The 288,358-nt window shown below is 34.4% G+C and overlaps 31 protein-coding genes, 6 non-coding genes and 9 pseudogenes across 38 annotated transcripts; 21 read left to right on the top strand and 25 right to left on the bottom strand.

Annotated features, from left to right (window-relative positions):
• Nucleotides 1-1,233: 1,233 nt before the first annotated feature.
• LOC120215849 lies at nt 1,234-11,993 on the bottom strand (annotated as a pseudogene).
• A 48,897-nt stretch (nt 11,994-60,890) lies between these two features.
• LOC120216124 lies at nt 60,891-63,346 on the bottom strand. The gene is made up of 4 exons (XM_039213637.1): nt 63,137-63,346; nt 61,927-62,430; nt 61,327-61,476; nt 60,891-61,237 (listed from the first exon to the last, which is right to left on the bottom strand). Exons 1-4 carry the CDS (start codon nt 63,239-63,241, stop codon nt 61,130-61,132), a joined length of 867 nt encoding a protein of 288 aa, XP_039069568.1. The 5' UTR covers nt 63,242-63,346; the 3' UTR covers nt 60,891-61,129.
• Nucleotides 63,347-67,295: 3,949 nt separating this feature from the next.
• LOC120215847 lies at nt 67,296-70,880 on the bottom strand (annotated as a pseudogene).
• A 1,070-nt stretch (nt 70,881-71,950) lies between these two features.
• On the bottom strand, nt 71,951-87,484 carry LOC120216123 (calcium-binding protein KRP1-like). The gene is made up of 2 exons (XM_039213636.1): nt 87,475-87,484; nt 71,951-72,367 (listed from the first exon to the last, which is right to left on the bottom strand). The coding sequence occupies exon 2, from the start codon at nt 72,329-72,331 to the stop codon at nt 71,966-71,968; it is 366 nt and encodes a 121-aa protein (XP_039069567.1). The 5' UTR covers nt 72,332-72,367; nt 87,475-87,484; the 3' UTR covers nt 71,951-71,965.
• Nucleotides 79,850-82,173, top strand: LOC120215846 (annotated as a pseudogene).
• A 272-nt stretch (nt 87,485-87,756) lies between the features above and the next one.
• Nucleotides 87,757-88,089, top strand: LOC120215845 (probable inorganic phosphate transporter 1-12). The gene has a single exon (XM_039213388.1). The coding sequence runs from the start codon at nt 87,757-87,759 to the stop codon at nt 88,087-88,089; it is 333 nt and encodes a 110-aa protein (XP_039069319.1).
• Nucleotides 88,090-94,577: 6,488 nt separating this feature from the next.
• Nucleotides 94,578-94,910, top strand: LOC120215843 (probable inorganic phosphate transporter 1-12). Its single transcript, XM_039213387.1, has one exon. It carries the CDS (start codon nt 94,578-94,580, stop codon nt 94,908-94,910), a length of 333 nt encoding a protein of 110 aa, XP_039069318.1.
• Nucleotides 94,911-98,334: 3,424 nt separating this feature from the next.
• LOC120215879 (transcription factor MYB41-like) lies at nt 98,335-99,614 on the bottom strand. The gene is made up of 3 exons (XM_039213408.1): nt 99,449-99,614; nt 99,238-99,367; nt 98,335-99,149 (listed from the first exon to the last, which is right to left on the bottom strand). The coding sequence occupies exons 1-3, from the start codon at nt 99,579-99,581 to the stop codon at nt 98,372-98,374; spliced, it is 1,041 nt and encodes a 346-aa protein (XP_039069339.1). The 5' UTR covers nt 99,582-99,614; the 3' UTR covers nt 98,335-98,371.
• Nucleotides 99,615-106,313: 6,699 nt separating this feature from the next.
• Nucleotides 106,314-108,085, bottom strand: LOC120215842 (annotated as a pseudogene).
• A 7,105-nt stretch (nt 108,086-115,190) lies between these two features.
• LOC120215841 lies at nt 115,191-116,141 on the top strand. The gene has a single exon (XM_039213386.1). The coding sequence runs from the start codon at nt 115,191-115,193 to the stop codon at nt 116,139-116,141; it is 951 nt and encodes a 316-aa protein (XP_039069317.1).
• A 759-nt stretch (nt 116,142-116,900) lies between these two features.
• On the bottom strand, nt 116,901-117,014 carry LOC120216150. Its single transcript, XR_005525032.1, has one exon. It is a non-coding gene; the product is annotated as a small nucleolar RNA Z278 (small nucleolar RNA).
• A 48-nt stretch (nt 117,015-117,062) lies between these two features.
• On the bottom strand, nt 117,063-117,156 carry LOC120216149. The gene has a single exon (XR_005525031.1). It is a non-coding gene; the product is annotated as a small nucleolar RNA Z223 (small nucleolar RNA).
• A 25-nt stretch (nt 117,157-117,181) lies between these two features.
• LOC120216145 lies at nt 117,182-117,276 on the bottom strand. The gene has a single exon (XR_005525028.1). It is a non-coding gene; the product is annotated as a small nucleolar RNA U36a (small nucleolar RNA).
• A 103-nt stretch (nt 117,277-117,379) lies between these two features.
• On the bottom strand, nt 117,380-117,519 carry LOC120216146. Its single transcript, XR_005525029.1, has one exon. It is a non-coding gene; the product is annotated as a small nucleolar RNA snoR134 (small nucleolar RNA).
• A 4,186-nt stretch (nt 117,520-121,705) lies between these two features.
• On the top strand, nt 121,706-122,340 carry LOC120215840 (annotated as a pseudogene).
• A 3,324-nt stretch (nt 122,341-125,664) lies between these two features.
• Nucleotides 125,665-128,194, top strand: LOC120216122 (probable galacturonosyltransferase 10). Its single transcript, XM_039213635.1, has 2 exons — nt 125,665-126,042; nt 126,546-128,194. Exons 1-2 carry the CDS (start codon nt 125,890-125,892, stop codon nt 127,992-127,994), a joined length of 1,602 nt encoding a protein of 533 aa, XP_039069566.1. The 5' UTR covers nt 125,665-125,889; the 3' UTR covers nt 127,995-128,194.
• A 1,090-nt stretch (nt 128,195-129,284) lies between these two features.
• On the top strand, nt 129,285-130,438 carry LOC120215839 (cytochrome P450 89A2-like). Its single transcript, XM_039213385.1, has 2 exons — nt 129,285-129,428; nt 129,626-130,438. The coding sequence occupies exons 1-2, from the start codon at nt 129,285-129,287 to the stop codon at nt 130,436-130,438; spliced, it is 957 nt and encodes a 318-aa protein (XP_039069316.1).
• Nucleotides 130,439-130,626: 188 nt separating this feature from the next.
• Nucleotides 130,627-130,988, bottom strand: LOC120215720 (beta-glucuronosyltransferase GlcAT14A-like). The gene has a single exon (XM_039213314.1). The coding sequence runs from the start codon at nt 130,929-130,931 to the stop codon at nt 130,653-130,655; it is 279 nt and encodes a 92-aa protein (XP_039069245.1). The 5' UTR covers nt 130,932-130,988; the 3' UTR covers nt 130,627-130,652.
• On the bottom strand, nt 130,987-132,329 carry LOC120215838 (beta-glucuronosyltransferase GlcAT14B-like). The gene is made up of 4 exons (XM_039213384.1): nt 131,705-132,329; nt 131,354-131,442; nt 131,184-131,264; nt 130,987-131,130 (listed from the first exon to the last, which is right to left on the bottom strand). The coding sequence occupies exons 1-4, from the start codon at nt 132,327-132,329 to the stop codon at nt 130,987-130,989; spliced, it is 939 nt and encodes a 312-aa protein (XP_039069315.1).
• Nucleotides 132,330-135,773: 3,444 nt separating this feature from the next.
• Nucleotides 135,774-137,700, top strand: LOC120215862. Its single transcript, XM_039213397.1, has 6 exons — nt 135,774-136,070; nt 136,171-136,391; nt 136,459-136,639; nt 137,081-137,166; nt 137,262-137,353; nt 137,433-137,700. The coding sequence occupies exons 1-6, from the start codon at nt 135,981-135,983 to the stop codon at nt 137,639-137,641; spliced, it is 879 nt and encodes a 292-aa protein (XP_039069328.1). The 5' UTR covers nt 135,774-135,980; the 3' UTR covers nt 137,642-137,700.
• A 5,464-nt stretch (nt 137,701-143,164) lies between these two features.
• LOC120215837 lies at nt 143,165-144,649 on the top strand. Its single transcript, XM_039213382.1, has 4 exons — nt 143,165-143,238; nt 143,324-143,495; nt 143,589-143,720; nt 143,792-144,649. The coding sequence occupies exons 1-4, from the start codon at nt 143,165-143,167 to the stop codon at nt 144,647-144,649; spliced, it is 1,236 nt and encodes a 411-aa protein (XP_039069313.1).
• A 1,248-nt stretch (nt 144,650-145,897) lies between these two features.
• LOC120215733 (expansin-B3-like) lies at nt 145,898-147,617 on the bottom strand. Its single transcript, XM_039213324.1, has 4 exons — nt 147,429-147,617; nt 147,018-147,324; nt 146,816-146,945; nt 145,898-146,146 (listed from the first exon to the last, which is right to left on the bottom strand). Exons 1-4 carry the CDS (start codon nt 147,589-147,591, stop codon nt 145,949-145,951), a joined length of 798 nt encoding a protein of 265 aa, XP_039069255.1. The 5' UTR covers nt 147,592-147,617; the 3' UTR covers nt 145,898-145,948.
• Nucleotides 147,618-151,345: 3,728 nt separating this feature from the next.
• LOC120215836 (pentatricopeptide repeat-containing protein At2g20710, mitochondrial-like) lies at nt 151,346-153,027 on the top strand. The gene is made up of 2 exons (XM_039213381.1): nt 151,346-151,693; nt 151,795-153,027. Exons 1-2 carry the CDS (start codon nt 151,412-151,414, stop codon nt 153,025-153,027), a joined length of 1,515 nt encoding a protein of 504 aa, XP_039069312.1. The 5' UTR covers nt 151,346-151,411.
• A 995-nt stretch (nt 153,028-154,022) lies between these two features.
• LOC120216120 (pentatricopeptide repeat-containing protein At2g20710, mitochondrial-like) lies at nt 154,023-154,916 on the top strand. Its single transcript, XM_039213633.1, has one exon. It carries the CDS (start codon nt 154,416-154,418, stop codon nt 154,860-154,862), a length of 447 nt encoding a protein of 148 aa, XP_039069564.1. The 5' UTR covers nt 154,023-154,415; the 3' UTR covers nt 154,863-154,916.
• Nucleotides 154,917-155,958: 1,042 nt separating this feature from the next.
• Nucleotides 155,959-156,674, bottom strand: LOC120216121. The gene has a single exon (XM_039213634.1). It carries the CDS (start codon nt 156,429-156,431, stop codon nt 155,997-155,999), a length of 435 nt encoding a protein of 144 aa, XP_039069565.1. The 5' UTR covers nt 156,432-156,674; the 3' UTR covers nt 155,959-155,996.
• Nucleotides 156,675-157,547: 873 nt separating this feature from the next.
• TRNAG-GCC lies at nt 157,548-157,618 on the top strand. Its single transcript has one exon. It is a non-coding gene; the product is annotated as a tRNA-Gly (tRNA).
• Nucleotides 157,619-159,960: 2,342 nt separating this feature from the next.
• On the top strand, nt 159,961-164,716 carry LOC120216119 (switch 2-like). The gene is made up of 7 exons (XM_039213632.1): nt 159,961-160,237; nt 160,345-161,414; nt 161,872-162,119; nt 162,765-162,891; nt 162,974-163,249; nt 163,482-163,740; nt 164,074-164,716. The coding sequence occupies exons 2-7, from the start codon at nt 160,434-160,436 to the stop codon at nt 164,382-164,384; spliced, it is 2,202 nt and encodes a 733-aa protein (XP_039069563.1). The 5' UTR covers nt 159,961-160,237; nt 160,345-160,433; the 3' UTR covers nt 164,385-164,716.
• Nucleotides 164,717-165,163: 447 nt separating this feature from the next.
• Nucleotides 165,164-167,326, bottom strand: LOC120216118 (annotated as a pseudogene).
• Nucleotides 167,327-169,936: 2,610 nt separating this feature from the next.
• LOC120216116 lies at nt 169,937-179,804 on the top strand (annotated as a pseudogene).
• A 138-nt stretch (nt 179,805-179,942) lies between these two features.
• LOC120216117 (phospholipid-transporting ATPase 2-like) lies at nt 179,943-200,945 on the bottom strand. Its single transcript, XM_039213630.1, has 26 exons — nt 200,895-200,945; nt 200,565-200,574; nt 200,309-200,529; nt 199,712-199,925; nt 199,388-199,504; nt 198,889-198,981; nt 198,609-198,783; nt 197,216-197,382; nt 196,277-196,381; nt 195,517-195,614; nt 195,015-195,156; nt 194,320-194,408; nt 194,062-194,171; nt 187,196-187,360; nt 186,234-186,388; nt 186,033-186,113; nt 185,777-185,897; nt 184,871-184,977; nt 184,001-184,132; nt 182,430-182,583; nt 181,982-182,099; nt 181,707-181,880; nt 181,509-181,560; nt 181,221-181,348; nt 180,694-180,844; nt 179,943-180,501 (listed from the first exon to the last, which is right to left on the bottom strand). Exons 3-26 carry the CDS (start codon nt 200,431-200,433, stop codon nt 180,166-180,168), a joined length of 3,309 nt encoding a protein of 1,102 aa, XP_039069561.1. The 5' UTR covers nt 200,434-200,529; nt 200,565-200,574; nt 200,895-200,945; the 3' UTR covers nt 179,943-180,165.
• Nucleotides 200,946-204,934: 3,989 nt separating this feature from the next.
• LOC120216141 lies at nt 204,935-207,157 on the top strand (annotated as a pseudogene).
• Nucleotides 207,158-209,526: 2,369 nt separating this feature from the next.
• On the bottom strand, nt 209,527-210,073 carry LOC120215858 (glutaredoxin-C9-like). Its single transcript, XM_039213392.1, has one exon. It carries the CDS (start codon nt 210,059-210,061, stop codon nt 209,597-209,599), a length of 465 nt encoding a protein of 154 aa, XP_039069323.1. The 5' UTR covers nt 210,062-210,073; the 3' UTR covers nt 209,527-209,596.
• Nucleotides 210,074-220,717: 10,644 nt separating this feature from the next.
• Nucleotides 220,718-221,646, top strand: LOC120216115 (fasciclin-like arabinogalactan protein 6). The gene has a single exon (XM_039213629.1). It carries the CDS (start codon nt 220,768-220,770, stop codon nt 221,497-221,499), a length of 732 nt encoding a protein of 243 aa, XP_039069560.1. The 5' UTR covers nt 220,718-220,767; the 3' UTR covers nt 221,500-221,646.
• A 1,456-nt stretch (nt 221,647-223,102) lies between these two features.
• On the bottom strand, nt 223,103-223,770 carry LOC120215835 (annotated as a pseudogene).
• Nucleotides 223,771-223,898: 128 nt separating this feature from the next.
• On the bottom strand, nt 223,899-224,599 carry LOC120216113 (putative acyl-coenzyme A oxidase 3.2, peroxisomal). Its single transcript, XM_039213628.1, has 2 exons — nt 224,283-224,599; nt 223,899-224,196 (listed from the first exon to the last, which is right to left on the bottom strand). The coding sequence occupies exons 1-2, from the start codon at nt 224,421-224,423 to the stop codon at nt 224,050-224,052; spliced, it is 288 nt and encodes a 95-aa protein (XP_039069559.1). The 5' UTR covers nt 224,424-224,599; the 3' UTR covers nt 223,899-224,049.
• A 1,770-nt stretch (nt 224,600-226,369) lies between these two features.
• LOC120215834 (ethylene-responsive transcription factor LEP-like) lies at nt 226,370-227,149 on the bottom strand. The gene has a single exon (XM_039213380.1). It carries the CDS (start codon nt 227,147-227,149, stop codon nt 226,370-226,372), a length of 780 nt encoding a protein of 259 aa, XP_039069311.1.
• Nucleotides 227,150-230,337: 3,188 nt separating this feature from the next.
• Nucleotides 230,338-233,754, bottom strand: LOC120216112 (nudix hydrolase 13, mitochondrial-like). 2 transcript variants are annotated; one of them, XM_039213626.1, is made up of 6 exons: nt 233,743-233,754; nt 232,103-232,565; nt 231,629-231,743; nt 231,440-231,523; nt 230,707-230,856; nt 230,338-230,614 (listed from the first exon to the last, which is right to left on the bottom strand). In XM_039213626.1, the coding sequence occupies exons 2-6, from the start codon at nt 232,171-232,173 to the stop codon at nt 230,360-230,362; spliced, it is 675 nt and encodes a 224-aa protein (XP_039069557.1). In that variant the 5' UTR covers nt 232,174-232,565; nt 233,743-233,754; the 3' UTR covers nt 230,338-230,359. The 2 variants fall into 2 exon arrangements, with proteins under 2 accessions (XP_039069557.1, XP_039069558.1); XM_039213627.1 differs by lacking the exon at nt 233,743-233,754 and having other exon boundaries at nt 232,103-232,583.
• Nucleotides 233,755-243,864: 10,110 nt separating this feature from the next.
• LOC120216110 (sterol 14-demethylase-like) lies at nt 243,865-246,553 on the top strand. The gene is made up of 3 exons (XM_039213624.1): nt 243,865-243,962; nt 244,291-244,771; nt 245,381-246,553. The coding sequence occupies exons 1-3, from the start codon at nt 243,958-243,960 to the stop codon at nt 246,377-246,379; spliced, it is 1,485 nt and encodes a 494-aa protein (XP_039069555.1). The 5' UTR covers nt 243,865-243,957; the 3' UTR covers nt 246,380-246,553.
• On the bottom strand, nt 246,426-247,456 carry LOC120216111 (heme-binding protein 2-like). Its single transcript, XM_039213625.1, has 2 exons — nt 247,197-247,456; nt 246,426-247,118 (listed from the first exon to the last, which is right to left on the bottom strand). Exons 1-2 carry the CDS (start codon nt 247,439-247,441, stop codon nt 246,713-246,715), a joined length of 651 nt encoding a protein of 216 aa, XP_039069556.1. The 5' UTR covers nt 247,442-247,456; the 3' UTR covers nt 246,426-246,712.
• A 479-nt stretch (nt 247,457-247,935) lies between these two features.
• LOC120215833 lies at nt 247,936-252,183 on the bottom strand. The gene is made up of 6 exons (XM_039213379.1): nt 252,159-252,183; nt 251,816-252,061; nt 251,357-251,774; nt 251,229-251,279; nt 251,063-251,135; nt 247,936-248,086 (listed from the first exon to the last, which is right to left on the bottom strand). Exons 1-6 carry the CDS (start codon nt 252,181-252,183, stop codon nt 247,958-247,960), a joined length of 942 nt encoding a protein of 313 aa, XP_039069310.1. The 3' UTR covers nt 247,936-247,957.
• Nucleotides 252,184-257,178: 4,995 nt separating this feature from the next.
• Nucleotides 257,179-260,002, bottom strand: LOC120216109 (putative pentatricopeptide repeat-containing protein At5g13230, mitochondrial). Its single transcript, XM_039213623.1, is given in 3 exon segments — nt 257,179-259,185; nt 259,188-259,380; nt 259,383-260,002. Coding segments are annotated over 3 exon segments (2,499 nt in total). The 5' UTR covers nt 259,800-260,002; the 3' UTR covers nt 257,179-257,296.
• Nucleotides 260,003-262,336: 2,334 nt separating this feature from the next.
• Nucleotides 262,337-262,422, top strand: LOC120216148. Its single transcript, XR_005525030.1, has one exon. It is a non-coding gene; the product is annotated as a small nucleolar RNA SNORD36 (small nucleolar RNA).
• A 4,173-nt stretch (nt 262,423-266,595) lies between these two features.
• Nucleotides 266,596-268,128, top strand: LOC120215887. The gene is made up of 2 exons (XM_039213415.1): nt 266,596-267,079; nt 267,534-268,128. Exons 1-2 carry the CDS (start codon nt 266,846-266,848, stop codon nt 267,891-267,893), a joined length of 594 nt encoding a protein of 197 aa, XP_039069346.1. The 5' UTR covers nt 266,596-266,845; the 3' UTR covers nt 267,894-268,128.
• Nucleotides 268,129-275,653: 7,525 nt separating this feature from the next.
• LOC120216108 (pyruvate dehydrogenase E1 component subunit beta-1, mitochondrial-like) lies at nt 275,654-279,972 on the bottom strand. The gene is made up of 15 exons (XM_039213622.1): nt 279,867-279,972; nt 279,468-279,516; nt 279,289-279,363; nt 278,860-278,940; nt 278,729-278,755; nt 278,578-278,640; nt 278,324-278,410; nt 277,628-277,753; nt 277,273-277,406; nt 277,086-277,158; nt 276,866-276,931; nt 276,628-276,666; nt 276,414-276,538; nt 276,210-276,324; nt 275,654-275,919 (listed from the first exon to the last, which is right to left on the bottom strand). The coding sequence occupies exons 2-15, from the start codon at nt 279,489-279,491 to the stop codon at nt 275,851-275,853; spliced, it is 1,104 nt and encodes a 367-aa protein (XP_039069553.1). The 5' UTR covers nt 279,492-279,516; nt 279,867-279,972; the 3' UTR covers nt 275,654-275,850.
• Nucleotides 279,973-281,899: 1,927 nt separating this feature from the next.
• Nucleotides 281,900-282,514, top strand: LOC120215832. Its single transcript, XM_039213378.1, has one exon. The coding sequence runs from the start codon at nt 281,900-281,902 to the stop codon at nt 282,512-282,514; it is 615 nt and encodes a 204-aa protein (XP_039069309.1).
• Nucleotides 282,515-287,742: 5,228 nt separating this feature from the next.
• LOC120215884 (glutaredoxin-C5-like) lies at nt 287,743-288,108 on the top strand. The gene has a single exon (XM_039213411.1). The coding sequence runs from the start codon at nt 287,743-287,745 to the stop codon at nt 288,106-288,108; it is 366 nt and encodes a 121-aa protein (XP_039069342.1).
• The last annotated feature ends 250 nt before the right edge of the window (nt 288,109-288,358 follow it).

Genomic DNA, 288,358 nt, shown 5'->3' with positions numbered 1-288,358 from the left:
GCCAACAAAGATATGTTGATTAAATGGGGGTTGAACATGGAGGGTAGATGTGTTTTTGCTCGCACATATTGGAAACTCGTGATCACTTGTTTTCCGAGTGTGAGTTTGCAGGGGCGGTGTGGAGTGCGATCTTGCAGCTGTGTCAATTGTCGAGGCTGGTGGGTTGGGGCCAGGCTTTGTCTCGGGCGATTTCCAAGTTTAGGGGGAGGTCTCTCCTCTCTACGTTGTTGAGGTTAGTTTTGGGGGTGCTTTTATATAGGTCTGGAAGGAGGAATTACAGAGTGTTTGGTGGGGTTGGAAGTAGAGATGGCAAAAAAAATCCGAATCAGACGGGGAAAACGAAAATCGAATTAAACGGGACGGAGAATCGTTTATGCTAAACGGAGACGGGAAAACCGTTTATGCTAAACGGGGACGTGTTTGATAATCCCCGCCCGGATTACCCGGCATGATACCCGGCCCGATAAATATTAAAAATAATTATATATATATATATATAATATTAATAAATTTAATTTAAATTAAAATATATATATTATTGATATATTTAATTAAATATATACCCGGCCCGATATCCGTTTAAATAACCGTTTATGCTAAATGGAGATACCGTTTCCCCACAATTTTTCCTGATTACCCGATGAGGATCCCCGTTTAAATCCCCGCGGTTTTTTAAGCAGAGACGGGTATGGGTTTTTTAAACGGGGACGGGAACGGAGAGACCAATACCCGGCCCGAACCCGGCCCGTTGCCATCCTAGTAAGGTCCTGGTGAGTGAAATTAAGCAGGATGTGATTGGTGGGTGTGGTCTAGAAGGACACGGCTAAATGTTAATCTTTGTGCTGCGTGGGGGCTAGTTTAAGCTTTATCCCTGCTTTCTAATTCTTCTTGTGGCATTCTTTGATTTTTTTTTTAAATTTTTTGCATTCTTTTGAGTTCTTTGAAGCTGTATTGTGCTGTTGTTTGGGTTTGTTGGGTTGTTGGTAGTGTTTTGTCGTAGCAGATCTCTGCTTTCTGTGTAATGAACTTTAGTAATAAAAAAATAAATGCTAATTATAATTTAAAATTTAAATTGATGGTCATAGTTAAAGAATGTTTAAGGTTGTAATTGAAATTAATTGTTCCATTTAAAACTAGATATTTAACAATTTAACTCAACAATCGAATAATAATAACTTTTATTTTCTAAAACAAACGATGCAAGAAACTATACATTATTGTTTCTTTAAGAAAAACATTAGAGTTGGACCCCCACACAAGCTGGGTAAAAACTATAAATAAAGCATCCCCTGGTGGTTACAAAGGATTCCATGCTTCAGTTCTCACTGTGTCTCTGCCCATACATGCAACAATTTTCTTCAAAAACAATTCCCCTCTTAAGGTATCGAACTCGGCTTTTTTTTTCAGCTCGATGTCGAAAACAATAACAATCTGTGGATCAGCTATGTCAATTGTTTGTTGCTTCTGGGAAAGGACTTGCTGCCGCTTGACGGAATCTTGAGTCTCGCCATTGACGCTCGTGTCCTTGTCTTCACTAGTCAGGTATCTCAACTTGTGCGGCAGTTTGCCTTCCCTCTGAGATTGCCCACACAACTAATGACTGGCCACGCCGACAGTCTCCAGCGGCAAAGACACCGTCCACATTCGTTGCAAAGCGGCCGTATTCTGCCTTGAAGTTTGACCCGATTATCTTTCTCGACACCTAATTTTTTGCCACTGTCTGTTCAAATCAAAGAGGAAGAGAATTGATGAGCAATGCTCAAACACTAAATGACTTTTAAGGACGCGAAAGGTAAAAGGAAATCAAAAACCTAAACATGACTGGGCATTCAGGTTCACTAGACGAGGCATTAGACCTGATTTCCAGACAGAATTACAAAAAGGGGCAGTGATCACAATACTGACCGATTCAGGCCCGAGGAACCCCATGGCTAGCAGCACTAGGTCAGCCTCGATTATTTCCTCGGAGCCCTCAACTTCCTTGAATTGGAACTTCCCACTGGCATCCTTCTCCCAACGCACGCGAACGACCTCAAGTCCTTTAACAGTTCCATTCTCATCTCCAACAAACCTCTTGGTCAAAACCTCATAGGTTCTTGGGTCTTTTCCAAATTTGGTAGCAGCTTCTTGGTGCCCATAGTCTACACGGAATACACGAGGCCACTATGATTCCAAAAGGAAAAGAAATGTGTTAACAGTCGGATTTCTAGATCATTTAAAAGTTCAAATTGAAAGCAACAGCATAGAATCATCAAGAAACGAAGAATATACTGTCAAACCTGTGGCCAGGGATTTCCAGGAGCTCTCGTCTGAGGTGGCTGAGGAAGTAGCTCGAGGTTGACAATGCTACTACATCCATGTCGGATAGATGTCCCTATGCAATCTGTACCCAGTGTCACCTCCACCGATGACCACAACTTTCTTTCCCTTAGCTGATATGTAGTTTCCATCTTGGAGATCACTATCAAGCAAGCTTAGTATTTGCATGTAGGAACTCCATTGCAAAATGAACACCAGATAATCCCGTCCTGGTACAGGAAGGTCCCTGCATCAAGCAAATAAACACAATCAATTCTGCAGCCATGTAACAATTAATTTTATCATTTAGGTACTATTAGTACTTCTTTCAGGCCAAGATGCCATTGTCCGATTGTAAAGGAGTGAAAATGCTTAAAGCTCTCAAAAGATTTATCAATAACCAATAGCTCTCTTTCTTCCCTCAAAGATTTACCTGGGTTGGTGGCTCCAACTGCCAAAACAATGGCATCATTCTCCTCTCGTAGTCTGTCAAGAGAGTAGTTCAGGTCGTTTCCAATATTTGCATTGACCACGAATTTAACTCCTTCCTCAGCCATGAGGTTCACCCGACGCTGAACTACGTCTACCTTATCAGCCTTCATGTTAGGTACACCATACATCATAAGCCCTCTTCTATCAGCACCTCATACACAGTGATCGAGTGACCCATTCTATTTAGCTGATCAGCAGCAGCCAAACCAGCTGGTCCACTTCCAAATAGCAATGCTTTTCCTGCAGAAATAAATGCATACAAAATTTTACTTTACTGAAAGCATAAATTACTAATATCAAGCTTGCAGAAATGCGAAGTATCTCCTAGCCATAACATTTCAAATTTTCACTAGAACCTTATTAAATGCAATGTCTACAAGATATATTTACTGAAGTGAAGGTTTAACACAAGCCATACCCTGTTCTCTTGAGAGGATCGTGGCACCATCCACCCTTCCTCGAAAGCCCTGTCTATGATAGCACATTCAATGCTTTTGATGGACACAGGATTTTCAATAATACCAAGCACACAAGACCCTTCACATGGTGCAGGGCACACTCGACCGGTGAATTCTGGGAAGTTATTTGTCTCTAGAAGACGATTCAGTGCTTCACGCCACCTATTTTGGTACACCAGCTCATTGAATTCAGGAATTTTGTTTCCAAGAGGGCATCCAGAGTTCTCCTGAATTTATAAATAAGATCCTATAGTTAAGCTGTGCTTTGTGTATTAATATCTAAAATGATGAAGAAGAGCAAAACAGAAATCGGTACCTGATGGCAGAAAGGAGTACCACAGTCCATGCAGCGAGCAGATTGTGTCTTTAAAAGTGGGCCAGGTTCTGATTCCTCCATGACCTCCTTCCAGTCATTCATGCGAACATTAGGATCTCTATATTTAACGCCTTCACGTTCATAAGCAACAAAACCACGATGTTTCACAGGATCAGAAACCTGAGTTGGCCTCTTCACTGGTTCAGCCTCAACTGTCTACAATTCCAAAAGCCAAATTGAACGTAAACAAATAGTTCATGATACCAACAGGCATTATGCTGATAGCAACTGAACACCAAAAAGGAGCAATCAACAAGGGTTTGTACAAATTCAATGAAATAAATCAAAAGATAAGTGAGGGAAAGAAAAGTTTTACTAAGAAGAAATAGAGACCCTTATAAAGGATTGTAAGATTTGAAAATAACAAATACTGCATACCGGACTCGATTTCTCTTTCAAAGATGCAGCTGCGAGCTTCTTAAGCTCTTCAAAAGCATCCTTTTCATTCAGCTCTGCTTCATCTTTATCCTCAGCTTCTTCAGCATTTCAAGAGTTTCCTTAGAGGCTTCCTCATCTTTCATCTTTGCCAGAATACGCTTGTAGTCTCTGGGGAAGACTTTATGAATTTGGGCAGAAGATTATCGAAGTCAGCAAGTACTTCTATCGCTAACTGGCTGTTAGTATGACGTTGATGTTGCTGATCATCATTTTTAGAGTGACAATATCATCTTCTTCTTCAACATTATCAAGGTCTACCAGCTCAGGGTTGCACCGAGATTCAAATTTCCATCCACATTGAGACATAAGCAATACCACCACTCATACCTGCAGCAAAATTTCTACCAGTTTTTCCAAGTACACAACTCCCACCAGTCATGTACTCGCAACCATGATCACCACACCTTCAACAACTGCTTTGGCACCTGAATTACGAACACAAATCTTTCTGCTGCCATTCCATTGAAATATGCTTCACCAGAAGTAGCTCCATAGAGAGCCACATTACCAATTACTATGTTTTCCTTGGGATCAAACTGGCTTCCATTCGGTGGATAAACTACAATTTTTCCACCTGATAATCCTTTGCCAACATAGTCATTGCTATCACCTTCAAGCTCCAGCATGATGCCACGGCAGAAAGCTCCCAGGCTCTGCCCCGCGCTTCCTGAGTTTGACATGAATTATACCATCAGGAAGACCCGCCAGGTGGTAGCGCTTAGTTACTTCATGGCTCAGCATCGTTCCAACCGCACGATTCATTACGTATGGGTGTTTCAATGTAAACAGGAAGACCTTCCTCTAGAGAAGCTGTAGATTGTTTAATGAGCTTTTGGTCCAAAGCCATATCCAAGCCATGATCCTGTTTTTGAATACAATACTGAGCAGCTTCATGGCGAATGTCAGCAGCAGGTCTGAGAAGCAAGGAGAGGTCAATATTCTGAAGTTTCTCATTACCACTAAGAACTTCCTTATCACTTCAAGCATATCTGAACGACCAACCATCTCATAACTGTTCGGAAACCAAGCTGAGACATTATCTCCCTGACCTCCTCAGCTAGCATAAAGAAAAGTTTATAACATGTTCAGGCTCTCCAGCAAATTTTTCTCTCAGCACGGGGTCTTGAGTGGCAATGCCCAGGACAGGTGTTCTTGTGGCATTTTCGCATCATAATGCAACCCAGAGTTATTAGAGGAGCAGTGCTGAAGCCAAACTCCTCAGCACCAAGCAGTGCAGCAATGACCACATCTCTTCCAGTTTTAAGTTGGCCATCAGTCTGGAGTACTGCACGGCCGGAGATCATTGGCAACTAGTGTTTGGTGAGTCTCAGCCAAACCAAGTTCCCATGGGAGCCCAGCATTTTTTATGCCAGTCCAACGTGAGGCCCCGGTGCCACCATCATGACCAGATATTAAGACATGGTCCGCATGCCCCTTGACACCCCACTCGCATTATTCCCACTCCAGCTTCAGATACTAGCTTCACACTGATCCGAGCCGATGGATTTGAATTCTGAAAAACCAAAGAGAGTCAAAAAGATTTGACCATAGAACAATAACATCATAAAATATTGCATCTTAGCAAGAATATTAAACCAATTCTCAAAAGTTGAAGGCAAAAGGCTGCTGGAAGAGAAATATAGACATGAAGTCATGTTGCATACAGAAACAAGTAAATAGCAGAACATGACCAGAGAAAATTAGGACCATTGGTAGAGTGAAGAACTCTAAGTTCCAATGTCCAAGCAGCTTCAAATATATACATATATATAAAGTGGAGCACATGAACCTACCTTGAGATCATGAATTAGCTGTGCAAGGTCTTCAATTGAATAGATATCATGATGTGGAGGTGGACTGATAAGTCCCACACCAGCTGTAGAGTTTCTAGTCACTGCAATATCTCCTATTACCTTATGACCTGGAAGTTCACCTCCTTCACCAGGCTTGGCACCCTGCATAACAAAGAAAATTCAAGTTAAAAGATAATTAATCTACAAAGAAAAATTTACTTGGTTCATTATTTAACCTCACCAAATATCAAATGCAGGTATCAGTTAAAGATGCAAAGTCACTCAGAGGTGCTTTGCAGAACACAGCATCATCTGCCAGGAATATAAATCCATAACAAGAGGAACCTCTATTCCTATTGGAATACAGGTACTAAATACAAAAAGGTGCATATACTGTTCCATATGAAAGATTAATACCTGAGCCATCTTTATTTGTAGTTCATCAGCATTTGTAAGGTAATAACTTGAAACTCCAAATCTCCCACTAGCAACCTGCTTGATAGCACTACGTTTTGGATTCCTTGAACCATCAGGAAGAGGTTCCATACGAGATGGTTGCTCGCCTCCTTCACCTATTAGCAAAATTTGAATTACAAATAAACAGCAGAATTTCATCATTTTCAGATCGAAGTTGGACATAGGAGTTCTCAAATGAGCATATGTGTGTTGATACTTCTCTGAGAACATACCGGTATTTGATTTTCCCCCAATTGTATTCATAGCAATAGCCAGGGTTGTGTGTGCCTCCAATGATATTGATCCATAACTCATGGCACCGGTACAAAACCTTTTCACAATTTCACCAGCAGGTTCAATCTCATCCAATGGAATTTTTGCTTCTGACTCTTTGAACTTCAACATACCACGCAGATTACAGGTTTTGTTCAACTCATGAATACGCTTGGCATATTCCTTATAGGATGCAACACTATTACCCCTGGCAGCTTCTTGCAACTTTGCAATAGCAAGAGGGTCATTCAGGTGAACTTCACCACCTTTCCTCCAGTGATAATCTCCAGGATTAGGCAGTGCTACAGCTTCTGCACTTCCAGGAGCAGGAGCCCGAGAAGGAATGCTACCTCATGCAAATGAAGCGCATCACGAGCTAGCATCGCAAATGTTGCTCCTTCAACTCTGCTAGGAGTTCCTGCAAAACCTTTTCAATTACTTCTGAGAAAGCCCCAACGCTTCAAAGATCTGAGCACCCTTGTATGAGGCCAAAGTAGATATCCCCATCTTGGCAAGAACCTTCATCATTCCATAGTTGCTTGCCTTGAAATACTTCTTCACCAGCCCTTCCTTTGAGAGGAACTCACCACTAGATTTTGGAGGAATCTTCCCATCTACTTGCAATCTCCAAATGGCCTCTATGGCCAAGTATGGGCATATAGCATCTGCACCAAATCCAACTAGCGTGCAGAATGGTGCACTTCACGTGGTTCTGCAGACTCAACTATTAATCCAACTCGTGTACGCTCAAGATTTTTTACCAGGTGGTGATGAACAGCACCAACAGCCAAGAGGGAGCTCACAGCAACACGCTTCGATGAAAAGGCTATATATTTGAAGGATGGTGAAATTAGTTCGTTGAATTATGATTCATGAATAGATAAGATGGCAATAGAGGAGATAGAGGAGGTGTAGCACAATGCCACAAAAAGTTGAATCAAATATAAGTATAAAAGTTTAGTTAGAGTGGAGAAAAGAATGTAATACCTCTGTCAGAAAGAACCAGTAATGTATAACCTTCCTTAATTGCATCTCGTGCTTCAGCACAAATCCTATTCAAGGTTTCCTCTAATCCCTTCCTACCACGGTCCTTTGAATAAGTTATGTCAAGAACTTTACTACGCCAACCTCTGAAATTCATCTTTTTAATTGCTTCTGTCTCTTCAATTGATACAAGAGGCCCTTTCAATGAAAGACGATGGCATTGCTCTTCCGTTGTTTCCGTTAGATCTCCTTCTGGACCAATCATGCATTCCATGGATGTCACTATTTTCTCTCGAATAGGATCAATAGGGGGATTGGTTACTTGAGCAAACATTTGCTTGAAATATTCAAATGTAAGCTTCTCTCGGTTGGACATAACTGCCAGAGGAGTATCATTTCCCATTGAACCAAGGGCCTCCGTACCATCTTTAGCCATAGGAAGAAGCATCTCCAAAGCTTCAACAGTGTAGCTGCATGGAGGTTAGAAGAATATTACAGAATGTCCCATTAAGGCATTTTCATTGTGTAAGGCATAGCCGGACAGACAGTTACATACCCAAAAGCCTTCAATGGAGCCAATAAGCCATGAATTCCCATGTTCTCCATGTTGTCATCATCAATGGAAGCCTTCAAGTCAGAGAATTAAACATCGGTGAGATTTTTTTTCAGAAAAAAAAAAAACTCGAGGAAGATGCAAGAAAAAATTAATGAAAAGAAACCAATCATTTACCGGCATAGTTCCAGCAATTGGCAGAGACACCTCTCAGAGTCCTGAACTGAATCGACAATGTCCTTGAGATTAATTTTTTGCCGCTCAATCCATTCACCATAAGGCCTAGCAAGTGAATATTGCTGCTTCAAGGCTTCATCATCGACAACAATATGATTCTCAAAATCTACCAAAAGCATCATCCCAGGATTTAGTCTTCCTTTTCTTAGTACATCTTCAGCAGGTATATCGACAACACCAACTTCACTGGCCATGATTACTCGTCCACTGTGTGTAACATAAAACCGACCGGGCGGAGTCCATTTCGATCCAACGTAGCTCCAAGGTAGCGACCATCAGTAACTGCAAATAAGTTTTTCATCAGTTGAAGAAGGTTGAAAGAATATGTTAAATCCATCAGTAACCGAAAGAATATTTTTATTTACATGATATGAGAGCAGGCCCATCCCATGGCTCCATTAGAGCTGATAATACTCATACAAGGACTTCCTATGAGGATCCATATTTTTGTCATTTTGCCAAGCTTCAGGAATCATCATTATTGCTTCTGGGAGACTTCTACCAGCCCGAACCAGAAGCTCAAGGACACCATCAAAAGCCCCTGCAAGACACAAAGGAACAAAAAGATCATATACCAGCCAGTTAAAAGAACAATGAGTACCATCTGTTTGACATCCAAAACTTTGAGATGCGATAAGTGTAGGTTGTTACAATTGTAAATATTAGAGTTTATTTGTAATTAGTGATAGAGATAGGATCTTATCTTTTAATAACAGAATCTTTAAATAGACTTTGTAATTCATCATTTGAGATATAAAAATACTCACTATTCTCGTGAGTTTCCACAATAAGAAAATGCAAATATGATGCAAGAATACATGCAAGATAATCCAACTACACAAAAGGGATGCAGAAGTTTACCTGAATCGATGAGCTCGCATCCACAATTGGAAGAAGCTTTTTCATCTCATTCTTCGAGAGACCAAGCCCCTTGCACTTCATAATCCCTCACGTGCCTTCATCCTGTTGAAATAAAAGAAATTCAGCCAAAGCCCTTTAATTAACAAATAGCAAACAGGAAGGAAAATCTTATATAAAATTTCAAAAAAAAGACAATATAATCATTATCCTTTTATTTTAGCTTTAATCACACAGACAACTTCATAACAACAAAAACGTTGAAATAAAAGAATTCAGCCAAAGCCCTTTAATTAACAAATATGCAAACAGGAAGGAAAAATCTTATATAAAATTTCAAAAACAGACAATATAATCATTATCCTTTTATTTTAGCTTTAATCACACAGACAACTTCATAACCAACAAAAACGTAGCGAAATGAAGATGCATGTAGCACCCAAGTTCTGAATCATAGAGAAAAACTCAAATCAGCATGCATTGTTCACTTTATTTATCAGATCTACCATAAAGAGGAGCAAAGGACCGCGTGTAACTAACAATAAGACATTGACAAATACAGAACTAAAATTGAAATAACTTTATTAAAAGCTTCAGTTATGGTAAGAAGAGGATCTTTTTAAGATTCAAACAAGTTTTACGTTTAAAATATATTCTCAACCATTCAAGGAAAAGGGAGAAATCGTAATATACATGTTTATGCAAATTAATCCAGAATTTGGATTTTCCTCTCGTATACGTACCAGTTTATGTTGCCTCTAAGTGTATTAATTTCCCCATTATGGCCCAAGACACGCATTGGTTTGTGCCCGATCCCAGCTAGGAAATGTATTTGTTGAAATCTAGAATGTACCTGTATCATTAAAAAGCATCAAATTTGTCATTCAAAACTTCCTTTGCTAAGAATGTAGGGACTCGTTTGGAAATGTAGGCAAGTGTTCAGGCATTTGAGAATGGTATACTGCAGTGCTGAGACACAAATTACACTACCCTGAGCTAACTCACCAAACACAAATTTCTGTTCCACCGGTAAATAAAAGTCTCATCCTCGCACAATCAATGATAAAGAGCATTGCAGCAAGTTTCTGCAAACATTATTACTTGCAATGAGGTTTCTTACCAACTCACCCAAGGCATCCAATCCAGCATCCAATTCATATAGTTAATCAAGGGAGTGGAAGAACTTAAGAGATCATTCAAACCTCAATGCCTCAGAAGTCATCCCTCAACCTTGCATCCCTTCAATTACCAATGGTTCCATGCTGTTGTAAGTATTGAGTTAGTGGAGAAAGAATAAACATGAACGGGATAATATATTTACCAAGGCCATGTAGCTCGTAAACTTTTCATTGCCAAGATCAGCATAATAGTAGTTGGAAGTGGTCAGGCTTTAAACTGCCCCTTATATACAACAGTCCTGCACAAGCCAGATACAGGTTTAAATATTTTGACATACAAACAGCACGAAAACTTCTTATGACGAACCGAGGTTTCTAGATCACAAACCTCGAGGAAAGTGAACATATATAGTCTCTGACACCACCATGTTGGAGGTTTAATGCTGCTCGGATAGCAACCATTGAAACCCTCCTTAATATATACATCTGTAAAATAGTTACCACATTCGCAATTTAATCAGGCATATAGAAGCAACTTGTAACGCCCTTACTCTACCACAAAGAAAGATGAACCTACTTGTGTTCAAGGTCAGCCTTTGATCTAGGTGTGCCTGTAAGAAACACTGCTCAATGACAGGCTCAGTTTGCAAAGCAGAATTGCCAAGTCCTGAGTTATCTGTTGGTACAGCTCGCCACCCAAGCACTCTATGCCCAAGTGATTCAGCAACCTGCAAAAGCCAACAAAATTTTGATCAACTTCCACTTTGAACTACGGGCAGAAAATATGGAATCCTTATATTTTGCTTACAAGAAACTGGGCAAGGATACTAGGTTGAAACCTTTTATAATATATACACGTTTAACTAAATTTCTATACATATTTAATGGTTGAAAGTTTTAAAGTTGAACAAATAGTCAGACATTTTCAATTTAATAAAAAATTGTATAAAAAGTTATAGAAAAACATAAAACAAATTCACTTTTACACTTCGTAAGTGGACTTTTCTGATCTATATGTACATTGTATTGTGTGGAGAAAGGAGTGCTCTCTAGAAAAGGTAAATACAAAGGAAAAACATTATCATTTAATGAACACAACAATACTAGGATTGTACTCAAAATACACTTAACAGATCTACTACCAGCATTAAAGAACAACTCTTCAGCTTAGAAATTTACCTTGGTGAATACATTTTTGCTTTCTTTCCGTCGACTCTCAGATGTGGGCAAAAAGAACATGCCCCAGAGCGTATTCCCTGGTGGTGGCAACTCAAACCCAACATCTTTTGCAACCTGAACAGGATAATAAAAAAAATGTTCAGAAGGCCAGCATTTGTTTCCATTGTTACTCCGCAATTATTAAATACGAATAGATCTGGCATTAAGGGGGACATTTCATTTATTATTCTTCCACACTGACGCATAAAAAGTGATTCAAAGTTCAACTTAAAAAAGAAATCTGAAATGGAAATTTCCAGTTAGACATTATTCCAACGAATTTAATTCCAAGCATGATTTTCTATTTATTTTTTAGGGAAACGGGATAGACAGAGAAAGTAGACAACACGAACAAACCTCCTTATAGAAATGAGGAGTGCCACAAGAATCCCAGCTCCATCTCCATTTTGTCTCACATCCACAGGCCCCTCGATGCGACATCCGTCAACATCTCCAAAGCATCCGTTCTAACAAATTCCATAAAAGATCGAGTCAAAACACTAAAAAAACTCGAAATAAGCTCAAATATACGTATATAACAAAAATTACATTACAAGGCACACATATATAAAACGTACAGTTTTGCGGCTGCAGTCACCGGATAGCTCAGCGACAAACCCGACTCCACAAGAATCCTTCAAAAGACGGATCATAAAGACCGAGAGGCTTCTCAGGCACACGGACAATGCCGACCGCACCGTCACCCGGAGTTTTGGAATCCGACCCGGCCCGTCCGACTGCCAAAAGTGTAATCTCTCGGAAGCAGAGCACCGCAATCTGGTTCCGAGAAACTTCTTCTCCAAAGGCGCCGAGGATTTTCTTGTAACGGACGATCGAGCATTTTTAGTTTTACGGCGGTTTGAAAGAGTGACATTCAGCTGAGGATTAAGATAATTTGTTGATTGAAGGGAGAGGTAAACAGCTGTTTCGAACTTGAAGAAGATAGCTAGACGTCGGCACGGACGACATTTCTCAAAAGACCGATTTTTCGTAATAATAATTCACGGTGTTCGCTTTTCAATAAGATCAGAACATTTTGGAGTGAAAATCCAGTTTCATTTTCAGATTCGGATCCGACAACAAATCTAGATAGATCTGAAAATAGAACGGATTTCAAACGAAATTTTGAAGGATTTTTCCGATTGGTTCCGGAAAATCAAAATTAAGCCTCGAAATCTTTCAGGTGTAGGTTTCAAAATCCAGTTCAAGCAAAAAAACCAAATCCTTCAAATCGATAGCGATTCGTTCACGAGTATGAAAAATCACGTATCTCCAACACTGATCTTCGAATCACTCGAACCAGGTATCGAAATTTCCTCACATATCACACCGCCAAGAAAACGAAACGAGAAAATTCGCAAAGAATCCTAAAGAAACAGGAAAGACAAAAGAAAAAGCATGAGAAAACTACTGAGCAGATCCGACCTGAGAGGGGTGCTCTTTTAGATAGACCTTGTAGAAATGAGTGCTGGATTTATATAGAAAATGGTAATAGTAAAGAAAAAGAGAATTTGTTTCAGTGACATGTATGTGGGACCAATTTTGCGGGAAAGCCCTAAAAATTTACCCCTGTACCCAAACAACCCCACTCTAACAGAGACGTGACAGGTCATGCTTTAGAAACCGCCACGTGTAGTTTTTTTGACCCTATGCGGCACAGCGACGGAGCCAACCCGCGAGTTGGATGCTTTTGTTGTTTTCACGAGGTTCGGCTCCGAGCCTCTGCAAGTGTTTCAGTCTAAAATAAAAGGTAACTATACAAGAGAGTCACTAAAGTATGTTCATTTTGATTATTATACTTACATAAATTATAAAATAATCATTAAATTTATTAAATAATTATAAAATTTATTAATCAATATAATTTTTAAGCATAATTCAATTATCTTTGGTATACTCTATCCAATAAAAACCACTAAGAAATATTTTTTATTCAAAATTATAAAATTAAAAAAAAATCTTAAAGAGAAAATTGCTTACAAACAAGGTAGGTAATTATAAACGTAATGGACGCGAGGGATGACGAAATAAAACAAAACTAAAAAAGGTTAAACTTTTTAACCTGATAAACACTGGACGCGGCCAATAGTATATGTGATTGGTTGCCTACAGCAATTAACTACCCAATTAGTTTTTTCCTCATTAAATTTATTTTTACCATACTTTATTGTGAACTAGAAAATATTTTACAGATAAGATCAACACTTGTTATTGTTCATTTATGATATTTTATGCCGAGGACGAATCGAATGATCTTAGTAGTAAATGAATTGTTGTTATTAATTAAAGTATTGGGTTCAAACATTAGAAATGTCTTAGTATGAGTGTTCAATGTCAAATAATTAAGAATTATCTTCGAATAAATATTTTCATGTACTTATCTCAGATTAATAAAAAAAATTGAGAAATTTTTAGGTTTAATACAAAAATAAGTACTTAAACTATACCTCGAAATATGATTTGATGTCTAAATTTTTTTTCACTAGAAATAGGTTTTTAAAGTTTCCAAAGTTTATTTTTTATGTGGTTTAGAGCATAAAGTCATTTAATTGAATGCTGTTTGACACGTGTCACACGTATAAAGTTTTAAAATTTATTTTATTTAAAAAACTAATATTATAATTAAAAAAACCAAAAAAAAACCTCGAATTTCTATTTTTTATCGTCGATCGAGTCGTCGTCGGTCCGTGACAGTCATTGTTGCCACCGTTAAACAGTCGTCATCGCGACCAAACTCAGTCCACATCCACCATTAAATTACGCTGATCGTCGTGAAAAACGCCACGAAATCGACGGATTTTTAGTTTTTTCTTATAAGTTTTCCTACAACTATCCGTGCGTTACACAAACGTCACCGTTGTGTTCCGAATAAAACCTAACCAATGGTGGTTGTTTGCCGTACGAGGTGGTTCGATGGAAGGGAGAAAGACGAAGATGGGGAATGTGTTTTATTTTTTATTTTTATTATTAAAAAATTAAAAAAATATAACGACATACGCCTAAAATGTAACAGATAAACATTATACACTTATTTTTAACGAAAATTCTGAAGGTACCAAAACATATTTCGATGTATAGTTTAACCTCTTATTTTGTATAAAGCCAAAATTTTATTTCCATAAATAGTTTATACAACACGCTATTTAAGTGATGTTGATAAATTAAAAAAATTGACTATAAATCAAATTATTGTTATTTCAATTAATTAGTTTAAGAAATTATAATAATGATAATTTAAATGATTGTAAGGAACACAAATCAACTATAAGGGTGTGTTTGGTTCAAGGAATGTAAGATTATCAGTGGAAATAAAAGATTAACAGGGAATATGATACTAGGAATGTTGTATTTTGTGTTTGGTTGGTTTAGCAGGAATGTAAGATTACCGTGTTTGGTTAAGGAATAAAAAATTATTGGAATGTATATTTGATCAAATTGTTCTTATTATATATTTGTATAATATTACAAGCTGTAAATATTTATATATTTCTTTAAAAAATTAATTCTTAATTTATATAATATTTTTACAAAATTAAAAATAAAAAAAGGTTTAATGAAAGGTTAAAATTTTATTTTAACCCCTGAACTTTATATAAAATTTTAATTATAGATTTTTTTTGTAAATCTAAAATAATTTAAGGATAAATTTGTAATTTAACCTTCATAGAATTTTTATTATTCAATAACAGAAGAATGATATTTTTGAAAAAAAAATTAAAAATTTAAGGGCATTTTAATCCAAAACGCCAGTAATATTACAATACCTATGAGAATGGAAATAATGACATTCCCGGTAATATACCAAAAAAATCTATTTTTTTCTTCTTGTTTCTTGTGACAAAATCCCCTCTAGATTGCTTAATTTATGGAAAAATTATAACGCCTGCTTCTAGTTTCTAAGCATTCTCGAATGAAATTTCAACGGCCAGCCCATTGTAAACGGGAACTCTCAGCTACTCAAAATAGTCAAACGTGTTGTGGTTTGGAACAAATTCTATGGGACCAAATTACACCTCCATGACGAACCCCAACTGCGCCACTTATTTCCCCTTTTTTTTATCATCTACTATTACTTCTAGCACGAATAGAGTGACTTTCGTATTAAAAAAATTATTAGTATTATTTAACGATTCGGGTTCGAACACCATAAATATTAAAAATGAGAGTGTTTAATATCAAAAGACTAAAAGTTTTCTATGAACATACATTATCTTATATTTACCGAGCTTAATAAAAGATATTACCTCTAATTTAGATCTCTCGTCGTTTGTTATATACATTCGGGAAACATTCTTCTCTTTTGATTATCTTTGTTTTAATATTTTATTTTGACTTTTCAAATTTGTTCTGATTAGGTAATATTCCTCGTATCATAATTTGTGTTTTATATTAAATATGCATGTAGTTTTAATATGGCAAAAGTGTCAAAATAATGATGTGGGATTTTTTTATTCCCAAACTAAAGCACTCATCTAATTAATTCTTGATATAAGGTGTTTTTTTACAGGAATTTAGGATCTCTCGGTGTTTTTAGGGGTGTTGAATTGTTTCTTGGATTTTTAGGCGTTAGGAAAAAATTGACATTTTTACACAAATATCACCTTAACATAAATTAATTACTTGTTAGACACTGTTTAAGAATATTACGAATCTAGCAAATTATTGTTTTATTGATTTTTTAATTATTTTATTTAAATGTTTTTTTTTTGCAGTTATAAAATGGAAAGCGGTCTGCTTCGTTTGGATGGAAATATGTATAAGTTAACAGAAACAATGATGTTTACGGTGCATGGGTCGCTCTTTGAATAATTCGTATTTCTCGACTTTTAAACTTTTCTCTCGGCTATAAATATGCTCTCAACCCGTAAACATTCACAGCAATCATCTCAACTAGGAGAATATTGTCGCTTCAGTACAGATATCCAACATCATTGTTTCCGTTAACTTATACAGATTTCCATCCAAACGAAGCAGACCGCTTTCCATTTATAACTGCAAAAAAAAAAAATATTTAAATCAAATAATTAAAAAATCAAATAATACAATATTAAATAAAATACTAACAAAATATAAATATAAAGCAGATCACTTTCCATTTTATAACTGCAAAAATAAATATTTAAATTACTTACCCTCTAAGTTTTCCTAAAATATACTATACGTATATGATTTTGAAACAGTAAAAAACGCATCAAAAGTGTCAAGTGGTAATTGGTAGATATAATTGTATTGTGTAATTTAATGCATGAATAATTTTATAGAAAGTATTTAAAAATTTGCTAGATTCGTAAAATATTCTTAAACAGTGCCTAAAAAGTAATTAATTTATGTTAAGGTGATATTTGTATAAAAATGCCAAAATTTTTCTGCATTTATTTTAAAGACGCCTAGAGATTCAAGAAAAAACCTAAAGACGCCTAAAGATCCCAAATTCCTGTAGAAAACACTCTATATCAGAAATTAATCAGATTAGTGCTTTAGTTTGGGAATAAAAAAATCTCACATCATTATTTTGGCACTTTTGTCGTTTTAATATATATACTTAATCAATGTATATATTAAAATTATCTCTAAAATGTGATTAATAGATTTGACATTTATTTTGATAGGTGTAAATAGGACCGTAAATTAGCCGAGTTCAACTCAAGTATTGTTGAGCTCGACTCGACTTGAAAACTTTGAAATGGAGTTTGACTAGACTCGAAAAATCGCGAATCTAAAATTTTCAAACTCGACTTAAACTCGAAATCATGAACTGAAACTCGTAAAAGCTCGAAATGGAAAAAAAAATCTTAAACTTAACTCGATTGAAGCTTCAAACTCAAACTTGAACCTTAAATACATGAAAACTTTATATCGCATTTAAAAAATAACACATAATATTAATATTATTAATAATTTATTTTTTAAAAATAAATCTAATATATATATTTTTGAGTTGATTACGATTTTTTCGAGTCGATAAGTAGCTCGTTTCGACTTGTTAAGAATTCGAATTGTTCGAGCCGTATATTTATTGAGCTTTAACAGAGTTGAACTCGCATAACTTACTATTTGTCTCGTCTCATTTAAAGCCCGAAGTGTAAAAGAGTAAGACATATAAGGGCTAAAAAATACAAATTATTATTTATTGAATTTTCTAATAAAATATTTTAAATGAAATAATTTAAAAATTAAAAAGGATACATTTAAATTTAATGGGACAGTATGAGTATTCTTTTTACTTTTCTCGTCCTTCAATTCTTGAAAAGAGTAATTTTTTCGAGTTTCATTATTATTACTTATAATATGATAATCGTTATCACAACATAATTGTTGTTAATATATTTTTTCTCCGTGTCCCCATTAGGGGTGTAAACGAGCCGAGTCGAATTCGAGTATTGCTGAGCTCGACTCGAAAATTCTGAAATGGAGCTCGACACGACTCGAAAACTCGCGAACTTAAAATTTTCAAGCTCGACTCGAACTCGAAATCCTGAACTGAAGCTCGTGAGCAGTTCAAAAAGGCTCGAAATGAAAAAAAAAATTAAACTTAACTCGATTGAAACCTCAAACTCAAACTCGAATATGAACCTTAAATACATGAAATCTTACTGTATTTTTAAAAAAAATCAATACATAAATATTAATATTATTATTAATTTATTTTTTAAATAAAATCTTAATATATTATATTTTCGAGATGCTCACGAGCTTTTTGAGTCGAATATCGAGTAACTTGTTTCAACTCGTTAAGAACTCGAGTATTTATCGAGCCTTGATCGATTCGATCTCGAATAGCTCGCGATCTGTCTCGTCTCATTTACCGCCCTAGGACTAAAAAGAAAAACAGAGAAAGAGTTGGGGGCTGTTGCGCAAACAAACTATACAGGGACTCCTTACTATCAAGTGCCGAGCCGAGAAGTCCGGAGAGAAAGCAAGTGATCCTTCGTTAAGGAAGAAAAAACGACAGTAGGTTCCATTTCATTCATGTCCACTTCACGAGGAGGACCAGTAACCTCACTGTTCGGTTTCCGCCCGCGAGGCAACTATCCACTCCGGTTCTGGACACGTGTCGGTAAACTGTGCATCAAACACGAGATGGCATTTGGTTGCCACCAACCTCCCTTTCGAGCACAATGGACTTTGGAGCTTTGGTTAGGTGAATCAAAGTGCAAACTACTTGCCAATAATTTGTCAATAAATTAGGATAAAACATTATTATTTTTAAATAAAGTAAGTGATTCGAATCTTAACAACGGTAAATTAAGTAAATTAAATTAAGATGATTGCTCTTATTTCTGTAATAATTAGTTCAAATTAATCTATTAATAAAACATATACAGATAATTATATAAAAAAAAGTACAAACGACCGAAAAAATCCTGTTAGACGATAATGGAGGAGGGATGTACCTTTATGTCCATACTTATCATCAATGTGGTTTACATATTGAAGGTCAAGGTATTGTTTAGGGTTAGTCTAAGATCTATACAATATTTTTTCATTATTTATGATTAAGAATAGGAAAGGGTAGGTCAAGGTAGAATTTTAATTGATTTAAAATCGACTTGGTATCATAATAATAAACATAATTATTTTTAAATTATTTTTATTATTTATGAACACAAACTCAATTCTAATCGACTCAATTCAACTAATTTAATAGGAGCATAATTTAAATTTTTACATTTTTAAAAATTATAAAATTAATCAGTAAAATATTTAATCAAGCGATTTTTGCGGTAAATGAATTATTGTTATTCTTGAAGACTCGGATTCAAGCACTATAGATGTTAAGAGTGTGAGTGATTAATGTCAAAAATTAAAAGTTAATTTTAAACAAATGTTATCTTGTATTTTATCAAAATTAATAAAAAAACATTTTTAATAACTTAATCAGATCGAGTTGGAATAGTAAGATGATATCTTATACCTATATCCAAGCTCGTATATTTAATATATTTTTTTATTTCTTTTTTTTTAATCGTTTGTATTTACAGGGAGTGCAGCGTGGAATGACAGAAACATTACCGTGTTTGTTTAATGTCTATCCGATCGGCGTCAGTTTGTGACGGCGGAGGGAGGAGTAGGCAAGGATTTCAACGACGTCCACGTCATCAATTGTTGAGATACATGAGGTAGCTGAGGGTGCTACTCACGTGCAGACCCGGTCTTGACATTTTAAGGATATTAGGCCAAAACGATAAAAAGACAAGTGAGGCCCACACCTAATTTCCCTCTCAATCATTAAAATGAGACTCATTGTATTACTATGTTTCCGAATGTTTGAAATAAAAAAATAATATTTAAAAATATTTTTAATTATTAAACTTAAAAAATATTTTCAAGAGTGGGCCTCTTATATGTATTTGTGAACCCGAACATTACACGCGTAATATAATACAAAAATAATGGTTGTCCTTGTTCCCATACGTAATGGGGTAAGGGGAAGTAAGATAGTAGGCTGCCCCCAACACTAGGTTGAAAGCAGCTTCCGTAGGAGACCTCCAAATTAAAATACCCTCTATGAGACTCGATCCCACGACCTCAATGTTAAGAACCTTGTGCTCTACCAACTGAGTTGGATGGTCATTTCATAAGACAAAAAATCAATATCACAATTTACTATAAATATCACAGTTTACTATAAAAATCAAGAATATTTATAATGTTTTCGAGTGTTTGAAATAAAAAAATGATGTTTAAAAATATTTTTTTAATTATTAAACTTAAAAATATTTTAAAAAATAGTCCCCTCCAAACCGGAGCCCTAGGCGGTCCTCCCCTCGCCTATGCTCAGAGCCGGCCCTGCTCACGTGGTTTAGTAACTCATGCATGACTTACATGGGAGCTGGATTGTAACTAATGCATGTAGGCTGCATACATGTCAAGGTTGTCAGGAAACTATTCTAGAAGCTGAATTTGTTAAAGTTTATTATGAACCTGCCGTAAAAGGTTAAGTCTAGGTGATGTATAAACAACGATTTATGAAGCATTTTCTGATATTCTGTTTGTTTTCAAGCTTTGCCTACTGCAATGCCTTACATCAATCTACCGCCTTTTTACAAAACCGCAAAACGACATCACATCGATGTACTATAGCGGCCTTTTCGGCTTGAATCTACGTTAAGAAGTGCTCCCCCTTCTAGTGTACAGTACCACCAATTTTGTTCGGGTAAATGATTGAACTTAAATTTACTAATATACTAATCTTTTAATATATTAAAAAATTTAATAGTGATTTATATTCCTTTCATTATAACAATTAAAGACTTGCATTAAGAAATTCGTTACGAACAGAAATTAATCCGAACCTAAACAAGTCTAGGAATGGAACTTAATCCGAGTCAAAAGACTTGCATTAAGAATTCGTTACATTACATTCATCGACGAAACTACATATCATATACACATAGGAAACTCCGCTACAAGAGAAGCAATGACTCACACGCACCAAAACAATGATGCATTGTTCTATGCCTTCGAATTATAAAATTAGCCAATTATTTGTCATTTAGTACAAAGATAAAATAAAAGACCTCGAGAATCTACAGATTAGGGTTAGTGGCCGTCTTAATTACGGATTAATGTAATAAAAGAATAAGATTTAAAATTTTGAGAATCTACAAATTAGGATTGGCGGCTGTCCTAATTACGATTAGTGTAATAGATCAAAAGACACTGAGAGATTAGAACGTGGATTATTGCGCCATTTTCATTAATATTGCGGCTTGTTATTATTTTATTTTTATATATGAAATTATACAGTTGACAAAACAACTTTCTCAAGACAAAATCAAATCAAATTTGGATTGTCTAATTAATTAATATAGACAAACCAGATTAGATAGTGTTGAAACTGGACAAATTAAGCCTTGGCTTATCATTTTAAGTTTTTTAAGTCTACTAATGTCGAACATAAATTAGATCACTTTCTCTCTATTTTTAATTTTAAATTGATGATTTAAACCACCATTTTATTCTATTTATGTTTAGGGTAAACTACATAAATGATCAATTTCGTTTGAGTTTTTATAAAAAAAAATCACTTAATCCCTAAAACATAAGATTCAGTCACTCAATATTAACCCGTTAAACCTTTAATGATAACGCAAGTGACAAAAACTTAACAAAACGATAACGTAAATGATCAAATCTTAATTAACGAAACGAAAGTAGTCGAATCTTATGTTTCTGAATTCAGTGAGAAAAAAATTATACTCAAAGAAAAGTGATGGATCTTCTCTATAGTTTACCCTTATATTTATCATATAAGGTTCATTTGACTCTATCGCTAAGTAACCCATGAATCAACTTGATCGAAGATTTATGTTTTTATCAACCAAGTGATTATTTAAGCAGAAAGTGTTGAAATCGTAACAATGTATCACTTAGGGCAGTTTGATGAAAGTTTGATTGTTAACAGATACACACGACTGCACGAACACTGGTAAATCCTATAATTTTATTAACCATCAATTTTTTAAGCATAATTCAATTATCTTTGGTATACTCTATCCAATAAAACCACTAAGAAATATTTTTTATTCAAAATTATTAAAATTAAAAAAATCTTAAAGAGAAAATTGCTTACAGGGATGACGAAAAATAAAACAAAACTAAAAAAGGTTAAACTTTTTAACCTGATAAACACTGGACGCGGCCAATAGTATATGTGATTTGGTTGCCTACAGCAATTAACTTACCTAATTTAGTTTTTTCCTCATTAAATTTATTTATTACCATACTTTATTTGTAAACTAGAAAAATATTTTACAGATAAGATCAACACTTGTTATTGTTCATTTTATGATATTTTATGCCGAGGACGAATCGAATGATCTCAGTAGTAAATGAATTATTGTTATTAATTAGAGTCTTGAGTTCAAACATTAGAAATGTCTTAGTATGAGCGTTCAATGTCAAATAATTAAGAATTATATTCGAATAAATATTGTCATATATTTATCTCAGATTAATAAAAAAAAATTGAGAAATTTTTAGGTTTAATACAAAAATAAGTACTTAAACTATACTTCGAAATATGATTTGATGTCTAAATTTTTTTTCGCTAGAAATAGGTTTTTAAAGTTTCCAAAGTTTATTTTTATGTGTTTAGAGCATAAAGTCATTTAATTTGAATGTTGTCTGACACCATACGTATAAAATTTGTAAAATAATTTATTTAAAAAACTAATATTATAATTAAAAAAACCAAAAAAAACCTCGAATTTCCATTTTTTATCGTCGATCGATCGTCGTCGGTCCGTGACAGTCATTGTTGCCACCGTTAAACAGTCTCGTCATCGCGACCAAAACTCAGTCCACATCCACCATAAATTTACGCTGATCCTCGTGAAAAACGCCACGAAATGTCGACGGATTTTTAGTTTTTTCTTTAAAGTTTTCCTACAACTATCCGTGCGTTACACAAACGTCACCGTTGTGTTCCGAATAAAACCTAACCAATGGTGGCCGTTTGCCGTAGGAGGTGGTTCGATGGAAGGGAGAAAGACGAAGATGGGGAATGTGTTTTATTTTTTTTTATTATTAAAAAATTAAAAAATATAACGACATACGCCTAAAAATGTAACAGATAAAACATTATATACTTATTTTTAACGAAAAATTCTGAAGGCACCAAAACATATTTCGATGTATAATTTAGCCTTTTATTTTGGTATAAAGCCAAAATTTTATTTTCCATAATAGTTTATAACACACTATTTAAGTGATGTTTGATAATTAAAAAATTAACTATAAATCAATTATTGTTTATTTCAATTAATTAGTTTAAGAAATTATATAATAATGATAATTTAAATGATTGTAAGGAACACGAATCAACTATAAGGGTGCGTTTGGTTCACGGAATGTAAGATTACCAGTGGAAATAAAAGATTAACAGGAAATATGATTACTAGAATGCTGTATTTTGTGTTTGGTTGGTTTAGCGGGATGTAAGATTACCGTGTTTGGTTAAAGGAATAAAAAATTATTGGAATGTATATTGACCAAATTGTTCTTATTATATTTGTATAATATTACAAGTTGTAAAATTTTATATATTTTCTTTAAAAAATTAAATTCTATATTTATATAATTTTTTACAAAATTAAAAATATAAAAAGGTTTAATGAAATGGTAAAATTTTATTTTAACCCTTGAACTTTATATAAAATTTTAATTATAGATTTTTTTTTGTAAATCTAAAATAATTTAAGGATAAATTTGTAATTTAACCTTCATAGAATTTTTATTATTCAATGATAGAAGAATGATATTTTTGAAAAAAAATAAAATTTAAGGGTATTTTAGTCCAAAATGCCAGTAATGTTACAATACCTATGAGAATGGAGGTAATGACATTCCCGGTAATATACCAAAAAAATCCACTATTGGTAATAAAACATTACCGGGAATGACATTCCCGGTAATATACCAAAAAAATCCACTATTGGTAACTAGCCGAGTCCAACTCGAGTATTGCTGAGCTCGACTCGACTTGAAAACTTTGAAATAGAGTTTGACTAGACTCGAAAACTCGCGAACCTAAAATTTTCAAACTCGACTTGAACTCGAAATCATGAACTGAAACTCGTAAAAGCTCAAAATGGAAGAAAAAAAATTCTTAAACTTAACTCGATTGAAGCCTCAAACTCAAACTTGAACCTTAAATACATGAAAACTTTATATCGCATTTAAAAAATAACACATAAATATTAATATTATTAATAATTTATTTTTTAAAAATAAAATCTTAATATATTATATTTTTGAGTTGATTACGATTTTTTCGAGTCGAGTATCAAGTAGCTCGTTTCGACTTGTTAAGAACTCGAATTATTCGAGTCGTGTATTTATCGAGCTTTGACCGAGTTGATCTCGCATAACTTACTATTTGTCTCGTCTCATTTAAAGCCCGAAGTGTAAAAGAGTAAGACATATAAGGGCTAAAAAACACAAATTATTATTTATTGAATTTTCTAATAAAATATTTTAAATGAAATAATTTAAAAATTAAAAAGGATACATTTAAATTTAATGTGACAGTATGAGTATACTTTTTACTTTTCTCGTCCTTCAATTATTGAAAAGAGTAATTTTTTTCGAGTTTCATTATTATTACTTATAATGATAATCGTTATCACAACATAATTGTTGTTAATATATTTTTTTCTCCGTGTCCCCATTAGGGGTGTAAACGAACCAAGTCGAGCTCGAGTATTGCTGAGCTCGACTCGAACTCGAAATCCTGAATGGAAGCTCGTGAGCAGTTTGAAAAGGCTCGAAATGAAAAAAAATTAAACTTAACTCGATTGAAATCTCAAACTCAAACTCGAATATGAACCTTAAATACATGAAATCTTATTGTTTTTAAAAAAAAAATCATATATTAATATTAATATTATTATTAATTTATTTTTTAAATAAAATCTTAATATATTATATTTTTGAGTTGTTCACGAATTTTTTGAGTCGAATATCGAGTAACTTGTTTCAGCTCGTTAAGAACTGGAGTATTTATCGAGCCTTGATCGAGTCGATCTCGAATAGCTCGCGATCTGTCTCGTCTCATTTACCGCCCTAGGACTAAAAAGAAAAACAGAGAAGAGTTGGGGGCTGTTTGCGCAAACAAACTATACAGGGACTCCTTACTATCAAAGTGCCGAGCCGAGAAGTCCGGAGAGAAAGCAAGTGATCCTTCGTTAAGGAAAAAAACGACAGTAGGTTCCATTTCATTTCATGTCCACTTCACGAGGAGGACCAGTAACCTCACTGTTCGGTTTCCGCCCGCGAGGCAACTATACACTCCGGTTCTGGACACGTGTCGGTAAACTGTGCATCAAACACGAGATTGCATTGGTTGCCACCAACATCCCTTTCGAGCACAATGGATTTTGGAGGTTTGGTTAGGTGAATCAAAGTGCAAACTACTTGCCAATAATTTGTCAATAAATTAGGATAAAACATTATTATTTTTAAATAAAGTCAGTGATTCTAATCTTAACAACGGTAAGTTGAGTAAATTAAATTAAAATGATTGCTCTTATCTCTGTAATAATTAGTTTTAAATTAATCTATAAATAAAACATATACAAATAATTATATAAAAAAAAGTACAAACGACCGAAAAAATCCTTTTAGACGATAATGGAGGAGGGATGTACCTTTATGTCCATACTTATCATCAATGTGGTTTACATATTGAAGGTCAAGGTATTGTTTAGGGTTAGTCTAAGATCTATACAATATTTTTTCATTATTTATGATTAAGAATAGGAAAGGGTAGGTCAAGGTAGAATTTTAATTGATTTAAAATCGACTTGGTATCATAATAATAAAACATAATTATATTTTAAATTTATTTTTATTATTTATGAACACAAACTCAATTCTAAATCGACTCAATTCAACTTAATTTAATAGGAGCATAATTTAAATTTTTACATTTTTAAAAATTATAAAATTAATCAGTAAAATATTTTAATCAAGCGATTTTTACGGTAAATGAATTATTGTTATTATTGAAGACTCGGATTCAAGCACTATAGATATCAAGAGTGTGAGTGATTAATGTCAAAAAATTAAAAGTTTAATTTTAAATAAATGTTATCTTGTATTTTATCAAAATTAATAAAAAAACATTTTTAATAACTTAATCAGATCGAGTTGGAATAGTAAGATGATATCTTATACCTATCTCCAAGCTCGTATATTTAATATATTTTTTTATTTCTGATTTTTTTAATCGTTTGCTTTGTATTTACAGGGAGTGCAGCGTGGAATGACAGAAAGCTACTAATTGGAGAAACATTACCGTGTTTGTTTAATGTCTATCCGATCGGCGTCAGTTTGTGCGGCGGAGGGAGGAGTAGGCAAGGATTTCAACGACGTCCACGTCATCAATTGTTGAGATACATGAGGTAGCTGATGGTGCTATTCACGTGCAGCCCCGGTCTTGACATTTTAAGGACATTAGGCCAAAACGATAAAAAGACAAGTGAGGCCCACACCTAATTTCCCTCTCAATCATCAAAACGGGACTCATTGGATTACCATATTTCCGAATGTTTGAAATAAAAAAATGATATTTAAAAATATTTTTTTAATTATTAAACTTAAAAATATTTTCAAGAGTGGGCCTCTTATATTGTATCTGTGAACACCGAACATTACACGCGTAATATAAGACAAAAATAGTCGTTGTCCCTTGTTCCCATACGTAATGGGATAAGGGAGAGGTAAGATAGTAGACTGCCCCCAACACTAGGTTGAAAGCAGCTTCCGTAGGAGACCTCCAAATTATAAAATACCCTCTATGAGACTCGATCCCACGACCTCAAGGTTAAGAACCTTGTGCTCTACCAACTGAGTTGGATAGTCATTTCTTAAGACAAAAAATAGTTAATATCACAATTTACTATAAATATCACAGTTTACTATAAAAATCAATAATATTTATAATGTTTTCGAGTGTTTGAAATAAAAAAATGATGTTTAAAAATATTTTTTTAATTATTAAACTTAAAAATATTTAAAAAAATGGTCCCCTCCAAACCGGAGCCCTAGGCGGTCCTCCCCTCGCCTATGCTCAGAGCCGGCCCTGCTCATGTGGTTTAGTAACTCATGCATGACTTACATGGGAGCTGGATTGTAACTAATGCATGCAGGCTGCATACATGTCAAGGTTGTCAGGAAACTATTCTAGAAGCTGAAATTTGTTAAAGTTTATTATGAACCTGCCATAAAAGGTTAAGTCAGGTGATGTATAAACAACGATTTATGAAGCATTTTCTGATATTCTGTTTGTTTTCAAGCTTTGCCTACTGCAATGCCTTGCATCAATCTACCGCCTTTTTACAAAACCGCAAAACGACATCACATCGATGTACTATAGCGGCCTTTTCGGTTTGAATCTACGTTAGGAAGTGCTCCCACTTCTAGTGTACAGTACCACCAATTTTGTTCGGGTAAATGATTGAACTTAAATTTATTAATATACTAATCTTTCAATATATTACAAAAAATTTTAATAGTGATTTATATTCCTTTCATTATAACAATTAAAGACTTGCATTAAGAAATTCGTTACGAACAGAAATTAATCCGAACCTAAACAAGCCTAGGAATGGAACTTAATCCGAGCCAAAAGACTTGCATTAAGAAATTCGTTACATTACATTCATCGACCAAACTACATATACATATACATAGGAAACTCCGCTACGAAGAGAAGCAATGACTCACACGCACCAAAACAATGATGCATTGTTCTATGCCTTTGAATTATAAAATTAGCCAATTATTTTGTCATTTAGTACAAAGATAAAATAAAAGACCTCGAGAATCTACATATTAGGGTTAGTGGCCGTCTTAATTACGGATTAATGTAATAAAAGAATAAGATTTAAAATTTTGAGAATCTACAAATTAGGATTGGCGGCTGTCCTAATTACTGATTAGTGTAACAGATCAAAAAGACACTGAGAGATTAGAACGTGATTATTGCGCCATTTTCATTAATATTGCGGGCTTGTTATTATTTTATTTTTTTATATGAAATTATACAGTTGAGAAAACAACTTTCTCAAGACAAAATCAAATCAAATTTGGATTGTCTTAATTAATTAATATAGACAAAACCAGATTAGATAGTGTCGAAACTGGACAAATTAAGCCTTGGCTTATCATTTTTAAGTTTTTTTAAGTCTCTACTAATGTCGAATTACATAAATTAGATCACTTTCTCTCTATTTTTAATTTTAAATTGATGATTTAAACCACCATTTTATTCATATTTATGTTTAGGGTAAACTACATAAATGATCAATTTCGTTTGAGTTTTATAATTTTTTTTTCACTTAATCCCTAAAACATAAGATTTGGTCACTCAATATTAACGGCCGTTAAACCTTTAATGATAACGCAAGTGACAAAAACTTTACAAAACGATAACGTAAATGATCAAATCTTAATTAAACGAAACAAAAGTGGTCGAATCTTATGTTTTCTGAATTCAGTGAGAAAAAATTATAATACTCAAAGAAAAGTGATGTATCTTCTCTATAGTTTACCCTTATATTTATCATATAAAGGTTCATTTGACTCTATCTCTAATAGTAACCCATGAATCAACTTGCATGCATACGTATATTAGAGGGATGGACTTAGGTGAATCACCTCCTAAAAAATTAAGATTATTATATATTTTAGATTTTATCTATGCACTTTTTATTGAAATTTTGTTTTTGCTCTCTTTAGAATTTTATAAGTTCAAATTCATCCCCTAAAATTTTATAAGTTTAAGTTTATCCCCTAACATAAAATCATGCGTCCGTCCCTATGTATATACATATACATTACGCATAAATATATATGTATATATTGCATGAACTGTTCAAATTTCAACCTTTCTTTTTTTCTTTTCATAGTAATCAAAATTTAATTGCTGGTGAAACAGAAACCGCGGCTTCTCGGGGCAAATTGAGAACCTTTTTTTTCTTATATATATATATAAGAAATTGTAACATTTTCATGTTACAACGCAACGGAAGGTTTCACGACAATCTAAATTAAGATTAAAAAATAACATATAATAAACGTAATTAAAAATATTATAAGAAATTGTAACATTTTCAGTCTATCACAACTTAAAATATTAGCTTTTTAATAATTTTTATTCAACCGAAAATATTATGAAAAATATAACATATTTAGTTTTTCATCAAAAATATTATAAAAAAGCGTAAAATTAAAAAATGTTAAAAAAATCAACTTATTGTATACAACCAAAAATATTATATTTTATAATATGTTCGGTTGAGCTTCTTCCCTGTCATTTTTTAAGTTTAAATTAAACTATAGTCTCATAAACATTCTAAATGCCAACTAAATTTCAATCATTGGAGCTCGGGTTGTCCTCTTGTAACTATAAACACCAATCACATAGGGGTAAGGATTAAAAGTTCAATTAAATAAAATAAACTAAACAAATTATAGGTTCAAATAATTATTTTTATCAATAATGAAATATTAATATCCTAAATACTAACATATAATTATAATCCAGTTACAATAATATATTAATAATTATAAATATTTATCAATATTTAATCTATAAATCCAAAACAGAGATCAATTAAACATAAAAAATCAACCATTATTATTATTAATCATGCCACATATAAATAAGTTTTTTCTAAGGGACACATCAACAATGCTCGTCCAGCTCAGTTGGTAAAGCACAAGTCTTATAACCTTGTGGTCGTGGGATCGAGTCACACGGAAGATATTCATAATTCGGAGGTCTCCCACGAAAGCTTCTCTCAATCTGGCGTTGAGGGCAACCTATTATCATACATTCCCTTACCCCATTATATGGTTTCAATTATTATAAGATAATATGCTTTCTTTTAGTGATTTAAATTTAAATAATATTTTATAAATAAATCGGTTACACGTGAAGATGTTTTTTGTATATATATTTTTAATTTAAATTGCAAAAACAGTAAAGGTTATTTTTTAAAAGATTTTTGTTGTTCGGCGGTGTGTCCCCAAATCCACGTTTGTTAGGATGAATAATATTTCCGTTTAATAATATAATTATATAACGTTATTTGCATGGCCACGGATTTGACAACTCACAACAATATAGATTTTAGGATGTGCTAAAAGGTTGAATTTATTCATATAATGCATAACACTTTCAGTTTTATATAAATTTAATATCGTTACAATAATGAAAATAAATATTTAAGATTAAAATTTTACTTTTTATAAGTATATTTTACTTTTTGTTATTAATTTTAATCATCTATTTTTATTTATCTAACTATCTTAAACGGTTAAAATTTAAAAAAATTATAACGTCTAATTAGATTCTATCTCATATATATTTAGGAATGGACGTAAAATTTTATATTAAGAGAAAAAGTTTAAACTTAGAGAAACGAAATAAAATTTTAGAGAAAAAAATAATTTTTTATTAAAAAATATATAATTTTTTTTTAATATTTAATAATTTTAAATTTTCGAAGATAACTGTATCATCTACCCCATATTCATCTCTGTATATATTATAAATAAATAGAAGTCACGGTCTGCCTCCTCAAATCCGCCCCTGTTTTCCACTAGCGCTCTGCGCTGGTGGGCTGCTGCGAATATGAAAACGACCAGCAATGAAAGCTTTGGCTTTATTTTCTGATTCATTTGATTGGGAAATAAAAAGAAAAGCAGCGTCGGATTTCCTACTTACTGCCTAGTCATTATGATCACCAACCCAACTATCCGTTTTTATTTTTATTTTTCCAGTTCTAGGGTTTTATTTTAATTAATTTGAATCGATTCGTGTCATGCACTTAGTTTTAGAAGTTGAATTTTTGAACGGATATTTTTCATATATACAATATCTTGAACTCGAGACCTGTATACACAGTATTAAACTGCTCACCACTTGAACCAAACCAACCCAGGTGGTCTTTCTTTAACATATCAAGTTCCCTTTTTATAGTCTTTAAGCTCTTCATTTGTCAAAGCCCCAACTTTTCCTTTAAATAAATTCCCATGTTGTGTAAAAAAAGAAACTTCACAAAGGGTAAAGATGTTGGGAGTTTTGGGAATGGTGCATGAACACACTTTAGATTCCAGTGCAGTTGCTTTTTCCTTTTGAGAAGTATTTTAATGTTGTGGGAACGTGGTCCGTGCTGAGAATGTGTTTGCAGCTTAGGACTAATGGCTTTACACTCGGTCTTGAGATAAAATAATCTGATAATCAGTGAAATTAGTATTGCGTAGCTGCACGTGAATCTCATGGCCTTTTAGGTGCGTATTTATAATTAACGTTTGTCTTGATTCAGATTAGTTGATTAATAAATTATAGTTCGACTAAAAAAGTCCTAAGTGACGCATTGTTAGGATTAAATAATTCAGAATTGATCATTTTTTATCGAAGATTTATTGTTTTTATCAACCAAGTGATTATTTAAGCAGAAAGTGTTGAAATCGTAACAATGTATCACTTAGGGCAGTTTGATGAAAGTTTGATTGTTAACAGATACACACGACTGCACGAACAACTGGTAAATCCTATAATTTTATTAACCATCAATTTTTTAAGCATAATTCAATTATCTTTGGTATACTCTATCCAATAAAACCACTAAGAAATATTTTTTATTCAAAATTATTAAAATTAAAAAAATCTTAAAGAGAAAATTGCTTACAGGGATGACGAAAAATAAAACAAAACTAAAAAAGGTTAAACTTTTTAACCTGATAAACACTGGACGCGGCCAATAGTATATGTGATTTGGTTGCCTACAGCAATTAACTTACCTAATTTAGTTTTTTCCTCATTAAATTTATTTATTACCATACTTTATTTGTGAACTAGAAAAATATTTTACAGATAAGATCAACACTTGTTATTGTTCATTTTATGATATTTTATGCCGAGGACGAATCGAATGATCTCAGTAGTAAATGAATTGTTGTTATTAATTAAAGTCTTGAGTTCAAACATTAGAAATGTCTTAGTATGAGTGTTCAATGTCAAATAATCTTCGAATAAATATTGTCATGTACTTATCTCAGATTAATAAAAAAAAGTGAAATTTTTTTAGGTTTAATACAAAAAAAAATACTTAAACTATACCTCGAAATATGATTTGATGTCTAAATTTTTTTCACTATAAATAGGTTTTTAAAGTTTCCAAAGTTTATTTTTATGTGTTTAGAGCATAAAGTCATTTAATTTGAATGTTGTTTGACACGTGTCACACGTATAAAGTTTCAAAATTTATTTTATTTAAAAAACTAATATTATAATTAAAAAAAACCAAAAAAACCTCGAATTTCCATTTTTTATCGTCGATCGATCGTCGTCGGTCCGTGACAGTCATTGTTGCCACCGTTAAACAGTCTCGTCATCGCGACCAAAACTCAGTCCACATCCACCATTAAATTACGCTGATCGTCGTGAAAAACGCCACGAAATGTCGACGGATTTTTAGTTTTTTCTTTTAAGTTTTCCTACAACTATCCGTGCGTTACACAAACGTCACCGTTGTGTTCCGAATAAAACCTAACCAATGGTGGTTGTTTGCCGTAGGAGGTGGTTCGATGGAAGGGAGAAAGACGAAGATGGGGGAATGTGTTTTATTTTTTATTTTTATTATTAAAAAATTAAAAAATATAACGACATACGCCTAAAAATATAACAGATAAAACATTATACACTTATTTTTAACGAAAAATTCTGAAGGCACCAAAACATATTTCGATGTATAGTTTAGCCTTTTATTTTTGTATAAAGCCAAAATTTTATTTTCCATAAATAGTTTATACAACACACTATTTAAGTGATGTTTGATAAATTAAAAAATTAACTATAAATCAAATTATTGTTATTTCAATTAATTAGTTTAAGAAATTATATAAATAATGATAATTTAAATGATTGTAAGGAACACGAATCAACTATAAGGGTGCGTTTGGTTCACGGAATGTAAGATTACCAGTGGAAATAAAAGATTAACAGGAAATATGATTACTAGGAATGCTGTATTTTGTGTTTGGTTGGTTTAGCGGGAATGTAAGATTACCGTGTTTGGTTAAAGGAATAAAAAATTATTGGAATGTATATTTGACCAAATTGTTCTTATTATATATTTGTATAATATTACAAGTTGTAAAATATTTATATATTTTCTTTAAAAAATTAAATTCATAATATTTATATAATTTTTTTACAAAATTAAAAATATAAAAAAGGTTTAATGAAATGGTAAAATTTTATTTTAACCCTTGAACTTTATATAAAATTTTAATTATAGATTTTTTTTTTGTAAATCTAAAATAATTTAAGGATAAATTTGTAATTTAACCTTCATAGAATTTTTATTATTCAATGATAGAAGAATGATATTTTTGAAAAAAAAATAAAAATTTAAGGGTATTTTAGTCCAAAATGTCAGTAATGTTACAATACCTATGAGAATGGAGGTAATGACATTCCCGGTAATATACCAAAAAAATCCACTATTGGTAATAAAACATTACCGGGAATGACATTCCCGGTAATATACCAAAAAAATCCACTATTGGTAACTAGCCGAGTCCAACTCGAGTATTGCTGAGCTCGACTCGACTTGAAAACTTTGAAATAGAGTTTGACTAGACTCGAAAACTCGCGAACCTAAAATTTTCAAACTCGACTTGAACTCGAAATCATGAACTGAAACTCGTAAAAGCTCAAAATGGAAGAAAAAAAATTCTTAAACTTAACTCGATTGAAGCCTCAAACTCAAACTTGAACCTTAAATACATGAAAACTTTATACCGCATTTAAAAAATAACACATAAATATTAATATTATTAATAATTTATTTTTTAAAAATAAAATCTTAATATATTATATTTTTGAGTTGATTACGATTTTTTCGAGTCGAGTATCAAGTAGCTCGTTTCGACTTGTTAAGAACTCGAATTATTCGAGTCGTGTATTTATCGAGCTTTGACCGAGTTGATCTCGCATAACTTACTATTTGTCTCGTCTCATTTAAAGCCCGAAGTGTAAAAGAGTAAGACATATAAGGGCTAAAAAACACAAATTATTATTTATTGAATTTTCTAATAAAATATTTTAAATGAAATAATTTAAAAATTAAAAAGGATACATTTAAATTTAATGTGACAGTATGAGTATACTTTTTACTTTTCTCGTCCTTCAATTATTGAAAAGAGTAATTTTTTTCGAGTTTCATTATTATTACTTATAATATGATAATCGTTATCACAACATAATTGTTGTTAATATATTTTTTTCTCCGTGTCCCCATTAGGGGTGTAAACGAACCAAGTCGAGCTCGAGTATTGCTGAGCTCGACTCGAACTCGAAATCCTGAATAGAAGCTCGTGAGCAGTTTGAAAAGGCTCGAAATGAAAAAAAATTAAACTTAACTCGATTGAAATCTCAAACTCAAACTCGAATATGAACCTTAAATACATGAAATCTTATTGTTTTTAAAAAAAAAAAATCAATATATTAATATTAATATTATTATTAATTTATTTTTTAAATAAAATCTTAATATATTATATTTTTGAGTTGTTCACGAATTTTTTGAGTCGAATATCGAGTAACTTGTTTCAGCTCGTTAAGAACTGGAGTATTTATCGAGCCTTGATCGAGTCGATCTCGAATAGCTCGCGATCTGTCTCGTCTCATTTACCGCCCTAGGACTAAAAAGAAAAACAGAGAAGAGTTGGGGGCTGTTTGCGCAAACAAACTATACAGGGACTCCTTACTATCAAAGTGCCGAGCCGAGAAGTCCGGAGAGAAAAGCAAGTGATCCTTCGTTAAGGAAGAAAAAAACGACAGTAGGTTCCATTTCATTTCATGTCCACTTCACGAGGAGGACCAGTAACCTCACTGTTCGGTTTCCGCCCGCGAGGCAACTATACACTCCGGTTCTGGACACGTGTCGGTAAACTGTGCATCAAACACGAGATTGCATTGGTTGCCACCAACATCCCTTTCGAGCACAATGGATTTTGGAGGTTTGGTTAGGTGAATCAAAGTGCAAACTACTTGCCAATAATTTGTCAATAAATTAGGATAAAACATTATTATTTTTAAATAAAGTCAGTGATTCTAATCTTAACAACGGTAAGTTGAGTAAATTAAATTAAAATGATTGCTCTTATCTCTGTAATAATTAGTTTAAATTAATCTATAAATAAAACATATACAAATAATTATATAAAAAAAAAGTACAAACGACCGAAAAAATCCTTTTAGACGATAATGGAGGAGGGATGTACCTTTATGTCCATACTTATCATCAATGTGGTTTACATATTGAAGGTCAAGGTATTGTTTAGGGTTAGTCTAAGATCTATACAATATTTTTTCATTATTTATGATTAAGAATAGGAAAGGGTAGGTCAAGGTAGAATTTTAATTGATTTAAAATCGACTTGGTATCATAATAATAAAACATAATTATATTTTAAATTTATTTTTATTATTTATGAACACAAACTCAATTCTAAATCGACTCAATTCAACTTAATTTAATAGGAGCATAATTTAAATTTTTACATTTTTAAAAATTATAAAATTAATCAGTAAAATATTTAATCAAGCGATTTTTACGGTAAATGAATTATTGTTATTATTGAAGACTCGGATTCAAGCACTATAGATATCAAGAGTGTGAGTGATTAATGTCAAAAAATTAAAAGTTTAATTTTAAATAAATGTTATCTTGTATTTTATCAAAATTAATAAAAAAACATTTTTAATAACTTAATCAGATCGAGTTGGAATAGTAAGATGATATCTTATACCTATCTCCAAGCTCGTATATTTAATATATTTTTTTATTTCTGATTTTTTTAATCGTTTGCTTTGTATTTACAGGGAGTGCAGCGTGGAATGACAGAAAGCTACTAATTGGAGAAACATTACCGTGTTTGTTTAATGTCTATCCGATCGGCGTCAGTTTGTGCGGCGGAGGGAGGAGTAGGCAAGGATTTCAACGACGTCCACGTCATCAATTGTTGAGATACATGAGGTAGCTGATGGTGCTATTCACGTGCAGCCCCGGTCTTGACATTTTAAGGACATTAGGCCAAAACGATAAAAAGACAAGTGAGGCCCACACCTAATTTCCCTCTCAATCATTAAAATGAGACTCATTGGATTACCATGTTTCCGAATGTTTGAAATAAAAAAATAATATTTAAAAATATTTTTTAATTATTAAACTTAAAAATATTTTCAAAAGTGGGCCTCTTATATTGTATTTGTGAACACCGAACATTACACGCGTAATATAATACAAAAATAATGGTTGTCCCTTGTTCCCATACGTAATGGGGTAAGGGGAAGTAAGATAGTAGGTTGCCCCCAACACTAGGTTGAAAGCAGCTTCCGTAGGAGACCTCCAAATTATAAAATACCCTCAATGAGACTCGATCCCACGACCTCAAGGTTAAGAACCTTGTGCTCTACCAACTGAGTTGGATGGTCATTTCATAAGACAAAAATAGTCAATATCACAATTTACTATAAATATCACAGTTTACTATAAAAATCAAGAATATTTATAATGTTTTCGAGTGTTTGAAATAAAAAAAATGATGTTTAAAAATATTTTTTTAATTATTAAACTTAAAAATATTTAAAAAAATAGTCCCCTCCAAACCGGAGCCCTAGGCGGTCCTCCCCTCGCCTATGCTCAGAGCCGGCCCTGCTCACGTGGTTTAGTAACTCATGCATGACTTACATGGGAGCTGGATTGTAACTAATGCATGTAGCCTGCATACATGTCAAGTTGTCAGGAAACTATTCTAGAAGCTGAAATTTGTTAAAGTTTATTATGAACCTGCCGTAAAAAGTTAAGTCTAGGTGATGTATAAACAACGATTTATGAAGCATTTTCTGATATTGTGTTTGTTTTCAAGCTTTGCCTACTGCAATGCCTTACATCAATCTACCGCCTTTTTACAAAACCGCAAAACGACATCACATCGATGTACCATAGCGGCCTTTTCGGCTTGAATCTACGTTAAGAAGTGCTCCCACTTCTAGTGTACAGTACCACCAATTTTGTTCGGGTAAATGATTGAACTTAAATTTATTAATATACTAATCTTTTAATATATTACAAAAAATTTTAATAGTGATTTATATTCCTTTCATTATAACAATTAAAGACTTGCATTAAGAAATTCGTTACGAACAGAAATTAATCCGAACCTAAACAAGCATAGGAATGGAACTTAATCCGAGCCAAAAGACTTGCATTAAGAAATTCGTTACATTACATTCATCGACCAAACTACATATACATATACATAGGAAACTCCGCTACGAAGAGAAGCAATGACTCACACGCACCAAAACAATGATGCATTGTTCTATGCCTTTGAATTATAAAATTAGCCAATTATTTGTCATTTAGTACAAAGATAAAATAAAAGACCTCGAGAATCTACAGATTAGGGTTAGTGGCCGTCTTAATTAAGGATTAATGTAATAAAAGAATAAGATTTAAAATTTTGAGAATCTACAAATTAGGATTGGCGGCTGTCCTAATTACTGATTAGTGTAATAGATCAAAAAGACACTGAGAGATTAGAACGTGATTATTGCGCCATTTTCATTAATATTGCGGGCTTGTTATTATTTTATTTTTATATATGAAATTATACAGTTGACAAAACAACTTTCTCAAGACAAAATCAAATCAAATTTGGATTGTCTTAATTAATTAATATAGACAAAACCAGATTAGATAGTGTCGAAACTGGACAAATTAAGCCTTGGCTTATCATTTTTAAGTTTTTTTAAGTCTCTACTAATGTCGAATTACATAAATTAGATCACTTTCTCTCTATTTTTAATTTTAAATTGATGATTTAAACCACCATTTTATTCATATTTATGTTTAGGGTAAACTACATAAATGATCAATTTCGTTTGAGTTTTATAAAAAAAAATCACTTAATCCCTAAAACATAAGATTCAGTCACTCAATATTAACGGCCGTTAAACCTTTAATGATAACGCAAGTGACAAAAACTTAACAAAACGATAACGTAAATGATCAAATATTAATTAAACGAAACGAAAGTAGTCGAATCTTATGTTTTCTGAATTCAGTGAGAAAAAATTATAATACTCAAAGAAAAGTGATGGATCTTCTCTGTAGTTTACCCTTATATTTATCATATAAAGGTTCATTTGACTCTATCGCTAATAGTAACCCATGAATCAACTTGCATGCATACGTATATTAGAGGGATGGACTTAGGTGAATCACCTCCTAAAAAATTAAAATTATTATATATTTTAGATTTTATCTATGCACTTTTTATTGAAATTTTGTTTTTGCCCTCCCTAGAATTTTATAAGTTCAAATTCATCCCCTAAAATTTTATAAGTTTAAGTTTACCCCCTAACATAAAATCATACGTCTGTCCCTACGTATATACATATACATTACGCATAAATATATATATGTATATATTGCATGAACTGTTCAAATTTCAACCTTTCTTTTTTTCTTTTCATAGTAATCAAAATTTAATTGCTGGTGAAACAGAAACCGCGGCTTCTCGGGGCAAATTGAGAACCTTTTTTTTCTTATATATATATATATAAGAAATTGTAACATTTTCATGTTACAACGCAACGGAAGGTTTCACGACAATCTAAATTAAGATTAAAAAATAACATATAATAAACGTAATTAAAAATATTATAAGAAATTGTAACATTTTCAGTCTATCACAACTTAAAATATTAGCTTTTTAATAATTTTTATTCAACCGAAAATATTATGAAAAATATAACATTTTTAGTTTTTCATCAAAAATATTATAAAAAAATAGTAAAATTAAAAAATGTTAAAAAAAAATCAACTTATTGTATACAACCAAAAATATTATATTTTATAATATGTTCGGTTGAGCTTCTTCCCTGTCATTTTTTAAGTTTAAATTAAACTATAGTCTCATAAACATTCTAAATGCCAACTAAATTTCAATCATTGGAGCTCGGGTTGTCCTCTCGTAACTATAAACACCAATCACATAGGGGTAAGGATTAAAAGTTCAATTAAATAAACTAAACAAATTATAGGTTCAAATAATTATTTTTATCAATAATGAAATATTAATATCCTAAATACTAACATATAATTATAATCCAGTTACAATAATATATTAATAATTATAAATATTTATCAATATTTAATCTATAAATCCAAAACAGAGATAAATTAAACATAAAAAATCAACCATTATTATTATTAATCATGCCACATATAAATAAGTTTTTTCTAAGGGACACATCAACAATGCTCGTCCAGCTCAGTTGGTAAAGCACAAGTCTCATAACCTTGTGGTCGTGGGATCGAGTCCCACGGAGGATATTCATAATACATTCCCTTACCCCATTATATGGTTTCAATTATTATAAGATAATATGCTTTCTTTTAGTGATTTAAATTTAAATAATATTTTATAAATAAATCGGTTACACGTGAAGATGTTTTTTGTATATATATTTTTAATTTAAATTGCAAAAACAGTCAAGGTTATTTTTTAAAAGATTTTTGTTGTTCGGCGGTGTGTCCCCAAATCCACGTTTGTTAGGATGAATAATATTTCCGTTTAATAATATAATTATATAACGTTATTTGCATGGCCACGGATTTGACAACTCACAACAATATAGATTTTAGGATGTGCTAAAAGGTTGAATTTATTCATATAATGCATAACACTTTCAGTTGTATATAAATTTAATATCGTTACAATAATGAAAATAAATATTTAAGATTAAAATTTTACTTTTTATAAGTATATTTTACTTTTTGTTATTAATTTTAATCATTTTTTTTATTTATCTAACTATCTTAAACGGTTAAATTTTAAAAAAATTATAACGTCTAATTAGATTCTATCTCATATATATTTAGGAATGGACGTAAAATTTTATATTAAGAGAAAGAGTTTAAACTTAGAGAAACGAAATAAAATTTTAGAGAAAAAAATAATTTTTTATTAAAAAATATATAATTTTTTTTAAATATTTAATAATTTTAAATTTTCGAAGATAACTGTATCATCTACCCCATATTCATCTCTGTATATATTATAAATAAATAGAAGTCACGGTCTGCCTCCTCAAATCCGCCCCTGTTTTCCACTAGCGCTCTGCGCTGGTGGGCTGCTGCGAATATTGAAAACGACCAGCAATGAAAGCTTTGGCTTTATTTTCTGATTCATTTGATTGGGAAATAAAAAGAAAAGCAGCGTCGGATTTCCTACTTACTGCCTAGTCATTATGATCACCAACCCAACTATCCGTTTTTATTTTTATTTTTCCAGTTCCAGGGTTTTATTTTAATTAATTTGAATCGATTCGTGTCATGCACTTAGTTTTAGAAGTTGAATTTTTGAACGGATATTTTTCATATATACAATATCTTGAACTCGAGACCTGTATACACAGTATTAAACTGCTCACCACTTGAACCAAACCAACCCAGGTGGTCTTTCTTTTAACATATCAAGTTTCCCTTTTTATAGTCTTTAAGCTCTTCATTTGTCAAAGCCCCAACTTTTCCTTCAAATAAATTCCCATGTTGTGTAAAAAAATAAACTTCACAAAGGGTAAAGATGTTGGGAGTTTTGGGAATGGTGCATGAACACACTTTAGATTCCAGTGCAGTTGCTTTTTCCTTTTGAGAAGTATTTTAATGTTGTGGGAACGTGGTCCGTGCTGAGAATGTGTTTGCAGCTTAGGACTAATGGCTTTACACTCGGTCTTGAGATAAAATAATCTGATAATCAGTGAAATTAGTATTGCGTAGCTGCACGTGAATCTCATGGCCTTTTAGGTGCGTATTTATAATTAACGTTTGTCTTGATTCAGATTAGTTGATTAATAAATTATAGTTCGACTAAAAAAGTCCTAAGTGACGCATTGTTAGGATTAAATAATTCAGAATTGATCATTTTTTATCGAAGATTTATTGTTTTTATCAACCAAGTGATTATTTAAGCAGAAAGTGTTGAAATCGTAACAATGTATCACTTAGGGCAGTTTGATGAAAGTTTGATTGTTAACAGATACACACGACTGCACGAACAACTGGGAAATCCTATAATTTTATTAACCATCAATTTTGACGTGAAAAGAAGGGAGGAAAAAAGGGAGGAAAAGATGGATTTTCATTTCTTTTTCTGGGAAAAAAATTACAAATTTGGGTGTACAGGTTGGCTATGAGACCCCCCTCTCGCACAGGGCAATTGGGTTAGTGATCGACCTTGCAGAGAAACAATGGCTACGCTCTGTGTACGTATCCTAATTCATGAATTGCCGACAATTTGGAGCTTTACATAAACAGGGAACTTTGAATTCCTGTGGGCTCATCCGGATCGAACAAGTAATCGTACTTGGAAACCGGTCATCAAACAAAGCGTTATGGAATTTAACCAACGATTACAAAGAGAGCAAGGGAGATAGAGAGATACGTTAGCTCGTCTCCGGCAGAATCGTTGGTCTTGGCAATAAGAACGATCTGACTCTCATCATCTAAGACGCTCATAATCCTTGCATAACAGTTTGGGCATGCATTGCATGAGACCAAGAGTGATTAAGATTTCAACCCCAGTTAGTCCCGTCACATTTTCTCCTTCGACCACTTACCGAATGATTGATTAAGCGCGCTATGTTCCCTTTGTCGGTGGCATCCACCACGACTTCTTCACTGATCTCGAACAGCTGCAAACATGATATGTTGACACCACATTTCAGATTCAACTTATGCAAAAAGATAAAGAACAACTGAAAGATTTCTGGCTGAATGAAGAATATGTTGAAGATTTGTGAATAACTAGAAGAAAATAACTCATCTTACATAGCAATCTTTTCCTTCTATTCGGTACCGTGCTTCTCTGAGATATTTAGGGCTTCTTCTTCAAAGTAATTAAACATGCAAGGATCCTAGATATTTAGGGCTTTCCTTTTTTGGTACATGGTCTGGACTTGTTTGTCAAGCAATCTAAATTACCTGCCTAAATTAGAAAGACTGGATGCTAGCGTCCATGACCATGAAAAGCAATGACGTATCCCTAGTTTTATAGCACAAAGGTTGAAGGATAAACTAAGTATTGAGTACCTAAATTATCAATGTTGATCTGTTTTAGTATTTAAATATTCAATTTTTTAAAAACCATATATAATGTTTAGCTTTTGTTTCATTTTAGTACATTGTCGTTAAAAACTTAATGGACGAGCTCGCTCGTCATCGTGTCTACAGTCGCTGACCGTCGCTTTCGTCAACCGATGAAGCAAAAACTTTCCGGCTCACACTTTTTGACCCCCTGAACGCGATTCTGACCTATGTTTCATTGGAAAATGGTTCGATCGCCCCAAATCGACAATGGACTCTTCAATTTCTTCATCCTCCGATCTTTGTCGTCAACCATCCGATGGGCCTGAAGCTGGACTATGTTGGTCGACTTGTCATTCTCTCGTGGTACATAGTTTGGATTGGTCATCCGTCCACTGGAGTTATGTGCCGTCAGTCCGCCCATTAAGCTTTGAACGACATGATACTAAAATGAAACAAAAACTAAATTTTAGATATAATTTAAAAAAAATGAAAGTTTATGTATTAAAACGGATAAAAATTAATAATTTAAGTACTAAATACATAGTTTACCTAAAGTTTAAATATTGACTATTGTCGTAACCGGTTTTCGTCCGGGCACGAAATATTTTACTTGGCGGGAAAAATGATGTGAATAAATATATTTTTTTAAAATAATTTGGAGTCGCCATCGGCCTTTTTGGGTCAGGTAGGTCGAATACCTAAAAATCATCTTTTAAAAGAGTTTTTAAGAAAACATCAGTTAAAAGATATAAACTGATCTGCGTTTAACCAAAAATTCATTCTTTTTTATTAATAAAAAGGGATTCGTGGTCGGTTACGTTTAGGGAAGGATTAGCACCCCTACAACGCCCAAAATTGGTACTTTTAATTATAAATTGTCTCTATTATTGGAAATTTAAAAATTCAAAGATATATTTAATTCATAATTCTATTATTTCAAATAATTTTAAGAAAATATATTAATATACATAAATAATATATTTACTTATTTAGAAATATCAGAAAAGGGCTTCTAGGTGTTTTAAGACAGCTCTTTTCTTTAATATTTAAAAATAAATATCAAAAACCTTTTATTTTAATATAGTAAGATATTTATTTATTCAAAAATATCAGAAAAGAGCTTCTAGGTACCTTAAGACAACTTTTTTCTTTGATATTAAAAATAAATAAATATCAAAATATGATTATTTTTCTTAAAAGTAATTTATAAAATTAAATTTACAAATAGAAAAATAGAATAAATAAATAAATATTATATATATTTATAAGACTATATATATTGACATAATTAATAAAAAATAATAATAATAATAGTAATGATATATATGAACATAAATATATAAATGTAACATATGATTAAATAATGTTTAAAATACAATTAAAACATGGTATAAAAAAATAAAAAAATAATAAAGCTTGTAAATGAAAATATTAAATTTAGGGACTAAATTATAATCTAATAAAATTAAATACCTAATTCATAATTAATTATTTAAAATTATAGGGATTAAACATGCTATTTTCCTTATTTATTAATTTGGTGACTAATTTAAAACTATATAAAATTCGAATATCATATTAAAATAAATTAAAAATATATACACTCGGGATTAAAATATTATTTATTAAAATTAAAGGACTAAATATGATATTTATCTTAAATATATTATTAATACGGTAAATGGCTAAAATATAAATAAATAAAATGTAGAGACCGAATTAAAAGGATCAAAAATTTGATTCAGTGACTAAAAGGTAAAGATTACAAATTAAAGGGATGGCGGACGGGATTAATCTTTTTTTTAATTACGGACAGATCCTCCCCAAAACGGTGTCGTTTGGGGAGGGCTTTAAATACCCTATTGGCCGGCCATTATATGCCATCTTCCTCATTTCTTTCTTTTTTTTTTCTTTCTGTGAGAGAGAAAACTCTCTCGGCTCTCTCCAAACTCTTCCCCGGAGAGAGAGCTGAGCACCGGCCGGCAACCATGATCCGCCGCAAGTTCCACCGCCGGCCACCGCCTCCGGTGGCCGGAAATTCCCAAATTTACCTAAAATATAGATCTAAAAGCTCTAAGACCGATTCCGGTCTTTATTTTCCCTAAAAACCCTTAGATTCCTGTAGATCTAATTTTTTTACCTTCGAAAAATGAAACTCCGGTGATGCTCGGTATTTCCGGCAATGAGTGAGGCTTCAAGGGTAAGTTTCTCTTCTTCTCTTCGTTTCTGTTTTAGTCTAGTTGTTGGTTGCTGTTCATATTTCTCTCTTTTTTTTGTTCTCTCTTCGTCTGTTTTTCTGTTGTTCTCCGTTGCTCTCTGTGGCTGTCTGTTGCTCTCTGTCCTTCTGGTTTTTTTTTTTGTTTTGCAGGTTCAGTGGTGGCTTTTATAGCCACCACAGTGTACTCCTCGGACCGGTCCGATCTAGCATCTTTGGTGAGTCACCAAGCTATGGCGGTGACTCACCATAGAGCACTGATTTGGTGAGGCAGCTGGCTTCTGGAAAGCTCGACGAGGTCGGCGTCGTGGAAGCAGCAGCGTCGGCAGCAACTGGTTGGACCATCTGTCATCAGAGAGTCGGTCGTCGGGGTGGCTTCAGGGGTGGCGCCGCATCTGGAAACGGCTGGCTGCTAGGGTTAGAAACCCTAGGGTTTTCCATCTGGAACCCTTTTGGGCCGTTGGATCTTGCCAGATCCAACGGCTGATGATGTTGACGGCGGCTGGGGGCTAGGGTTTGAAAACCCTAGCTGAAACCCCAAATTGATTCAGGGTTTCCATTTGGGTTTGGGATTTGAATGTAATTGGGCTGTGATTTGGGCTTTGTAATATTTAAATAATAAATAATATTACTATTAATAATAATAATAATAATAATAATAATAATAATAATAATAATTTTAATAATAATAATTTAAAATGAAAAAATTGATTTCTACAGCTGCCCCTCTTTGCTCATTCTTGTGTTAACAAGAATAGAGCAAAGACGAAAAAGACAATAATTTTTTCATTTAGCTTATTTTGAGTAGGATGGAAATGTTTGAAAACATCATGCACTGAAGGACTTACAGATGACCCGAAGGCTTTGAAAACATCAAAAAGCTCCCGAAGGCTTTTTGGAAACATCATGCACTGAAGGGCTTACAGATGACCCGAAGGCTTTGAAAACATCAAAAAGCTCCCGAAGGCTTTTTGGAAACATCATGCACTGAAGGACTTACAGATGACCCTGAGGCTTTGAAAACATCAAAAAGCTCCTGAAGGCTTTTTGAAAACATCATGCACTGAAGGGCTTACAGATGACCCGAAGGATTTGAAAACATCAAAAAGCTCCCGAAGGCTTTTTGGAAACATCATGCACTGAAGGGCTTACAGATGACCCGAAGGCTTTGACAACATCAAAAAGCTCCCGAAGGCTTTTTGGAAACATCATGCACTGAAGGGCTTACAGATGACCCGAAGGATTTGAAAACATCAAAAAGCTCCCGAAGGCTCTTTGGAAACATCATGCACTGAAGGACTTACAGATGACCCTAAGGCTTTAAAACATCAAAAAGATCCCGAAGGCTTTTTGGAAACATCATGCACTGAAGGACTTACAGATGACCCTAAGGCTTTAAAACATCAAAAAGCTCCCGAAGGCTTTTTGGAAACATCATGCACTGAAGGACTTACAGATGACCCTAAGGCTTTAAAACATCAAAAAGATCCCGAAGGCTTTTTGGAAACATCATGCACTGAAGGACTTACAGATGACCCTAAGGCTTTATAACATCAAAAAGATCCCGAAGGCTTTTTGGAAACATCATGCACTGAAGGACTTACAGATGTGGGAAATAGTTTACTAAGTAAGAAACTATGAAAATTGTTTTTTTTTTTACTATTCAACAATTTCATTTTCAGAAAAGATTGAATGAGAAACTATGGAAATCGTTTTCTCATTATTTTTTTGAAATAACATGTTGATTGGGTAACATGCCCCAATTTCAAGATAATTTTCATTCTTGTGGATTGCATCCATCTCTTCTTCACTTGATTAATATGGAGATGTTGAATAAATTCTTCTCTTTCTTCAGAAGAGTTCTTCTCATTATGAACTTTCCGCTGGGGATGATGTTGGCCTATTTCCTGTGATAGAGTCATTCAAAAGGTTGAATAAGCTCTTGATGAGTTCTTCTCATTATGAACTTTCTCTAGAAAGGCTGATGCTAATCTATCTCCTTCTGTGATAGAATTATGCAAAAAGTTGAACAAATTCTTCTTATTATGAACTTCTTCTTCCTTCTTCAGATGAGTTCTTCTCATTATGAACTTCTCTGGAAAAGCTGATCCATCAAGTGATGGATTTGAGCAAAAGGTTGAACAAATTCTTCTTATTATGAACTTCTTCTTCCTTCTTCAGATGAGTTCTTCTCATTATGAACTTTCTCTGGAAAAACTGATCTATCAAGTGATGGATTTGAACAAAGGTTGAACAAGCTCTTCTCATTATGAACTTTTTTTTTTTTGGAAAAGCTGATCCATCAGAAGATGGATTTGAGCAAAGGTTGAACAAGCTCTTCTCATTATGAACTTTTTTTTTTCAGATGAGTTCTTCTCATTATGAACTTTTTTTTTGGAAAAGCTGATCCATCAGAAGATGGATTTGAGCAAAAGGTTGAACAAATTCTTCTCATTATGAATTTCTTCTTCCTTCTTCAGATGACGAGTTCTTCTCATTATGAACTCTTCCTGGCAATGTTGATCCATCAAATGATGAATTCAAACCAAAAGGTTGAACAAGTTCTTCTCATTATGAACTTCTTCTTCTTTCTTCAGATGAGTTCTTCTCATTATGAACTTTTTCTGGAAAAGCTAATCCATCAGATGATGGATTTGAGCAAAAGGTTGAACAAATTCTTCTCATTATGAATTTCTTCTTCCTTCTTCAGATGAGCTCTTCTAATTATGAACTTTTTCTGGAAAAGCTGATCCATCAGATGATGGATTTGAATCTTTGCTAAAATTTTGAAATTCCTGTCAAATATTCAACATGGATAAAATGAATGAAAATGCTCATATTTTTCAAATGTCTAAATATGATGCATGAATGTTGATGCAATCTTCATTTGACTTCAAAATGGTGAACTCGGTTTTCCTCCACTTCATCATTTATTGCCAGGGTCACCTCTGGATATCAGTGTAGCAACTTATGCTATCAAGCTTGCATTTCTGAAGAACTATCTGATCAACTTGTATCTTTATGTATTCTTTGCTTCATGAAAGTCTCAGAAGAATTGTTTTATTTGTGGAACTCTTGTCGTAGTCAGAATTATGACCTTAATGCCCCCTTTTGTCTTGGATAAAACCAACTTTATTTGCTTGGATTTGTGTGTAAATCCCATAAAGCTTTCATCTTTAAAAAGAGAATCTATCATCTTTGAAGAGTGTAGATGTAGATATGCCTGACTCAGCAGGGATTAATTAGGAGAGTAGAGTATGTTCTTATTTAACTCTTGAAACATCACAAGGAAGATTTATTCCAATTCCTTTCATGTCTCCACATATAATCAGATCTCGAATAAGGCAACTTGGACTAATATCATGTCGAGATACTTAACAACAACATGTAGTTCAACCTTAGTTGACCCCATTAGTTTCTTGTTTAAAATTTCAACTTTCCTTGGAAAGAAATCTTCATTATATCTCACTTCTAATCTTGGGGTTGAAAAAGACAAACTTCATCTTAGATCAATAAATGAAAACCATATGATCGTAACATTGGTTCAGCATCAGAATAGCAGGTTCGTAAAACATTTGACAGTGCATTCATCCTTTCCTGTGGCTTCTGCTCAGATGTTCGTAAAACATTTGACAACACATTCATCCTTTACTGTGGCTTCTGCCAAGATTTCTCAATCATGTAAGCTCTTTGCCTAATGTTCAAAGCTTTTGAATAACGTCATAAGACCACTTGAGAACAAAACTCAGTGGGGATTCAAGTGTAATGTTGGTACGACCCAAAAGTTGGTCAAATTCACGATATATGCTAGTGTCGAATTGAATAGGAGACATTAACTGATCTTGATATCATCTCGGGCAAAGACAAATGTAATACTGATTACATTTTCTTCTATAATGACCTTTGTAGGAAGTAGAAACACATCAACTGTAGGATCAATGTACAGAAAGCTATCCGTGGAATTTTTGCAGCTGGGGATGAAATACAAATGATAAAACCAAAATAGATGAAAACTCAGTTCATCTTGGCTAGCAATGATGATCCCAAATAACAACGGGAATAACAGTGAGAGTCGAGTCTCCCTTTTCAATGTCATCAAGGAAGCAAAAACTGATGTGAAAAACAGTTTTATACTCTCAATAGTATGGTTAAAACTATTTGCTAGGAATCTCAAAGAAATATTTTCAATTATCACCGACACACAGAAGGCCAAATTCAATGCTGAGATCTTAAGGAACTGAACCCTGGATCAAGTAGTCTACCTGGGGATCATCTTTATTCATGTAACCGTAATGTAGTTTATCAAAGAACACACTGTCATGTGATATACAGTTAAGAAGATTAGGTATTTGAAAACATACTTGCTGAGTAAACATTTATTCAACATCATGATCATAATGTAATTGCCTGATGAACGAAGCAATTATGTATAGTCAGCTCGACTGTCACTGTTTTACCATTTTTATTCTTCATATCTTTCTGTCTCATTGGAATCATTTTCTTAAATCAATGATCTTGACACAGGGTGATATGGGCCTTCAACATGCCCCAACATTGGCTAATACAAGTGTTCAAAACGCATCAACAGTTCTGATTCTGAATGGGTTTTCAGCTTGCCCCTATATTTGCTTCTTGTTAATCTGAGTCTTCAAAATACCCCACATGGATCTGTCTGAAGTGAGCTTTAAAATGCCCCAATATTTGCTGATACAGATGTTAAAAGTGTGCTCAACATTACTTCTTGTTGAGATGAGCCTCCAAGAATGCCCAAATATTCATATTACTGTGAGCCTTCAAAATGCCCCAATATTCTATTTCTGGTTGAAATGGGCCCTCAAGATGTCCCTCTAGATTTATCTGATTCACTCTCAATCTCTGTTTGACTGGAATGTCATGATCCCCACGATGTCCAATTTTGACAATGAATTGTTGTAGGTACTTGTAGCTTTATTCGTGCCCCAAATCTATTTATCTTGAATACTCTCATTCTGGTGTCAATAAACAGCAGTGTTGTCAAGTAACTGGAGGAATTCTCTTCATGTTGTCACAAACTTAAGAAGTACTCAATCATTCTGACAGAAACGTCTGAAATATGTGTCTTCTGAATGAGGTGACCATTTTCTGTATCTGGAGAGATTTAGTCAGACAGTGAAGTAAAAATAGCTTGGTAATCTGTTTCAGGCTGACACAGTGGCTTATCATCTTTCAGTGAAGGCTATTTCTAGAATATACTTTTCTGAGGTCGAGAAACCAATTTATGTGAACAGTAATCTGATACAACAACAAGACTACATATACAGTGGTACAGCCTTTTGAAAAATCTGCATCCATGCAACATGTTGATTCTGATAACAACTCATCTGATTATGAAGTGATCTTTCAGGATGATTTCACAGATATTGATAGTTCTTCTGATATCGAGGAAATCCTGAATTCTGATTCTGATGAGGAGAATAAACTATTATACTTGACAAAAATATGATTCTAAGAGGCTGAGGCTTCAATAGCCATGGATAGATGTGGTTCAGATTCATCAATTGCAGAATTGACAGATTTTATATGTGCTGATCAAATGGCTAAGATTACTGACGCACTTCTTATGGTAGAAGATAGGAAGCCATTATGCAATGATCCTAATTACAAGCAAATGCGAAACTTGGGCTATGATTTGTGGAAAAGGAATAAGCATAGGAAGCTTGAAAAGAAATTTCTTAATGAAGACGATCATGCAGCTCATCTTTTAATTCCAATGATTGGTTCTGTAGTTCCTATCAAACCAGATCAGATAATTCAAAGAACACTTCCAGAAGATGCTATGAGCACATCCATCTTCCAAATTCAATGATTGATTCTGTGGTTTCATACCAAACCATATCAGATAATTCAAAGAACACTTCCAGAAGATGCTATGAGCACATCCATCTTCCAAATTCAATGATTGATTCTGTGGTTTCATACCAAACCATATCAGATAATTCAAAGAACACTTCCAGAAGATGCTATGGGTCTCCTTATTTCTACTATAAGAACGTGGCACTTGTTCCAGTTAATGTTTGGACTGGAATATCACAGTACTTATTCGATGTATAGCCAGAATTTGTAGATTCGAAGCATTTTCATGCTGTTACACTGAAAATAGGCTATATTCATAATCTGCCAATTAAGAACAGAGTTTCTCTTATTCTGCTTCCTCCATGTGCTGATGCTTTTCCATTGACAAAGAAATGATGGCCTTCTTGGAATCCAAAAACAAAGTTGAACTGTTTATAAACATGTACAGGAAGTGCCAAATTGACAGAAAGGATCTGTAAAGCTCTTGAAGCTTATGACAATGAGCCAACTTCGAGTGTTCAGAAGTATGTTCTTAATGAGTGCTGAAAATGGAATCTAGTATGAGTTGGAAGGAATAAAGTTGCTCCACTTGAACCTGATGAGGTGGAAATGCTTCTAGGTTTCCCTAAAAACCATACATGAGGATCTGTTATAGAGACATGTTCCATGGTGGTATCAATGTCATGTCTCTTTTCTCTGGGATCAATAATGCAGAGGCTGTCTTCTACTGTCTTGGCATATTTTTGAAAACATATGTGCAAGAACTGAATGGTATCGGTTGGAGCAATTGATGAGTAGATTTATCGAATTCGACCTTGTTGTCGGTGACATCCAGTGTAACCACCTTACTGGAAGAAATAAACATCATCAGGATAAAATAGAAGATTTTTGCTGGTGCATTTTCTTGCAATGACTGCCACAGTGACTGTCTCTTCTGCTGCTCTAAAATACACATTGTCATATCCCACTCTTTCTTAACCAGGGAAAGATTTAGTTGATGGTAAAACTGGTTATCTCAACCTTTGGAATCCTGTACGGCATATAAATGTAGAATTTGTTCCAATGTCTTATTCTGTGCCATAAGTCCTCAAATTCAAATTCAGCAATCTTCTGAAAGACATAATGTATATCATCTTGACAAAGAAAGTGATCGACATAGAAAAAGTATCAATGATGTATCAAGACTTGAGCCAGCATCACGGTATAACCAGAGTGCAGGTAGTGACTTGTTCATGGTTCTATAATGTGATCTTCTAGAGAACATGAATTGATGGTTGGGGAAAATAATGTCTGGTGATGCTTATCGCCTTCAACATGAGATAAATGATAATCTTTCTTGATGAATTGCTAATATCATAGGAGAGTGTCACAAGTTCAATTCTCCAGACTTTCTGGCTTCTTGGACCACTTGCCTTCAAAAATGTGAAGTGCTTCATTATTCTGGCTTCGTTCATTCTTTTTCTACAACAGAGGTAGAATAAGCAACAATTGCTTTAAGGACCTTCCTCATTTGAGACTGTACTGTTTGAAAATGTTTTTTCTCCTTTCTTTATTGAAGAATGAAAGAATTTTGCAAAGTATTACCCCTTTCAGGTTCACAATATAATCGAATCATAAACAAGGAGTTTAATGAATATCAAATAAATCAACTACACTTTAAATCATTCAAAAATCATAGTCCTATGGCAAGTGTCAAATTATGACTGATTTGAGGTGTAGGTTGATTTGGTAAAGTAGGTTCTTTCAAGTTGGTTCAGTATGTCGCTTCGGGCTTCCACTAACTTGAAGAAATGGTTGTTATGCTCATCTTGTAGAGATGCTTCTCGTTTCCAGAATCTCAGGAACGTTTTTGAGATGTGTGGTGCTTTATTAAGAGCTTAAGATCGTCTCTTATGTCGTTGTTGCACCATTCAATATTCGAGCCGCCTTTTCAGGTTTTCAACTCGAATCCTCCTTTGGTTTCAAGATGTTATTTAAAAATTTATATCTTGAACCCACCTTTATCATTTTTCATATCATGCATTAAAGATTTTAAAAACTAATTTTTGCAAATAAAAATCAATCTTGGAAGGCGGAATGAATTCTAAAGATATCATCTTTTACTTAGAAACCCATGTATGATTAGAATGGACTTTTCAGGTACGTAACGTAGGTCATGGCTTATGGTTACGAAAGAAAGGAATAAAAAGGCCCAAATAAGTGTTTAAGGGTAATCAAACCAAGGATCAATTCATTCTGATGCCATCACCTTGCCTTGCTTAACTTGGATCTGCTTTGTTGGGGATTTTTCCATCAACTGGATCCCTCTAGAGTGCCAAATTTTGGATTCATTTCCAATTTCTCATATCTTCAGCATTTCTTGCTCTTCTTGTTTGTACTTGATCAATCTTGTAACTTGAGGCTCAATAAATCACTCATCTTGATTCAATTTTCCCTTTTTTTTTATTCTTTCTTTGCTGGATGAGTATAATACTTCAATTGCTTTGAGCACCTCCTTTTCCTTTTGCATTTTGGAGGTTTTCCATTATTCTTGATTGGATTGATCTTCAAGCACTCTGTATTTGACATACTTTGTAGTTCAAAACTTTCATGACTTCATGGAAACTTGTCTTCGTAATAAAACTTTATTGACAATCTTTATTCTTGTGAGCCAATATCCTTTACCTTGCCCCCCAATGTAGAGGGCGATCCTTGGTTAGGGTTGAATCAGAAGAAAAATCATTCAGGCTCAAGTGGGGACAACAAAGGATATATATATATATATATATTAAAGGATAAATGAAACAATGCCGTTCATCATCTCATACACAGAAACCTTTGTAAAAAGAGGTATCCACAGAGGGATGAATATTCAAGATTAACTTTATTTACATGAAAAATGTAATTAATGCATGATATATTTATTTCAATCAATCACTTTCCCCTTCTTCTTTGAGTATGCCCTAAACACTCGAAATTATCATCAATGAGTTGGTCCATGATGCCTCATCTCGTCTCTTCTTGCAGTAAGATTCACAGATATTTGAAAGTTTGGTTCTTTTGAGGTCTTTTGGTTTATGATGGTTTTGTGTTCGAAAAGACAAATGTGTGACTTTTGAAGTCATGTATATGGTGGAATGTAGTATCATCAATCAACTCTACCTGAAAAGGTAAACATCTAGAGTTTGTGTCTCAAAAACAGGTAGAGACATTTCTTCAGAGTCTCAGATAAATGTAGTGTCAGGATTTGGTTTTGGTAAAGGTCGAGTAATTGGTGTTGGATGGGATATTGAAGATATAATTTTATCACTTGCCAATAAATCTATAACTCTTGAAAAATTAAAAGAATATTTAATCTACTTGATACTCAATAATTTCAAGATTAAAATTTGATTCCTTGCTCATAACCTTAATAAGCAACACACATTTATTTATTGCACAAAAAGCGGAGAAAGGAACAAAAACAAGTTCAAACAAGATGCTGAAAATAGAAAAATACTACAGTGGTAGATAACACTTCCACTTATTTATTTTATTATGCCTCCTCTAATGTTGGGTGTATACTTGGACCAGGGCCATTGTCTTTATTTGCCCCCCATTTTTTTGATCATTTCCTGTGTCAGGACTCTTTTGTCAACAAGCATCTCTATTTCTTTCAACAGTGGCCTACAATTGCCTGTAGAATGCCCTTTTACCCCAAGTGGAAATTACAAACACTATCTTGATCATAGCTATGAACAGAAGGGTTTGATGTCACTTTAGTTGGTCTTGGTGTGATATATTGACCTTTAACCAAATGAGGATACAAGTCTGAAATGGAAGTTTGGAATACTTCCAAAGTTTGTTTTGATCGCATGACTTTCTTTGGTCGATCCGAACAGTTACTTGCTCTTTTTCTTTTGCAATTGCGAGGACTCTGGATGCAACATTCATTCACATGATCAGCTTTTGCTTTTTGATTCCTCAGGCTCTTGGATGTGACTTTTGAGTTTTCTTCACTGATTACATTCTCAATTAAATCTCCATTTGTCACAAGATTCTCGAATTCCTTTGTCGGATTTGCCTGCATCAACTTGCAGAAAGGAGCGGGAAGGGAATTACGAAACATACGTGATATCTCTTCTTCTAACATGGGAGGTTGAACTTGTGCTGCCACTCCTCTCCATCTTAGGGCATATTCTTGAAATCTTTCATTGGTTTTCTTCTTTACTCTTCGAAGATCCATACGTGTTGGAGCTAAGCCTTTAACATATCGATATTGTCTCAAAAATGCATCAGCTAGATCTACCCATCTCTTGATCTGTTCTTGGGTCAACTGATTGTACCAGACTACTGTTGGGCCAAAAAGACTATCATGGAAAGAGTGAATTAATAGATCATCAGAACTCAAATATCCTTCCATTTTTCTACAAAACATTCTCAAATGGATTAAGGGACAACTGGTGCCATCATATTTCTCAAAATCAGGCATTTTGAACTCATGGGGAATAATCAAATCTGGAACCAAGCTAAGCTCTCTTGCTTCTAATTCTTTGTGGGAAGTATCAACACATTTCATATTTTTGATTGCTTCATCCATCTTTTTGAATCTTTCCTCATATTGCGAATAATGAACAAGGCTATTCTTTGGATTCAATTGGGATGCCCCAGAGGGTTTTATCATTTTCGACTCTTTAATCTGACAGCATGGTTGCTCTTTATCAATTATATCTTCTTTATCAAATGTCACATACTGGATAATTTGATTTGATCCATCTGTTACTGAATTTGATGTTTCTTTCCTTATATCCGGAGGTAACCCTGTCAATTGTTCTGGCCACTGATCTTGTAGTCCCTTATAAGATTGCTCCATTGTTTTCATGATGACAGTAAAGTAATATGAATGAATGACCTTGGTTTTACTGTTACAAAACCTTTCATTAATTATTAACATGTTTTTATATTTAATGTATATAACAGTAAATAAAAAAATGTAATGTAAATGCGAAAATGCATAAATTCCAAAAATAAAAATGCAAACTGTGCAATTCAAAGGCAAACATAAAAGTATGAATGCAAAAATGGAAATGCAAAGATGTAAAAAGTAAAAATAAGAATGTAAATGTATGTATGAAAAGGTGTTACTCAAGAGTGATCATTTTAGAACAGATTTCATTGAACACAAAAGCTTCAGTACATCGAACAAAACTTTTACATGTAGGGGACAACTTTTAATCCTAACTTCAACAAAACTTTACATATAGGGAATAACTTTCCCATTTTCTTCTCTAAAACCAAGTTAGTTTATCAACTTATGGGCCATATTGCTTGTCTGGACTGCAGCTTCTTCCATGACATTCTGGGTTCTTTCATCTCCTATGTCAATTCTTGGAGTTGATCATTTTCCTTTGTAAGAGAACATTTGTGTTCAAAAAGTTTTTGAACAAGATCTTCATATATGTTGCAGCTCTTTTTCAGCTTGGTGACCCCTGTTATCCATTCTTCTGGGGTACTTCCTAGGCCAGCATTTTGAAAGACTTGACTGACCTTCTGGAAGTCTTCACGTATGGTTTCCATTTTGGTGCTCAATTTATCGTTTTCAATCTTCAAATGACGTATTTGAGCTTCAAACCTCAGCAAATCTTCTTCTCTCTGGGCGCCCCTACTGATATTCTTACCTTTGGAGACTTTTGGTATTAATCTAGCAAGACCCTTGGTTACCAAACTAGGTCGATCATTTACCATAAATTGTAAGGTTCCATGATCCAAAAGACTTTGGACTTGACGTTTGAAGGCAAGACAATTCTCGATGGTATGTCCTTGAGCTCCGGCATGATATTCACAGTGAACGTTGATGTCATACCAATTTGGATACGGAGGTGGGAACGGTTTTATATAATATGGATCCACTTCTCGTGCTTCAAGTAGCTTTTCATATAACTCTTTATATGATATAGGTATAGCATCAATATGAGAACCGCCTTTTGTCTTGGATTGAACCTGAGTTTTAGATATCGGGAGCATACCAAACTTTGATGATTTCTGATTACATGATTTCTTCTCTTCTCTGGGAGCTTGTACGGTTGTCACCATTTCTTTGGTATCTCCATACGATTTGTGAATACGAATGATGACTGTCTGTAATTTCTCAAGTTGGTTAGGATCAGAATTCCCTTGCATATCTGAAATTGCAGGATTATCTTTATTAAGCTTTCTCTCTTTCTGTGCAGGAATCTCTTCTCTTTTGGTCAAAACAGATATTCTTTCCATCATCTTGGACATCTGCTCTCTTATTTCTCGTATCTCCTTTTGATCTTTAATGGGCATACAATCTTTGGGTGTATAACTCTTCTCTATCTTCAGAGTTTCCCCAGGATGTCTTTTCTTGGCCGTGTCATATTTTGTTCGATCATAAAACTTTTTGTCCATTTATGATTTCTTTCTAATTTGATGAACAGTCTTTTCAGTTAACACCTTTTGGTCATGATCATGCAATGCAAACAAAAGAAAATAATTTAAACAAATTAGAGAAAAAATATCATACATGAGAAAATAAGAAGAAAAAAATAAAATGGTTAATTGAAATAAAAATTTATTTATCATGGTATATAATAAATCCTAACCTCATGCTTTCTAGTTCCATGCTTTGTTTGGAAAAATTAACCTAATCGCATGATTTCTAGTTCGCAGGCATTTATTCAGAAAATAATAAATTAAAAAATTAAAAGCTAAAGCTTATTTCTCCTTAGTGTATACCTAATGACAAAATTTCGGCATGGTTTCAGATTGGGAGAGTTTCTAGGGTTTATTATATGCAGGTTTTCAGTTCTAGGAGTAAAGGTACTCGAATTGTCCTTGTTAGTGCCCCCTTGGGTTGTTAACCCTCAATCCTAGTCCATCACAGACTAAAATGGATCGAGTTCAATTCGAGGGGATACATTTCTCTATGCCTGACACGAAGAATAAATTCTTACGAAGACATAGAGCATATGAACCCGAAAGTTACTTGCTAGGTCTGACACGGAGAATAAATTCTCACGAAGACGTCGCTTTCACTCCCACTTAAAAGGGACAACTCAATTATAGAGCTTTATGTAATGCAATGCAAGTGTTGTGTGTGAGGAGAAATGTTCAAACCTTTGACAGAAAAATAAATACTGAAATAAAATACTTGCAAATAAAACATATAAATATTATATATAAAAATAAAAAATTTGAAAAGAAAGAATTAAAAATTAAAATATATGAACTTTTAATTTTTAATTAATAGAGACAATTTATAATTGATTTTTAAAAGTTTGACCGGTCCCCAGCGGAGTCGCCAAGCTGTCGTAACCGGTTTTCGTCCGGGCACGAAATATTTTACTTGGCGGGAAAAATGATGTGAATAAATATATTTTTTTAAAATAATTTGGAGTCGCCATCGGCCTTTTGGGTCAGGTAGGTCGAATACCTAAAAATCATCTTTTAAAAGAGTTTTTAAGAAAACATCAGTTAAAAGATAAACTGATCTGCGTTTAACCAAAAATTCATTCTTTTTTATTAATAAAAAGGGATTCGTGGTCGGTTACGTTTAGGGAAGGATTAGCACCCCTACAACGCCCAAAATTGGTACTTTTAATTATAAATTGTCTCTATTATTGGAAATTTAAAAATTCAAAGATATATTTAATTCATAATTCTATTATTTCAAATAATTTTAAGAAAATATATTAATATACATAAATAATATATTTACTTATTTAGAAATATCAGAAAAGGGCTTCTAGGTGTTTTAAGACAGCTCTTTTCTTTAATATTTAAAAATAAATATCAAAAACCTTTTATTTTAATATAGTAAGATATTTATTTATTCAAAAATATCAGAAAAGAGCTTCTAGGTACCTTAAGACAACTTTTTTCTTTGATATTAAAAATAAATAAATATCAAAATATGATTATTTTTCTTAAAAGTAATTTATAAAATTAAATTTACAAATAGAAAAATAGAATAAATAAATAAATTATATATATTTATAAGACTATATATATGACATAATTAATAAAAAATAATAATAATAGTAATGATATATATGAACATAATATATAAATGTAACATATGATTAAATAATGTTTAAAATACAATTAATGGTATAAAAAAATAAAAAAAATAATAAAGCTTGTAAATGAAAATATTAAATTTAGGGACTAAATTATAATCTAATAAAATTAAATACCTAATTCATAATTAATTATTTAAAATTATAGGGATTAAACATGCTATTTTCCTTATTTATTAATTTGGTGACTAATTTAAAACTATATAAAATTCGAATATCATATTAAAATAAATTAAAAATATATACACTCGGGATTAAAATATTATTTATTAAAATTAAAGGACTAAATATGATATTTATCTTAAATATATTATTAATACGGTAAATGGCTAAAATATAAATAAATAAAATGTAGAGACCGAATTAAAAGGATCAAAAATTTGATTCAGTGACTAAAAGGTAAAGATTACAAATTAAAGGGATGGCGGACGGGATTAATCTTTTTTTTAATTACGGACAGATCCTCCCCAAAACGGTGTCGTTTGGGGAGGGCTTTAAATACCCTATTGACCGGCCATTATATGCCATCTTCCTCATTTCTTTCTTTTTTTTTTCTTTCTGTGAGAGAGAAAACTCTCTCGGCTCTCTCCAAACTCTTCCCCGGAGAGAGAGCTGAGCACCGGCCGGCAACCATGATCCGCCGCAAGTTCCACCGCCGACCACCGCCTCCGGTGGCCGGAAATTCCCAAATTTACCTAAAATATAGATCTAAAAGCTCTAAGACCGATTCCGGTCTTTATTTTCCCTAAAAACCCTTAGATTCCTGTAGATCTAATTTTTTTACCTTCGAAAAATGAAACTCCGGTGATGCTCGGTATTTCCGGCAATGAGTGAGGCTTCAAGGGTAAGTTTCTCTTCTTCTCTTCGTTTCTGTTTTAGTCTAGTTGTTGGTTGCTGTTCATTTCTCTCTTTTTTTTGTTCTCTCTTCGTCTGTTTTTCTGTTGTTCTCCGTTGCTCTCTGTGGCTGTCTGTTGCTCTCTGTCCTTCTGGTTTTTTTTTTTTGTTTTGCAGGTTCAGTGGTGGCTTTTATAGCCACCACAGTGTACTCCTCGGACCGGTCCGATCTAGCATCTTTGGTGAGTCACCAAGCTATGGCGGTGACTCACCATAGAGCACTGATTTGGTGAGGCAGCTGGCTTCTGGAAAGCTCGACGAGGTCGGCGTCGTGGAAGCAGCAGCGTCGGCAGCAACTGGTTGGACCATCTGTCATCAGAGAGTCGGTCGTCGGGGTGGCTTCAGGGGTGGCGCCGCATCTGGAAACGGCTGGCTGCTAGGGTTAGAAACCCTAGGGTTTTCCATCTGGAACCCTTTTGGGCCGTTGGATCTTGCCAGATCCAACGGCTGATGATGTTGACGGCGGCTGGGGGCTAGGGTTTGAAAACCCTAGCTGAAACCCCAAATTGATTCAGGGTTTCCATTTGGGTTTGGGATTTGAATGTAATTGGGCTGTGATTTGGGCTTTGTAATATTTAAATAATAAATAATATTACTATTAATAATAATAATAATAATAATAATAATAATAATTTTAATAATAATAATTTAAAATGAAAAAATTGATTTCTACAACTATCTAAAAAGATTGAGTTAAAGAGTTAAAAAATTGACTTTAACTCGATCAATTATCAGTTAATTTAAAAAGATTCAGTTGAAGAATTAAAAATTGACTTTAACTCAATCAATTATCAGTTAATTTAATAAAATCACATATTAATGATTATACTATAAAAATAGTCAAGCTCGATTTTTGATCCATTTACAAGTCCACACATAACCTAACAAAGGTGAAGATTTCGTATTTGTGTCGTGTTTTAATCTCAACCCTCCATTCAAATTAATTCAATGATTATATTTTCGTGTAAAACTTAGGTGTTGTTTGTTTTTGTAGAGGTAAAAGGTTTGTAGTATGCGAATCACATCTGCAGGCATCTGTAGTAGAAGAGGTGGACCAAAAGTCTGCAGTCTGCAAAAAGAATACTGTTTTTTAACGTCTGCAGACTGCTAAAATAAACCGAAATATAAATAAACTAATTTTTTAAACTTAAAAGAGTTTTGCAATACTGGAATTTAAATAATTTTAGTTTTACAATACTGAAATTTAAATAATCCATACAACTACAATAATATATTTTTTAAAATAAATCAATCCATATTTTACATTAATTACTCAATAATTTCATCTCGTAGTTGAGTCATATATTCTCGATCCGCTGCAGAACCATGTCCTGCAGGCGAGAGTTTTTGTTTTTAATGTTCTTTGAAGAGGTTGGAAGAGTTTTAAAAACACAATGTTACGCCTGCGCCAAGAAGAGGATGCGCAGACGTTTTCAGAGCTATTGTTTTCTAAAAAAAACAAACGGTCTGCGAAGTCCAATGTCTGCGTGTGGTCTGCGCGGAGCAGACGTAAGAGCTTTGAAGATTTTTTTTAGAAAAACAAACACTACCTTATTATTTTTACATAATATAAATGGATCGTGTGTGTATATATATATATATATAATTGGAAACCACAAGATGGAAGGGCGGAGAGCATGATTTTTATACTACATATATGAAAAGGTACAAATTTTTGCTTAGCCATATGATTTGAACAAACGCTATATACATCCTTACAAAGGAGTTTATTACAGCAAACAAAGAAGAAAAAAAAGTGAAACTACTACTCAAGAGCTGCTTTATGGCTTATTCAGAATTACCCGTCTACGGATTCCGCAAAGGATACTACTGCTCGTTGTTTTCCGTTACCTTGTCGGACCTAGCAACTTCGTTCGGGTTCTACTTGGCGATTGTTTAATTAGTCAACAGCAATTTCCTCTTGGAGTTGTCGGATTCTTCGATCTTTGCGAACCTTCCGTGGATCCTCGGTTGACTGTCGGAAAGAGCCTTCCTGCAAGCATACTAGGTGAAGGAAACCATATCATTGAGCTTTCGTTATAGACGTCTTGCCGAATGGTATCGATCGGAAGGGGTACAACTTTATTTTCTACCTTGATTTTCCTTCCGAAGTTCCTCTTGGTCTTCTTGTTCCTGTATCTAGAGAGATTTTCCCTTCTATCTTCAGTAGAACAGGTGCCGACGGTTAATGGCCGCTCGACGGGAGAATGGATGACGCCGCTCACATTACCGTTGCCGAGTGCCTGTCATAAAAACTCAGTATCATCATTACCAGGAGCCGACTCACATTAGCATTTTTACGTATTAGTAGAGTTTAATTGCAAAGCAGGATGGATCCACGTTTTCTTGGTGATCTGAAAAGGGATAAACACTGCTGCGTTCATAAGTTCCTTTTAAAAGGCATTTACTTAATGTTAGCAAATTAACCAAACGGGTTTATCCTTAGGTTAGTTTTCAGCTTCCATCGGAAAAACACGGCAGAAGCCGAGAACCGAATAGCACGGACGGTGAGTACCACCTTTAATTAGACAAGGTCCAGGTAATCAAGGAAGAGGCTTTAACATTCTCAAATCCGGTGCATCAGCCATCGAAACAAGTTCAACGCATATGCACACGAAAAAGCTAACAGATTCGACATAGGTCACAGGAGATGTAAAATATAGAAACACAAAGCAAAGATAATTAAGGCTGACCTTGATATCTCCTTCACTAAATGCTCTCCTCATCGTATAAACAGAACCGAAATCCATTACGGGGAAATCCACAAAATCAGGCTTGATTGCAGCCCCTTGCAGAGATCCCATTGAACTTAAACAACCCGAGCTCACGCTTTTCTGGAACGATGCATCCCCAAGCAATTCATTTTCTTGATTTTGGCTTTCATCTATCTTCACAACAGGAGTCTCGAAATCCAGGACCGCAGCCAGTGGCGCTTCTATTGCTGCATTTGCCATTAGATCCTTCTCGTACTCACAGAGAACCTCTAGAAGTTGCTCATTTGGAAATGATTCGATATCTGCGGCCTTAAGTCCTTCTGAAGTAATGACATCTTCACCACCGCACGATATAAACGAGATGTCTGCAGTCATGGGATCAAGGCCCACAATTGGTTCTTCGATGATCGAATCTAGAGCTCTGAGCATATCAACTTCCCCTTCGAGGTTATATTCAGCTGTGGAGGTCTGAAACAGTTCGTTCTACATTATGCAAGTCTATCACAATTGAATTGCCCATCATCATCATCCGACATGTTAAATTCGAAGATTCTACGGCAAAGATCATGAACCTAATAAACAAATTACTAGTAGCAATCACACCAAGAAGTTGAAGAAAATGAAAGAAATCTTCAAGAACAAAGAATGCAGGGTATTGAGTATCATTTTCCAATTATATACTAACAATTTCTCTGTTTGGTTTCTTTTTACGGTCCAGTGTGTGATAATTTTAAAAAATTATTACCTTGTTTTGTCATTTCAGCTTCAGCCTTGTTTGGTTGCTGAGAAAGTGCTTTAAGAGAATAAATCAATCGGAATCCCTCCTTTCACGAGAACCCAAAAGGCATAAACATGAAGGCTGAAGCGTCCAAAATGCTTCTTTTTTTTTTTCCTTTTTTAACTGTTCATCTTAATCCTTAGAATTTAAAAAGGATCATTAAAAAAAAGTTTCCCCAAAAGTTGATGATTTCATCAAGGAAGATCACTCAAAAGCTTGAAATTTGAACCGGAAAACAACAGTTTCTCCAATGAAGCAAACATCAAAGAGCACCAAATTCTTCAAATACAGGCAATCAAAGCTGAAAACCACTTCATAACAAGAGCTAATCAAACAAAAGGAGATCACCCAAGCAAACCAGAGCAATGAAAACAAATCAAAACCAAAGATTGAGATGTTGAATATATATACCATCGAGGCATTGGGTTTCTGGGTTTTGCAGTACTCTTCAAACAGCTCAAAATCCTGAGCAAAGTTCTGCATGTAAGGGAAAAACAGCTCAGTCTCTGCATACATTTCCAGCCCACGAAAATCAAATACTTTCCTTTTGATTCTTCAGTGTAAAAAACACAACTTTCTTTCACACACTCGATGAAGAAGAGATGTTGAACTCAGTAGAAAGCAGAGTTCCGAGTTAAAGCGAAATATCTAAATAATTTATAGCTCCAAATAGATGCTTTTGAGAGAAATTCAGGTTGGTTTTGGCTTTCCATGGACTTAGGAGCAAGAGTTTGTATACTTATAAGCATCATCACAGTGTACTATTAAATTATTAGTACAGTTTAATTTTTTTTTTTTGGGATGGAAAAGAAAGTGATGCAACAAAAAGGTATGGATTAATTATAAAATAAGTACTCCAATTATAGCGCTTTTAAGGAATATGTGCCTAAACTATTTTTTGAATTATCTCGGTGCCTACAAACGTTATCATTTTAGGCGTCCGACCGTCAACAGCGTTAATTTCATCTGTTAAGTGACACAAGTCATAGTCGAGTAATTTTAAATTTTTTTATATAAAATTAAAAAATAAAATTATATTTAAAAACACACAGAAAATTTGAAAACCATCCAAGACTTTGAAAACCATCATTTCAACCTCTAATCCCACGTCGACCGCCGCCCTTTGCAGTCGGCGAAGCTCCACTCGACATAACCTTTGCGACAACCAAAACCCCTATGAAATCATTATCAATAGACGGCAAATTGATGTTTTATACCCCGAGAACACTAAGATAAAAATTGCAATCTCACACGATTCCGACAGTCAATTGGCGAAAACTATGGTGGCATATGACTAGTAGGATGACAGGGACTACGATAGCGATTGTGGTTGTGGACGGAAAAGGCGATTGCGGGGTTTAAGGTTAGGATTTGGGTTTTTTTTATAATTTAAGAGAAATTAAAGTTTTTTTATAAATATAATAATATTTTCAATATTTTTAAACTAAATTTCAAAATTATCATATTGTAACATGTGTCACTTAACGGAGAAAATTAACGTTGTTCACGACCCGAGCAGCTAAAGTGATAACGTTTGTAACATAAATCACCGAGATCATTCAAAAAAAATAGTTTCAACACCTATTCGTAAAAAACGCTATAATTTAGAGACTTATTTTATATTCAAACCAAAAGGTATTATAAGTGATTTAACCTTCTAGAAATTATAAAGTTATAAGCAAATAATTTAGTATTCTCTTTTCGTATTAAGAATGTATTTAAATATCACAATATAATTTATAAAAATATTATCACTAACTTAATAAGATCTAATTATAAAGAATTAATTTTTAATGGTAAAAAATATTATTCTTTCTAAAAATATTGAGTCCGAACAATTACATCTGTAAGGTTTATGATACATAATTTTTTTTTAAAAAAATATTAAACAAACAATACCTTATAATATCTCTAAATATAATTATAATATAATAAAATAACCATCCACCGATCGATATAACAAGATAAAATATTAATTTTTTTAAATAAAAATCAAAAGTTCGAATCTAAATATTATTAATAGAGAAAATTAATATGAAAGGTCCGTATTACTAATCTCTACAAGATCTGATGCCCGATAGTGGTACCAAGAAAAATAATAGAAAGTAGGATAAATTACACGTTTAGTATTTAAACTATCAGTTTTGATCTATTTTAGTATATAAATTTTCAATTTTTTCAAAATTATATTTAATGTTTAGTTTTTATCTCATTTTACTATCCACAATTAAAAACTTAGCAGAACTAGTACAACTTGACACTTTTTTATGGGTAACTTACATCATTTATCACTTAACTATCTTTTCACTCTTATTTTGGTCATTGAAGTTTGTTTAATTCAATTCAATTACTTAACTTTAATGACCAAAATAGGAGCGAGAAGACAGTTAAGGGATATATGACATAATTTACCCATAAAAGATGTCACACACAAAAGTTTCGTTAAATTTTTAACGACGGAGTACTAAAATGAAATAAAAATCAAACGTTAGCCATGAATTTTAAAAAATTAATTGTTTAAATATTAAAACAAAATAAAATTAATAATTTAAATACTAAACCTATCAAAACAAAAAAAGTAAAAGAACCTTAAATAAAGTAAGCGTTGTCAAAACAGAAATAGTAGAAAGCAATGGATGGGTACTTATTGACTTGGAAGAGGCTAAAACTGTGTGTCCCACCTTCAGTTGTATATTTCTGGGAAAGACTCTGCGAATGGAACCTTGTTTTCATTGTTCAGCAAATGATATATAGCAGACGCCATGTACGTAGGGATGGCAAACGGGAGGGTCGGGTACGGATACCCCTCCCCATACCCACCTAATATTTTTCAATCGATCACCCGCCCACTACCAATGATGGGTACAAATTTTCAAATTCACACCCGCTCACGCGGGTACATTTTTAAATCCATCCCCACACCCACTACCCACTAGCGACATACCCATCTAGACCCGCCTGACAACAAACTAATGGGATGTTGGAGTTGGTTCCCAGACAGTTCGTGATGGGATAGCAACGCATGCTTCAATTTGTCAGAGGAGTGGCTCTACGAATGTTATGGAGACAAATTATAGGGAGCATGTAGTCGCAGAGCTGGATTGTTGAGTTGCTTTCGATGTTAATACTCATAGTGCGCCTAATATGAGTTTTGAGAGGCTAAAGAACATGGAAACTGCTGCTTTTGATGTTAATGTATATAGTACGGCTAATTTGTGTTTAGATCGGCAGCATAGGCTAAAGAACATGGAAAGTGACGTGGTTAGTGGGATTATGAGTTTAATCAAAGAGCCGAATATTTTCCTAATTAAATATCAGATTAAAGACTAAATATCCTTAATATTTGGTTAAATTATATGTTATATATTATACAATATTAAAATTTATACATTAGTCTCTAAAATTACACCTAAATTCATAATGGTCCAAAATTTAATAGATATTTAGCTGGGCGGGCGGATGTGGGGCGGGCGGATGCGGGGCGGGTAATGTCTCAAACCCATTACCCGCCCACTACTCACGACGGGTACCACTTTATAAATCCACATCCGCCCACTACCCGCTAAAATTATACACATCCCCGCTCCAATTGAAGCGGATGCGGTGCGAAATTCACGAAACTGTACTCGTTTGCTATCCCTACATGTACGTAGCATAGGGACGTGAGTAATATTTTATGTTAAGGGAGTAAATTTAAATTCATAAAATTTCAAGTCATAAATTTAAATTTATAAAATTTTAAAAGGAGTGAAAACAAAATTTTCATAAAAAATAGTTGAAAAAAATCTAAAATATGGCAACTTTAAAGATTCTGTTACTCGATGGATACAAAGGCGAATGCAAGAGGATGGCAGTAGCTTTGTCCCCAAATGGTATAATTTATCTGCGATCCCTGTAAATTTTTTAAAATTATGGTTTAATATAATGCTAAGATTACACTAATCTCTAAAATTAGTGATCCAGTGCTGTCTTCTTAATGCAATTTTTGACTTGGTCCCTACTTGATACAAATAACATTGTATATAAGAAATAAATTTTAAAATAATACATATACTTGTAACATATCCAAAATATTAGTATCATATTCTGGGATGAGTACTGGAGTCGAACCTGACGGGTTCCGACGCTATAGATCCAATTATATCATGTCAGATTTTTTTAAAAAAAATCGGGTTCATATTTGTGGTAAAAAATATCTTATCTGACCCGACCCAAAAATATAATTTTATTTTATATATTTAAAGATAATTATAATAAGACCTTTTTATATATTATTTTTTCACTTAAATTCATATTTTTTATCGAATAAAAGTAACATTTTTTACAAATATATTATTTTAGGTCGAGTTGAATTGAACTCGAATTTTATCTAAAAAGAACGGACTAGGTTTAAGTTGATAAAGAGTGTATAACTTTTGGATCAAATTAAATTAACTGAAAACCCGACCCATGTAAGTCCTTAATCATATTATATGTACGAATTGCATAATAGTTTAGATTAAATAGTTTATACATCCAATAATTAACCCTTAACCTAAATGCACAAAGGACATGAGAGATAGAATGGGGATCATGTTCTACGACACATGTCACCATGCAAGTGGGAACGGCTAATAATAATAATAAAGCTGCTAAAAGAACCCCTGGAATTGGACAGGTCGGTGGTGGGTGCCCTCATGCAACCTAGGACAAATCTTTCCGCTGAAAACGGCAACCGACGGTGACCGGCGTTGCCCCTTTTCTTGGGGACGTGTTCGTCTATGGTTGGATCTTTAATGCTCTCAACCTGTTGCTATTTGTTCTAATTATTGATAACCCACCAGGGGAAACAGCTTTTAGTGAAGGGTTTTCATTTATCATCGTGTCAAGACAAACGACTCAGGTTCTTGGATTTTCTCGTAACATAGTCGAAAGTTTGATTGATTGATTAATTTATTTAGCGATTGGAATCAACTTCTGGGCTGTTTTCATTGATTAGATATGACTTCATTAATTATCCGTCAACAGTTCATTAATTATCAGCCCCATGGAGTGGAAATATCGAGTTTCTGATGAGAATAGTTTACCTCGGACATGAGCTTCCGAAGCTCATCATCAATGGTTGGACTTACACGGCCCATCGCCTTCTGTTTTCGCTCTAACTGCACAAGAGGACAAGCTTACCAGTTCAGATTAACATCAATCTTTAAGCCACAAACAAAGCAGACTCTAATGTAAATATATAGGTACTAATATTAAGAATGGCAGAATCTATCAGAGAACCCTAAGTAGAACTGTTAATCCCTATAAACACAAATTTTTGGCAAATCTGATTATTGACCCATCCGTGTACACTGTGATGATAGTTTGGCATATCTGAGATGAGAGCTCTAATGGCAGATAGAAGCCCTATCAAGACGCAAAATACAGAAATGAAAGAACAGAGACAAAGGGTTACCATCAATTTCTCCGAAGTTTGTCGTGCGCTTCTTGATCCAAGTCGGACAGTTTGATGTTCTCTGGTTTAACTTTATGGGTGTCAGTTTCAGGATCTCCTTTCACTAATGATTCCCAATACTCCATTTGGTTGTGCTTTGTCAAAAGGATTGAGATTGATTGACTATCCTCTACAGGAAGAATGGAAAGATTTTAGACTACCAAAGGATCATGCCTTCGACATCAAACAAAATGCAACTCCATCTTCAAGTAACTTACCAATGCTCCAGTAACAATCATCAGGCTTGACGGCTTGGAACAGCTCCCTCTGAAAATAAAAAAGGCAATATGTTACTCCGATGAAATCGTGCACATAATGCTTAATGAAGTCAGGATCACTAATATAACAGCCATTTTGTTTGATGGAAATCAAGGAATTAGCACTCCTTCTTGACGAGACCGTGAGGTAAAAAATCATGATATTTTGTAGCCATGCTCTTTTATCTTTATGGTATCCCTTCTACGTATCATCCCTCAACCTTGTATTTCCATTAGATAGGCGAGAGTCGTCAACATCGTTCTGGATACCATTACAAGGACGAAATTGAGTCATGCAGAGAGGAGAAAGACTCCACAACGTCTGTTGTTATTTTAATGCTTTCAATCTGTTGTTATTTGTTCCACCAGGGGAAACAGGTTTTAGTGAAGGGGTTTCATTTATACATGGTGGAAAGTTCGATTGATTAATTCATTTAGCGATTGGAATCAACAACAAAATCAAGGAATATTCACAGTTTTCAAAAGTCATTTTCCAGAATCTATTTCTATTCAATCATATCTTAAATTGATCATCCAAGTGCAGCTGTCTAAAAGCAATAGAGAATATCCCTTATGAACAAAATTCAAGCCGAAGTTCCCAGGAAAGGTGCAGCTAAACAACAATTACACAACGAAAAAATCCATTTACATGACTGATACACGATGCCATGCACGTTCCATTTACACGAGCTTTGCGCCTTGGAAAAATCCATCTAAGGATACTGCATGCAACAAAGCCAACGAAATTCATCAGCTAAAAAAGCCAGCCAGACATGGAGGGGAAAGTATCGAGTTTCTACCTTGCTCATGGCTTTATCAAGCTCATCATAGCTTGGAAGGCCCATCATGTTCACGAGTTTCTGGGGGACAATTGCAGGATCACCTTTCACCAATGATTCCCAATACTCCATTTGGTTGCGCTTTGTCACGATGATTGATATCGATAGGTTATCGTCTACAGGGAAGAATGGACAGATTTTAAGACTACCAAAGCTCATGCCTTCAACATCAAACAAAAGGTAAAAATGGCTTTCAGTTAATACCTGTCTCATTCTCTTCAACTAACTCATCAAAGTAACATTCTTCAGGCTTGACTGCTTGGAACAGCTCCCCCTGAAAATGCAAGAGGCAATATGTTACTCCGACGTAAACCAACTAGGAACCGTTCGAGATCGTATGCGCTAACCCACATCGATAACAGGAGGCTGGCCCTCGAGTCTAACTTTTAGACGATTCTTCTTGATATCGAACACGACAAACCTCGAGCTCGTCCCGCTCGGAACAGGCACGCTAACGGTGACCTCTTCCAGGGTCTGTGTCCAGGAGTAATTCTCCAGATCAAGACCATTGCCCTTGTTTGGAACTATCCAGAAAAAAAAATGTAAAGAAACAAATGTTAGTATTCTATGTTTTTCTTTGTGCAGATTCACAGACAGCCAATGCTATAAACACAATCTAAATCCCTAAATTTTGCTTTCCCCGAATCTTTTCATCAAATCAGCTTTGCATGCAACAAATTGCAATAACAATGACAAAACAAAAATGGAAGAATGAATGAATGATATAAAGAGTATAATAATGTACCTCTCGGGCCAGAGCTAGTCTCTTCATCCTTCACGTCCTCCTTTTTATGGACCTCCATTGCTTGCTTCTCCACTTCCGTCTTATTCTCCGCCTTCTGAGCCTCCTCTTCAGCCTTCTCCTTGCTCTTCCCCTTGACAACCCTCACGATCGCCGCCACCTCCTTATCGACGTTCTCTTTCACGAGGAAATCACTCTCTTCCGCAATGAAATCAAAAACCTTCTCCAAGAACCCAACGGGATTCGCTGGATCCAAGCTGGCAGTAAACGACGCCGGTTTAGCAGCCGTTGCCGCTGCCGATGGCATTTTCTCCTCTTCTTGTTACGCTGGATAAACAGAAATTCTATGTACGGTTAGTTGCGTAGTTGTTGGGATCTTGAAGTTCCGTTCAGGGTTTATGATATATATATATATATATATATATATATATATATATATATATATATAGTAATGAGGAAAAGGGCGGGAAGATGTTCAAGAAGCTTGGAGTTCAACCAATAAAACTATAGTTAATCTAGTGATCTTAGTAGTTAAAATAACTATATTTGTAAAGTGTGTGTCATAGGATTAATAGTTAATAGATAATAAAGAATATGAATAAATATTATTTTATAGTTACTTTAGACAATTAAAAAAAAATCAATATGTTATTACTATAATAATAAAAGAGAAGAGAAAAATTAGGGTAAAGAACGTAAATGATCCCCGATTATAAAGTACTATTTTATTAAGTCTCTCAACTATTAAAAGTTACAAAATGATCATTCGACTATTTATTATGTACCAAACTATGTCTTTTACGTTAAAAAATTAACTATTGTTTAAGGTGGATGCTAACATAATGATTGAGATATTACAGTCGTTTGAGATTTTGGGGTCAAATTTTATTATATCAGTCATTAAATTAACGTTCAACTTAGAATATTGTTCATTTTTAACAAAAAATGACGAGTTTGAGACATAATAGATAGTCGGGGGACTATTTTGTTACTTTTAATAGTTGATGGACTCAACAAAACAACACTCTATAGTCAAATGATCATTTTATAATTTTTAATAATTGAAATACTTAATAAAACAATATCATATAATTCAGGACTATTTGCGTTCTTTACCCAAAAATTAAAACAAACTACGGTTCCAATTAGGAAACAAAATCAGAAATTTTAGATTATAATATTAAAATTTGGACGAGTACGTCACGTTCGATGAGCACCACTAATGATGAGTTCATTAATTTAAGTTATAAAAATTTAAAGTACTGCACGTATAATTATAAATTAGTTAAAAACTATAATTATAAATTAGTTAAAAATTTAATGGTAAATTAGTAAAAATAAAGGGTAAACTATACCAGTGACCACCTAACTATTGTCCCTGTTCATTTTGACCATCATTTTTGAAATTTTGTCAATCAAGTCACTCAACTATTTAAATACATTCAATTAAGCCACTTGCAGTTAATATTTAACGGAGAAGCTGACGTGGTAGTTAAAATATGTAGTATAATTACACATTTGGTCACTACTACTTATATATTCTATCAATTTGATCCAAATTTTAATAAATTAAAATAAACTTAACCCTCAAATCAAATGTTGTCATATGTCATTAGAATCTAGTGTAATGACATGTGTCACTATCCGATTAGATGATTAAATTTATTTTAGTTGGCTAGGATCATTGGGTTAACACCTTGAAGACATAAATTTTAAAATTTTATAATTATACGTTACCCCTTTAGGTTTTTAAATTTTTATAAATTAAATTAATGATGCTTATCGTTAATAATGTTCATCGGTGCTAGTCAAGCTTCATAAAATTTTCCTTAAAATTTAATTAAATGTGTTATCGATTTTATTATCATCATGATGAATATTTTTTTTTTTACAATAAATAAGAAAAAATCGAAAAAGAGAAAAATCCTAACAGAAGCCAGCAGATTTAAGCTCTTGTTGAAGAATCTCCTCCAGAAAAAACTGGGACTCTTCCATCAAGCCGGGGCTTAATCTGAACATGAGAACGAAAAATTCCATCTCACTGAGAGCTCCATCGCCGTCGGTATCACCTTCTTCCACCATGCTGACCAGCTCGTCGTGTGTCAAATCCTGCAAGCCCAGCAGCGCCGCGTTCCTCTTCAAGCTCTCCACCGTGATCACCCCTTTCTCCTTGTCCATCAACAGCTCGAACCCATTCCTCAGCTCCCTCATCAGCCCTTCTCCTCCCAGATTCTCCGCCATCACCGGCAACAAGTCCTCGAACTCAGCGACCGATTTACCCATATCCGCCATTGCAAAAAAAAGTCCTTACGTTCACGTCAAAGAAAGCTCTTCGTTCTGTGTTCGGTTGTTTGAAGAGAGCAGCTCTGTGTTATTTATACAGGGATTTTTGGATTAGAGAAAAGGAAAATGGGTTTTCCTGGAAAGTGGATTAGGGTTATGGTTTGCCATTGTATGACAGCAGAGGAACACGACTTTTATGGTCGGTCGGCTTTGATTCTTGCAGAAGCTGAGCGGAAACAGCCTCTGTTTCGGAGAAGTTGTGTCAATTGGATTTAGATTCTTTTTTGGCAAAAAAATTCACAGGTCCTGTACTTTTGAAAAAAATTAAATGTAGCTCTCATATTATTTTTTTCTCTTATTATGGCTCTCCAACTTAGAAAATAAATTCAATGTGGTCATTTGACCAATACTATTTATCGTTTGACCGTTACGATACTGACGTGATAGTTCATCTGTCATGTTTGAGTTACGAATTTAGCTCATATGTCATATTATCCGTCACGTTATCAACCATGGTAGATTGTCGCATCAATATCGTTGACAACCACATCAGTCCTATAATCGTCAACGACAAAAAATATTTATCAAAGAATTATATTAAATTTATTTTCTAAATTAAAAGGTCACATTAAAAAAAATAATAGAGGATGACATTATCCCCGGCCCCCCAAGTATAGAGACCTTAATGCATTTTTAACTTTTTTTTAATGTTTGCTGTGTCGGCTTTTGACCCGAGAGTTGCGAAAAAATCTAACAGGGGGACATTATTGAAAACAACTTGAGTCACTTATTTTGATTTAAATAATTTTAAAAAAATAAAAATGTTGATTTATTTGCTATAAATATTTTACAAACTTGTTATAGGATATGAACGTATGATGTGTACTTGCCTCGTTACGCATACATTTTAACGTTCAATTTGAGGTTAACATAATAACTCTTGATAACAATAATTTCATAATCTATTTAATTTTAATATTGTCTCAACCGATAGAAAGGAGATTATTTTTTTTATTTTGTTGGTTTTCTTTGTTTTGGATTCTCATATTGGACTTGAATAGACAGTTTGCGTTCACAAGTAGTTTTTTCACGATGTTCGATTCTTATTTATGGTTGTTGGTGGTATTTTAATAGTTTAATCCCCTACTGTGGATCGTTTGTCGATGTTCTCGGATTTTTTTGAATTTTTTTACTTATACGATATCAATATGATAAATTAAAAAATTTAGTTTACGAATTTGGTTGTATGTTTATTGTGCCAATGGTCATGCGTTTAGTCTTACTACTATTGTGATGTGTGAATGCTTGGACGTTCAAACTGGAAGAAAAATGGTAGCTTATAGGGAAAGGGAAAGGGAAAGGGAAAGGGAAGGGGAAAGGGAAAGGGTTGAAAAACTAGGAATGTAGCATGGAAATACAGCTTACTATACGTGTATTCGACGCGTATAGATTAAATATTCAAAGCCCACCCACACACTGTCCATTTTCAACGCCTTATCTTTTGCATTAAACAACGTGAACGCACGAATGGACACAACGCACGTGCTACCTCTTCTTAGTCGGCACCTTCACAAATCAATAAATTACCATGGACATTGGACAACACGTTTGGGTAAGAATTCGAATTAAATTATCGATTTTTATTTAATTAGGTGAATAAATAGTTTAATAAAAACAAATACCATAGACATAACAGACGGCTTCTTTTTCTTCCAGAAGTAACAAAGAGATTTGTCGTTTACAACCTTCGCCAGATAGGTTTGTCCTCAGCTTTAAGCTACACGGAACATGAACGAAATAGATGCATGGGGTTGCCAAGTTTTGAAGGATTCGACATATTCATTAATTGATACCTATTTTCTTTGAGAATTAAAAGAGTTGGCGTGGTTAGTAAACTAATATAGAATTAGAAGAGTTGAAGTTTTGAAGTAAACTGGACCTGATGAATCGATTGAATATGTTGAACTGATATTCGATCGAATAAATTGACAGCATTAGACTGAATATAGAGGAAGTTGTTGTAAACTAATATAGGGTAAAGTACACATTTAGTGCCTAAACTATCATTTTTATTCCATTTTAGTATCTAAACTTTCATTTTTTTTTCTCAAAACCATGCATAACGTTCATCTTTTGTTTCATTTGAGTACATCGACGTTGAAATTTTAGGTACTAAAATGAAATAAAAAGTTAACAAAGGGGTACTAAAGCGAAACAAAAAGTAAACAATGAGTACTAAAATGAAACAAAAACTAAACACTAGGTATGATTTTGAAAAAATAAAAGTTTAGGTACTAAAATGGATCAAAACTGATAGTTTAGGTACTAAATGCATGGTTTGTCCTTTATATTAATGGGTAAATTACATGTTTAGTGTAATACCCAAAATTTGATAAGCGACCAAAATGTAAATTTTGATAGCTTGGTGGCCAAAGTTGAAACTTTGAAACAATTTAAGGAATAAATGTTAATTTTCTCGAAAAAAAAATTTATTCTTAAAGATGAACTATTCATTTATGGAATATTTTTTTGATAAAATTACTACTTTGGTCCTTTAATTTCCTTTGTTTCTACTTTGGCCACATAACTTTCAAAATTTATATTTTGGTAACTTATCAAAATTTTGGGGTATTACATTTAGTACCTAAACTATCACTTTTATTCCGTTTTAGTATCTAAACTTTCAATTTTTATTTCATACCTAATGTTTAGTTTTTGTTTCATTTTAGTACTCGACATTAAAAACTTCACACGTTTAGTACATAAATGACCAGTTTTGGTCCGTTTTAGTATCTAAAATTTTAATTTTCTTTCAAAATTTAACGCTGAATTTTGATTGGGATACTAAAATAAAACAAAAACTAAATGTTAAGTATAGTTTTGAAAAAAATAAAATCATTTTTTGAATTTTATTTGAGGACCAGGCCAAAGCCCAAGCCGCGACTGCTGGTTGTACAATAGAAACGTCCAAGATCGATACCCAAAAGCTTGAAATTTTGGCTGGTTTAGTTGGCTGTTGTTTGCTGGATTTCACACAGTAAATGCTAATACACTAATGCTTTGCTACACAAAAGTTATTACAGTCGAGCATGGACGATCCTTTTGTCTGATAGGGTATAAGCTTATCTTATTTTATGATTTCATTTATGCTCATCGGTCATTTAATCTATACCTGATATTTCAAAGATCTAAAGATTTAGATATGAACATAAAACTTGTTGATCTTATCTTATTAGAGTGCCAAATCGTTGCTCCATAAGCCTTTTCATGTTGCCTCGTATGGCCATGTGGATGGCATCGGCATGGAACATGTGAGAAATGTCGTGTCGTGTGAACTACGGGAATACCGTGTCCTTGTTTAACGACAAAGCTTTGATGACAGGTCTAAGGTCCTGTTTAGAGATAGTGTAAGAGCTATTTTAGGTGTTTGTAGACGATTGACTTCGAACGTTACCTCAGTATTTATGGCAGAAGCGACAGCAGCTGTTCATGCGGTGAAACTATCAGTATTTGTTTTTCTTTTCTTTTTTAAAAGATAATTGCACAAGACATACTCAAATTATGATTCATTCCAAATTGATTCCTGGATTTTAAAGTATTCTATTCCAATCCCTAAATTGCAACCCGTATTCTAAATTAGTCCCTAAATTTTAAAGCACTTTATATTGACCCTCAAACTATCAGTATCACTTTATTTTGATCCATCTGCTAACGTGAGTTAACTATACTGATTTTTTAATGTTTCGAGAAATGAACATATGACCTTCTAAAAAAAATAATGTACTTTTGAATGTATTGGGAACTAATTATGTAAATTTGTTTTTGAAGGTCATGGTAATTTTTAGAATGTTATTGTTTAAATTCTTAAGACCTTCAAAACGGATTAAATATTTTTTAACTATTTGAGTTAATGTCATATTCATGGAATGATCAAAATGAAATGATATTGATAGTTTGAGGATTGATATAAATATTTTAAAGTTTATGAAATATTTTAGAATGTGGGTCATAACCAGAGACATCATGTGTAATTATTCTTGGGTAAATTATGTGTTTAACATCTAAACTATTAGTTTTGTCCCGTTTTAATACTTAAACTTTCAAATTTATTCAAAATCAAACCTAACATTTAGTTTTTGTTTCATTTTAGTATTTTATCATTAAAAATATAACGCGTTTGGTACATAAACTATCAGTTTTGGTCCGTTTTAGTGCCTAAACTTTCAATTTTTTTTTATAAATTTAACGTTAAAGATTTTAACTGTGGTATTAAAATGAAACATAATTGACCGTCCAACTCAGTTGGTAGAGCACAAGGCTCTTAACCTTGTGGTCGTGAGATCGAGTCCCACGGTGGGCAATTCATAATTCGGAGGTCTCCCACGGAAGCTGCTCTCAACCTGGTGTTGGGGGCAGTCTACTATCCTACCTCCCCCTTACCCCATTACATATGGAATAAGGGTCAACTAATTTTATTAAAATGAAATAAAAACTAAATGTTATGTATTATTTTAAAAATATTAAAAGTTTAGGTATTAGTAAAGATCAAAACTAATAGTTATATATTAAACACGTAGTTTACCCTTATATCTTTAATAAATTATATCTGACATCTTCTTACGTCACTAACGATGAGATCACCTGCTTAGGTCAGACATGCTCTGTTTGCAGGCATGATAGGTTTCACCGGTAGACATAATATTAATGGCTTCCCCTAATGGCAACAAGGAAGGAATCCTTGCATGCTAAAACAGTAGTGTGATCATGAGCACAGCACGCAAAGGAACAGTAATGTGAAGATGAATTTACACTGAATCAGTGGTCCCTCTATGTTTTGCTATAAATTAAAACCTTCTAGAGTCTTTTAAACAAGGCGAAAATGAAAAACTTCTAGGGATAGAATTAAATTATAAATTTAAAAAATTAAATATCATTTTATTTTTTTATTAACTTATAATTTTCAAGAAATTATACTACAATTTATCCTGAATTATTGTATTCCATTCATTAATCAAGTTCATTTTAATATTTATTTTAAAATAAATCTTTAAAAAAGGAATAAAAATAAAATATTATACATTGTTCATCTTTTTAACTTTTATGATAAAAAATTTACCACTAACTACTACGCTAATACTATTCACTAATAAAGGGCAGTCAAATCAATAATTACTATTAACTGAGAAAAGGGCAATCTAATCTAATCTAATCATTGTTATTTGCCGTTAAAAGAATATATATATATATATATATATATATATATATATATATATTAGCCGTGGGAAAGTGTTGAAAAAGTATTTCAACACGTGATACATATGCTATAATATATATATATATATATAAGCATTATTGTTCGAATAGGACTTACAAAGAAAGCGAGGCAACGCGTAGAATATGTGACCCATATGGACGTGAATTTGATGGAACAAATATAAATATATTTTAAAAAATAATTTTTATAATACTATTATAATATAAATTGTGTGACGAGTAAAATAATGTGATCGTATTCGAGTGAATCAAAAATCTAATCTAACCCGACCTGTAATCATTTTTATCAGTTTATATTGCCTAAATTAATAAATATATAACAGGTTAGATAGTAATATAAAGATGTTTCAACTCTTCCTAACAATATTAGGTTAAATTATCTCAAAATCATTAAATTATAAGATTACTTTATCTGTTTAGTTTTAGATTTGATCCGATCTTGTATAGGTGATTTTTTTCTTTAAATTTTAGAATTCGAGACAAGGCGAGTTTTATAATAGGTAGGTTTGGGATGGAGTAGGGTCGGATTTAAGGTGAAAAATTGCCGACTTGACCCTACTCGATTATATATATATACAAAATTAAAGTTAATGAATATATATATAATTTATATGTCAAAGAGGTATGTATTCATATACAAAATAAAAGTTAATAAATATATGCAGATACCAGATTCTATAACATACGCTGCTATAGGGAAATGACATGATGACAAGAAGTTACCTGCATGGCTGCATCTATGGATGGACATGGGACACGAACCTGACGGGTTTTGATAAGATCGAATCGATTTTTTTTAAGAATTTTTGGTTTGGGTCGGGTTTTTTAGAGTAGAAGTTTGGGTCAGGTCGAGATTGATTTTATAGTGAAAAATATTTGATTCGACTCGATCCAAAAAGTAACATAATTTTATCTTATATATTTAGGGATAATTATAAGAATATCCATCTTTATATAAGTTTTTTAATTAGATACTTATTTTATTGAATAAAACTAATAATTCTTTATAAATATATTTATTTCAGGTCGGGTTCGAGTTCGGGTTTTATTTAAAAAATTGGGTCAGATGAAGTCACTCTAAACTCGGGTTGGATCAGATTTAGGTGAAAGACATATATTTTTTAGCTGAATCGGGTTGGCCGAAAATTCAACCCGATCCGACCCATACCTATCCCTAACTGCATCAGCATGTGAATTTTAAAAACAAAAAGAAATTCTAAAACAGAGTGATATAATCTTATTCAACGGATAAAATTTGAAGTCAAAATCTTACTTAAAGTTCTAAAATAGTTTGATTATTAATTTCAACAAATTTTTACGATTTATTATCTCATAGTTGTCCTTTTGTAATAGCTTGATGAATTTAATAACCAAAATTGCTTAATATGCTTAGACTAGTGACCTCACTCCAATTTTCTTTAAGAAAAATAGTATAAATTTTAGGGTAAATTACAAGTTTAGTACATAAACTATTAGTTTTGGTCTATTTTTGTATTTAAACTTTCATTTTTTTCAAAACAAACATAACGTTTAGTTTTTATTTTATTTTAGTACCTCATTGTTAAAAACTTAACACATTTAGTACTTAAATATCAATTTTGCTCCGTTTTAGTACATAATTTTTTTTTAAAAATTCAAAACTCGGATGAAGTCACTTTAAACTCAGGTTCGAGTTCGGATTTTATTTAAAAAATCGGGTCAGGTTTCGGGTCGGATGAAGTCACTCTAAACTCGGGTTGGATCGGATTCAGGTGAAAGATATCTATTTTTCAATTGAATTGGGTTGGCCGAAAATTCAACCCGATCTAACCCATGTCTATCCCTAACTGCATCGGCATGTGAATTTTGAAAACAAAAAGAAATTCTAAAACAGAGAGATATAATCTTCAATGGATAAAATTCGAAGTCAAAATCTTACTTAAAACAAATTAAATTTTTATAACTGGATTCATCGAGTATATCCTAATTGTCTCAGTTGACTTCCAGGAAGTCTCCTCGTTCACTCTTTCAATAGGTTATATAATATACCTTTAAAGCTTTTGTCAGTATCAGTAGAAAGGGGGCCCAATTGTTTGATAAAATGGTGTAAATAAAACAATATGGGGCTCAAAGTCCATGCTTGATCACAGTCTAAACACGGGTGAAATTTTCAAACGAGGATCATGGGGAGATATAAATGAGATCTGCAGTCTGGTAAGTGATGAAGATCAGAGAAAATCAAAGTGAAAATAGATCGTGAAGGGGAAGAAGAAGATGGTGAGAGCTCCTTTCTATGATAAAAATGGAGTTAAGAAAGGTGCATGGAGCGCTGAAGAAGATGATAAACTGCGTTCTTATATCGAAAGATTTGGTCATTGGAACTGGCGTGAACTACCCAAGCAAGCTGGTAATATATGGCTTCCATGCTTCTTATTCAGCTTCTTTCTTTACTGAAAACCTAATCCTTCTGCTTAAACAACTGGAGTTTTGATATCTTATTATTGTTCATAAAGTGATCTGATTTTGTTGAATCTTCTTCAGGTCTTCAACGGTGCGGGAAGAGTTGCAGATTAAGGTGGATGAATTACCTCCGGCCTGAAGTAAAGCATGGGAACTTCACTGAAGAAGAAGATGCCCTAATCTTGAAATTACATGAAGAATACGGAAATAGGTTAGTCCGGTTTTACCGTCTATTACAAGACCATCATTAAATTTATCAAACTATTATAAAAATAATAATCAAAATTTGGCAAAACTTTCGAGATAATGTGCTCGAATTTTTTATTTAACGATATAACGTACTCCCAAGATTAATTACTCAAATATGGTGAAATCCACAGTGTTGGCCGTAGGTCGCCATGCCTTCTGGGCGACCTACTAGGTCGCCATGTCTTCCCGGCGACCTACAAGAGAACATGTACGTCCTAACACGCTAGGCATCCGAGGCCATCCGACCGAGGCCATCCGAAAGCATCCGAGGCCATCTGAGAGCATTTCTCACAACATTATCTCGTAAATTCAACCAATCAAATTTTATCGAAATGTCACAAAATGATTATTAATTTCAACAAATTTTTACGATTTATATCATAGTTGTCCTTTTGTAATAGTTTGATGAATTTAATAACCAAAATTGCTTAATGTGCTTAGATTAGTGACCTCTAGTATGCTTTATCCATGAGTGTCAACTGCCACTCCAATTTTCTTTAAGAAAAATAGTATAAAATTTAGGGTAAATTTCAAGTTAACGCATAAACTATCAGTTTTGGTATGTTTCGTATTTAAACTTTCATTTTTTAAAACAAATCTAATGTTTAGTTTTTGTTTTATTTTAGTACCCATTGTTAAAAACTTAACACATTTAGTACTTAAACTATCAATTTTGCTCCGTTTTAGTACATAAGCTTTCAAAAAAAAAATTAAAACTTAACCACTACAAAATGGGTTTATAGCAGCATTTTTAGCGGTGTTTTTTAACAAAGACCGATAACTTTATTGTTATCGCGGTGTTTTTAGAACAAACGCCATAAAATAAAAAAATTTGCGGCGTTTTGATAAAAAAGCCACTAATTTTATGCATATTGTGGCGTTTTAAGCAAAAACGCCGCTAAAGACTTGTACTTTCATGGCGATTATATACAAACGTTGCTAAAGGCTCGTACTTTAGTGGCGTTTTTATATAAACGTCACTATAGACTCATACTTTAGGGTTTTGAACATTGGTACTAAAATGAAAAAAAAAACTAAACTTTATATATGATTTTGAAAATTTGAAAGTTTAGGTATTAAAACGAATCAAAATTGATAATCTAAATACTAAACGCGTAATTTACCCTAAATTTTATTTAAAAATCTAACATTTCATCTCATTAAATAAATTAATTGGTAATGGAGATTTAATAATTATGATTCTTCCTCATTTTTAAACTAGAATGGGACCATTAATGTAAAAAAAAAAATCAAAGTTACAGGTATGCAACGCGTTAGTAATAAAGTGACTCGACATTAATTTATATGGAACAACCTTATGCGAGCATGCAATCTTCATATTGCTGATATAAGATTACTTTTTTTAACATGCATGGATACAGATGGTCGATGATCGCTGCGAGCTTACCCGGAAGAACAGACAATGAGGTTAAAATCATTGGCACGCTCGATTAAAAGCACGTGCAAAACGGGATCCCACGTCATCAACGGATAACTCCCAAAGCGAATCCTTATCCGCCCACAGTCTTGAATGTGAAGCCGAGAGCATCCATATCGATATGCCTCCCAACATGATACTAGAAAGCTCGGCCTTGTCTTCGACGACCAAGGCGACCGCATCGTCGACTGTCGAGTTGTCTTTCGCAAGTCCGGTTTTCGACAGTCGATATACGCCGATCTTTAACGTTGGTGGCGGCAGCGGTACGGGAGATGTTGGTGGTCTCCCTTCGTGTTCTTCCATGATGTATGATGATCGTAGCAGCGGAGATTTCTGGAGTGAGCCGTTTGTTACAGAGAAAGACCTTCCATTGCATGATGAGAACTATCATGATGACAATGTGGATTTTGTTTTTCATCAAATGATGTATGAATGGGAATATCTTTATTGATAATATAATTCACACGGTTGTTATTGCAATAACCCGATAATTAAATGTTCGAATATACTTCGAAATCTCGCAATAATCGAAGTATACTCAAACATTCAAAGGTCGAGAGGGAGGCCGTTCTCAACATCTGGTACTCGGTAATAGATTCATACTTTACTGCACACTGTAATCTGTCATTGGCACAGTGTAATGTCTGGTTTAAGAGACAGAGTGTCGACAGCATTTAGAACCAAAATACAAGACAGTGATTCATCATGAAGTGGGTTTGGTTGCTAATATTTTACCTCCCATTTATAGGGTTTTTGAAGCTTAATGTTACCGTCTTTAAGATGGCAATGGCAATGGAAGAGTAGGTTAACTTGAACTCGAATATAAGACCTCCCTGATGATCATAGAGAATCAAATTATGGTTGTAAATTTTGTTGTGATTGCGGATGTTGCAGACGTTACATAACTCATCGCGACTGTCACGGACATGATTTATTCCTCAAAAATCGTAATATGTCTAAAATATTATATTTATATATTTTACATTTATCTTTTGATATATTAATTAATATTAATATACTTTTTTAATATTTTATTTTGAAAATAAAAAATTTATTAAAAACAAATATAAAAACAAATATAAACCATACAAGTACTATCATACGAGATAATAGATAATAACAATTATAATGTTAATGAATAATATATTAATAATCTCATTAAAACATATCAAATTTCTCATATTTTAACATAAAAAAGTTCACCACCAACATGAATGGCATGGAAGATCTAAAGCATTTTCATCTTTATTATTATCTTGGTTTTGATTCTTTCCTATTCCACGTGAAGAAGACATCACATTATGTGCATCATAAGATGCATCATTGGTAGGAAACATGTCGTATGATAAATGATGACCAAAAAAATTTATAACTTAGATTTTGTTCATGGTAAAGAGGATAATATACATTTGGTTGATAAGAATGAGAACCATAAGATGATTCACTAAGTTCATTATCATTTTTAGCTGAACTATATGATGATGAACCTACAAATGAATCATAAAAGTGTTCTCCCATCCTCCTAGGAGTTCTATCATCCTCATCTCTTCTAATTTGTGATGCATTTATTCTATACAAGCTTGAATTATCAGCATGAGGATATTTGGACATACTTTGATCTCCATGAAAAGTATTAGAAAAAACATGTTCATATTTTAGTTGGTACGTACCGTCATTATCACCACCACCACCATCATCATCACTTGACGTCGATAGTTGAACATTTTCCTCATTATATGGAGCAGATGAACTATTCATATCTTTACCTTAGTTTCTTCATCAATTTCATTAAGTAACTCATCAGGCAACCATGAGAAATTTTGTTCATTATCAAGTGTAGCATCATCTCTTTCTTCAATCCATGCATTTAGTATATCATCTTCTTCAAAAATATTCTCAAGATTAATTGGATTAAAACCCATTTCTAACTCTTGTGCACTTTTATTTTGCATGTGTCTTAGCTTCAACCTCATATTATAATGGAGCAAGTGAACTATTCATATCTTTACCTTACTTTCTTCATCAATTTCATTAAGTAACTCCTCAGACAGCTATGATAAATTTTGTTCACTATCAAGCGTAGTATTATTTCTTTCCTTAATCCATGCATTTAGTAGATCCTATTCTTCAAAAAAATTCTTAAGATTAATTGGATTAAAACCCATTTATAACTATTGTGAACTTTTGCTTTGCATGTGTCTTAGCTTCAACCTTATATTATAATGGACATAAACCAATTTTTGAAGCTTTTTATGCTTGAGCCTATTTATCCTTTTTGTATGGATCAAACTAAATGTACTCCAATTGCGCTCACAATTTGAAGAAGAAGTTGTTTGACTCAAAACTTTGAAAATGATGCGTTGAAGTTACGGTGCACAATTTCCATAATTAATTCACCATTCAGCTACAAAAAACATAAATATTAAGATATAATTAATAAAGTATTTATACATATATCTTTATTATCTTTAAAACTATAGACGATAAATTCTTTTTGTTTACCAGAGTTAATCTTCAAAATTACTGCTTGAACTAATGGTGTTCCGAAAGAATCAATTTTATCTCTATATAACAAAAACTAAAAAAAATAAATGAATTAGCAGTTAAAATTTGATAAATTATAAGTTTTATCAAACAATTTAAGTATATAAAATACATACCTAATTCATTGCCAAAATTTAATCATTCAAGTTGGGTTCTATCCTTTGTATGACATTTCTAATGTCATTCATAATTTCACGAATCACTTCACTTATGAATTTGTCGTCGTATAGAAATTGTAGATTTAAGAAAAATCCTATATAAAAAATATAATAAATATATAAACAAGATATCACAATTTAAATTTAAAAGTTTTATAATGTATCATCATAATGTAATTCATTATAAAGTTGATTATTCCACCGTCTATCAATTATTTCCCACTATTTCTCGTAACAACGACAATCCCTTTGAATTCCAATTTTGCTCTATCCATGGCCACATAAATAAAACTCATGACTGGTTTTGCATCACCATCACACATCCTTAATACTTTAACCAATGGTTCTTGGATCTTTAAGACATCACCCGCCTTTTTCTAAAATTGTGTGAAGTTAATAACTTCCATCATGTCTAATCCAGCTGGTTTTCTTGCATATGTGGACCTTTTCAATTCTGAAGAAGTCACAATTTTTTTTGAGTGTTTGTTTGATTCTAACAATATTCTCCAAAGCAATTGGATTGGTAGCGAATCTAGTGATCTCAGGACGTAAGAGTTCTATACCTTTAGTATACCTCTTCATATAATCAATCATCCATGTATGATTGTATATGAAAGAAGTGATCTTTTCTGCTTGATCTAAGACACTTTTCACACCTTTTTTTGTTACTAATTTCTTCCAAAATAAGATCTAAGCAATTAGCAGAACATTCTGACCAATACAGGTGTCTTATCTTTTGCACCAACATTTCACCACTAGTTTTGATTTATGCTTCATTGTCCGTAGCAAATTGAACAATAAATTCTTCACCAATTTCATCCACCATTTTGTCCATTATATCAAAATAATACTCAACAGTACGAAAGGTAACACTGCTAGCATTAATTGATTTTTTAAAGATAATACCTCTAGAACTATAAATCAAGAAATTGATTATATGTTGATTTCTAGTCCCTTTCCATCCATCACACATAATCATCACACCTCTTTCATCCAAATACACTTCTGTTACCTAATAAGCTGAAGGACCCCTAAACGATTTTCCAACTTCAGCTGCAACTTGAAGTACATGCTGTAGAAATGGTGAGTCTGCAGTCCTTACTGGTAAAGCTTCATGCAATATTAACTTTGAAATTGTTTTCCTATATTTTTATTGCATTTTTTTAAAAGCTTTTAACGAGTTTTGGTTGCTTCAAACTCTTTGATTTTTCAAGAATGAGATCCATATTTGCTAATCTAGCTCCAGGGGAGTCAAAATTACTCCACTGATGTTCCCTTCCACTTATTCTTGAATCAAAGGTATTGAATGATCTTCTAAAGCCTCGAGTCTTAGAATTACTACCTCCTCCAAGTTTATAAACTGATTCTTGGCCAATTCTTGCTTTTCGACATTGTCTTTCTTCCTATTCAATTTTGGATCTTATACTTTCTTGTCTTGCCATAGTTAACTCATCCTCCTCACAATCACTATCATCATAGTTTCCACGATATCCTAATCTTATTATTTCCTCCAATTCTTCTTTCCTATTCTATTTCAAAGTTTTTTCATTATGATATTCCTTAATTTGTTGAGCAACGTTTTTTCTAACTTCAGCCGAGACATTTTGACAAGGTGCTACATTTCTTTTTTTTTGCAGCCAAATGCTCTTTCAATCTTGTTATTCCTCCTTTGATAATTTTTCACAGAATTTGTATCTGACATTATTACGATGGCCATCAACAGGTTCTTCCCACCTCAAACCGTAATCATCACTATGGGCTTCACCTTATTTACTTTTTGAATGTGGCATTTTTTTTCTTATAGATGCATATAAACCATTATAAAACTTAACCTTAACAATTAAAACTAACAATAAAACTTAACCCTAACAATAATCATAGATTCAACTTTTAAGATAAATTTAATTTTTGAACTAAGTAATAAATAAAATAATAAAAATAATTTACATGTATTTCACTTTAATGTCGAGTTGAGAACAAGTCTTGAAGTTAAAATGAAAAGAAGAAAAATAATCTCTTGAAATGATGGGGAAAAAAATAAAATTTTTGGAAGAAACTCTCTTCAAAGTTAGAACTTTGGAGAAAGGAGAAGTGTAGAGAAATTGCTATGAAAAGCTTACTCTAACAGTTGTTAAATTTCATGTTTTTTGAGTTTTTTTTCAATCTATTTTTTTCCAGTTATAATATTTAAAATATACAAAATTTGTAAATAAACATTTATAAATTGTTATAATATTTTTTCATGTAGTATTATAATATTATAAAGTGAAATCTTCTTTTACACAAAATTTATATAATAATAAATAAACATATAATTATGGTACTTAATGTTAATTTAAGAATTGAACTTTCAATATGTAGACACCCGTTTTTGACCGGATTTTATATTTTTATTTTTATTATTATAATTTATTTATTATTATTAATAAATTTTTTATTTTATTTTTTATAGGACCATATGTTCAACCCCACTAGTCCACTACCCTTCCACCACTACCATGCCATCATAAATCAAGGAGGGAGTTGTTTTGAGTGGGGATCAGCTAGGAACTTAGTGGGGACCCTCTTGTTATTTAAAGATGGGGACGTGCAAGCCATGAGGGGGGAGCAAGAACAAAGCATCAAAAAGACAAAAAAAAAGGGGCTCGGCTTTCTCTCTCTCAAGTGGGGGTTCTTTCAAATCCAATGGAAAGTCAGAAAACTGCACATACACTAGCTTGGACCTGAGAAGGAGCTACTTCAACTTGCAGTCTTTAGAGAGTTATGGGTTTCTTCTTCAAATTGATCTCATTGGACCTGCAGTTCCGCATCATAGAGATGGTGTAAAGATTGACCTACACAACTATGCCCATTGTATTGAGCAAAATTGCAATAGTAAATGCAAAAATGAGAACATCGGCTATGTCGTAGGTGCTCGCACATCTTCTTTGGTGACACTGTAACTACATATAGGATACTATCATGAGCGTTTCATTGATGTATCTAAGAGAAAGAGCCATCGCCGGAGCCTCTGTACACTGTTTTTGTGTGGAAAAAAATCAAAGGGAGACCTCTCTTTTACATATTTTGGGGTTTTTATATCTCCGTTGATTACAAATCAGATTTCCTCTTTTTTTACAATATTTTCTCTTTGTATATTCGTTTTTGCTGATGGTGCACTTGGGTGCTCAGTTGGAAGTTGATTGGAGGTGTTGGCATGTTGGCGCGGTAAGACTTGATCGATTTGGTGCTGGTTGGGAGCGTTTGGAGCTGCTCACGTGGGGGAGCAAGAACAAGGCAGAAAAAGAATTGAAGGGAACAGAGAGAGAGAGAGGTGCTATGGCCTCTCGGCCATGAAACGAAACCATCCAGCAGCTCTTTCCTACTACTGGAGGTTGAAGATGCCCAAAACTGCTCGTTACACAACCCTTGTCGCTAAGGTTACAAAGCAGGCCGCATATGATATGTCAAAGGAGTTGCAGATGGAGCGAGATATTGCACTCAAAGAGGCTCTTGAGTTATTGATTGGGTTGGCTAGGATGGAGCCTCGTTTTCTTAGAAGGCAGCTTGTCGATATGGTGAGCGTAATGCTACAGATTGCAGAGGTTGAATCACACGAGAAAGGCATTTGGCGATCGAGTTCGTGGTCACTTTGGCAGAAGCAATGGAGCGAGCTCCAAGAATGATGAGAAAGTTGCCGTAATTTATTAGTAGACTATTTGCAATACTAATGAGAATGTTGTTGGATATTGAGGATGATGCAGCATGGCACACTACAGAAACTGAAGACGAGGATGCTGGAGAAACAAGCAATTACAGTGTTGGGCATGAGTGTTTGGATCGTTTGGCATTTTCTTTGGGTGGTATCATGATTGTTCCTGTTGCATCAGAACAATTGCCTGCTTATTTGGATACACCTGGGTGGCAAAAGCACCATGCGGCTTTGATTTCCCTTGCTCAGATTGCCGAGGGGTGTGCCAAGGTTATGATTAAAAATCTGGAATAATCGATTTCAATTTAACTTGATGAAGAATCGTGACTTGAGAATGAAGGCAACAAATGAGATGCTTAATTACATGCGGATTATCAAGTTCCAGGCATGGGAAGAACACTTCAATGAAAGAATCCAATCTTTTAGTGACATAGACTTTGGGTAAATTCAACATTTGGTCCTTCATTTGTTATGGGTCCACTTTTATTTTCATTTATGTTATTACTTTTAAATTTTTATTTTATTTATTTATTTTAGTTCATCTCTTTTGTTTATTTAATATTTATTTAACATCTCTTATCTAACATTTTTTTTTCTTTTTAGAGGATTTTTTTATATCGATCAAAGGTAAATGATTTGAATTTAATTTTTTAAATTCTAATTTAAATTTTAATTTTTCGCAATTAAGACAACTGATAAATTAATTGGTACCGAAAGGGCGATTCAAGGGTGCTAATCCTTCCTTGACCGTAACCGACTCCCGAACCCGATACGTTTCTGGTACAACGCAGATCTGGAAAGAGGGTGTCCGGCCCACCTAAATGTTTTTAAAATGGTCGGTGGCGACTCCAAATCATTTAATCCAAGTCGAAGCCCAATTCCGGTGCCCAACCGAAAGACGGTTACGACAGCTTGGCGACTCCGCTGGGGATCAGGTAAGTGAGTCAGGCCGAAATTAATTTTTGGTTTTCTTTTTTATGCGAAAATGTTAAATTTTAATTTTAATTTATTTATTCGATTCCAATTATTTATCTTTGATTATTTTGTTTCAAATAAATAGTTGTACTGATGTTTTTTTAATGATTTCAGATTTTTTTCAAAATTGTCATCTCTAAGCTCTAAACCCGAGCTCCGAACCCGTTTTAAGTGGGGGTGAAAGCGACGCATTCGTGTGAATTTATTCACCGCATATGCCTAGCAAGTAGCCTTCGGGATTCATATACCTTATGTCTTCGTGTGAATTTATTCACCGTGCGGGCATAAGGGAATGTGTCCTCTCGAGTTTAACTTAGTCCACACAAGCTTGTAATAGGCTTAGGACTAAGGGTCTGGCAAGCCCAAGGGGGCACCGGCAAGGAGAACTCGAGTACCTTTTTAGAACCTAAACCGGGAGAGTGCAGGGAATTAGAGCTCACCCCAAGACCTCATTCCAAACCCTAGGATGCTTTGTTTCCTGCTTTATTTTCTGTTCAAAGCATGCGAACTAGACAAATATGCGGTTAGGATTTGTTTGAAATTAGCATACGGGATAGAAATCATGTCCGAGTAGGAAATATTAAGCATGTTCGGGTAGATATCATGTGGGGTAGGACTTTTATTTTTCATGATTATTTTTACCTCACTAACTTTTTTTTCTCTTTCACTTTATTTTCATCCCTTGCATCATTTAAAAGAGGTGTTGATCCACCAAAAACGTGTTTGCTAAATATGAATAATCTGCATTAATGGACAAAGGGGTTGTAATACAAGAGATGAAAATGCAGAGGACAGTCTACAAGGAGACTATGTGTCACATTTAATCCAGAAGACGTGGTGCCCGCGATTGAAGAATATATCACTATACTGCATTATAAATGACTCAATGAACCGGGTCTACATCAAGCACAATGAAAGTCTATCTTTGAAGAACTGACTGGCAGAAGTTGCAGGGGCAAGATGAAGACCACTGATCTTAAGAGTCACTTCAAAGACGACAATGGCAAAATGATAACTGAAATGGGAGACCATTACTGACGAATTCAAGAAACAGACAAATGGACTTAACATAGTTCCTATCAATTAAGGGCTCCAATGACGTATTTGTTGGGAACAGGCTCAACGAAAGATAAATGCCGGAGGTGCAGTCCTTTAAGAATTTTTTTTTTTTAGGGCAAACAACTCGTCATTTGCACTGTTCATCCAGAGAAGCCAGAGCGGTTCGACAGGTTATTCAACTGATGACGGATGAAGGCAGAAGACTAGTCAACATGTTAGAAGCTGTCAGAATATTTTTTGTCTCTTATAAGATAAAACACTTTTGTCCCCAATAAGGATTATTTCTAGTAACAGACACATTTTTTGGATCAATGCCTCGAACATTTCATGCATCATGCATTCAGACATATTGTGCATTTTGTTATTTTTCTTTACAGTCGTATTATTTTTCCCTTTTCATTACATTCACATGTCTCATAAAAGATGAGAACATTTCGATCCTATGACATATAAGGAGCTTTACCAACAATTGTTTGACGCACACGTGATGTCACCATAACCAGAGATGTCCATGAAGCCCCGTACCCCAGGTAGTATGATGAGAACGCTCATTGCGAAAATCATAGCGGAGTCCTAAGGCGCACTATCGAGAATTACTCCACAATCAAGAGAATCATACAGAAAATATGTAACAAGAATCGGATCGACTTCAACAACTTGGGGGCATTCAAGTGAGGAAGATCATTTCATCATTTGAGGCATTCTGTTTGAATATGTTTTTCATTACTTCTCAAATTTTTGTAAGGAATTTTGAATGAATCACATTTGCAAACTTGCAATTCTTTGAATATCATTTGAATTAAGAAACTCTGTAAATGATTTAAAGTTACAAATCTTTTGACAAAGTAACATGATTTAAAACAAGGACTTTGACCTTACCCAGAATATACCCTCAAACACCGTACCCTGCTCTTACAATTAACCAATACAACCTTTTCTTTTCATAAGGTGCGGACAACACGGGGCATCATTTGCATATGACAATTACTATGTTTTTTATTTTTAAGACGTTCAATGACGATGATGATCTTTACAAATGAAAGAGTCGAGTAGGTGAACCCAGTTTAGGTCAGTTGTTTGAAAATTGAACTCTAAAGATGAGATTCCTTGACTTTCAAAAACACCTAGACTATGACAGGTTCTTCTTGACAATCTTAAGAAATTAAATCCGTAAAAACTGAGCTATTCCGCTAAGGCAATTGGTTATAGAGGAAACTTGAAAGCCCTGGCCTTATGAGTAGATTACGTTCAAACCATGACATTGCTCGGACACTTGGCAATTCGGTGTTTGCTCCACTGCTCTTGTCAGGTTGAAGACTCTGTGATGAGATGAACCCTTCAGTTGACTTGATAAGAGTGATTACAATGTTAAGTTGTCCCTCTAAGGCAATTGGTTAAATGCCCCGGCTTTATGGATTCAGCTAGCGAGATAATGACAAATTAAATCAAATTTATCTAAGAAATTTTCGGTAAAATGGACTAAGGGAGTTAAGGAACACCTGTTATAGTCAACTACACACGAGCACTCAAGAATTTCATTTTTAGACCGATATTTTTTGCACTGCCTTTGTTGGAAGAGCCTACAAAGCTTGAACAAATGAAAGATTTCAGAGGACTGAGATAAAAGGTCTAGTAATTGATCATGCTAGTTGCGTCATTTTGTCCGCACCCAATTAAAGTGCCAAAGCATGTTGCGATATTTAAAAAATGACATTTTTTACCAAAAAACCTTAGAAAGGATGCCAACCTAAAGCCAACTCATCCATTTGAACATTTGTCAAAGATTTGTAACTCTGAAAGCATTAAAAGAGCTCTTGATTCCTTTGATATTTTTTTTCATATTTATAATTTGATTCAATTGCGAACAATATTTTACAACATTTTTATCATGTCTCTCTCCTAAAACAAGAAAAAGGAGAAAAACATTTTCAAGCAGAACAGTCTCAGATATGAAAGGTCTGTAAAGTCAAAGCTCGGGAAGAAAATGGGGCACGATCCATTCCAAGGACCTGATTGGCAGGCAAAGCACGAGACTCCGTCCAAGAAATAAAACATAATTTATTCATGTTGCATGCGTCTTAGACATAATTAGGTGCATCACATTCCTCATTTTAGCATACATGATTTTTACAGCTTTTAGAGTCGAGGATACTTGATTCGTAAGCGCCTTTAAAGAACGATGGTGGTTGCTTAGCTCGGCAGCAAGAAGCTACACTTCGACCAACTCGACAGATTGAAAGTTTCTCTCGAAACTACACATATTGCTCGAGTGCCAATTTCAACTTCACAACGAAGGATATTGGACTCCAGACAACGCAAGTTCAACTTCACGACGAAGGGACCACTGGTTGTCAACAAACAACTTCTCAATATCAGAGCCAATTTCAACTTCACAACGAAGGATATTGGACTCCAGACAACGCAAGTTCAACTTCACGACGAAGGGACCGCTGGTTGTCAACAAACAACTTTTCAATTTCAGAGCTAATTTCAACTTCACAGCGAAGGATATTGGACTCCAGACAACGCAAGTTCAACTTCACGACGAAGGGACCGCTGGTTGTCAACAAATAATTTCCCAATTTCAGAGCCAATTTCAACTTCACAGCGAAGGATATTGGACTCCAGACAACGCATGTTCAACTTCACGACGAAGGGACCGCTGGTTGTCAACAAACAACTTCTCAATATCAGAGCCAATTTCAACTTCACAACGAAGGATATTGGACTCCTGACAACACAAGTTCAACTTCACGACGAAGGGACCGCTGGTTGTCAATAAACAATTTCCCAATTTCAGAGCCAATTTCAACTTCACAACGAAGGATATTGGACTCCTGACAACGCAAGTTCAACTTCACGACGAAGGGACCGCTGGTTGTCAACAAACAACTTCTCAATTTCAAAGCCAATTTCAACTTCACAGCAAAGGATATTGGACTCCAGACAACGCAAGTTCAACTTCACGACGAAGGGACCGCTGGTTGTCAATAAACAATTTCCCAATTTCAGAGTCAATTTCAACTTCATAGCAAAGGATATTGGACTCAAGACAACGCAAGTTCAACTTCACGACGAAGGGACCGCTGGTTGTCAATAAACAACTTTCAACTTCACGACGAAGGATATCCAACTCGAGAAGGCTATCTGCCAAAGACCTTCGAGTTCGATTACGCTCAGCTCTAAGGCACATCATTTACAGCATAACTTAAGTCGAGAAGGGTTATCTTCCAACCAAAGACCTGACGAGTTCGATTTCATTCAGCTCGATGACAGCGATGAATTGCTTTCTGGATAAATTTTCAAGCCGAAATCTTTAAACCGAAAAGAAGACAAAGGCCCAATTCCAGGAAGCTCAATCACATTTGAGAAGACCGGACAAAAACTGGTTGTCTTTTTCGTCTTTTTCCTATTCTTGTTAACACAAGAATGTGCAAAGAGGGGCAGCTGTAGACACCCGTTTTTGACCGGATTTTATATTTTTATTTTTATTATTATAATTTATTTATTATTATTAATAAATTTTTTATTTTATTTTTTATAGGACCATATGTTCAACCCCACTAGTCCACTACCCTTCCACCACTACCATGCCATCATAAATCAAGGAGGGAGTTGTTTTGAGTGGGGATCAGCTAGGAACTTAGTGGGGACCCTCTTGTTATTTAAAGATGGGGACGTGCAAGCCATGAGGGGGGAGCAAGAACAAAGCATCAAAAAGACAAAAAAAAAGGGGCTCGGCTTTCTCTCTCTCTCAAGTGGGGGGTTCTTTCAAATCCAATGGAAAGTCAGAAAACTGCACATACACTAGCTTGGACCTGAGAAGGAGCTACTTCAACTTGCAGTCTTTAGAGAGTTATGGGTTTCTTCTTCAAATTGATCTCATTGGACCTGCAGTTCCGCATCATAGAGATGGTGTAAAGATTGACCTACACAACTATGCCCATTGTATTGAGCAAAATTGCAATAGTAAATGCAAAAATGAGAACATCGGCTATGTCGTAGGTGCTCGCACATCTTCTTTGGTGACACTGTAACTACATATAGGATACTATCATGAGCGTTTCATTGATGTATCTAAGAGAAAGAGCCATCGCCGGAGCCTCTGTACACTGTTTTTGTGTGGAAAAAAATCAAAAGGGAGACCTCTCTTTTACATATTTTGGGGTTTTTATATCTCCGTTGATTACAAATCAGATTTCCTCTTTTTTTACAATATTTTCTCTTTGCATATTCGTTTTTGCTGATGGTGCACTTGGGTGCTCAGTTGGAAGTTGATTGGAGGTGTTGGCATGTTGGCGCGGTAAGACTTGATCGATTTGGTGCTGGTTGGGAGCGTTTGGAGCTGCTCACGTGGGGGAGCAAGAACAAGGCAGAAAAAGAATTGAAGGGAACAGAGAGAGAGAGAGGTGCTATGGCCTCTCGGCCATGAAACGAAACCATCCAGCAGCTCTTTCCTACTACTGGAGGTTGAAGATGCCCAAAACTGCTCGTTACACAACCCTTGTCGCTAAGGTTACAAAGCAGGCCGCATATGATATGTCAAAGGAGTTGCAGATGGAGCGAGATATTGCACTCAAAGAGGCTCTTGAGTTATTGATTGGGTTGGCTAGGATGGAGCCTCGTTTTCTTAGAAGGCAGCTTGTCGATATGGTGAGCTTAATGCTACAGATTGCAGAGGTTGAATCACACGAGAAAGGCATTTGGCGATCGAGTTCGTGGTCACTTTGGCAGAAGCAATGGAGCGAGCTCCAAGAATGATGAGAAAGTTGCCGTAATTTATTAGTAGACTATTTGCAATACTAATGAGAATGTTGTTGGATATTGAGGATGATGCAGCATGGCACACTACAGAAACTGAAGACGAGGATGCTGGAGAAACAAGCAATTACAGTGTTGGGCATGAGTGTTTGGATCGTTTGGCATTTTCTTTGGGTGGTATCATGATTGTTCCTGTTGCATCAGAACAATTGCCTGCTTATTTGGATACACCTGGGTGGCAAAAGCACCATGCGGCTTTGATTTCCCTTGCTCAGATTGCCGAGGGGTGTGCCAAGGTTATGATTAAAAATCTGGAATAATCGATTTCAATTTAACTTGATGAAGAATCGTGACTTGAGAATGAAGGCAACAAATGAGATGCTTAATTACATGCGGATTATCAAGTTCCAGGCATGGGAAGAACACTTCAATGAAAGAATCCAATCTTTTAGTGACATAGACTTTGGGTAAATTCAACATTTGGTCCTTCATTTGTTATGGGTCCACTTTTATTTTCATTTATGTTATTACTTTTAAATTTTTATTTTATTTATTTATTTTAGTTCATCTCTTTTGTTTATTTAATATTTATTTAACATCTCTTATCTAACATTTTTTTTTCTTTTTAGAGGATTTTTTTATATCGATCAAAGGTAAATGATTTGAATTTAATTTTTTAAATTCTAATTTAAATTTTAATTTTTCGCAATTAAGACAACTGATAAATTAATTGGTACCGAAAGGGCGATTCAAGGGTGCTAATCCTTCCTTGACCGTAACCGACTCCCGAACCCGATACGTTTCTGGTACAACGCAGATCTGGAAAGAGGGTGTCCGGCCCACCTAAATGTTTTTAAAATGGTCGGTGGCGACTCCAAATCATTTAATCCAAGTCGAAGCCCAATTCCGGTGCCCAACCGAAAGACGGTTACGACACAATATAAATAAAAATTTATATAATAAAAATAAAAAAATAAAAATAATCCTGTAAGTTTTAGCTATGAGAAATATTTAATTTAAATTTAAATTAATTTAATTTTAAAAATAATTTAATTTTAAAATAACATGAATAAATAATTTAATTAATTCAAAATTAAGTAACCAATTTTAAACAAAACTATTACGATATTATTAATGATATATATATTTATAATCTATTTTTAAGAATTAAATTAAAACAATTTATCTATGTGATTTTATATTTCGGATAATTTAAAGTTTGTTACGGCGTTGCGGCGCAATTTATAGCATGTTGCGGTGTTACGTAATGGTTTTAGACCGCATCAATAGTATTCACAATTCCAACATAGACCTTAAGTTTGATCTATGTGCGGCATAAAGTATTCAAGAATAAGCCCATTCGCAATGGCTCTCTAGTTTGAAGTTACCATTAGGACGAATCCAAGCTTTAACATTAAGCCCAATCAAAACAGTGATACATTATTGCCCGGAGCACGGCTGAAACGGCGGGTATGTACGCCGTTTTGTTGCGTGCGAGGAGCCAAGTCGGCCCCATCAGCTGGCAGTCTCGGTTGAACATCTTGCTGGCTCTGTTGTCGCTCCTCGTGCTTCCGTTCTTGCTGTATCCGCCTTTGAGCTTCAAATTTACAGAACGATAATGTCACTTTCACGGGTCTACAAGAATGCATCGATTTAGCGCAAACCCAGAAAAAGGGAACAATTATCATTAATTACTTTACCTTTTGGAGAGCGCCAAGGCATTTCGTACACCCAGCATAGGAAGAGTTCCTGCAATCCCTCTCCAAATCCTTCATCCGCAGCCGTCGGCGTACCTAGCGTGAGCAGCATAAAAGCCAAGCAGCTAACACTGGATAGCAGCGGCTTCTGTCCAGGTTATGACCACAGGCGTCGTTGACGCCGCCAAATAGCTCGGCTGACAGTTCGATACAAATTTTTGTCATTGAAGTGTAGTTTTTTTTTATAGTAAAGGTTAATTTTTGCAGGTACAACTACTCCCCCGATTAACTCTGACCACCTTACAGGTACAACGCCCCTTTTTAGAAAAATCTTGAACAAAACTGCTCAAGTGCTCAACCCTTTTGAACACAACATCAGACAAGATCAACTGTCTGCACCAAAAATTAACAATACTAAACAAAACAATCCCAACCAACTATAGTCTGCACACATGACTTAGCCACTTATTTAATCAATGTCCTAATCTGACTTTAATCTTCTCCATCAAACTAACACAGTCTTTCTCATTCAACTTTCTGGGAACTAGAGGAACCCCCAAGTACATGACTGGCAAGGTTTCCAACTTGAAACCAATTGCCTCATGAACAAGAACCGAGTAGTAGCCATACCAAACACAAATATCTCAGACTTTGGAACATTGAGCCTTATCCCAAAGAACACATAGAACTTCTCTAATATACATTAACTCCTAAAATGGAATTCAATGACCCTTTGAAAAAAAATCAGTAAATCATCTGCAAAGCACATATGAATTAGTCTCACTTTTCTGATCTTCAGATGATAATGGAAGATCTTCTTTACATCAACTGCATCTAACAAAGGAGTCAACACATTCATTACTAAAACAAAAGGTAGGGAGAAGTGGATCTCCTTACCTAATGCCTCTCTGGCATTTGAAAAAACCAACCAATTTGTCATTGAATGCAATGAAAAAAATTAGAATCAGTAACACAAGCTTCAATCTATTTTTTTGAACCGAACAGGCACTCTCAACCTCTCCAAAACATCTAATAGAAAATCTCAATTTAGAGAATCAAATGTTTTTTACAGCTCAATCTTAATGGCACATCTAAGGAAGATAATACCCTTGCTATATCCTTTAACAAGCTACTGAACAAGAAGATTATTATCCACAATATAAAAATATACGAGTGTTGATTTTTAAATTGTAAAAAATCTTTAAACATATACTCCCTTACTACTCGGACCATAGTTTCAGTCAGCCTTCTTCTCAGACTTTTCGGCTGTAAAAGTTTATCACATGCCCGTTGCTCTTCTCCATGCGTCCCCCTGTATTATTGTACCCATTTTATCATACATAAATCAGTATTTTCATGTCACATTAGTATTGTGACATCTGGATAATGAGATTAATAGGAAAAGAAATGCTTACATTATTGCTGACTTTGGCTTAACCAAAGACTCAATCATACAACTATCTTATTTACTCTTGGTGACATGATTGTTATAATCATAAATAAAGTGAGTTGATGGTAACAATTGATAAATAGAGTGACCTAATTGTAACTAAAAAGTTAAAGATTGCTACACAAATAATGATAAAGTCAGATGATTGTTACAAAAATAGCAATCACAGGAAAATGTATATATAAAAGCAATACAAACCCAAAAAGCCATAAAAAGAAACAAAGCCGAAAATCAAAATCACTGATAATGATGATTCTTTCAGCGTTACAGGTCCAAACTCTAAATGCTGTAGCCTATGATGTTTAATGCATTATTTACATAAATTCGCTGAAATCCAAACCATTAGGAATTTCAAACTTGAGAAAGCTGCTGAAGCTCTCTCTCTCGTCATCCACGCTGCTGCTGCTGTTGATGAGCGTCGACGACGAATTCAACGGCGTCGGACTCGATATGGGCGTTGACCTCAAAGAATCCATGTTAAAGTTCTGGCTGCACCCATCCACTGACCGGATGTTCGAATTTTCAGATATTAGAGGAACCGTCGGATTCGCACTACACCGAACATAATTTGGCTGCGAACCCAACGTTTCTAGGGAATTCGGCCAGCAGAAAAACTCTTCTCCACCGGCTTTCATGGGTTCCATTTGGCTTAGCATCGAAGAGCAAGGAACAGTGGCCGATGTCGAGCATGTCGAGGGTTGAACTTGAGCTTGAACTTGAAGCTGGTTTGATTGTAACGTGGGAGGAGGAGCTAGGTTTTCTTGAGAATCATTACAAGTCTGCTGGTTCTGCTGGAGACTTTGTAATAATATTTCAGGGTTCTCTAGTTTCAACGACAAGAGCGTGTTGGCTAGCCGCAGTAGTTGAGGGTTCAGTAGGGCCTGTGCACCTAACAAGCTCGACACGTTCACAAGCGACTGGTTGCACAAAGTCGAGCTCAGAATAGACGAAAGATCAAGAAAATCGAGGCGAGGGGCATGCGTGACCGGATCGATCCCGTTTCTGAGAAGCCTTTTCCTTATATGAGTGTTCCAATAGTTCTTGATCTCGTTGTCGGTCCTTCCCGGTAACCGAGCTGCAATCGCCGACCATCTGAAAATACGAAAGCGAATCCGGTAAGGTTATGAAACGACTACACAACTAAACTAACATGGAATTGAATAGAGGGTAAAAATCGTACTTGTTGCCCAAGATACTGTGCAGTTGAATTATCGTCTCTTCTTCTTCAAACGAAAACCTTCCTCTCTTGATGTCAGGTCTAAGGTAGTTTGTCCATCTCAGACGGCAACTCTTTCCACACCTTTCCAGCCCTAAACAGTTCATTCAAAAGCAACATCAGAATCTACCAATACATACATACATGCATACATACATAGGAGAGAATTTCATACCAGCATTCTTGGGGAGGGTACGCCAGTTGCCGGGGCCATGAATCTGAATATAGTTAGTGAGCTTGAGATCTTCTTCTGGTGTCCATGGACCTCTCTTGAGGCCAGTTTTGTCACAGCAAGGTGTTCTTCCCATTGATTTTGCTTTGGAGGAATTTAAAGTTGCAAATTATGAGTCCTAGAAGGAAAAATGGCGAAAAGTGCAAGTGGTGAATCCCAAAGGAACGATGAAGACCCTATATATATTATTGAGAACGAGCAGAATGGGTTGTTGAAGTCAATGAGATTTGGTGCCGGCCTCTTGACACGTGTCTCTTACTTTTGTGCATTTCTTGTTTACGTACATATTAGTATTTTATTTTTTATAATTTTGGGAGTGAATAAAGGGATATATATTCCGCGTTCGTATTTAAGATCTTAATTAATAATAATAAGTCTATTACCAACTAATGTCGTTTGATTATACGGATGATAAACGGGTATAATTTCATGGATTCTGTACCGTATTCGCTCTAATTGGGGCGAGGATGAGTATAACTTTAATCTAATTGGGACGAGGATGAGTATAAATTTAGTGGGTAGTGAACGGGTGTGGATTTGGAAAGTGGTATCTGTCGCGGGTAGTGGGCGGGTGATGGATTTGAGATCCTACCCGTCCCGCATCCGCCGGCCCACTAAATACCCATTAAATTTTAGATCATTATGAATTTAGGTATAATTTTAGAGACTAATTTATAAATCTTAATATTGTATAAGATATAACTTATAATTTAACCAAATATTATGGATAAGTTTATGAATCAATTTTTTCTAGGCTTTAATTTCGTCTTTTATATACTTTAAGATCTATGTTAACACTTAACTCAGATAATCCTTGGTTTATTTTATTATGTTTCTTAATGGACGTGTTTGTTATATGTTTGTTATTTATGTATAACTTACGGTTGCTGTCAGGCGGGTCTAGTCGGGTACGTTTCTAGTTGGATAGTGGGTGTGGGGATGGATTTGAGAATATACCCGAGTGGGCAGGTGTGGATTTGAAAAATTTTACCCATCATGGGTGGTGGGCGGGTGGTGGATTTGAAAATATTAGATGAGTATGGAGATAAGAGAGGGGGTATCCGTACCCGATTCGCCCGTTTGCCATCCCTATTTGGTTCGTGCCTATCTTAAGCTTAATTTCATTTTATATCTTGTCCAAAATTATCCTCATCTCGGCCTCTTGGCACTCTCGTTATGAACCGCCGTCACAGTTATTCACGTTGCCTACCTTATCAACTAAGATGTCCTACCTCAGTATGCTAGATTAATATGATGGAAGAAATTCATATACATTACACATAAAAAAATTATGAAATTTTTATTCAATTTTGCAATGAGAGTATCGAAAGACAAAGCAATTATGATTGATGTTAAAATATGGGCCGCCCTTTGAAATTTTAACTTGAATCAACACATTTATTAAGATACTTTTCTTCTTAATTATGATGATTTGTAATATCATCCAGGAGTTCACTATCTAAACATCATGACAATGGCTTGCCACAAACTTGGTCTTAACGTGATTGGTTGAATATTGATTATCGGTCCTTTCGACGAACAATTAGGTTGAGTGTAGACTAACCCTTCTAACTAGTGGACTATGTAATTAATTATTCATAATTTCTAAAAGCACATTTTAAGAAAAATTACATAATTTACATTTAAAAATAAAATACAAAATATAATTATATATGTTTATTTAAAAAATCATGTTCAATAGTCACATAAATCTTATTATATATCAAATCGAATTAAATTAAAGATGATAAAAGAACGGATAATCATTGATTTTTTATCGATTTAAACCAGGGTAAAGTACACAAATGGTGCCAGATTATAAAATGTTGCTTTATTGAGTCTCTCGACTATTAAAAGTTACAAAAGAGTCTCTCGACTATAGGATGTTACTTTATTGAATCCATTGACCATTAAAAGTTACAAAATGGTTATCCGACTATTCATTATGTTCTAAGCTCGTCCTTTTTCATTAAAAAAATTAACATCATCTTGAGCTGGGTGATAGTATGTTTGTATGGGATATGATAGTCGTTTAAGATTTTGTGATTAAATTTTATCATATATTAACATCTAGCTCAGACTGCCATCAATTTTCTGATGAAATATGACGGATTAGAAACATAATGAATAGTCAGGTGACCATTTTGTAACTTTTAATAGTCGAGAGACTCAACAAAACATCCTATAGTCAATAGACTATTTTATAACTTTTAATAATCAGTGTACTCAATGAAAGCAACACCCTATAAATAATTTTACCTGTTTGAACCTAACCCAAAAGTTGAACTATAACAAAATATTCTTTTACCTTGACCGTATTTGTGCATCTGAAACTTGATAACAATTGGGCGGTAAAGGTAGTTAAAGGAAGCTGTCCACAAGAGAAGAAAACGCCACATTATTCCATTGCACATATTCGCCAAAATTTGAACTTTTAGCCACACAAAAGTGTTCATCTACGTTAGCTTTCATCAGCAAACCGATCATATTATGTCAACACTTTCCTAGCTGGACCCTCTTTCGGACCAAACCACTATGTTTCGGGCACGTGTACCAAAAGACAGCACCAGGTGTCCTGTCTAATTCCACCTATAAAGTCAACCCTCTCCCCTTCAAATCTCGTCTTGGTTCGATCAAAACCAGATTCCCTCCCAAAATTCGTTCTCTGGGTTAAGTTCGACAGTTGTAATGAAAAGGGGTTGAAGGGTTAAGCTGCCTTTTAAGTGGATGGTTTAATTCAAACACATTTGACAAACAGGTGCAAAAGTTGATCCACCTCCTATCTAACATGACACGATTTGGTCAAATGCTTTTATATTATAATTATTGCATAATCTTTGTGCCCAAGATCAGCATCATATTGCTTGTTCCCTTGCCTTTCCTTTTATATCCATCTTTTTGTTAATTTTAATTAATCGATGTCCTTGAGTGTTCTTTTAAGATTAATATATTAATTAATAGAGCATTAAGCAAGGTTTATAATGATGACACGCCCCTTTTATGACTTCATACTCTCCAAAGGATAAAACGATTTCGGCTCATAGATTTTAATGTTATTCGTTATATTCAAGGACAGAAAGTTTACGATCTCATACATATATTCAAGGTTTAGAGTTTAAGATTTACGAGTTAATATTTAGGGTTTATAAGTTAATGTCTATAGTTTTTGTTTAAGATTTAGAATTTAGGGTTTATGGTAAAAAAATTAAAATAAATAGGGTAAAGTATATAAATGATCCCCAGTTATATGATATTACTTTATTGAGTCCCTTGACTATTAAAAGTTACAAAATGGTCCCTCGACCCTATGGAGTTGCTTTGTTGAGTCCCTTGAATATTAAAAGTTACAAAATGATCCCTCGACCATAGGGAGTTGCTTTGTTGAGTCCTTTGAATATTAAAAGTTACAAAATGATCACTTGACTATTTATTATGTTCCAAACTCATCATTTTCTGTTAAAAAATTAACGGCTATCTGAGTTGGACGTTAACATGCTAATTGGGATATGATAGTCGTTGGAGATTATGAGTTCAAGTTTTATCATACCTCAGTCAACAGTTTAATGTAAAGCTCATATTGTAGTAAAAAAGTTAACAGAAAATGAAAAGTTTGGAATATAATGAATAGCTGGGTGAAAATTTTGTAACTTTAACAATTATTAGACTCAACAAAGCAACTCCCAATAATTGGATGAATCTTTTATAACTATTAATACTCGATGGACTTAATAAAGTAATATCCTATAGTCAGGGGATCATTTATGTTTTTACCCAAATAAATAAGATTATGGAATCTAAATTTTAAAACAAAGATATATCAAGTAATTTTCCATATATATATATATATCACTAATGCATAAAAAATAGATTGAAAATGTGGCTGAAATGTCACCACTAGGATTAGGTCGGGGAAATTTCATGCATTATTTCGTCACGTTGATTAAGCAGTGGCTCATAATTTAATCTATGGGATTACATACTTGTAGCAAATCTAGGGTTTGCTTCTGCATGAGATTGCCATATAAGGACATGCATGAATCCATGTCTTTAAAGTTGACCGAAAAATATTTAAGAAATATCACGAAATTCGTTTGTTAGTTTATGGTTGTAAGGTGTCCATGATCCCCCAACAAACTTTGACTATTTTTGTTGCTTCTATCGTTCAATGTTAAGAGTTCACATGTATATGCATGTTGTTTTGTAATTTTAGCTAAAATACGTTAGCTAAATTTATTAAAATTGGTACGTGAGAGAGTACGAGACCCGTTCGTCCATCATTTAATGCACTTCATGCATCTATTCACAGACAAAAAAGTATATAAAAAGTTTGGATAAATTACGTGTTTAGTACTTAAATTATTATTTTTGATCTATTTTAGTAATTTTTTTATTTTTCAAAATTACACCTAAAGTTTAGTTTTTGTTTCATTTTAGTACTCCGCCGTTTAAAACGTTGGTTTTTGTTTCGTTCTAGTACACCGTTCAAAATTTAACGTTAAGTTTTGAAAAAAAATAAAAGTTTAGGTACTATGCATGATTGAAGTTTTTAAAGGATGGGTACTAAAATGAAATTAAAACTAAATGTTAAATATGATTTTAAAAAAAATTAAAAATTTAGGTATTAAAATTAATAATTTAGATACTAAATGCGTAATGTACCCAAAAAATATTTTAAATATTAATTTTTATATTAGAATAATTTAAAGGTTTCGTCTAGTTGAGTGTTTTATTTACCACGTATAATTATTTTTGTTGGCATCTTTATTTTCTCATTTTTCATTCGATAGATGATGACATATGTCAATTCATATTGAATGAAATTAATATTAAATAAATACAAAATTAAATTAAATTATAAAAAATTGTTTATTTTTTAGTATTAAAAAACTTTTTAGGGATTAAATTTAACAACAATAATTTTTAAAATAAAAAACCTAACATGCTGTTTATCTTTTTTATTACGTGACATGTTCTTATTAATTAATTTAAACAAAAATTAAAAATTACATTTAATGATCTAAAATATAAATTATCTTATAAAATTTGCATATTTTTTAAGTTAGAAATGTAAATTAAGTTAATCTAGTACAACCCCCTTGATTTAGCTAGATGTAATGTGCATTTGGGGACACGTGTTTAAGGTTGAAGGTGCAGGTGTAGGCAGAGAGTGAGACGATTCCACGTAGAGGATTAAAACGGAGTTGTTGAATTGGATAGATGAATGCTGGCGTCAACGTAATATTGGATGGACACTTTGCTACGGCCACCGTGATGCACGTTTATGAGTATGATATTACAAACAGACGTTAAATAATTCATTATGTTTATAACCTAATCACATATATTATATAGTTTAAAATACGGTCAAACCATGCATCCATCGCCTTATATTATTCGAATGAATGTTCTACGTGCATGTTTTGGTGGTAGATTCTGTCATGAATGTTCTACGCAAATGGTATTCGTTATAGGGTATTGTTTTATTAAGTATCTTAACTATTAAAAAATATAAAATGGTTCTTCTATTATAGGGTGTTGTTTTGTTGAGTCTCTTGACTACTGAAAGTTACAAAATGGTTACCCGGCTATTCATTATGTTCCAAACTCGACCTTTTCCGTTAAAAAAATTGGCGATATTCTAAGTTGAACGTTAACTTGTTCACTCTGATATGATAAATTTGATCCCAAAATCTCAAACGACTATCATATCTCAATCATCATGTTAATATCCATCTTATACAACCATCTTATACAACCGTCAATTTTTAATGAAAAAAAAACTCGGTCCTGAAACTTTTTAATAATATTGTTATATGGACTCGGTCCTTGATACGAATATTTAGTATGGGTATTGGTCTTTGTATGGTTTTTAATGGTTATTTTAACATTATATATATATATATTAATAAATAAAATGTTGTGTTATGCAAAACAATAACATGTGAATATATGAATATTTGTACACTTAAAGCTTAAATATATATTTATAAAAATTTATAATTAGATTTCATTAATAATAAAAGAAATCAAAATTATAACACATCTAATTATAGAGATAAAATTGAAGACAATAGTTCCTAAAATACTCATAAATAAAATATTAAATCTAAAGATATAAAGAAAAATAAAATCTTCCAATTGAGAACGACGATCAATATTAAAAGAATTCAATAATCTTCATAAAAACTTATCGTCTCTGTCGAATGAGACATTTTATGAACGTCTCGATATAAAATTATGATTTTCTTAAAATTTTATACCATACTTATATTTAAAATAACACACTAAACGTATTGTCTATAAAATTCCTGATTTTCTATTCTTATAATTCATTTTTTTGTCGTTTTAGTTATTTTTTATTAATTTAAAAATAAGTACAAGGTAATATTTATTCAAAAATAACTTTCAACTGTTATTTGAAATTGAACGCTAATTATTATTCTTAATGTTCGGATTCGGATCCCCACAAATACCCTAAAATTTTTAGTTGAGACATACAAATATAACAAACATTCTCGTTTTAAACAACATACATAAAAGGAAATAATATATGTTCTAAAAATTAAACGTTCAAATACCCTAAATTTTTTAGTCGAGACATATAGATATAACAAACATTCCTTTAATTATTAAGGTAATTTAGTTCGTATCTCAACATTAAAATTTAAAATTTTAACTTAACAAATCTAATAATTCATCTCACCCAACTATCAATCCCACTAAACTAGTTGATAGTTTTATTAATTTGATTTCAGTAAGGTAGTTACCAGAAATATGCACGCCAGCCAGCGGTACAAAACTACAAATACTACATTCCTAGATGCTTCAAATTTTGTTCAAAGAGGGCAACGAATTCATCCATTTGATTCTTGTTTAAAGCTAGACCCACCTCAATTCCGCCGTGCCCATCCCTACACTCCGCCATGGATATCGCTCCGTCGTGGTCGATATGTGCCAGCTCAACCTTGCAGGGCTTTCCCCACCCAAAATCCGTATCACACACTCCTAGTTTTGGTGATCCGGTAGTTGGTGTAAGACGCCCTGTTATTGCTCGTTCTCTAATCGCCGGACTCGGATCTTCTGCCCATTTCCAATCACTTCCCTTCGCTTCTTTAATCGTTCTCCCGATGGCCTTCGCAGCTAAAACGATCCCGTCTTCTCTTATCAATTCGCTTCTTTTTAAGTCGAAAATGCATGGTTTTAAGCAGTTCTCGAAGTACGTTGTCGGAACCGGAAATTTTAAGCGATTCCGACAATCAATTGGAAATATGAAGCAATAGAACTTATTGTGACCAATTGTTTTAGTGTCTCGACTCGAGTTCGATTGAATACGAACGTGGCTCGAACCTTGTTTGATGTTATATCTTTGTGTTTGGTTCACGGAATGTAAGATTACCAGTGAGAATGAAAGATTACCAGGGAATAGGATTACTAGGAATGTTGTATTTTGTGTTTGGTTGGTTTAGCAGGAATGTAAGATTACTGTGTTTGGTTAAAGGAATAAAAGATTATTAGAATGTATATTTGACCAAATTGTCCTTATTATATATTTGTATAATATTACAAATTGTAAAATATTTATATATTTTCTTTAAAAAATTAAATTCATAATATTTATATTTTTTTTACAAAATTAAAAATATAAAAAAGGTTTAATGAAAGGGTAAAAAAAAATTTAACCCTTGAACTTCATATAAAATTTTAATTATAGATTTTTTTTGTAAATCTAAAATAATTTAAGGATAAATTTGTAATTTAACATTCGTAGAATTTTTATTATTCAATGACAGAAGAAGGATATTTTTGAAAAAAAATAAAAATTTAAGGGCGTTTTAGTCCAAAACGCCGGTAATGTTACAATACCTAAGGGAATGGAGGTAATGACATTCCCGGTAATATACCCCAAAAAATCTACTATTGGTAATAAAACATTACCGGGAATGAGATTTCCGGCCAACCAAACATCACAATCCTTGAACCAAACACCCCCTAAGGGGCAGTGAGTTTTCGATTCGAATTAGGTCACCATCCGTGGCACCGAACCTATTAACAGACGCCCAATACCTCATGAAATGCATGAACGACTTACCATAACCAATCGCGTAACAATAAGTTGATCCGATTCAGATCCCGGAATTTGGAAACACGGTAACTCGAAACGCTATGATCGGAAGCACTCGGATTCCATCCTCGGTCACTTCTCCCGACAGAAGTTGAGGAACGAAGGGGTGTAACAATTCGACGTCTAGCAGATAGTCGGCCACGATGCGGTGGAAATCTTCGTTAGATTCGGTGACGGATAAAAGGTTTGTCGGGCGATGGAGGGCACATGATGTTAGCTGCGTATGGGAAGAAATGTTGGAGGGTCAAGGACAGGGAGCGTTTGAGCATAGGAAGAGTGGTCTCCATGAAGTGCAAAGTAGGGTGATGGAATTTATAGAAGAAAAGGCGTTGGACATTATGACAAAATAACCACGGCATGTCAAAATAAGTGAGCCGCAATGACACCGTCGGAACCGCCCCCGGTGGCGGCGAAACACGAAAGCTGTCGAGAAACTTCACCATACTGCTTTCAACCATCTATGATAAAATCCAGAAATTTTGCACACCTCACTGTTCACACACCATTATACATGGGACGGAGTTGCAGCGATATATAATTTTATACTATAGTTTTATACAGCTACCAAGTAAATAAGAAACCATAATATTAAGAAATATGAAAATATGCACAACTACCAAGTTGGTCCAAGTAGATAGATATCTTTCTCTACAGAGTGCAAGTGTTAGGGTTAAACATCTGGCTTCTTTCACAACAAGTGGTCGACTCATGACCAAAATAAACTAAAAAAAGGGTAAACCACATTTTCATCCAACTAGTACTGTTTTTTTTTTCGTTTTGATCACCACATTGTTTTTCTAAAAATTCAACCAACAACGTTATGTTTATTTTTTTTATGTTCATTGATCATTAAATTTTTGGGTAAACTACGCAATTAGTATCCAAACTATTAATTTTGGTTTGTTTTAATATTTAAACTTTTAAATTTTTAAAAATTAAAGTTTAGTATTTGTTTCATTTGTAATACCAATGTTAAAAACTAAACGTTAAGTTTTGGAATTTTTTTTAAAAGTTTAGGTTCTAAAATGAACTAAAAATAATAATTCAGGTACTAAACGCATTAATTTTTTAATGATGGTGTATTAAAATTAAATAAAAACTAAACGTTAGGTGTGATTTTGAAAAGTAAAAAAATTAGGTACTAAAACAAACCAAAAATGATGGTTTAGGTACTAAATGCATAGTTTACCCTAAATTTTCATTGATCAAAGACGTTATGTTTATTTAGGATAAAATACATAAATAGTCCCTCAACTATAATTTTATTGAGTCCCTTAATTATTCAAAATTGTAAAATTATCCTTCGATTATAGAACGTTGCTTTGTTGGGTACCTAACTATTAAAAGTTACAAAATTATCATCCAACTATTCATATGTTCCAAACTCATCCTTTTCTGTTTAAATTGATGACAATTTGAGCTTAACGTTAACTTACTAGCTTAGGATATAATAAAATATAATGTTAGAATCTCAAACGACTATTATATCGCAATTAAAACAGGGTATCAGACTACCTTCAATTTTTAACAGAAAATGATGATTTTGGAACATATGAATAGTTAGGTGATCATTTTTTTTTAATTTTTAATAATTAAGGGACTCAATAAAGGAATGTCTTAAAATTAGAGGACTATTTTGTAATTTTAATAGTTTAGACTTGCAAAATAACTCTTTATAGTAGTGGGACACATTTTTATACTTTACCCTTTTATTTAATGGGTAAACTACGTGTTTAGTATCTAAACATCAGTTTTAGTACTTAAACTTTTATTTTTTAAAAATCATACATAACATTTAGTTTTAGTACTTAAACTTTTATTTTTTAAAAATCATAACTAACATTTAGTCATTGCACTTTAGGGTATTTTCAAAGATTAGTCCCTAAGTTTCTACTATAAATACCCTTACCCATTTAGCTTCAAAATCATCCCAAAACATTTCTTTCTTCCTATACTAGAGAGCTTTCTTGTGAGTAGTAAGTGTTTTGTAAACACCTGTAAATTTTTCTCTCTTAGTAAAAGATCTGCAGCAGCCCGGAGACGTAAGCACAATTGGCTGAACTCCGTTATCAATTTTCGGGTATTATTTTTCCGCTTTTATTTCGCATTCTCACTAATCTGGTTATAGGGAAATTACTTGTACTCGGTTTATTTTCCTAACAACTGGTAATCAGAGCTTTTGGTTGTGAGTTTTGTCAAATTTTCTGTGAGGTTACTATTCATTACTATTCACGTGAATAGTGAATTTCGTGAATAGTGAAATTCGGTCGACGATACGAGTTTGTCGACGGTGGTGTTCTAATACACGGTGATTCGCAAGAATTGTCAGAAATGATCCAAACGAAGCCAGATTCGAGTGGGAGCGATGGCTGCAGACGAAGGGAAGGTGAAAATTGAAAAGTTCGATGGTGCGGACTTTGGCTTTTGGAAGATGCAGATTGAAGATTTTTTGTACCAGAAAAATCTATATCAACCTCTCTCAGGAAAGCAACCAGAGGGCATGAAGGATGAAGATTGGGCTCTTCTCGACAGACAAGCCCTCGGAGTTATCCGACTGACATTATCCCGCAATGTTGCTTTTAACATAGCAAAGGAAAAGACCACGGCGGGTCTTATGGCGGCTCTCTCCAGTATGTACGAGAAGCCATCAGCCTCAAACAAAGTTCATTTGATGAGGCGATTATTCAATTTGCGGATGACGGAAGGGGCATCGGTGGTACAACACCTAAATGAACTCAACACAATCACAACCCAGTTGAGTTCAGTGGAAATTGATTTCGATGATGAAGTTCGAGCTTTAATTCTCTTATCATCTCTACCAGACAGTTGGAATGCTACTGTTACAGCAGTCAGCAGTTCGTCGGGAAACAACAAATTAAAATTCGACGATGTTCGGGATCTGGTATTGAGTGAAGAAATTTGACGAAGAGAATCGGGTGAAGCATCAACCTCCTCAGCCTTGCACACGGAGTCTAGAGGGAGAACTTCAGAAAGAAATTCAAATCGTGGAAGATCAAAATCCAGAAGGGGCAAATCAAGAACAGGAAATAAAGATTTTACATGTTATAATTGCGGCAAGAAGGGTCACTTCAAAAGAGATTGCCGAGCACCGAAGAAAAATACCGGCGCACAGGAATCTGCCAACATGACGGAGGAGACAGGTGATGCCATGATTTTAAGCATCAACAGTCCGATTGAATCATGGATCTTGGATTCAAGGGCATCTTTTCACTCCACCCCATGCCGAGAAATCATGGAGAACTATGTCAGTGGTGATTTTGGGAAGGTTCATCTAGCTGATGATGAAACCTTGAAGATCGTCGGAAAAGGAGACATCCGACTAAAACTGCCAAACCAGACCACTTGGAAGCTGACAGGAGTGAGACATATTCCTGGCCTCAAAAGAAATCTGATTTCTGTTGGGCAGCTTGATGGAGAAGGATATAGTACAACTTTTTCAGGCTGTGAATGGAAGATTACCAAAGGAGCACTCGTCATTGCTCGTGGTAAGAAGACTGGTACTCTCTATGTAACCTCCAATTTAGAGAATATCATTGCAGTAGCAGATGCTGATGGAAAATCAAACCTATGGCACCAAAGGCTCGGCCATATGAGCGAGAAAGGAATGAAGATACTTCTGTCAAAAGGGAAGCTGCCGGATCTAAAGAATGTAGATGTCGGACTATGCGAGGATGGTATCTTTGGAAAACAAAAGAAAGACAGTTTTACAAAGATTGACAAGACTCCCAAGGCAGAAAGGTTAGAATTGGTTCATACTGATGTATGGGGACCATCCCCTGTTCCATCTCTTGCAGGCTCACTATATTATGTCACCTTCATCGATGATTCAACAATGAATGTGTGGGTTTATTTTCTGAAGAAGAAATCAGAAGTCTTTGATACCTTCAGAAAATGGAAGGCCATGGTGGAAAATGAGACTGGTTTGAAAGTCAAGCGGTTGAGGTCTGACATTGGAGGAGAGTACAGAGACAGTAGTTTCAGAGATTTCTGCGCAAACAATGGGATCAAGATGGAGACAACAGTTCCCATAACACCGCAGCAGAATGGCGTAGCAGAGCGCATGAACAAAACTCTGAATGAACGTGCCAGAAGCATGAGGATACATGCCGGATTGCCCAAATTTCTATGGGCTGAAGCTATCAACACTGCAGCTTACCTGATCAACCGTGGGCCCTCAGTTCCTTTGGATGGCGGAATACCAGAGGAAGCTTGGAGCAAGAAAGAAATAAACATTTCACACTTAAGAGTGTTTGGTTGTATTTCTTATGTACACATAAACTCTGCTGAAAGAAGTAAACTTGATGCCAAGTCCAACAAATGCGTCTTTGTTGGTTACGGTGGTGATGAGTTCGGTTACCAATTTTGGGACTACGAAAATCGAAAGATCATCAGAAGCAGAGACGTCATTTTCAATGAAAATGTGATGTACAAAGATAGGTCAACCGCAGAATCAAGTAATACCGAAGCTGAAACAAAGGAATTTGCTGAGTTCGAGGATATTTCAGGAAATGATGTTCAGATCAATCCTGAAGCAGTTCAAGAAGAACCACACACACCAGAACTGAGACGCTCCTCCAGAATTCCTAAACCAACCCAACGGTATTCGCCTTCTTTGCACTATTTGTTGCTGACTGACAATGGTGAACCAGAGTGCTATGATGAAGCAATGCAGGTGGAGGATTCATTCAAGTGAGAGTCTTCCATGAAAGATGAGATGGACTCGCTTATGTCAAATCAGACGTGGGAATTAGCTGAATTACCACCAGGCAAGAAAGCGCTCCATAACAAGTGGATTTACAGGATCAAAGAAGAACATGATGGGAGAAAATGCTACAAAGCAAGATTGGTTGTCAAAGGTTTTCAGCAAAAAGAATGTATTGACTACAATGAAATTTTCTCTCCAGTCGTAAAACTGTCTACAATCAGACTGGTGTTGAAAATTGTAGCTGCGGAGAATTTACATCTCGAGCAGTTAGATGTAAAGACAGCTTTCCTTCATGGTGATTTGGAGGAAGAGATCTATATGAGGCAGCCAGAAGGCTTCATAGAGGCAGGCAAGAAAAACCTGGTATGCAGGTTGAAGAAGAGCTTGTATGGTTTAAAACAAGCTCCTAGACAGTGGTACAAGAAGTTCGATAGTTTCATGAGTAGCAGTGGTTTTACCAGATGCCAAGCAGATCATTGTTGCTACATCAAGAGGTTCGATAATAGTTTCATTATTTTATTGTTGTACGTTGATGACATGCTCGTTGCAGGCTCAAACATGCAAGAGATTATACACTTGAAGCAAAAATTGTCGAAGCAGTTTGCTATGAAGGATCTGGGCGCTGCAAAGCAGATTCTTGGGATGAGTATCAAGAGAGACACAAAGTCGGGGACTTTGATGTTATCACAGGCTGAGTACATCAACAAAGTACTCTCCAGGTTCAACATGCAAGATGCTAAACCAGTAAGTACACCTTTAGGTGTTCATTTCAGACTCTCCAAAGACCAATCACCAAAGACGGAGGAAGAACGTGCACACATGGTGAAGGTGCCGTATGCCTCAGCAATTGAAAGTCTGATGTATGCCATGGTTTGTACCAGACCAGATATTGCTCATGCAGTGGGAGCTGTTAGCAGGTACATGAATAATCCGGGCAAGGTACACTGGGAAGCAGTCAAATGGATCCTCAGATATCTTCGGGGTACCACAAACAAAGCACTTTGTTTCAAAGGTGGAGATATGATACTGACAGGCCATGTAGATGCTGACTTAGCCGGAAATGTCGACATCAGAAGGAGCACTACAAGGTATGTCTATACTCTAGGAGGAACTGCAGTGAGTTGGGTTTCTCAACTACAGAAGATAGTTGCTCTCTCCACAACTGAAGCAGAATATGTCGCTGTTACGGAAGCCAGCAAGGAGATGGTTTGGCTCCAAAGTTTCTTGGAAGAGTTAGGCAAGAAACAAGAAAACAATATCTTGTATTGCGACAGTCAAAGTGCTATCCATCTAGCAAAGAATCCGTCTTTTCATTCCAGGACAAAGCACATACAATTGAGATATCATTTTATCCGGTCTCTTCTGGAAGATGGGATTTTGAAACTTGAAAAGATTAGTGGAGCTCAAAATCCGGCAGACATGTTGACAAAGACGGTGACTACGGATAAACTGAAGTTGTGTTCAACTTCAGTTGGCATGCTAGAATAACAAGACCAGACATGCTGCTGCATTGATCGAGGTGTGAAGACATATTAAAATCAGTCTTCAAGTGGGAGATTGTTAAAAGTTTCAAAGTTTGGCAACCAACTTTGGAAAATGTTTTTTTCAAAGTTTGGTAAATGTTTCTTTGAAAAATGTTTTTCAAAGTTTGGTAAAATTTTGGTAGATGTTTGTTGAAAATAGGAATGGGTAAATTCACTTTAGTCATTGCACTTTAGGGTATTTTCAAAGATTAGTCCCTAAGTTTCTACTATAAATACCCTTACCCATTTAGCTTCAAAATCATCCCAAAACATTTCTTTCTTCCTATACTAGAGAGCTTTCTTGTGAGTAGTGAGTGTTTTGTAAACACCTGTAAATTTTCTCTCTTAGTAAAAGATCTGCAGCAGCCCGGAGACGTAAGCACAATTGGCTGAACTCCGTTATCAATTTTCGGGTATTATTTTTCCGCTTTTATTTCGCATTCTCACTAATCTGGTTATAGGGAAATTACTTGTACTCGGTTTATTTTCCTAACATAAACTACGTGTTTAGTATCTAAACATCAGTTTTAGTACTTAAACTTTTATTTTTTAAAAATCATACATAACATTTAGTTTTAGTACTTAAACTTTTATTTTTTAAAAATCATACCTAACATTTAGTTTTTGTTTCATTTTAATACCTTACCATTAAAAAATTAATGGATGGGTTGCCGTAACATAGCCCCGGTGGACAGATCCGAAGTAATGATTTGAGCTTCATCGGTCGATAGATGCGACGACCGAAGATTATAGACGATCGACAAGCCCGTCCGTTACGTTTTTAATGATGGTTACTAAAATGAAACAAAAACTAAACGTTAGGTATGATTTTTTTTTAAAATAAAAATTTAGGTACTAAATTGAATCAAAATTAATTTAGATAATAAATGCATAATTTACCCTTATTTAATATATATTATTTTATTTCAAATTATTGCTAACTAAATTGAAAATTAATTGAAACAATTCATCAAATACTCTCATGTTCTCTACTTTAAATTTCACTTTCTTTTTATAGACTAAAATCATTACTTCAAAATCGGAGCGCATGTGGGAGCTCCCTTATGATCTAACGGCTCATATTCTCAGCCGCCTAACGACTAGTTTTGTCCAACGGTCATATATATCTCTCCAATTACTCTTCTCCGTCGCTCTTACCCAGTTACCCTAAATTCTTCAAAGCTTATTGATAAAAAAGAATATCTTCTTCAAAGCTTAGAAAATTTTGATTGAATTCTTCGTAATTTTTGTACATTCAAATCCGCAGTTGATTTTCGTTTTTCTTGGAGCAGTTCTTGATCGAAAGCGCGATAGATGAGTCTTCTTCAATACCCAGATTTGGTCAATGTGTCGACGCTTCACGTTTGGAACAACGAAGCATTCGACGACGGAGGATCCGAAGATACAACCACCATCAAGATTTCTTTTTCTGATATTGAATCCGTACCAGTGAACCGGTCACTAGAATCCGATTGTGGTAAAGAAAACCTGAGCCCGCCTTGCCTAAAATCCTGTGTTTCTTTCAAAAGAAAAGAAGAGGAGAAGCGTGATGAGAAGAAGATCGATATGGAGATTGAAGCTACCGAGAAGGAGATCGCTCTTCTTTCGTTGAAGCTCGAAACTCTCCGACACGAAAAGGCCGAATGTAAAGCGAGGAGGGTTTCGATGAGAGGGAGAACAGTGGCTTCTAAATTCATGGTGCAAAAACAGAGCACCAAGAATTTCGAGAAGATGATCGAAGCCCCTCTGTTTTCGAGTGCTAAAACGAAATTGAACCGTGCGGTGGATCTCGCCACCCCCATGCAGAGCCGCCGCAAATCGTGTTTCTATAAGCTGCGAGATTTGGACGAAGAGAAAGTTAAAAGCAGGAAAGGCAAGAGCTTGAGCTTGAGTCTTAGCCCAAAATCACGCCGAACAATATCCAAGGCTCAAGTTACTAGGCCGGCGGCGACCACGGTGGCGTCTAAGAGAGCTGTGAAGAAAGAAGACGGCGTTCTTACTACAATTCAACCCAAAAATCTTTTCAAAGAGGGTGAAAGATCAGTGACTGCGAAAAAACCACCACCCAAACAGGGAAGGGTGGTGGCGAGTCGGTACAATCAGATCGCCAATCAAAGCAATAGGAATTTGGCTACAAGCATTGCTCGAAAGCGGTCTTTGACTGAAAACGATGAGGAGAGTAACAGGCATGGCAAGAGGCTTGCTTTTCGCGAAGAAACGATGGAGTCCTGCAAGAACCAGAAGAATAAAAGCAGAGTGAATTGAATTGAGAGGGGAATGAAATTAAAGATGAATAATGATCGTTTCACTGTGTGGTTTTGAGTAGTGAACCATTATTCTTTGTTATGGGTTAAGGCAATGATCGTTTCACTGTGTGGTTTTGAGTAGTGAACCATAATTCTTTGTTATGGGTTAAGGCTTAATGGTTTGCTTATTGCGTAAATGACTGATTAAGAGTTCACTCACTCTATCTACCAGTAAATGAAGATGGCATGTGTTTTTTCATTGTGTAGAATGATCAATACCTCATGCTGCCTCATTGTTTATCTGCTGGCAAATGATTATGAATTCATTGCGGCCATTATTTGGAAGTTCTTCGGAAATTCTAAGATTAAAATGGTTAATAAGGATAAGCACCTGCGAAATAACGAAACTCTCATTTCTTTGTTAATTACAGTATACATCAACACAACACAAACTACATCAATCAAAGAAGAATCCCCTGCGAAATTAACAAAAGAAAAACGATATTGTGCCGTTATTTAACTCCGAAATTAACATAACTATACGAGTTTTCAGACCCCAAACCACATATCAGGTTCAGGGTATAGTGAAACTCGATCAAAATGTAAAACATTAGATAAACAATACATGAAAGCCTCAGTTGAATCCTTGAATATCAACGTATTGCAGCTTCTTCCAAGTAGGTTCGTTCTTGGTTCCACTGCACCTCATCCAAAAGTGGATTATATCATCACCGGCTCACTAAAACTACATCACGAAAGAACAATTTATTTCAATGAAGTCTCAGGAATATCCGGTAGTTTCATGAATGATGTAGCACCCCAAGTGGGTTCCCCTGAAAATCAGGGCTTGAAGAAATCTACATCTCAAACCAACGGATAAATCACCACGGACCGTATAAAGAAGAAAGAGAAACAAATTATGATTTTGTTTTGAAAATCGCAGAGGCTCAGTTGAACAATTCAGCTTCTCGATCAAGAATTTTCTGAAGCAGAACTGGCATAATAAGCTGTAATTTAAATCATCATAGCCATAAATCTTACTAAAATCTTGCTGTGGAGTGGCTCATATAAAGAATTTTAACCATTTTTACCGTAAATATGCTTCACTGATTGGCTCTCAGAAGCGCGGATAAAACTAAACTTAATCATCGCCGACTCCAAAAATCAAATCGAAATAAAAGAAGATATATCAGATGTTTTTAGAGGCGAAACCATGAACGGAAACAAGCTAAAGGTGTAGTGAGGCAAAACAACGAGAGATGAAGCCGGACACGGAAGAGCCAGTCGATGAGCAAAGGCTACTCTGCAACACGTGAAACGGCATGGATCTAGCACCAACATTGGGGCTTTGATCTTCATAGTTACAGATTCAGATAAGCTAGGGAGAGTTCGTGCAGATGAAAACGACACCGAAAACAGTTTTGCAAACAATGACATGAATGCTTTCCACAACTAATGTAAACAAATAAGAAACAACTTGGGAAACGTACACGAAGAAGCAGATAGCATACCCTTGGTGGCTGCTTCTTGTAAGGTGAGAGGGTGAAGAGAAGTGTCGAGCTTGAATCATTTATATAGAGGTATTTTTCTTTAGAAACCCTAGATGTGGAGTTAAAACCATAAACAATTAGTTGGTATACTTGGATTGGGCTTTGATCTAACTGGATCAAGTGTTTTTTTTACTTTATTTGGGCTATGCAGCCTGGCTAAAGTTAGTCTAAGTAGCATGTAGGATGATTATGATATGAAGTTATTATATTATCATGTATAGGGCTGTAGATGAAACGAAACATATCATGAGTTATTCGATATTGAATCGATCAAAGTTTCATAAATACTCGATTCGAATAGACTTGACTCGAGCTCGAACTCGACTTAAGTTCTTAACGATTCTAAACGAACTATTTGATACTCGACTCAAAAAAACTCATGAGTAACTCGAAATTATAATATATTAATATTTTATTATTTTTAAAAAATAATTATCAATAATCTTAACATTTATGTGCTGTTTTTTTAAATGTAATATAAGATTTTAATGTATTTAAGGTCATATTCGAGTTTGAGTTTGAGGCTTCAATCGAGTTAAGTGTTTTTTTTTTCATTTTGAGATTTTTCAAGCTTTTTTGAGCTTCAATTCATGGCTTCAATTTTTCAAGTTTTTGAGCTGAGTCGAGTTTCATTTCAGAGTTTTCGAGTCGAGTCGAACTCAACAATACTCGAGCTCGACTCGGCTCGTTTACACCCTAATTTCAGGCCCGTCAAATGAAAGTTGTAGAATGTGATTCGTTATAAGGTCTTAAAATTTATGAACCTCACATGTGAATGTCATTTAGGTTCGTCTATGTATAATATTTTTACCTTAAGAATATTTTTGTTCGGAAGGAAGATAATTTTTTCGTTTAATTCTCGAGAAAATGACAGAGAAAGTTATAAATGAAGATTTTGACAATATCTTCAATCATTTTCCACGATGAATATTGGTAAAAGAAACCTCGTAGATCCCTCATAATTTCAAATTTAACAAATTAATCTTTATTATAAGATATTTTAGGAGCCTCATTTTTAAAAGTAACACATGACCTTCACATCATTTGAGACGACCTGCCCATTATATTGAAAATTAAAATATGTCTAAATTTTGTGTTATAATAAATTTGAGTAAAGTAGCCTATTTTATATATATGAACTTAAAATTTTAAAATTTCTGTTTTTAATTTGATAAGAAATGTGAGATATCAATCAAAACATTGTTTAAATTGAAAATTTAAGAATAAAAGATTATAAAATTTAGAAAATAATAAAAATAAGAGAACAAATAAAAATGGATAAGGATGAAAATGAATAAGGTGAGGACATGGCGATAAAATGGGCAAGGGTATTAGGGTATAGGTATAGGTACAGGTACAGGTATAGGTGTAGGTGTAGGTGATTCTTTTGTTTTGGTCTGAGTTGGAATGAAATACACATAATTCATCTTCTAAGAAATGGATAAGATAACCATCATGCCCTATGAGAAAAATAATATATGTGACAGATGAATGTTTAATCTTCTAAGAATATTTCTTTATATCAAGTATTATGTGGAGCATTAATCTTATTCTAGAAATTGTGGAATTTAAGAGCGATATTATTACACATCTTATCGGACATATTTTTTTTAAAAAAAATTGATTAAAGTGATTTCTTGATTGTTTGATTTCATGTCAAGTGTGTTGAATCATGTTTTGAGATTTTGATATATAAAAATAATTTTAAAGAAATTTTAAGATTAATTTTAATATGATTTTTCAATTTTATATTCGATTCAATCATTTGAATATAATTTTTTTTAAAGTCAAATACTCCATTTTTACTCCTTACTATTTTGAAAAACTCAATTCATTTACTGGAAATAATTTTCAAAGTTTTTTACAAAGAGTTTCAGATCCTAATCGAGTCAAAAAATCAATTTTTCATAACAGAGTATCGATACTCCAAGAAAAATACTGATATTGTTCATATAGTACCGATAATGTGTAAAAATACACTAGTACCACTACCAATACTGATACCCCCTTTACATTTTTGACAAAACAAATTCCAGTATGTTATTTTCGTACTGATACTCTCTAAGTATCGATATCGATACTTTGTTATTCTCAGCGGTTAGAATTTTGTAATTAATGCAGGCAGTACCGATACTTGAAGCCCGAGTATCGGTACTCAAGACGTATGGCAGCATTTATTGCGGGAAAAATTCATCCCAACGACTTTATTAACTCCCATAACAACCCAAATGATTAGAATTGAATGAAGGGATATAAAAACAATATTCCAAGTCACATGTGAACAAGATTCTAAGTCATATGTGAAGACAAGAGAATATAAAGAAAGTCAAAGCAATCAAATTGAGTTAAAAATCAAGTCAATATTCTTGAATACTCTTTTTGCTTTCAAATAACATTTATGTACTCTTTTGTTTTATTTGTTTAGTGTTCATTTTGTTATTGAATTGTATAAACATATTCATAGTGAGAGTTTTTCCACATTTGCTCTTTGTAATTTCTTCTTAGGAAGGGTAACTTTAGACTTTGGGGTATAAGTCTAAGTGTGTTGTAAGGTTACACATTGTCTTAAAAGGTTTGGACAAATTAGTGAATTTGTTGAAATTCTTAGTGTAGAAGCTAATATAGTGGATGTAAACTCCATTGAGGAAGTCGAACTAATCTAAAATTGTTTGTGTCCAATTTTTTATTTTCTCGCAAAAAAGAAAAAAAAGCTTCCATCAATTTTTTATTCGTCAATTCTTCCCCTTTTAGATATTCAATTAGTTCGATTGACTCAACAAAGTATCATAATAGATGTGGTAGACATGATGCACAATCACGAGGATAGTCTGTCCATGAGAAGAACATCACTAAATTAAGTATCTCACTCCACTAGATTAATTTATTGTTAGTATATTAATTCACATTTTAAACATATCAATTCAAAATTTCCATTTAACATTAAGAATATTTTTATAAAAAAAAACTAAGAATAATGGTTTGATTGACAAAATGATTTTATTGAAATAATAATTTAATTTAAATATTCAATTGAAACATTTTTAATGTTTAAAGACTAATTGAAGAATTCAACCCATAATTCAATGGTATTTGATGAAATTAATACATAGTAGATTAATTACAATATAATAACTTATAAGATAAATTATATAAAAGGTCATGAAGTTATGTTAAATAAGTTTTTTTATCGACAAATGTTTTTTTAATAATGACAATTGAATTTCATTAATAATGAAATGAATCAAAATTACAATGCATTAAAATAAAAAGAAAAAAATTGAAGACAATAGTTACTAAATTTTTCATACAAAAATAAAATATTAAACCTAAAGATACGAATAAAAATAAAATCTTCCATAAAGAATAACGATCAATATCAAAATCCAATAACTTAAAAAAAATTCATCGTCTCTGTCGAATGAGACGCTTTTCGAAGTGATAAAGGAATAGTGAGTGAACTAAACAATCTGACAGGTTGCTTTGCTACACAATTCTAATAATATCGGCAAATAACCTTTTATCAAATAGGAGATTTGACTATACGTGACCATCGATAAACTAATCAGAAAATAAATATCTTGATGGTTTTTGTACGAGTACCAAAATGACTGCAAATATATACGAAAATCGTACAAAAAACTATAAAGAACATGTTGTTGAACTATCAGTTAGGTTGTTTTGATTAGTTAGAAATTAGTTAGTTTGTTAGCATCTTATTAAGGGCTATATATGCCTATTGAATATTGAGCTAAGAAACAACCTTTTGTAATCTTTTCTATCAGTTTAGTAAAACCCTATTTCTCTTTCATTTATATTTTTCACACTCTCTAATTACTGGTTTCTCTTCCACTGTTGGTTGCCGCCGTTCGGCGGCTTCCGGCCATCGTGTTGGACCTGCAACACTTCATCATGGTATCATTCGCCAAAGATCCTGACGTCATCTTTCTTCCACTGTTTCTATTCTGTTCTTTGATCGGGTTCCTCAATCTCTTCGAAGATTCCTTTGTCGCCTCATTCTCAGTCGGAGTACATTTTATGGGTTTCTACAGCAGCGAGAGAGGCAAAGGAGATCCAATACTGAATCAACAGCAGTAGTAATGGCTAGACAAACCTCACAACTCATCCGATCTTTGTCTTCTCAGATATCCCCCACTTAGTTCCCTCTCCTCCTCTTCTCAATTTCTGACCCAGTCACGGGCTTTCTCGGCGGCTCCAGCGTCTCTGTCGGCGGTTTTCGTAGACAAGAATACTCGTGTTATTTGTCAAGGCATTACGGGAAAGAATGGAACTTTCCACACCGAGCAAGCCATCGAATATGATACTAAGATGGTTGGTGGAGTTACACCAAAGAAGGGTGGCACAGAGCAGTTAGGACTTCCTGTTTTCAATTCAGTAGCGGAAGCAAAAGCTGAAACCAAGGCCAATGCCTTTGTCTTTTATGTTCCTCCACCTTGTGTTGCAGCTGCTATCATGGAGGCTATGGAAGCTGAACTGGATCTGGTTGTTTGCATCACGGAAGGAATTCCTCAACATGACATGGTTCGTGTGAAGGCTGTCCTGAATCAATAATCAAAAACCAGGTTAATTGGTCTAAACTGCCTTGGCATCATTAAACCCGGGGAATGTAAGATTGGAATTTCCTGCAAAGATTGGTGCAGCAATGCATGAGCGATTTCTACTGCTGATATTGATTCATGGTTCTTCATATTTGAATGTTGATCATCTGAGTTCCAAGTTGGGTTAATGCTGGTAGATGTGATAATTGTTCATCACTACTGTTAGTGTGTTGTTGACGTGTGATGCTTCTCAAATTACAGACGTATGTTGTATGTTGCATTTTGATTTGGTTCTAAGCTGGTGTTGCTATTGATTTATGGACATTTCTACTATAGATTTGGGTTGCTCAGTTAATCTCAGCTTGTGTTTCTTTGTTACTTGTTTGCTTCTCTCACAAGGTGAATATGAGACTTTGAGGCTTAACAGCTAAGGTTTCATGGAAAGAAAAATTATCTGGGGAGGGTTGAGAGTTTAACAACCTTGCCTTCCTTAACCAGACAAAATAGGGTGTTTTCTTGCCCAAGAGAGGTTTCAGATTGCATCCGGGAGCTCGTAGCTTAACTGTCTTGCTTCCAACAAAAAGAAAGTCCCAATAAGTGAAGAGGAAGAACATTTAAGATGAGGAAACAACTCTTGAAAAGAAGAAGAAGAAAAACCGAGGAAAGTTGAAGAAAGTCCGAATAAGTGAATGAGGACAATGATTTTTTTTTAAGAAGAAGAAGATCAAGAAAATTGAAGAAGCAGGAAGAATGTTGAACTATCAGTTAGGTTGTTTTGATTAGTTAGAAATTAGTTAGTTTGTTAGCATCTTATTAAGGGCTATAAATGCCTATTGAATATTGAGTTAAGAAACAGGCTTTTGTAATATTTTCTATCAGTTTAGTAAAACTCTATTTCTCTTTCATTTGTATTTTTCACACTCTCTAATTACTGGTTTCTCTTCCACTGTTGGTTGTCGCCGTTCGGCGGCTTCCGGCCATCGTGTTGGACCTGCAACACTTCATCACATGTCACAAGAGCAGAGAAAACGCGTGTCACAAGATAAGAGAGAACATGTGTCACAAAAACAGAGAAAAACGTGTCACAAGGACAAAAATTCATTTTCAAAAAAATAAAAAATAAAAAAAACTCAAGAAAAAAGAAAATAAAAGACATGGTATAAAAAACAAAAGAACTAATAATCAACGAAGGTCGACAACCAACATTAAGATTAGTGTAACTGTCGTCTAAACAATAATTGAAGAAAAAGAAAAAAACGATAAAAATATTAAAAGAAAATTAGGTCGAGAAAAAAAAAGAGATTATCAACAATTTTTTAAATATTAAAAAATTATTAAATTTATTAAACTGTTATAAAATGAAAATAATAATAACTTAAATATTTATTTATTTTATAATATTTAAAATTTATGGATAAAGTAAACAAATATATCCCTCGACTATAAAATATTATTTTATTGAGTCCTATGATTATTAAAAGTTATAAAATAGTCACATAACTATAAGACATTGTTTTTTTAAGATCTCTAACTATTAGAAGTTATAAAATGATCACCTGATTATTCATTTTATTCCAAATTCATCCTATTTGTTAAAAAAATATGATAGTTTGAGCTAAACGTTAACATACTGACTGATATATGATAAGCATTCGAGATGTTTCATATTATATCATATCTTAGTCAATAGGTTAACATTCAAATCAAACTGTCATAAAGTTTTTAACGAAAAATGACAATTTTGGAGCACAATAAATAATCATATGACTATTTTATAATTTTTAATAGTCAGATGACTTAAAAAATAATATTTTATAGTTGAAAAACTATTTTATAACTTTCAATGGTTGAAAGACTCTATTTTAAACTATTTATATATTGAGAAAATCGCATCAGTGACCAAAAACTATTTTCAATGGTTGAAAGACTCTATTTTATAACTGAGAGAATCGCAATGCGACTGAGAGAATCGCAACGCGACTGATAGAATCGCAATGCGACTGAGAGAATCGCAACGGTCAAAAGAATAGTTAAAAAAAATTTGTTTCTTAAGAATTTTCTCTAAAAAGATAGTATCCGCGCGGACGTGTCGAAGACACGTATTACCACGACCACGACCACGACCACGACCACGACCACGACCACGACCACGACCACGACCCGACCCGACCCGACCCGACCCGAGACGAGACGGCGGCGGCGGCGGCGCGCGAGAGTCCCCCTTGTCCTCTTTCACTCAACAAGGAAGTGCAAAATACAAGCCTTAAATACCATTCCCAATAGTATTTCCAATACTATGTGGGATTGAGCATTACCAACACTTGTTCCAAATATCATTATTCTTCATAAGTTATCATCCATTACAATATGAATTAGTCGTGTTAATGAACCAATATACCTCATTAATATATGGTATTGTTGAACAAAAGAATGATGATGATGATCTTATTAAAGACCATCTAATACGAAAGAATCCAATGCATAACCGATACCTTATTGTGAAACTAATTCACATAGAGGTTGTACGTGAAAAAAAAATCTTTTACTTTTATAGTAAATATCTATCTCAATAATTTTAATATAAAAAATATATTTTTTATTTAATAATAGAATTATTTCATGTATTTATCAAGTTATAATTTTAAATACTTATTAAAATGAATTAATTTATTATCGATAATTCATATTGTAATGGATGATAACTTATGAAGAATAATGATATTGGGAACAAGTGTTGGTAATGCTCAATCCCACATAGTATTGGAAACACTATTGGGAATTATATTTAAGGCTTGTATTTTGCACTTCCTTGTTGAGTGAAAGAGGACAAGGGGGACTCTCGCGTGCCGCCGCCGCCGCCGTCTCGTCTCGGGTCGCGGTCGCGGTCGCGGTCGTGGTAATACGTGTCTTCGACACGTACGCGCGGATACTATCTTTTTAGAGAAAATTCTTAAGAAACAAAATTTTTTTAACTATTCTTTTGACCGTTGCGATTTTATTTTCAACGTTGCGATTCTATAAATCGCATTGCGATTCTCTCAGTCGCATTGCGATTCTCTCAGTCGCATTGCGATTTTCTTCTAAATCGCGTTGCGAACTTGGAAGCTCGCGTTGCGATTTTCTTTTGACCGTTGCGATTTTCTTTTTAACGTTGCGATTTTCTAAATCGCGTTGCGATTTTGATATCGCGTTGCGATTTTATTGGTCATTTTGGTAAATCCAAAAAAAGTTGATTAAAATCGTATATTATAAGGTATTTTTGGTCACTGAGGCGATTTTCTCTTATATATTTTATCCGACGTTTATTAACTAAAAAAATCATTTTTAATATAATAGAAAAAAGAAATCTGAAAATCATGAGATGGGACGATAGAGAGCAATCTTAATCCGGGTGTCCACTTCATTACAACATAAGCACACGTTCATCAAACAAGTGTTAAATTCAGTAAGACTCCTGCTTCACTGCCCACCACGCTTTCCCTTTCCCTTAATTCCAATTTCCAAATCAAAACCAATCCACTCTCTCACTTTCATTTCCCGATTTAGATCACCGACAACTGCTTCAAGTTGGGGATCATCAAAATTCCTGGCAAAAAGAGTGGTGGTTGAATTGTTTGTCTACTGTCCTTGAAGCAAACGGGACCGGTAGGAGTTGTGAAAGATGAGGCGGAGAGGATTAGATTTAAGGAGGCCGGTGCGGAGGAGGCTTTCCAATGTGGTGTGGTGGATAATGTGCGGGATTGTGGTGTTAGTCTTCTTCATATTGATTTTGACCAAGGAGGCTCAGATTGATTCTAGACCCTCTCTTTCTAAGGTAAAGATCTACTCTCTTTTGTCATTTATTTTGGGTAATTTGTGGACCTATTTGAACAGATTTCTATTCTGGGTACCGTTTAAATTAGATGATTAAGGTGAATTTTAGCGTCTTATAATTGGAACCATTGGTTATCTCTTGCGCTGTACTGCAGTTTCTCACGTTACTTTGAAGTGTCTCAATTTTCAGAGGTTTATATATTACAGCATTCCAAATGTTTCATCGGGACATTCTTTGTCAGGAATAATTGTGTAGAATCTGTTCTTTGTTTGATGCATTACTTTGTATGGATCGACTTAGCTAAAATGGTGTCGGTTTAATAGCTAAATGGTTCTGGTCATGTGAGTGTTAGTTTTTGGCCAGCAGGATAACAAAAACTCTTTTTCACGTCAATTATCATCTATTCATGCTTAATTGCTAAAGCAGGTCATTCAGATATACTCACTTTTCATCCATATAATTCTCACGTATCACTTGTCTGTGTTGGTATTCCTTGTTTGCAGAGACCTTATCATTATGACAGAATTTTGGAAGGCCTAAACATCACCGATGAAATGTTAAGCCCCAACTCCGTCACAAGGCAACTTACCGACCAAATTTCTATTGCAAAGGCACTTGTTGTGATAGCAAAAGAAAGCAACAATCTCCAATATGCTTGGGAATTAAGTGCCCAGATCCGTAATTCACAGACCCTTCTGTCAAATGCTGCGACTAGGCGAACTCCTTTGATAGTTGGAGAATCAGAGACTGCAGTTCGTGATATGGCACTTTTGCTATACCAGGCCCAGCAACTCCACTATGATAGTGCAACGATGATTATGAGATTGAAAGCCAAAATCCAAGCTCTTGAAGAACAGATGAGTTCAGTGAGTGAGAAAAGTTCAAAATATGGGCAAATAGCCGCTGAAGAAGTCCCCAAAACTCTATACTGTCTCGGTGTTCGGTTGACTACTGAATATTTTGGAAACCCAAATTTACAAAGGAAACTGAAGGAAAGAAAGCAATTGGATGCAAAACTTAGAGATAACAGTCTGTATCATTTCTGTGTCTTCTCTGATAACATCCTTGCCAGTTCTGTGGTGGTTAACTCAACAGCTTTAAATTACAAAAATCCTTATGAGGTTGTCTTTCATCTTGTAACCGATGAAATAAACTATGCTGCAATGAAGGCTTGGTTTGCCATGAACAGTTTCTGGGGAGCGACGGTTGAGGTTCAGAAGTTTGATGACTTCAAGTGGCTGAATGCTTCTTATGTTCCAGTTCTTAAGCAGCTCCAAGATGCTGAGACTCAGAGTTACTATTTTTCTGGGCATAATGATGGCCGGATTCCAATCAAGTTCCAAAATCCTAAGTACCTATCAATGCTTAACCATTTGCGGTTTTACATTCCTGAAGTTTTCCCAGCTCTGAAGAAGGTGGTATTTCTCGATGATGACATTGTGGTTCAGAAGGATTTGTCTGGTCTATTTTCCATTGATTTGAATGGCAATGTCAACGGAGCAGTTGAGACATGCATGGAGACATTTCACAGATACCATAAATATCTAAATTACTCTCACCCTCTTATAAGAGCTCATTTTGATCCCGATGCATGTGGTTGGGCATTTGGGATGAATGTTTTCGATTTGGTTGAGTGGAGGAAGAGGAACGTGACTGGCATCTACCACTATTGGCAAGAAAGGAATGTGGACAGGACATTATGGAAACTTGGGACACTGCCACCCGGATTGCTGACATTCTATGGATTGACGGAGGCATTGGACCCGTCGTGGCATGTTCTGGGGTTGGGCTATACAAATGTCGATCCCAAGCTGCTAGAGAAAGGGGTTGTGCTACACTTCAATGGGAATTCAAAGCCATGGTTGAAAATTGGGATAGAGAAATACAAGCCCCTCTGGGAGAAGTATGTTGATTATACACATCCTCTATTGCAGCAGTGCAATTTTTATTGATAAATTGCCATCGAGTATTCCACGACCAGAGTTCACTGCCTTGGAAGCTTCTAATTTTGAGGTGAAGTATGCTTGTACTATTCTAAAAGAGGTCAGGCATTGCTGGTAGCTGTAACATGGTATTTAATTCATTTCAACTAGCTCCTTGTAGTATAAGATTGTTCATTCATATCAATCAATTATTTAAACGTCCTTCATGAGAAGAAAAAGAATTGATCTATTATCAGTTAATCAGCCCATAGGCTCATAGCATCATTATTGCACACACACGGTCGCGCATACACACACATATATGTGCATATGTCTGATCTGATATGATGTACTAATTATAACGAATGCCTGATAAAATCAGTCTCGATTTTCCTAGATTTATACATAATGCTTCACACTCTCCTCTGATCTCCAAATCCGACCATCATATTGGCCTGGAAATAGCTATCTTGCCTCCTAAATTTTACTCTTTCTTCTCCCTTTGGATTAATCAAAAGAAACTCCAAACTTGGCATCTGCTATATGCTTTGTCTTGTCTAACAGGACAGGGACAGTTACTTAAAAGATGATGTAAAGGTGAAAGTGTAGAGACAAAACAGAAGACACAGGTCTGAATTGTTATTGTTGAATTTAGTTGACTAATGAATCTAAACAGCGGCAATCTTTGCCTGTATTACCAACAAATCTGTCTTGTACTTCATGAAAATTGAGAAGTTAGTCCAGTTATAGTTAAACACTTGATTAATAATTTCTACTAATTCCTTACATATAAATTGTTGAATGGTTTATATTTACTTAATTGTTTCTTAGTTCACTTGAGTATGTTGGAACTTTGAAGTTTACTATTTTGGGCGAAAACCGCTATGTAAATTAAAGCTTTAAACACAGATACGCTATGTAAGAGTGTGTGTGTGTGTATATATATATATATCTTCTTGCTTTCTTATTAATGCATTCCATAATACCCTATTTTCACAATACAATCATCACTGCCATGGAAGCTTTGATCATAATATTCCTTGTCTCCATTTCTTATCTTCTAAAGCACATTTTCAACTCCATCTATCTTTCAACAAAGCACTCTCCGAACCTTCCTCCAGGTCCCGTTCCTTTCCCAGTCATCGGTAACTGGCTGTTGTTTCGAAAATCTTTCAATGATCTTCACCCTGTAATTTGATTTCTTTATGCAAAGTTCGGTCCCATTATCACCAAAGTACATCTTTGTCGCCCATCGCTTTCTCACTCACTAAGCCTTAGTTAAAGAAGGTGCTAGCTTCGCCAGTCGTCCACTCACTTTCGATGGCTCAAACCAAAACCATATCACCACCGCTTTCTACGGCAGCAAATGGCATTTGCTCCGACGAAACCTCACAAAAACATACTTGCATGCACGACGGTGGGCAATGGAAAGGCTCATATGCAGCCTTAGGCTTCAATCCGGAAGTGAACCGGAGCATTTCCAATTCTCAATGTTTAGCTTGCTAGTTGTAATGTGATTTGGAGACGAGTTCGACGATAAAAAAATAAGGGAAATCCAGGATGTCGTGGAACGATTGTTGTCGAAGTTTAGCAGAGTTAGCATGGTTTATGCAACTTGGATTTGACCGAGGTTGACGAAGTTTGTGTTCCGTAAACTCTAGGATGAAACCTTTGAAGTGGGACAACAACAAAAGGCATTGTTCATGCCATTGATAAAACAACGAATTAAGTTAAAGGAATCCCAAGATGATAAATTTGGCTCTTCATATATTGACAAATTGTTGGATATACATCTACAGGACGACGAGAACCGGAAGCTTGACAATGACGAACTCACCGGTTTATGTTCAGAGTTCCTCAACGGTGGAACTCACGCTACAACCTCGACACTACAATGGATGATGGCGAATCTGGAGAAACATCAACACATTCAAGAGAAATTATTCATGGAGATCAAAAGGGTATTAAAAGACGGTTCAAAACTGGTGAACGAAGAAGAATTGCAGAAGATTCCATATCTTAAAGCTGTAATCTTAGAAAGTTTGAGGAAACATACATTAGGTACTTTTCTGACGCCACATTTATCTACGGGGGACATCGATTTTAATGGCTCTAAATTGCCCAGAAACATGATGGTTTATTTCATGACCGACGACATGACTATGGACCCCAAGGTGTGGGATGATCCCACCATTTTCAGACCGGAGAGATTTGTAACTAGCCATGAAAATGGTGACGTGATTAATTTTATAACTGAGAAAAGGGAGATTAAAATGATGCCGTTTGGTGCGGGAAGAAGAAGCTGCCCGGGACATGCAACGGCGATGCTGCATTTGGAGTATTTTGTGGCGAATTTGGTTTGGTGTTTGGAGTGGAAGAAAGTTGACGGGGAAGACATTGATATCGAACCAAAGCAAGAGTTCGTAATGACCATGAAGAATCCATTGAAAACAATTTTACTGCCTAGATTCTAAAACTCGATTTCAGTAATATAAATAAATGCTGTTTTCTTTTGAAGATTCAAGTTCGAATAACTACGTCTGGTAACTGCGTCTACAGACTATATATATATATATTGTAATTATAAATATCGTAACCGGTTTTATCATCCAAAATAAGAACACAGAGCCATGGATGGTTCTTGTGGAAAAATCAATGCACTCAGAGTTATAACACCCTTTACAACTATCAAGAACAATGCTTTTTCCGAAAATCTTCGGATAGCAGACCTTTAACCAGTTCTTGCAGCCTCCCGGCACCGGGGCCTGGTGCGAACACAGAATCATTTCCACGTACGGAACACATGTTGGCTCCACCCTCTGAGCTCCCAACACACCAAGCTCCAAGTGCAAAACGATCGCTGCGGCCCAAAGGCTCTTTATCGATTTTATCCAAGACTGGATCGTTCTTATGGAACTTCCGGGCGAAGGGTGCGTTGCTTTTCACCATTTTGTCGAAGTCCTCCATTGACAAGGATTTTGAATGTTGCTTCGGAGGAGTGTCCCAAGCAATGAAATGGAGGTCACGGCTGAGAAATAAGCAGGCGAAACACAACCATCCTTATCGGTCCATGACTATAGAACAACATTCGAGACTTCAAGATAACACAGTCAGTGACATAAATCAAAGTGGCAACGAGAAAGCAATCGGCCAATGGTTCGAGAAACTATTACGGCAACGGTGTGCTCAGAAAAGAAACAATAAAGAACAAAAACCAACCTGTATACAACTTGAAAGATGTGGGCAGTGATCGGCGTTGAGTGGTCCAAGCAATGTCAGACTTCTTAGACAAGTAAAGGCCTGGATCAACAGCAAAAGCACGTAAACACACGTTGAAAGCGGGTGACATTAAGGCATAAGGAAAGGAATATTTCAAGAATAGCATCTACGCTAGTTCTTATAGCTTCCCAACCAGCAATCTGTGTATGCTCAATGAAATTAAGATCTCTCGACAAAATGGAGAAGACATGCTGCAAATCTGCACAACTAAAACACGAATCAGATATTCTTCGGCAAGCATGCTAGAAAGAGCACAAACATTTTAGCTCAAGAGGGTCACAAGCATGTAACTCTGTTCGAATGCTGTCAAGAACTTAGTAATTCCGATAAGATTAGGTGGTAGCAAGCATGGAATCGTTCTCTAAACCCTTATACTATAAAAGAAGCCCTAACAGATATGACAATAACAAGGAACAGCCCTGATCATGAAATGATAAAAGAGCCAAAGTCTTAGCACTAACCATCTTGAGTCACAAGGGGATAATCAGAGGCACTCAGGTTTAGAAACCAATCCCACTCCAAGCTCTCCTTCAAAAGAATTGCAATTGCTTGAAGGGTACAGGCTATCATAGTAGGACCTTTGTATGTTACCAAGTTCGATTGCGACATCACAAGCACATTCTCAACTTCACGAAAAGTCGGATCATTCTTTGCCATATTACTAAATTCCAGCCTTTCTCGCGGCGGAGCCTCGAGATCCAAATGCCGAACATACTGATTCCTGGGGTGATACACTGCCTGCAAGGTCTTCGTCATTCTATTACTATCTCCCTTCGTCCCCGAAATAAGATACGCTAGCCTAGCTGGTTCCATGTTTGAATATCCACTCGTGTTGATCGATTTCTTTAAATCTGATTCTACAAAGTACCCAGTAGACTCCTCTGCTCTAGCAAAGGAAATAATGTCAAACGACAACTCATCTCCACCGTTAGGAGCGTTGTACAACCAAAAAATGGCAGAGACAAACAATGTAACCGATACCAATAAGCTTGCAAGAAATGGGATAATCCATTTTCTATCGCTAAACATCCTTCCCGAATGCGAATTGACATTTTTCCTCACGAGTTTCCTATATAGCTTTCTCATTTTGGGTAACAGAAAACCAAAATCCCCGGCCTTTAGATTAAGCTGAAGAACTCCAAGGAAGGTGAAATACTTACATTCGACTTGATTTGACCATATATAATATATGTTTAATTTTTATTAGATAAAATAAAGAAATAAATATTATATCAATTATCTCTAAATATATAAAGATTAATCGTATTATTATTCTCGGATCGAATTATAAATACAATAAAGCATAATAGACCACATTTGATAAATTTGGAAAATGAGATGCATTAACAATGGTTTCCTAGTGGAAAATGCAAGCACAAGTAGACTTCACTAAAATGACAACAAACTCGAATTCATATAAACTTCTAGGGGACTCATAAGCCACAATCTCGATAACCGGTAGCCTTTATTCTCTAATTGATTCAAAGTTCCATAGCCAATATGCATGTCAAGGACGTGCACCACCACGGCCTCCCGGGATCGGCACCTTGTAACCAGGGTTCGGAGCGAACGTGTCGTCGCCGCCCGGAATCTGGCTATTTCCACCGCTTGTGCTGCCACTGTGACCGCCACTGCTGGTGGTGTGTGGATGGTGATGTTTGAAAACAGGTGGCAGCAGCACTCGTCCGAAGCCCGGAATGAGCACGCTGCGGTCGTGTTTCAGAAACTCGGGGTGCTTCATTTGATCGTCGTTCGTCGGCATGTCTCGAGCAGCGATCGCTTGCCCGGGAATCACGTGTTAAAAATGATAAAATAATTTATGCTAATTTAAAATTAATTATTATTTTACATAGTTGAATTAATTTGATAATAATAATAATAATAATTTAATGGTCAAAACCCCAAGCAAGGACACTAATCCTGCAGACTTTAACCTATACAAATCCTCTTACTTACAACCCCTATCCTAGTGTATATCTTACCTCTCAATCTGAGCTTGACAGTCTCTTTGACGCGAGCAACAATCTCTACTGCAATGCTCTCCCGATTCCTAAACGATCTGCCATTCATCTCTCTCCATATCAGCGAGATGGAGTTATTCCAAGCCAACTTTAAAACCATCGATATAAGGGATCTTCTCTTCAAACCGCCGCATGCCCATGCAAGCTCCGAGCTCCAACTCATCATCCCTCTATTCGACTGACATAACAGCAAAACGCTCCCCTAAACTTGCTTAGAAAATTCACACTAGAAGAATAGGTGATCTCATGTCTCCAAGTATTTCTTACACAAAACGCAAAGGTCATCTACATGCATCTCGAACTCAAAAGCATTCATTAGGTGGGAAGTCAGTCAAGCACAATCATCCACGCAATAACTGAATTCCTAGGAATGTGTCTCGGATGCCAAAGTAACCTATTCCAATGGACTTCACCCAAATTTGGCCTTATTTCCTCCCAAACATGGATAACCGAAGAGAAAGAGTCCCCAAGCAATACCTCAATAGACGCCGCTTGCTCTCTGACACGCAATAGACTCTTCCAAGTCCAACTACATCCCCGGGACACATCAACCTGCTAAAAAGAACAATCCCTTATCACACAAGCAATCTAAACAGACATCTTTCAAGGCAGAATTAAGCTCCAAATGCATCAGATAAAGGCAGTGATCGAAAGGAGTAGGAGCAAGGAACTCTACTCTAGCTCAAGGAGAACAGGCCATCCAAATAGTAGAAGCAACAACCCTATCAAGTTTCCTAGCAAGTTAGTTTCCCTCTTGACGATTAGACCAAGTAAAGGTAGGTCTTATAAACACGAGATAAACATCAATTATTTTCTTTTAATTATAGTATTTTTATGGGTGAGTAAAACTTAATCTAATTTTTAAAAAATTAGAAAAAAATCGAAATTCAAATTAATGACAATGACATTAGATGGAAGGATGTGGCAGCGGTCAGCTTTCATCCTAATGTGGTTACGTTTGGCCTAATAACCAATTGCCACAAATCAAACAATAAAAGCTTCAACTTCTCATCTTCCAACGAATTTCTAATAAAATTGAATCCAATTTAATATTAATTATTTAGTTTTTTAATTAATCACTTATATTCAATCTATTGGCCGACTAATCCAGATCGGGTATTACAGAGATGAGTGTGACCCTCCCAACTCAATTTGTTTCGTTCGTAAATGTCAAGTTTCAACTCTCCCAACCCAATTTATTTCGTTCGTAAATGTCAAGTTTCGACTCTCCCAACCCAATTTAATCACTTATTTTGTTTTAATTGGAAGGGTTTCGGTCAAGTATATCATATAAAATTGACTAACCCTATTCTCATATATAATGGGGTAAGGGGGAGGTAGGGTAGTAGGCTGCCCCCAACGCCAGGTTGAGAGCAGCTTCCGTGGAAGACCCCCGGCAATCAGAATTATGAATTGCCCACCGTGGGACTCGATCCTACGACCACAAGGTTAAGAGCCTTTCGCTCTTCAAGTATATCATATCAATATTATAATTAATATTTTAACAGTTGATATGAAAATAAAAAGTGTAACAAATATTTCTTTTTAAAAATTCTAATGATTGTGTAAGGATTTTTCTCAAATTAGGTCATAGAATAAGTCCTAATAAAATATCGTTTATTTATATATTTATATAAAGACTAAAAAACAATAAGATAAAGTACATTATTAATCATTAAATTAAGAAAAATATTTTGAAAGTTATAAAATAATAATTAAAATTCTGATTCTATTTCATAATCACTGTATCATCAGTTGTTATTAAAACCATCAAAAGAAAGGAAATTGCAAGTTACATTAATATATAATATCTCAGATAATTTTCTAATTATAACTATAATTAGTATTTTATTTTAAAATATTTTATCATTTTTAATTTATAAAGCTAAACCTTTTATACTTTTCCCTTTGTTGTATATTTGATAGGATTCACTCAACTGATACATAAAATGATAATTAAATATTATTTAATTATCACCCTAGAAAAGGTATTTATATTTAATGCTTTTATTGGAGCTAAACTAATACAGTATATTGTAATTAATTAAAGTGCAATTATACCTTTTAGTATTTTATCTCATCATAATTTCGGAGTTAAATGTTTTTGGACGAGAGTAATATTAGGATATATGGCCCTCTGAAAAATTCTTGTGTTATATTTTTCTTTTTTTGCACGAATTAATTGATCTTCGTAAGATTTAAGTTTAAACATTATAAATATCAAAAGTATAAATATTTAAAGTCGAAAGATTAAGAGTTATCGTTAAATACTTACTGAGAAAATTAATTAAAATTTCCCTACTTATTAAGATATTTTTTTTGTATACTATTCAAAGGACATACCAAAATCCATCAAATCTTTTACCCAGAAAATTTACAAGTTTTTTCCATCGTTTTCTCGGAATTCCTGCTGTTTTTGAGTACCGGGTTTTTGAAATTAACTTGAAGTTTATATTTTTCTAAGCTGTTTCTTCGCTTTTATCCGAACAGAGTCGGCTTTGCGTTTTGCATGACCTGGAAAGAGTTGAATCAGACAACATCGTCAAGTACCAACGAAGACTTGGTCGAAAACAGAGATTTTTTGTTTGTTTATTTATTCATCTTCGTTCTGATTTCTCGTCAGACGAAGATTTGATTTTTTTTATCTCTTACCAAATCTCGACCTGTTTTTCTACCCTTTCGTCCTCCTCTGTTCTCTGTGTTTCTCTTCAGAGTCATGAGATTCGACGCCGGGTTAACTCGGTCGAACCTCGACTGCTTTCTCCATTGCACAGCACCAACAGTCAAATCACGATTCCTTCCCAAGGTTAGCGAAAAGAAAGAGGAAAAAAAACATTTTTTTGATTATGGGTTCATGGCTTCATGCTCTGTTCTTGTGATTAATATTTCAATGTTTTATTTTGCAGAGTGAAATTAGGAAGCTTAATCGTTTATGGAACCACCGGGAGAAAGAAAATGTGGAGTATTTCACATTATCTGATCTTTGGAATTGTTACGGCGAATGGAGTGCGTATGGAGCAGGAGTTCCGATCACGTTGAACGACTACGAAGCCTTAGTTCAATATTACGTCCCGTATCTCTCCGCCGTGCAAATCTTCACCAGCAGTTCTCCGGTCAACGGCTTAAGGTAAATCGATGTTTTTTCTCAGCTGAAGTTAATGGCGTGTGAATTGTTTGATCGATGACTTGTTCAGGGAAGAGACGGATTCCTTCAGCGACGAGAGCAGCGACGAGAGCGACACCGACAAGTTATTGCGGTGGGACGGATGCTCGTCGGAGGACGGCGGTTCCGAGCAAGATAGCAGGTTGGGTTTCCTTTACTTTCAGTATTTCGAGAGATCAACTCCTTATGGAAGGGTGCCGCTCATGGATAAGGTAATAAGGAAAACAATTAGGGTAAACTACATATTTAGTACTCAAACTATCAGTTTTATTCCTTTTTAGTATCTAAACTTTTAATTTTTTCAAAATCATACCTAGCGATTAGTTTTTGTTTCATTTTAATACCGTTTCGTTAAAAAACTTAATGCATCTTGTACCTAAACTATCATTTTTATCCATTTTAGTATATAAACTTTAAAAAAATAAAACTTAATGTTAAATTTTGAACAGGGTTACTAAAACGAAACAAAAACTTTAGGTATGAGTAAAAAAACCTAAATTTAGGTATGGGTTTGAAAAGAATTGAAAGTTTAAGTATTAAAACGGATCAAAACAATAGTTTAGGTACTAAACGCATAATTTATCTAAAAAACCTGGTTCTTGAATTTTTTTTGGAATTATTGTCTTTCAACTCCAAATTCTCTCCTGTTGCAGATTAATGGATTATGTGGAAGATTCCCAGGTTTGATGTCATTGAGGAGCGTTGATCTTTCTCCAGCAAGTTGGATGGCAGTTGCTTGGTCTCTTTCTTTCTCTGCCTACCATCAAATTTCTGCAAAAATTGAGCAACTTTCATGAAATCTCAATCTCGTCATCGTTTTGATAATATCATTAGGTACCCAATTTATCACATTCCCATGGGGAGGACCATAAAGGATTTGTCCACATGCTTCCTTACTTACCACACTCTATCATCTTCACTCCAAGGTCTCATTTTCAATCTTTTTCTTTCAAGCTTTTGTTGATAGTGGTTTGGTTTGGCTGATGAATGTTATTCCGGAAGCAGATACGGAGGGTGCCGGTGATGACGGCATCTCGCTTCCGCCGTTCGGGCTGGCCACATACAAGATGCAGGGGGGCGTGTGGGTGTCGGGCAATGCCGGACGCGACCGAGAGAAGCTGGGGTCGCTTTTGAGCGCGGCGGATTCGTGGCTAAAGCAACTTGGGGTCCGACACCATGACTTCGACTACTTCAGGGGGATTCGACATGGCTAATGTTGTTGTTATTGCTCCCTCATTTCCAGTTCTTGGAATTTTGAGCTCCTCCTCCTCCTCCTCCTCCTCCTCCTCCTCCTCCTTCTTCTGAGTTAAATAGGTACTTGAGCTTATGAGAATATTGGTTGGCACTTGTTTTATCGTAAAGAATGGATGTTGTCCAGCAAGTTTGTTGATTGAAGGTGAAGTTAATACCTAAACTTGAATTTTTTCAAAATCATAGGAGTTTAGTTTTTGTTTTATTTTAACAACTCGTCATTGAAAACTTAACGCTTTTAGTACTTAAACTTTTAAATTTAATGTTAAATTTTGAACGGGATATTAAATGAAACAAAAACTAAAGTTTAAGTATGATTTTGAAAAAATAAAAATTTAAGTACTAAAACAGATCAAAATTGATGGATTAAATACTAACAATAAAGTTTCCCGAGTAAAGAAAAAAAGAGGATTATAGCTTTCGTTCACGTCACTCAATGCTCGTTAATGGCCTCCCCAACTACGTTGAATTAGCACTAATGACATGTTCCTTCCTCTTTTTCATAACACTTTTCTTTTCAACTTCATGCATCTAGGAATGAAATACGAAGTTGATTGATTTGGAACTGTTGATACTATTTTAGACTCGAATAAATGTAGTTTATAAGGGGTGTTCGAATCATCTATATTGATATGATTAATGTTCGTAGATAAATGGATCACTATTACAATAGCATAAGGGTAACTTTTGCCCTTGTAATAAACTCAATTATCACTTTAGCTCCTATCGTATTTTAGCATTAATTTAACTCTTGAAGTTGTTCAATTGCTTCATTTTATACCCTACATTGCTCAATTGCATCATTATATACCCTACCTATAACTTAAAACCCTAAATTATAAACACTAAACCATAACCTATAACATCTAAACCACGTACCCTAGACTTAACTTAAGGTTTATGATTTAGGGTTTTAAGTTAATGATAGGATATAAAATGATACAATAATTAAATAATTTTGAGAGTTAAATTGATGAGAAAATTCGATAAGGACTAAATATATACGACAACAAACCACATAAACCCTAAATATATCTATTTTAGACCCATTAGTATAATTTTGAGAGTTAAATTTATTAATAGATTGATTTGAATTAAAATATTATAAAATATTATCATAAAAATAAATTTTCATTTTAACTTATTATTATATATATTGATAAAATTTGTTAATTTTATTAAAAATAAAAAAATATCCTTAATTATAATGAAGATATATAATCATAAACGTAAATTAAGTATATAATTAAGATAATTTGTAATAATCATTAAGACAAAAACTAATCGCTAATGATCATATAAAGACCATACAAGGAAAGATTAAAAACTTAATAAAAAAACTTGAATAAAAATATATACAAATAGATTTGATCACATCGATAAACGAACTACAAAACAAGATCAAACTACTGAAAAAATCATCAACAAATCGCAAATCAAACTCGAGTAACGTGAAAAGCTACACATGAACATAAATCAGGCATCTGAATCCAATCCGATGGTTCAAAATAGGGAAGATCAACGAGATAACATATAAATAGGAATTGACCGAGGGGACGAGTGTGGTAGTCGCCTCCCTGAAAATTTAAAATTACTATATATATTTTAGATTTTTTCTATGTATTTTCTATTAAAAATTTATTTCGGCCTCTTGGAATTTTAAAAGTTCAACTTCGTCCCCTAAAATAAAATCTTACGTCCATCCCTGCAGATAAACACCATCATCATCAGTCGTGACGATTTCAAATCGACCCTTAAAAGAGATACATGAGATCAATAGCCAAATGACAAAAAAAAAACGTTCCATAAAGATAAATAAAAACGGATTATACAGATAGACTTATCTAAAATTAAAAAAATATATAATATAAAAAAAATAAAAGAATAATAAAAAATATCGACGATCGACAACTAACATCCAAATTGATTCCCGTCGCCTATCAACAAAAACAATTTATTACATTTATGATAATACAATTCAGGCTTTGATTATTATTTAAATCATCTTATAATTGATGAATAGCCTCTCTAATCCATTCCTATACATGGGTTTAAGCAATGACCCCACTGGCCACTGTGCCTTGTGCACAACATTTGCATGCTTGGCGGCGGCAGCAATGATAAAGCTTTTAAATAAGGTGGTGGGTTTGATTACCTATTTCATCTAAGTTTAATACGATTCTAGTGGTTGTTGATAAATTTACCAAGTACAGTCACTTTATATCCCTTTCTCATCCATATACTGCTGTGGAAGTGGCTCGAAAATTTCTAGATAACATTTATCGACTTCATGGTCAGCCTCAAATTGCAATATCAGACAGAGACAAAATATTTACAAGTTTGTTTTGGAAAGAGTTTCTAAAACAATTGGGGACATCTACCCTATTCAGTACTGCCTTCCATCCGGAAACAGATGGCCAAACGGAAAGAGTTAATCAGTGCTTGGAGCAGTACCTACGCAGTCTATGTTTTTTGAAGCCAAAAGAATTGGCGAGGTGGCTACCTCAGGCAGAGTGGTGGTACAACACCAATTTCTACACTGCTATTGGCACAATACCATTTCAAGCACTATATGGCTATGAAGCCCCATTATTACAACAACAGACTACTACTCCAGTACAAACAGTTCATGAGATCATGCAACACAGAACATAATTGAATAGAATTTTAAAGGAGAATTTATTGCTAGCTCAGAATCGAATGAAACAGAAATCAGATAAACATCGTACTGAATGAGAATTCCATGTGGGAGATGATGTTTACCTGAAATTACAACCGTATAGACAAACTTCATTGGCCCTGAGAAAGAACTTGAAGCTTTCTGCCAGATATTTTGGTCCTTACAAAATCATTGAAAAAATTGGTTTAGTTGTTTACAGACTTCGATTACCTCCACATTCCAAAATTCACCCAGTTTTTCATGTGAGTTTATTAAAGAAAAAGATTGGGTCGAATATGCTTACCTCTCTCGATCCTCCAGAGGTAGGGGATGATGGACAATTGAAAATTTATCCAGCTATTGTTCTTGACAAACGGAGTGTGAAGCGTCAAAATCGACCGGTGAATCAGTTGCTTATTCAGTGGTCGAATTTGTCACCGGAGAATGCAACTTGGGAGGATTATTCCGCCTTGAAATCTCAATTTCTTGATTTCGATCCTTGGGGTCAAGGATCTGCTGTTGGGGAGGGTAATGTCATGGTTGGGACGGAGAAATCGAAAATAGAAAAGGAATTGGAAGTGAGTACGATGAAATTAGGGCTAAAAGATGTGGAAATTAAAGAATTGGGGATTAAAGAACCGGTTGAAAGAATGTGCAGTCAAAACGACACATGACTTAGCGTTGAGGAAATGGGCTTAGAGCAAGCTGACCCACTGAATTAACTAAGGCTGATCTGGTGGTAAGCAAATCCAATGCAGTTGGAGGAAGTAACGGAAATGGTACAATGTACAGCATAAAATAGAATGGAGTGTACTGGAAAATCTTGAAAAAATATCTAATGAAAATTCTGAATTTCTTTTCCTTCTTCTTCTAAATTCTTAATCCTTTCTGACCTAAACATAACAATTTGATCACATCAATAAACGAACTACAAAACAAGATCAAACTACTAAAAAAATCATCAACAAATCACAAATCACAAATCAAACTCGAGTAACGTGAAAAGCTACACATGAACATAAATCAGGCATCCAAATCCAATCTGATGGTTCAAAATAGGGAAGATCAACGAGATAACATATAAATAGGAATTGACCGAGGGGACGAGTGTGGTAGTCTCCTCCCTGAAAATTTAAAATTACTATATATTTTAGATTTTTTCTATGTATTTTCTATTAAAAATTTATTTCGGCCTCTTGGAATTTTAAAAGTTCAACTTCGTCCCCTAAAATAAAATCTTACGTCCGTCCCTGCAGATAAATACCATCATCATCAGTCGTGACGATTTCAAATCGACCCTTAAAAGAGATACATGAGATCAATAGCCAAATGACAAAAAAAACGTTCCATAAAGACAAATGAAAACGGATTATACAGATAGACTTATCTAAAATTAAAAAAATATATAATATAAAAAAATAAAAGAATAATAAAAAGTATCGACGATCGACAATTAACATCCAAATTGATTCCCGTCGCCTATCAACAAAAACAATTTATTACATTTATGATAATACAATTCAGACTTTGATTATTATTTAAATCATCTTATAATTGATGAATAGCCTCTCTAATCCATTCCTATACATGGGTTTAAGCAATGACCCCACTGGCCACTGTGCCTTGTGCACAACATTTGCATGCTTGGCGGCGGCAGCAATGATAAAGCTTTTAAATAAGGTGGTGGGTTTGATTACCTATTTCTTTGACTCTCTCCAACCCCTTCTTGTTTATTTTGTACTTTCTCCCCTCCACTTTATTCCTCAATAACCCACAGTGCTTAAGGTTTCCGTTCTTGTCCTTTGTTGTTTCATAAGGAATGACACGTGGCATTTCTTCTCCAAATTAGACTACAATTGCTTAAACCCTGTAATCTTTACGATTAAACAGCGACACATGCCAAGTGTACTGGTGGAAACAGTTTCTTTCTTTTTTTTTGGGTAAATTATGTATTTAATACTTAAACTATCAATTTTGATTTAGTACTTACTTTAAATTGTTTTCAAAATCATACCTAATATTTAGTTTTTATTTCATTTTTAGCACTATGTTAAAAATTTAACGTTAAGTTTTGAAATAAATTAAAAGTTTAAGTTCTAAAACGGATAAAAACTGATAGTATTAAAATGAAACAAAAAACTAAATAGTAGATACAATTTTAAAAAAATTAAAAATATAAGTACTAAAACGGACAAAAAAATAATAGTTTACTTACTGGCCAAATTTACCCCCTTTTTTCTCCAGAGACTTGAACTGTCTGCACTCTGCACCCACTTTCATCACTTTTCAAACCCACTCCTCCTAACTATTAACACCCAAAACCACCAATCAATCATCCATTCATGAACCAATTCCCCCATAGCTAATCATCATGAACCAGAAGCTCAAGGTTTAGTTTTCACTTTCAGTGCTTGTTTCTCTCTCTGTCTCAACACATTAAAGGATTATCTACATATACTTCTCGAAGCATGTTTGACATCTTTTTCGGCTGGAGGAAAGCTTCAAAATGGTAATGGTCTTTAGGGAAAAAGAAGGAAGAAGAAGCTTACTGGATACGGTGTTTTATTGGTTTTTTTGCATTTGCAGTAAAAAGCTTATCAAGCGTGTTCAGTGTCGCTTGAAGCTCTTGAAGAACAAGAGGTTTACGATTGTGAAGCAGCTCAGGGAGGATCTTGCTCAGCTCATTAAACTTGGCCATGAAGAAGCTGCTTTTAATCGGGTAAAGGAGACTAGATTTGTTAATTCTAGTTATTCGCCTCTGTTTTTGAGTGTTGATTTTGAACACTTCCGTTTTCAGGCTGAGCAGCTTCTTAATGATGAGGATCTAATGGCAGTCTATGATATGTTGGATCAGTTCTGTGAATTTATCAACATTCAATTGACTTATATTCGGAGATACAAGTACTTTTTCCCTCTTAACAACGCTTTTCCTTTTCACAATCGATTCATGTTTCTGATCTGACTATGAACAATTATGGTGTTTTAGGGACTGCCCTGATGACATCAATGAAGCAGTTTCTAGCCTTATATTCGCCTCTGCAAGATGTGCCGAACTTCCCGAGCTCACCGAGATTCGGAAGCTCTTCAGGGAGCGTTACGGGCATCGGTTTGCGACGGCGGCTGTTGAATTGCTTCCTGGGAATCTGGTGAACCGTGAGGTTGCACATTTGGTATCCTAATTGTTGATTTTTCTTGCTTTTTATCATCCATTGATTATTGATGCAAAAACATTTGATACATTCCGGCTGTAGATACAAGAGAAGCTGTCCGTAAAGTCGGTTTCCGATGATTCGAAGTTCCGATTGATAGATGAAATAACTCGAGATTACTGCTTACAGCCTGAAATTTTGGCACTTGAATACTTCTCCGGTCTGCAACGCCAGGTAACTAGTTTTTGATGAAGTCCTACATGCTAATGTGACCATTAGTGAAACAAAGAATTCCCCAAATGCAGGGTTCAGATGGGAGTGAAATGGAAGGCAAATCCATACAAGTTGATCCATTGCAATTTCAACCGACAGCTTATTGTCCGAATGATCGAGGCCGGAACATCGACCGGAAAGCAACATCTTCCTCGGAAAGCATGCCTCGGTTCTCCGAGGAAGTAGTTGTCTATCTTGATGACATAGAAGAGTTACACTCTTCCATGAGAAAAGAAGCAGATTGCCAGGACCAGAGACTATTCAAGTTCAAGTCACTCAGCCTGCCTACAAGAGCAGTGGTTGGCGGCACGGACGGTGACGGCAAAATGGATAATGAGAAGCCGAAGCTGTCGAACAAATCAAGGCGGAGGTCGTTCTGCATTGAACGTTCAAGCATGAAGGACATCGATCACGAGATTTATTACGAGAATCACAAGCATAAATCTCATCACGGCAGAAAGCTCCACAACAAGGAAACACTAGCAGAAACTAAAGAAGCAACTTATGTTCTGAAGAGGCCTAAACAACCTCGCCAAATTGTTAAAAACTCAGGGCAGTTTCCGGTTTGTGTTGTGGAAGAAACTCCGGATGACAAGTTTTGCCATTGCCGGAATCCGAAGAGAAGAAACTACGACAATGGTCCGAGGATGCAAAAGGAAACCGTGGGTGGTTCCGAGACGAGAAAAGGAACGGCCGGTCCATATTTGAGGGCCGCAACAATGTCGCAAGAAAGGCCGAGAGAGGTACACAGGCACAGCGGCGCTCGGTCGAATTCATTATCCGTTCACAACGCTAACCATGTCCATCCGAAGCTGCCGGAGTATGAAGACATAGCAGCCAAATTCATGGCTCTCAAGAAGGAGAAGGAGCTTCTGCTACATAAGCATTGATGAACAGTAGCTTAAAGATTCTATGGTATTTTTTTTTCTCATGTTATATCATACGGAGAATTTGTCAATTTTATATTTTTAAGTTTTATTGCGTTAAAACAAGAGCTCCAATGTTGAAGCTTGATACTGAAAAGTAGGAACAAATTCAGAGTTAATAAAATTTAAAGTTCAGTTATGTGATTAGTATTTAAATTATTAGTTTTCGGTCCGTTTTAGTACTTAAACTTTTAATTTTTTCAAAATCATATCTAAAATTTAGTTTTGTTTCATTTTAGTATCCTTGTTCAAAATTTCATGTTAAGTTTTGAAAAAAATTGAAAGTTAAAGTACTAAAACAGACAAAAACTGATAGTTTAGGTAATATACGTGTTAATTTTTTAACCATGGGTATTAAAATAAAACAAAAACTAAACATTATATATGATTTTAAATAATTGAAAGTTTAGGTATTAAATTGGATTAAAACTAATACTTTAGATATTATATGTGTAATTTACCCTAAATTTAATTTTAATTTATCTGTAAAATGATTTTTTTTTATTTTTATAATCAAAATGAATATATATATATATATATATATATATATATATATGAAAATGCATAAAATACTACTGAATCCTAAGACTGATGTTATTCATAAAATAATTAGGATTAAATTAATAAGTTATTTGACTTTAATTAATTAGCATTAAAATAATTTTTTTTTATTTTTTAATGAAAGTCTTTCAATGAAGATTCAATTGGATCTTCTCCACGTGTTGTATTCACATCAAATGAAGATAAGATAATGGGTCCATCTTAAGTTTGAAGTTTAAGATTTAGAGTTTAAGTCATTCTCTTTAAATATAATTCGGTATCTGTTTAAATATAACTCTTAATCTTTTAACATTAAACGCTTACACTCTTTGCATCTATGGTGTTCAAACTCGGGTTTTTAAGAATAACAATAAATCATTTACTACGGAGACCACTTAATTCATGCACGAAAAAATTAGGTGAATAAAAAAAAATACTAATGTGATTCCTACATGGTGGGAACTTGTTGCAACAAATTGACAACACATGTAAACATGTAGTAATACTATGCATTTCACATTGAATGCACCAAATTCCATTAAAATTCAACCAAGAATGGCAACAACAATGCTAAACGCACTCTCTCCTTTGGAGAGGGCCACATTGATTTATAATCACGCTGCAGATAGTAACTAAATGAAAACTATTTGGGAAAAAAGGAAGAAAGTAAAGGGCCCTTTTGAGTCTTTGTCATGAACCAATTGTCTGTTTTGCTCTGTAATTTCACAGCTTGAAGTTAAGGCGAGTGGTGTAAGTTGCTTTTGGCGACCAGTTTCTGGGAATTACATCTTTCGCGGACAGTGTTCTTCCTGTTGATAGTGTTGTTAGTTTCACCGAGAAGGGTCCTTTCAAGGGCCCCTTGATAATGCACCAATTTGCTCCCCAAACATGGCTCATCTCCATCCACTCATTAGAATTTGCCTACCATTGCCAACAACATCCAGTTTCTCAATATCCATTCATATATATTGACATTTTTTGTTATTCAGAAATCAATTTGATCAAACTTATCAAGTTGAAACGTCAAGAATGTGTAAGATTTTTTTTTGATTAATTTCGGGTAGGTATAAGACAATATCTAAATACTTACACTTTTGGTATTCCTAGTGATCGAATCTGAGACTTCGAAAAATAACAATTTATTTACTACTGATGTCACTTGGTTCATGCGTAGTATAAGATTTGAGTGTGGGAATGGGGTCCTAGTATCACATGGAGGGGAGGGTCAAGATTCAAGAAAACACTCAAGTAAACAATTGAAGAAAAAAGTGGGGTTTTGAGCATTTTGCACCTTGGCGCCATTTACATAAAGGCAATGTTTTCTTAGTAAAAGTGGGATATATGTTGGCCTAATGGGACCTATTTTAGCAGACAAATCCAACATATTGGGAATACCCTACCTCTTAACTGGGTTAATATAATAAGGAAAGGGTCTTATAAACATTCTGCCATTACCTTTTTAAATGTATGGGCACCACACCACATTGATGTTAATGTTATTTTTTCATATAAATATGAAAGCAAAATCTAGGGTTAATAAATAGTGAATAAAAAGAGTAAAATTTATGGGAAAAAGTGAAGAGGGCGTACTTCTCTTATGTGCATCGACCCAACATCTCCATCACCATCCTCAAACTCCACGAGAAGAGATAGCCAGTAATCAGTGGAGCCTTCATTAACATGGAAGGCAATGTTCTTCCCCGGGTATTTACACGGGGTCCTATAATTTTCATTTTAGAAACAAAATAAAAACAGTGTAGGATGTAAATAAAAGGAAAGAAATGAGCCACACCTTCTATAAACAACTGGAAGTTCGCCTCTGTTCCTGAGCTGCGAATTCTCACCGGTTATAGCCATACGGCCAAAGGCGGCGCCACTTAGGTCGAAGTGGGTGCGGCCATTGGCGCAGTACCCGCCGGGACACTCGTCGGTTACAATGATGGTGACGGCTCTCCTCGAGCATATGCTCTTGTCGAGGCACTTCACTTTGAAGCATGACCCACACCCTTCCCCGTTCTTGAACAGCACCGGGCTCACCGCTCCAACTCTTGCCCTAAATGGCTTCACGTCAACTAGTGAACCATACCCACATGCCCCACCTGCACAATATATATCCCAAACACAAACCACCCATTATTAAAGCAAAATTCAAGCCAAAATCTTGAGTTACAGATCTAAAATGCAGCCGGTGGTGGACACTTACCGTCGCTACCATCGCCTTCAGGACTTCCGTACCAAGTGGCGGTGGCTGGATGCCAATGCAGGTCCATTTTGTGCGGCGTCGGGACCTGACTAGACACCATTAAACACTGCAGAAACACAATGAAGCATAACGTGACAAACCCAACTTCACCGCGGCGCTGCATTGTGTTAACAGGCGACGCCACCGCTTTTCAGCCTTATACGGTGGAGATTAAGTTGACGAAAATGAAGGGAGAAGGTAGGACAACAGTGGAAACTAGTTTCTGCCGACAGTTTATTTTGTTAGCATTGAAAATTTGAGTGTCTTGAAGACAGCGTTGGGGAGCTTCATATATGAAGCAGATAAAAAAGAGTCGGAGTGTTCTAACTTCTAATATATTTTTTGTGACAACGGGATCCACTAGGTTTGGATTTATTTACGCTGGTGCCACTTTGGCTGCCGGGTCCACCGACGGTTAAGGCGTTAATTCCGCGTGATCGTGCCCGGAGGGAGCCGTATGGATATTTTGGTCATTTGGTCATTTGGCATTCGACCGTTAATATTGTTGTCGTTCATGTGTGGTTCCTTTTACTTCAGATGGTCATGTGACGGTTAGTCGTTGGGGGTCTTTTACTACTGTATTAATTGGTGTCGTTGAAACTACGTCGTATAGGTACAATTATTAGCCAACTTTTTTTTTCTAATCTAAAAACTTCTAAATTAGATAATCAAATGAATTTGATTATATTAAAAATATAATCGAATTATTTTTATTTATTAATTTTTTATTTAAACTTTAATTTTAATAACATTAAATTTCTTACATACCATTGGACCTAAGAGGTATTGATATTTATTCTTCTTCTTGGTAATATCCATGAAATGTGGAAAGGATTAGCTTGATCATGTTGACCTTTATAAATTTTATAAAAATGATTGATATAAAATCATATAGTTATTTTGACATAACTTGTTATAATATTATTATTTTAGACCCTCATGGTTATGATTGATTCATTCTAGTCCCTCTTTGCTCGAGTCAAGGGGGCTGATCCAAGACCCAGAGATTTAGGAATAGAGCAAAAGTCTGCACAAATTTCAAGGAGGGAGAAACTGAAGTTGAGCGAGTTACTCCATAAATTGCTGCAGTGAAGACAATCAGCAAAGGAGGATTCTTCATGGAAATCGTTGTTTGTCCCAATCTGAAAGCTTAGACTTTCCATGTGAACATTTGCGTAGGCATCGTCTCTGTTCACACATCTTGGCCATTTCTTCTTCTCTTTCCACTAATATATATATATATATATATATTGATTGTAGTAGGTATGGCAGTCACAGATGTATGTTTAATTTAGGATCATATTTCCGTTAAGAAATTAACAATAATATGAGTTGTATGAATATGTTGTCTGAGATATGCTAGTCGTTTGAGGTTTTTAGATCATATTTTAACATACCTCATAATCAAATTGACATTTAACTCAGATTGTCGTCAATTTTTTAACAGAAAATAATTAATTTGGAACGTAACAAATAGTTAGGTGATCATTTTATAACTTTTAATAATCAATGAATCATTTTGTAATATTTGATAGTCAATGGACTCAACAACATAACGTCTTATAGTCGATGGACCGTCAACGACATTAATTTCATCTGTTATATTACATATGTCACAATATGATAATTTTGAAATTTATTTTAAAAATATTAAAAAAATAATATTATATTTATAAAAAAAATCTTAATTTCTCTTAAATTACAAAAAAAACTTCAAATTCCACAAATCCTAATCTTAATATGTTGTCGTCGTTCTTTCCGATCAAGACCACCGCCGCTAGTTTTTATCATCCTCCTAGTCATACGTCGTCATAGTTGATGTCGGTTGGTCATCGAAATCACATGGGATCACGATTTTCATCTTAGGATTCGAGGGTATAAAACATTGATTTTCCGTCGATCAACCGTCGACCGGTCAGAATTTCATAGGAGTTTTGCTCGTCGAGGGGAGGTGAGATCGGGTGGAGTTTCGACGAAGGTAAAAGAAAACGAATATTATTTTATTTTTTTATTTTTAAATAAATTTTTTAAAATTATCATATTGTGACAATGTCACTTAATGGATGAAATTAACATCATTGATTGTTCGAACACCTAAAGTGACAACGTTAGACACCATGATCGTTCAAAAAATAATTTAGAAACCTATTTGTGAAAATCACTATAGTTTGGATATTTATTTTATATTCAAACCTCATCTTTTCGAAAATATTATCAAGAATCTTGCACTCTAATCCCTCTACAGATTATGAATTTCTTAATTAGCGAAATGGAAATTACAATTCAACCCTTCAAAATTTCGAAGTTCAATTCTGGTCTCTCTTAAAAATTCCCTGAACTCTCCCGTCTATAAGGTGTCAAGTGTAACCCAACTTCAATGTAGGATAACATAGATAAATTCACTTATTTTAAAATTTTAGAAGTTTATCCTTAACATAAAATTCGTTCTTTACGTGAAATGTTACCTATCATAAAACATTGCATTATAATTTGAACTTTGTTAACATTGCCTCCTATTTCCCGTGGCAACAATAGAACCAGGTCTTCCATTTTAGCAGCAACAAGTAGCCGGCCATATGAAATTTCGGAAAATATTTAAAGCAAAAACAATGAGCAACCCTCAAAATCAGCCTGCAATGGCTTGCTTCATCCAACTAAAGATTACCCGAACAGGCTGTGCAATATCCCAGTTAGGGATGGCAACGGGCCGGGTATTGGTCCCCCGTCCCCGTTTAAAAAAATCGTACCCGTTCCCGCTTAAAAAACCGCGGGGATTTAAACGGAGATCCCCATCGGGTAATCGGGAAAATCCGCGGGGAAACGGGTATCCCCGTTTAGCCTAAACGGTTATTTAAACGAGTATCGGGCCGGGTATATATATATATTTAAATTAAATATATAAATATTATATATTTTTTTAATTTAATTTAAATTTATTAATATTATATATATATAATAATAATTTTTAATATTTATCGGGTCGGGTATCGGGGCGGGTATTTGGGCCGGGTAATCAGGTAATCGGGGCGGGGATTACCAAACCCGTCCCCGTTTAGCATAAACGGTTTTTCCCGTCCCCGTTTAATTCGATTTTCGGTTTTTCCCGTCGGGTTCGGGTTTTTTTACCATCCCTAATCCCAGTGGACAAGCCGGCGGCCAACCTTTCATGCACGAAAATCCTCCTCAACCTTATATATTTAAGCCCTTATACTTTCTTCTACTCGATGTACTAAAAGAATGGGAAACTTAAATTGATCGTTGATGAATTTCTTGATGGTTCTAGCCATTGTTGTTATCTTGGGAGGTTCACAGTTTCATGCACGTCCCTCATCTCCGGCAGGTTTTTCTGAATTTCGAGCCGATAATACGTCGGAGTCGAGCTTTCCGGCTCTCGTAACAATGCTTCCGAAAGGTCAGCCGGTACTTCCATCCGGACCTGATCCCGAGATAAATTGATCGCCGATATGGTCTTGTAAAATGGGTGAAGAATTTTTATGTTAATTCTATCCAATGTCTCAATAATAAAAGAAATTTTGTTCTCTTTAAAGGCATATAAGGTGTATATTCATATATCCGCTTTAAAGGAATATAAGATATATATTCGTATTTATTAAAGTCTTTATTGTAATTCGAGATAAAATATCTTATGTGATGTTAAGTTATTATTTTTGTTTTAATTATTATAATAAATTGTCGTAATTATGTGCAGTATGATCAAAATTTTTATGGTATAATTCGAGATATTTACTGTTTTGAATAAAATTTATTATTTCGATCAAAATAAATAAAATAAGTGAATGAAATCAAATCTAAGAGCCCCTAAGATCCACACTAAAACCCTGGGCTTTTCAATTCTCATAAACGCTAATGTGATTGAAACAGTCGTTCACTCCAAGTTTAACACTGCTCTAATCGAAATACCTTCCAAATTCTTCAGTGTAGCGATGAATCTCCTCATTGGATCAAACCCATGGACATATTCTTCCATTTCTAGGATTCTGAGAGTTGTGGCCTACTCCACGAAGACTCTCCGCCGCCCCAACGCCGACCCTTCAAAGCCACCGGATACTCTCCACACTCGCGTCTCCCTGTTCGGCGATCCCAAAGCCTCCGTCGTCCCTGTGCTCAACCAATGGCTCGAAGGGGGCAAACCCATGGAGCAATCCACTCTCCGAGTCATAATCCGACATCTCCTCAATTTCCTACGCTACAAGCACGCCCTCGAGGTACACTAGTATGTAATAAGAAGCAGTAGGGAACCCTTATTTTCTAAGATCGCCCCATATTCACGTGATCCCTGAATCTAAAAAAATTGATAGTTTGGCAGGTATGGGAGTATATGAGCGAAGAAATGAAATACAATATTTCAGTTGGAGATATGGCTGTAAGGCTGGATTTAATCTCAAAAGTGCACGGCGTTGATCAAGCCGAGAAATATTTCAACAGTCTTCCAGACGCTATGAGAACTCTCCAGGTACATGGCGCCCTTTTAAATTGCTATGCAAATGCAGCAAATTTTGCAAATCACGAAATTTTAGAAAAAGCAGAGGACACCTTCAAAATCATGAGGGAATCGGGGCTTCCGATTTTCTCAGTGTCCTATAATGTGATGTTAGATCTCTACCGTAGAGGATTTAAATGTCGCAAGTTAAATGCTCTTATGCAAGAGATGACAGATAAGGGAATGAAACCTGATGCCGGCACGAACATCATTTGGCTGGATGTTTATGCTTCGTCGAACTATATCGAGGGGATGGAGAAATTCCTGGCCACGATAGAGAAGGATGCTAAAATCTCCATGGACTGGCATGTTTATGTTATTGCATCGAATGTGTACTCGAAAGCCGAGTTAACCGAGAAGGCTTTACGAATGTTGAGTAAAGCAGAGCAGTTAGTTTCTCAGTCATCAAGGAAGCATGCTTATGAAGTGTTGCTCACGGTATATGCCGATCTAGGGAGAAAAGAAGACGTATATCGTATATGGAACTTGTATAGGAATATGTGGAAATTCTTTAACTCGGGCTATTTATGTATGATAAGCTCATTGGTGAAGTTGGATGATCTTGATGGTGCCGAGAAGGTTCTGGTGGAGTGGGAGACCGTATGCACATTTTGCGATGCTCGGATTCCGAATGCGTTGATAAGTGCATATTGCAAAAAGGGTTATGTTGAAAAGGCTGAAGCATGTACAAAGAGACTGATAGAAAGAGGTTTCATCAAGGAGCATGATGCATTTATATTGAATAGTCTGGCAACTGGATATCAAATGGATGGGCAGATGGCTAAGTCAGTCGAAACCTTGAAAGCTGCAATCTCGTCGAGCAGCTCGCGGTGGAGACCTAACACTGGTACTTTGGCTGCTTGTCTCAAATATTTGGAACGCGAGAATGACTTAGAAGTGGCTAAAGAGCTGTTGGAGTTGTTTAATTCCAAAGGCCATTTGTCGAATGATGTTTATGATAGATTAGTAAGGAGTATTGCAGACGGAAACGTGGACGTCGGTTGCCTTGATCGGATAGGCCTGAACTCGGAAACTTCTGAGGTTGAAAGTACTACCTGACCCTTCTATTCTAGTTAAACTTCCAAAATTGCGATTGCCATCTTTCTCTTGCATTAGTTGAAAGGTCAGATGTGACACGTGTCTTGGTCGTATTTGACATATATTACTTCATGATTGGATGGTTAATTTATAAAATAAAATTAAAATTAGGATCTAATTGATTAAATATACAAGTATCGAGGATCTATATCAGTTTAGTTAACTGTCACATAAGCACTTCCTTAAAATGTAAACGGTAGGTGGTTATATTAGAACTTATTAAATAGTTGAGGGATCATATTTACTCAAATTTTAAAATGATGGGTCATATTAACACCAACTCCATAATTGAGTGGTTATTCATATAATTTACCTTAGTTTTAATATTATAATCCAAATATTGTTTAGAATCATACTATGAATTTATAAAAATATAAATATCTACTAAATATATAATTCCAATCGATATCCCTAACTTAAATTTCGACCTTTAAAACTATGAATAACCAAAGACATCACATTTATGAATTTCAGTTTTAATTTGATTTTTGTGTTGTGTTTCTTGGAAAATGGAATTTATAACTCATGATCTAACTAAACAAAGTATTAACATGTATGTCGATCTTCTTATGCTTGACGGTTGATTGATCGAATTACTCTTGCTAATCTGGTAAGTCGATTTAGGAATATACGACATTTGTTACAGTGATTTAGAACTCGTTATCTCGAGATAACGAGTTTTAATAAAAAAAAAACTATATTTTGTTAAAACTCGTCACATTAATGTGACGAGTTTAAATTAAAAAATATTATTTGGACAGATAAATTTTTTATACATTTTAACAAATATCGTATTATTGGATTAATTAATTAAAATAGATCCATCTTTTTTTATAAAATCAATTCTAAGAGGCCCGCCAAATCCACACTGAAACCATGGGTTTTTCAATTCTCATAAACCCTAATCTGATTAAAACACTCATTCTCTGAAGTTTTCAACACTAGTATCGAAATCGATCCCCTGTTGTCGAGATACCTTCCATATTCTTCAGAGTAGCGATGGATCTCCTCATTGGATCAAATCGATGGACCTATTCTTCCATTTTTAGGATTCTGAGAGTTATGACCTACTCCACGGAGACACTCCGCCGCCCCAACACCTCCACTTCAAAGCCAACCGATACTCTCCACACTCGCGTCTCTCGATCCGGCGATCCCAAATCTTCCGTCGTCCCTGTGCTCAACAAATGGCTCGAAGAGGGCAAACCCAAGAAGCAATCTACGCTCCAAGTTATAATCCGGCATCTCCGCAGTTTCCGACGCTAAAATCCTTATTTTCTAAGATTGCCCCATGTGCATGTGACACCTGAATCTTAAAAAAATTGATACTTTGGCAGGTATCGGAGTATATGAGCGAAGAAATGAAATACAATACTTCAGTTGGAGATATGGCTGTAAGGCTGGATTTCTCAAAAGTGCACGGCATGGATCAAGCCGAGAAATATTTCAACAGTCTTCCTGAGGCTATGAGAACTTTCCAGGTACATGGTGCCCTTTTAAATTGCTATGGGAATCACAAATGTTTAGAAAAAGCAGGGGACACCTTCCGAATCATGAGGGAGTCGAAGCTTCCGAATTTTGCAGTGTCCTATAATGTAATGTTAAATCTCTACAATCACCTAGGAAAACATGACAAATTAGATTCTCTTATGCAAGAGATGGCGTGTAACGGAATTAAGCATAATGCTTTAACGAACAACATTCGACTGAATGCTTATGCCTCATCTTACGATATCGAAGGGATGGAGAAACTCCTGAGCAGGATAGAGAATGATGTTGAAATCTCTATGGATTGACATGCTTATGTTATTGCATCAAATGGGTATTTGAAAGCCAACTTAACTGAAAAGGATTTACAAATGTTGAGTAGAGCAGAGTAACTAGTTCCTCAATCATCAAGAAAGCATGCATATGAAGTGTTCCTCACGGTATATACCAATTTAGGGAGAAAAGAAGACGTATATCGCATATGGAACTTGTACAGGAACTTGAGGAAATTCTTTATTCAGGCTATTTATGTATGATAAGCTCATTGGTAAAGTTGGATGATTTGGATGGTGCGGAGAAGGTTCTGGCAGAGTGGGAGATTGGATGCTCATTTTGTGATGCTCGGATACCGTATGTGATGATCAGTGCATATTGCAAAAAAGGGTTATATTGAAAAGGCTGAAGCATGTACAAAGAGACTGATAGAAAGAGGTGTCATTAAAGAGCCTGATGCATTTATATTGAATAGTCTGGCAACTTGATATCAAACGGATGGGCAGATGGCTAAGGCAGTCGAAACCTTGAATGCTGCAATTTCGGCCAGCAGCTCGGGGTGGAAACCTAACACTGGTACTTTGGCTGCCTGTCTCAAATATTTGGGACGCGAGAATAACTTCGAAGTGGCTAAAGAGCTGTTGGAGTTGTTGGATGCTAAAGGCCATTTGTCGATTGATGTTTATGATAGATTAGCAAGGAGTATTGTAGACAGAAACGTGGACGTCGGTTGCCTTGACCGGATAGGGAACTCGGAAACTTCTGATGATGAAAGTACTATCTGACCTTTATATTATAGTTAAGCCGCCAAAATGATGGTTGCCATCTTTCTCCTGCATTATTTTTCTGCTATGCTTTTTTGTTGCAGAATGTATTTGATTCTGCAAGTACGGTGACCAACTATTTTGGTAGTTGGTTTCATTCGAAAAACGAATTCCATCATAACACTTTGGTTAATCCCTTCAATTTTCTTTCAGCTCTAGCTTTGTTCCCATTAACATCGACTGCAAATGTAACATATTAAAAGAAATGAAGGATTCAGCTTAAATATTGGTTCATGAATGCTTAATCTAGTAAGTAGACTTACATTTCATTCCCCAGAACAAATTACATGTAAAAGCATTTGCCAACTTCAGGGTAAATGCAGAGATTCAGAGTAAATGATGGTGCTAATCATACTTCTCTTTCCAAGTATAGAGTAAAAAGAAGATCCAAGAAAGAGCCAGCAGGAAATCGCCAACCAGTTGTCTGGGCCAATCCCAAGCCAGATCCTCCAACCTCCTCTCAAAACTAACCCTCCAAAGAGCCATCGATAAGTGGAGGAGCACACATCCTTTGGCGAAAAAGCTCTGGAACTGTTTGTCGTCGATGAAGGCTACCATGAACAACAAGAACCCGACTACGAAGAGAAGCAAACCGACGAAAGAATTGGATGTCTGAATCAACAGTTGATCATGTGGGGTTGAACCCGAAAGCTTTTGAGCCGTTTCGACACCGTGGCCGAATACACTGATCTCGTCGAGGTAGAACATTATCAAGGATCCACTTGTTATGGCGATCGCCGAGTGGAGAATGCAGATCACGAAGAACATAGACAGGCCCATTGCACCGAATTTCGTCTATAACGTGCCTTGATTCAGTTGTTGCCCGGATCGTCTTCCCATTGTCTTCACAATCCCAAAAATGTTCCAATGAAGATTCAAAAGGAAAAAGAAGAAAAAACCCGTACTTTACAGTGAGAATACCAAGGAATTCAACCGATGAAATCCTTTGCAGACGAACTCACCAATGGGGAACCTTAAAGTTAACAATTTTGGATGAGACAGAGAGAGAGAGAGAGAGAGAGCCTGATCTGGAATCGGGGATTAAAATGATCCAAATCTGAGCTGTGGTTTTTCTTTGGGATGTGTGCTTTCCAGCGGCTTCGTATTTGACAGTTTTGTGATCTTTTTTGGTCCATTATTTTGGATCCTCCATTTCTATGTTCTATCAACCCATTTGCATTTGCTGGTTTTTTTTATAATTAAAAACCATTATATTTTATAATCATTAATACAATCATAAGCATTAAATTGAACATTTTTGGATTGAAAATCAAACTAACTAAAAATTTTAGTTGCATATTTAATTAAAGAGTAAAGTACATAAATAGTCCATCGACTATAGGGTACTATTTTATTAAGTCTCTCGATTATTAAACGTTACAAAATGGTCCTTCGACTGTAGAATGTTACTCTGTTAAGTCCCTCGACGATTAAAAATTATAACATAATCACTTGACTATTTATTATGTTCTAAACTCATCATTTTTCATTAAAATTTAGCGAATTTTCTAAGTTGGACGTTAACATGCTGGCTGAGATATTATAGTCGTTTGAGATTCTGAGATCAGATTTTATAATATCTCATCCAGTATGTTAACGTTCAGCTCAGAATATCGTCAATTTTTTTAATGGAAAAGGACGAATTCTGAACATAATGAATATTTGGGTTATCATTTTGTAACTTTTAATAGTCTAAGAACTCAACAAAGCAATATTTTATATGTAAAATGATCATTTTGTAATTTTTAATATTCAAGGGACTTAATAAAGTAGTACCCTATAATCGGTGGATCATTTTTGTACTTTACTCTTAAATATGTAAACATTGCTAATTGAAGAGTCATTTTTCTCTGTTCTATAAAGATAAATAATTAAATTTCAGGTCAATAGCGTGCAGCACCAGTGGTCTAGTGGTAGAATAGTACCCTGCCACGGTACAGACCCGGGTTCGATTCCCGGCTGGTGCATCTCCTTTTTAGTTTCTTCATTTTTTTCATTTAGCGAGCGTCTATGCTTCCGAACGTGCCTAAAGGCTAAACTCATCCCATCTTGAAGCAACAACGTCCTGAACTTGCTTGTCCTTAACATTCTTTTTTATTACATGCACTTTTCACCTTTATGTTGTGTGCATAATCTGATATGTCGTTAATCTAATCTGCTTAGATCCATAATTATAATTTTGGTGTAATTAGCAAGACACAACAATTTCCTAGGAAGAAAACACAGATTCGATCCTTAAACACAACACTGTTGAAAAGGATAGGTCACAAACCCCGAAAATATTAGCCTTCGTAGATCATAAAATGAAACACAAACAATAACTCTGTAACCCTGCAAAACAAACCCCAAACCAAAAGCGACGGTGTTGTCTCCTTCGCCTATAAAACCTCAGGCTGCAATAATATTTTAGTGAAAAGTTACGTCGGGTTTAGGGTTTCCCCACTGTCAGATATAAGTTAAGTAAAACAAACTGAATGCATCGTCGTCGTCGTCGTCGACCCTTTTCCATTGTAACTTTGGCTTGAAATTATTCACACAACGGCCGTATACATATGCTCTTCTTTGGATTCATCTGCTTTGGCTTAGCCTATCCATCACCTTCGAACGTGGAAAAATAACTAATAAAGAAAGCTAGAACAGTGAAGAAAAAGTGTATTATTTTATGACGACGTAGGAGCTTTAAACTCCTCGATGTTTTTTTAATAAAGGCAAAGGCCATGAGAAATATTAGGTTATCATTTTACAGTAAGGGGTCCAAAGACATCTCGATGAAGAATATCTGTAAGCTCTTATATGTTCTAAATACTCTTAATCATTTGACAATGAATGTTCAATTACCCTTGCGGTTGCTGGTACTCGAATCCGTGATCTCTAAAAACAATAACAATTCCTTTAACTAATGATGTAAGTGATTCGTGCAAAGAAAAAGGGGCCGGGACATTCCGAGAAATTCATAGAATCCTATTGTAGGAGATGAGGTTCATTTTGGATTTACACCTAATGGTAATTTTACAGTGTGAATAAAGTAACTATCAGTACATGAGGTTGAATCTTATCCAAATTAGCCTCTTGACATTGTTGATTTATACTTTTCAAATGTTTAAGAAAAGTAAAAGCATACCAAAGATGGGTTTCTAATGTGTACCATTATCCTGAAAATATATAATTAATAATCTGTTTAGTATAATATTTTGTATGCCAAGTTCTATCCTTATTGTCTTGGATCTTATAAGCATGATTCGCTTGCAAGCTCTATCCTATTGTTTAGTATAATATTTTGTATGCCAAGTGGTTCGAGCATCGAGAATGTTAAGGGGTGTGAGCGTTCAATCTCAATAAATTGAAAATTATTTTTAAACAGATATTGCATTGTACTTACTTCATATTAATCAAAGAAATAATACAAGAAACTGGTTGGTTGTTGAGTTTTAATTAATTTAAATAACACAACCTTGGACCTATAATTAATAATAAATTAATCTTTTTCTAATTTATTCTCACTTGGCTCATCAATTTCTTCATTCAACTTGTCATTAAGTGACAAAGCATAATTATCTTCATGGAATTAAAATTAACTGACCCTATTCCCATATGTAATAGGGTGAGGGGAGGCAAGGTAGTAGGCTACCCTCAACGCAAGGTTGAGAGCAGCTTCCGTGGAAAACCTCCGACAGTCAGAATTATGAATTGTCCACCGTGGGACTCGATCCCACGACCACAATGAATTATTATTATTAATTTGATGATGTATGGAAGTGTTAGAAGTATTGTTAAAAAGAGCAAACATAATAATAATTACAGTAAAAATTGCTTGGTGAACTATAATTAAAATTGATCATTATAACATACAAAGATATATATATATATATATAATTAAACTCAAATTAATATCAAACTAAACTTAAATCCATATATAACATTTACCTATAATATACAACTCTAACATTGATAGATATCAGAGATCTGATTCCTATCTTAAGGATAAAAATAAATATTCACGTAAATAAATAATCATAAAAATAAAATAAATAAATAAATTTTAAAGCTAATATTGGAATATTTTTTTATTATCGAAGCACATCCATACTGCTTCTTCGGTCTTGAATTCGTATCATGCTTCGTTTGATCCGACTCAGCAATCAATGATCACTCGACACGTAGGCATTGACCCCACCCGTTTCAATAGCCGCGGAGATTTGTTCGTCCACCTAGGACAGCTGGACCCCACGTAGGACCCAACACGCTCTTTGTTATAGTTTTATTGTTTGAACTTTGAAGGTAACTTCTGCTATATAAATTTGGTCTCCATAACCCAAACCTCGTCGGCACCAAAATCCTAAAGCAATAATTTGTTTCCGGTGGTAGGAGAAATGGAAAAGGTCTCCGTGACTCGACATAATTCCGATGAAATCGATAAGTTCCTCGACGGAGAGGCGAGTTTTGCCGATATGATGTTTGGGTTCATGGACGAAAGCAAAGATTTCGACGACAAGAATCCGGGAGACTTCGCCGGCGGAGACGATGAGGATGATACACAGGTTGAACAGACGAGAATTTTCTGGGAAACCCAAGAGCGGCTTCTTCAGGTAACCTTTGTCCGATAATTTAAATTAAACACACACAGAAATTGGCTTGGGAGAGTTTAAAGATTGGATGATAATTAACATTTTTTGGGTCATAAACGTTGATAAAGTCAACGTTGTTTCGAACAACAACTCTAGAATTAAGAATCCGACGAGCAACGAAAGAAGCATTGAGTGAACTGAACGCTGTGGGAGTGCAATGCGCTTGTCGGAGACCGGTGGCCGGACAATGCCGGAGATGTTTGCAAAGGGAAGTCTCGGCAAGACAATCCAGACAATCGCATTTCTCGCTGCTGTATATGGAAAAGACGAGGAATATGGTGACTCCAAACCAGTGAAGGAAAACCAGGTTGAACAAAAAGGACCTGTATTAATAATCTGCCCCACTTCTGTCATCCATAATTGGGAGTGTGAATTCTCCAAATGGGCACCCTTTAATGTTTTTATTTACCATGGGTCAAGCCGCGAATTAATTCTTGAGAAGCTACAAGCCAATGGAGTTGAAGTTCTGGTTACTAGTTTTGACACGTTCAGAATTCATGGCAATCTTTTGTCGGAGATCAAGTGGGAGATTGTGTTTGTTGATGAAGCACACTGCCTAAAAAATGAAAAATCAAAACTCTATATAGCATGTTTAGAGATTAAGACTTGCAGACGAATTGGTCTTACAGGAACCATCATGCAGAACAAAATTATGGAACTCTTTAACCTCTTTGACTGGGTTGCTCCTGGATCCTTGGGAACAAGGGAACATTTTCGGGAGCTTTATGATGAACCCCTCAAGCATGGCCAGAGGTCAACTGCTCCTGAAAGATTTGTTCGGGTAGCTGATGAGCGTAAACAGCACCTGGCATCAGTCCTTCATAAATATATGCTAAGAAGGACAAAAGAGGAGACTATTGGACAACATATGTTGGGAAAGGAAGATAATGTTGTATTTTGTGCCATGAGTGAATTGCAAAAACGGGTGTATCAGAGAATGTTGCAGCTGCCAGACATCCAATGTCTTATAAACAAGGACCTGCCCTGTAGTTGTGGAAGCCCACTTAAACAAGGGGAATGTTGTAAGAGGACTGTGCCTGATGGAATTGTATGGCCTTACCTTCATAGGGACATCCCAGAGGGTTGTGATTCATGCCCTTTCTGCCTTGTCCTTCCCTGCCTTGTCAAGCTGCAACAGGTCAATGACTTCCTCCTCCTCTCTCTTTTTTGCCCCCTCTCATAATTTTTTATGCTTGTCCATGAGAACGCCTGTACATCAGTGCAATACAGGAACCCTTTAACTAAAAACATGTACCAGATCAATAGCTGATACATTTTCCTTCAAATTCCATTTAAGCATGGTATTAGACTCCCGGAAGTTTTCTTTATTATCTCATGGATCTGTTCTTCTATAGGCTATATCATCAAATTGATTTCAGACTGGAAACCATGAACATTGCATTCCTCAAAACATATACTGAGAGATTATTAAAAATATGTCCAGTGACACGTTACATTGTAATTTAAGATCAGAAATCCGATATTTATTTCGAGCATTAGATATTAAAGAGTGTAGTTTGCATAATCTTCAAACATAAGTATTGTTGGTATTGTTCTGGATCTGTCTTGTGCTTACCTTTGGATCTTCATTGCAGATTAGTAATCACTTGGAGCTTATTAAGCCTAATCCAAGGGATGAACCGGAAAAACAAAGAAAAGATTCAGAATTTGCCTCTTCTGTTTTTGGTCCAGATATTGATACGGTGGGAGGGACTGCCCCAAGTAACAGCTTTATGGATTTAAGTGACACTAGATATTGTGGCAAGATGAAGGCCTTGGAAAATTTAATGTCCTCATGGGCTTTGATGGGTGACAAAATCCTTCTTTTTAGCTACTCTGTCAGGTAATATTTGTATTTCATACTTCAGTGCTTAGTTTGGATTGTCTGATTACTAGACCATGAAACCTGGACCTTTACGGGCATAACTTGTGTTTACTCGATATGCTAGCCAAATTCAAAACATTGTGAATTACTTTAGGATAGGCCAAAATCCTCATAATTTGTATGTATTTCCTGAAGATAATATTTGTCACTGTATTTTTATTTAGCAGAAAATTGAAGATAACACTTTCCAATATCAATACTTGCAAAATGATTTTGTAATTTTTATTTTTGATTGAATTGAATCGAATCAATACCACTTGTCAAAATTGTTTCATGTACAATGTTATGAAAAGCTGCAGAGACCCAAAACTCTTCTGATTTCAACATTTCATCTTCCAAAATTGGGAATGAGGTAAGAATTTTAATCTTCAATGAGGAATAGGCTAAAAGAATATCATGCGAATTATAAACATTAGAATATGAAAGGGGCTTCTTTTTTCAAATTTTTGATGGTACAAGTTAGCTATTTCATAGCAAAACTTGTTCGTTTAGTTGACAGTTAGGTTCTTGAAGACTGAAGTTTGAATGATTTATCATGCATCTATTCCGTCACTTGCTCCATTTTTGTCATTTTTGCTTATTGCATTGAAAAACAATTGTCAGGATGCTTGATATATTGGAAAAGCTTCTTATACGAAAAGGCTTTTGCTTTTCAAGACTTGATGGATCTACTCCAACTAACATGCGCCATTCTCTTGTTGATGAGTTTAACTCAAGTCCAAGCAAACAAGTATTTTTCGAATTACCTTGAACTCTAGCAGGGTTTTTAATTTGAATCTTCATATCATTTTTATTCTTTCTTTGGGTTTCAGGTGTTCCTTATATCAACCCGAGCTGGTGGGCTTGGATTGAATCTTGTAAGTGCTAATCGCGTGGTTATATTTGATCCAAATTGGAACCCTGCCCAAGATTTACAGGCCCAGGACAGATCATTTCGTTTTGGGCAGAGGCGGCATGTTGTGGTTTTCCGGTTTCTTGCAGCTGGTTCCCTTGAGGAGCTTGTATATTCACGTCAGGTGTATAAGCAGCAGCTATCAAACATAGCTGTCTCTGGAAAAATGGAAAAAAGATACTTTGAAGGTGTGCAGGTATAGATATAGAATTTTGTGTGTGGCTGAACTACTCTCTTAGTGATCTGATTATGTTTTAGATCTACCTGTACATTGATGTAATTTACCTCATCAACAAGATCCATTTGATAAACGAAGTAAAGCATCTACCGAACTTGTGGCTTTATTCTAGAAGTGGAATGGTCCCAGTCATCCTTTCCGAGTTCTGAGTTTCTACATTCCATGTATGTGACATCCATCTTGTTTTCAGGACTGTAAGGAATTCCAAGGCGAGCTTTTTGGAATTTGCAATCTGTTTCGTGATCTTTCAGATAAACTTTTCACTAGTGAAATTCTTGAATTACATGAAAAGCAACGGGAGCACCATACCAATAAGCATGAATCAATCAATCTAGGGGTCCTTCCAACTCCATTGGAAGGAAGTGAAACATTGTCATCGGTGTCCAAGAATTTGCATCTTAGGACCATAGAGACTGCTGCTACTGGTAAACCAGTCCTTGAAGACTTAGGTATGTTCCTTTACTATTATGTTTCCTGGTCAATGGCCTAATCTTCCATTCATATTTGATCATTTCGATTCTTTTTAATCTTTTTTTTTCACATGGAATAGAGACGAGCAAAGCTGATTATAGTTGGATTTTATTTCCAGTTTATACGCAACTTGGTGCTGTGTTCTGTTGTGTTGTTTTTACAAGCCAATGGATATAATGTGCTTATCTTATGTTCACTCCAAAGATGCTACATAGTTGACCGGTTACAATTTGAATGCATGTCCAAGATTTTTGCCGTCAATTAGGGATTTTTGGAAATAAAAATCGATGCTCTCCCTCTTTTATCTTCAGGTATCTTATATGCCCATCGTAACGAAGATATTGTGAACAATAGACCTGGGATACACCAGAAAATATTACTCATTACTGATGACAATAACCCGAGAATAGATGCAAATGCTTCACGGAAACGGAAAACAAATGGTGAGGAAAAAGATGCCTCGAGTAGAGACAGGAAAAAGATTCAATATGGTTGCCTGGCGCAGATCAAGGGCATGGGACTGGTTGAGTTCAGTAAGTGGGTACTCTCCGCTACACCTTCGGAGAGGGAGAGTTTGCTTCAAGACTACAAAAGAAGAAAAAAAGAGACATCAAATGGTTGAAACAGTGTTGGTAAGCTCAATCATGAACTTGTAAAGCAACAGATCGTTGATATTCTTCATTTCCTTCAACCCTTCTTCTTAGTGATAGGTCTAAGTCATTTTATGTAGAAAATCCGAAAGGTTTTCGAATGTGAACCCAATTTAGTCTTTAATTAGTTCACGAAGCCAGCCTTTAGCGGTAATATCTAACACAAGTTTCAGACTCAATCTCAAACCTTACACTCTTTGTATCAAAATAGAGAAGTTTTTACAATGTACAATACATATGGACAGTAGGGTGTTCCAGAGCTGGAGAGGCACAAGAATGTATGTGTACTTTGTTCCTTTTTACATTTTTGATCTGTTTTCTGTCATTTTTTTAGGATACAATTGTGAAAACTATTTAGATGGCGGATTAATCAATCAATAGATTAGATCGCGATCATATACCAACAAATTATATCAAGGATCTCTATCATAAGCATGATTACTAGGAAAAATTGACTCTAATAAATAACAATCACAAGAAGATAATGGAGCTCACATACTGCAGAATCAACTTCAAGCACTTATTCGAAAAAAGGCATTGTTTTTCTCAAATCCAAAAAGAAAGCACATGATCTTGGAACTAAACACATGTAACACTCGAAGCTAAAGTATTTTTTTCATCACCAACTTCTTCATTTTAAATCCTTAATTACTAGGAACCTATCGAAAGCACTATGTCCTTCCAAAACTATTCGAATTTGGGAATCTAAATCATTCATCGAGGCTGCAGTATCTATCACTATCCATTGTTGTTTGATATCATTAGCCGCCACCACCAGATCCGTATTTCTTGCCCAAGAAAATGACTTGCAGCTTGTCGTAGCCAGCAAGCACACCAGCACCCGCAACAGCACGGAGAATGTTTGCACCAGCACCCTTGAACAGTGATTTGGTACCTTCATTCTTGATGATTTGGGAGAATGCGTCCATCGAGCTCTTGTATTTGACTGCTTCTCCAGAGGTCATCATCATTCTTCTACGAACTGTATCGATTGGATAAGATGCCAATCCCGCACCTATCGTGATACCCCAACCCAGCAAGAAACTTGCCAAGAAACTATCCTGTGAATACCAAATGCACACGGAATCAGGCATGTTTCAACTGATAAACTCCAGGTAATGTTGCTGTTTAGACATGGCTACGAGGGCCAAGGAAACAGATTCATACCTGCAACCCACCAACCAGAACAACAGGCTTCAGTGAATCGTACATACCAAAGTAGAGCCCACGATAGACAATGATTCCAACACATGAGATATTGAATCCACGGTAAAGACCAGCAATACCATCAGATTGGATGGTTTTCTTATAGACATCAACTAAACCATTAAACTGCCTCTGACCACCCTTCTTAGCAGCCTTGTTATCATTAGCCAAACGTGTACGAGCATAATCCAGAGAGTAAACAAAAAGAAGGGATGAAGCACCAGCAGCACCGCCGGATGCCAAGTTTCCAGCAAACCATTTCCAGTAGCCATCTTTGTCCTTCTTGAAGTTGAACATCCTCTTGAAATAATCCTTGAAGGCAAAGTTCAGAGCCTGGCACATATAACTGAGTTAAGCTATAAGCAGGAACATAAAATGAGGAAGATAAGTGTCCTTTGACCAGACTGACATAGTAAATACTACATCACACATATAAGCAGTGTTGCCAAGAGTACAAGGTGCACTTCAAGCGTTAGAACCCTTATTTCGTAAGGAGCAAGACATAAAAAGATGATAGCCCGAGTAAAATAATGCCAAGTACTAGGTGCACTCCCAAGATGAGGTCCGCTAAGATAGCAGATAGCGCAAGGATATAACAGACAAACTTCGTTAGTAAAAAAGATACAAAACCACTTCAATAGGTATGACAGAAAAGTAATGGAAAGCACTTGAAAACAAATGAAAGGAAAAGCAACCTGGGTGGGGAAATATCTGAGAACATTAGCAGTGTTGCCTCTCCAGAGGGCAAGGACACCTTCATCCTTCATAGTCCTGGCAAAGCAGTCAGTAATTCCCTTGTATGGTTCAGACAACCTCCCGGATTTGATCATCTCATCCTGATTTGGATTAGAAGCTTAACCCTCTCGATCGGAGCAGCTGCAGTCTTGGAAACGGCCGCAGAAACTCCTCCCATGAGGAAATCCACCATAAAACCAGAAAAACCTTTCTCAGCCGGAGCATGTACAAACACGGGAGAAACAGGGAACACGTGTGCCAACCCAGTGGCTTGACGTGATGGCTGTAAAGCAACATGAATTCCTCCACTCGTCACATTATAATTACTGGCAGGCAAGTTAGGAGAAAGCATGGAAATCAAATAGGACTGTCCATGCATTGTCTGAAACAGTGATGGTCGCTTCGATCCATCTGCCATGCTTACAGCTCAAGATAGTGAATGACCTGTAAGTAAACAGAATTAGGGGACAAAATCAAGCCTTAATAAGAAATTTTAGAGACTAATGGGCTGAATCTAATAGAAAACCCAGAAATACATCAACACCGGATCATCTTAAATTTACAAGCAAAATTTTAAGATTTTCCACACAGTCAAAATTATCCCACATATTTCCATATACCAATATGAACATGGTAAAACATACGACAGATCTGCAAGTTACTTACAACAACTATTAAGCTAAGAATCCGATCACCATTACTTAAAACCAAAGCACAGCATACCGAAATATCAATACACAGTAAAATTCAGTCCTTTTTGGCAGCTACAAATGAAAAGATGAGAAGAACAACAAAGCTAATTTGAACTACACTGCAAAGAAGCATTAAACTAACTTGGAGTGACTTCTTAACTCAATTTCTAAGCATCCAAACAACAGGAAATAAAGATGATGAAAAGCAACCTGAGAGTGAGAGGTCGACGAGGAAGCTGTTTGACTACTTCCTTAAGGCGAGGAGAAATGGAAGGGGCGAGCCTAGTTATATGTCCGGATTTAGGTTTAAGGTTTTGCTTCTGCAACAAAATGGCGGATTTGACCTCGCTTCGCGTCCCTATATATACACCGTATTCCAACTTAAAATCTTAAAAGAATAAAAATTTAAATTACTAAAACATTCGTATTAATATAATTATATTTATTTGATCGTTACAAAGCATTTTATTTGAAACATTATAAGTTATACTTAAAAAATAAAAATAAATCTTTTAATTACTAAATTATTTTATTTTGTCGATATAATTATTACTTATTTGGTCATTACAAGACATTTTATTTGAAACATTATGACTTATATAATTTAAACATTGCAAAATATAATTATTACCGTAGCCACCATTTGAGACCTAAGCATGATAAGGACAAGGACACATAGGGCAGGGCACAAGTCCATATGTGTCCGTGGGGTCAAGGTAATCAATCCAACGAAATTAAAGACACCAATTCTGCAAATTGCCGTTGTTGATTAAGTAGGGACTTGCTTGGGCAATTGATTAAGTAGGGACTTGCTTGCCCATGCTATGATGAATCCAGGGGCCTGTTTGATATTTGACAAGGTCATCCCTGCAGATGTATTGCCTACGTACTCTCGGACGAAACATTCGATCTCGATATAATAAATAAATTATTATTATTATTTTTTAAGATCTGAGATCCTAGCATAAAAAATATTAAGAGAATGAGTATTTATTATAAAATAATTAAAATTTATCTTTAAACATATAATACATCGTATTTATCTTGGATTAATAAAAAAATTATATAATTCGGTTGGATTTGACCATAAACTCAAAGAATCACATGTCTCATTTTAAGTTCATTTGATCAAATCAGAACCACGTGTCTCTTTATCACTATAAAATACTATAAAATACGAATATAATTTCAAATAACATCACAAATTTTACATTCTTTAAAAATATTATTATATAATTTTATATGATATTTAGTTTATTAAAAAAACATCACAAATGTACTCACATGCGAAAAAAATACGAAGAAATATATATATCGTATATGGTTATAGATAATTGTTTAAATTGAAACCAATTAATACTATGATATTATAAATAATTAAATTTAAACTAAAATAAAAATTCAAATAACATATTCGATTTAAGTCAATTTTATAAATTGAGTAAAAATAATTAAATAAATTTAAATAATAAAATGATATTCGTAAAATTTAAGAAATTAGTCTTTAAAAAAAGGTTGTGGAAGCATATGTGAAAATGCGAGTTATAATCATATATGTTATCTAAGAGCTCATTGGTGTGTGTAAGCTCATTGTTTAAGGAAGGAATACAAATTTTATAATTTTTTAAAATAATTTTTATTTTTTTTCAATAATTGTTAGTTTTTTTTCTCCAAATAAATAATTATTTTTTAAACATTTCTTTGCCTTTTTTTACTTTGACCTATAGGATGGGTGTACCATAAGACTACTATGTATATATAACATAGACACGTTAAATTTGTGACCATAATTCTTTTAAGGGTAAATTATGCGTTCAGTACCTAAATTATTAGTTTTGGTTCGTTTTAGTATCTAATATTTTAATTTTTTTTAAAAATTGTATATAAAGTTTAGTTTTGGTTTCATTTTAGTACTTCGCTTTTAAAAACTTTAGTTTTTGTTTGATTTTAATACTCCGTTCAAAATTTAATATTTAGTTTTGAAAAGATTGAAAGTTTAAGTACTAAAATGGGCTAAAACTGATAGTTTATGTATTAAATGCTTTAGTTTTTAACGACGGGTATTAAAATAAAATGAAAACTAAACACTAGGTGTCAAGGATGATAACGAGTTGGGTTAGGGTCGATTTTTTGGTCTACCCGACCCAACTCGAAAATATGTAATCTCCACTAGAACCCGAAAATTGTATATAATCTATTTGACCCGACCTAACCTGATTTTTTAGAGTATAAATTTGTCTCAACCCGAGCTTACTCTGCATAAAATAAGGACTTAATTAAAAAATAATAAACTTTTTCCAAAGAAGTTACATTATTATCACCGAGTTGAGTCGAAGTTTTTTCACCCTTCACCCTACTCAACCTGACCTCATCCTCTTAAAAAATACAAATCAACTCGATCTAAACCCAATTTTTTTTATATAAAAAAAAGAATTTGACCCTATCGGATCGGGTCGAATCAGAACCCATCATTTTCGAGTTAAATTGTCATCCCTTGATATAATTTTAAAATTTTAAATAATAAAATGAAAACTAATAATTTAAATATTAAATACATAATTTTTAAAAAGTAACCATAAGTATTCATTTATAATATAAAATTGATTAGAGAAGTATTTATTAAATATAAAAATAAAGTTATAATTTAATATTCAATAATTTATTTATAAAATACATACACTGTTGAGACTGAGAAGTAAAAAAGATAAAAGACACATAAGGCCGCCCACCGAACCATCATGTGCTCATTTAACATCTGATGAATCCGATCTCTTCTTAAAATGATTGTCCTTTATTTTTATATGTATAAGGAGAGGTAAAATAATAGATTATTCCAACACAACCAGGTTGAGAACAGTTTTTGTTGGATTCCACAATCTCAAGGTTGCTCTACCACCCCTGCTAATTTTTTTTTGTATCGACCCATACAGAAGAGGGAGGAGAAAGAGAAGTGCGAGCAATCTCTGGGTCGTCGTCCTCCCTCTTCAGCGGGGTGTTTTTGGTAAGCAAAAATATAACAAAGGATTCACACAATCGGCGGCATCAATGCCAGCCCAGAAGCGGTCATTGCCGGAGAATCTCGACGATGAAGAAGACTCCACTCTCCATCACCAGAGCCACACCAAGCGATCTCGGAACGAAGATGGCCAACTCGAAGAAGCTGAGGCCGACACAACCCAAGAGGAGGAACAACAGCCCGAGCCGGAACAAGAGCAGGAGCAACAGAAACAAGACCCCCGATGAGCAGAACCAACAAGCTCAACAACTACAAGCCGACAAAGAAGATGAAGATGACGATGGAGATGGAGAAGACGAAGATGGTGACGTCATTTTCTCTTTTTTTTCACACTTTTGTTTCCCCTATATAGCTCGATGCATAGGTGTAAGCACATGTTTGAAGTTGTTTTTGATTCCTGGGCTTTTTTTTCCCTTTCCGTTTTGTTCTCAGATTCTGATGGGAGCCAATCTTCTACTTCTCAAGAGAAACCCCAGTACTCTTTTCGATCTCTTTCTCTGTCCATCATTTGTATTTCTTAATCTATTTTAGCTTCACGATTAGCTTTCGCTCTGCTTTTATGAGTTGGGCTTGCTGCGATTTCGTTTCTTTACGACGAGCATTCTTCTTTCTTTTCGATGTTTTAGCTGCTGGAGAGAAAATGATTCGAGTTTTACTTGTTGGGTTTTGTGCTATTTGCTATATGACATTGCGTTTTTGTGATATTTTTCCTCATCGTTTATTTGATTTGCAATTTGCATGTCAACGATCTGTGTCCTGTATATGCTCGTACCCGCTTAAGGCTGGGAAATTCTGAAATCTGTTCATATATATTCTTTATCCGTCTCGGGTCCTTGTTTGTCCAGTAAAACACTTTGAGTATTCTTTACCAACTTGTAAAATACTAGCTCGAAAACACGTCCTACTATTTTATTTCACTGTTCAAAATGTGCATGATTTGTCTTGTATAAATGCAGTTTGTTTTGATTCTGGGTTCTTTTCTTCCCCACCTTGCGTTTTTCTGAATCCCATTATGCAATCTGGGTTCAACTCTTGAGAATCTAATAAAACCTTAATGAGTCAGTGTCACTAGGCTAGTTTTGTTAAGCTTTCAGTCAAAGAGTCTATGCATTGAAACTACGGAGGTGCCTCTGCCTAGGTTTTGAACTGTTATTTCTTCAAAGAGTATTACCCAAGTAAAATACACTCTGGAGCTGGCGAGTCTGTGAACAAGCATGAAAGTAAGAGCTGAGGCAGGCTAGTGAGGTTTGAAAAGTGCCGCTTTTCATCGTCTATTCTAGTCTTTGGAGGAAACAATGCATGGGAAATGACAACTAGCTATCATGGAGTCTGTTATTGTGGAATCTCGTTCATAAACCATGATATTTGGGTCATTCTTTTGGTATGGGTACATGTCAGGATTCTCATAGTAAGTTGGTTTGGGTTTGGTTCTATTTCTCTCTTCCCCTCTCTCTTTATATATATATATTGCTAGATTTACTAAAAAATAACAGCTTAATTCATTTTTCCTCGGTCATTCTTAGTGTGATAATAAAGTATTAGTTGACACCTTGTGTTCTGATTTCCTTGGCTGTCATGCAAAGTCATATATTTACATTGATGACAGCAACAGTTCTATCTTTCTACCGACATGCTTTCTGGAATCTTTATGCATAATGTACATAATGTACCTTTAATCTATAAATGACATGATAGAAAGTTCTATTTACATTTTTTATGTTCGAATTCCAGATATGTCTTCGTAGAGCTTCCGGAAATTCGTAAAGATGTTCAATGCCCAATTTGTTTAGGTAATACTTCAATTTGCTACCATTCTATGCTTTGCTCCTACAATTTATGTTGAATATCTGTGATTAGGAGTTTAGATATATGAATCAGTGGTTGTAATAAATAAAAATGAACAACTCTTGTTTGGTTACAGACTCTGTGGAGGTCAAACCCATCACCTTTTCTTTATTATGAGCATATATTGTTGATTATTTTTCTTTTGTCTTTGGAAAATCATATGAACCATTACAAGAGGAAAATCAAGTGTCATATGTTTACTGTTTAGTGCACATATTATACTATTAATCGATAAAGTATGTCTTATTTTTTTCCAGACGTATAAGTAGAACTGTAGAACATAGTGCTTTCTTCCTTAAATGTTCTACGATTATGCAGAAATTTTTCCACTTGTTGTTTTAGTTATATTGTCTGAAATTGATATCTTCTTTAGTTGGTTTTGTACGAATTAAATGTTGTCTCCCCCTTTCTAGCTTGTGCTGAAGTTATGATCAGGTTTGTCTTGAAGAAAATTGTAACCCCCCAGACCGATGCGGGTAACCCGATCCGATCCGGGAAGTCACATTAGGGCCACCGGAGCGACCCATTGTAAAAATAGCGGAAAATTTAAATCTTTTTATCAGAACATGTAAACTTATAAAATCATTTGTCACTATTTAAAAATAAAACATATTTCCAGACTCGTATATAAATCAAAATACAATTACATGCCCCCTAATCACATGTACCATACTCTGCAACAACGCCGGAAGAACTCCCTTACTGAAGTCGATAGATGCACTGGTACAATTCTTTTAACCTGAAAAGGTGAGTAATAGAGTGAGCTTCGAAAAGCTCAGTAATAAAGAACTACCAGATGATGCTGAAAAACGTGCAGATACAGATAAACATATTTTCCTTATTGTTTCAGATATTTACAGATCTTTCTGTTGAGCTGAGGTCCATTGATATCGCATGTAGTAACAAATAGTATTCATTTCAGATGGAAATATTTCGGATGTCTAGGTTCAGGATATCAGAATAGGTTTTCTAGTGTGTTCCCAAAAACCATGTAACTTTTCAGATCTTTTTAAAACACATATATATATATACCCCCATCCCATCACAACATAATGTGTAGGTTCCCCAGAACCATACACCCAACCCAACACAACATATAAGGCCCTGAGCACAAAGCCGAGGTACCTGCGGAAATTCTTCCTTCAACAATACCCCCCAATTAAAACATTTTTCCGTCATTAAACGAAGATATCAGAAATCAAAACAGAATTCAGAACAGATATCAGAACAGAATCCATATCAGAAATCAGAACAGAATTCAGGTCATTTATCAGAACAGAATTCAAGTCGGAAATCAGATAAAATATTTATATGATTAGGGAACACACCAGAGTTTACAGATATTATTCAGAGATGCTAAATAATCTTAGCAGGCAGAGAAACACGGATTTTCAGTATACCGATAAAATACCAGACGTTAGAAATACTATTGGAAAAGTTCAATAACTGACAGAATCATCAGTTATTCAGAATGTGAATTATCAGGATCATATCTTATTTGGACAGTTTTCAGAAGTTGTATGTAATCAGAAGGGTATTCAGAATCCTTTATATCCATGTCAATTGATCGGATAATCGAACAACTTGAGAACGAAGATTCAGAACCTTAACAATCTATGTCGACTGATCAATTCATTTTCCTTCTAGGGTATTTACTCTTTAATACCACAAATTCTTGTCCGTAAACCATTTTCGGAATCATCGCTGAATAAATCTTCCAATGTCTTTATTTCATTTCCACGCTTCCACAATATCATAAAATGTTGACGTACTTGATTAATTTGTTCATAACTCATTGTAATTGTACACTACGTAAACTCATAAGAGTTTCCAGACTTATCCAAATCACTTATTAAATCCTCAGTCATTGAGGTTACCTAGTTCATTTAGCAGTCATGTCCATTCCAGTTACTTCAGGATTTTCCAGAGTAATTCAAACGTTCCTGAATTTCAGATACATGTTGTACTTTCATTCCATTCAATTTGGTCTTCGTGGTTGATTTGTCGAACAAACATCCAATTCTTAGTACTGAATACGATCTAGAGCTGAGCTGAGATGAATACTTCCAAAATTATCATTGAGCCAAACTTGAGAAGACGAACACATGTTCCAGTAATATCTATGCCATTCAAGTATTGACATAGCTTTAGGGTTGATCTATTCACTTAAATTGTTTTCCATTACCTTTAAAGGTAGTCCAATACTTATGCTTACTTGGATTCCTTAATTAATCCAATACATTTACTTAATTTAGGCCATAAGGTTATTTTGTAAATTTTGGTATTCGGTTTTATTCCATTCATTTCAGAGCTCGAGGATATCCAATCATTCCTGAGCTTGGTGATATTCTTGGTTCATTTCCATTACAGGGGTATTTTGGTCATTTTACAGATCTACGGTATTTCAATCTTTTCCTTCCATCCGATCTTATTATTTAATTCAATCTTATCATTTACTTCAGTCCTTTCGAACAATTCTGACAGCAAAATACCCCCGATAAAATTACTCTTCCAGTATTTACTCATTATTCGAATATTTTCAGGTCAAGTGTCTTCTCAGACTTTACAAACGGAATATCATAAATTTTCCTGCACTAAGTCGGGATCTTAACAATTAAATCCGTACTTATTCGAGTTAAGTACGAATCCTCTAAGTATTTTCTCATTCAGAGTCATCTCAGACTATTCTACCTCTTAAGGCATTTCCGTAATTTCTTAGCCAGATAAGTTCGATATTAGCTCTTAACGAAAATAATATAATTTAGAGATCATATGATTAATTTCTTTCTTGAACAATCTCTGATCTTGAAATAATTCCCTTAACACACTTCTAGTATCTTGCATAAACCTTCTTGGGGTTAAAAACCGGTTCTCCATAATTTCCAAGTAAAACTAACATTTCTTATGCACATCAATAGTTTTAGCAGATCAATAATTCTTTTCAGATTTATTAATCCACTTCCAGAGATAATTCTTATCATTTTCCAACATAAGGGTAATTTCGTAATTTTCCCTAATCGAAATATTCTCTTAATTTATCATATAAGTACCTTTAATGAGATAAATTATAATCTACAATCCATGGTTAATTCTTTTATTACTTAATTCCAGAACTTGTAATTTAATTCAAACCGTCCTCCAATTTCTTATAATAGTCATCTGAGCCATATTCAGTTATCTACTTTCTACCGTATTTGTACCTAGTGTAGATCTTCATTAATTACACATATGAGACTAAACATTTTCATTCATGCATTTATCAATACCAACATGTTCCATAAAGCATAAAGAGGTAGTAAAGTATTACCTCGATTTCCGTGCAATACTGATCGACCATAAAAATTCCATTCGAACGCCTTTGATCTTCAATTCAACTTCCAATAATTCCTCAGATACATATCAACATAAATTATATCAGAAACGAAGCTTAATTACGATAAACGGATCGAATTGGGTGATAAATCAGTGAAAGACGGCTTACCGGTTCGAATTTGGCGAAACGGACTTCGGATTCGGATTCAGAACGTCGAAAGCATAAAATATGACTTTTCGGAAATTTGGAATATTCGGTCAAAATCAAAGTCAACGGGTTTGACCGGCAATTTCGAGGTCTTCGGGTTTGAATTTCGAAAAACGGACAGCGGAATCGGATTTGGAACGTCGAAAAATGTCAGGATAGGTATACTCGGTCGAAGTCAAAGGTCGTTTAATGCTCGATCAAAGCCGGTCAAAGTTTTGGTCAACAGTGGTCAACGTGGGTCAACGGTCAACGGGTCAACGGGTCGGGTCAACGGGTCGGGTCGGGTCAACTGGTCGGGTAAACGGGTCGGGTAAACGGGTCGGGTCGGGTCGGGTTATGACCGGTCAAACCGGTCAACTATCCACTAAAACCGGTCAAACCGGTCACTTTTGTCTTCCCCACGCGCAGTGGCGGCGCGTGGGGGCGCGTGGGCACTGTTCCGGCAGTGTAAAATTCACAGAAAAATTTCTAAAAATTATTTTGAGCGATTTCGAGATACTTACAAAGCTCGGTTCATTTTGAACGGCGGAGAGCTCGATTTTGAAATGTCGGAAACTTTGACCGCTTCACCTCCACACGCGCTGCCGCCGCCGGAGAAAAAGGAGAACACCGGTGGACTCGGAACGGCACAAGGAACACGATGGTGCGGGAGGTGTCGTAAACAGATGACCCGATCGTCGTGAATCGATGAAAAACCAACAAAAACCGAGTTATTACCGACGATACTTTCGACAGAAATTAACGACGAACGACGACGATTCACGATGAAAGGTTTGAGGGGTTTTGTTCCTCGATTGGCAACGAACACGGTGGTGGTTTCGGCTCGTCGATCGGAGGTCAGACGGCGAGTAGATCGGAGTTGAAAGGAGGGTAGTTGGAGAGGGAAAACTGGAAAATTTTCTCCTGAACCTGCGCACGGGGAGAGAACTTATAATTCAACATATTAAAAAAATGGTTAAATCATGGGTTTAGCCACTGAATTTCCTGCACTTCTTAAAATGGTCTTCCAACTTTGAAATCTTGTAATTTAACCCACTGTTTATTTCAAAACATCAAATTAAATCCACCACTTTATAATTTCTTAAATTTAACCCCTAAATTGGGGTGTTACAAAAATGAATTTTCAGTTCAAAAGAACTGTTAATACGAGTGTGTTCTATAATGGAATATAAAGTTTAATTTTACATAACCAACTTTCTAAGCAATAATTCTTTTAGTTTGATTTCCAAATGGTAGATCCTACCAGGCCCTTTTCTTAAAACATCTTTCGTGGATATTCTATTTGGTGTAAGGTTTATTTTGTTTTGTCATGACAGTTGCTCTAGTTGAAAAGTTATCTTCACCGTTGTGCTTAATGGTGTTAGAAGATTTAGTATAAAATCATAAATTTAGTAAAAACTTATGATTGCACTAGGACACAAATAATATGGAAACCAAGGAGAGTTTGTATATCTGGATTCTCCTTGAAAGAACTAAAGTTGGGAAGATAGGAAAAAGGATAATCAAAGATTGTTGATTCTGTGATATCTGAATTTTTCATTTGATTATTTGAAAGGGGTTTTGATGCTATGTAAATCTAAATTTTACAACTGTTCTTAATGAACTGGGACATGGGAGGAAGGTATTATTAAATAAATGCAGATAAGTTGATCATGTGAGCATATGTTAGTAAAATGCTTATCAATTCGGGGATTCGACGCGATATGTAAATTCTAGCCGGGAAGGTGTAATATGTCCATAAACAGATTTTAATTAAATTTAGATAAATGCATTAGCATGTTTTCTCTGAAGTAAAAACCAATAAAGAGTAATATTATAGTATTCGTATTCACATGAATGGAATGTGCTGCTTTTACTTTTTCATGGAGACACATACTGGATAAAAGGCATTTGCTATGTTTGATTGCATCAGGTAATGTTATGCTTGTTAGTCTTTTAATCTTTCTTTCCCTGCTGATCTGTGGTCAGCATTAATGCTGTTGGTTTATTTCTTGAGTTATTGCATTGTTTGCTAGCACTAGCATTTATTGCTTTCTGTGTACAGGAATCATAAAGAAAACAAGAACTGTAATGGAATGCCTACACCGTTTTTGCAGAGAATGCATTGACAAATCAATGAGACTCGGGTATGTTATAAGTGGATTGCTACTAACTTGCCTCTGTTTGGGTTAATTTGTAAATTTCTGGAATTTCTTGGTTCTGATTATAGGAACAATGAGTGTCCTGCTTGCCGTACGCATTGTGCTAGCCGGCGTTCGCTAAGAGATGATCCAAACTATGATGCCTTAATTGCAGCTTTATATCCAGATATTGATAAGTATGAAGAACATGTCTAAGTTCTTTCCTTTCTCCTCTTTATTTATTTTTTCAGTACATGATGCTATTTTAAAGTTTCTTACAGCATGATCTGGCTAATCAATGCTGATTTTCTGCATTTGGTCTCTCAGGAATTGGCTTTTCATGAAGAGGAAAGGACTCGCAACAAGCAGGTCATAAATATGTGTATATATATATAGTTCTTGTTACTGCATGCATTTATTTCTCTCTGCTGTACTTATTAATTTGTGTTCATTCACCTGCCTTAAAACATGCAACCTGACTCTTTTCATGGTTACTTGTATATATGTGTGCATATATATATATATATATATATAGTACAGGTAATGAACTATTAAAATAATTATCACAATGAAAGAGAATGTATGCTACAGTTCCATTTATAAGATTATCCTTTCATCTTTTTGACTTTGGTGCAATCAATAACCAAAATGGAATAAATCAGTTTCTCATTTCATATATGTGAGGTGATAAAACTTGTCCTAAATGATTGCTTAGTACTCTTTTATTCCCTATCCAATTCTATGTTCTAAGAATATCATTAGATTGTGTTATAAGTTCAAGACCTTAATACATTTTTTGTTCTTATCAATGGTTGTTTTTATATTTTATTTAGATCCAAGCATCAATTGCCCAAGTTTTACGGAGACAATCAGAAGCACGCAGTGCGGGTGGCTTTATTACTAGATCACTACGCCATCATTGGAGTAGTCATCCTCATAGACAACGGAACTTACGCGGAGTTGAGCATTTAGGATCTGAAGACATTGAGGATGAAAATGATGATAATGGAGGCAAAGATTCATCTTCTACAGATGAGCGATGTACGGAAGTGAGGCAGAGAAGGCGCAAAAGACGGACTCGAATCCGGATGACCCTGCCTTCTTCATCGGTGGTAAATTCAGATGGTGGATATGTTGAAAATGATGCAGAAGTGTCTAGAGACTGCAGGGGCATTTCTCCTGGGCTTGTCTGGAACCCGGATTTGCTTGCTTGGGGAAGAGGTGGTGCTCGGAGTCACACTCGACATGGAAATTCTGGCAGTGGCAGTAGCAAGAGTTCTCGTGCTCGCTTAAACAGATTGGTAGAGTATCTTAGGAGCTTGGAGGAAAACGATGCTGAGGTATGATAGGATGATACCAGGAGACTCCATAATTATATGGTTCTTTTGGCTTTTCCCTTCTATTCCCCATTTTGCATGCAGGTCCTCGTTTTTGTGTAATTAAAGCCTATTCTTTGCATGCAGTTGGATGTTCATCTCAAGCTTATTTCAGTGGACGAACACAGCACATCATCAACCCTACCTTTGTTGTCAGCCCAGTCTGTCAGTTAAGCAGCTATGCGAAGTGAGATTTCTTTCCCACCAGCTTAAACATAGAATGTCTCTTTCTAAGGCTATGACAAGTTTGAATGGCCTCGACATTTGGTTTGAATGGGTATAATGCATTAAAATTGGTGATTTCGGTTTACCAAAATCCTATGCGTGAACTCATTTCCCCTTTTATAAAATCGGATTTTATCATCTTTCGTTTTCACCTTCAGGACAAACTTTTAAAGGATGATTGTCTAAAATCATAGTAATTGTTTGGTGAACAGTACATTGCTCTTCAGACACCATTGCGAGCTGAAGAAGTAGAAATATTAACGGTAAAGGGACCATACCGAACCAATGACAACTGCGCCAACCTCTCGGAGGATGCACTACAAGTCTTGGAAGGTCAAGAAACTTTGGCAGGGCTTAAGGTCAAGCGGACTTCCGGAATGAATCATTTGGTGAGTATATATCTTCGCATTTGGCATCTCTATTCTTCCCAGAATATCCTCCAAAATTACAATATTGAATCAAGAGTTCACAGTCATATTTTTGTTTCAGATATTATCATATCGGCAGAGGCAAAGCAGCTAAGCACAATTGCGTCATCGTCGAAAACAACAGCTCTACAAGACAGTTGCTGACGGTTGCCTCTGATAATTTAAACTTGAGTTCTGTATGGACATACACGGATCTGGCAGGTGTTTGGTGGCTTGATGAAACCATTGTTTGCAGTTAAATTTAAACCCATTACATAGTCATTTTTAAATGTCATATTAGCCAATGAATTTAATAAAAAACACAGAGTTCTATTTGGTTCAATAATCGACCGACTTGCAGCACTCGAGCAAATCACTATCTTCGAACTCGTCTTAAACTTTAGTTTCCATTACTTGTTGTTTCTCACGAAAATTTTTAAAACAGAAATAGGACGTGCAAGATCTTCGAACTTGAAGTGCTCTTCGTAGTCCCGGTATCAAGTGTCTTAAAGTTAACACGAAACCGGAATGTCGAATACTTGCAGTTTGTTGAAAAGAATGCAGCAGCATGTAGAAATGTAAATCATGTATTTAGGCTAAATTTGTCTACCTCAATTGTCCTTGCAGTTTCTTGAATAGTTCGACGACAGTCTAGATTGCAACTGAAAGAAATCGAAAGGAGTTCCTGGCCCCAACGACCTTCTCGAAGAGTTTGGTGAATCCGATAGAAGAGGTTCATAAACCGGGCTTCTGCTCTTTGGTTGAGTAATCGACAAGGGAGAAACTTCTTTCTCAATCGATCTCGGTTGTGGCTCAATATTGCCTAGAGTTAGAATCGGCCCGCCCATTCGTTCAGCCTGCTGAAGTGTGTTGATTTTACTAGGTCTGTATGTATACCGTAAGTATTTCAAGGCTAGAACCGGACCCATCCCTGCTGCAACTATGAGCTGTTTTAAGATAAACAAAGAAAAACAACAGATCAGGATTCCAATATAAAAGCCATACTACTGATAAGCTGACAAGCATAGAAAATAAAACTCCGATAACCTAACTAATTAAACAGGAGAAAGAAAAAAGGAAATGGATCCCTCCTTTTCACATCAAAAGAAAAGCAAATTAAAGGCAGAAGTGAAACTTACAAACATAGTTATCCAATAAGACGGTTGTCTACATAACCGGAACATGATAGTGTACATCCCCGATGCAGGAATAGCGCTGATAATCCAATTAATTACATAGAAAGCAACCAAATTCCCCCATATGGCAAGATGTTGCAATACTGTGAAGGAACTGCAGGCACCAATTACAATTCAGCACGTTAGAATATTCAAATCTGTTCAAAGTTGTAGGGATTTGGGGAAAACATTGTAAAAGAAAATTGGTTGGGGGTTATTTATCACGGGTCAAGATGCACGTTCCAGGCCTGTGGGGGCGCAGGCCATGGAATGATGATGACAAAGTAATACAGTAATACTTATACTCCCCTTAACAGCACCAATGGAGCAATCATATTTCACATTAATTCTCAAGCAAGGATAAACTAAATCACATGCCATTTTTCGAATCCCCTATAAGCTGGCCTAAAAGACCTTGTGAGAAGAAAAAAGGGAAAAGAAAACAGAAATCTAACATAATTTCTACATTCTGCAGTTAAACAGAAGCATACTTTGTCTCCAATGCCACAACAAAAGCCTGCAGCCATATACATCCAGAGAGCGCCACCATAGAAAGCTCTTCCATTTCACTTTTCTCGTAGGCATAAGCATGAATGGTGATCACGAACACAATAATTGCCTGCAAATCCCCACAAATTGACGGGACAATAAAGCTAATGAAGTTCCAATCACCAATGAAGATTTAACTACCTTCACGGATCATTACATGTTCTCAGACTTGTTTCAATTACTTCACGAGCAATATCAGTAAAGATACTTCGATAAAGAAAAGAACTCACATGGAACAGAGATCGACCAAACCATCCAGCAAATGTACTTGGGTTCAGAAGCCTGTGACAGAAACAATCCCGCATCAGTTCGATGAACATTAATCAGAAGTCTACGTAGTTGTATGCTAAAAGGAAACAACCAATTGTCCAGTTCCATATCCTAATCGTCACATGGAGTGTTGGGGGGGGGGGAGAGAAACAACAAACCTTCCCGCTTGGCAGTAAAATAAAATTTGCGGATGTTGCATAACTGTTCCTTCACTAAGATCTTTGTCAAGAACACTGACCAGAACAGGAACACTAGTGTAGAAAACATTATAAGCCATCAGGCTGACAGAATTAAAAAGACTAGTTCCAGAGACTCCTGAAATAAAAGAGAAACTGATATGTTCTGGTGTCAGCAGAAAAGAAATGATACGCAAGTCTAAGTGGAAATCAAGTAAGGTAAAAAGCAAGAGAGAGGATTATATGTAGGAACTCACAAAATTTGGATGAAACATATAACTAGCGACTTATAGAAGGAATATTGGGACAGAAATGCTGTGCGGTTATAGGAATAGCGGCCATGAACAAGTATCAATCTTTTGAGAAACCTGAACTCTGCAACCAATAGAGATATTTAGAAAAGTATGCTTTTCCTATCAACCTGTATGCTTTTCTGGCAAAATAGTATATTGTCACCAACAAATAGAACTATAATATCTATTTTATCCTAAAAATGTTATATTTTGCCTAGGGATCATAACAGCAAATCTTCCTTCAGATTCATTATCATTAATGACAACTAATTACCAGAAAAACATACATGTTGAGAATTTTCAAGATTAGAATAGATTCATACAACTGTCATCATAATTTAATAACTGTCAAAAAGAAAAACAATAGGCAAACAGTCCCGAAAGCTTTTCAATATATTTAAATGTTACTTACTTCCAATACTATAATCAGCTGCTCTTGCAGCCTGCAGCCCTTCTCTTCCACTAATGCCAACACCGATATCAGCTTGTTGTATCATTCTCACATCATTTCCACCATCCCCAATAGCCAATGTTCTATAATCACACGATTTCAAGAGTTCGACAAGCTGCCAAAAGTATCATTTCATTTACATTCAACAGTCAACACTTCCATAAAAAAAAGGTAATAACTAATGAATATAATCTTTATAAATACCATTAATGAAACACAACAAAAATATTCAGCATTTTACGTTAGTAAGGATAAGATTAACTCCAGAAAAAAGCGAAAAGCAGCCTAATACTGTAAAAATTTAAATGAGATTAAGACTATAAGAGAATTACAAAACTACAGTACACAATATATGATTATATGTACTACTAACAAAGGGAGTTCAGAGCATGAACATTAGAAGGTGGTCTAGCTAAAATATATTAGGGCAATGATAATTCACACTTCATAATGAAAAGTGTTAGCACTTAAAAAAAAAAAGGAAAGCTGCCAAAATGATGTATTAAGACTCCCAAGTTTAATTGTTCTTTTCCCCTTTCCTTTCCTTTTGTCTTTTCTTTTCCTTTTTCAAAATTTACATTTATGTTACTACTTGGAATTCTCAAGGCAAAGCCATACCAGTGTTCACTCAATATTTTTTCTTAGAAGCAAGAAAATCAGAAGGTATAAATTCCCCTTGCTTCTTCATAGCAGTACCACCCAACCCTCTATAGTCTGCAGAAAGATAGATTCAAGAGTACTTTCCTATTTTCCTCTCCATTTTGAGCATAGAGAATATTATCCATACATAAAATGTTGGAAAAAGATGTATCAATAGAGAATATTATCCATACATAAAATGTTGGAAAAAGATGTACCAATAGATACAATGCATAACATTTATTCTCTCCTCACAAATGCTCTTGGATGTTCTTATTAAAAGATACATGCAGCAAAATACAAGCAGCATGTGATGTACCCCTTTTCTTAGTCATTAATTTGCTTGTACATCAGTTATAAAGCCATGAATGTTACTGGATGAAAGAAATGTGAAGACAATGATCAAATTGTTGACTATTATGAGCCAGCGTAATACTCCTCTTCAAGTTTTAATCATATAGTGTATTTGGTTAGAAGATTTTAGGGATTTTATTTATATATTTCTACTAGGAAAATTCCTTATAAAAAGGGGGCAAGACTTATTGCATGAAGGGCCATCAATGATTTTTAAAAGTTTACTTGGTTAGAAGATTTTAGGGATTTTATTTATATATTTCTACTAGGAAAATTCCTTATAAAAAGGGGGCAAGACTTATTGCATGAAGGGCCATCAATGATTTTTAAAAGTTTAGACAGTAAACTTTTTTATTTCCGAATATCCTAGCATGGTTGTGGAGGTTAACAGCCTTAAGGAAAAAATTATAGAAAATAGAAAAAAGTGAACATGATAAATATGACTGCAAGTGAGAACATACTAAGAAAGTTCTGTAGTTGTAACTTAAGTTCAAAACATCAATCCAAAATATATTTAAAATTAACAACAAAATCAAAACCTGTGCTTTCTGGGATGGTGTAACACGACAACATATAGCAGTCCTTGACAAAATAGCTAATTCTGTAAAGGCTTTCCTATAATGCTTAAGTGCAATTTCAAGAGCCCATCCATCAACAACAAATGCCACATCCTGCAATGAAATGGGAAAGCTAAAAATAGGGAAAAAGGCAATAGCGAATAAAACCTTTTGAGGTAGACAGAAATACTTGCCAAATAGTTCATTCTACGAGTATAGTAAAATAATCAAACCCTAAAGAAGCAATAGAAAGGAATAAAGGTTCTTTACAGGGTTGTTTCGGGTACCATTCATTACTATTATTGTAAGGTAGCATGAATTTCAATTAAATACTCCACCAAGAATGTGATAAATATCATTACCATCATACTAGTCAAAAGACACAAGTCAACAACCCCCCATTTCATTTTTCCATAGAAATTGTATATTTAGTTTTTGGTTTAATGCATACGTGAGTGAATAAGTGAATCTTGTGAGCCTCAGACATATGGTCTGATTCTAGTGAAAATAACTTTTGTAGCCACTTCAACAACTTAGTTTGTATAGCATAAGCGCTGACCTTCATCCTATGATGATCTGATTAAGATAACAAGGACCTGAGGTTTTCTAAAGGCAGTGGTATTTTTGGAGTGTCTTGAGTGTCAGATGGCCCTCTATTTTTTTTTTCTTCCAGAATCACAATTCAGTTTAGAACCAGAAAATTTCCCCTTAATCAAGTCATCAATTTACTCTTAAGAAATTTAAACACTACAATTAACTGGCAATTACGAGATTGCAAACACAAAAGAATAGCAGCCAGAAAGAACATGATAACCCTACACATAAATATACAAAGATGGAGCAATGGCTTACCTTTGGTTCTGATGATGTTATCCTCATTGTAAGCAAAACTCTCTCTAAACTTCTACAAACTTCATCTTCAGTTTTTCCATCAATTAGAAGAAGCTGACCTTTTGGCTCTGATAGTAAGTTCAGAAGGAAGCACAAGGAGGAGACAATATAAATGTGAAATGAACACTGATGAGAATTCAAACTTTGACATATTTATTAATTGGTTAAAGCAATCAAATTTCTTGTGGCACCAATAAAACGCTGACAGCAGAAGACCAATTCCACCAGACAAATCACCTAACAATGCATAATGATCCCTTGTAACAAAACAAAACCTCAATTATTGCCCCCACCAAATCCGTTAGCTTAATCATTAATATGGCTTGAAACACCAAAAATGATAATCAAATATAACAACATTTTTAAGCATCTTTAATTTTTTAGGTATAATCACCCATACCAGACCATTTGGCCAACTATTCCAGATCAGGTACTGTAGAGACCCATTATGTGGGCGACCCTCCCAACCCTGTTTGCTCCTTTTAAGCATCTTTAATAACATAAAACGAAAAGCCGTGCAGTATATTATCAACTGCAACAATTTCAGGTGTTAAAATTTCGAAGAAAAGGCTAAACTCTAATTTTTTTAATGTTTGCTCCAAACACAACTTCTGTTTCTTTTATCTTTATTATAACAAATAAGAACACACGAAGTATTTGCAGGCATGTGGAGAGATGCAAGAAATGAGAACTTGAATAAATGTATTTGTTCAATCCAAGCAACAAATCATACAAGTAGCATAGTTTCAAACATTTAGGAACCATGAAAACTAGTCCTTCCAATTGACCTAGATATTTGAAACAACATAAACAGCCGAACATGTAATTCACACAAAGAATTGAAATTTATGTAAATGGTTAACCTACCAGGGGAAATAAAATTGCAAGAAAGGGCGATCTGTATGGCAGTATTCTGCTTGTCTCCGGTCAGCATCCAAAAATTTATTCCTGCTTTCCTGAGTGTTTCAATTGTTTCAGGTACACCATCCTAAAACAATTAAAAATAAAATAAAGGGGCAAATGTTAACATCCAAAATACATTCCATGGATATAATGTATATTTGACTTAAATATAAATGAAAAAGGTTTTATATGCAAGTTGGATTTAATAGCTCAACTTCACCTGTAGACAGTCTTCTATTGCAGTGACTCCAAGAACCTCAAACTCATGTTCTAATCTTTGGCAAACCTCAGCAATCCTCCACTGCAGAATGTGTTGATAAGAGGAACTGAGTCACTCATCACCAAACTTGACCAAAAGTGTGCAATAAGGTAAAACATAAACAAATGGAGAACACAAAAAGGTCATTAGATAGTACTTCACCTCCCTGTCAACTAATGTGCTACTAGCCTCTTTGAACATCAAAGACCACTCTTGATACTCATCTTCTTTTAATTCACGCCAAGCTAAGCATAAAGTACGTAGCCCCAATTGAGCATATTGTTCTACCACTTCAATAAATGTTCTTGTTTGTTGCCCTGAAAAGGTTATGATTATATCATATAGAAAACCAACCGATTCAGTCACTAATATCTATTGTCCTTTTAAAAATTACCTTTTCTAACATGCAATAACAATAACTTATATCAGTGAATCTCAATACATTACAAGCCCCACAAAAACTTTCCAATCATTAAAAAATTTAAATATATTAGCAAGCCAGCATGATGAGAGGTAAGGCAAGTTTATGATTCTCGATGCATGATCCAGAAATTATATACAAAAACGGGGGGAAATCAACTAGGAAAACAGTCAAAGTCCCATAAATGTATAAAGTAATAGCCCAACAGCATCAAGACCCATAATGGAGATAACCTGTGATAAAGACAGAAACAACAGAAGCCACCATAAGAAACCTTTTAGCTTCTAAATTTAGTAAGTACTTCTCTGATTAGAATGAGGTCCCAAAAAGGATATTAAAGAAATTCCAAACCTAAAAATATAAGTTCATGAAAATGAAATGACAAGAATGAGACTTGAAGTTGAAACAAATATATAGGTTAACATGGACTTAACTACAAGATCCAAACCTCCAACACCCCATCCTCGAATCGATGCACATGGTCATTGTTCAAGGCAGGATAGCAACAGTTATTTATGCCAGTAAGCCAAAGATATTCCTCAAAGAAAAAAGGCGATCCGTGCACATAGGTGCAACAATCATCAAAAAATTAAATCATGCAGACAAACAAGAATCTAACTGCCAATGAAATCAACCATCAAACAAATAGATTGAAGTTAAAAATAATAACATGATGAGCAAAAGATTGAAAAAAAAACATTACCATCATAAGCATAAGGGAGAATTGCTTCATCTGCACCTTTTGACAAAAGTAAAATTTTTCCGTTCTGGCAATCTTTAACAACCACTGACATTCTTTTCCTATCAGAAGTGAACTCCAAAATTTCCAATAGTTCATACTTAATTATTGAACCATTGAACCTGATCTCTGTACGGTATTTTTTTTTGATAGGAATAGGATGTCTCATTTAAAACCTCCTTCTAAGTAGTCCATTGCCGTAAGGCAAGAACCCTCTAGAAAAAGGAGGAAAAGAGAACATCAATTTATTAGAAATGAAACACTTACAAAAATAACATACAGAAGAAAACACACTCCTACAAAAATACTTAAGACAAGAAACACTCCTACAATACCTCACCACATAGAAAACACACTCCAACTAAAATACCAAAGACTAGAAACACTCAGCCAATACCCTCCTTAGCCAGCTTATCCGCCTCACAGTTACAACACCTAGGGATCCACCTGATAACGATCTGATATCGAGAAACAGCAGACACTATCTCCTTCACAAAAATAGATAGGTACAAAGGGACAGAATTTTGATATTTAATCCATTCCACTGCTGTCTTTGAATCACTTTCAACAATAAGCCTACCCTTCGAAGCCCAAACAGATGAAACAAAGATGTCAATGCCTTTCTTGATAGCCTTTAATTCTGCTAGGATGGGAGTATTAGGACCAACATTTATCGAAAAAGAAGTCAGAATCACCCGATTCCAGTTCCTAAGAATACCCCAATACCAGCCACCATCCCCAAACTACTCACCGCTCCATCAACATTCATTTTAAAATAATCCATAGGAGGAGGAATCCAGCAAGACCCAATGCTGTTCAAAACCTTGAAGTCTGGAAAGTTGTCTGCCACAGAGGGGTCACCAATTAAAAATCAACTTGAGTTGAATACCGAGGAAACTTTGCAACAAACCACTTAGCTAGTCTGAAACGAACAGTAAAAGATAAAGAAATTCTGTCTAACTTTCCCTTGTCGAAAATGATCTCGTTCCTTAACTTCCAAATGGACCAAAAAACTGCCCCTGGAATGAACTACCAAATAACTGATTTTGGCCTCAAAACAGCCCATGAACTGAGCAGTTTAGGGGGGTCTTGTGGAATAGCAAGCTGAATATCCCAGTACCCTATAATTTTCATCCATAATTCCCAAGAAACAGGACAAGAGACAAACAAATGTTGAACTGATTCTGCCCCTTGATTACACAACGGGCAGAGAATGATCCCCCCTACATCGATCCCCCTTCTCAGCAACTCCACTCTCACAGCAACCTTTTGATGAGACAACTGCCAAAGAAAAGTCTCCACTCTTGGTGGAACTAACCCCAGCCAAACAACTTTCTCCCACTGAACTGATTCATCAATAAAAACAGAAAAGGAATTCCTACACGCTTTAACAGAAAACTGCCCATCTTCCGAACCGACCCACAACAAGAATCCTCCAAAGACTGAACCAGATTGATGTTTTTAAGACTGTCCAATAACCCAACCAACTGCTCAACTTCCCAATCACACAGGTTTCTCCTGGTCATAATGTTCCAAACCCACCCAGACGAGCCGAAACTCCCAAAATCAGCTACCTTACCCAATTTATTTGAGGAAAGAGCAAATATTCTGGGAAACAAGAGTTTCAAAGGAAAATCCCCATTCCACGTATCACTCCAAAAGTAAATCGACTTACCATTACCTATTTGAAGCTTAGCGTGAGATCTAAGGCAGCTTCCAATGACATCATCCTTTAAATAGCTGTTCACAATACCCCTCCATATCCAAGAGTCCTTTAAAGAAAAAACTCTATTGATATCCATCGAATGACAGCTTACATTATGTTTACTACATAAAAATTTCTTCCACATCGAATTCTTATCATTGGCAAACTTCCAAACCCACTTTCCCAACAAAGCTCTATTAGTAACCTTCAAATCCGCCACTCCCAATCCTCCTCCACTCAACGGCCTACATACATAATCCCAGCGCACCCAATGCATTCTCTTCTTGTCTTCCCTACTCCCCCATAAAAAATCCGACATCAATGAATTCAACTTTTGAGAAATAGTAGCAGGCATCTTAAACATAGATAGGAAAAAAATAGGTAACGATGATAATACCGACTTTATTAACACCAATCTACCAGCCAAAGATAAAGAAGTAACTTTCCAACCAGCCAATTTCTTATTAAAATTGGCAATAACCGGATCCCACAACTTTTCCGAATTCATTCTTGCCCCTAAAGGAAGGCCTAAGTACTCCGTTGGAAAAGAACCAATAGCACAGCCAATATTCGTAGCCCATTCTTCAAGGATGTCACTTTCCACATTAATTCCATAAAGTTTGCTTTTAACTAAATTTAATGGAGCCCCGTCATTAAGCCGAAAATCCTCAAAATTCTTCTAACATTCTAATCTGTGTAATAGACGCTCTACAGAAAATAATTAAGTCATCTGCAAACTGAAGGTGGGACAAAGAGAAGGGATTCTGATTTTTACCAAAAGAGAAACCTTGAAACAGACCCAAGTCCACTGCTTTAGACAGCATCCTATGAAGTAATTCCCCGACTAAATTGAACAGAAGAGGAGAAAGGCTACAACCTTGCCTCAAGCCTTTAGCAATAGAAAACTCTTTAGTAGGAGACCCGTTCACTAATACCGAGATAGAAGCTGTGGAGATACACTGTGATATCCAAGAACACCATCTCTCTCCAAAACCCATCTCCCTCATAAGCCTTTGAATAATATGCCATTCTATTGTATCATAAGCTCTACTGAAGTCCACCTTGAAAACTACCCCTTTAAGTCCTTGCTTCCTCCAAGAATCAATTCCTTCATTGGCTAGAAATGCACAATCCAACAATTGTCTACCCGGAATAACGCGAACTGAGACGGACTAATGATATCCTTGACACAAGATATAAGTCTTTTTGAGAGAACCTTTGAAAGGATCTTATACATGCTGCCCACAAGACTAATGGGTCGAAAATCTTCAATGTTCTCGGGAATACATTTTTTAGGAATCAAAGTTATAAACGTATGATTAACTCCGTGATCCCACATCTTTCCTTGATAGAAATCAGAGAAAAACTCCATGATCTGCTCCTTTAGGCTTGCCCAATATTTCTTATAGAAACCCATGGTAAACCCATCCGGGCCCGGAGCTTTAGTACTATCCGAAGAAGAGATTACTTGCCATACTTCTTGCTCAGAAAATTCCACCTCCAAAGATGCACTCTGAATTGCAGTTAGTTGTGCAAATTCCAAGTTTAAGCCCTCAACCTCCATTGCTGATTTGGTGTTATACGTTGCCTTAAAAAAATTGAACACAGTACTTCTAATCATTCCTATATCCGAAATAAAATCTCCCTTAATTTTCAACGAATGAATAGTGTTGGCTCTATTCCTCGTCAAAGCACTCAAGTGAAAGAACCTTGTATTTCTGTCTCCATCCTTAATCCATCTACTCCTGGACTTCTGACACCAAATGCTCTCCTCAATCCTTAATAGCCTCCACAACTCCTTTTTCCCTTCTACCATCTGGTCCCACTCCCCCTTGGACAGGATCCCACCTTGCGACTTCCTTTCCCAATTATCTATCTTCCCTTCAAGAGTCGCAATGGAGTCTGACAGCCCAACATTACTAATTCCCTGCCACCTTCTGATCTGATTTTTGGCCATCTGTAACGTCCTAAAAATTCCCCCATAATCCCTCTTATTCTTCTCATCTCCCACAAGGTTTACAACAAAATCATCAAAGCCTTGTTCTTGTAAAAGATAATTGAAGAATCTAAAAGGTTTTGGGCCCCAGTTTATACAAAAATCTTTCAACAACACCGGTTTATGATCTGACACAAAATTCGAAAGGAGGTTCTGTGTAATCTTAGGAAAACAGTTGAGGAAAGTGTCACTTATTAAGAACCGATCAAGCCTAACCCATGTTGAAACTTCTCTGTTGCTACTCCATGTGAAAGTCCCTCCTGACATGGGCAAATCAATGAGCTTAGCTCGCTGCACAAAAGTTCTAAAGATGTTTATTGTGTGCCAGTTCTGAGCTTTCCCTAGCTTTTCTTCCGGATCAATATACGCATTAAAATCACCCCCTATACAAACCGGTAAATTCATCGAAACAACGAAACACAACAGCTCCTCAAAAAGGCCTCCTTTTCATCCTCAATTGCAGGGCCATATACATTAATAAAAACGAACTCCTTATGATCGTTTATAAATTTCCCTACAAGCGCCAAAAATCTGCTGTGCACATGCTGAAAAGTGACTTTGAACATATTCTCATTCCATAAACAGATCAATCCGCCCTTAGACCCCTGTGCTGGAGAAACCTTCACTCCCTTTAACAGATCCCCACCTAATCTCCGTACAATAGACCCCTTACAATGATCGAGCTTGGTTTCTTGAATAAAAACCATTACTGGTTTGACCTTCTTAACCAGTCTAGCGCCAGAAACAATCTTCTCTCTCCTCCCTAAACCTCTAATATTCCACGACAGTATACTAAAATTCTGCATTAAAAATATCACTCCCAACCACCCAAACCAAACTCAACCGATCACAAAACCTAACCATCATAACCATCATCCTTTACAACCTCCGATCCCTTCTCAAGGCATAAAATCTTTTCAATAAATGTCTCCTTGCCATCCTTGAAAGATATGCCTAACAATATGCTCACTTCCCACGTGGCCATAGCTTCCTCCACCAGTTTAGAAAAAACAGGAGAGAAGGCAGTGTTAATACTGACCAACTCCAAGGCAAGATTAATTAAACCTCTTCTGTTCTTCCTGCTATTTCTCCTGAACTTTAAGGAGGAAGAGATATCCGCTTCCACGCACTCCACGTCTTCTAATGAAGGCTGATGACAGTTTGTGCGGTCTGAACCCTTCTGATCTTGAATCGTAATAGCCTCTGAACCAGTAAAAACAGCATCATTACTCGAATTAAACCATATTCTTCTGTTCCTCGACCTTTTGTAAACTCTGGCATAATGACCTTTTTTCTTTTTTCCATCCTGTGCTGCACGCAGAGTCATACAAGTAGTAACTGGAAATCCTCTTTTCTTCCTCTTCACACTAATCTCCTTGTTTACCTCCTTCACCGATTGACTAACAACTTTCATCTGCATTCTATTTTCTTCCTCCTCCTGGACACCCTCACCTTCTTTATCTCTAAGACCACCACTGTCCACCTCTATTAATTCATGGAGAGACTGACACTTGTTATGCTCTTCTAAACCATCCCACTTCAACTTAACAGCCGGCCCCTTAGGAATAATTTTAGTTACTGGTGAAAAGGAATCCCAGTTAGAATCAGATTGGGCTGAGCAACTCTGATCCACAACATCTCTCAGCCCAAGACCCGCGTACTCCTTATTGGAAACTGGCTCCATTACACATTCCAGATTCCCTGACAGCCCATAACCATAGGATTTCGTGTAGGACGACTTTTCAAGAGAATGTTCCCCACCTTCCTCAAACCCCCCACTTTCTACAACTTTTTGCCCCCACGTGCCCACCTCTGTCCCCACTACCTCTGCAGATTTTCCCCGACTGTCTACTTTCTTCCCTGAGCTATCACCGTTAACTGGAATTTCCTGTAACTCTTCTCCGGAAACATCTGTGGCTGCATAATAGCTACCTCCCAAAGAAATTTTAACCTTAAAAGATCTTCCATATGACCCTACTATGATGGACTCTTGAATGTCATAAGGACTAGCAGCCCTCAACAATAATCTCGCCGAAGAGAGATCTTCTTTATTTCTAGTCTCGTCCAATATGCAAACAAGATCTCCCCACCTTCCCGCTAGTTTTTCCAGAAATGGTACATTCCAGCAAAGCAGTGGTAACCCTACCAACTCTACCAAGCCATACGCCAATGGAACACCATCCTCACTCATCACCGGTGATAACCATTGAAACCAGGAAAACAATTTGTCTCGGTAATTCGACCACGCCTTAACGAAGTCTTCATTTGACTTGAACATAACAATGACAGCATTCGTTACGAATCCCCAGCTTACAATCTTTACCTGGAACCCCTCCTTTGCCATAGCCTTCTTCACCATGTTCGGCTGCAGGGGATATTTGACAACCCCTGTTAATGAATACTTCACCCAACCATAATCATCATTGGGAATGTGCATATCCCATACATTCCTCACTTCATTATCTTTCAAACCCTTACCTCCTTCACTCTCCACTATTACTTGCTCCATGTTCTTCGAACTATCCCCCATCAACACCTCATCGTACGTTCTGCCATTCCTCAAACTACTCGCTTTTTTCGTTTTCACCTGTTGCCAACCCCTGTCCCCTATGACTTGCTTGTTACCTGCTGATTGAAGCTTATTTCCCACTGTTCCTCCTCTACTATTTTTCTTGTACTTTGCCACCCCCACTGACACTCGCTTCCCATCAATCAGCGTTCCATTCACGTTCTGAACTGCTCTACTACAGCTTTTCTCTAACGCAAATTGCACAAAGGCAAACGTGGATGATTTGTAGTTCGGTTTAAAAATAACATTTGGAATATAGACCCTAACTACTTTACCATACTGGATGAAAATCTCTCTAAGCTCACTTCTCGTAACTCTCTTACTAAGGTTATCAACAAAAACAGTCCATTCCTCATCGGAGGATGGACGACCCAACTCTCTCGCCATTGTTATTATACGAGTACTTTTTCTGTAACTTGTGACCCCTTATACACGGGGAACATATGTGATGTAGTATTGAACTATGCAAGTGCTATCTCTGTACGGTATTTAATACAGGAAACCATAAATAATCATCCTAGCGATCAACTTCTTTACATCAAAAAGGGAAGGATTTTTACCTAGAATATTTGCATTCTTATTGGCATAAACCATATGCAATTGAGCAGCAGCATTAACAAGAGCATCTTCATCCTGAGATTGTGCCTTGTACAAGATGGCTCCGGTTTTGCTACAGATGATAAAAACAGGTCAGGATGATATGTATTAGCAAATGTATGCAACAGAATTTTTGAAATTAAGAACAAAGTTATGATACTGTTATGATCTATCTCTAAATTGCAGCTAAAAGATTCTACCAAGATAGAAGATAGAATCACCTCTTTATAGGAATAACAGTATTACATATAGCCATAACTGTGACAAATTGAATAACGTCAGGAGAGCTACCAGCAACAGCATTAAGAAGCTTATCATCTGTGCACCCGTGGCAAAATCAGTCATAATCATAGTTTACATGAAAATGTCTTCAATATTTGGAAACCAAAAGAAACTCTAACTGATTTAAAGATCCTCCGAATGAATTTCAAACTATTTCTAGCAAAATAAGAATCATAAAATATTAAGAATAGTGAGCTCATTTATCTAAAAACATGCAATTTGCTTCAAGTCATTATGTTATTTCCAAGAATAAAAACTAAAACCATAAAAATTAACTTATTAAAGACTATTTGAAATGATAAATCAGAATTTACAAGAGCTATGAACTTGAAGCAAAATAAGGATGTTAAAGATGAAATTTGTATTCTCATCTTAAACATAGAATTTAAGGCCCACGGGCAAAATAACTTATTAAACTCCATTCCCAATTTTGGACCCCCCTCAATTATAAAATATCAGCTTTCATTAGCAAGATATAAAAAGTCAAACTGTCCCTGATTATTTCAAGCAAGACAATTTCATTCAACAGAAATGAAAACCTAAAAAATGGATTCAATGAGAATATGAACCTAAAAATGGATTCAATGAGAAAAGATTAGGTAATGAGCAAGAAGGTGAAAAATAGATAACGAACCTTCAGCGCATCACCACTCTCATTTCCATAGAAAACGCCATTAATGCAGCATCTTCTAAAGATCATTCTATTTTCAGTTAGTGTTCCAGTTTTGTCAGTCATTATGTACTCAACTTGTCCAAGGTCCTCACTTATTGCTGTGCTGCCACATAAAAACAAACCAATTTTATCAAATATATACATTCACTAAAATCTATGCAGAATCCAACCATGTAGCTAAATAATTGCATATAATTCTTTTCAAAAACAACTCCTATATACAAAGTTTTAGTTGTAAAAATAACTTAATAATATGGTAAGGAAAAAAAGAGAGAGATAAGAGTTGTGAAAAGTAAAAACAAAAGGGAGAAAGATAAAAAAAGGAGAGTTAAGTGTGCCAAGTCATACAAGACTCAAACATTTGAACAGATAATGTTCAGTTTGAGTGACATCAACTTAGCTACCAGCTTTGTATACTAAGAAGGGCACTCCAGCTAATTGATTTCTTGGAAAAAATACTTACTTCGTTGCATGTGAAGGAATACCAGTCTCATAATCTATCATCTCAGAATCCCAATCAATAAACTTTGCATATAAACTTTTCACAAGATCCAGAGAGACCTGCAAAAAAAGGCTTGATGGTTAACAAGATAAAATATCTGAGAAAGAACTCAAATATGGAAATAAAATCAAAAATTGAAGCAAATAAACAAGATTAGAAGCAAAAATTAAAAGGATATTTAAGATGAAGCTTATATTCTCATCTATTCGAAACCTTACTTCAAGTAAAGAAACCAATCATCTCCCAACCACCCAACCTAAGAGTATTAGAAAATAACCCATTAATCCAGAGATTTTAACTTGGACCATCAGTACAAGGACATGTGTCTACAATAAATTTAAACTAGAACTAGTTTCTGACACCCACTTGGATTTCTATTAACAATCAAATGATTGAACAAAACATTCTACACTTGTCCTACTAGTCCTAGTACAATCAAATGAAACTAAAACATTTCTACATTGGTAAAGTTGTAATGCATTCCTAATCATATTATAATCATGCCATAATTATTATTATTATTTTAAACTCAAAACTCACATCACTGTTGCACCATATTTTGATCTAGTCAATGTCTCGCGTAACACAGTACAGTGGCTAGCTAAGAACCTTCTGTGCTATTAGTGGCAAGCTGGTCCGTTCAGTATATCAAGGTTCATACCAAAAAAAAGAAGAGCATGGGCAACAATTCAAAATCATTAGTATTTTTATATTGGGTTACCTTAATAGATATGGGTATCATGATGGAACACAGAAGCTCAAAACGAAGAGGAATGACCAATAGCTCATACCATGGACCTTCAAGCGGATATAGAACATACCATTGCTGCAACAAAAAAGTGGGTACAAAGTCAACACATTGTTGCATATATATTTTTTTTTGGGGGGGGGTGCGATTCTTTGTGCAAAGCTTCATGATAAAAAATATGACTGAAGAATAACAAAAATCCAGAAAATATATGGAAAACCACAGGCATGCATGGAGGAAAGGCAACTGAGCAGCAAGCAAATTTGAAAGAATAAAGCAACGAGGATTATGCAGGTATCCCAGGGAGACAACCTGCCAGGCCCAAACATCCAGCTAGATATAGATTGGTTCACTGATAACTTTTTATTTAATTCTAAATCTAATTATATTACAAAATATTGAAATATTAATATAAAGTAATCTTGTGATGTTTTAAACGGGCAGGTTGCAGAATCATGGTATTGGCTTTTAATATAAGGACAACCCTCTAAGTTTACACACCGCTAAATTGAGGCTTAGATAAAATCACACTGCAGAGGAAAAAGAGTGCAACGCCACCTAGTGCATACATCAGTTTGTATCCAAACCACAAATTTCATCCCTGAACTATGTGATCACAGATCTTATACCATGATTCAGATTTTAGGATATTACCTTAATAGGAACCAAAATCCAACTTCAAGGATAACAGTTAATAGAGGTCCTCTCAAGATGTCAAAATTTAAGAGAGTATTGAAATAGATAAACACTGACGTAAAACTAAGCGAACTAATCAGTTTTGTACAAAGCAAAGTTCCCTAAAATTAAAGGGAAAGGCTAATATATATTCCTGTGCAGTTAAAATGTATAGAATCCATGCAAATTTGAATTATGTTCGGGAAATAAAGGGAACAAAATGTAATTTCTCACAACCTTTCTTGCTTCTGTATCCTTCCACACATTCCCAGCTATACCAAGAACCATAACAACCACTATCTGGAAAACAAATATAGCACCAGTTAACTTGTCAATCATAGCATCCATGGCTGTTAGCTTTGGCTCTGGTATGCCCCTACTCATACCCAATTTAGTTTCATTTCCTGAAAGATGGAATAAATAATTCAAAAACTACAGAAGAGATATTAACACCATCAGAACGATAAATGAAACCATCAAATGAACTAAGAATCAGAAAAATACAGAGTGCGGAAAACTCAGGAAGCCAGTTAAGGGGGAAAACAATGCAGAAATATTCACAAAAATATACATATATGTTCAGATAGTACTCGGAATGAAATCAAAGAAAAGAAATGCTATCATGTTTTCAAGGCATCAATCAAAATCTACTCAACTAGGCCATCTATGTGGTATTAAAGTCAAGTTAGTTTTAACTTTTTCTTTTTTCATAATTATTGAATCAAGATGAGAATGCATAACAAATATAATAACAAACATTGGGGAAGAACACAAAGACTGTACTAGATCCCAGGATGTTTGTAACAATCTTGGAAGTTATAATTTCTTGATGATTGAATTTAAACATGGTTTAATTTTCTTTGAAACTTCTAGCTGGTGCTCTAAGATACGGTTGATTATTGAGAGTGATAGTAAGTTGTCTGTGGAGTGGATTAAGAATTTGGATAAATGCGCAAGTTTGTATGTTTCAATTTCTAAAGAAATAGCGGATAAGATTAGGAACTTGGAGGGCATTATTCGTTGGATAAGGAACCTGAAGGGCATTATTCGTTGGATACTAGGCCAACAAACTTAGAGGCAAACGTTTTAGCAAAGTCTGGAATTGGGTAAGATAGGGAGTTTTTGTTGGGTTTTGCTTTTTTCTCGTTTTTTTGGTTTTATCTATAGTATGGGGGGTAAGTTTGGTTGTAATCATATGCATTGTACTACTCTTTTATTAATAAAATTTTGAGGCACTCTTTTCCTCCTTCCGCTGATTTCTGGAACACCTTATGGTGTTCTAGTAATCATGAAGGGGGTTTTTAACGAGGCCTCCACTTCTTATCAAAAATAAAATACCTGATGAAGCCTATTTACCAATGCCCTTCAGAGCCCACCAGAAAAACAACTAAAATATCATGATATGTTTCAGAACCCAAAACAAATTTTGCTTAATTATTTTTAGCATGTGACCATTTTTACATTATTTTAATGACCTAGTCCTCTGCATCTCAGCTCTTTCTCATCATCTTTTTATCTTCTCTCATTAACACTTAGATATTAAGGTGGTAAAGGATGAATAATAGAGATCAATGACAAACTAATGGCATAATTTATCAGTAACCATGGAATTTCATATATAGGAACTTGCCAGTGTGGACAGCTACTCCACAAGCCCATTCTGTGTTCCTCAAATAGCATGACTGAAGAATTGTGTTTTTTATGGTTAAAGGACACACATCATTATCAATAAATGGAGGGAACAAACGCAGATTGGCATCAAATCTTCTAATATCCTTATCCGGATTTGGACACTCAATAACACCCTGGAAAAGAAAACAGAACATGTAAAGATCAAAATACACAAATGTGTGTGTCTAACATACCGGGGAAAAATGGGAAAAAATGAATTTATGATACTTAAATCTTGCCTTGATTTTATGCAGCAATTCAAAATCTATTCCCATGCAAGTAGCAGGTATTCCCCTTGTCTTCAAATCAGTTTCACCATCAAGGGCAGAAGTCTGCAAGACAATTTGTGCAGTAAGTAAATGTAAAAGAATTAAAAATAATACCCACTAACAGTGTGAGCATTTTAACAATTTTATGTTCTATGGCTCTTCTATTTTGACATTAAGAGCTTGACCTCATCCCAAATGAATTCATTCTGCTCAGGCTTTTAAAAGACAAAAACAAAACCATATGCTGATTTAAATTTTCTAACATCTGAACTGGTAACAATTCATAGTACAGAAGGTAGTCAAATCTATTCATTCAATCCAATACTTTTCCAAAAGAAGCTGTATTTCTCAAGTTCACATGATTCTGTTGTTGTCCAAAACTTTGGTGTCCTTCCCTGTCCACAGTTATAGTTCAACCATGAACTAATATTTACAGAATTTGACAACTTTTAACAAGGTGCATATTCACCTCAACATAGCAAAGGCCTTGTGGATCAGATGTCCCAATCAAAACAAGATCACATGGCACTTCATCGTTCTCCCGAAGCCACACTATGTTACCGACATGAATATCTTGTGCTTGGATCTGCAAATGATTGTCATAATCACAAATGACATAAAAAGAGAAAGTAAACGGTTAGTTTTACAAAGTTCAAAAGGAACGAGATAGAAAGTGATCCTAATGCAAGAGGTCATTCAACTTTAACATAAAAAGAAAATCAGTGATATGCAAATTAACTTTTCCATAAAAATCAAATAACCAAATGAAAAAAAAAAATACTACAAAACTCACATGTTTCCTGATACCCTGCCTAACAACCCAAACTAGTTTCTCATTTGCTTTCTTGTCTGATAAATATCTATTGTAATCATCCCATGCTTCTTTTGACGCAGAGACTGCAAATATAAAAATTAGCGGTCCCCATGTACTGGCAGGATTTACTGGAGTAATTAGCGACCATAACTGAAGGCATGCAATCAATAAGAAATACTGGTTCATGAACCGGCTGAAATAAGAAGCAATAGACCTATTAGAAAGAGTGGTTGCCGAAGAAATGCAAAATAAACAAAAAATTTAAGCAGGAAAAAACAAAGATTTCCAGCTTAAGTACATTGCCTTGCACAATTGATAAATGAATCATCAAATGCCATGTAAGAGTCATCTCATGTGGCAATTCTTCAAAAGAGAAAAAAATCTCAAAGATAGGAAGAAGGTATGAATTGATCACTGTACAAACAAATCATAAATGCACAAAATAAATAGGCATAGTAAACGGTTGATAATATAACAAAGACGATCTCTGCTTATCTAGCTTATGAAACCAAGGAAAGCACAATATTAATCTTGGAAACTAATCTCCAATTGAAAATAAAAGTTTTAAAGATATACCTGAACTGCTCCCATAAATTCTTAGGGAGAAAGTTCAGCACAGTATATTTTCTATTAGAAATCCGATTGTCACAATAAAGCTCGTGTGATGATTCATTTTCATTAATGTAAACATATCGCTTCATTTTTGCCTCAGAAGCAATCAATGGCAACTATCCAGTTTTCCCCCCTAGCTCATTACAGAGCTCAGCAGCGGCAACGAGCCCGTCACTTAACCTGGCATAAAAATTATAACATTAGAAGCAATTCACGATAGTTTTTCCTTTCCCGAAATTGCAAGGGAAACAAGAGAGCAGCTCAATTAATTACACGTCACATCGTGGAATCTTCATTCAATTAGTTCAAACTAAGATTTTCTAAGCTGTAATTTATCGTTAAAAAATAAAATATGAGACAATATCATGAAATGAAAATTTCTGTATTAAGGCGTCAATCAATCCGACGAATGAACCGTCAGATTGATTGATAAACAAAATCATTACTAGATTGTTACCATAAAATTTCAAAGGAATTCAACAAGGCTTTTGGCATATTAGATTTTGAATCTAGAATCCGAAATTTTAACGGAAAATAGGATAGATCGTACCTCTTTTTTTCAAACTTCTGTCGATGTTTCTCCCCCTTTCTTCATCACCTTCCCCGTGCTCGGTCTTTGTTCTCCATTTTCCTTTGAAAGATAAAAAAGAGTCGGTTGTTGGGTGTACGCGGTTCCACTGTTTGACTTTTGTGGATCCTCTATTATCCGTTCGATTATTGTAAACTTCCCTTTTGAGCCATCTGATGCGTCACCACCTTAGTCTTGATTTCGTGATCCGAGTGCAACTATAACGTGATTTAACTGAGATCACAATCCCCAATTCAAATTTGTTTAATTTTTTCAAAAGAAAAAAAAACCTTTATCTACCAATCTAGAGGGCTTAATATTTTTGACGTCATAATATAAAATAATAAAATATCAAATAAATAAATTTTAATTCAATTGACATTAGCATAACCAGACAATTTAAAGGATGTGAATTTAATTTTAGAATTACAATTCTCTAATGCATCCCATAATAAAATGATTGGTATTTACCTATTAAATTAATATTTTAAATATTAATAAGATTAACCTACAGTGTATATCAAATTTCTTCTACAAATTATTCGAAAAATAATTTAAAAATAATAATTTTAGTTCGTTTAAGGTTGTAATATGTAAATATAATTTAAAATATTAAAACAACACAACAAAAGCAAGCTTAATAGTTGGTACAAATAGTTGGGATTTAAGAATTTGAATTTATAAGATCAAATTCGAATTTTACCACCGTCACTCTTGATGAGCAATTTATAAATTCTTATATATATCACGATTAAGTTTTATGTATGCCCTAGTCCTAGATTGAGAGAATCATCAATGACCTAAACTTTATTGTATCAAAATAATAATAATAATAAATTCCAACCTTGAGTTGTCACAATCAGAGAGACCGACCTATACCGTAGGTAGGAATGGGCATGACATATAAATTTGATGTGTTCTAATACGATGTGTTTTTATTGGGTCAGTTTAAAAAAATTAGATTATCGGATGAAAGATGTCTTATTCGAATTGTCCAAAAAAAAGTTATTTTACCTTATATATTTAAAGATAATTGTAATAAGACCACTCTATATATTATTTTTTTCAATTAAATTCATTTTTTTATTAAATAAAAGTAGTATTTTATAAATATATTATTTTGGGTTAGGTTGAATCGGATTCAAATTTTATCTCAAAAATACATATCAAGTTTGAATTGGATAAATGATATATAATTTTCAAATCAAATTCGAAACAGACAGAAATTATATAAAATTTGACCCATCCCGACCCATACTCACCTCTGCTAGTGAGTGTGTGGGCCGCAAATAAGACATGCTCGTAAGAGGAAGTCGATTAGAGCTTGCATTAGCCTCAAAGGCCGATGGTTAAAAAGAAACTAGCCCAATACAGAAGATATAAAAGAATCAAGTCCAGCATTCCCTTTGAATATTAGTCTTTTCCTCACCCATCATACGAATTGAATGAAATTAACTATTAAATACTCAAATAAAAAATCTTATTTTAAAATAAAAGTTGAAATAATTAATATCATACGACTAGATATCCCATTTTTTTATTATACCATTTTTCCTCAACGGTATTTTTTATAATCATTGATATTCGATTTAATAATTAATTAATTCGAATGAGTAATATAGATACGAGGATAATCCTTCCAAACCAATTTATTCCATTCGTAAATATTAAAATTTAAACTTCTCACCTTATTTAAAGAATCTAATGTCTCATTCATGATTGTTGGTCTTAAATATATAGATATTGATATAATTATTTTACAGGTTCAAATTTATATTATTATATAATATAAATATACCTCAATTACATAATATATATTTATATCTACAAATATTTTTTCTTATAGAAGTTATATTTACAAATCTTAAAATTATTACCACAAAAGGGTATACAAACCTCTTATACTTTTAAAAAATTAATGTAGTCCTCGTATTATTTATAAAAAAAATCTAATGTGATATTTTAATCAACGTTTTCATCATTAACCAACGACTTCTTTAATAGAATTTATCGTTCTCAAACTTTAAAATTATTATTTTAATTTCTTATTTATTCAAATTAAATTAATTAACAGAAAAAACATTTATATACTGAATGCGGTGGCGTGCTCCTATCTTGCCACGTAGACTTCAGCAGGTAGAATGAGAGGGAGGAGAGGTTTCTTGCAGATCATGAGAAGTGTAGGTGAAGAAACAGAATTATGGGGTTTTATATATATTTTATATTATTATATGCTATATCATAGGGTAAAATATGTATTTATTTAGTATTTAAATTATTAATTTTAGTACTTAAACTTTTTATTTTTATCTAAATTTTAGTTTTTAATTTTTTGTTTTATTTTAATATCCCACTATTAAAAACTTTAGTTTTTTTATATTAGTATCCCGTTCAAAAGTTAATATTAAGTTTTGAAAAAACTAAAAGTTTAGGTACTAAAATGAACCAAAATTGATAGTATAGGTACTAGAAAATTAAACATTAGGTATGGTTTTGAAAAACTGAAAGTTTAGATACTAAAACAAACTAAAACTAATAATTTAAGGGGTTTTATTATATATTTTATATTATTATATGCTATATCATAGGGTAAATATGTATTTATTTAGTATTTAAATTATTAATTTTAGTACTTAAACTTTTTATTTTTATCTAAATTTTAGTTTTTAATTTGTTGTTTTATTTTAATATCCCACTATTAAAAACTTTAGTTTTTTTTTATATTAGTATCCCGTTCAAAAGTTAATATTAAGTTTTGAAAAATTAAAAGTTTAGGTACTAAAATGAACCAAAACTGATAGTATAGGTACTAGAAAATTAAACATTAGGTATGGTTTTGAAAAACTGAAAGTTTAGATACTAAAACTAATAATTTAAGGGGTTTTATTATATATTTTATATTATTATATGCTATATCATAGGGTAAAATATGTATTTATTTAGTATTTAAATTATTAATTTTAGTACTTAAACTTTTTATTTTTATCTAAATTTTAGTTTTTAATTTTTTGTTTTATTTTAATATCCCACTATTAAAAACTTTAGTTTTTTTATATTAGTATCCCGTTCAAAAGTTAATATTAAGTTTTGAAAAAACTAAAAGTTTAGGTACTAAAATGAACCAAAATTGATAGTATAGGTATTAGAAAATTAAACATTAGGTATGGTTTTGAAAAACTGAAAGTTTAGGTACTAAAACAAACTAAAACTAATAATTTAAGTACTAAATTCTTAGTTTACCCTGATTATATATTTTTTTATAACAGTAGAGTACAATTTATAGCTTTATGGATACTCCAAGGTGACATCGTACCTTAAACCTTTCCCTTTCTCTCAGGTGGTGAAACATAGCTCTACCAATTAATCTGATTGCCCCATCTCCACTCTTTTCTCATTATTCAATTCACTCTTCTTTAATAATTAACTTAGAAATTTTAACCATTCCAAAATGCAGCCTTTAGACCGAGGTTAAAATCACACTAATAACACGAATCAAGTGATTTATGTGGTAAAGAAATTATTGTTATCTCTTGAGGACCCGGGTTTGAGCATCATAGATGCCAGGAGTTTGAGCGTTAAATGTCGAAAGATTAGGAGTTATCTTTGAACAAATATTATCTTATACTTACCCCATATTAACAAAAGCAAATGAACACGAAAAAGACATAAAAACTACATTTATTGTATTACAAGTTTTCCATATGCTGATACTCAAGCAAAAACCATAACTTGTACTCCAAGCAAACAACTATTATACTAAAGATGAAAACAGGCAAACATTCGTAAATAAAAAAAAAGAAAGAAAGATAAGAATAAATATATTATTATTTACATAAAAGTCTTAAACACAAAAATCACGAAAAGCAAAGAAGAATTTAATTATAAGTAATGACAAATTACAGGATGAATATACTAAACTATATCAAACCCTAGAATCCTAGTTATATATATATATATATATATATAAACACGAGATTAATACGAGAGACTCTGCATCCACTATATATCCCCTCATTTTGAATCCAAAGTGTTAGGTAAAAAGTGAAAAGAGAATTTAATTCCCTTCTCAACCCTCAAGATAAGCAGGCTTTGAAGCACCAAAGCTTTAGAGGAGTGAAGCCAGCTTTTGTCTCTCCACTTTATTTCCTTTCTAATTATCTCTCTCCTGCTTTTACTCTTCCTCTCATAGTATTACTTATATTTTGGAGTAGCAGTGAAGAAAACAAAGAAAGTAAAAGCCAAACATCTCCTCCCCCACAGTGGAATGGCAAAAAGATAAAGAAAATAGAACCAAAAGGAAATGACTTGGTGCAATGATTGCAGTGATGTGCAAACCATCGACAGAGGCTCCCTTCCATCGTCGCACAGAAATGTGATTGCTCAAAGGCACAAAGATTGTCTCCTCAGATCATGCCCTTCTTGCGGTCATCAGATCAAATACCGTGACCAGCAGGTCATTCATCCACTTCCACTATCTCTTTTCTTATCATTGATTTGCATGAAGTAATGATTGTTAGTATGTGGTTTACGTGCGTTTAATGTTCCAGCAAAAACCTTTATTAAAATGGGTGCGTTATAGGGTGGAATCCATGATTTGCATGGATTACCTGCTGGTGTGAAGTTTGATCCGACGGATCAAGAGATTCTTGAACATTTGGAAGGGAAGGTGCGCTCTGACGCTAAGCTGCATCCTCTTATTGATGAATTTATCCCTACCATCGAAGGAGAGAATGGGATTTGCTATACTCACCCTGAGAAGTTGCCAGGTGATCTTCATACATACATATGCTGCTCTATCTATATATATTTATATGGAAGAAACGCATTAGAGGTTAATGTAATTTTGAAAATAAAATTAATGTGACTCTCGTATTATTTTCTCTCTCAATTCGACCTCCAACTTAGAAAATAAACTTAATATGACCCTATGATCAATGTTGCTAATGTGACAGCTCACTATACTAACGTGGCGGCCTATCTGCCATGTTTGAGTTACCAATTTAGCCCATCTGTCATATTATTTGTCACGTTATCAACTAATGTGGACCGTCACATCAGCACCGTGAACTGTCACATCAGCACAATAACGGTCAAACCATTAAAAACGTTGGTTAAATGATTACATTAGACTTATTAATTTTTAAGTTGGAAGGACACATTGAGAATTCAAATTTATTCTTTTACGAAAAACTTAATTGATATGATGAAAATGGTTAACCATTCTCCTTGTTTGAAGAAAGCTGCCAACTAATCCTGTTAGCCTGTCACATATGCAATATTAGAGAAGAAATATGCTCCAACTAACCCTAATTTTTCATCTTAGTTTCATTATAGTCAATGACATTGACAATAACCCGGTTCATTGTGTGCAGGAGTAAGCAAAGATGGCATGATCCGCCACTTCTTTCACCGGCCTTCCAAGGCATACACGACGGGGACAAGGAAACGGAGGAAGGTCCACACCGACACGGAAGGCGGCGAGACGCGGTGGCATAAAACGGGCAAGACAAGACCGGTTTTCATCGGCAGAAGAGTCGAGGGGTACAAGAAAATCCTGGTGCTCTACACCAGCTATGGGAAGCAAAGGAAGCCGGAGAAAACAAATTGGGTGATGCACCAGTACCATCTCGGCAACAACGAAGAAGAGAAAGACGGCGAGCTCGTCGTCTCGAAAGTCTTCTACCAGACACAGCCTAGACAATGTGGCTCGATCAAGGTCACCCTAATGGCACAGAGTGGACACGAAGGCACGCAACATCTCAAGAACAACAACAACAAAACGGGCTCGCCGAGTTCTACAATCCTTCCTTCATTGCATTCGATCAAGGTGGCCAAAGCAGAGCCAACCCTAGCCAGCTTCTTCCCCACTTTGCAGTCCATGATGGTTCTTTCGTTCCTTGATAAATTACAAGGTACTAATAAATACTCCAAATAATAAATTAATATGTAGTTATCCAAAAGAATTGGGAAGAATAAGGAATTATTTTACAGTGTTCTTCACCATGGAAGAATATCAAAGATTTCACCATAACCACTTCTTTTTGTCGCTTTAATGGATGCTTTGTACAGTGTAAACAACAAGATGTAAATGTGTCACATGCTTCATCGAACTTTAATCTTGGACAAGTTTAACTTTCGGAAACTGTTCAAAGATGTGATATACTTACCACATGTAGCAGTGTATTAGGTTTTTTATTCAATGTATACTTTGTTCTTTAAAATGTGTTTTGAACATTTCAGTTCCATTTTAAAACGTGATATACTTAGTGAGGAGGATTCATTTGTTAGTAGGCAGTGGCGAATGCAAAAATATCTTTTAGAGTGGATATATATAAATATATATTAATTATTGAAAATTTTCGTATAAATAGGCACAAATAAAATTTCACGATAGATATCCATGATAAAATTGACAACTAATATAAAAAATTCAAATTTCAGAGTATACATATATCTCTAGATATCCTTCTCATTCACCACTATTAGAAAACATAATATTTAGTCATTTTTGTTTTTATTTAATTAAGATATGATCATTGAGGGTTAACTGTCATTACACCTTTAACGGATTACTTACGTCCATATTGAATTTATAAAATTAAAAATGATAAACCACACAAATGAGTAAGTTTTCATTTTTCTCACCAAATTTTAAAAGTAACAAATTGGTCAATAAAACATTAAATAGGTCCACATCAGCAACATGTTAAAAGTATAACGACAATTAACCTTCAATGATATCATTTTAATTAAATAAAAACGAAAATGACCAAATATTATGTTTTTGAACTCAGCGATGAGCGTATAAAGCTTAAACAAAATTGATTAATCATATAGTTTATCCAAAATAATCTTATAGTTTCGAATTCAAAGTCAAATGAAGACGTGCAAAGACATTTTTCAAAGACCCTATGACTTGTTTGCAGATGAATTATCAACTTATTTTTGTGCTTTTGATTTGGTCATTTAATTAATTTTTGATGAAAAATTATATTTAACATTGTCTTGTTTCGAAACTAACTTTTACCAAATTAGGGGACCAAAGCAAAAATTTACCGTTTTATTAACTAAAATGTCTAGAACTTTGAGGATTATTATCAATTTATTTTTGTGTTTTTGATTTGGTCATTTAATTAATTTTTGATAAAAATTTTATATTTAACATTGTCTTTTTTCGAAACTAACTTTTACCAAATTAGGGGACCAGAGCAAAAATTTACCGTTTTATTAACTAAAAGGTCTATAACTTTGAGGATTAAAGGAATAATTTTACCAAAATAAAAATTGATGGTGTACCCGATGATCTATTACAAGAAATATCCACAATGGTCACACACACACACACTTGTGAGGTTTGCTAGCTCGTCGCTTTCATGGCCACAACTCATAGATTCAAGTATAATTTTATATTTTAAAATATAAATTTTAAGAAATTATATTAAAATTTTAAAATATTAAATTTATAGAATTATTTTAAATTATATGAAAAATATAAAATTTTATTGCATCTCGTGCCCACTCAATCTGCCCACTCAATCTGCCCACGTGCTCACCTAATAAGCATTAGTTGTTCAGTCAAATCCATGTGTTGCAACAGCCAAACATCTCATCTTTTGACACGTAAATAAAAATAAGGGTGAACATAGTAGAGGTAATTTAGTTATGTTTAAATGATTTTATAGTAAATGAGAATTTAAATATTATAAAATGATCATTAAATTTTTTAAATAATCATAAACGGTCATTAAATTTTATCAAATTATTATAAAATGGGTATTAATTTTTTTCCGAATTTATTACTATTTGTAACGTAATATAGATTTTTTACAACACTTTGAAACTTTGAATTGATACGTTTGAAGATGATATTCTAATACTTCGAAGTTTAGTGATCAAAAAGAAAATTTTGAAATAGTTCAATGACCTTTAATGGATTTTACCCTATATTAAATTAATTAATTGGATAATTTATGTGTTTAATTCTTAAACTATCAGTTTTGGTCAGTTTTAATACCTAGACTTTCAATTTTTTTAAATCATAGCTAACGTTTAGTTTTTGTTTCGCTTTAGTATCTCGCCATTAAAAATTTAATAGGTGATTTACACGTGGCATCTTTTTTATGGGTAATTTGCATCATTCTTCACTCAACTATCTTCTCGCTCCTATTTTGATCACTAAATTTAATTTTTTTTAATTTAATTACTTAACTTTCAAATTACTCATAATTTAATCACTATAACTTTTAAATTTTAATTATATATTAATAAAATAATAATGAAAAATGGCATGTCACTAAAATTATTAATAAAAATGATTAAAATAGGAGTAATTTGAAAGTTGAGTAGTTAAATTGAAAAATTTTAAACTTTAATACCAAAATATGAGTGAAAAGATAATTAAGTGATGAATGATGTAATTTACCCCTAAAAAATTATAGTGCATGCGAGATAAACGTTAGGTATGATTTTGAAAAAAATTAAAATTTAGATACTAAAACATATCAAAACTAATAGTTTAGGTCTTGCTCTAAATAATTAAACATGGATAGCATGAAAGCCTGGTAACGGTCAGTATTTGGGGATTAATTCAGTTTCTGGAAATTCATTAGCATCCTTACAGGATTAACGTCTCAGTCTCGTTTGAATTCAACAAATCAAGGAAGAAGATAATGTGATGAATGGAATTAAAGCCACAAAGCCCCAGCATCTTTCAACACAGGAACCAACTCTCCACTAATATGAGTAGCCATAACTCTATCCAATCCCCCAAACAATCTCCCGCCGATGAACACGGCCGGAAACTGCACCGTTTGACCCTCCTTCCCATGCTTCCCTTGATCAAAAACCATCCCCAGTTCATTCACAACGCCGGACTCATCCGTCTCGTCAATCTCGAAAACCGCAGGGTTTACTCCTAACGCCAGCAGCAAACGCCTCACCACATGGCTCATGCAACAACCCTTCCTCGAGAACACGATCACCGCGTTCTCCGATACGATGTCGAGCATTTCTTTGCTGCTCGGTCGTGCCGCGAGGTTGTTGTTGTTGTCGTCATTGTCGCTGTGACCGGTTGCCGTTGAGGCGGCGCATCGAGAAGCCGTGTCCATGCATGGCAGAGGCCATGATTTGTATGGAATCGCTTGCTGCATACTGAAAATCAATGGTTTGGTGATCATGGAAGATGAAGAGGAATATATATATATATATATATACATGCATACGTTTTGTGGTTCGAATACCATAAATGCTCTCAATTTAATTCTTTAATTGTACATCTAATTACGTAGTTGCTTCGTCTAACCGATGAAAACGACCTTTTGTTTTGTAATGGATTTAATGGTAATAAAGGGTTTTAAATTTTGGCTGGTTGAATTGGTTGTCAAGAGCATGCTATGACCCGATTCGAGTTTAGAGGTAACTTCATCTGATTCGAATATGACTCGATTTTTTGAGATCAAACCCTAACTCAATCTGACTCAACCTGAAATAAATATATTTTATTAAAAAAATATTTCTATTCGATAAAAATAGTGATCCAATTGAAAAATTAATATATAGAAGATTATTATTGTAATTATCTCTAAATATATAAGATAATTTTACATTAATTTTCGGATTGGGTTGGGTCGGATCGAGTATTTTCACCCTAAATCTAAACTTGACCCGACCTAATCATGACGGATCAAGTTGAAACCCATCATGTTCGAGTCTCATGCTGATCCCTAACTCTAATCCATTACAAGACTTGAACCCAAAACTTCTAATATACAAAACAATTCCAAAATAGTCAAAGGCCTAACAACCTCAGCTAAATTCTGTTATGGGCCTCCTCAACATGAACCCAACTGACACAGACCCTATCTATGTTGTCACCTCCCTGTATGTTTTGGGACATGCATTGTCGTCTAGGATTTAAAGAAATATATTCTCCCTTCGGACATTGTAACACCCCAAACCGATGCGGGTAGCCCGATCCGATTTGGGAAGTCACATTAGGGCCACCGGAGCGACCCACCGTAAAAATAGTGGAAATTTTAAAACTTTTTTATCATAACATGTAACTTATAAAATCATTTATCACTATTTAAAAATAAAACAGATTTCCAAACTCGTATATAAATCAAAATACAATTACATGCCCCCTAATCACAAGTACCATACTCTGCAACCACGCCGGAAGAACTCCTTTACTGAAGTCGATAGATGCACTGGTACAATTGTTTTAACCTGAAAATGTGAGTAATAGAGTGAGCTTTGGAAAGCTCAGTAATACAGAACTACCAGATGATGCTACATGACATGTAGATAAATGGAAAGCCATATAATTTCCTTATTGAATCATACGTATACCAACTTGCAGAATAATTTGGGGTTCCCTTAGAAGTTCATCGAGTATAAACCATGAATCTCAATTCATAAGAAACCTTTCAAAGTATGACATTTTCAGGAGATCGAATAGGATGTCTAGTGTGTTCCAACTGTATAATAAAATCATAATAGGTACAAATCATAGTCCAGTAAATCTCACAATTTCGTAAAAGAGTTTAACTTTTGAAAATCATAGTTTAAACCCTTTTCTGGTACACCATCAGTAGTTCCCAAAAATTATTTTCCATATAGCTTACTTTATGCACATAGCAAAAAGAAAGCCGACTTAAGGATAGGCTATGAAGCTTGTATCCTTAAGCCCAAGTCAATAAGTCCATATAGTTTACCCTAAGCACACAGCAAAGGAAAACCGACCTAATGAAACATCTTGGGGCCCTCAAGAGTCACATTAGGCCCATTTAGCTTGATCAGAGCTATTCCATCGTAATTCAATTCCAAAATTCAATTGCACCGTGACATAAATTCCATAAATCCAAAAACATGGTAATCATATACCATTTCAAAACAAAAATTAGATAGCATCCATATTCCATAAATTGTTACATAAAATTGGTGCATCCATAAAACAATAACCAATGAATTCGGTGTACCACATATTAAAACCAATAAAAGAGTTCAGTAATAAGTAGGGAACACACTAGAGAATCCAAGTATTTCCAGAGGCCATTGTAGTTATCATTTTGGATAACATGAAACTTATGAAATTTGAACGAATTCCTGGAACAAGGTCCTGTTGAGGAGAATCGATTACTAACCGATCTAGCCAGACATTTAATGTTGATACATTAGAATCCCACTATATTTTCGTGTGCTTTAGGAAAACGTTCAGGAACCTTTATACATAATAATTCTAAATTCAGATTTACTGCGAGTGATTCCATTACCCAAACAATCAAGGGTATTCAGGAATATACTTTAAATTCATAGGATTTCAGCCCAATTAAACCAAATGAGATATTCAGAATCTTTTCCATCTGCGTTACTTGTTTTTTTTTTCAAACATGACCGAAGTGATTTTAGATGAAATATAGAATCGAAGATTCAAGTCATTTACAATCTACGACTATCGATCATATTATCAAACAACTCGAGTTACACAACTCTCAAACTGATGCATGTCAACAAGTCAATTCATTATCCTTCCAGTGCATTCACTCTTTAATACCATAGTGCAGATCCATAGATCATCCCCATAATCATCACTGAATAAATCTTCCAAAGGTCTTTATTTCATTTCCATGTTTCAACAATATCAGGAAATACTGACGTACTTGATCCATGGCTCATAACCCATAATGACAATTCATCATGTAAGTTCAACAGTATTTCCAAACTCATCAAATCACCTATTTAATCCTTAGTCATTGATGTTACTTAGTTCGTTGGTAAGCAAGTCTATCCCGATTACTTTAAAGTTTTCCAGAATAATTCAGACGTTTCTGAATTTCAAATACAGGTTGTACTTCATTTCATTTCAATTTATTCATATAATAAAGTCATTCTGGTATTCGTGGTTGATTTGACTAACGACTACCCACTTATTAGTACTGTATGCGCTCTAGAGTTGAGATGCGCCAAGTACTTCCAGAATTATCATCGATCCAAATTTGAGAAGATGAACAAACATTCAAGTGATACTTATATCATTCAGGTAATGATATAGTACTAACGTGGGTTAATCACTTAAGTTGCGTTCCACAACTTTTACCGGTAGCACAACATCCATGTTTATTTGGATTTCTTAATTAATCCAAGACATTTACTTATTCTAGGTCATAAGGGCATTTTGGTCATTTTGGTGCTTAACATTTTTTCTATTCATTTCAAAGCTTGAGTATATCCATTCATTCCTGAGCTTGGTGACATTCTTGAGTCATTTCCATTCCAGGGGTAATTTGGTCATTTTATAATTCTAGAATATTTCAATCATTTCCTTCCATCCGGTCTTATTATTTAATTCTATCTTATCATTTACTTCAGTCCTTTCGAACAATTCTGTCAGCAGAATACCTCCGATAAATTACTCTTCAAATATTTACTCCTTATTCGAATATTTTCGGGTCAAGTGTCTTCTCAGATTTTACAAACGGAATATTATAAATTTTTCTGTACAAAGACAGGATCTTAACAATTAAATTCGTACTTAATCGAGTTAAGTACAAATCCTCAAAGTACTCTCTCATTCAGGGTCAATTCAGACTATTTTATCCCTCAAGGGCATTTTCGTAATTTCTTAACTAGATAATTTCAATATTAGCTCTTAACGAAAATAATTATAATTTAGAGATCCTATGATCAATTGCTTTCCCAAACATTCTTTGATTTTGAAATGATTCCTTCACAAACTCTCATAGGATTAAAACCGGTTATCCATAATTTCCAAATAAAACTAACATTATCTTATTCATGCATTTACCAATATCAACATGTTTCATAAAGCATAAAGAGGTAGTAAAGTATTACCTCGATTTCCGTGCAATACTGATCGACCATAAAAATTCCATTCGAACGCCTTTGATCTTCAATTCAACTTCCAATAATTCCTCAGATACATATCAATATAAATTTCATAAAAAACGAGGCTTAATTCCGAAAAATGGATCGAATCGGATGATTAATCAGTGAAAAACAACTTACCGGGTTTGAATTTGGCGAAACGAACCTCAAAATCAGAACATCAACAAAACCCCTAATATTAGTCTTAAATTCCAGCTCACCAACTTGATTTCTAGCTTCCAATCTTTTTCTAACGAACACGGATAATTTATCGTAAAAATACGACTTCCAATAATTTTCCTTGCCATAAGAAAATAACTTATTAGAATCTAATTAAAAATTTGGAAACAAAATTGATAAAACTAAAAACTTATGGAGCCACTATATATATTCAATTACTAAAATCAAGGACTAAATTGATCTTATTGAAACCATTATGTCATAATCATAACAATATGGAAACTAGAAAACAAGGTTAGCTTTTACTAAACTTGGATGATTCACCTAGTAATTTACCCTTTTTTTCACTTTATCAATAATTCTTTCAAATCACGTGAGCTCTGAACAAATGCTTAACTTTTATACTTCAACACATTTAATATATTCAATTTTTTTTTAAGCTTTACCGTGTTCTCAAAGTGAAGCAGGAAAGCTTCAACGACCAACAGCCAAACGCGTTGACCACCACGATGGTCGCCGTCGCCGGTTGTCGGTCTAACCCGTAACTCCACCACTTAAGCATCTTGGTCTCATCGTCAAGAATACGGACTCCAATCATCAAGAAACTCCTTGGATAATCGTAAATCTACAAGAGAAGTTTCGGCCATCGCAAGCTTCAACTTCCCCGATCTCCTTTGTTTGCCGATGGATAGAGTCACTTCCGAGATATATTGGTCGCCTTGTTGTTGGGAACATCTCCACCGTTACTATTTCTCAACGGTCGTCCAGATCATTGGAACCGAGAACCAAAAGTTTCGTTGAGAACAATCAGTGATATTTGCTGCCATTTAAATGGAATCATAAGGTCACATTCTATTTTATTATAAAAATGGATATTGTTGTTGGAAAATGACAAAGCAATTAATTTCTTTAATTGATTTCCAGCTTGGAGGATACTTGCCGAAAATGAAAGCTGGAAGCAATGGGTTCCAGACAATGCCATTATCACTAATCTAATCCACCCAAAAATTTGTCCATTTATACCTACTATATCTTCCTCAATCTATTTAATAAAATAATGGTCTAATAAGACAATTATTTTCCAACCAACTTTATATCATTTCACATTTTAAACCATAAGAAATCTAACCCCATATTGGGGTGTGACAATTCTCCCCTCCTTAAAAGAATTTCGTCCTCGAAATTCATTCATGTCACAGAATTGCAGATATGAAACTTCTATCAGTTCTTTCATATATTCAAGCAGCTTTTACACAAGTATGTATCCTATACTAATCCTTAACCAACTGAGTATACATTATCATCACAACTCTCTCTCATTCCAATAAAATCACCAGATCAATTTATCCTTGTGAAAACAATTCAGCCTTGGTTACAAGAATAGGCTCCTAGAGCGATAACATATCTCAATTTTATTTCTGGAGTCGGGTCAGAATTTCTCAGATAAGTAAATCTCACATAGCTCGGGTGGTACTTTACAGAATTTAGACAAATATTAATGGTATTCCTTTACGTAATGATAGAGTCCTAACGGATAGAACTTAAGTTTACTCGTTACAGATATTGACTCAACCTTGTAGTTCCAGCTCAGAGAGGTACGATTATAGTCTAGGGGCATGTACTTATCAGACATATTTTGACTTTCGACCGGTTGGTCTAACTTGAAAATTTTTGACTCAAACCATAACTCTGATACCACTAAATGTAACACCCCAACCCGATGCGGGTAGCCCGATCCGATTCGGGAAGTCACATTAGGGCCACCGGAGCGACCCACCGTAAAAATAGCGGAAATTTTAAAACTTTTTATCAGAACATGTAACTTATAAAATCATTTATCACTATTTAAAAATAAAACAGATTTCCAAACTCGTATATAAATCAAAATACAATTACATGCCCCCTAATCACAAGTACCATACTCTGCAACCACGCCGGAAGAACTCCCTTACTGAAGTCGATAGATGCACTGGTACAATTGTTTTAACCTGAAAATGTGAGTAATAGAGTGAGCTTTGGAAAGCTTAGTAATACAAAACTACCAGATGATGCTACATGACATGTAGATAAATGGAAAGCCATATAATTTCCTTATTGAATCATACGTACACCAGCTTGCAGAATAATTTGGGGTTCCCTTAGAAGTTCATCGAGTAGAAACCATGAATCTCAATTCATAAGAAACCTTTCAAAGTATGACATTTTCAAGAGATCGAATAGGATGTCTAGTGTGTTCCAACTGTATAATAAAATCATAATAGGTACAAATCATAGTCCAGCAAATCTCACAATTTCGTAAAAGAGTTTAACTTTTGAAAATCATAGTTTAAACCCTTTTCTGGTACACCATCAGTAGTTCCCAAAAATTATTTTCCATATAGCTTACTTTATGCACATAGCAAAAAGAAAGCCGACTTAAGGATAGGCTCTGAAGCTTGTATCCTTAAGCCCAAGTCAATAAGTCCATATAGCTTACCCTAAGCACACAGCAAAGGAAAACCGACCTAATGAAACATCTTGGGGCCCTCAAGAGTCACATTAGGCCCATTTAGCTTGATCAGAGCTATTCTATCGTAATTCAATTCCAAAATTCAATTGCACCGTGACATAAATTCCATAAATCCAAAAACATGGTAATCAAATACCATTTCAAAACAAAAATTAGATAGCAGCCATATTCCATAAATTGTCACATAAAATTGGTGCATCCATAAAACAATAACCAATGAATTCGGTGTACCACATATTAAAACCAATAAAACAGTTCAGCAATAAGTAGGGAACACACTAGAGAATCCAAGTATTTCCAGAGGCCATTGTAGTTATCATTTTGGATAACATGAAACTTATGAAATTTGAACGAATTCCTGGAACAAGGTCCTATTGAGGAGAATCGATTACTAACCGATCTAGCCAGACATTTAATGTTGATACATTAGAATCCCACTATATTTTCGTCTGCTTTAGGAAAACATTCAGGAACCTTTATACATAATAATTCTAAATTCAGATTTACTGCGAGTGATTCCATTACCCAAACAATCAGGGGTATTCAGGAATATACTTTAAATTCATAGGATTTCAGCCCAATTAAACCAAATGAGATATTCAGAATCTTTTCCATCTGCGTTACTTGTTTTTTTTTCAAACATGACCGAAGTGATTTTAGATGAAATATAGAATCGAAGATTCAAGTCATTTACAATCTACGACTATCGATCATATTATCAAACAACTCGAGTTACACAACTCTCAAACTGATGCATGTCAACAAGTCAATTCATTATCCTTCCAGTGTATTCACTCTTTAATACCATAGTGTAGATCCATAGATCATCCCCATAATCATCACTGAATAAATCTTCCAACGGTCTTTATTTCATTTCCATGTTTCAACAATATCAGGAAATACTGACGTACTTGATCCATGGCTCATAACCCATAATGACAATTCATCATGTAAGTTCAACAGTGTTTCCAAACTCATCAAATCACCTATTTAATCCTTAGTCATTGACGTTACTTAGTTCGTTGGTAAGCAAGTCTATCCCGATTACTTTAAAGTTTTCCAGAATAATTCAGACGTTTCTGAATTTCAAATACAGGTTGTACTTCATTTCATTTCAATTTATTCATATAATAAAGTCATTCTGGTATTCGTGGTTGATTTGACTAACGACTACCCACTTATTAGTATTGTATGCGCTCTAGAGTTGAGCTGCGCCAAGTACTTCCAGAATTATCATCGATCCAAATTTGAGAAGATGAACAAACATTCAAGTGATACTTATATCATTCAGGTAATGATATAGTACTAACGTTGGTTAATCACTTAAGTTGCGTTCCACAACTTTTACTGGTAGCACAACATCCATGTTTATTTGGATTTCTTAATTAATCTAAGACATTTACTTATTCTAGGTCATAAGGGCATTTTGGTCATTTTGGTGCTTAACATTTTTTTTCTATTCATTTCAAAGCTTGAGTATATCCATTCATTCCTGAGCTTGGTGACATTCTTGAGTCATTTCCATTCCAGGGGTAATTTGGTCATTTTATAATTCTAGAATATTTCAATCATTTCCTTCCATCCGGTCTTATTATTTAATTCTATCTTATCATTTACTTCAGTCATTTCGAACAATTCTGTCAGCAGAATACCTCCGATAAATTACTCTTCAAATATTTACTCCTTATTCGAATATTTTCGGGTCAAGTGTCTTCTCAGATTTTACAAACGGAATATTATAAATTTTTTTGTACAAAGACATGATCTTAACAATTAAATTCGTACTTAATCGAGTTAAGTACAAATCCTCAAAGTACTCTCTCATTCAGGGTCAATTCAGACTATTTTATCCCTCAAGGGCATTTTCGTAATTTCTTAACCAGATAATTTCAATATTAGCTCTTAACGAAAATAATTATAATTTAAAGATCCTATAATCAATTGCTTTCCCGAACATTCTTTGATTTTGAAATGATTTCTTCACAAACTCTCATAGGATTAAAACCGGTTATCCATAATTTCCAAATAAAACTAACATTATCTTATTCATGCATTTACCAATATCAACATGTTCCATAAAGCATAAAGAGGTAGTAAAGTATTACCTCGATTTTCGTGCAATACTGATCGACCATAAAAATTCCATTCGAACGCCTTTGATCTTCAATTCAACTTCCAATAATTCCTCAGATACATATCAATATAAATTTCATAAAAAAAACGAGGCTTAATTCCGAAAAATGGATCGAATCGGATGATTAATCAGTGAAAAACAACTTACCGGGTTTGAATTTGGCGAAACGAACCTCAAAATCGGAACATCAACAAAACCCCTAATATTAGTCTTAAATTCCAGCTCACCAACTTGATTTCTAGCTTCCAATCTTTTTCTAACGAACACGGATAATTTATCGTAAAAATACGACTTCCAATAATTTTCCTTGCCATAAAAAAATAACTTATTAGAATCTAATTAAAAATTTGGAAACAAAATTGATAAAACTAAAAACTTATGGAGCCACTATATATATTCAATTACTAAAATCAAGGACTAAATTGATCTTATTGAAACCATTATGTCATAATCATAACAATATGGAAACTAGAAAACAAGGTTAGCTTTTACTAAACTTGGATGATTCACCTAGTAATTTACCCTTTTTTTCACTTTATCAATAATTCTTTCAAATCACGTGAGCTCTGAACAAATGCTTAACTTTTATACTTCAACACATTTAATATATTCAATTTTTTTTTTTAAGCTTTACCGTGTTCTCAAAGTGAAGCAGGAAAGCTTCAACGACCAACAGCCAAACGCGTTGACCACCACGATGGTCGCCGCCGCCGGTTGTCGGTCTAACCCGTAACTCCACCACTTAAGCATCTTGGTCTCCTCGTCAAGAATACGGACTCCAATCATCAAGAAACTCCTTGGATAATCATAAATCTACAAGAGAAGTTTCGGCCATCGCAAGCTTCAACTTCCCCGATCTCCTTTGTTTGCCGATGAATAGAGTCACTTCCGAGATATGTTGGTTGCCTTGTTGTTGGGAACATCTCCACCGTTACTATTTCTCAACGGTCATCCAGATCATTAGAACCGAGAACCAAAAGTTTCGTTGAGAACAATCAGTGTTATTTGCTGTCATTTAAATGGAATCATAAGGTCACCTTCTATTTTATTATAAAAATGGATATTGTTGTTGGAAAATGACAAAGCAATTAATTTCTTTAATTGATTTCCAGCTTGGAGGATACTTGCCGAAAATGAAAGCTGGAAGCAATGGGTTCCAGACAATGCCATTATCACTAATCTAATCCACCCAAAAATTTGTCCATTTATACCTACTATATCTTCCTCAATCTATTTAATAAAATAATGGTCTAATAAGACAATTATTTTCCAACCATCTTTATATCATTTCACATTTTAAACCATAAGAAATCTAACCCCATATTGGGGTGTGACAGACATATGGAATATTTTGCACCTTGTATTATTAGTTGTTTTTAAGAATTATCCTAATCCCAGGAGCCATGTTCTGCCCCTGTCACAGCTAGGCTGCCAAAATCATTCAATCACTTTAATTTAATCACTCTAATTTACTTCGAAATGTTTATTTTATTTTACATAAAATAATTTTACCGAAATATTAAGATTTTACGTGAAAAAAAAGCTCAATTGTGAAAAGTATAGACCAACAATATATTCTTCCATTTCAAGAAGTTGGCCAACGGGATTGATTAACTTAACTACTTAAGTGTCAAATTGTTCCACTTCCAATTTGCTACACAATTCTATATTTGTTTTCCCTACTTGCTTACGAAAGATGATGGCCATTAACCACCATCCGTCCGTATTGACGATGATCTCGGGTGGGCAAATGTCCACCTTAAAATTTAATTTTTTTAATAATTGTATCTATTTTAAAATTTTATGTGATTAATATTAATATATATATATATAGTCACCCTAAAAAATATTTTTGGATCAGCCATGTATCATCCTCTTAAAACAATGGCTAAAATAGGGAACTACCCTTCATCAATCATCAATCAAAATAGGCAAATTTTTTAATTTGATAAGTTAGTAATAATAATAAGATGATAACACGAATAGAAATCATGGACCGTCGGTGTTAGTTTTTGTATCAAAGAAGATTTGTCTTGTTGAAGACTCTAAGAGTATAGCCAGCTAATTCCAGCAAAGTCTCACTCCTTATTATCACTTAAAAACCCTCACCCATGGCTCTCCAGCATCATTAACTAAGGAAAAAGGACATGGCTTCAGCTCTTGTTTCTTCCACTGTCTTGTCTGTGTTTCTTGTTTTTGTTGCCACGGTCTCGGCTCAAACACCTCCGGCTGCGGCTCCTTCTGGTCCATTGAACTTCACCGGCATCCTCGACAAAAATGGCCAATACACCTATTTTCTTCGCTTCTTAGCCGACACTCAAGTGGATAGCCAAATTCAGAACCAACTCAAAACCACCACTGAAGGGTTCACCGTGTTTGCTCCGACCGACAATGCCTTCAACAACCTTAAACCCGGTCTCGTCAACAGCCTCGACGAGCAAAAGAAAGTACAAATGGTGTTGTACCATGTTCTTCCGAAATACTACTCCTTGAACGACCTCCAATTCGCGAGCAACCCCGTTAGAACTCAAGCCACGGGTCAAGACGGCGCGATTTTCGGGCTCAACTTCACCGGCCAGAACAACCAGGTTAACGTCTCGTCCGGCGTGGTGGAGACGCTGGTTAACAACGCGTTGTACCAAAAGAAACCTCTGGCAGTTTACCAACTCGACAAGGTGTTGTTTCCCGAGGAGTTTTTCGAAGCTAAATCACCAGCCGGTGCTCCTTCACCGGCAACCACTAAGAAACCATCGGAGCCTAAATCTAGCTCAAAGGCCAGTGAGCCTGCCGCTGCCGATAATTCTGGCTCGAGCGGGAGGAATATTGGATTAGGGTTGGCCATTGGGATCGCATTGGCTTGCATGGGATTTCTCTCATGACCATATGAAGTTTGTGTCATTTTGTCGTCGTAATTTTCCATCATAATTTAATTTCTTGGTTTCTCGCATGGTTCGATAAAAGGGTCAGGTTGCGGCTTTGAACATATTGTCTTTCTTCTTCATCTTTTTGTTGATTTTTCTTCTGCATCGATTGATGTTAATAATAATATGTGAGTTTCTGCTAATGTTCGAGTCTCTCTTCTCTTTTCTTATCACATATATCTGAGCTTAATGCTATTTTCCTGGAAAATATTTAGAAGAACTTTTAAATATATAAGTTGTTTTTTTCATTCTATTAAGGATTAATTCACTTTTGAGTGTCTAAATTATACTTCAAAATATGATTTTGTGTCTAATTTTTTTTTACTAATAATGTCTCTAACGTTTTCAACATTACATTTTTAGGTGTCTGGACCATAACAATCGTAAATGTGACCGTTATCTAATACGTGTCACGCATATAAATTTTCAAATTTTATTTTATTTAAAAAAAAACTTAATATTATAATTAAAAAAACCAAAAAATTCCCCAATTTTACATCTTCCGCTGCCGGTTAGCCATCGTCGGTCCATGAACGTCATCATTGATATCATCAGAACCGTCTCGACCCCACGATCAAAATTCAGTCTCCCACCCATCATGAAATTGTATCGATCGTCGTGAAAAATGACACAAAAGGTCGCTAGATTTATGGGTTTTCCGATGTTGTTTTTAGACGATTTTGACGGCTACAGTCGTCCGTACGTTACACGACCGTCACTATTAAGTTTCTCTTCCTGCTCCGAACAAAAATCGACTGATGGTGACCCTTTTGTCATCAGAGGTGGGGGACGGGAGGAAGAGGTACGACGCGGAGTTTAATTTTTTTAATTTTCTCTTTTAAAAAGTAATATTTTTATGAATAAAAAATTAAAGATAAAAATATATGATAGGTTACTAAAAGTGTAACGCAAAAAATATTAGACACCTATTATTAAAAAAAATTAAACATCAAATCGTATTTTGATAAATATTTTAGTAACTAAGAAAATATTAAACCTTCTATTAACTATAAAAAAAGAAATAGGTGACTTTCATTTTCTAGCAAAGGTGTTTCTTCATCAACCTTTGTAAATTTATTTGGTGGGAAATAGAAGGCAATACGGGGCCCTCAACTTTTTGTAATTCAACATGGTCTTTGTTTGTTTATTTTATTTGTTGTCATTCTGGTTTTAAGTCTTCGTCCCAGTTAATTTAGATTGATCCGTATTGTATATCTAGTTTTGACGGATGAATCTCTCAACAAAAGTAGCTGACCCTATTCCCATATATAATGAGATAAGGGGAGGTAAATAGGCTGTCCTCAACGCCAGGTTGAGAACAGCTTCCGTGGGAGACCTCCGGCAGTCAGAATTATCAATTGCCCACCGTGGAACTCGATCCCACAACCACAAGGTTAAGAGCCTTGTGCTCTATCAACTGAGCTCGAACTCGAACTCGATATATCAAACTACTTACAACGTGTTCATTGTTTGTTTATTTAACATAAAGTGAATCATTTAATGTTTTCTTTCTGCAGTTTATACAGTTAACATTACTTCATTCCATTGCCATTCCTTTAAAAATTTACTTGATAGAAAGTGCTTAAAAAATGAGCAAACCTTTGGGTTAGGTGCGGTTGGTAGAACAACACCACCCCATCAAAGCTGAACCGAAGACCAAGAGTTTGCATCAATCCAGTTAAAAGCTATAGGGCTTAGAAAAGCATCAGGGATGCCAAAGGAACTGACTAAAGCAAGTGCATGTGGTCGAAGTTCACTGCATAGTTTTGTTACTTCTCTTCTCACTTCACCGCCACTGATAGATATCCATATCGGAGATACGTAACATCTTCGAGACAACTCAATGCGTATAATGATCTCACCATTCCCAGAACATCCTACACAAAAAGGAAGATTCAGCCAGTTTTACAATCCTAACAAGAACTCTTAACATTATCTGATGTGCTCACCTTCAATGAACTAGCAGCTAGAGTTGCTTCTGCCTCGACTAATGTTTGGAATATCGCTCGATCCGAAAACGCTTTGCTCAAGTCCTCTGTTAGCTGATAACTCTGGTGTGGATCAAGTGATTCGAGTATTAGACTAGAATGTGGAGAGGGAATAAGAAAACAAGTGCTTCCTCACCATGATGAATGCATGCTCTTTACATTCTCTCCTGGCTTGACATTGTGAGACATCCGCAACAAAACGATTTAGAAGCTCTCTCTCCCTTAAGCACAAGGCATCCATCTGACATAGGGGTTATTATTCGATCGAGATGAATCAAATCGAGTGGAAAATATTCGATTTACTTGGTTTGATGAGTACTGTTTTACCTGGAATTGGCTGCATCTGAGGGTAGTGCTGTTAAGCTGTGATGGAATGACAGGGCAGGGTTGGTTCATGTGTTCTAAACCCAAACCCTTGAACACCTTGTTTCGCTTTTGGGCCGCCACATATTCGGCGAAAAAGAGCTTTGCTGACCTGAACTAACATGTTCAATAAGCAATCGTCCTTGTCAAGAAAGTGTCATAAAAGAAGGAAGCAAATGCTTACCTGCTGCATCAAAATATTGTTGTCCCCCACGAAAGTGGATTCTACATCAAGTTCAGCTATCAGATGACCGACACGATTCTCCGTCTTTAATGCCTGTCCTCCGCAAGCTTCACGACATTCCTGAAGCATTCAATGATCGAATGTCTGTAACAACGACACTCGCTGTTGAAATGTTCAACTTGATCCAAAATTGTTTGCAATCTCACCTGAAGTATTTGCATGTTACTCCATGTAAAAGTAGCCTTGAATGAACTTGAAACCACATGCATGGTCTTGCTTGATTGGGGTGTCCTCTTCACATACATTAGCTTAAACGTCGTGCCCATCCATTGGCTTCGACATCTCATTGACGCCGAACGCGTACTTCTCGGAAAGCTCGGGCGGCGAGTAGCTTAAACAGTCGTTTCAAGCAAGACAAGCGGTCTGAGCCGAGGAAGATAGGAGGTGGTGATTGATTAAGATTCCGGTTCTCTGAAAAGCTCGATCCATTTCTGAATTATTATTTTTTTTCGGTTTTGCTTTTCTCTGAAGAACGATGTGACTAATGATATTTGAGAAACAGGCGTTTCGTTAAGAACCAGGAATATGTATATCACGCGCTAAAGGTAGAGTTAAAACGCGCGAGAAGTTATTTAGTACTTTTATCTACTCGCGTTTTGATTGGATGCATGAAGTGGGTAGGTGATGAAATCACACGATCAACTAACTTTAAAGAAACACGTGCTTTGTTTAATGCCACAAATTATGAGTTGGAAAATGTTTAAAAATTATTTCTATATATATGTCTATATTTGGCTTATATCGCAAAATAAGTATTTAAAATATATTTTATTTTTTATTTAATTATTTAAAGTATTTTTTTTTATCAAAATAAATACTTAAAGTTATTTTTTAATCAAAATAGGTACTTAAAGTATTTTATGTCAAAATAGGTATCTAAACTACTTAAATTTTTTCATCTAAGTTTTAAAAAGAAGTTGACATGTGACATTAATTAAAAGATACTTTATTTATTTGTATAAAAAATTAAATACTTTAGTTACTTATTTTGACAAAAAATATAACTTTAATTAGATACTTATTTGGACAAAAAATACTTTATGTACTTAAATAAAAAAGATGATATACTTTAGGTACTTATTTGTTATGTAAACATTTATATTTTACGTATATAAGTTATAATATTTTATTTAAGGGTAAAGTACATAAAATGATCTTTAGATATAGGGTACTATTTTATTGACTTTCGCGATTATTAAAAGTTATAAAATTGTCATTTAATTGTAGGACGTTATTTTGTTGAGTGTCTCGACTATTAAAAGTTACAAAATAATCACCTGACAATTGACATGTTCTAAACTCGTACTTTTCATTAAAAAATGACGTCAACCTAAGTTAGACATTAACCTACTGATTGGATATGATAAAATATAATCCCAAAAACTCAAATGATTGTACAACTCAAATAGTTCTGGGATAAAATTTAGAAATACCCAATCAGTATGTTAACTTTTAACTCAGACAATCATTAATTTTCTAATGGAAAAAGACAAGTTTGAAACATATGAATAGTTAGATGATCATTTTGTAATTTTTAATAGTCGAGAGACTCAACAAATCAACACCCTATAGTTAGAGGGCCATTTTATTACTTTTAATAGTCATGAGACTCTACAAAGTAATACTCTATAGTCAAGGGACTATTTGTGTACTTTACCCTTTGTTCAATATTAAATTTTATGTTGTTTACTTGGTTTGATTTTATTTGACGATCTTGTTAATATATTCATACTCTTTTTATTAATCTGGGATAAGTATGAGACAATATCTGTTTAAAGATAACTTTAAATCTTTCAACATTGAACGCTCACACCCCTAACATCTATGATTACTCATAATCAGTAAATAGAGGTACTAGTTGAGTTATGAATTTGTTAAAGTCTCATTATTATTATATACGGTTTTATGTGAGTGTTAATGATGCATATCTTTCGTCGTCGATACTAATGTATGTTTATCTCTATCATATTTTTTTCAATTTTATATTTTGATGATTAAATAATAAATGGTCAGTTAATATAATTTGATCTATTCTAAATTTATAAATTCTTTGTATAACTTTATTTTTGTTTTCTTTTTACTTGATAAAATTAATAATTATTATTAATTAAAAAATATAACAACATGATATGAATAGAAAATTAATTTTATAAATACTGTTTAGGTAATATTAAATGTCACGTTTATTTATTTTATAAAATTTTAATTTTATTTAAAAATATATTTGAAAAAATTATTGAAAGAAGTAACCCGACGATGGACTAAAATCAAATGCGTCAGGGACCGAATCAGGAACCGATGGCATCGTCCCGTAGAGTGAGCTGTGGTTCTGCTGCTCCAACTCGTACGAGTTAAAGCCCAGATTCACTCCCGAGTCAAACCCATTTGCGGTTTGATCCGATAACTCGAAAAGGCCTGTGTTATTCCAAGCTCCATAACCCATGTCCGAGCCCGATCCGTACCCGTAACAATTGGAGGAGACGTCAGGAGGCAAAGGTGGCAGCTCAGAGTCATCCCTGAACTGTAGAGAGCCACCGTTTCCGGCATCCATGAGTCCAGTAATGGGCCTGTAAGACTCAACCGCATCGCTTTCCGCCGGTAACCCGGAACAAAACTGGCTTACATCGAAAGGGTCTTGGTTGAATAAAACCGGGTTCTGGCCAGCATCAGGAAGAATGGACATGTGGTGAAGTGATGAATCATCGGGGGAAATGATATTGGTGACGGATGATCCAACCGGCATATCGGAGTAGACGAAGTTGGTTCGAGCCTTGGGGCCACCCATGGAGCGAGATGCACGATCGTAGGCCAAGGCGGCATCCTCGGCCGTGTCGAACGTGCCGAGCCAATGCCTTTGTTTTGTGGAAGGGTCTCTTATCTCGGCTGCGTACCGACCCCATGGCCTCCTCCTTACTCCCAAGTATCTCATTTCTTCTTGCGGTTGCTGGTACTGTTGCTGCTGCTTACGCTGCTTTCTTTTCGAATAGGAAGGCTCTGAGCTGTTGAAATCCATGGCGATCGATGAAGAAATATGTGGAACCGATGGTTTTCAATGATACTTGGACTTGTTCATCGGCTGTTTGAATGTTGGAGTGTTTAAATTGGCAGATTGTTCACTGTTCCCATCATCATTCATCTAACTGGAGTTTAATGATTTCTCCATTGAGGAACTGCAATCATGGGCTCATCAGCAGAGCTTAATATATATATAAATATATACACGCCGATGATTGACATGTGCTACTTGAATGATTATCAACTTCTTTCTCTCCAAAGATTCGGACATGCGAGCTTGGAGGAGAGAAACAGCAGGGAGAGTCTCGGATTTGAATCAGGAAATCATCATCAAATCTTTAGTACTCATGATCATGCATGAATTTGATCTGAGTATTACTTTATAAAGTTCGGAAAGGTTTAGTAATAATTTCTCCACACGCAAGGGTGTAAATGTATAGAGATTCGATGAATTATTCGTCAACCGTTAGTATAATTTTTGTTTGTTAAGCTAAATTAACGAGTATGAGAATTTCTTTTTGTTCATTTAATAAACGAACATAAATATAGATGTGCACGGTTCATTTTCAAGAAAAAAACTCATTTGAAAACTTCTTTATAAGTCTATTTAAGAACTCATTTATCTGGTTATCTATTTCCTTTTATTTTTTTACATTTTAAATATTGATGAAGATTTAGATTACATTGAACATGAAGTAAACTTTGGAATTTAAATTGTGAATCATAAGGAGTAACAGTTAGGGACGTAATTCCGTTATTTTTATAAACATATAAACAGACATGCTCGTGAATGCTAAACAATCATAATGACGAGAACGAACAAAATTACATTAGTGGTAAAAAGGATGGTTATTATAACGAGAGGTCTCATATTCGTGCACCAGAAACAACATAATATTTTGTCCATTAGAATAATACTATCAATTGTAAGCACGCTAGATTAATTAAAAAACCAAACAAGCATGTTGATCAACATCCAAATAAATATGTTCGTATACGTTAAGTTAAATGAATATATTCATAAACGCTAAAAACCTGAATACAAACATCTTCAAAAATAAACAAACAAATAAAAATATTATATTAAAATTTTAAACGAACAAAACCAAATAAAAATATATTTAAAAAAAAACTGACGAAAAGGAACATCTCTTTCATTCCAACATAATTTAAAACCCCTACCCATATGATTACAGAGTGCATGATCACAATCCAATCATTATTCCGATCATCATTCGATCGCAGTACGCAGTACCCATCATTTCCATAGGTAACACTAGTCTAATCACGTTATCATATCACACGTCCAAGGTTTTCTAAAAGAATGATAAGCAACACTGCACACTTTCTGGTGTTTTCTCTCCTTTGGCAGGTTTTGGTGCTACATTGTGGGCTTTTGTGTGGGCTTTCATGTAATCATGAATAGGGATGGACATGAATCAGGTTAGATAGAGTTTTTAATCCACCGACTCGATTTGAAAATAATAATTTTTCCACTTCAGATTTGACTCGATCCACATGAAATAAGGTTTTACCCGATCTGATCTGATATATAATTTAAAAATTCGAACGACCCAAAATAATAAAAAATATTATGTTTATTCAACAAAAATAGTGACTTAATTAAAAATAATAATATATAGGGTATTATTGTAATTATTCATAGATATATAAGATAAAATTATATTTTTTTTCGGATCGGATATTTTTCACCCTAAACTTGACCCGAACCCGCTTTTTTTTTAAACCCGACCCAATCGAGTAGGGTCAGTCGGAACCCGTTGGGTTCGGGTCTCATGCCCATCCCTAATCATGTATGGTTGATAAGGTGCGACTTAATTTCAGATAAATTACGTATTTAATACTTAAATTATTATTTTTAGTAATTAAATTTTTAATTTTTTAAAATCGTACATAAGATTTAATTTTTATTTCATTTTAGTAAATGACATTTTTTATGGGTAAATTATATCATTCATCCCTTAACTATCTTTTCACTCCAATTTTAGTCATTAAAGTTTGAAAGACTTTCAATTTAACTACACAACTTTCAAATTGCTCATATTTTAATCACTTTAATTTATTTTATTAATAATATTTTGTGACGTGATATTTTTATTAATATATAAATTAAATTAAAAAAAAATATGAAAGTTAGAGTGATTAAATTAGGAATAATTTGAAAATTAAGTAATTAAATTAAAAAAATTAAACTTCAACGACAAAAATCGGAGTGAGAAGATAGTTGAGTGTTGAATGATGTAATTTACTCATATAAAGGTGCCAAGTTGTAACAGTTCCGATAAGTTTTTAACGACGAGTATTAAAATGAAACAAAAACTAAACGATATGTATGATTTTGAAAAAAATGAAAATTTAAGTACTAAAATGACTAAAACTGGTAGTTTATGTACTAATCACGTAATTTTCTCCTTAATTTATTATTAACTTATAATGATTAAGTTTGTATATAATTTTAAGCTTATATCACATATAAGTACCTAAAGTATGCAATCTTTTTCGATTTAATCACCTAAAATATTTTTTGATCAAAATAAATATCTAAGGGTATTTTTTAGTCAAAATAGATACCTAAAATATTTTATGTCAAAATAAGTACCTTTAAACTATTCAATCTTTTTCATCTGAGTTCTAAAAAAAGTTGTCACGTGACATTAATTAAAGAATACTTTAGATATTTGATAATAAACTGAATATTTTAAGTACGTATTTTGACAAAAAATACTTAGGTACCCCCTATTTTGACAAAAAAGAAAAAAGAAAGATACCTTTAGGTACGCTTTTGGATCAAAAAATACTTTAGGTCAAAAAATGCTTTAAGTACTTAAATGAAAAATAGTATATACTTTAGGTATTTATTTGTTATACAAGTCTTTAATTAATACCACATGAATTTTTTTAAAAAACTTAAATCAAAATGATTGAATAGTTTAAATATCTATTTTGACATAAAATAATTTAAGTATATATTTTGATTAAATAAAAAATAATATAATTTATGTATTTATTTACGAAATAAGCCATAATTTTAATAGTCCACCAAATGAACATTGAAATTACAGAAGGTAACAGAACCGAGGACGCCAAATGACCATAAGTGATCCACAAACATTACAGCTCTTAATATAATTTAAACTCTTGATGTTAACACAGTATTTAACAGTTAATGATGGCAAACTAGGACTTGTTAACCCTGCACAATACAATTATTATTAGTGAAAGACTCCTCAAGATGCTGTACGGCCGGCGGTTTAGCGGACCATCCGGCTGATGTTAACATCTGATGCTCCGTCATGGCATCGGCGGCCGGAGATATAGGGAGCTCCTCCAGCTTTTCTGCTCTCCCACTCTTCCGGTCATCCTTGACGTCTCTTAGAAATACTCGAAGAGCGTCTCTCATCCAATCATACCGGCAACATGTATATGCTTCTTCTGGGGAAAGCTGGGAAACAAACACAAACAGATTGAATCGTGAACATTCAGATATGGCTGTAACATGTGCAATGTGCAATGTGCATTGGTTTTCTTACTGACCCATTTCCTCTCGTAACTGGTTTGCTCTGCCCACGAGTCGAGTTCCTCGGTGACCTCCAAGGCAAACATGTAACCTCGGCAACCGCCTTCCATGTCGCAGCAGTTTTGTCTACTCTTGCTTCTGAATTCCCAGACCCCCAGTGGATCCTCCTACATGAAGTGAAAATGACAATGCTATTACAGGACCATCAAAAGTGTATATGTAGTCGAGAATCGGACAACCGATGCAGAGCCTTGTTCGTTGAACGAAAGGGAAGTTTCTATACAGATTCATATCATTTCAACAGGCCATTCTCATTGAACATGCCATGAGGTATGCAATGCAACACATGTGCAGAGCAGTAGCATAACAATTTTGACTGCTTCAACAGCAATTCAAGTTTTTCCTTCCTGTTTTCGGACCGACCTTAATCGATGATTTCATCATTCCATAGTGCATATACAACCTGATTTTATGTGTCCATTAGTAAGTACATCACCATTTTCATCAAATTCTAGCCTCCAGATGCAATGGAACCGAGTCGTTCTCAGGGGAAGCACATGCTAACAAGAGACTCATATGGACAGACACAGTGGACTAATAAGCATGAACAACTACCACAGATAGCTATGTTCTTTAAATTAGTAAATTGCAGTACTGTCAACAACATCAACTATGCAGATTACTTCTACAAAACTGTTAGTTAAAAAGGTCAGATGAAGTCTGGTATCCAAAAGGGATATCGAAACCTACATCGAGTATTCCTTTCACTCCAGCTTCCTCCAGGGCCTCGCGACTCGCTGCTTCGTGAACCGTCTCATCGTCTTCCCATCCACCCTAACAATGACATACAACTCGTCAACCTCGACATCACCATGAGACTAAATAGTTTAGCACTTAATACAGGAACGGAGCAGGAAGATAAGTATATATATACCATACCTTAGGGAAGATAAGATCATCGCGATTCGGCGTCGATATCATTAGCACAGTTACCCTACTACTCACACTGCCATTACTATCCTCGACATCCTTCTGCAATCTGTATGGAACGCACCTAATTTTTTTGCACCAGAAACAGTAAACATGAGTTAAAAAGGAAAACTTTTCCAGAAAGTCCTTTTGAAGAAATTAAATATCAAGACAATAACAGGAGGAGGGCCATGGAAAGTGAAGGCAGTAGCCCCCATCTATGTTTTAGTACTGTTAACCTATGCACGTGAAAGTAAAATCACCATCAATAATTTGGCACTTTGTTGCTGATTGAATTAAAGCATGCTCACCACTAATTTCTTAACACCTCAAATATCAAACACTATTTGAATTATTTTTGAGCTTTGACAGACTTGACATTAACGAAGCAATAACAAAAGACATAAACGATGAAAAGTTAGTGGAAATAGTAGAGATTTTTACCCAGCGACAAGTCTCAGATGACCCTCGTACCGTTGTCTGTGTCTCCCCTTTCGTGCTGGTAAAAACGACATGATCTGCTATCTGGGTTGTTCTCAGGGTGACCAAGAGCTGCATTCAGTGACAGAAAAAGCTAAAAAAACAGACCCTTCAAGTGAAAGTTTCGATTTTTAGAAGAAAGCAATGGGAAAACATGAAGAAGGAGCAAAAGGGTTTTCATGCTCCGGGGTTTTAATAGTAAACAAGGGGAGTAAACAACTCAACAAGCGAGTCAATAACGGCGACAATGGCGCTTTTTGTAAACCAGCACGAAAGAGGAAGAGAGAGAGAGAGATGAAGGGTTTGGGGCGGTGACCAAATCAACAACAAACGGCCTCCATTTGTATTAAAAATTCCCTGGTACTGCTGCTGTTATTCAAAACTGTGACTTTTCCGGGATGAGTGAATCAATAAACATCATCTTCTTCTTCGAAGGACAAAAGAAAAATGATTTCTTTGAGCTTCTTTACACAGTTTTCCAACTTGCTTTTCCGCTGTTCTTTTTATAATGATCGTCAACAGTGATAGGGGCCTTTTTTCGGCTGTCCGGTCTGACTCACCTCGTTGCTTTTTCCCCATCGAGACTCGGGATTGACTCATTAAGCAAATCCAACCTGCACCACTTTAGTCTGTCATCAATGCCCATTTTTTCTAACGTTATCTATGATTTAATAGTATATAAATAAAAAACTTAAATTTCATCGTTATAAAATAATCATAAATTCTAAATATAATTCGTTAATAAAAAATATATATTAAGAATGAGGGTTTAGTATATAAATGGTCACCCAACTATAGAATACTACTTTATTAAGTTATTTGATTATTAAAAGTTATAAAATGATCATTCAACTATGGAGTTTTTCTTTGTTTAGTCCCTTTAACTATTAAAAGTTACAAAATGATCACCCGATTATTCATTATGTTTTAGGCTCGTCTTTTTCCGTTAAAAAATTGACGATTGTTTAAGTTGGACGTTAACATGATGATTGAGATATAATAATCGTTTGAGATTTTGTGATCAAATTTTATCATATCACAGTTAACAAGTTAATATTTAGCTCAGAATATCACCCATTTTCTAACGAAGAAAGGACGAATTTTGAATATAATTAATAGTCAAGTGACTATTTTATAATTTTTAATAATCGATAAACTTAATAAAATATCATTCTATAGTCGGGACCATGTACGTTCTTTACCCTAAGAATTATTACATGAATTAATTGGAGAATAAGAGCCGCATGAAGACAGGCCGAAAGAAAACAACGAAAAGCTTCCATCAACAAGCGTGTATGAAACTTACCCATTTTATAATGCCACTAAAATAGTAGTTAAGCTTGTTTTTATAATCTCACGGTGGGCAATTCATAATTCGGAAGTCTCCCACAGAAGTTGCTTTTAACCTGGTGTTAGGGGCATCCTACTATCCTACCTCCCCTTACCCCATTACATATGGGAATAAGGGTCACTTAAAATTATTTCTAGAGTTAGTTATATAGTATGTTCTTCTGTTACGACTCTTATTTTAAATTTCTAAATGTTTTGTTTTTATCTTTAAACTATTACTATCATTCTACATTAATTCTCAAACTTTTGAATACTTCATTTTCATCCTTAAACTATTATCTTCATTCTAAATTAGTCCCTAGAATTTTTTAACATTTCCATCTCATCCCAAATTATATGTATATATGTTGGGATTTTCGGAAGCTCGAAACGACAACCGGAACGATTTGCAAATAGGGGTCGGAACGGTTTTGTTTTTAGGGAGTAAGGAGATTGAAAGATAGAGAATTGCAAAGCGATTTATAGTGGTTCGACTTTCTCAATCAAAGTCTACGTCCACTACCTTAGCTCCTCACCAAGGATTTTCCAACAAATTCACTAATTTGTTCTTTCTTTTGAGGACAAAGAGATAACCTTACAACTCCCTAGTTTTTCCGGGCTAAACTAGAACCTTTCTCTAGCTTTTACACGGGCTAAGCTATAACCTTTCCCCTTTACAAAAGAATAAAAGATGTAAACAATAAAACCTCTCTAAGGTAGGTGTTTACAAGAATTAAGCTCACAAGAACAAAATATTTACAAGAGAAAGATGAAATAATAATGAAAAACTCTTCTCTTGTGTTTGATTACTTGGATAGTTGTTCTCTTACTTCTTCAAGTGTCCTCAGCTTGTAATTATAGATTGGAATGAGTTTGAAGTCGTATATAGCCGTTGGGGATGTTTTGGAGCCGTTTGGGAATGATTTTTCTACTCAAAAAGGTTGCCCAGAATGGAGGGAATCGGTACCCCTTCATAGGGAATCGATACCCCTTCATAATATTCAAATATTATGACCGTTGGGCTGTTGAACAGGGGGGAATCGGTACCCCCTGGGGGGGAATCGGTACCCCCTGGACATTCTGTTTTCTTGAAGCCAAAAACCTGCAGGGGGGAATCTGTACCCCCTGGGGGGGGTATCTGTACCCGGGGTATCTGTACCCCCTGGGGGGGAATCTATACCCCCTGGGCAATCTTGAAACCCCTTAAAATATTTTTGGCTCAAATCCAAATTTTAATTGATTTTGAATTATTTTTGAAACATTTTAAAAACTTTGAATAAATTCAATTAAGTCCAAAAACATTTTGTAAATTCAATTCAAGTCCAAAAACCATTTTGCCTTAAATTGTTATATCGAAACATAGTTCAACAATCTCCTCCTTTTTGATATAACAAAACATTTGAAAAATTGTTTTTGGCAAAACTCCCCCTTAATAAAATGTTTAATGAAAAAGATCCTAGTTGTTGGAAAACATATGAAAATGTTAAGCTCCCCCTTTTTCATTAAGAAATTGATTTTTTTTTATTAAGAAATTGAATTTTTCAAACCAAACTTCTCCCCCTTTTTGTTATATTAAAAATAATTCAATCTTTGATGTTCAAAATAACTTTGGAGAGTAAGCAGTAAATTTTACATTTAAAATCATTTGAAAAATCAAAAGCTCCCCCTTAATAAATGCATTCCAATCAAAATTTAGCTTTTAAGAACTTGACACTTAAACAAAATTGAATTTCAACAAAGAATAACAAACAAGTTAGTAGCACATGAAATTCAATTTATCCAAGACTAAAATACTTTATGCAATACCAATTGTTGAAATTTGATATAAATATCAATTGTTAAAATTAAGTGCATTTGCATAAAGTTTTCGAAAAATGTTATGCATTAAAAAAATTGATATCAATTGTTAAAGAGATATCATTTTCATTTAAACCACATGCATAATCATTTAAATTTAGGTCAAAAATTTTAAAATTTGTAAAATTAAATTATTTGAAAAATTGATATCAATTGTTAGAGAGATATCATTTGCATTAAAACCAATTTTGACCAAAATTTTATTATGATGAACTAAAAATTCTTAAAAATTAATATAACTTTAAAATGTTCATCATAATCATCTTTTCAACATACATGAGATTAAAACAATGATGCATAATCATTTAAAACCAAAACTCATGCATGCTTAAAATCAAATGAGCAACCAAATAACCAAAATTAAAAGCATTAAGCTTAGAGGTTACCCATTCTTTTTTCATGTGTGGCTAGAGCATCTTGAATATCATTATTTTCATCACAATTGCTCCCACACACCTACAAGAGACATTCATTTCGATTTTGGTATCCAAATTGCTTTGGATCCTTGGACGTTAGTTTCAATGCCCTTGTTCCTTTTGGAACCCATACTTGCCTAATTTTAAAACGTTTTCCTTTCTTCAAAGGACAAGTATGTTCCTTATGACCATGATAATGACAATGTGAGCATATTGTCATTATTGAACTAAATGAATTATTTAAAATGATTTCTTTTTCTTTTGTTAAGCATTCAAGCTTAACTTTTAAATCAAAATTTTCTTTTTCAAAACTTTCAATTTTATTTTTGAAAGCTCTAAATCCTTTTTCAAAATTTCATTTTGGCTTTCAAAATCTATTTTTGTTTTCAAAAGAAAATCATTTTCGATTTTAAATTTTGAAATCATTTTCTTATATTTGGAGTTCATGGTCTCAAACTCCGAATATAACCTATTAAAAGCATCTTGTAACTCATCAAACGTATATGAATTAAATTCATTTGAGTTAGAAGATACCTCGGGCTCTTCACAAGCCATTAGAGACACCACCTTTGTTGGTTCTTCTTTCTTGTTTCCATGGATTTCCTCAAGCTTATTCCAAAGCTCCTTGGCACTTGAACATGAAGAAACCCCTTCATAGATTTCATGACCAAATGCACAAAACAACATGTGTATGGCTTTGGCATTAAGTTGAGCTTTCTTCCGTTCTTTGTCACTCATCTTCTTCTCCTTCTTCTTTGGAGAAGAGTAGCCGTTCTCGATTATCTCCCATGCATCAAGATCATTGGATTGGATGAATACTTTCATTAATTTCTTCCAATGATGATAGTTGACTCCATTGAAGTATGGAGGTTTGTCGGTTGGTAGGGAGTCTTCCATGTGGAACGAGCCGGAGGTAGAAGCCATCTTCTCGGTTGTGTCGAGAATTGGTAGAGCTTCTTCGAGGATCGTCTCAAGGTGGTTAAACCTTCTTAACGAGTTAGGCTCTGATGCCAATTGTTGGGATTTTCGGAAGCTCGAAACGACAACCGGAACGATTTGCAAAGAGGGGTCGGAACGGTTTTGTGTTTAGGGAGTAAGGAGATTGAAAGATAGAGAATTGCACAGCGATTTATAGTGGTTCGACTTTCTCAATCAAAGTCTACGTCCACTACCTTAGCTCTTCACCAAGGATTTTCCAACAAATTCACTAATTTGTTCTTTCTTTTGAGGACAAAGAGATAACCTTACAACTCCCTAGTTTTTCCGGGCTAAACTAGAACCTTTCCCTAGCTTTTACACGGGCTAAGCTATAACCTTTCCCCTTTACAAAAGGATAAAAGATGTAAACAATAAAACCTCTCTAAGGTAGGTGTTTACAAGAATTAAGCTCACAAGAACAAAATATTTACAAGAGAAAGATGAAATAATAATGAAAAACTCTTCTCTTGTGTTTGATTACTTGGATAGTTGTTCTCTTACTTCTTCAAGTGTCCTCAGCTTGTATTTATAGATTGGAATGAGTTTGAAGTCGTATATAGCCGTTGGGGATGTTTTGGAACCGTTTGGGAATGATTTTTCTACTCAAAAAGGTTGCCCAGAATGGAGGGAATCGGTACCCCTTCATAGGGAATCGATACCCCTTCATAATATTCAAATATTATGACCGTTGGGCTGTTGAACAGGGGGGAATTGGTACCCCCTGGGGGGGAATCGGTACCCCCTGGACATTCTGTTTTCTTGAAGCCAAAAACCTGCAGGGGGGAATCTGTACCCCCTGGGGGGGTATCTGTACCCGGGGTATCTGTACCCCCTGGGGGGGAATCTATACCCCCCTGGGAAATCTTGAAACCCCTTAAAATATTTTTGGCTCAAAATCCAAATTTTAATTGATTTTGAATTATTTTTGAAACATTTTAAAAACTTTGAATAAATTCAATTAAGTCCAAAAACATTTTGTAAATTCAATTCAAGTCCAAAAACCATTTTGCCTTAAATTGTTATATCGAAACATAGTTCAACAATATACTTATCACATCCCTTGTTAATAAAATCGTTAGGTCAAATTATATTATTATCTGTTTGAAAAAAAAATTAGGTTAAATTATAGGTGAATTTTTTTATTACATATTTTGATGAATTTGAGTATGAAATTGGAAGATCCAAAAGTTTGGGGACCAATTTAGAATGAGAGACATAGTTTGAGAATGAAATTGTAACGTTCAAAATTTTAAGGACTAATTTAGAATGAGAGTTATAGTTTAGTGATGAAATTAAAATATTTAAAAGTTTAAGGATCAATCTGAAATAAGAATCAATAATTTGAAGACATATGATGTAATTAACTCTTATTTTTATTATACTTTTTTATAATTTTTATTATTCAATTTATTAATCAATTAAATTAAATCAAATATTAAAAGTATTTATTATTAATAATCTTTGAATATTGTTATTTACAATATTAAAAATTTAAATTTCAATACTACTTATAATATATGATTAAATTAAATTAATTAAAATTTAGTTAATTTATAACATCAAATTTAATTCATTGTTTCTTATCAACATAGACACAAATAAAGATAATTATGGGTCGGATTGAGGTGGAGTTTGATCCATTATACTCAATTCAAGTATAACATTCCTACATTTGTCATTTGACTCATTAGAGAAGTTCTATATGAACTAAAACCTGGCTTGATATTTAGGATAAAAATATGCATCTATTGACTGACACGTGTGTATATAATTCTCATTTTTATTATATAAAATAGAGAGTCGAAACAATATATATAATTCTTATTTTTATTATTATAGTAATTATCCTTAAATATATAAAGGTCAATTGTATTATTATTCTCGGGTTAAGTCAAATATTTTTCATCATAAACTTGAAACTGTTACTAAAATGAAATGAAAACTAAACGATAGGTATGGTTTCAAGAAAATTGGAAGTTTATGTATTAAAATAAATCAAAACTGATAGTTTATGTACTAAAGGCATAGTTTACCCTATATATATATATATAATGACACTAAATTCAATAAAGAAGTGAAGATGAAATTGTGATATGTTGGCATATTGCATTGTAGAAGAGTCCAATTTCATGAGGTATTATTATACTTTGATCTAATCCTTTGCATGAGGCCGTGAGCGTTTACTCGGAGGTCAAGCAGGTCCTGTTAAAATATTAATAAGGGTAATTATCGTTTTTCGGTACTTGCAGTTTCTGTTAAAGTTCAAATTGGTACTTGGTCTAAATTGGTAGCTCAAGTCTTTAATAGATTTAAATATGAATTTATAATTTTTCTCTAACTTGGTACCTTAACTTGCCTAACATTTATTTAATATTATTTCTGTCACACATTTTGACATGCAAAGGCTTTGGTTTGGTCCCTCTTGATTCAAATGTTTTAATTACAATTACAGTCCTTATAAAATATTAATAGTAAATCTTTTTAATGAAAATATTATGCATTTGTCTCCTAAGAATAGTAATTATTTATTTATTTATTTTAAAATTACACCTAGCGTTTAGATTTTTTTTCATTTTAGTATCACACCGTTAAAAACTTATCGCGTTTAGTACATAAACTATCAATTTTAGTTCGTTTCAGTACCTAAACTTTTATTTTTTTTTTCAAAACTTAACGTCAAAATTTGAATGGGTACTAAAATGAAACAAAAACTAAACTTTAGGTATGATTTTGAAAAATTTAAAAAGTTTAGATACTAAAGTAGATCAAAATTGATAGTTTAGGTATTAAACTCGTAATTTATCCTTATAAAAATCGGCAGGAAAATGCCCAAATGTCAAACCTCGTGCAAACTCGAGGGACCATCCATCGTGTCATGTTGGCCTTATCCAGTCCAAATTTAAATGCATTGATTAATTTACAGGTACACATTGCTTGTGTGGACAAAATTCATTGTACTCAACATTGAAAAATTAGGAATTATGCTAAAAATAGAGCTTTCAAATCTGTTAAATTATAGAATTTTAAGTTTAATTAAAGGGTAAAGTATGCATTTAGTACATAAACGATCAATTTTGGTTCATTTTAGTACTTAAACTTTTAATTCTTTTCAAATCATACATAAAGTTTTGTTTTTATTTCATTTTAGTATCCCGTCGTTAAAAGTTTTAGTTTTATTATAGTACCATATTCAAAATTTAACGTTAAGTTTTGAAAAATTTGAAAGTTTAAGTACTAAAATGTATCAAAACTGATAGTTTAGGTACTAAACGTTCTTTGTATAAATTTATCTGAAGTTTTTAGATAGAATTATTCACTTAATGAGCAAGATATTAAGAGTAAGATTTGAAAGTTGGGCGATAAAATAAAATTAAAGTCGAGTGACAAACAAAATAAAGACAAAGTTGAGTGACCAAAAATGTACTTTATCCAGTCATGAAAACAAGGCTTACTTACATGAACTTGACAACTTTTTTCTCAAATTGGTACATGAACTTGAAAATAATTATATGTCATAAACATTTTAAAAAAACAATTATTAAGTTAAAAAATAATTATGACTTTATTATTTAAAAATTGATGATTTTGAATTAAATTGAAAGGTAGTAATCATCGACCTTTGGGCTAGGTAGATTGAATACCTAAAAACGTCTTTTAAAACAATTTTAATAAAAATCGTTTTTAAGGCAAAAATTAGTCTGCATTTACCAAAAATCTGATTTAACGGGTCGAGAAGTCAATTGCGCGTGGGGAAGGATTAACACCCCCACTGTGCCCAAAATTGATACTTTGTCGATTACGTGATGTCGTAAATTGCGGAAATCATGAATTCACATCAATAGTTAAAGTATGATCACTTTTTTAAAGTTAATTAATTTGCTCTGAATTGATTAATTAGAGAAAATTCTTTAACTTGAAAAGAAATCTCGAGATTAACAATCCTCCTTCGAGAAAGCTATCTCGCCTATTTCTTATCTGTAAAAGAATATTCCCTTCTCGATAAAAAACGCGAATCAGATATAAATTGAAAATCGACATTTGCATGGAATAAAATAAATTACTACTTAGAAAAACATGCATTGCATTATTCAACTTAAATAAAAACGATTTATTTAGCAAAATAAAAACATGCATCACACTACTTCGATCAAACAATGCTTTCCACGCCCATTCTACAAATTAGTGTTCTTGACAATATTCGAATTAATTAATAAAATTTTAATCAAGTATTGGAGATATGCAGAATTTCAACACAATATTAATTTATAAATTAAATTATCATGAATGAAATGAAATAATACAATATTTATGTTTATAAACATACAAGGATTAAGGAAAACCCACTAAACATATACACATATATTATATAACATAATACTAAACATTTAATAGTATGTACATAAAAATAAATGAACACAATTAATTAATTAAACGCTTGAATTACAATAATGAAACTAAATAATAAAGGATTAAATCGTAAAAGGATAAATAATGAAGCACAAACGTGTAATATACCCATAAAATTTTACTTGTAAAACCAACAACAATGACTAAATAAACTCAAATTAAAATCTAAGACCTATAGTACAAACTAAATATTTATCTATTAAAATAGTACTTAAGAACTAAAACAAAAGTCAAACAAATTCAGAATCCATATTATAAATGCTAATAATTTCATTAATACACAACCAAGGGCCTAAATGAACTGAAACGCAAATCAATAAACATAAAACCCAAACATATATTACAGAACATGTAAGGACTGAAATAAAAAATTTACAAATTCCAGGATTGATGTAAAATATTATCATAAACATCAACACATAGGTTAGGACGAACATATAATGAGGAATAAATGTGACGCTCAAATTCAAAGAGTTCTAAATTTCATTAATGACCAATAACGAAACATTAAAAACGTGAAGGGAGCCTAAACTGTAATTTACCATTTTCTCAAAACGCGTGGTCCCTCCTCTTTGAAACGACGTCGTTCAAAAACTAATATATAAACCCGTTTTAAGGGTTTCAATCTATTTCATTTATTTCTCTCAGTCGATTTAAGAAACCCTAAAAGAGAGTTTCTCCCACAACCCATAACGTCGCCGTGACAGGAAACGCACAACCCATCCGGCCACCGCGAATCGGTGGTCCCGATGAGGGAAAATAGGCTAAGACCCCTCCTCTCGACACCCCCTAGGCTTTGAAACAACCCTTTAGCCGATTAAAACCGAAAACCAACCCTATTAAAAACTAAATCCTTACTATAAAGGAAAAAACCAAACTTTTTACCTTTGGTTGGGTGTTTCCTTGCCCACGACGAAGCTGAGAGGTCTCGGGTCACCAAGGAGGTAAACTGTCTTCCCCTTTTTTGGTTTTGAAATGTTCTCTCGGTTGTTTTTTATTTCTGTTCAAATGTGTTTTCCCTTTTTTCGAATCGTTCCCCTCTCTTCGAATGGCTTCCCTCTTCCCCCAATGTTCTCTTTTTTTGTTTTTTTATTCCTGAATACCCTATTTTCTGTGTGTTGCCTCCTTTTTTATGGTTACTTTTTGTTGCTGAAATCATGAGATCTATAATAGGGTTTGATTTCTCTGATGTTTGGTATGTTAAATCTCGAAAAAAATCGGGATTTAACCATTTTTTAATGGGATTTTGATTTGGACTTGATTTTCTCTGATTTGGTGGCTGTTTGGTACTGTGGATGATGACAGCGGGAGATGGGATGTTCGGCGGCAGCATACACGAGCGAGGAGCTGTACGATTAAGCTCATGCGTCGGTTGGATAAGCGCATGTATCACATGCGCCGACGGACGGTTCCACTTCAGCTAACGGCGACGACGGCTAGATTAAGGTTTAAAAACCCTAATCTGTTTGGGTCTGCTAATGGGCCTAGGTTGGATCTTGGTTTGCTTTGTAATTGGGGTCTACTACAAAATGTAAAATATTGTTAATAATAATAATAATAATTAAAAATATTTTTAAGACTCGGACAAAAACGGGTGTCTACATTATCAATTTCAAAGCAAAACTTGGAATTCTTTTCAAAATTGGTACATGATGTTGATTTGGAATTTTTAGGTTTAAGGGTTATTTTTGCCCTTGTATTAAACTCAATTTATCAATTTCGTTTTTATCGTTTCTTTACATCAATTTAACTTTCGAAATTGTATAGGGTATTCATCATAACCATTAAAGTTCGTTGATCGTTTTGACTAATAAAATTGTGAGTCTTTTGCGTCTGTGGATTAAGGGATTAAATTAAAATATTTATTAAACGCAATGACTAGAACAAATTCCTAAAATTTTATTATTTATTTCAAAGAGATTAGGTAAATTTTTTTTTCTAATGGTCGTATTTAGTAAATATTTTATTATTAAGAGATTTTTGAAGATTTTTTCTACTTATTTTCTTTGTCTCAAATTAGTACCTAAACTTGAAAAGAATTCTCAAAATAGTATTTGGCGTTGTTATTTCAACAACCAATCAAATCGTAATATGAGATATTTAATCACATCATATTTTAAATTTGAGAAAAGTTTCAAAGTTTAGGTTCCAATTTGAGAAAAAAATTCCGGTACCAATATGTGAAAAGTTCTCAATTTCATGTACCAATTTGTATAATAAGCCTAAAAACAAAGTGATACTAGCAATTGCCAATTCCCTCAACACAATTGCTTATTTGCTTCAACTATTTAGGCAAAAATACATCGAAAGTCCTTTTACTTGAAAAAAAATTAATACGGCCCTCATATTAATTTTATTCTTTCAATACATCCTTTAATTTATAAAATAAACTCAATCCAACCCTTTAATTAACGTTTTTCATTATTGGTTATTACAATACTGACATGACAATTCATTGTATTAATCTAGTGATCTACGATGCTAACATGACAATCCGCGATAGTTGATAATATAACGAATGATATGACAGATGAATTAAATTGATAACTCAAACTTGACAAATAAATTATTACGTTAATACCATAAAATGTTATATCAATACTGCGAACTAACAAGCTAACATTATAACCATCAACCACAAAAAATACTGCCACCATACGAGGGAAGAAATTATTTTTTTCCTTGACAAATACAGTAACCTTTGATTAGTTTTTGCCAACTATTTATAGTTTGGATATTTTCTTTTCAGTGGTGATTCTCTCGGTTAGTGTTTGTCTTATAGTTCATGTGACTCTCATTCTTCTTTCGTTTCTGTCTACAGTTGCATCTCAGATGAGGTAATCACTCTTCTCTTTTTACATTATTAGTGGGATTATTAATCTATAATTCTCTTGTTGATGTTCTCTTCGTGCTTTCCGTCGCATATTTTTCTGTTGATTTCCTGCAAAAAGAAAACATTTTGTATAGCAGAATATATTGGTATAAAACTAGAGCAAATTTCCCTATTTTCTTCTCCGACGATTGGGTATTTGTAATTCCCTTTTGATGATTGAAATGTTCAATGCTGGAATTTAGTCACTCAATACGAGTGTTCGTTAAAGATTCTTCTCAGGTTTCATACTTTTCTCTCTTTTTCTTAATTAATTTTTAACTGATAACTGATAGGAGATTAATCGGAGCCGCCATGGAAGTGAACGACAAGGTTTTGAACATGGGTCTTCTCATAGTAGCCACTCTAGTAGTGGCCAAGCTCATATCTTTCCTCATAATGCCCAGATCTAGGAAACGTCTGCCACCGGTAGTCAAAACCTGGCCGATCATCGGTGGGCTCCTTCGATTCATGAAAGGCCCTATGGTGATGCTCCGGGAGGAGTACCCGAAGCTCGGCAGTGTTTTCACTTTGAACTTGTTTAACAAGAAGATAACTTTCTTGATCGGGCCTGAAGTTTCAGCACACTTCTTTAAGGCTTCAGAATCAGACCTCAGCCAACAGGAAGTTTATCAGTTCAATGTGCCAACCTTCGGACCCGGTGTGGTTTTCGATGTGGATTACTCGATAAGGCAAGAGCAGTTCCGGTTCTTTACCGAGGCCCTTCGAGTTAACAAGCTTAAAGGTTATGTCGATCAGATGGTTACAGAAGCAGAGGTGAGTGATATGCTTCGAACTTGGTTTATATTATGTTACACTTGATAGTTGATACTATGTCAAGGGATAATTAACTAACATGGATAGAGTTTGCATTTGGTGGATGATTAATGGACCTGCTCCGTTGAACAAAATTATATTGTTTATTTCATTATTGATTATGCATGCTTGAGATAGTGGGTAGACATCTCAGGAATCCACTCTGCATAAGCTCACATCTGAAGATTGAAGTATGATTTGCACATTGTTAATAATGCTTTTGTGAATGTTGATTTGCTTTCTTTAAAATCAACTCAAGCATCGATTTTCATGTTGTTGTGGATCTTCCCCTTCTTCTCTCATTTATGAATGAAAAAGAATGGGCGTCGGTGGCTTGGTGTTACTTAATGATTTACTCTCCATGCTTCTTTGATGAATAAAAATGAAGTAAAGGATGATAAACATGGGTACATTTGGTTTTGGAGGTTAAATGACATGTTAGTGAATAGAAAATTGTCAAAATTTTCACCGAATTCAAGATTCCTCATATGGTTTCACTGTTACATAAGTTCATAATGTTGTAGCTCTATAGATTGGATTTCGTGGTTTAATCATTATAGATTTGGGCAGGATTACTTCTCAAAATGGGGGGACAGTGGTGAGGTGGACCTTACGTATGAACTGGAGCATCTCATCATCTTGACTGCCAGTAGGTGTCTCTTGGGTCGTGAAGTGCGTGATAAACTTTTTGATGATGTCTCTACACTCTTCCATGATCTTGACAATGGAATGCTCCCCATCAGTGTTATATTCCCTTACCTGCCTATCCCTGCACATCGCCGTCGCGACCGAGCTCGAAAGAAGCTTGCTGATATCTTTGCAAATATCATAGCTTCCCGCAAATGTGCTGGCAAGTCAGAGAATGACATGTTGCAATGTTTCATTGAATCTAAGTATAAAGATGGTCGCCCAACTACCGAGGCTGAAGTAACCGGCTTACTCATTGCTGCTCTCTTTGCTGGACAGCATACCAGTTCTATCACCTCTACGTGGACTGGTGCTTATCTCCTTCGGCACAAGGAGTTCCTATCTGCTGTGCTCGAGGAGCAGAAACAACTAATGCGAAAGCATGGAAGCAAGGTTGATCATGATACCTTATCTGAGATGGACACCTTGTATCGGAGCATTAAAGAAGCTCTGAGACTTCACCCTCCACTGATTATGCTTTTGCGTAGCTCACACAGTGATTTTAGTGTAAAAACCCGAGATGGAAAAGATTACGACATCCCAAAGGGTCACATTGTTGCAACATCACCAGCATTTGCCAACAGGCTTCCTCACATTTACAAGGATCCAAACACATATGATCCCGATAGATTCTCTATTGGGAGGGAAGAAGACAAGGAAGCTGGGGCTTTCTCATATATTTCCTTTGGGGGTGGCAGGCATGGTTGCCTTGGCGAACCGTTTGCTTACCTTCAGATAAAGGCTATATGGAGCCATTTGTTGAGGAACTTTGAATTGGAGCTTGTGTCACCGTTTCCCGAGATTGACTGGAATGCAATGGTGGTTGGTGTGAAAGGAAAAGTGATGGTTCGTTACAAGCGGCGACAGCTTTCTGTTGATTAGCTAAGTTTTGTTTGTCGGTAACTTGCAGTTTTAAGTTTTCTTCTGTAAATGTTGCTGTTTTTTTTTGGTTCTGTTGTTGAACTTTGGGTTTTTTGTGTTAACTAGAGGATTCTTTGGATTCTGTTTGGTAATGCTTTTTGTTTATTGATATAACATTTGTGATCAGTTGGCAAAGATTGGTACCGGTGTTCTGAACTTGTTCCGCATTCATTTTTGAAGCAATGAAGTTCTGTAATCTTGATGTAAATTGCAAATATAAGAGTAAAGCGTGGGAAACAAGAAATATTTTGATAGCTTAGGGAAACATATCCTTTTGTCTAGGTCTAACGAAAGCTAATCGGACCATAACATCACTTCAGTCAGACGATTCTCGTATTCAAAGGGAGAGTTGTAACCGGCAGCACTGTACTGCAGAGAGCGGCTGCCGCTGCGTTTATTCAAATCCCAAGCTGTGCCTTCGATGCTTTTCTTCAAGGCTGATATTTGCGCAGAGATGTTGGAATCATTCATGAAGCCCCCAAATCTCCTCACTGCTGCAAATTTGTTCCGAGGCAGCTCCACCGGGTGTGCTTCAGCCAATCGGGGAGGGTTTCTTTGGAATATTTGAGGCATGTAGAAGTGAACAACATAGGTTAAATTGTGAAGACCTCCAGTGGTTGGATGTATGTTTACCAGAACTGGTGCTGTCATATTCATTTTCACTGCTTCCTCATTGTTGCCCCGAATGTAAGCAAGGAGGCTAGCCGTGGAAAACAAAAACCTAAATTAATGTCAAAGAACAAATATATATATATATGCGCATTGTTAGTGTCCTTACATTTTGAAGCCTTTGGAAACAGCATCCTTGTAGGAGGAAGAGGCGATGGGGGAAGTAGCCACCCATATAGCCTTTGGATAACTCCTAATCTCGAACTCCGACCGGCTTTGAATAACTCTGTACGAGGCACACTCGAAGTGGCCACAGTTGAGTGGCGTCTCATAACCTTTCGCCTCGGTTTGCTCCACCATCGACACACTCAACAACAACAACACAAACCCGAATATGTTCATGATGTGCCCCATACCTCCAATTTTGCATGTGTTTTTCATCATGAAATACATGTTGGATCCTACAGTCTGCCTATCTATACATGAACATATACATTTATGAAAAGAACATAGTGGCGCGCATGCAAAGCTGCTTGTGGTTCATATTTGCTAGCCTTTTCAACTTTATTCTAGTGGCTACACGAGTGGCTACGTTGCATGTATCTTGTTGCTCTCAGCACTTGGGGATTTTCTTTCCTTTTGTCAAAGATGTCACTCATTTTCACAATGTGCAGTGCGGGTGGTCTCTTTTTGACTATAACATGTTCTTGAACATGTTAGATCCTTTATTCACTGATCTAAAACCATCACCGATAAGACCACGACGACGAAGATAAAAATAAAAGAAAAAGGAGACGGTTTCCATAACTTAAGAAATGATTCATTCGTTCATTCATTCACTCATCGATCACAATCATATATAGAAAAGAACCTATTAAATTACGAGAAAAAAAATAAGGGTAGTGCTGGTGTTTTTGAATAATTGAATCCCTAGAGCCTACCATAATGCAGAACCATGACATTGTTAATATCAGGCGGCGTTGAACTCCATATTTGATCTCTTACATGCTGCAACGTCAACAATGGCCCAAGCTGTTGCCCTCTGCATCTTATCTCTATCTGCAACCTCAACAAGGTTTCATATATGTAAAAGCTTGAAATTACACTCAATCAACTGACTAAATCACTCGTTAAATAAAATTTTAATACATATCAAAGTGTTGATAAATATTCACTCGATAAGATTGAGACTGTTTCCCTAAAAGTCCCGGATTTAAACAACTGCATTTAAGAAAATTACAGTTAAGACTTGCACTTTGGTACTTACCATTAAATGATATTTTATATATTTTTTAAAGTTTTATTGGTCAAAATAATTAATTAAGTATTATTAATTAAAAAAGTACCTATTTTATCCCGAAAATTTGACCAAATGAGAGTGCTAATTCAGATCAGCGGTCAAGCACGCTCGAGCCTGCCCGTTAGCTCCACCATCTTAAACTGACCGAAATTATCATTACGGGACCCACCTAGAGTTTACTCGCAAGCCAAAATCATTGTTCCTCTATACTCTTATTTTAATTTATATATCAACATAAGTGGAAAATAATTATTTAAATTATATATTTTTAATTTAAATGTATAAAGTTATATTCAATTAAATAATTGAATTGCTAAAATCTCTTAAAAATGCTACTTAATGTATTATTTGTATTCTAATTTCTTTAATTCTTTAATTTTTTTAAAAAATTTAAAAATATATGCCACATATCATATATTTATTGAATGATAATTTTTTGTATATGTTCTAAAGTTTCACAATTATTTGATAATGTATTTCAAACATCCTTGTAGTCTCTGGTGCTCGAACCTAAGACCAAAACAATTCCTTTAATTACTGAAACACTTATTTTTATATTATAAAACTATTTATATACTGCAATTAGAATAAAGGGTAAAGTACATAAATGGTCCCCTTAACTACAAGGTGTTACTTTATTGAGTCATTTGACTACTAAAAATTACAAAATGATATCCCAATTATAAGACGTTGCCTTTTTAACTCTCATGGTTACTAAAAGTTGCAAAATGGTCACTCAACTATTCATTGTGTTTCAAGCTCGTCATTTTCTGTTAAAAATTGATGGCATTTTGAGTTAGACGTTAACATGTTAATTGAGATATTATATAATATGAACCCAGAATCTCAAACTACTATCATATCACAGTCAGGAGGTTAACGTCCAACTCAAACTGTCATCATTTTTTTTTAAAAAGGACGAGTTTGGAACACAATGAATAGTCGAGTGACCATTTTGTTATCTTTAATAGTCGAAGGACTTAAAAAAGCAACGTCCTATAATTAGAGACCATTTTATAATTTTTAATAGTCGGATGACTAAATAAAACAATATTCTATAATCAAGGGACCACTTGTGTACTTTTATCCTAGAATAAAATATAAAACCTACCCAAATATACGTCACATACACTAATCTCATCTCACGCACGTCTACCAATCACATATCAAGCACGTCTTCCTCACGTTGCTTTCTTGCAAAATAAAACCCTAATTCTAAAATTACAAATAGGAGAATAAAGAAGTCATTTAATGGAGGGGTTCTAATCTGTCTTTTTATGCCCTTCATTTTTGTTCCTTTTCAACAACTGGGGAAATGATCCTGTTGTGGAAATCACCCCCTCATGCATTGCTTTCCCCCGACGTAAAACCCGTGGGGTTGGTGTTATCGATAAGTCCTTTTACAAAATATTCCATCAAAGTGGTGCACTTAAGGTTATTTTTATGTAATTATGTCCCTGTTTAAGCAGGGGCATAAAGGAAAAGAAAAGGGCCTACAGTTATCTATCCGGATGCTGAGATGTGAGAAACGAAAGCGTGACGGAAGGGAAGAGAGGACGTGGAAGATGTAGGGTTTATGAGAATTACAGGGTCCGCGTGGGATTTTAATGACCCTAGAGGTATAGGAATATGGATGGATCGAACACGCCCTGAAAATTTCAATTTATTATATATTTTTAATATTTTTTTATAGTTTATATTGATACTTTAATTTCGTCTCTTAAAATTTTATATGTAAATTCATTTTTGTAATGTACTATGCCCATGATAATATCCCTTCTCCTTTACCTACCTACCATATAATATAGTGGTCAGTATTACCCAGAGTATCTTAAGCTCGATTATATTTAGAGTCAAGTTAAATCAAACTTTTAAATACGATAAAGATCATTTAATGTTTTTTTTTATATAATTTGAATTGAAACTTTATAAAAGAATATGGAATTTCTTATTATTCAACCTAGGGTGCTAGTTTACTTTTAAAGCACGTAAATAGATGAAAACTAGTCATATATAGTCCTACATCTACCCTAAAATCGCTGATAACCCTAATCATTGGATATTTTCCACTGCAGCATACAATCAAAACAAAACCCTAGCCATGATGGAAAATCTTATGCCAATAGTTTGCTTGCCGTATCAATGGCAGCCGAGTTGGCCTGAGTTGATGACCCGTTAACTATAACGTGAAAGTTCTATAATCATATAAAAACAACCAAATATATATGTTATGATGTCTTCGAGATTAGGTGTGTTTCTATTATGATTCTTCAAATATAAAAAAATAAGATACTGTCATGATCTCAAACTTGGCATGAAGTGCAAGGAAAGAAACAATTATTTTAGTCTAAATAATTAGTATGTTAGTCTCGAAGATCCTCGTCTCTCCTATCAAGTACACGACTTGATAAATAAACTAAAGAACAGGAGCTTATATGTTAAATATCTTGATCAGGGAAACTTTGGAACAATCTTAAGTAACACAGATTATGGGCTAAAATTGGTACCAAAGACATATACTTGCCACCTACACTACATGACGTTATCAGACAAGTGAAGATGAAAAACAGGAAGTGTTAGTTCCAATGTTTCTGTCATGTCCCTAACAACAACCAAGTTCTGTAATCCATGTACTAATCAGTTTAACTCGATAGTTTCATGTTTTTTGCTACCCTAAAGCAGGCGAAAAATGCAACAAGAATGGAAAATGGTGGTGCGTTTGGTTTGAGACATACCTCTGATTCGCTATCCAGTCTGAGCTTGTTAGCCATATACTTCATTATTAACCGCACTGTCATCTTCCCATCCCTTAATAACAATTCAAAACAAAAACAAAAGATGAACCGCCATGAACACGAAAGTAGAACGTGAATAAACACAGGGAAAAATGAATTTTATTACTTGATTCTCAGATAGCTCTTTGGTATTTGAGGCAAGAAGGGTTCTTTTGCTCTGAAATGGAAAAAGAAAGTGACCAAGTGAGTTTCATGGTGTACTTTTGAATGCCCTTTTCTTGTTTTTGTACTTACTGATTGTGTGATGCTTGTAGGATAAACCAAATGCCAGAATGGGGTCTTCTAGGAGGATCAATGATTCTAACCTCCGAGCTCGGCCCGTCAACATCCATTGTTTGCACCTGAAATGGTCTGCCGAAATAGGGCGCCAACGAAGAAGAAGAAGAACTCGGTGCTATCGGCTTAAATGTCCGGTTAATCTCCCCATGATTTGGAATACATGGGATCATGGAGCTACTTCCTTGCTGGTGTTGTTGAAAGAACAAAGTACTAAAACTATTGTTAACCGTCGGACGTGGTGGAAGTCGAAAAATAGGGTCTAATGGCCTTGCTTGTTGTGACTGTGAGCCACCACCGAGTAATAGACCAGGCTCCGTCAACGTCGACCCTCCTCGTCCGTGCTTGTTGTTGTGATCATATTCGTCGCATGTTCCTGTTGCTGAGTCTGACCCCCTATACTGAGTCGGAGCCAACCTTTATCTTGTTCTTCTTGTTCTTGATTATTGTTATCACTGTTAGTCCTCGATTCATCTTTAGCCATGGAAGTAGCAGCTACTAGATCAGATCCTAAGTAAGCTTCGTTTTGATAGTCATACCCGTGAACGCTGCTCATAAGCCCCAAACCCTCCGTGTAACTTTTACCGCAATCAAAACCGCCTCCGCCACCGTGAGGAAGATGATGCTGTTTGGAAAGGTTTTCAGTAGGAACCATGGTCATATCTGAAAAACAGGAAAACCCCAAACACGCTGTGTGGACTATACCGAGAAAAAAGGACAAGAAGCAGATGATGAAGAAGACAATGATTCCCCGGATTACTCTTGATATTCTCAACATAAGCCATGGGCGAAAATAAGCTCTTTAACAGCCATTAATCAGAGGAGACTCGTTCTTGTCTTATGTTTCATTATGAACATATAAGAGGAAGACAAGGAGAATAAACATTGTGAATCTCGTTTTCCATTAATTCTCTTGGTTTGGAAGCTTGTGGGAAATAAAATAGTTGCAGCAGGAGATAAAGAAAGAGACGGTGGTGAGTCGGTCAGTTTGATCCTCCTGTTTTGTAATGGGTGGGGGGATTAAAATATCAAAAGGCTCCACAGCCAGGACATCTTTAGGGCATGTTCCAAGGAGAAAATGACTGTAAAGGTTCTTTCTTTTTAGAATGTCACAAAAAGGTCCTTTTTAAGACCTAATGAGAGGTTTATGGGGAATGTCTACCTATCCCAACATAGATTAAAGCTACAATTTGGAATGTTTAAAACCATACTAACAATAAAGCCCCATCACGTCCCCTCTTTGGTTCCTTCTGTTTCACTATTTGCTTCAATGTTCCCCCACACATGTATATTCTATGATCTCAATATCATATAGTTACATTAAATTTTAATAGTTCTGAAAATAAATCATATCAAATTCTAAATCAAAGAAAATGTTCTTTAAAATATTTTATAATTTAACTCAATTAAAACGGTAACTCTTCATAATTAACAATAACATGTTATAGCTCAACAACAATTCATCGACGTGATAAGTGACACGCAAGATAACTCATATAAAATATGTTCATTATTACATGAATAATATAAAGATATTTTCTCTACCAACAACTAGTTGATCTAGTAGGATGAAACATCAAGTTATTTTCACAAGAGAAACGAAGAATTTCTTTGGAATGATCCGTATATATAGATACATATAGATCGAGGTTAAGAATTTTTTTATCTAAATCAAATGAAAAATCACAAACAATCATCTAATCCATTATATTCTTAACTCATTAAACCTCCATGAACGAGCCTCTCATCCTTGCGCATAAACAATAAGTAATAAAAACATTATCCTGCTGAGCATACTCAAATGTTTTTTTTTCCTTTTAGAAATTGCAGATGTCAGCAGTGTGTTGGGGATAAAATAATAATCAACGACATGAGAGTAAGAGTGATTAAACAAGAAGGGAAAGGGGTTGGTTAGGCATGCATGATGGTGTTTCCCCCATGACTCGAGAATCGAAAACGTGGGCTTAGCTTGCTAAAAAGCATGTGCTTCCCACCCTACCTGCGAATTAACTGTACGGTACCTCATTTCTCAGTTCTCCATTAATGTATGTTATATTATACGAAGTGATTTGAATAATGAACCGATTCACAACAGTGGCTGCAGCCTGCAGGTAGCAGTTCTCACCTTTTCCTGAAAAGATGCTTCACTTTTCTTTCCAGCCCATCAAATATGCCTTCTCTCTCTCTAGTATAACAAGCTACAATGTGCTTTTCTCAAATGAGTCAACCAACACAATCTAACAAGATAATTATATTAGGCTAATCACTTTATTTAGTAATTTTTGTTAGATTCACGAATCAAGTGATATCCGTGGTAAATAAATTATTATTATTTCTTGAGGATTTAGATGTCAGGGGCTTGAGGATTTAGATGTCAGGGGTATGAGCATTTAATGTCGAAAAATTGAGAGTTTATCTTTAAACATATATTATCTTATACTTATTCATATTATCTTTGAATAGATATTGCCTTGTATTTATTTCACATTAATAAAAAAATATTTTTTCACAACAATATTATTTTATTATTGAAAAAATATTGTATCGAATTATCTTACGTCTTATTAAAATCTTCCTTCAATTAGAAGAAAAAAGAGCTCATAAATATAAGCAAAGAATCACTTTATTTTATCATTAAAATTTTAAATTTATATAATTATAATATTAAATTTTAGAGTTAATTATAAATTTTATAATTTAATTTTAATTTAATTTTTCTATAAAATTTAAGTTATTTACTGAATTTCGGATTTCTTCTTATTTTGTCCATTTTGTTGTGACTATATATTTATCTTTTAATAATTATAAAATAATATCAAATTTTTCCTTTTTTTAATGAAAAACTATAGTTTCGAATTTCATTTGATTTTCAATGATGAAGTATTTTCTTTCAATCCTCAATGGTGGGAAGGTGAGAGAAGAAGCGAGTTGTATATCTTGATTTTACGTTTATCAAATGGTTTGGGGATTCATGAGTTTTGAGTTTATGGATGAGTTTTAAAGTGATCATCTAGGTAAGTTATAAATTGATAAAGTGGTCAGAGATAACAAGATGAGTTCGTCGATATCTCGAGTGGTTGAAGAAGGCATCATAGAATGACAGTTGTAGCACCGACGTGACACAGTGATAAAACTGTAAATTTTTTATCTTTAGAAGAAGAAGATATAAAAAATATAATAGAGGAAACGTCACACGGATTCCATGTCAATAAAAAATAGTCTACATCAGTGTATGTGGCTGTCATGTTATTCTTTCATTTATGATTTAATACTCGAGTGACTAAAATAGAAGCAAATAAAAAAATTCATACAATAAATTAATTTTTTTTAAATTTTAATGAACAAAATATGAATGAAAAGAAAATTAAGTGGTGAAATTTATAGTTTACCCTAAAATTTAATTTAATTTTTATAACATCAGCGTGATGGTATTTTTAACCCTAAAATCATAAATATTAGTTTAATATGATATTAAAAAAACAGCCTTAACCAACACCCCGTTGATCCAGGGGAATGAGACATTAAATCCCTTAAGTAAGGTTAGGGGTACGAATTCTTGTGATTGCGAATGGAACAAATTTGGTTGGGAGGGTCGTCTTTGCCTCTGCAGTTTTCGATTTGGATTAATTGTCTTTGTCTCTGCAGTTTTTGATCTGGATTAATCGATTAATAGATCTGATACAGGTAATTATAAAAAAATATAGGTTTAGTTTATTATACACACGTTTGTTTTCAGAAATTGATTCTCATAATTTGGGAAGCTTTTCCTCAATTTCACACCCACATGTAGTGATGATTTCATTATTGCAAACCTTGCATCCGATGTGCATGGTGTAGAGTTGCACACATGGGGATCATTTGATGATACTGAAAGCTTATAGCTATAATATTATTCACTATGCATGCTATTATTCATCATCATCACCGTTTTTTGACCCCATCTTATTATTTAATTTAATCATAATCTTTTAAGTGGCTAACGTGACACATGTTTTGTTTTTGCTTTAAATAACGTGATACGCAAGTATATTTTCTTTTATTAATTACCAAACTACCAAATATATATATATATATATATATATATATATATATATAGTTTTACATCTTTTTAGTACCATAGACCATTTGACGAGAGAAATTAAAAGTTGAAATTAATAATAGAAAATGAGAAGATGTGTATTAAAAAAATAATGTGTTAATCTTAATATTTAATTTCTCTCAATCCAATGATCCTTCAAAGATGTAAAACTAAAAGAGTTTTACACAGTATATATATATAAATATCCACTTACACAATGTAAAACTCTTTTAGTTTTACATAGATTTAAGACAGTTGTATGAGAGAAAACAAATGATCAAGATTAAAAGTAGGAAATGTGAAGATATTTACTGGAAAGAACAACGAGTCAATTTCAACCATTTATTTTCACTCATCAAACGGTCCTAAATTTGTGTAAACTAAAACGTTTTACATTATGTAAGTGGATCCTAATTCACTTACGCAACGCGTGTGTGTCTATATATATATATATATATATATATGAAAGTTTTGATGGTCATGCATGGCATGGGAGCCTATCACTCTCTCTCACACACATAAATACTTTGTAAACAGATGAAACAAACAGAGAGAGAATGATGATTTTTTTCTCCCTCTTCTTTCACGATAAAAGTTAGAATTTTAATAGAAGATTTAATGCTGATAAACATATATGTAATACAAGTCATTTATCATCCTATAAATGATTAATAGATAAAAGAAAGATGATCTAATATCAAAATGGAAATGTGGTGCGTATCAAGTCAGTTTGATACGGTACTTACAGTTTTAATGTCCGATCCAACTTAAAAAAAATTAGCTGACCCTATTCCCATATGTAATGGGATGAGGGGTGGTAAGGTAGTAGGCTGCCCCCAACGCCAGGTTGAGAGCAGTTTCCGTGGAAGACCTCCAACAGTCAGAATTATGAATTGTTCACCGTGGGACTCGATCCCAATACCACAAGGTTAAGAGCCTTAAGCTCTACCAACTGAGCTGGACGGGCAATTCAAGTTTATATAATAAATTAGTTCTTATGAAATTTTACGATAATTAAATAATTTCGGATCAATTTATTATAGCAAAAAAATATCAGAGGTTCTTGTACACCGCCATACTTTCTCTCTCAATGTGACCCTCCTATTCAAAATATAAATCTAATGTAACCCTTTGACCAACGTTTTTCGTCGTTTGTCGTTACGGTGTTAACGTGACAATTTATGGTACTAACGTGACGGACTACAGTACTGACGTGACAGTCTATGGTGGTTGATAATATGACGGATAACATGCTAAATAGACTAAATTGGTAACTCAAATATGAAAAATAAACTACCCGTCAGCATCATGAACTGCTACATCAACATCATGAACTGCCATATCAATACTATAATGATCAACGAAGGAAAACATTAGTTAAAAGATCACATTAGATTTATTTTTTAAATAGAAAGGTCGTTTTAGTTTTTTTTTTCAAAGTACAGGATTATTATCTGATGTCTTTTTGTCATTTGTTATAATCTTCCCGATATGTGAGTGCATGTAACGAGTAATGATGTCAGTGAATGCATGTGAAAAACTAGTGCAAGTTTTATTTTGTTGAAACCCAAACACACAGAGAAGTGCCTTGATTATGTTGCTAACCCATCATAAATTGTTCATTCACATTGATCAATCAAGTGCCACTTGAATGCTTTTCATTTGATCAAAACCGGTACAAGAACCGGACAAGCAAAGAAATGTTACTAAACTAACAAAACTGTCAAACATTTTGCAAAAACATTTAGAGAGAAGATGCTTACAATACCAGGGGGGATAGGATCCGAAAGATAATCACCCTGTAGCGGCAGATGAATGAATTACCAGTAATCACCACAGGAGCAAACTCCATCATGGAAGTCATGGAACCGGTTCATATCTCTGATGATAATATCTCGCTGCACGATCTTTGATATTAATTTCATTGCAGCATGGCAATCCACACATATTCGGAGGTTCTTAATTATACGGATTTGCCTTCCGGGTGACGTCCGAAATAGTGCATACGCAAGAGCTAACCTTTCACTGTGTACCCACAAGAGTCGCTCCTTTTCTTTATGCTCTACGTCAAGCAAAACGGCATTACGATTAGGGACAAACCCTGCTCTCCTCGTCCTCAAGTTCAACCATTCCAATATCCCATTAATCACCTTAGTATCGGGATGCGAAGTGTCTCCCACACTGAAATAATGCACACTTCCCTGGTTCTCGATCCAACTTAAACCCGGTTCCTTCTTCATTCCTTTCTCTCTCATGTTTTGCCTAATGGCAGCGACATTGTCCCACTTTCTTGCAGTTGCATACATATTCGACAGTAGCACATGGGTTGCATCATCTTGGGGTTCCAACTCAAGAATGCGCTGTGCGGATATTCTTCCAAGCTCAACATTATTATGAATAACACAAGCTCCAAGCAAGGCACGCCAGACCATAACACTAGGCTTAAATGGGATTTCCTGGATCAACTTCAATGCCTTGTCAAGATGACCTGATCTCCCCAAAAGCCAGACCATGCAAGAATAATGCTCAATGCATGGCTCTATGCCATACTCCTGCAACATAGATGAAAAGTAAGCTTGTCCTTGATCGAGTAGTCCTGAGTTGCTACAGGCTGATAGCACGCCAACAAAGGTCAAAGTGTTTGGTTTATACCCTCTGTCCTTCATCACCTGAAATATTTTTAAAGCTTCCATACCAAGCCCATGCATAGAATACCCTGAGATCATAGTGTTCCATGAAACTTCATCTCGTTCATTCATCTTATCAAATACCGATCGAGCGTCTTTTATCCTTCCACACTTGGAATACATGTCAATCAATGCATTATGAACTATAGTATTTTCAGCGTAATTTGTTTTGACAGTTAAGGAGTGAATTTGGGTTCCTAGCTCCAATTCCGTCAAACTGGCGGAAGCACAGAGGATGCTGGAATATGTTACTTCAGTTGCCTGTGCTCGATTGTCAAGCATCTCCATAAACAAGCCCAATGCCTTCTCAGCGTCCCCGCAGTTAACATAACCAACTATCAAGGTGTTCCAAGATACATCATTCCTATTCGGTGATTTCTCAAACAGCTCCATCGAATCCTCAATCCTTCCGCACTTAGCATAGACATCCATAAGGGCATTTGATACGAACACATCTGCATTAAGACAAACCTTAAGCACAAGGCTGTGCATTTGCTTTCCTAAATCTAGATCCCCCAAAGTTGCACACGCTTGAAGTGTACTAGCAAATGTGTATTGATTAGGAACCACACAAGATTGCCTCATTTGGCAAAACAGATTAACAGCCTTTTCACTCTGATCACTCTGTGCATACCGTGAAATCATGAAACTCCATGGAATAACATCTGTTTTAGGTATCTCCTCAAAAACCCGTTGAACATAGTCGATGTTCCCACATTTGGTATATAATTCAAGCAATGCAACCCCTACATAAATATCATGCTCATAACGAGTTTTTAGAACACACCCATGAACGCCTCTCGCTGTATCAAATGCTTCAAGTCCAATACAAGCCTTAAAAACGCCAGCAAAAGTAAAATTGTTTGGCTTAAAACCGACCAATCTCATTTGTGAAAAAGCCTCTAATGCCTCTCGAAAATAGTCGTTCTCTGCATAACATGCTACCATTCCTGTCCAAGTAACCATATCCTTGCATCTAATCCCGTCAAAAACTTCTCTCGCGAAGTGAACACACCCACAACAGAATATGCATCGATTAAAGCAGTTCCAACGAAGGCATTAGACTCATGGCCAAGCTTATAAATGCAAGCATGCAAGTTCCAAGCTAACTCAGAGCATTCCATACTGACAAGCACCTTCAAAATGGAAGTAAAAACAAATGGGTTAAGCTCATGACCTTCCCTATGCAGCCTAGAAAACACCCCAAGGCTTCAGAAAACTGCAAACACTGTGCATAGCCTTGAACTAGAGTAACGAACGAAATCGTGTTTCTCTCAGGCATTTCATCGAACAGAAGTTCAGCCTGGGACAATAATTTAGCTTTTACATACACATTCAAGAGAATGTTTGTAGCAAACAAGTCTAAGCAATTACCGCTCTTTCGGATCTTGCAGTGAAGACCCATTGCTGAAATGGGGTCATCGTTTTGGATACAAAGTTGAAGCAAGGAACCATACTTGTAAGAATCGAAATGCGAGCATGGCTCGTTTATGAAACTCGGGTTTTGCTGGGTCTGGATTGCTGCTGCTTGTGCTGATAACCCACATGATGAAGAGCAGACAAAAGGGTTGATCTTTCGGTACACAGCAGAAATATTAGAGGGCCGCAGTGCTCTGCTGGTGAACAATCTGATCATGCAAGCGTCAATGCTTTGAAAGCAATGAGGAAGAAAGTCAGAAAGACGAGCAACGAATCAAATATATGAATGTAATGGTATGGACCTACTATTTTTCAAGGAAAAACAGAGTTTTGAATCAAATGTGCGTCCTTCTGCTGATACTCGCACTCAGAAATAAACAAGTCAATGCTTCTAAGGATGCTGGTTGAACCGGTCCGTTCCAAATAAAATACGAAAGGGTTAATATAATATTTGGAATCTGAATTTTAGTTTAAGATTTAAATCAGGGTAAACTACGTATTTAGTACCTAAATTATTAGTTTTAATCCGTTTTAGTATCTAAACTTTTAATTTTTAAAAATATTTAATGTTAAATTTTGAACGGGATACTAAAATGAAATAAAAACTAATATTTTAATGGTGAATATTAAAATGAAACAAAAACTAAAGTTTTTAATAGTGGAGTACTAAAATGAAGAAGAAAAAACTAAACTTCAGGTATGATTTCAAAAATTTTGAAAGTTTAGATACTATAACAAACTAAAACTAATAGTTTAGGTACTAAATGTATAATTTACCCTTTAAATTATAACTTATATTTTAAAATGAAGTACCTTTTAGTCCCAAAATTTGATTTTTAGGGTAAAGTACTCAGATAGCCACTAAATTATATGATCGCTTTTAATTTGATCATTGAATTAAAAATTAGAATTAGATTAATAGAATATGTAAGTAACAAAGATAAAAAAATATAATTATATAATTTTATTTAACTATCACATAATCATTTCTATCATATATTAATCGTGATTGACTTAATTGATAGTAGTATAATAGTTAAATGATCAAAACGAAAATATCCATATAATTTAATAATTATATGAATACTTTACCTTTTTTGTAATAGTCACTTAGGGTCCATTTGGTTTTAGAAAATATATGTTATTTTCATATTCATTTTCATAAAAAATAGAAAACATTGAAGAAAACATGTTTGGTCATAAAATAATTTATAGGAAATGAAAATAAAAATAAGTGAAAATATGAAAACATAAAAAAAAATATGTTTTCAATATTTTCAATAAAATTGTTTTGGAAATTCAAAAAGTAAGAAAATATTATATATAGATTTTTAACTTAACATGTTTAAATCATTCTAACAATTTTTTTGATTTAATGGTATTTAAAACTCTCAAACTTTTGTAAAAAGTCAATATGATCCCAATGTAATCCTTAAATTAATTTTTATTAAATTAATTTTATAGTATTTTATATTAATTTATTGAATATCTTAATTATTTTTTATTTTTTATGTTTTTAATTTAAAAAAAATTAAAATTAATAAGTCCTCAAACATTTAAAAATAATCAATTAAGTCCATCTACCACATCATCATCCATCGAGTACTGTAACATTAGTATTGTGAATTGTACATCAATATTGTAGATTGTTACATAAATATTTTTTTTCTAAGTTTAACGATCACATTTGATGAAAAGAAAGTTCAGGGACTACACTAATTATTTTCCCAAAAGTGTGAGGGTCTTATTTACCACTAAACAAGTTTTTTTATGTTAATTAAACTTTTGTGTGCTATTACTTACAACAATATTTTTGAATATTTTTTAAAATTTAATTAATGTCTAATATGCATTAACATTATAGTTTTACTAAAAACTATAAATTTTTTGTTACGAAATTTCTTATCAATTATATTGTTTTATATTTGTATAACTCATATGTTAAATTTATGTAATGATTTTTAATAATTATATTATAATTTAATTATTTAATAAATATTTTATTTATTTCTATTTTTAAAAAATTAAATACCAAATATATTTTTAGTATTTTAGTTTTGAATTCAAAGTTTTCATTTATATTAACCAAACACGTTTTCTAATTTTCAAAAAAATGAAAATGAAAACTGTTTTCTAAAACCACATAAAATAAAAATAGAAAATATTTTCTAGAACATAACCTACCTTAATTATTTTTCTTCATATTAATATTAAATTGTATAATTTTTTGTTTTAAATCTCTCTAATGATGTGATATTTTAAAATTATGTCATATTATTAAAATTATAAAAAAACAAAGTTTAAATATTAATATAAAAAATATGCATGGATCAAATTTGAAAATTTTCACTTACTTTATCACTTATATATTTTAATCTAAATTTGGTTTCGGTCACATTTTGGTATTTGGAATGATTATCTCGCACAGTTTTGTACCAATATGAGCAATGAAATCAGATTCAGGTACCGAATAGTATATTAACACAAAATCTCGCTAAAACGGCGCGTTTTGAGTTCCGGAGATTAACTAAACGACGTCACTTGGGAGGTCGGTCTTGCAGCTAACCTAAGTGGGAAATGACAATTAGGGTTTGGGAGGCTCATTTTTGTGCAGTATATATAGGGGGCGGCCAAGGTGTTCCGTTCTACGAAGTGAACCGATTTCCCCCCTTCTTTTATGCTCTGCTGAAAGTATCTTTATTTTTGTGTTGGATTATTAGTTCTTTTCTCGAAGAAAGAGAAGACGAGGGATCTGAGCAATTGATGAATGATTTATTTTTTTGTTATTCTGATTCTAATCCACGAAGCTTCATAATTCAGCTTTTTAAAACTGATGCTCAGATGCCTCTCCGCCTTCCGCATCTCCGGCCAAACAGTTTTTTTTTTCTATGAAAAGTTTTGTTCCCTTAAAGTTCTGGAAAAAGGATCGCATAAAAGCTTTTAAAATTCTGTCGGACGCCTCCAGTTTTAGCCTGCCGGTCGTCGGACGCCGGTTTTGAGCTTGGAGTATAAGATTTGGTGTCTTTCTAAGGTTGATTTTTGGTTTATTGATTTTGACGTTAAAGAAACTTCAATTTGGGTCTTTTCTGGAATCAAATTCAAATATGCCAAACTTTGGTTTCTTGGTGAAAGAAAATTGGAAAGATTAGATCTAAGCTTTTTCATTAGCGTCAAGTAAATAACAAATTTTTGTAGTAAAAGTTTTATATTTTTGATAAAGAGAATGTTTATATGCCAGGTGTAGGCGTTCCATGTCGAAAGGTAGAGTTATCTATGAACAGATACTGTTTTGTACTGATAATAATATAAAAACTCGAGCTTTTGGTTTGAATTAAATTTATGCGTCTTCAAACAGGTCCCTGCCCATATTTCATGTCTTTGATTCTTTGTTTGTATGTATGAATTCATTTGTAAATCTACGTATAGGGTTGGGAAAAAAATACAAATGTTAAAAATAATTTTTTTGAATAAACACTTATATTGTATCTAAAGAAACTTAAAAAAAAACTGGACATAAATAAATCACAAATCAATCACTACTTACAGAACTCATTCCCTAATTCTTACGATAAGAATGGCTAAGTTGTTAAACCCTCGCACAACTTATGCCTTCAACCTTCAATCGAACCAACTCTTTTAAGCAACGCAACAGTCCCATTTTAAGCATACGAAGCTTCCGGAAAATCTTGTAATTCCTTTCCTTCCAAAGCAATGCCACAAAACAATTCTAAGTAGGTCTAAACATAAAGGAAAGCAAAGACTTGCTCTTTGCAGTGCGAGGTCGCCCTTTCAAACTCCCGGTTCCAAGACATGACCTAGTGATGAACTCCTCCAAACCTGCTTGAAGTATGAGCACTTTAAGAATAAATGAAATGATCTCGGTTCCAGGCTCAGATAAACATAGGAGACGAGAACTATCCATAATCAAAATCAAAAGAAACAAAACGACCCTTGGTAGGGAGCCTATCCAAAACCACTATCCAAGCAATAGTAGGGTCTTAGCCGCAGCAACTTACTTCAAACTCACCCGCTTCTCAAGGAGCTCTCCATGCACCTGTCTGAAGGAGATGACTTTAAGACTATGAGAGATGCAATTACAAGACTAATCGAATATAAACATTCCAAAAATATGATGTTAAATATATTGAGGAGTTTGAATTAGGGCTTTAAATGAGACGAGACAGATCGCGCGAGATCGACTCGATCAAGGCTCGATAAATATTCGGATCGAATGGACTCGACTCGAGCTCGACTCGAGTTCTTAACGAGCCGAAACGAGCTACTCGATATTCGACTCGAAAAGCTCGTGAACACCTCGAAAATATAATATATTAAGATCTATTTTTTTAAAAAATAAATTATTAATAATATTAATATTTATGTATTGATTTTTTTAAAAATACAATAAGATTTCATGTATTTAAGGTTCATGTTCGAGTTTGAGTTTGAGTCTTCAATCGAGTTAAGTTTAAGAATTTTTTTTTCATTTTCGAGCCATTTCGAGCTGCTCACGAACTTCATTTCTGGATTTCGAGTTCGAGTCGAGCTTGAAAATTTTAAGCTCGTGAGTTTTCGAGTCGAGTCGAACTCCATTTCAGAGTAGAGTCAAACTCTATTTCAGAATTTTCGAGTCGAGTCGAGCTCAGCAAAACTCAAACTCGACTCGGCTCGTTTACATCCCTAATTTGAATCTCACACCAAGACTTATTTTACTAAATATTATTTTTATGGACACATTTTCTTGTATGACAGTTTAACATGACATATAGGGAAAAGAGAGGCTATTATCTAAGGGTCCGTTTGGTTCACGACATACAACATTATCGGAGAATTTCATTCTCCCGTTTGGTTGGCCGATAATCTTATTTTCGGTAATCTTTTATTACTGACAGTGTATTTTTGGATATATTACTGGGAATGTGATTACCTCTCTTCCCTTAGGTATTGTTGGATTACCGACATTTTGGACTAAAATGCCCTTAATTTTTTTTCTTTCAAAATTATCATTCTTCTGTCGTTTGAATAATAAAAATTCTACGAAGGTTAAATTACAAATTTATCCTTAAACTATTTTAGATTTACAAAAAAAAATCCATAATTATAATTTTATATGGAGTTCAGGGGTTAAAATAAAATTTTACCCTTTCATTAAACCTATTTATCTTTTTAATTTTATAAAAAAAATTATATAAATTTTATAAATTTAAATATTTTAAAGAAAATATATAAATTAGTTATAGTAATATTATGGTATAATTCAACTTGTTAAAAAAATAAATATATAATAAGAGTAATTTGGTAAAATATATATTCTAATAATTTTTTTATTCATTTAACCAAACACGATAATATTACATTCCTATTAAACAAACTAAACACAAAATACAACATTAATTATATTTCTTGATAATATTTTATTATTACCGATAATCTTATATTCGATGAACTAAACACACTCTAAATAATTGAGTAGCAATTAGAATAGGAAAGAAGAAGCAAAATGCATCGGCAAGGGGAATGCCGACACTCCATGCTATTAAATGTAAGTTGAAAACCCAGCATCCTCGGTTAACGTGTAGGGAATGACTCGGGAAACTCACAGGACAAAAACTTCATTTTTTTAATTCCAAATTATACATTACTCCTACTACTATCATAAGGGATATACCTAAACGAGACGAGTAGGAACGATTATCCTTCTAAAAATTTAAAATTATTATATATTTTAGATTTTTTATATATTTTTAATAAAAAAATTATTTTCGTATATCTAAAATTTTATAACTTTAAATTCGTTTTTTTTTTAATTTTATAAGTTTAAGTTCACCCTTAAAATAAAATATTAAGTCTTAAAAACTTAAAACTAGAATTTGGCGGATAAAAATTCTGGGGTTAATATATAGATAAGATAAAAATAAATCATTATACAACGAAATATCATTGTTGTAGATATTTTGGACAATTCATCTATTTTAATTAAATAAAAGATTAAAAGAATTATTTTTAAATAATTTTTTATAACGTTTAATCTAAATAAATATTAATAATTATTACAGGTATATAAATAAAAATAAATAAATAATAAATTAGTTGTTCGTTTGGACAATTCATCAAGTCACACAATTTGCTTTAAATAGGTTATACACGCAACCCGTCATGTTCACAGCAAAATATCTACGTTTCGTTGTTCGTTTGGAAATTGGTTTTCAGTGTGCATACGAATTTCATGTCAATATCTGTTAATTTTAAAATCAAATAAATTAGAACACTAACATCTTAATTTTTTAATTTTAAAATTGGCTATTTAATAACTAAATTATATTTTATATCTTACTATTATTTATTCTTATCTTTAAAGTTTTATTCTAATCTCGTTCCTAACATCCACCGAACATTATTTTTAATTTTTATAGTAATATATATTAAAACAAGGTATTGAAAAATTGGGTAAAGTACATAAATGGTCCTCCGACTATGGGAGATTCTTTTGTTGAGTCTATTGACTATTAAAAATTGTAAAATAGTCCCCCGACTACAAGGAGTTGCTTTGTTGAGTCCATTGACTATTAAAAGTTACAAAATAATTACATGACTATTCATTATCTTCCAAACTTGTCCTTTCTGTTAAAAAATTAGCAGTATTCTGAGTTGGACGTTAACACGTTGACTGAAATATGATAGTCGTTTGAGATTGTGACATTAGATTTTATTACATCTAACTCAAACGATCGTTATATTTAATAATAAATGACTAGTTTAGAACATAATGAATAGTCGAGTGATTATTTGTAGCTTTTAATAATTTAGGGGCTCAAATTTCATAATCAGTTGATTATTTTGTAACTTTAAATAATTGAGTGACTCAACAAAGTCATATCCTATAGTCGGGTACCATTTTTATACTTTACCCTTAAAATATTTATATCCCTAACAAAGATTACACAAACCCTAAACTAGCATGTATATAGTAATCAAGAGGGGAGCATCACGCGTCTCTGGTGTGCGCGTGAGCTTTCTGAAAGGCGAATACACAGATGTGAGATACAAAATGCAACCCACAGTGATTCTCTGGTGGTGGCAGATGCGGCTCCACCTTGGGGTTATTAATTACTGCATCTCTCTCCATCAGCACCATCTTTACCCTTTTCCCCCTCCTTTGTTTCATGGTGTTTCATTCATAATCGCACATCTCCAAGCTTCTCCCTTTTCTCTTGTTTGAATTCATCTTCGTTTCCTTGTTTCGATAGGATTTTGAGTGATCGAATGACAGCACCGAACATGGTGACGATCACGGAATCACTGGAGAGATCTTTAAAGAAGTGTTCTTTGAACCACGAAAGAGGCGGCGGAAGCGACGGTGGTGGGGCGGCTGCTGATGAAGAAGGGAGGAGGTCCGAAGATGATAACAGCCTCTCAAAAACCTTCTCTGACACTAGCTTGGAGCTCAACTCCCATCTCTCTCTTCCTCACCATTGGGAACAATGCCTTGATCTAAAGGTTTGTGTTTTTTTTTTCTTATTTTTTTTTCTGTTTTGTAGTATATGTGTATTTACCCCCCTCTACTAATGGTTACAAACAACGGGTTTTGGTCATTTTCGTGTTTCAGAACGCAATTAATGCGAAACACCATGGCAGATTTTGCTCTTTCCTTTTGGTTTTTGTTCTTTAATGGCCTTTTTTTGTTCTTTCTTCTTGCATTTATTGCTTTGCCGATGGTCTCACTTTCTCCCATACTCATGCTTAGCCTAGGGTTTCAGTCCACAGCCCTAATAATTTAGAGAAAAAAAACTGGCTTTTCCTTCTCCTCTTTCGTTTTACAGGTTGGTTTAGAACCCAGAAAAAGTATTATTCTTTGTTTTTTGTTCTGTTAAATCAGAGATTTAAAAGAATTATCTTGGGCAATTTCTGCTAATTATTCTGTGTTACTGTTTAATGGGGGTGTTATTAGCAGACAGGGGAGATTTATTACATAAACTGGAGGAATGGAACGAAAGCAAGTGAGGATCCAAGGACAGCTGCTGATTACGGTGGAGATTTTTACTCCGATGAAGACGATGACAGCTTGTACGAAAGCGATGAGCTTTCATCGGACTCGTCTCCCTCATCTTCTACAAGAGATAAAGTGCATCACGACGACGAGGAGGACGACAGCAACAGCCGCCTTGGGGCGGATAAAGACAACGACAACGTCTTGGTTGTTGCTGGTTGTAGGAGCTGTCTGATGTACTTCATGGTTCCCAAGCAAGAAGAAGATTGTCCCAAATGTAAGGATCGTCTTCTTCACTTTGATCATCGACCCGAAACTAGCTAGGTTTCCATGAAAACCCAGATTTTGTATCTTCTCTTCTTTAGTTTGGTTTTGTTCGAAGAATGCATTGCTAGGCTGGGTTAGGCTAGGCTAGGCGTGCCTGCAACTGTGTGAATGGTGAAGAAACAAAGAATAATATTTGCCATTTCAGTCACCTTTGTTTTACCTTTAGTTTCCCCAGATATTCTTTAATCTCGTATTAACTAGTTTTCCCTGAATTGGATTTTCATTTATGACAGATGTGAATCATTCTTTGTTTTCTGTTCTCCCTCACTAAGAACGTCACTTTGGCCCATGAGTAGGTTTAGGTTTAGTACGAGCAACTCTTAATTAATTTCATCCCAAACTTTCTTAACATTTCAATTTCATCCCAAACTATACACATATACTAATCACATATCTTGTTAATAAAATCGCCATGCTAAGTTATATTATTATATGTTTGGGAAAAAAAACAAAATTTAGGTTAAACTACGGTTGAAACTAATTACATATCTGGATGAATCTGGGGATGAAATTGAAATATTCAAAAGTTTGGGACCAGTTTAGAAAGAGGGTCATAGTTTAAGGATGTGATTAGACAATTCAAAAGTTTAATGACTAACCTAGAATGAGAGTCATAGTTTAGAGATGAGATTATAATATTTAAAGTTTAAGGATTAATTTAAAATGAAGGTTATAATTTGGGGGCATATGATACAATTAACTCTTAAAATTTGTCATTTTTTTTAAAGTTAATTCAATGGTGCCACAGTGTAAGAATGAATTAATCAGCTTATATCCATTGCTGGTGTTTGCTAAGTTGGGAGGAAGTACCAAAATGAACCAAGTATGTCAGGTTTCTAGATTTGGCTGCTTTGGACACAGTAAACATGAGTTATTACATGAAATTTTAATACAAATCTGAAATAAATATGAGTTAGTGATGTATGAATCAACATTGTTGCAGGCAACATCCTATAGTTCATATTATGGATCTGTGATCCATTTTTTTCTCTCTCCAAGACCTTTATTGTGATAATTATAAGGGTTTAATTAGGGTAAACTACACCTTTAGTATCTAACTATCAGTTTTAGTTCATTTTAGTACCTTAATTTTCATTTTTTTAAAACCATACCTAACGTTTAGTTTTCATTTCATTTGAGTATTCCGCCGTTAAAAACTTAACACAATTAGTACCTAAACTATCAGTTTTGGTTCGATTTAGTACCTAAACATTCAAAATTATCAAAACTTAACTTTAAATTTAGAACGAGATACTAAATGGAACAAAAACTGAAGTTTTTAACAGTTGAGTACTAAAATGAAACAAAACTAAAGTTTATGTATGGTTTTGAAAAAATAAAAGTTTAAGTACTAAAACGGATCAAAATTGATAGTTTAGATACCAAACACGTAATTTATCTTTCTAATTAAGACTTTTATTGGACTAGTTACAGATAATATCTGTTCAAATATAACTTTTAATCATTTGACATGGAAGTCTCTCACACTATTAATGCTCCGAGGGCTCGAATTCGAAACTTTAAAGAATAATAACAAATTTTCTACTACTTGATTCATGTGGACTAGCGTTTCATCTCTACCAAGTTGGACCATTAAACAACTGTAAATCAAGAGAGAGGAAGGAGAAACATACACATGGTTAGTTTAGAAATAGTAAGTCAAAGCAAGAAAGAAATTCGATGTCAGAGAATAAAGGTGCCTTTGGGGAGAGGGGTCTGAACTCTGAAGTGCCCCATCAGTTGGACACGTGGTGAAGATAATATGAGTCCCCAAACTTCAATCCCCGTCTTGTCCCCCAATAACTATCTATCCATCTCAATTAATAATAATCATCATCATTTGCGCATCATTACCTTCCCCTACCGGCTACCACCAACCTTATATTGGCTCAACCTCCATGACTCTGCGATTAGAAATATTAACGTAAAGAATAAGTCGTTGGGACTTGGGGTCATGGTTAAACACAACCCGACCCGACCCATTGTGGTTCTTGTGAAGAGATGATCACGTGCAGGCTTTGGCATTTGGTTTTTGGACAGTGCCAAGTTGGAAAGATAAGATGGGGGTTTGTTTGTTTTCTGTTTTAGCCACCTGGTTAAAACGTGAGCACTGACAGATAGATATCAATTGTAACTATATTGTTTATGTCTACATTTATTTTTTAAATCATTTAGGTATCTAACGTTATCAATTTAGATGTTCGGATTATAACTGTTATTAAGTTTTTTCGTTAAGTGACACGTGTCACGTTCTGGAAATTTTAAAAATTTTATTTAAAAAATTATAAATTTATAAAAAAAAACTCTAATTTCTCTTAAATTACAAAAACTCTCAATCTCTAAAAATCTTAAATCCCTAACCCTAACCCAATGATGTCTTCCTTGTCGGCCACGACCACTATCGTCGACGTAATCCTTACTATCTTCCTAGTCATTTGCCATCGATTGGCCGTCGAGATAGCGTGGGGTTACAATTTACAGCGTAGGGTTTGTCAGGGTGCAAAAGTTGATTGATCGCGATTTCATAGGTTTTTCGTCGGGTGGAGGTGAGGTTGGGTGGAGCTTCATTGTCACCAAAATGGTGGTGGTCGATATGGGTTTAGGGGTTGAAATAAGGGTTTTAAAAGTTTTGGGGCCTTTTGAAGTATTTCAATTTTTTTGTTTTTTAAATAAAAATTTAATTTTTAAAATTAAAATTAAAAATTTTTAAAATTACCAGAGCATGACATATGCCTTTTAACAATAAAACTTAACGGTATTTACGGCCTGAGTACATAAAGTAGTAACGTTTGTAACATTAAACACATGAATGATTCAAAAAAAAGTCTGGACACCTATAAACAATATAGTCTGGACATTTATTTTATAATTAAGCCTAAAAAATTTCATGTAGGGAATATAATATTAGTCTAATATGATGAAGAGAGGTACGGACGTAATATTTTATGTTAATGAACAAACTTTAAGCAAGAGATAACTTATAAAAATGGGTGAAAAATATTTTCAATAAAAAATATAAAAAATACTTAAAATTTCTAAAAATTTAAATTTTTTAGAGAGATTTGTGCCCACCAGTCCCATGTCCATCCCTGCTCAGTCACACTCCTGTGTTCTAAAAGATTCGGGAAGAGAAACATTATGGGTAGAAAAATGAACAAGACGACGGAGTTGCAAAGGAAGCTTTTGGATTTTGTTTACTTTGGAGTGGCAGAAGGGAATCTAAGGTGCAATGGGTAAGAGGTTGATAGAATGGAATGGGATAGGTGAAGATAGGTCAATTAGTTTAACACAGGCTCATAGTGATACTGCCCCTTAGTAGATCAATTTATCAATTTCACCTCTATCGTATTTTCGCATCAATTTATCAATTTCACCTCTATCGTATTTTCGCATCAATTTAGTCATCGAAATTGCTCAATTGCATCATTCTACAACCCTATCTCTAACTTAAAACCTTAAACCCTAAATATAACCCTATTAACCCTAAACACTAACTTAAGTTAGGAGACGGACATAGAATAATGCAATTAAATAATTTTAAATTGATGCAAAAATACAATAAGGATGAAAATGATAATTTGGTCTACTACAAGGACTAAAGTGACCCCTTAAGCCTTTCTTTATATCCGATAAATATTTTTAGATATTTGTTATAAGAATTCATGTGAATTAAATATTTTAATTCTAAAACATACGGGTGACATGACCTTCTTTTTGCTGAAGTATAGCTAAATTTTAATTCGTTTTTATATAATATGACTTTTTCTTATTTCATTTTTTTTCATCTTCTTCTCTAAATTTCAGGTTTTTTTTTTCTTTTCTGAAGTTGTTGCTGGAACCATCATTTTATGGTTATTTTAAATATCAATGAATTCGTCTCGATGTCTTCCGTAACTTTATCACTCTAGATGTTCTTAAAAAAAATGACATGGAAATCATTCTATAATTAATACATTTGGAGGTGAAGATAGACCTGATTCTTGTTTTCTGCAATGTGAGCCCTGTGTGAGATGGAAGTTTCTTTATAACACTCGGGAGAATGAGATCCATTCCACAAAAAGGAAGAAAAAGCGATAGCATTTCTGCAAAGAAAAAGTCTGTTAGCTTTTCTCAACAAGAAATAGCAAGTTAGGTAGTCACCTCCATTGAATTCTGTGATGTAGAAATACGTTCTGATGTTGGTCATTTGTCTATTATCAAAGCTCAATTCACCATCATGGTGGTCATCAGCGTCATCCTCTTCGTCGACGTCACCACTCTTCATTTTCAAAATTTCCATCAGATCACCATTTTCTCCTCCATCATCTTCAAGTCCACAGAAGTGGTACTCAATATGCTGCTTTTCAGTGATCTTCTGCACATGTGGCTCTACTTCTTCAAGGGATTCAAGATCCTTCTTAAAAAAATTCAGCTGATTTCAAGAAAAAGGAAATAGGTCAATAACCAACAGCAGAAGCAATAAAAGGAGTTCAGCAAAGAAAAAAACGGAAAAGAAACCTGAGCAGCATGGTGTCTTGCTGCTTATGTAAGAAGGCTTCTTGATTGTCCTTGCTTTAGAGATTTCAAGCGGAAAAAAGGTAAAGTTGCTTCCTCCTGATATTCATCATGTGCTACACTACCTGTAAATGTTGTGCGGAGAAATTCTCCCCTTTCCCACATATTGATCTTCCAGTTTCTTCGTGTCTCATTGCCATGTACTCGTACACATTTCTGTAGATAATGCATCAAATATCAGAAGCCATTATCCTTAACTCTGTATCTGCTTATCTATTAAAAAATAGAAGTTGGACCTTTTCTCATCACATTGCCGCATCCTGGTTGGTACATGTCCAGAAAGTAGAAAAGTAAAGAGCACTAAAAAGACAAACAATTACAATCAAATAATTGAGCACTAAATTAACATGAAGATTCAAATGCAAAACTGGAAGTGAAAATATTCACTTGATCGAGTGATCAGAAATAGCTTTATACAGTAAAAGACCATGCAGAACTAGACAAAATTGGATGAAGCAGTTCATACGAACTAACCTCAACTGTTCGAAGTTCATTAAGAAGGGACTCTGATGGGCTTGTGATTGTCTGGATTATGAGATCGCTGAAGGACACACTAATAATTATTAGAACAGTAAAGAAGTTAGATGAAAACTTTTGCAGAGCTTCCAGATTGTAAACCCACAAAAAAAAAAAGGAAAGAGAGGAGACTCACATAGCTGTCAACAAGTTTCTGGAGTCCAACCTGTACTTTTCCGAACATTAATAATACTTTACCTGCATTAAAGCAGCTTATTTTCATATATCCCTTTTCAGACTAGTCTGCTGCTATATATAATACTATGATGCACCTAAAACCAAATACTATTATTTGAATGTGCCAGACTAGGTAAAAATAGCATCTATGCTATAACAGATTTAGAAAAAAATAAAGTAAAATAAAATAATTGCATCATGCTAGAACTTCAGAGATTGAAGGTCGAAAGACCAAGGAAGATTCCTCATGTCAGATATACCGAAAGTGAATAAGCTAAGATTTCACTTGATTCATCTCTTAAATCCAAGATGACAAACTAAAATAAAAGTACCTTCAAACTGGCAATTTATAGCAGAGAACTTGTTTACTGGAAAGGAAAGCAGTTCAAGTGTAATTTGTAAGGTCTAACGAGGAAAGTTATTTGCGATTTGTTCATGTAACGGGCAACATTGAGCATGATATTAGAATAATATATATCTGCTTACCACTTTCTTCATCATCATTAACTTAAATTTTTCCAAGAAGACAATCACCCATTTCCCGCAATGATACTGAGAATTCTGAGGGGGGGAAAACAGGACTGCAACAGTGATCTCAGGATTGGCATAGCATACAAAATCTCCCATATCAAAATCAGAAACCATATAATTAATGTTTGATAACCATGCCTGAGCTTGAGCCAACATATAATTACCATCAATTAACCAATGACATAATTTTTATAGAACTACCGCACAGTTAGATTTACAAGATTGTCAACCTCTAGGGCATGGACTTGAAAAGAAATAAAAGGACACTTGAATTCATCATGCGGAAACAAACATATAAACTAGCAGACGATAATAATGCTAGAAGGTCATGCCTGACCCAGTGGTCAAGTGTCTACTTGTTATCCGCTTAGTCACGAAATCAAATCCCAAAAAGTCTCCCTATATAAACATGGGAGAAAGATACATAACTTGTGACCTTCTCCCAAGCCTTCTTACATAAGAACACTTGTGCACTATGTGTGAATTTTAGATGATGATAATGCTAGAGCTGAACTCGATGAATTAATTACTATGAAAACAACAAATCATGCCATCATTACAAAGAGCTTACCTTCCCCATACCCTGTGTATAGAGGGAGCCTTATGTGTTGGGTACCATTTTTAGATGCCAAGAATGCTAGTTCTGAAGTCAATGTATTAATTAACAGGAAAATGAACAAACCATGCCATGCAAAGAGCTTAAACTAATTCAATGATACCTATACAACCATAACATGGACAATCAGGCATAAATCAAAATGTTCAACCTTCCAAATGCATAACAAATGAATTTCATAACACAAAAAGCTCATTTCAGTTACAGAAATAAGAAATACAGCAAATGCAGAAACAGAAAAGGTAGCATGTTAACAAATTACCGTAATCACTATTTGCTGCAGCTGCAGCTGCAGAGAGTAAGCTGTCGTAGCAATCTATCATATCCCGCATCTCCTGCAAATTATACAAAGACAAATCACATTTGCTTCAGCAATATAATCACTACGTTTCGGTTATCTACGGAAAGAACTTTAGGAGAGTTGACATTCCAAGCCACGATTTGGGGTGAATGACAATAAATGGATAACTTTTATTGATTAAAGAAAACATAAATATAAATAAATAAACGTTTTCGTTTTTTATGGATTAAAGAAAACATATAATATATTTTTTACATATCATATGTTTTATTTAAAACACTTGTACATAATTACTTTCATTTTTTAATATTACAAGGGTGTTTAAAATATTTTTATTGTATAACTTTTAATATGTAATTTATCTGAAAATTAATATTTTAATAAAAATAATTTTATAAGGAGTTCTGTTTATGTTTTGTATAATTAATTGGTAAATTTCATTTTAATACCTAAACTTTTATTTTTTTTAAATCATACATAAAATTTAATTTTTATACCCTGTTCAAAATTTAACGTTAATTTTGAAAAAATTAAAAGTTTAAGTATTGAACCAGACAAATAATAGTTTAAGTACTAAGCAAGTTAAATTTATAACATGTACTAAAATAAAAAATTAAACTTTAAGTATAATTTAAAAAAAAAATTTAGGTACTAAAATGAATCAAAACTAATAATTTAATTACTAACTACATAATTTACCCATAATTTTATGCTTACCATCTAATCTTCCTTTGTGTTATCGAGAAAATCTTCATATAATTTAAAGATCTTATTTGTATATTTACCAATAATCTAATTTCACACATTGAAGATTTTATAATTTCTTATCTCCCAAGTCTTTTGTACAACTTCTTTAAGTTCATTCCCTTCATTTGTTCCTAATTTTATCTCTTCGTATAAATCGAGATAAGCCATGCGTCGAAGTCCGGTTCAATATCCAAATGATTCAAGGCAGAGGACTGGGGAAAGGGAAGAATCCCTCGGATGAAAATTATTGGAATCGAAAATAAAATGTCTACTGTGGGATGTAGATGTTATGTTCCCACGACAATTAAGTCACAATTCCCAACAAATCTCGGTTATTAATTGATGCACTTCCTGCACAACAGTGTCCACAAAAGCAAAACAATCGTATCCCTCTGATTCCTGAAAAATAAACATTTAAGTTAGGAGAGAAGACCTCATTTTATTTTATTTTAATTTAAATGATTGTGCAAATCGCCATGATTAGGAGAAGTTTCCTGCCGGGATTAGCTCGATTAGGCGGTGGCAGCCAATGGTACAGATCGGTAGCACGCTCTCTTTGCAGCACGGACAATGTCTTCAACCTGCAGAGTTCATAATCGAAGAAATATTAATCTATCCTTCATTTTCTGTTTCGGAATTCTTATGGAAGTGTTTTTGGCCTAAAATTCCGTTCGAAATGCAAAAACATTTCCAAACAACTCATTTTCAGCCAAACATTCACATTTGAAACGTGATTATCGACTCAAACCAATAAATTAGAAAAATAGTGTTTTTGGGTGGAAAAACTCGTTTGGAGAAGCATTCCCAAATGAGCCTATACGAATCCAAAACAAAGGCAAGCATTGTATTGGGAAGAAGGGAATCATCTCACCTGTGGCACGGCCATTCTCTCAAGATTTGCCGCATATGGCATGGGAACATCGGCTCCAGCAATTCTCTCAACAGGCGCATCAAGATAAGCAAAACTCTCCTCCACAACAGATGCACTGCCAAATAAGTATACTCCGTAAATATACAACGTACCGGGAAACATGGCGAGAAGAAACTAAATGAGTCAAGAGTAAAGAAGCCAAACCAGATTTCAGCACCGACTCCGTGTTGAGGAAACCCTTCTTCAACGGTTATTAGTCTGTTGGTTTTCCTGACTGAAGCGTTAATTGTGGATCTATCTAGTGGTCTAATAGAACGTAAATTTATGACCTGTATTTAACAAAATCGGTAACCACACATCTTAGGTACAAGATCATATTAACTTGTAAGTACTAGCACTTCTTTGTGTTGTACTTTACCTCCGCATAAATTCCATCCTTTTCAAGTATCTCAGCCGCCTGAAAAAAAAGTCTTATTAGTTGATAGCTCTACAAGCCAAAAATGTACTATCGAGTTAAATTTTTGGAAACTGCAACTGCAACCGATGTAAACAGAAAGAAAAACACAATAGAACTAAGCAACCCAACATGACCCTGGATATCCCATTTGCTTTAGATTGTTCTTTTATGTTGTGCACTTGCATTTACAAGACATTACCTTAAGAGCATAGCCCACCATTTTCGAAAAAGCTGTAATAGTCACATCCTTTCCTTCTCTCTCTATCTGTTAGAAGTAGATTGCCAAAACATGATTTTAAATGCTATCAGAATGCAGCATCAAGGAAATTACAGCAGAATCACTGATTGTGTAAGCATCAATAATAGCAATAGTAACAGCTTGACAGTAAAATTTAAGGAGCATCATAGAGGCATATTACCTTAGCTTTCCCAATTGGAAGGCAAAAACTGGAATCAAGAACTTCATCAGAAATGGGGAATGACTCACCGTATCTGAAACAGAATGATCATATCACAGCAATGTCAAACATCAAAATTCTTATTGAACATTGGGCCAGTATAGTGGCTGCTCAATACATAAGAATCACATTTTATTGATTCACTTACAACAACTCATTTTCAAGGAAAACAACAGGGTCGGGATCTCTAATAGCAGCTTTTAGCAGTCCACGAGCATCTTCAGAATTATACGGTGACAGTACTTTCAACCCAGGACAAGAAGCATACCATGCTGCATAACACTGGATATTAACCAAAAAACAAATAATCAAAACAAGCTTCTTACTATATTGAAACTCAGCTACACCTCAATAAAATGGAAATAATCAAACCATAATTACAATACCTAGTGCAAAATAAATCAAGTTTCAACCTCAGCAGGCTCTCAGGAACAGAGAGTGGATGTATGTGACCAAACCAAATAATGGGTGACAGTATCAGTAACAATATGAAGAAACCATACCTGAGAGTGTTGGGCACCAACACCAGCAGCGGCACCATTAGGACCTCTGAAAACAACGGGTACGGATATCTGGCCAGCAGACATGTAATTGGACTTTGCAGCAGAGTTAATAATGTGGTCAATTGCCTGCAATAAATGACAGACACATTAGCATCAAGATAAGAATTGGATAAAAACACATTCAAGAGAAGAAAGAAGTCATTCAATTTGTTTATTACCATTAAAACAACCAATATTAAAGTATCATTAAATTTAAGAAATTTTGGCCCACAATGGCTACATATATATCTAGGCAAAACATCATGCCTATGTCCAAGTACATATGATGTTAGAACAGTATCCAAACCATCTCCTTGTAACTAAAAAGATTCCGATGCATTCCCTAGTCTACCCAAAAAAAAAAAAACTCGAAAGAGTTTGCATTTCAACAAAATGCATCTCCTTGGAAGAGTTTTCACTTTTCAGGACATCTTCTGAAGAACCATATCTCGCCAGAAAACATCCGATGCATTACTGTAGTATTTTTAACTTCGCTGTTTTTAAACTAGAAAGCATGTGATAATCTACCATCTCTATTTTCTTCTTTATGACATGCATGCCAATTCATTCAGAAATTGTTTCCAAAACTTCTTAATACTGAAGCACACAAACTAATAAGCGCATACAAAAGCATAGATTCAAACAGAATCATCTAACCTGCATGGAGAAGTTAAATGTCATAAACTCCACTACAGGCTTCAGACCATAGTAAGCAGCACCAACTCCAATCCCAGTAAAACCCGCCTGTGAAATAAGAAATAGCAGCTTAAGTGAGAAAAACGCAATGAAAACTTAAAAAGCATCAATAAAACATAAAATAAGCATGTGAGGTTAACCATTCAATAAAATAATAATGAAATTCATAAACTGAACAAAGGAGTAGGAGCATAAGCATGGAAAAACATAATAACCTCAGTAATCGGAGTATCAAGAACTCTTTCAGGTCCATACTTCTCCAAAAGTCCCTTGGTTATCTACAAAAAAGGGAAATAAAAATCAGTCTTCAGACAGATGTGGCAATACTTCTATGGCCTCTATTATACATAGCAAAAAAATGCAAACCTTGTAAGCACCTTGATATTCTCCAACCTGCATTTTATGAGTTCCAGAAACAAAAATCATAAGAACGGGAATAAAAGTAAAAAATAAAAGCCAAGATAGTATTAGAAAAACGTTTTGTTAATGTTTCCCACCTCTTCACCCATCAAAAAGACCTTTGGATCAGCTGACATCTCCTCATCAAGAGCAGAGTTTAATGCCTCTCTCACTGTAATCTGTACATGATTATCATTAAGCAAACAAGAAGACAATACTTGCTTGAAAATTAAGCCTCTCAGAGATTTGCAATCACAAAAGCCATTTTAACATTAACTGCAAGATGAAGCAAACTACATACAAACAAACACAAATATAAAGATAACATAACTACGTGCACGTGAGTGTGTTGAGCAATCTTTCTTCTGAATATGTTACTTAAGTAACATACAGAGCAGCTGCTGAAATTGAACACATATACTCTTTTCTGAATGAGTGAACACTTGTAGAATGCAACTTAATATCTAATAGCAAACCCAAAAAAAACTGTAGAAATACACTAAGAATAAAAAAGGTGAAAATATTGCCTGTTTTGATGCAGATGAGTAACATTTCAACCCTGACACTGCAGGGCGAATCTTCTGAAAAGATTGCCCCAAGATCTATATAAACAAAAATCAGAACCAAAACATTAACAATGGCCTATTAGATTAACTGAAACGTCAACATAGGTATATGAAAGAGCAGGAGAGTTTCAAGAACTCACCCTTTGCCTTGATATTGCTAACATCTTTCCTCCTTCACTTCACTTTTCTCTAATCAACAAAACAACCACATATTTGTTAATTGTCCCATTACTATTCCCAGCTTTTATGGATCAAAGATGCAGAATATTATTATTAGAGCGTAATTAGAGAATGGTTAGTGCAAAATAATTCTTCAACTCTCTAACTACAAGGATTTATCTATTCGTTCAAATAAACCAGTGAATCAATATCTAAAATATGATTCAGAAAAAATAAAAAAAATTACTTTTAAACAATCCGAGAAACGAAATCGAGAAATCTGAATCAGAAAAAATGTATAAAAAAAGATGTCGGAAAGTGGAAACCAAACTGTGATGGATGGACAATCAAATCGGATCAAGGAAAGAAGAAGAACGTACCTGTTTTTTAGGCAATGTAAAATTCAGGAAAAAAATAATAAGGAATTAGGGTTTTCTGAAAGGAAATTAATCAGCAAGGAGAGAACACAAAATGAACAGGCGAGAGCGGTGCTCAGCTAAAGCTAATAGGTTGAGAGAGAGTTATCCCTTTTTTTTTCATATGTATTTAAGATATTAGGCTATCCCTAATATCAGATTGAGAGCAACTTTCGTAAGAGATCTCCGAATTATGAAATGCTCTCTGTAAGACTCGATCCCACGACCTCAAGGTTAAAAACCTTATGCTCTACCAACTGAGCTGGATGGTAATTTATCCTACATTAATAAAAAAAAACATTATCAAATAGTTACTATTATTTAAATAGCTTAATATTAAAATAAGTGTCTATGTCTTAAAAAACGTTTTAGTGTCTAAATAATTTTTTGCTAAAAGTAGGTGTTTAACGTTTTTAACGTTACATTTTTAAGTACTTAAATTCGAAATCTCCAAAAATAAAATTAATTCTTTAACTGCTAAGAGAAATGTTATTGTTATTCTTTCAGATTTCAAGTTTAAGTACTAAAATGGATCAATTGATATTTTAGGTATTAAATGTGTTAACTGTACGGTACTAAAATAAAATGAAATTAAATGTTAGATATGAGTTTAAAAAATTTAAAAGTTTAAATACTAAAACGAATAAAAACTAATAGTTTAAGCACTAAATGCGTAATTTACCTTTTTTTTATTAGTTCTCGCTACCCGTTGACCCGTCGACCTGGATTTAAAAAAAATCGGGATAATTCTCTAAAAAAAATACCCGGCAAGGTCGGGTACCCGACCCGACATTTCCCGGGTCGGATACCCGGCCCGACATTTCCCGATAGGACCCGGGTTACAAAATCTAGTTTTACCTTTTTTATATATATATAATTATATAAAATATAATGAATTATTTATATTATGGATTATTAGATTTTGTATTTCAAACTTTTAAATTTTATGTTCAGATATTAAAGTATGTAATTCGAAGTTTCGAACATTTAAATTTGTGTATATTTTTTTAAAATTAATATTTTGAAAATAAAAAATAAAAAAATCAAGTACCCATAAAATCTGGGTACCCGATTACCGGGTACCCGTAACATCCGGGTACCCGATTACCGGATACCCGATTACCAGGTACCCATAACACCCGGTTCGAGACACAAGCCGAGAAATCGTTGACCCGAAAGTTACGGTACCCAAAAATCGGGTACCAAAAATCCGGATCCCCGGATTTGCGCACCACTAGCTGTCGCGATAGGGTTATTTGATGTGCATTTTTTATTTGGCAGCGATTGATAGGTGCTGCTACTTAGGGTCAAATATGAGAAGCTTGAATGAAATAAAGGCGATTGATAGGGCTATACAATTACTAGATGTGTAAAAATATAATTTTCGAAAGAAAATTATATTTTTAAATGTGTTTTTTATTTTAGAACTTTAGAATATTTTTAGTAATTTTATATTTTTTACAAATATTATATATATATTTTTATATTTTTTACACTTTTTTTAATAATTTTATTTTATTATTTTCGTAATTATGACGTGATATAAAAGAAAAATTCGTGAACAATAAATTCTTTTAAAAAGACAAAATAATTTACGTAAATTTAATGGTTTTGTTATTATTTTCATCATGTTTGAGTTAATTTTAAAAGAAAAGAAAATTTGAGAGCTGAAAGATTTTAAGGGCCAAAATGAGAAACACCATAAAGTAGGATGGCGAAAGCAATCATTCTACCTATTATAATATGCAGAAATGGAATATTAATTTTAATGTCAATTAGATACTTAAATTTAGTCCAAAGCAACGTTGAAACTTGAAACTCAGTTATTCTTGCTCCTTAACACCATTACTTTGATCCTTCCTCAAATAATCCAAGCATATATCTCTGCCACTTCTGCACTTTTTCTATCAATCTCTTTGTCTATCTTGTTTAATTATTCATCCATCCATTCATCTTTCATCTTCTTTTTCAAATAATCTCATCTTTTTTTTTGAAATATGGAGATCAAACTTGCTAGTCATGAGCATCCAATGGGTTATCTTTGGTTTCATGAGAGCGATTACAAGAATTGTGATAAATGCAGAGAGGAAATTCGTGGAGCTGCCTATCCATGTGTAAGGTGCCAAGTTTGGTTGCACGAATTATGCGCCAAAGCTCTGCAACATCTACCTCGAGAGATTACACATCCTCTCCACTCTCACCACCATCTTGTACTAGATTGGTCTGGTCATGACGAAGAATTTACCTGCGACTTGTGTCTAAAAGTTTCTTCTGGCACCAGCTATGGCTGCTGTCGGTGCGATATCGAGGTCGATCTAGCATGCGCCTTTGCAGGTGGTGGTGATCATCAGACGAGACAGAGATCTGAGGATCACGAGGGGATTCAACACTACTGTCACCGCCACCAGCTGATCCTGTACAAATTTAGCAGTGCCGGTGAAACTGATTATAATTGTGGTTGGTGTGACAAGCCTTTAACCAACATTGTCTATGGTTGTAAAGGATGCAGTTTCTTCCTCCATGAATTCTGTGCTGACGAGATCCCGAAAACCTTGAAGCATCCATTCCATCCATCACATCTCCTCTTCGCTTGGGTTTTCATCACGACTTGAATTTAGATGTCAGAATGACACTATATTGCAACGCTTGTAGAAATGAGGTTGGAGACGAAAAATTCAAGGGCACAGCCAGCTATGGTTGCCAAGAATGCGGAGTCTACCTTGATATTGGCTGTGCAAAGCTCTTACCAACCCTTAAACACGAGTGCCACCACCACAGCCTCGCTTATTTTGGTCCAACTCTCGGAGGCATGTGCAAGATTCCAGATGCGACTCCTGCCATGAGATTTTTTCTGAAACAGATGAGATACAACGCCCTCTTCATCCCCAACATCAACTAATCCTCTGTGCTAGAGATCGAAATTTTATTTTATGTGATGAGTGTCAAGAATTTTCATCAGGCTTCGTTTATCATTGCACAGTGTGTAACTTCAAACTCGATTGGAAATGCGCCACTCGAGCACCCCCTGCACGTGAAGCATCGACATCGAATGAGTGGGAGATGGAAACTGAGTTATTCCATTTCAGCCACAACCATAAGCTTATCTTTCTCAATTACACTTACCCATTATATCAACTAGAATGTTGGTTTTGTGGACTGCAAATCATGGGTCCAACTTACTGGTGCATGAGATGTAACAGTTGGTTTATTCATGAATCTTGTGTTAGGTTACCAGACGAGATGCGAGTCTCAATTCATTCGCAACACATTTTGACTCTCGAGGACGGGATACGCGGAGAGTGTCATGCTTGTGGAACAAGTCTTCTATTGAATGGAGGTGGCTATGGATGTAAAGATTGTGACCTCCACTTCCATATCGCATGTGCAATTTCCCTAAGACGTCCTCTCAGACATGCTGAAGATTTTTCCTGCAAAATTATTTATATGAATCATCTTTACCAATGTATCAGCTACTCTATTCGCTTCTCGTTGAACTCGCGAAAATGAAACTATCCAATTTCTATCCACCAATTCTCGTACGTGCTGAAGGATAGAAGGCAATACCACCCCTTGTGTACTCCACGACAACAACTGAAAGGCATCCGCACCGTCGGTCTTAAGAATTACCTGCCTTGCTCCTATGCACCAAGCATGGGACAATCCTTCAAAGACCCCCAAACTCTGCTTCAATCACCGAACAGATTCTCACAGTTTTAGCAAAACCAATTACCCATTCTCCATCGCTGCCCTTGATCACTCTCCCACATGTCGCATATCCGTCTTGGAGGTCCCTTGCCCTATCCGTATTAACCTTAAGCCACATATTCGATGGAGCCTCCTGTCGAGTTATCCTAGGCAGCCTTGAAGGCCCAGAATTACTTGCTTTAATAGCTGATTCCATGGCTTGAATACCTTTTATTTGTAATTTACCTTGCTCCAGTATGGATTCTGGCCACAACTTGTTCGAATAGAAAATGTTACATAAAATAATAATATGAGACGAAATCGGATTTGATAAAATAAAATAAGAGAAATTAAACTTCTTAAAGATAAGTTAAAATATATAGAAATAAAAAAAATCTTTTATTTTGATTTTTTGATTGGAAACAGTTAAGGTCTCTCACTACATAGTTTCCTTAAAACAAATCTTCGACCAAGAGACTTTCTTTAATCATATATATATTTTAATATTCAAATTTAAACATATAATATTATCTTTTAATTTGAAATATACAAAAGATGTGGGGATCTTTTACCATTCAAACTTAAATAGATATTATTTTAATTTAAAATATTTAAAAATATATAATTATCTTTAATATTCAAAATTAAATAGATAGTAAATACCTTTTAATTTGACATATTCAAAGAATAATTATCCTACTAATATTTAAATTAAAAAGATCTTTTAATTTGTTATAGTAAAAAAATATTAATCTAATTTAAATATTTAATCCATCAATAAAATTCACTTCCCCCCAATAATCCACCGTATGAATGAAATCAAAAACATTTTGACACGATGTGGTGATAAGCTCTACGATCGATAGTTGCATAGGATATGTATGTGTCCTCATTTAAACCTTCCCTTGTGACAGTATATTTACCTTACTAGTTAAATAGTATATGTGATGTCCTTGAACTATTCTACCGTTTATGTAGACAGTGACATATTTCACCCAACTATCTCTCTTACAAGAATTTGTTCTCATGGATATATCCTTAAAGCCATGGATATCGTCTGGTTCTGTAAGAGTTTGAAAGAACTATGTTTGATAGTCACCTTGAAGAGGTCCTACTTCACTCTCACATATGTCACTTATGTTAATCAACTCACTGAAGACAATGGTGATTAAAAGCTTTGTTTAGCTCATACCGCTTTGATCACTATTTACACCATAGGAACAGACTTGGGATCGTCAATCAACAAGGTAGAGTTTTCCTTCACATAAAGACTTTAAATTTCATCGATTTTAGTCTCATTCCTTCATATATCTTCTCAACTTGATCTTGATTTAACCCTTTGATCAATTCATTTGTTTCAAATTTTAAATCAAGTTTGAATCATCATGTTAAGGTCTATATCAGATCTCGGGTCAGGCAACTCGATTCGGGTAATCAGATTCATATCATTTAAATTGTTATCCACCCATTTTGTATTATTATACAATATGTGTGTGTCCATCTTAAATTTTATTGGATCCGTAAAAAAAATTGTAGTGACTGCCCTACATTCAAAATTAAGACTTATAAAATAATCATCTCATTTAAAAGAAACATTATAAAATACAAAAAAAATATCGATGAAAATTCCTCCTAAAAATGACACTATAAAAGAAAAGTAATATATTAATAAAATTAATAATAATAAAATATAAAAATGCATGTACATTCGTTAGAAATTGTGAGGTAGATGAGAGTTACGATTTGATATTCTAGGGTATTAGGCAAAATTGCCTAAATAATGTGGTAAAGAAAAAAAATAGTTGTCCCTTTTTCCCATATATATGGGGAAGGAGGAGGTAAGATAGTAGGCTACCCCCAACACCAGGTTGAGAGCAGTTTCCGTAAAGAAAATTGTCTAAAATACCTGAAAAATTATTTCTTTTAAGTATAATAAAATAAACAATAGATAGGGAAGACGAATAAATTATATGTCATCTTCACGAAGATACATGAAAGAACTAGTGTTTTCTCCATCGACACTCATGCCTTCCAAGGTCATGAAGAAGACGTCAACTATTCCATGTGTTTCCTAGATCATACAAAAGATACCGACTGCTCTATACATCTTTTCTGTATTACTATTAAAAATATCTTATTTAAGAAAATAATCTCCAAAATACATCATTCCCCCCCCCCCACAATTCTATTTAATCAAATTTTCAAAGATATTATAACCTCCCTAATTAGCCTCTTGGAGTATTCAGGACACACAATTTTAACCTAATCATGCTCACATCAAGTTGTGAGATAGAAGGGAGTTACATTCGCTTGATCATGCTACAAGTAGTGAGATAGAAGAAAGTTAACATAAATAGGGATGGGGATGAAACCCAAACCCGACGGGTTCTGACCAATTTTTTTTAAAAAAATTGGGTTCGGGTCGGGTTTTTTTTTAAATGTAATGTAATGTTCGGTTCGGGTCGGGTTTAGGGTGAAAAATACCCGATCCTAAAAATATATAATTTTACCTTATATATTTATGAATAATCAAAATAATACCCCTCTATATATTATTTTTTTCAATTAAATCATTATTTTTATTGAATAAAAACAAATTTTTACCTTATATATTTATGAATAATCAAAATAATATCTCTCTATATATTATTTTTTTCCAATTAAATCATTGTTTTTATTGAATAAAAATAATTTTTATTATTTATGGTCAGGTCGAGTCGGTTTTTAAGTTATATATCGAGTCGGTGAAAACTTAATTTAGTCGGATCGGATCTCAGATGGAGGACTCCTTGTTCTCGGGTCGGGTCGAGTGGACCAAATAGCCGACCCAACCCGACCCATGCCCATCCCTAAACATAAGGAGTATTATGTGAAAGTTAAACATAATATTTTGTTAAATAAAGTATTAGTTATTGATAAAAAAAATTAAGATCTAAGAAAACATAAGATTTAGTAAATCTAGAAGAAAAATATAACTTTATGTAGGAAATAAAATAGTATAAGCTGTCAGTGTTCGAAATCGTAACCTCTAAAATCAACTACGAATCTTTTAACTACCGAGATAAATTAGTTCATACCAAAATATGTTATTAATAAAGATATTAATTAAATGATTTTCCTTACGTCACCTCTATTTAATTTGTGGTTAGCAACAATGAAAAATAAACTACCACACTTTTAGATAATTTATACCTAATAACATAAATAATACAAACAAAATCAATCTGAAACAATCGACTTTGAAAAAACAATACTTATGACCAAAGAATTATTTAATTTAAAATAATAAAACGAAAACATACCAAATAAATTATGTTACATAGACTAATATAATCAATTTATATTTAAACAATACTCAACCGTTAACATTCATTATCTGGATAATGATAATCTGAAATGACATATTAAAACTGCTAACATGATATTTTTTAATAAAAAATATATTTTTTAATAAATTATAACATATGACATTATTTTATTAATGAAAAAATAATATTAACTTAATATTAATCTATTAAAAGGTGTGACATTTAACACATAAAGTTATTATTATTAAATAATAAATATTAATAATTAGGTGATTATTTTATTACAAATCAATAATATTATTAATTATAATATAATTTTTTAAACTTTAACAATGAAAAGAGAAATTTATTACTGAAACATTAATAATCGTTGGGAGTAATTTAGCCAGGCTTAATAAATCCGACGGCCCGACAACAAGGACGGGAGCAGCCGTCCTACACGGTAAGAACTCCCAGTTTTCGCCTGACAGAAAAGCAAAAAGACTGATGCTTTGTCTCAAACACCCAAATGCCTTTAATATTAATAAAAATTCACACTTTTGTGCGATAAGAAGAAGCAGTATTTATGTACTTCGATTAAAAGTTGCAACCAAGCTTTTACTCTCTAGACTCGACAAATTACTTACTCCCTAAGCCGCTTTAAAGCTTCCATTAAAGCTTCCGGCACTGCTGTATTTAATTCATCAAAAACAGCGGCGACAACAACGGACAAACCCCACCTTTATTAACTATCATGCACCTCCCGCCCTTATAAAAGGCTCGGCATCGCGAACATTTTTCGACACCATCGATCGAGTACTACCACCGCTCGTCTTTGCTTTCTGCGATCGTGCGCCGTTTAGAGAACGATGCCTTACCGGGGTGAGTCCTACACGTCAACGAGTAACATTGGGTCGGACCCGATGGAGCGGCTGGCGAAGCTGGCATCGGAGAGCGCCGTGGTGATATTCAGCGTGAGTACCTGTTGCATGTGCCATGCAGTCAAGAGGCTGTTCTGCGGGATGGGAGTGAACCCGGCGGTGTACGAGCTGGACCAGGATCCGAGAGGGCAAGAGATGGAGAGAGCTCTGACGAGGCTTCTCGGCAACTCTCAAGCTGTTCCGGTTGTTTTCATCGGAGGGAAGCTGATAGGTTCAATGGACCGAGTCATGGCGTCGCATATTAATGGAACGTTGGTGCCACTTCTCAAGGAGGCAGGGGCTCTCTGGCTCTAATTCTCCCCCCTATAGAAAACATTTTATGACTTAGATGGTAATTAGTTGACAAATTATGCATGAATTAGGGTTTTTTTTCCGTTGCATTTCGATTATATACTATATTAGTAGTTTGTTAAGTGTTGTGTTACAGTATCGTCTTATGCAAATTCCATTTAATTAATGTAGCTCAGCATTGTCTCATTGTATAGATAATGGAAGCTAACTTATCTTTGCTTTGCTATAATCATTAGCTTTGTTTTAATTAATT

The sequence above is a fragment of the Hibiscus syriacus genome, unplaced genomic scaffold (assembly GCF_006381635.1).
Source record: "Hibiscus syriacus cultivar Baekdansim isolate YM2019G1 unplaced genomic scaffold, ASM638163v2 tig00110156_pilon, whole genome shotgun sequence".
In the NCBI taxonomy this organism is placed as follows: Eukaryota; Viridiplantae; Streptophyta; class Magnoliopsida; order Malvales; family Malvaceae; genus Hibiscus; species Hibiscus syriacus.
The sequence above is the reverse complement of the archived record's forward strand: the minus strand, read 5'-3'. Positions and strand labels throughout refer to the sequence as shown.

What these genes read in the sequence shown, in the direction of transcription:
- LOC120216124 (XM_039213637.1), bottom strand. Translation starts at nt 63,241, where the DNA reads ATGTATGCAGAGACTGAGCTGTTTTTCCCTTACATGCAGAACTTTGCT. An exon ending in TTAGTGAAGGAGATATCAAG is followed by an intron (nt 61,477 to 61,926) that starts GTCAGCCTTAAT and finishes TTTTTATGACAG; the next exon opens with GCACTCGGCAACGGTAATGT. An exon ending in ACTTCGGAAGGAAAATCAAG is followed by an intron (nt 61,238 to 61,326) that starts GTAGAAAATAAA and finishes TCCTTCACCTAG; the next exon opens with TATGCTTGCAGGAAGGCTCT.
- LOC120216123 (XM_039213636.1), bottom strand. Translation starts at nt 72,331, where the DNA reads ATGGCGGATATGGGTAAATCGGTCGCTGAGTTCGAGGACTTGTTGCCG.
- LOC120215845 (XM_039213388.1), top strand. Translation starts at nt 87,757, where the DNA reads ATGAAACGAAACCATCCAGCAGCTCTTTCCTACTACTGGAGGTTGAAG.
- LOC120215843 (XM_039213387.1), top strand. Translation starts at nt 94,578, where the DNA reads ATGAAACGAAACCATCCAGCAGCTCTTTCCTACTACTGGAGGTTGAAG.
- LOC120215879 (XM_039213408.1), bottom strand. Translation starts at nt 99,581, where the DNA reads ATGGGAAGAACACCTTGCTGTGACAAAACTGGCCTCAAGAGAGGTCCA. An exon ending in TACCCTCCCCAAGAATGCTG is followed by an intron (nt 99,368 to 99,448) that starts GTATGAAATTCT and finishes TGAACTGTTTAG; the next exon opens with GGCTGGAAAGGTGTGGAAAG. An exon ending in CACAGTATCTTGGGCAACAA is followed by an intron (nt 99,150 to 99,237) that starts GTACGATTTTTA and finishes TCGTATTTTCAG; the next exon opens with ATGGTCGGCGATTGCAGCTC.
- LOC120215841 (XM_039213386.1), top strand. Translation starts at nt 115,191, where the DNA reads ATGAGTCTTCTTCAATACCCAGATTTGGTCAATGTGTCGACGCTTCAC.
- LOC120216122 (XM_039213635.1), top strand. Translation starts at nt 125,890, where the DNA reads ATGAGGCGGAGAGGATTAGATTTAAGGAGGCCGGTGCGGAGGAGGCTT. An exon ending in CTAGACCCTCTCTTTCTAAG is followed by an intron (nt 126,043 to 126,545) that starts GTAAAGATCTAC and finishes CCTTGTTTGCAG; the next exon opens with AGACCTTATCATTATGACAG.
- LOC120215839 (XM_039213385.1), top strand. Translation starts at nt 129,285, where the DNA reads ATGGCTCAAACCAAAACCATATCACCACCGCTTTCTACGGCAGCAAAT. An exon ending in CCTTAGGCTTCAATCCGGAA is followed by an intron (nt 129,429 to 129,625) that starts GTGAACCGGAGC and finishes CGTAAACTCTAG; the next exon opens with GATGAAACCTTTGAAGTGGG.
- LOC120215720 (XM_039213314.1), bottom strand. Translation starts at nt 130,931, where the DNA reads ATGGAGGACTTCGACAAAATGGTGAAAAGCAACGCACCCTTCGCCCGG.
- LOC120215838 (XM_039213384.1), bottom strand. Translation starts at nt 132,329, where the DNA reads ATGAGAAAGCTATATAGGAAACTCGTGAGGAAAAATGTCAATTCGCAT. An exon ending in TCCCCTTGTGACTCAAGATG is followed by an intron (nt 131,443 to 131,704) that starts GTTAGTGCTAAG and finishes TTAGTTGTGCAG; the next exon opens with ATTTGCAGCATGTCTTCTCC. An exon ending in ATCTTTCAAGTTGTATACAG is followed by an intron (nt 131,131 to 131,183) that starts GTTGGTTTTTGT and finishes TTGCCGTAATAG; the next exon opens with TTTCTCGAACCATTGGCCGA.
- LOC120215862 (XM_039213397.1), top strand. Translation starts at nt 135,981, where the DNA reads ATGAGATTCGACGCCGGGTTAACTCGGTCGAACCTCGACTGCTTTCTC. An exon ending in TCTCCGGTCAACGGCTTAAG is followed by an intron (nt 136,392 to 136,458) that starts GTAAATCGATGT and finishes TGACTTGTTCAG; the next exon opens with GGAAGAGACGGATTCCTTCA. An exon ending in TCTATCATCTTCACTCCAAG is followed by an intron (nt 137,354 to 137,432) that starts GTCTCATTTTCA and finishes TTCCGGAAGCAG; the next exon opens with ATACGGAGGGTGCCGGTGAT.
- LOC120215837 (XM_039213382.1), top strand. Translation starts at nt 143,165, where the DNA reads ATGGCAGTCTATGATATGTTGGATCAGTTCTGTGAATTTATCAACATT. An exon ending in ACTTATATTCGGAGATACAA is followed by an intron (nt 143,239 to 143,323) that starts GTACTTTTTCCC and finishes ATGGTGTTTTAG; the next exon opens with GGACTGCCCTGATGACATCA. An exon ending in TCTCCGGTCTGCAACGCCAG is followed by an intron (nt 143,721 to 143,791) that starts GTAACTAGTTTT and finishes CCCCAAATGCAG; the next exon opens with GGTTCAGATGGGAGTGAAAT.
- LOC120215733 (XM_039213324.1), bottom strand. Translation starts at nt 147,591, where the DNA reads ATGCAGCGCCGCGGTGAAGTTGGGTTTGTCACGTTATGCTTCATTGTG. An exon ending in TGAAGGCGATGGTAGCGACG is followed by an intron (nt 147,325 to 147,428) that starts GTAAGTGTCCAC and finishes TATATTGTGCAG; the next exon opens with GTGGGGCATGTGGGTATGGT. An exon ending in CTTCCAGTTGTTTATAGAAG is followed by an intron (nt 146,946 to 147,017) that starts GTGTGGCTCATT and finishes TGAAAATTATAG; the next exon opens with GACCCCGTGTAAATACCCGG.
- LOC120215836 (XM_039213381.1), top strand. Translation starts at nt 151,412, where the DNA reads ATGAATCTCCTCATTGGATCAAACCCATGGACATATTCTTCCATTTCT. An exon ending in GCTACAAGCACGCCCTCGAG is followed by an intron (nt 151,694 to 151,794) that starts GTACACTAGTAT and finishes ATAGTTTGGCAG; the next exon opens with GTATGGGAGTATATGAGCGA.
- LOC120216120 (XM_039213633.1), top strand. Translation starts at nt 154,416, where the DNA reads ATGAGCGAAGAAATGAAATACAATACTTCAGTTGGAGATATGGCTGTA.
- LOC120216121 (XM_039213634.1), bottom strand. Translation starts at nt 156,431, where the DNA reads ATGGGCCTGTCTATGTTCTTCGTGATCTGCATTCTCCACTCGGCGATC.
- LOC120216119 (XM_039213632.1), top strand. Translation starts at nt 160,434, where the DNA reads ATGCGCTTGTCGGAGACCGGTGGCCGGACAATGCCGGAGATGTTTGCA. An exon ending in GATACTTTGAAGGTGTGCAG is followed by an intron (nt 163,250 to 163,481) that starts GTATAGATATAG and finishes TCTTGTTTTCAG; the next exon opens with GACTGTAAGGAATTCCAAGG. An exon ending in ACCAGTCCTTGAAGACTTAG is followed by an intron (nt 163,741 to 164,073) that starts GTATGTTCCTTT and finishes TTTTATCTTCAG; the next exon opens with GTATCTTATATGCCCATCGT.
- LOC120216117 (XM_039213630.1), bottom strand. Translation starts at nt 200,433, where the DNA reads ATGAAGCGATATGTTTACATTAATGAAAATGAATCATCACACGAGCTT. An exon ending in AAGGCCTTTGCTATGTTGAG is followed by an intron (nt 198,982 to 199,387) that starts GTGAATATGCAC and finishes ATTGTCTTGCAG; the next exon opens with ACTTCTGCCCTTGATGGTGA. An exon ending in GTTGTGGCATTGGAGACAAA is followed by an intron (nt 180,845 to 181,220) that starts GTATGCTTCTGT and finishes TGGTGCCTGCAG; the next exon opens with TTCCTTCACAGTATTGCAAC.
- LOC120215858 (XM_039213392.1), bottom strand. Translation starts at nt 210,061, where the DNA reads ATGCAGCAAGCGATTCCATACAAATCATGGCCTCTGCCATGCATGGAC.
- LOC120216115 (XM_039213629.1), top strand. Translation starts at nt 220,768, where the DNA reads ATGGCTTCAGCTCTTGTTTCTTCCACTGTCTTGTCTGTGTTTCTTGTT.
- LOC120216113 (XM_039213628.1), bottom strand. Translation starts at nt 224,423, where the DNA reads ATGAGATGTCGAAGCCAATGGATGGGCACGACGTTTAAGCTAATGTAT. An exon ending in GTAACATGCAAATACTTCAG is followed by an intron (nt 224,197 to 224,282) that starts GTGAGATTGCAA and finishes TGAATGCTTCAG; the next exon opens with GAATGTCGTGAAGCTTGCGG.
- LOC120215834 (XM_039213380.1), bottom strand. Translation starts at nt 227,149, where the DNA reads ATGGATTTCAACAGCTCAGAGCCTTCCTATTCGAAAAGAAAGCAGCGT.
- LOC120216112 (XM_039213626.1), bottom strand. Translation starts at nt 232,173, where the DNA reads ATGTCGTTTTTACCAGCACGAAAGGGGAGACACAGACAACGGTACGAG. An exon ending in CATCTGAGACTTGTCGCTGG is followed by an intron (nt 231,744 to 232,102) that starts GTAAAAATCTCT and finishes CAAAAAAATTAG; the next exon opens with GTGCGTTCCATACAGATTGC. An exon ending in ATGATCTTATCTTCCCTAAG is followed by an intron (nt 231,524 to 231,628) that starts GTATGGTATATA and finishes TGTCATTGTTAG; the next exon opens with GGTGGATGGGAAGACGATGA.
- LOC120216110 (XM_039213624.1), top strand. An exon ending in AGATGGTTACAGAAGCAGAG is followed by an intron (nt 244,772 to 245,380) that starts GTGAGTGATATG and finishes AGATTTGGGCAG; the next exon opens with GATTACTTCTCAAAATGGGG.
- LOC120216111 (XM_039213625.1), bottom strand. Translation starts at nt 247,441, where the DNA reads ATGGGGCACATCATGAACATATTCGGGTTTGTGTTGTTGTTGTTGAGT. An exon ending in GTTTCCAAAGGCTTCAAAAT is followed by an intron (nt 247,119 to 247,196) that starts GTAAGGACACTA and finishes TTCCACGGCTAG; the next exon opens with CCTCCTTGCTTACATTCGGG.
- LOC120215833 (XM_039213379.1), bottom strand. Translation starts at nt 252,183, where the DNA reads ATGGCTTATGTTGAGAATATCAAGA. An exon ending in CTACAAGCATCACACAATCA is followed by an intron (nt 251,280 to 251,356) that starts GTAAGTACAAAA and finishes TTTCCATTTCAG; the next exon opens with AGCAAAAGAACCCTTCTTGC. An exon ending in GACTGGATAGCGAATCAGAG is followed by an intron (nt 248,087 to 251,062) that starts GTATGTCTCAAA and finishes TTGAGGTTGCAG; the next exon opens with ATAGAGATAAGATGCAGAGG.
- LOC120215887 (XM_039213415.1), top strand. Translation starts at nt 266,846, where the DNA reads ATGACAGCACCGAACATGGTGACGATCACGGAATCACTGGAGAGATCT. An exon ending in AACAATGCCTTGATCTAAAG is followed by an intron (nt 267,080 to 267,533) that starts GTTTGTGTTTTT and finishes TGTTATTAGCAG; the next exon opens with ACAGGGGAGATTTATTACAT.
- LOC120216108 (XM_039213622.1), bottom strand. Translation starts at nt 279,491, where the DNA reads ATGTTAGCAATATCAAGGCAAAGG. An exon ending in AATATCAAGGTGCTTACAAG is followed by an intron (nt 278,641 to 278,728) that starts GTTTGCATTTTT and finishes CCTTTTTTGTAG; the next exon opens with ATAACCAAGGGACTTTTGGA. An exon ending in AGAGAATGGCCGTGCCACAG is followed by an intron (nt 275,920 to 276,209) that starts GTGAGATGATTC and finishes TGAACTCTGCAG; the next exon opens with GTTGAAGACATTGTCCGTGC.
- LOC120215832 (XM_039213378.1), top strand. Translation starts at nt 281,900, where the DNA reads ATGGAGATCAAACTTGCTAGTCATGAGCATCCAATGGGTTATCTTTGG.
- LOC120215884 (XM_039213411.1), top strand. Translation starts at nt 287,743, where the DNA reads ATGCCTTACCGGGGTGAGTCCTACACGTCAACGAGTAACATTGGGTCG.